The 261,494-nt window shown below is 45.8% G+C and overlaps 7 protein-coding genes and 1 long non-coding RNA gene across 14 annotated transcripts; 3 read left to right on the forward strand and 5 right to left on the reverse strand.

The window, feature by feature from the left end:
• The first annotated feature begins 20,765 nt into the window (after positions 1-20,765).
• MAN1C1 (mannosidase alpha class 1C member 1) lies at positions 20,766-106,805 on the forward strand. The gene is made up of 12 exons (XM_050932229.1): positions 20,766-22,630; positions 47,311-47,407; positions 79,141-79,256; positions 82,496-82,576; positions 86,075-86,169; positions 93,453-93,576; positions 96,580-96,673; positions 100,523-100,638; positions 100,767-100,986; positions 104,345-104,517; positions 105,420-105,535; positions 105,997-106,805. The coding sequence occupies exons 1-12, from the start codon at positions 22,097-22,099 to the stop codon at positions 106,118-106,120; spliced, it is 1,890 nt and encodes a 629-aa protein (XP_050788186.1). The 5' UTR covers positions 20,766-22,096; the 3' UTR covers positions 106,121-106,805.
• Positions 106,806-117,676: 10,871 nt separating this feature from the next.
• Positions 117,677-139,045, forward strand: SELENON (selenoprotein N). Its single transcript, XM_050932234.1, has 12 exons — positions 117,677-117,802; positions 125,752-125,869; positions 126,638-126,768; positions 127,387-127,599; positions 129,099-129,223; positions 130,403-130,540; positions 132,246-132,327; positions 133,389-133,577; positions 135,015-135,120; positions 136,125-136,237; positions 136,973-137,074; positions 138,865-139,045. Exons 1-12 carry the CDS (start codon positions 117,677-117,679, stop codon positions 139,033-139,035), a joined length of 1,614 nt encoding a protein of 537 aa, XP_050788191.1. The 3' UTR covers positions 139,036-139,045.
• Positions 139,046-147,628: 8,583 nt separating this feature from the next.
• Positions 147,629-166,305, forward strand: MTFR1L (mitochondrial fission regulator 1 like). Of its 3 annotated transcripts, none has more exons than XM_050932256.1 (7): positions 147,629-147,718; positions 150,768-150,901; positions 151,755-151,859; positions 152,635-152,744; positions 153,676-153,887; positions 158,763-159,072; positions 165,402-166,305. In XM_050932256.1, the coding sequence occupies exons 2-7, from the start codon at positions 150,887-150,889 to the stop codon at positions 165,505-165,507; spliced, it is 858 nt and encodes a 285-aa protein (XP_050788213.1). In that variant the 5' UTR covers positions 147,629-147,718; positions 150,768-150,886; the 3' UTR covers positions 165,508-166,305. The 3 variants fall into 3 exon arrangements, with proteins under 3 accessions (XP_050788213.1, XP_050788212.1, XP_050788214.1); XM_050932255.1 differs by having other exon boundaries at positions 147,648-147,800; positions 150,772-150,901; XM_050932257.1 differs by lacking the exon at positions 165,402-166,305 and having other exon boundaries at positions 147,648-147,800; positions 150,772-150,901; positions 158,872-158,990.
• A 2,484-nt stretch (positions 166,306-168,789) lies between these two features.
• AUNIP (aurora kinase A and ninein interacting protein) lies at positions 168,790-192,179 on the reverse strand. Its single transcript, XM_050932268.1, has 4 exons — positions 192,021-192,179; positions 173,252-173,390; positions 172,655-172,808; positions 168,790-170,035 (listed from the first exon to the last, which is right to left on the reverse strand). The coding sequence occupies exons 2-4, from the start codon at positions 173,342-173,344 to the stop codon at positions 169,011-169,013; spliced, it is 1,272 nt and encodes a 423-aa protein (XP_050788225.1). The 5' UTR covers positions 173,345-173,390; positions 192,021-192,179; the 3' UTR covers positions 168,790-169,010.
• PAQR7 (progestin and adipoQ receptor family member 7) lies at positions 186,388-195,939 on the reverse strand. The gene is given in 3 exon segments (XM_050932267.1): positions 186,388-187,614; positions 187,616-187,694; positions 195,878-195,939. Coding segments are annotated over 2 exon segments (1,059 nt in total). The 5' UTR covers positions 187,652-187,694; positions 195,878-195,939; the 3' UTR covers positions 186,388-186,591.
• Positions 195,940-197,996: 2,057 nt separating this feature from the next.
• STMN1 (stathmin 1) lies at positions 197,997-203,864 on the reverse strand. Of its 3 annotated transcripts, none has more exons than XM_050931975.1 (5): positions 203,764-203,864; positions 201,328-201,397; positions 200,379-200,551; positions 199,222-199,413; positions 197,997-198,780 (listed from the first exon to the last, which is right to left on the reverse strand). In XM_050931975.1, the coding sequence occupies exons 2-5, from the start codon at positions 201,338-201,340 to the stop codon at positions 198,712-198,714; spliced, it is 447 nt and encodes a 148-aa protein (XP_050787932.1). In that variant the 5' UTR covers positions 201,341-201,397; positions 203,764-203,864; the 3' UTR covers positions 197,997-198,711. The 3 variants fall into 3 exon arrangements, with proteins under 3 accessions (XP_050787932.1, XP_050787934.1, XP_050787935.1); XM_050931977.1 differs by lacking the exon at positions 203,764-203,864 and adding an exon at positions 203,694-203,721; XM_050931978.1 differs by lacking the exon at positions 203,764-203,864 and adding an exon at positions 202,204-202,624.
• A 7,560-nt stretch (positions 203,865-211,424) lies between these two features.
• Positions 211,425-217,255, reverse strand: LOC127039277 (uncharacterized). The gene is made up of 3 exons (XR_007770932.1): positions 216,157-217,255; positions 213,460-213,493; positions 211,425-211,756 (listed from the first exon to the last, which is right to left on the reverse strand). It is a non-coding gene; the product is annotated as an uncharacterized LOC127039277 (long non-coding RNA).
• Positions 217,256-224,151: 6,896 nt separating this feature from the next.
• Positions 224,152-239,695, reverse strand: PAFAH2 (platelet activating factor acetylhydrolase 2). Of its 3 annotated transcripts, none has more exons than XM_050932707.1 (11): positions 239,604-239,695; positions 237,677-237,790; positions 235,469-235,613; positions 234,523-234,619; positions 232,748-232,816; positions 232,322-232,463; positions 229,086-229,199; positions 227,537-227,628; positions 227,204-227,374; positions 225,950-226,098; positions 224,152-224,990 (listed from the first exon to the last, which is right to left on the reverse strand). In XM_050932707.1, the coding sequence occupies exons 1-11, from the start codon at positions 239,673-239,675 to the stop codon at positions 224,896-224,898; spliced, it is 1,260 nt and encodes a 419-aa protein (XP_050788664.1). In that variant the 5' UTR covers positions 239,676-239,695; the 3' UTR covers positions 224,152-224,895. The 3 variants fall into 3 exon arrangements, with proteins under 3 accessions (XP_050788664.1, XP_050788666.1, XP_050788665.1); XM_050932709.1 differs by lacking the exon at positions 239,604-239,695 and adding an exon at positions 239,479-239,567; XM_050932708.1 differs by lacking the exon at positions 232,748-232,816.
• Between the last annotated feature and the right edge of the window lie 21,799 nt (positions 239,696-261,494).

Here is a 261,494-nt window from a genome sequence, read left to right on the forward strand (position 1 = left end):
AGGTGGTTTTAATCCCGTACCTGACATGGAAGCAGCAGATGATTGAGGCAGCTGTAAACAAGTTAGGAGTATTTCTTACTCACAGCAAAAGCCAGAGTAAGAAACATATGTTTTCCATCTGGCTAGCCAACGGCCTGGGGATGCTCTAGATGCCTATTGCATGATGCTGGTGACTGCAGCAGTCATGTGAGCTTCCCAAATGCAGACCTAGAGCATCATAAAATTGCCTAAATCCTACCTCTGTCTGTGTTTTTGCCATCAGTGCTGCATGGTTATACGAAGCATCTGGGAAAGGGTTAATCTGTATAATCATCGGCCTCCACAACCAGCTGTGATCAGCAACAAGAACTTGCTCTGACTATGTAATCGTAATTTTTACTCTCCTTAGAACGGGCAGGGGTGAAGTCCTGGACCTCTTCCACTAAAATTTTTCCTTTCACAGCTTGCTCCTGCAGTTTTAATTAAGTGCAATTGAATCAATCTCTTGCAAGTGATTTTTATGAACTCACTTTCAGACTCTTATTCCAAGTACCATATTGCATCATGGCATTTGGGGAGATGATAGATGTGGTGAGAGTCCTGGGAGCATCTTGATTTCAAGCAACATGAACAAAGTCAAAGTCACACCTGCCTTGTGGCTTCTAAGAAATGCTGCTTCACAACTGGCATTTGAATATTGAACTGGTATGATGCCACTTGGCTTATGCTTTACCTGTATGTCTAGAACACTCTTGGGAGTTGTTAAAATAACAATGCAACTGTGATGGTAGTTTATGGCTGTGTAATGAGAATAGATTTTAAGGCCAGAAGGGAACCTAAGTGCACAGCACAGAGAACCTCCACAACAATTTGTGCATCAAGCCCATAGCTTCTGTTTGAGCTACAGAAAATGCCCATTTAGAAAAAGGCCCAGGCTTGACTTAAAATCTTCTCTTGAAGGACAATCCACCGCATCCTGAAACCAAATGCTCTGTGCCTGTGGCAAAATCTGCCTAGTCTCACAAGGTTTGAGGTTCAAAGCTGGGCACAGGTCCAGTTCAATGAGCAGGAAGTAGGATGGATTCTCCACACACTAGAATTATAGGAGATTTTGTCTTTAACCATAAGCCTACATTCTGCATGCAACCAGCCATTTGCACCAGCGTGCTTCCTTCTACCAGTGTCCCTACTCCCAGCAATGCCTGTCTGAGCACTGGAGTTCTTCTTTGGTCTCTCAAAACTTCTGATTCCAGAAGTGGAGTCGCTTTATGGGCTGAAAAGGCAGAAGTCTTAGGTAGGGAGAGTAGATTTATAAAGCACATGGTTGGCTTTCCTTACCTACCTTTACAGGGCATTCAAGGCAGACCACAATTTGCCTTTGGCAAGTACATGCTGGGACTTGCAGCTTTCTGAAGGGCTCTTTCAACCTAAGTTTTGAGAGGCTACTGGATGCTGCTACTTAGGCCTTGTTTATGCTACAAAGTTAAGTCAACTTCATGTAAGTCGACATCGAGCCTCCAATTTTTAAGCAAGCTGATCTTGCATGTCCACACTATGGTCACTGTGTCTCGCGGTGCATCCTCACTAGCAGGGCTTGCATGGAGCGCTGCACTATGGGTAGCTATCCCACAGTGCACGTAGCCGAGTGGAATTTTGGATTGGGCTTGCAATGCCTTATGGGACCAAAACATTGGCACAGGTGGTTATGGGAACATGGTGTTAGCCTCCCATAATGCACTTACCTCCCTCCTGTCCTCCTTCCCTGAAATCAACAGCAAACAAACCAAGCCTTTTTCACACCTCTTTGCATAAGCCTGGGTTATCCATGCGGATGCCACAGCATGAGAAGCATAGAGCCCGCTCAGCTGTACACTGTTGTGAGCATTACAAACACCTCTCGCCTTATCCTGCAGTATTTACACCACCAATACAGGAGCCACTACACCGAACAATGTGATGCCACGCAGGCAGCCCTGCAGGAAGACATAGAGCGAAGCAGTTCGTAGTTGCTGGTGACAATCGTGCATCATCTTGACATGACTGAGCACCGTTTCTGGGCCTGGGAAACGAGCACTGACCAATGGGACTGCATCGTTATGCAGCTATGGGATGACAAGTAGTGGCTGAAGAACTTTCAGATGTGTATGGCCACTTTCTAGGAACTGTGTGAAGAGCTTTCCCCAGCCCTGATGTGCAGCAATACTGAAATGAGAGCTGCTCTGACAGTGGAGAAATGAGTGGCGATAGCTCTGTGGAAGCTTGCAACACCAGACTGCTATCGGTCAGTGGGCATCAGTTTGAAGTGGGTAAATCTACCGTGGGACCTGTTGTGATCCAAGTTTGCAGGGCCATCCACAGACTTCTGCTAAGAAGGGTAGTGACTCTGGGCAATGTGCAGGACATAGTGGATGGTTTTGTCACAATGGGGTTCCCTAACTGCGGTGGAGCAATAGACGGAACACATATCCCTATCTTGGCACCAGACCACCTTGCCAAAGAGTACATAAACCGAAAGGGGTACTTCTCAATGGTGTTGCAAACACTGGTGGATCACAGGGATCGTCTCACCAACATCAGTGTGGGATGGCCGGAAAGGTGCATGACGCGCACATCTTTAGGAACTCTGGTTTGTTCAGAAAGTTGCAAGAAGGGACTTCCTTTCCAGACTGCAAAATAACCATTGGTGATGTTGAAATGCCAATCATGATCCTGGTAGACCCAGCCTATCCCTTGCTCCCATGGCTCAAGAAGCCCGTACACGGGCAGTCTGGACAGCAGTAAGGAGTGGTTCAGCCATAGGCCGAGCAAGTGCAGAATGGTGGTGGAATGTGCCTTTGGACATTTAAAGGTTGCTGGCGTTGTTTGCTTACTAGGTTAGACCTCAGTGAAAGCAATATCCCCATTATTATTGCTGCCTGCTGTGTGTTCCATAATATCTGTGAAACAAAGGGAGAAAGTTTCCACCGGGGTGGGGGATTGAGGCAGATTGCCTGGCAGCTGATTTTGAGCAACCAGACACCAGGGCGATAAGAAGAGCACATCGAGGAGCTCTGCGTCTCCATGAGGCTTTGAAAACCAGTTTCAGCAATGAGGCAGAGTAATGTGACACTCATCTGTGTTGTTCCTTACCAGACTGTCTCCTCCAGTGCATTTTCTCCCTGTAAACTCCACCCCCACCAACCACTGTGTGTTGAATGAATAAAGAGCCTTTTCTCCTCAATCCATTAAGTTTTATTGTGTGCACATACACACAGAAACAGCAAAGAAAAGTAAGATAACCTGGGCCAGAAGGACTGGGGAGAAACAAGGAAAGCTTGCTTGCAGATGCATTGTAATAACAATCGAAGGTGTGGAAATGGGTGCCTTCTGGTCTTTGTACCCTCCCTAGGTGTTGAGTGCAAGGGATACCACTTCCCCCTCAACCCACGCCTCATAGGACGTTTAGGGGAGGAGGATGTAGAACTGGGCGATGATGGTAGCAGGTTCAGCATTGTCTGCTGAAGGACTCTAGCATCCAGCTGCCTTTCTTGAACCTCAGCCAGATGCCTCCACATGTCTGATTGCTCCTTCATAATCCACAGCATCTCTTCCTGCGTGGCTTGCTCTTGTTCCTTGCATGGTCTCCTGTCCTGCCTGTCCATATCCAGGTTCTCGGACAGTGTAATCTTCCATGCCCCAGCTCAGCCAGCCTGGGCCAGGGCAGAGCACTGGAAGGAAGTTGCAGAGGGAGGAGGCCTGGCCTGGGGGCAGAGCATGGGCAGGGCCATGCTAAGCTGTTTGAGACGGCACAGCCTCCCTCTGCCTATGAGACCCACTGCCCAAGCGCTACGGTTTGATTGGAAATGTGTCCTCAACAGAGGTGCTTTCCCCAGCATCACACTCCACCACCAACTGGTCCTGTGAAGGGATGGGGTCCAGGGTTGGAAACAGTTCTTGGCTGTCAGGGAGAATGGATCCTCCGCTTGCCTGCCTCACATTCCTCTAATCCTCCTCCTCTTCCTCATCAACAATGTCCTCCTTGTTGTTGCTCGTGGTCGCCTGGGGCTCCTGGGAGGTACCCACGGAGCATTTTGGGGCAGTGAGGGGTCGTCACCGAGAATAGCATGCAGTGCCTCATAAAAGCGGCATGTCTGTGGGGCAGAACCCGAATGACTATTCACCTCCCTTGTCTTCTGGTACGCTTGCCAAAGTGCCTTTATTTTCACACGGCACTGCTGTGTGTCCCTACTGTAGCCCTTCTCTCCCATGCTCTGCGCAATCCTGGCATAGATATCAGCGTTTCTTCTGCTGGATCAGAGCTCTGCCTGCACAGACTTTTCTCTCCACACAGCAGTAAGAGCCACTACCTCCTGTGTACTCCACACTGGAGCGTGTTTGTGGCCTTGAGTCTCCATGATCAGCTTTGCTGGTGAGCACTCCAAGCTGATCAAACAGGAAGTGATCATTCAAAAGTTCCCGGGGCTTTCACAGGGGAGCGGCTGTTTCCTGTGTACCTGGCTGATGTGCATTGGAGTTGTATGTGCTCTCCAGAGCGGTCACAGCGGAGCACTGTGGGAATCCTCCTGGAGGCCAATCATTCAAATTACACCATGCAGTGTCTACACTGGGGGTAGGTAACCTATGGCACACGTGCCAAAGGCGGCACATGAGCTCATTTTCAGTGGCACTCACACTGCCCGGGTCCTGGCCACCAGTCCAGGGGGCTTTGTATTTTAATTTAATTTTAAATGAAGCTTCTTAAACATTTTAAAAACCCTATTTACTTTATATACAACAATAGTTTAGTTATATATTATAGACTTATAGAAAGAGACCGTCTAAAAACGTTAAAATATATTACTGGGATGCGAAACCTTAAATCAGAGTGAATAAATGAAGACTCAGCACAGCACTTCTGAAAGGTTGCCGACCCCTGGTCTACACTATCCCCATGTTGACCTGTGGATGTCGAATCAAGCGCTACACCTCTCGTGGAGGTGGACTACAGAAGTCGACTTTACAGGCCACCTAGGTTGGCGGAAGGGACTTGGTAGTGTAGACACACACACATTATTAGATCATTTTAACATGGGTTATGTTGACCTATGTTTGTAGGGTATCCTAGGCCTTGGAGTCTGCAGGTGCAGATGCTACTTACCACTGGTGCAGGTTGTTTGAAAGGGCAGCAGTGGGGAGCTCCTTTACCACGTGTGCTGAATATCGATGGTGTGCAGTCTACCTACACTCAGTCACTATATTGCACAACCCTTGAGGGTTAGCATGGATGCTGGAGCTCATGTCAAAGAGACAGCTGGAAAAACCATTTGACAAACCGACACAGACACAAAGCAACAACCTTCCAAGATCGAAGTAGGCGAGGTTGCTTTTCCTCTACTAACAGGCAGTAAAATGATCAACTACCCCCTGCTTTCAGTGCTAACTAATCCCTATGAAGAGGCCTACAGTGCAAGGATTCAAGGATTAACACGTGAGCATCATTAACACATGCTGAGTTAAATTCACACCTGATGTAACATTAAATCAATGGAGCTACACCAGAGGTGAATCTGGCCCAATATAACCAGGGTTTCCTTTCTTTTCAAGCATTCCAAGTGACCTTCAGCTGTCTTATGTATCTCTGAATCCAAGGAGGCATAATACCTATGAGAGATATTGATGACTCCAAGCATCTGAGGAACTGATTACAATCGGCTTTATCAGGAATCTATCAATCTATAACAGGACACTCTGCAGCCAGGCCTGCACAGTATGTTTTGTGTCCTGGCTAGAACTCCCTGGCTAGAACTCCCTTGATTTTTAAAGAAAACCAGGGAAGATAATACGTTGCAACCTTTTCTCTCTCTTTTTTTTTTCTTAGCTAGACTGAATCGAACTCTCACTGTGCATGGTGCCTACTCAGTTTTGATTATAATTCTATGTTTGTAATCTGCTTCAGTTTGGGTTTTCTGTTTTACAGCCTGGCAATCTAGCCCAAGCCGCTTTTTCATCAGGGTGCAGCATGCATGAATGATGCGGCCCAGTAGATGACTGTTTTTAAAAATGTGTTCTAATACACATCAGTTTTAAGCGTAGACATATTAGTGTGTCTTCTCAATTGCCTGGCCACTAGTTCTGGGTGTAATATAATATGAAATCCCCATTCTTGGACAGTTTTATTTGGGTTCTAACAAGGGAATTGTTTGGACTAAGCAGGGGTCTTTGGAAGTTTCTTTTTTCCCCCTGCATCATTCTGTTTATAAACTTTGGGTGGGGATGGGAAAGAGAAATGTCCTATGAAGTTGAATTGGTTACATCTGTCAAGCTATGCAAGCTTGTCGCTTTCCATGGGACCTTTTATGTACTGGGTGTGATGTTGCATCTGGAGATTCCTGTTTTATAGCACCTTTCTTTTCAGGATCTTTTAAGCACAACGTATTAGCCTCATTTCACAGAGCAGTTAAATGATGGGCTCAAGGCCATGTACCAAGTCAGTGGCAGCTTTGGGGATAGACCCCTAAACACCTGGCTCCAGTCGCCAGCTCTAACCATCCGCACACACCATGCGTAAGAATTGGGGCGTAGCCCATTAAAAATTGCACGTAAGCCCTTTAGTGGCACTCTGTTGAGAACTTTTCCAGAGCAGGCGTGTGTGTAAAGTAGCGAGACTCTGTGTATTATGTCTAGTTGATAAGCACAGTTATTTAACCCCATAGTGTAAAAAGCAACACAACACTGCCCAGCCCCCACTCCAATACGCTCTTCCTCCAGCCCAGTACTCCTCCTCAGCCAGCCCTGCCAAAGGCTCTTCTTCCGTCTTCAGTGGACTCCTTCAGCTTCTGCCTACTAGGACCTGGTGAATAGGCTCCTGCAGCCCATTCTGTTCTCAGTTACTCTGGATTTGCACCAGTGTAACTGAGAGCAGCTTTTGGCCTTTGTTTTTTCGTGGTTAATGGATTTAGAAGAAGTTCAGTTTCGCCCCTGGGGATTGTGGGGGTATAAGATAAGTGTGTGTGGTGGTCATTTATTATACATCTTTCTGTTGCTTTTTGTGCTGTATCCTTTTTCCTTCACTCTCCCTTGGTGAGGAACGAACACTTATTTGCACAGCCGCTGAATGCCAGGTCAGTGCGGATTATGCTACCCTCCCACTTAAACCTATTTAAATGCGTGTAAATATTGGTGTTGCCACTGAATGTGGCCCAGGGACATCTGTAAGTGTTTGCTCCCACACGCTCCAGTCTGATTTGTCCCTAGATATAATCCTCGGAATCACTTTGCCACCATTGGAGTGCAGCCACCTCTGGGGTGAAACTGGCTGCTGTTCAACACTATGCAGCAATGCTGCCAGTCTTCATGACAGGAAGTGAAAAATCCCATACTCACCTGAAACTATAGAAGGAATTGAGTACAGCAAGCAGAATGTAATTAGCTGAGATGGAGTTTGGCCAGCACATTGGGACTGACACCTCTACAAAGATTAAAAAGAGTTGACTACAAAATAAAAATAACCCCTGTATTTTGAATATGCAGAATTATTTTTTTTACTTGTATAAAATAGGATTTTGATATCAGCCTGTGAAGATATGGAAATAAAGAGATTCATTTTCTTTTACTGCTTTGGCTTATGCTTCCCCCTGATCATTTTAAATCTCAAGTAATATCTCTTCTTGATGCTAATGATCTGATATAGGAACTCGTGCTCTGGAAATGTGAGTTCCACAGTGTATCTATTTTACTGTATTGCTTAATGTCTGTATAGGGAAAAGAGTAATTCCCTCATCTGGCAAAGCACAGCACGGCAAAGAGCTTTGACAACTTTTACTCTCCTCTGTAGGGAAAATAAATATATTTAGCTGGTGAAACATCTGCCCTGCTCCCGTTATCTGTTTTTTCCCCCTCAGGCTCTTCTGGTCTCACTGAAACAACTTGAAATTCTGCTTACACTGGAAATCTCTGGTTCGAGTGCTCTTCCTACTTAACTCGAACTCGACAGCATCCATGCAAACCATCTGAAGCATTTACTCTAATCGATACTCTGGCAGTTTGAGATCACTAAAAGAAAAAGGCTGCCATCATCTGAGCTGTGAAATACTCTGGAACTGTATATTAATCTTAATATAATTGCCCAAAGGGCACCGGCTGACCTGCATTGCCCTGCAGTAGAAGTTACTGTAAAGTTGACAAATGATTTTAACAGAGCTTTAGTGGTCACCTGAGGACAGTCACTATATAGCACTGTACCCTGGTATTTTAACTGCAATGTAGGGTTTAAATGACTTTTAAGAAGTGCTGCTTTTTCCCTAAGATGTACTCTGGAATGGAAATATTAAGTTATCCCTTTTGGTTGCCCCAAGGTACCTTGATTTCTTTTGGCATATATCATAGCAGTCGAGTTCAAAGCCATTAAGATTTAAGGGAAGTGAGCTTTGCAGTTGAAGGGGGAAAAAAATCTCTTTCTCTGAAAGATGGAGCTTGTTGCATTGCAAAGGTGCAAGAATAGTGAGGCCGATGATCTCTCATTTTACAGTATGTAGCACCTTTCATCCCAGGTTAGTGCAACCCTCAACACGCCCATGGAGCTGGTTCAATGTTCCTGTGCTCCACTCAGGTGGCATAAAGGGACCTTAGACGGGGCTGAAGTTGGCTTCATTGGACTTGCTCCTGAGTTATGGCACTGTGAGATTAAAATCAGGTACATAGACAATAACCCCAACTTCTTAAGGACAAGGGAGGGTGACCAGATAGCAAGTGTGAAAAATCAGGAGGTTTTTTTTGGAGGGGGGACGTGGAGAAGATAAATAGTTGCCACTAATAGACAAAGCCACTAATAGTGGGATGGTCTGGATAGTATTGGGATGGCTAGCCACCTAGGACAGGGAGACTAATCCCGGTCCCCCTAAATGGCATTTTAACATTAACACTAGTAAGACACAGATTTGACCTAAGGTTTTCAGATTTTGCTGTGTCCTGCTGAAAAACCAAGACTGCCTGTGTTGCAAAGTATGTAGGAACATAAGAATGGGCATACTGGGTCAGACCAAGGGTCCATCCAGCCCAGTATCCTGTCTTCTGACAGTGGCTGGTGCCAGATGCTTCAGAGGGAATGATCCAACCTGTTGTTCAGTCCCAGCTTCTAGCAGAGGTTTAGGGACACCTAGAGCATGGGGTTGCATCCCTGACTATCTTGGCTAATAGATATTGGTAGACCTGTCCTCCATGAACAAATTCGTTTTTGAACTCAGTTAGACTTTTGGCCTTCACAACATCCCCTGGCAACGAGTTTCTCAGGTTGACTGTGTGCAGAGGTGAAAGTAAGCCGGTACGCTGTGCTGGACTGGATCAGCTTCCCCGGGGGTGCTTTAAAGGGCCCAGGGCTCCAGCTGCTGAGGGGAGCCCCGGGCCCTTTAAAGCACCACCAGAGCTCCGGTAGCGGGGCTTGGGTGGCACTTTAAAGGGCCAGGGGCTCCCCACAGTGGCCTGCGCTCTGGGCCCTTTAAATGCCTGCCCCAGCAGCAGTGGGGCGGCACTTTAAAGGGTCCAGGGCTCCCAGCAGTGGCAGGAGCACCAGGCCTTTTAAATCCCTGCTGGAGCCCTGCTGCCCCGGGGTAGTGGCGGCAGGGTTCCCGCGGTGATTTAAAGGGCCCAGAGCGCCACAGTGACTGGAGCCCCGGGCCCTTTAATTCACCCCTGAGCCCCGGGGCTTCCAGCTGCCTCTGCAGCTGGGAGCTCCAGGGTGATTTAAAGGCCCTGGGACTCCCAGCCTCTTCCGGATGAGGCCACGCCTCAGGACTCCAGCATACTGATAAGTCCTTTAAATTACTTTCACCCCTGTGTGTTGGATGAAAAAGTACTTCCTTATGTTTGTTTTAATCCTGCTGCCTGTTAATTTCATTGGGTGACCCTTGGTTAGGTTTTATGAAGGAGAAATAACACTTTTTCTCCACACCGTTCAAGATTGTATAGACCTCTCAAACTCTTTCATGTCCATACAGAGACCTGCCACTCCCTCTGACTTCAGCTGGAGTTCTGGGTAGGGCTGGAGCAACCACTAGGCAGACTAGGTGGCTGCCTAGGGCGCTAAGTGGTTGGGGGCGCCAAAAAGCGGTGCCCCCAGATTTTTTTTTTTTAAACAGCAGAGCACAAGGCTGCAGCTGCTCCCCAGCTTCAGAGGGGTGGCCAGTCCCTCTCCCTGGGGGAGCAGCTGGTGGCGAAGCAGGGAAGGGGAAGATCTAGTGCTAGCAGCTGCGCTTTGTTCTGCAGGTCGAGCCTGGCTCGCTGCTGCTGACGTGGCTTTCAGTGGCGGTGGCAGCAGGCTCGTTCATGGGGCGGGAGAAGGCAGGCTGGCTGCCTGTGCTGCTGCTGAGAGCCCCGGGGGTGACAGGGAGCCTGGCTCGGCCCGGCCCGGGACGCAGGGAAGAAGGCGCAGCCAAACTCTGCTCTTCGGGCGGAGAAGCTGAGTGTCTACTCCACCTACAAGGTACCTAGCTGGGCCACGGGGAGCTGCACAGGCCCGCGGAGTGCCGGGGGGTGGGCAGGTCCAGTCCCTGGCCTGGGGAATGGTGTATGTGGGAGCAACCGGGCACCCCTCCCCAAGCCAGCGCCACCCCCTCCAACACCCACTGACCAGTTACCTTCTTTCCTGTGCACCCCCCACCCCAACAACCCACCCTGTCCTTCCACTTTTGCCTCTGGGTAACCTCCACCCGGCAACCCCCCGAGCCAGCCACGGTCACCTTCACCCCTGCATCACCCTCGGGACCCCCCCTCCCCACCTACCATCTCCCTCCTGCCCAGTTCTCCCTTGTGCAAACCCCTCCCTGCCACCTTCACCTCCCTGCAAAAACCCTGGGCACAGACACCCCCCCAGCTTCCAGCCCCTTGCAACAACTCCCTCCTGCTCACTTCTTCCTTGTGCCACTCCCTCCCTGTCACTTCACCCCCTACAACGAGCCCTTTTTGCCTCTGTGCAATCTCTTCCCTGTCATTACACCCCTGCCCCCCTCTACCTCTTGGCCACCTCCACCCCCTGCAACAATCCCGTGCACCCGCCTCTCTGCCATCTTCACCCCCTGGAAGAACCCCCATACGGCCCCCCTCTTTGCAGCCCCCCCATGCTCCCTGCACCTTGTGAACATCTGGGCCCCTAGGGGGAACTTGGCCATAGGAAGGTGGGGGATCAACATCGGAGGAGGGGCACAAGGTGGAACTTTCACCTAGGGCGCAAAATATCCTTGCACCGGCCCTGGTTCTGGGTGCTCAGCACTTCCAAAAAATCAGACCCAGGCTGTATGAAATGGGACCACCCCAAAATTGCAGCATCCAGATTCACCAGTCGCTTCTAAAAACGTTGGCCTTAGTGTCGAAGAATCTTGCAGTCTACTGTATTTCTTGGAGAGAAGGAAATAATGTCATTTCCATGAATTCCTCCATGCAATTTCCCCTGCTACATACCAGGTTTTGCACAACTTCTGCATTGTTGTTTTATATTTCCTCGGGCGTGGGACAACCGGGAGCTGTTGAGACACCGTCTTTCATTATATTTAAGAAAGGCTCCTCTTGTTACGAAAGCTCTTTGTCTGATTTCTCCAAAACCAGAATTTTGTAGAAGAGGAAGAGATTTTTATCGCAGCTATTGAGTGACTTTTTTTCTCTTTTGCTTGTGAAATTGATAAGCCTGCTCAGGGGTGCTGGAACAATTTGTATAGTGGGGGGTGCTGAGAGCCATTGAACTAAACTATAAACCCTGTATATGATGGAAACCACTTCAAGCTAGGGGGTGTGGGAGCACCCCTAGTTCCAGCACCTATAAGCCCACTTGGGGGAGACAGTAGGAGGGGTTGTTTTGTTTTTTGTTTCCTTTTATATCATGCAAATGTCTATGTGTTCTGCTAGCAGAAAATGTCCATTTAAATTTTTAGTGAGACTTGTACTGCATATCCCTGGACTTGAGTATAAATTCAGAGTTTGGATTTCTTCTATGTACCAAAGGTAGAGTGCAGGCATGTTAGCTCATGATAGTGTTGTGACATTCTCCTCAGGGCCACCCAGAAACTTAAGCTCCTGTTACCTTTCTGTCTTAGCAAAATTGAGCTTTCTTGGAGATTAGACTGAGTGGCAGCTTCCTGCTACAGCCATCTGTCCACATTACCAGCAACCTCCTCAAGACTTTGCCAATCTAACCCTTGCCTTGCAGGTAACAATCAGTGAACCCCAGTTCCCAAGTTCCCCAGAGACCTCTCTCTGTAGTGTCCAGTCCCTTTCACTGTGACACTCACAGAAATTATTAAATTTGCTGCCTCCAAAGAGACAGCATGCACACCAGTACGTCAGGTTATTTGGGGACTCACTCTATACTTCAATATAAGACCACTAAGGTGGTTTGTAGTAACACTAAGAATACGTTTATTAATAAAGAACAGAGGTGTAAGTGGTACTAAGCATGAGAAAATGAGAAAGGCCTTGTTACAAACAAAACAAAACATGCTTTCTAGTGACTAAAACTTAAATTTAGCAAGTTACAAACTTTGCCTAAGCAGTTTTCTCACTTACATCAGGATCCCAGCATCTCTAGTCCTCCAGGTTAAAGGATCACAGAATCAGAAGGTGCCAAACCCTTTGTTCCCTAGGTGATGGATAACTAGAATGTCTTTTTTCTCCCCTTACATTTCCCCAAAGTCCATTGTCTGCTTCAGCAGTCAGGAAGACTTCCTGTGGGGCAGATTCTGTCCCCCAATGTGCTCACTTGTTAACATGTAATTAAGCCATCAATTTGCATTACCTAAGACCCTCCCCCATCATGGATTTGGGGGGGAGGGATAGCTCAGTGGTTTGAGCATTGGCCTATTAAACTTAGGGTTGTGAGTTCAATCCTTGAAGGGGTCATTTAGGGATCTGAAGCAAAAATCTGTCTGGGGATTGGCCCTGCTTTGAGCAGGGGGTTGGACTAGATGATCTCCTGAGGTCCCTTCCCACCCTGATATTCTGCAATTGCTTTATTTACCTTATATGTAAATGTACTTTCATTGCCTTCCACCTGTAATCAAGTCAGTTAGCCAGGTAAATCCACAATCCTTTTCTAGGGCAGACTTGGATTTTACACTGCCTCCAAAACACCTTTTAAGAACATATTCCCAGCACATATACCTAATTCTTTATACACAACCCATATATCCATCACACAATGATATTCCTGACCACCGCGCTACCAGTTTATATATACCTCACATGATACCTTTTGGATACAGGTTATGACAATAGAGCCTTGGGGTTAGTGAGTGTGTCAGGCCTAATATGAGTTACAGTACAGGCCATCCTCTGCAGTGGGCATTAAGGGGCTCTTAGGGTCACAGATACTCCTTAATTCACAGGTTCTGGTCTCATATATACTGCTTTCTGTTCTGTGAGTTGCCAATCTTTCAGACCCACTGGGCAAGATCCTCAGTAATGAAGATGCACTGATTTACATCAACTGAGCATCTAGCCCATTGGTTTTCCCCTCTCTGCATATACAGCAAAGCATGTATATCCTAATCTACATGGTTTTTATTTCAGGTTAAGAATAACCACAAAAGAAAAAATGAATATGAGGTACCTATGGGAAGAGAGAGAACACAAGTGACTCATTCTGTAATATTCTTTAGCTAAAATACAACCTCAGGGCTGCTCCTCATGACTGGCAAAATGCTATAGGAACATAAAGGTGCCATACAGAGAACACCAAGTTATAACAGTTATATAACTACATACGAACTAAATGAAAGACCAGCATATTTGTTGTAAGGGCCAGTTCTTTAGTTGGGTAGCTGCCTCAGGGCTCTAAATGCCAACCGTATTTCAATAACTTTGTTGGCATGACGATGTATCTCCCGTTGCCAAAGTTAATGCATCAAATATCCATCCAGGTGCCTTCTACTCTCTCAGTGAGTATAAACTTTCAGGGCTTGTCTTTCTAGTGAAACAGAGTGATCTTTCTCCTTCCCAGGGTGTCTGGATCTCAGTATTGTGGAAATCTTTGGTTGTGGTTTACAGATACACCTCTGTCTAAATGGGTTGATTTCTTTATCCAGTTCCCAACCAGATCAAATTATGGACTCCATTTGAGATAACTGGGATGGACTGGAAGGTCTATAGCCCTCATCTAGGCTGCTGTACAAATATAGCCCTTCTACATTGGGTGGGAAGAAAAAGACACATTAGAGCTTCATGAAGGAGAAGACAGCTAAGTGGGTATGGTCCCCTCTGCAGTGGCTGGGCTACAAGGGAAAAGGAACATTAACTGTGAAGGAGATAGAAGCTGGGGAGCAATATGAACCCTTAATTCCCAGCAGACGCTCAGCATCTCAGAAGATCAGGCCCCCAAAGCTGAACCACAACAAAGTAGGCTAAACGCCAACACAAAGAGAGAGAAATCTTTTAACATTGCGCTGAAAAATGGCACCTCTTTCTGTTAGCCACGGTGAGTGTCCTTTTAGAGGTAAAGGATGTTTTTTTTTTTAAAGTGGCCTTTCTGCCTGTTCTTTGTTGTTGTTACCTCTACATTGCAATTAATGTCTGAACACTAGGTGTCTGCTTTACAGAGAGTTTTAACAAGGAGTCCTTCCTCATCATTGTTGCTGATGCAGACTAACACCGCTACCACTCTGAAACCAGAGAGTTGTAAGTATATGCTTAAATCTAGTATCCCTTCCTTCCAGATAAAACAGGATTGTTTTGACAATACCAACAACAACACAACTAAAATTGTCTGACAGAACTACAACTCCTCTATTCCATCTGCCTTCTATAGCCTCTTCTTGCTGTTGTGCCTAGAAATCATAGGCTTTTAAGCGTTCTAAGACAGAGAGAGGGCTTATTGTCTACAAGCCAGAATGATATTCCAGTACAAGAGACGTATCCTCCCTACTCCTGCAGCTAAGATGGAAGTGCTTTGTAGAATGAGAGAAAAATTCAGTCTTCTTTAAAAGATACGCTGGAGGCTCTACAAATAAACTTAATTATCCTGCCAAACTATTTTGCTGTGAGTACTATCCATCACACTCTAGTTTTCCTTCTATAACTGTAGATATTAAATTCTATTTTTCTTATGGCCATAAAAGAGTAATTTTCTTTAAATTATTACTTCCAGTCTTGCTAAAAATAAGAATTATAATCCAACTGGACCCCATCTTTACAATAATTACACTTCTGCCTTATAACTCCTTCAATGCCAATTTCTCAAGTTTAAGATGACTAGGCCTTGATTGAATTATGGCTGTGTACAGAGGCTGGGTTCTCTGTGTTGCTACATGTGCTAAATTGTTTTAGAAATGTAATTAAACGCTTACCTTGAAGGCAGTGCTCTGTCTTGGAAAAACGAAAACAAAAAGCAGCATATCTTAATTTAAACTAATTTTAAAAAAGAAGAACCCTTCAACTTCTCTGGTGTTGTTGTTGTATAAAATGGAGAACTTAGCATGTCACATCTGTTTTGTGTTGCAGATGAGTGTTTTATTGCCCTCTCTGCTGTTCCCAAATCATCAAGCAAGTGTATCCGGGTCCAACCTTTTCAGCTGAAGGGGCAGACATAAAAAAGGCCATCGGGCCACAATTGCTACCGTGGGGCACTTTCTGCGGTTTCATTCCCTTTGCAGCTTTCAGGCTGCAACAAAAGGACGGGAAACCATCCACAAGCCCCTTGCTGGGAAGGATCTTCGGGAGACAACAGTGGGTTTAGAACTGGCATTGCCAGCTACACCTCCCAACCCACGGGGATGTTTAGTGCATGGAGGAGGAGGTGTGGATGGAGTACACAGGGCTCTGGCTATCCTCTTGCTGGTGCATGGTCCACAAGGGACTGTTGCCCAACTAGCAGAAGTTAGAGCAGTGCCCAGCTGGGCTGGAGCACAAAATGAAGGAGCTGTAAATAGTTGCTGGTTCTCAACTTCTTCTTTTTCCCTCTCCTGGGCTACCCTCCAGGGGAGAGCATGTTGAACTCATTTCCTGCTCTCTCTGGGGCTCCCACAATCCGGTGGAAAAGCAGGCAATTGAGCTGCCCGAAATACTCCCTCGCCCCTGCCATGCAGCCGGAAGCCAACTGCACCAGGGAAGGGAGAGAAGCTGCTCAGAATGCTCTTGGCTCACACCAGAGCTGCCCCTGAGGCTTCAGGAGAAACATGGGAAGCAGTTGGGGAAATGTTGCCCCTATCTCTTCCGGGTAGTGATGGGACTGAATCAGATGTTCCTGGGGGTACAGCTCAGTGAACACATTTTTAATTAATAATAAAATGCAAATTTTCTTCTTAACACGGTCACCACTGAGGGCCAGAGAGTGGACACTGCTGGTCTAAAACATAGCTTCTGTTTTTTAACTAGGTGAAATGCTGGTTAGGAGCAGGATTGCAGCCACCAGGTAGGTATTGTGAGGGAGAAAGCAGAATGGCCAAGTGTCTCCTGAGCCCTAATCTCAGGGATGCCCCACTTAACCTCTCTGTCTCATTACCCTTTTTGACCCAACTGGTTAGGAAAAATTCAGGGTCTTGCAGGTTGTTTCTGTTAAGGGGAAGAAATTGATCACAGAGTCAGGTATTTCTTTGATACAGTCTTGTTTATTTACCAGGAATGTATACAGGTAAACGGGATTTTGAACACAGTAGGAGTCAAGTTTCTTTGTCCACAGTTCCAAGCCCCTTCCAGCCAGCACTTAGCCCAAAAGCTCTTTCTCTCTTAGTTTTTTTTCTCAGAGCCACACTACCAGTCCTTCTGTGGCTGTGTTTGGTGCTTCATTGATGTCTTCTCTGTCCCCTCACACAAAGTTCCAAAATAAACAATACCCAGTGCCCCAAATAGATCAGTTGCTGCCCATCTGTGCACGGCCTGTGTTTTGGATAGTGGCTTCTATTGTTTCAGGTATATAATCTATGAAGGAGCTTGATTATTTCTTATGTTTGTCCTGAATGAAAAGTGATGGTTACACCAACCAGCTTTTACAAGGTTTAACCCAATCCTCAGCATAACCATAATATTTACCTATCTCAGCAAGGTGTGGAGAGAATGCATTAATATTTGCATGGTCCTTTGACGACAAAAAGGGCTTAATAATTTAAAAAAAAACACCAAGCATTTGGAAGGGATATAAACCCCTGTGCTTTAAGGTATAAGCCAACACCATCTGATGGAGATTAGGAAGAAACTTTCCATGGAAGAGTTTCTTGCATATTTTTGTGAAGTAGCTAGTACTGTCTATTGTCATAGACAAGACATTGGATTAGATAGCCCATTGCTATGATCCAGTGTGGGAATCCCCTTGTTCCAAAGTATATTGCAGGCAGGGTATAGAGATACATAAGAGCTCAAATTTGTGTATTTTTTTTGCTGTCTTTGACAGATGAAGCTGAGGGGTGCAAAGCTGGAAAGCTCCCTCTCCATTCCATCTCTGCAGGCAGCTTTGGATCATGATTAAAAGCATTGCATGTTGCGCCATTCCTAGGCTCCGTTGAGGCAGGTCAGCTTGTAATAAAGATTGGTGTGAGGGAACCAGCCGTTGTCATGGGGGGGGGGGGGGGGAGTCCGAATGAATGATTCATGCATGGACCTTCATATCTTTCCATCACCATTTAGACTGGGACAGAGTGACATGGGAGCCACTTAGAACAGAGCAATGCAGAGACTTCTTATTCCCATAGAAGCTGCTCAGACCCGAATGTTGCATGGTAGGAGCTGCCATCCCCTGGGGACATTCTGAGTATCATAGAATCATAGAATATCAGGGTTGGAAGGGACCTCAGGAGGTATCTAGTCCAACCCCCTGCTCAAAGCAGGACCAATCCCCAACTAAATCATCCCAGCCAGGGCTTTGTCAAGCCTGACCTTAAAAACCTCTAAGGAAGGAGATTCCACCACCTCCCTAGGTAACCCATTCCAGTGCTTCACCACCCTCCTAGTGAAAAAGTTTTTCCTAATATCCAACCTAAACCTCCCTCACTGCAACTTGAGACCGTTACTCCTTGTTTTGTCACCTGGTACCACTGAGAACAGTCTAGATCCATCCTCTTTGGAACCCCCTTTCAGGTAGTTGAAAGTCGCTATCAAATCCCCCCTCATTCTTCTCTTCTGCCGATTAAACAATCCCAGTTCCCTCAGCCTCTCCTCATAAGTCATGTGCTCCAGCCCCCTAATCATTTTTGTTGCCCTCCATTGAACTCTCTCCAATTTCTCCACATCCTTCTTGTAGTGTGGGGCCCAAAACTGGACACAGTACTCCAGATGAGGCCTCACCAATGTCGCATAGAGGGGAAAGATCACAACCCTCAATCTGCTTGCAATGCCCCTACTTATACAGCCCAAAATGCCATTAGCTTTCTTGGCAACAAGGGCACACTGCTGACTCATATCCAGCTTCTCATCCACTGTAACCCCTAGGTCCCTTTCTGCAGAACTGCTGCCTGGCCATTCAGTCCCTAGTCTGTAGCAGTGCACGGGATTCTTCCATCCTAAGTGCAGGACTCTGCACTTGTCCTTGTTGAACCTCATCAGGTTTCTTTTGGCCCAATCCTCTAATTTGTCTAGGTCCCTCTGTATCCTATCCCTACCCTCCAGCGTATCTACCACTCCTCTCAGTTTAGTTTCATCTGCAAACTTGCTGAGAGTGCAGTCCACGCCATCCTCCAGATCATTAACGAAGATATTGAACAAAACTGGCCCCAGTACCGACCCTTCGGGCACTCCGCTTGATACCGGCTGCCAACTAGACATGGAGCCATTGATCACTACCCATTGAGCCCGACGATCTAGCCAGCTTTCTATCCACCTTATAGTCCATTTATCCAGGGCATACTTCTTTAACTTGCCGGCAAGAATACTGTGTGAGACCATATCAAAAACTTTGCTAAAGTCGAGGAATAACATCCACTGCTTTCCCCTCATCCACAGACCCGGTTATCTCTTCATAGAAGGCAATTAGGTTAGTCAGGCATGACTTGCCCTTGATGAAGCCATGCTGACTGTTCTTGATCACTTTCCTCTCCTCTAAGTGCTTCAGAATTGATTCCTTGAGGACCTGCTCCATGATTTTTCGAGGGACTGAGGTGAGGCTGGCTGGCCTGTAGTTCACCGGATCCTCCTCCTTCCCTTTTTTAAAGATGGGCACTACATTAGCCTTTTTCCTGTCATCCGGGACCTTCCCCGATCGCCATGAGTTTTCAAAGACAATGGCCAATGGCTCTGCAATCACATCCGCCAACTCCTTTAGCACCCTCAAATACAGCACATCCGGCCCCATGGACTTGTGCTCATCCAGTTTTTCTAAATAGTCCTGAACCACTTCTTTCTCCACAGAGGGCTGCATAAAGTAGGATGAAGGATTGAATGCTTGGAAGGTCCATCCCCTAAGGCATTCAGAGCCAAATGAAGTGATGCGTGCTGGGAGCTCAAGGTAAGATAAAGACTAGGCAAAGTGGAAGTGTTACAGTTTGAAACATGCCTTTCCCTTAAGCCTGGAGCAGTGCATGTGGGCAAGGGCCATCCCCATGACATAGGGTGGAATGTTGCATCATGGGAGATGCCACCCCCATTTGGTGCTTGGGAGTGGGAGGGATAGAACACTTCATGCTGGGAGCTACTGTGCTTGTGGGGGGATAGAGTATTACACGCTGGAAGATACTACCCCCTCAGGGTACCCAAGATGGGGTGGAATGTTGAATGCTGGGTGGTGCTGTATCTTGGCGTGCAATGGGTAGGATGGAGCATTGTATACTTGGAGCTGCGCATCCCATTGGCATGAGTCAGGGGTTGCGTGGTTTGAGGGACTCAAGGGGAATGGTGTGTTGCATGCTGGGTATTGCCATGCCCTGAGGTGGTGGGGGCAGGCTAGAACATTGCATGGGGGCTGGGGCCAAGGTACACCCTGGCTTGGGCCCTCACCCTTTAACTTCCCTCAGCTCACTCCATTTAAAGTAGCTGAGGCTTCTCAGCCAATCACAATGGAGCTGGGGCATTTTAACAGCCAATGGAATGCTTGCTGGAGCAACAGCCTCTCCCCCAGCTGGAGCCGGGCTGTGTGGTAAACAAGTGGGCGGTGCTACCCGCCTGTCTGATGCATAGAGTAGCCAACAGACAGGGCAGACTCAACCAAAGACCCAATGACAAGTGAGGTAGGAATCAGGGGCGGAGCTAGTCATTGCCGTGCATATAACGGTTGGCTGCGATTGGCTTATGACACCTCCTCCTACTCCTGTAGTGACGGTTGGGGTGCCGCGCCGACCGTTGAGGCAAGGGGGCGTGGCCCGAGGGAGGAGAGTGTGCGGGGCGTGGTCTGTTTAGGGGGCGCGTCCTGCGGGGGGCGGGGCCAAGTGGAGAGCTGTCGCAGTGAGCGCGGAGCCGTGGTGGAGGCAACAGCAGCTGCAGTCGGGGTGTGTGCTGGGGGATCGGCTGCAGCCTGGCAGCAGGGGCAGGGGGGTTGGAAGAAGGGGATGTGGGGGGTCGATGCATTAGGCTAATAAAATGCGATTGCATTGAACCTCTGGTTGTTTGATGGACAGAGAAGGGGGAGCGAAGAAGGCTGCGTCCCCTGGAGAATGTAGTTGCCAGCGACCCTTTCTCCTCTTAATTTAAGTGCATTGGGAGCAGCAAAAGGTGCAAACACCCTGCGCTTCTATTGGCCCAGGGTAAGATGACCATATAGCAAAATCTGGACGGGGTGTGTGTGTGTGTGGGAGGGGGGGTAATAGGAGCCCATATAAAAAAAAACCCGAATATTGGGACTGTCCCTGTAAAATCAGGACATCTGGCCACCCTAGCCCAGGTAATAGTGAGCTCTGAGAGGTTTGAGGACCCCCGTGTCCGGGATCGTTCAGAGGGGGTGAGGAAATGGGCTCGGAGCGCTGAACTGAATTGCAGCAAGGGGATTGTATTTGAGGAATTGCATTTCATAGCTATAGAGACAGCTACCGGGCTGCTGTTTTAACGATCGCGTGGCTTGCACCGAGCTGAAAGTTGTGCATCTCTCTTCTCTCTAGGGCAGAAAAGAAAAACGACTGAAAAGGGGGGAACCCCACTGAGGATGAAATTTACCAGCAAGTGGAAATTAACTAGGATAGTTTTAGAAGGAGCAAGAGCTCTGGTTTCGCCAGGAAACTTGTTGTGTGGAAAGACTGGTGCGGGCTGGACAGTCTGCAGCCTGGAGCCCATCGCCTGAGCACAAGGTTTAGCAGGGGAGGAAGGGAGCAGCCCCTCCTCGTTTGCTTGCTCTTGGGTACTGTTCTTCCTGTGTTTTGTCTCAGTTGCTCCTCAGGCTGTGGAGCCTTCACCGCCCTCCTTGAAGGGGGCTTTCCGGCTACCAGAAGAGCCCAGGGAGGATGTGAAAGGTCGAGGATCCAGGGAGGTGGCGCAGGGCCAGAGAGCTGCTCACAAAAGAGAGACTTGAGGGGAAAGGAGCTAAATGGGAGCCGGGAGACGTGAGGCGGCTGCCAGGGGGGCTGCAGACGCGCTCTGGGACAAAGGCAAGGAGCGTCCTGCATGCAACAGCCTTGCCTCGTGTTGAACGAGCCGCGGGTCCCCTCCTGCGGAAATGCTGCAGCGTGAATCCTCCTTCGTCTACCGAGCAGGGATCGCACCTCTCCGGACTCCTGTCTAGTCCCGGAGCCAGCCTGCAACCGGCCCCCGGCCTGGGATAGGCGCAGACCGCGGCCGGGGAGCTCACCCCATCCCCGCACTCCGCAGCGGTCCAGAGCGATGGATTTGCCGGCACCTTCATGCCAGAACGGGCGACTCTGACTCGCTGCCCAGCACCCTGCAGACGCCTGTGCGCGGGGAAGGGACGGGGACGGCCGCGGCCGAGCATCCCAGCCTGCCAACTCCGCTCCCCTCCAGGCGCCGTTCCCAGCCCCTGGAGCCTGGCGACAGAGCCCAAGCGGTGGGCGTGTGACTCTCCCCTTGCCCCCGAGCAGCTCCCCTCTGCCTCTGCCCTGAGCGACCCACGTGTCAGCCCGCCTCGCTGCCGGCCCGGGAGAGTGGGGAGCCCCCGGGCAGCGCAGGGGCCAGTGCCCAGCCCTCTGCACTGACTCTGCTGGAGCCCCCCACGCCGGGGCGCCTCTCCTGTCTTTGCCGGGCACCCCCGCTGCCTGCAGCGCCTGCTGCCGGAGCTGCTGCCCCCCCGGCCGTGCCCATGCTGCTGCTGCGGAAGCTGCCGGGCATGCCGGGCTGGCCGGCGGCGCTGGGGCTGCGGCTGCCGCAGAAGTTCCTCTTTCTGCTCTTCCTCTCGGGCCTGCTCACCCTCTGCTTCGGGGCCCTCTTTCTGCTGCCCGACTCCTCCCGCTTCAAGCGCGTCTTCCTGCCCCGCCGCGCCGCCCCCGCGGCCGGGGACTCCGACCTGCCCCGCAGCCCCCCGGCCGCCGCCGCCGCCGAGCCCCGCCATGCCAGCCCCGCCGCCCCCCGCCGCCTCCAGGACAAGCTCCGCGCCGCGGCCCGGCTGGGCGCCCCCCCGGCCCACACCTCCGCCGGGGGCAGCAGGCAGCAGGTGCAGCCCGGGGAAGGGGGCGCCGAGGCGGGGACGGACTCGGCGCCCGCCGCTCCCCGCCAGACCCGAGCCCCGTTCCGCTTCGACTACGACAAATTCCACAGCCGCCTTCGCCACCCGGTGCTGGGGAGACGCGGCGGCGAGGAGCCCGAGACCCGCGCCCGCAGGCTGAAGATCAAAGAGGTAAAAAGGCTCCGCGGCTGCTTCTCGTCTCCTCATGCTTGTTCGGCTCCTCTCTCCTCCTTCCCCTCCTGCCAGTCTCCATCACTGGTCAGTCACTCCCTCATCCCTCCCGTGAGCCCCCAGTTCTCCCAGCCCGGTGCTGTTTCCCTAGGTGGTCCTCTTCCACTCCCGTGTCCCCTCACTGACCCCTTCCATGTCTCTGCTCCATTATTCCACCAGCCCTTTGCAAGCGTCCCCGTCTCCTTTCAGTTATTGTTTGTGTTATCCTAGCCTCTCTGCATGCTCCCTTTATCACCCAGGGCTCCTGGCTTTTCCACCCCCAGCCCTGCCACCTCTGTTCGTCTCTCCCAATCCCTAAGGTTAGTGCAGACTCACAATGCCCCTTTCAATGGGGTGGTGTCTTTTTACCGTGCCCCCGAAGGTGTGTGTTACTTATAATGTGACACAAGGCACATGTCTCTGCATTTCTACACACTCAACACGGGAAATGCGTTTGGGTAGCCCAATAGGTCTGACTAGGAGCTATGAGATGAAATAATACAAAGGGAAATTTCAGGTTGGCTATTTGGAAAAAACTTCCTAACCGTGGGGTGTATTATAACATTGTGGAATAGTCTCACCCCTGGGAAATAGTGGAAACCTGGTCACTTAAGATATTTAAAACGCGGAGTGGATAAAGCATTAGAAAATAATTATCAAACTTACACTAGCCTGCGGAATGGACTGGCTGTGACCTACCAGGTCTTTCTATCCCGCCGATTTCTAGGTCCTCTGCATCTGTAAATCACTCTGGCATCTAGCTTAGGGAAGCAGGGATTCAGGACTTTTTACCTGGAAACAAAGGATCGAAATTCTGGCCTTGAGTTAGCCCCATGCAGTCCTGGTGATATCAGCGGGGTTACCTGGGTGTAACTGAGGGTAGAGTTTGGCTTAATGCCTACAGTTTGTGCATAAAGCCTGGCTGCCTTGCAAACACTGCAGTGTAATCTGTGACCTAGTTAACCAAGGGCTATGGAATCAATGTAATACTAGATTGAATGTATCCCGTCTTTTGCGGCGACTGATAAACTTGGAGCAAATCTTAGTAGATCAAAAATGCCAATAAATAAAAGGTACAGATTTAATGATGCAGAGTATTAATTTCCTGGTTTTGTTCCTTAGTAAAGCTGTAGGCATTTAGCAGGTAGTTAAACAGCCCCAAGTTGAACAGAGAGGGAAATGAAAGGATAATGGGATAATATCAAGGTTGACAAGCCCTTGATGCAACCTACGTTTTAAAAATATACTTGTTTTTTTTAAGTTCTCCTTTTGGTTCTGAGAGTGCTGTCCTCAAAACAAAGGCTGCAGTACTGGTAAAATTCCAACTTCTCTGCCAGGCAGCCAGACACAACACACCCAGGGGTGCTAGGTTTCTTTTTGATCCTAGGCATGATTGAACCATCCTTTCACTCTGCCTGCCTGCTGCACTGTTAGCCAGCAGGGTATCAAAATATCCCAGCATCCTGCTCTCTCATACACTTTGAGGTAAGGATTCTTGTATATTTTGGTACCTTGTGGGCTCCCAGTGCCAAAGTACACTAGGACAACATGATGCACGCATGCAAAGCTAACATCAGTTGTTTTTGAAATAATAAAATGTGGCACTAGACCATTTATCTGTGTTTAATTTTTAATACAGGATTAATATTTAGCAGCCTGAACATTTTCAGGCCTGAGCGCTTAGAATGTATTCATAATTAGTGCGCGATGGCAAAGTTAGGTTTTCACAGGGTCAGAATTCGTAAATACAAGTTTCATGCCCAAGGATACTTTGAACAGCAGGATACTTAATCATGAAAAGTGCTTGAACTCATTTTTCCCCCCTCTGTTCAAAAATGGAGCTAGAAGACAAAAGTGACTATATAAAACAGGAAGGGGGTATTGCACTGACTTGTTAAGAAAAGGTTTTTTTAATTGTCAATAGAAGAGACACAAGGAAGGAAATGAAGAGGAGCGAAGATAAAAAATTATATATAAAAAGGAAAGGAGAAAGGATAATAAATGGTAAAGGGGAAACCAGCAAAGTCATGACAGGGCATTTAGGTTGTCAAAATACATTTTCATTTGTACATTTTGTGGAAATGTGGGGTGTAGGTGAGTGGTGAGAGCGATGGCATTCTGCAGGGATGAATGATCAAATTACTGCACATTCAGATGTATATGTTAGCTACAGGGCCCTGGGTTTGACTGAGACCATCTCTGGTCCTTGATGATGTCCCAGTCCCCTGTGTTTCTCCCAGAATTTCAAGCTACGCAATTTGCTAAAATCTGCTCCAGATCGTTCTAGTTGTTCAAGTCTTTTTTCCCTAGCTTCTTACAGTGCACTGGGTGCATTCTTCAGAACACAGGGAGGATGGGTATGAACAGGGCTTGAAAAAATTTTTGGACACTGGTGAGCCGGAGGCCACGTGACAGATGAGACAGAGAATTGGGACTTCATCAAGGACTAGCAATGATGTCACAGTCAAATCCAGGACCTTCCCTTTCCTAGCGTTGAAGGAAGGAGTGAAAGGCCTGCCAGGTTCTGTTCCTGGAACTCTGCTCAGGGGCTCCATCTTCTATTTCAGCTTTTATTATCATGATCGACATTGAAATCTGCTCATCTTTCAGGCCACTTTGGCTGCTGGCAGTTAGAGTTGTCTCCTTCCTCACCCCACCCAGGGCCGGTGCAACCATTTCGGTGACCTAGGCGGTTGCCTAGGGCACTGGCATTTGGGGGGGCGCCATTTTCTTCGGCAGCAACTGCGGCGGCTGGATCTTCGGCTGCCCCGGTCGCCGCTGGCATTTAGACAGAGGGAGTTGGGGCAGGGGAGCACGGGGAGGGCCGCCTGCAGCAAGTAAGGAGGGGGGTGGCATGCATGGGATCTCTGCGCCCCAGCTCACCCCTACCCCACCTCCTCCCCAAGCATGCCATGGCTGCTTCACTTCTCCCGCCTCCCAGGCTTGCGGCATCTAAGCTGATTGGCACTGCAAGCCTGGGAGGCGGGAGAAGTGAAGCAGCCTCGGGGTGCTCATGCTCGTAGCAGGGGTGAGCTGGGGCGGGGGGGAGCTGCCGTAGGGGGGGTGCCTCAGGGCAGCGGGGGGGAGCTGCTGCGGGGGGAGGGTGCCTCAGGGCAGGGGCGTGGGGGGGCGGGCGCAAGGTGGAAGTTTCGCCTAGGGCCCGAAACATCCTTGCACCGGCCCTGACCCCACCTCAGAGCCTCTTGACAGTTGGGTGAGTCCCTAGCTTCTCGGCTGTTGTGAGGGTGATTGTGCCTGCGTGTTTTCTACTCTTGTCTTTCCAGGCTCTTCCCACTGTAAATGTATTGCTGGCCACAGGGTAAAACTGCCCACATTGGTGTCATTTTAACTGTGCTGCTGTTTGGGAAAACTCTGAGCAGCAGCAGGGGCACTGAAGCTGTTTGCAGAACCAGGAGTCACAATAGCAGTGAATCTAGTTCACTGTCTTACACTGTGCACATGATTCAAATACTGCATCTTATTTGCTGATGTTTTGACTCTCAAATTGGAATACAAGGGAGACTGCTGTTGATGTTACTAATTAGAAGTAATTGCAGTATTGCAGTGAACTTAGTTGGCTAGCATTTTTTCCCAATTAACGCCAAGCTGTAAATCTTAGCATAGTGCGCACATTACAAAGGTTCTAATTTCTCTTTTTAATCCCAAAGTCAGTGAGCATCTCGTTCTTCAGAAAGAAAGCACCTGAACTGCACAGGCTTTTTACTGCAAAAGGTCAGTGTCACCTGGAGAATTGCCTAGGATGTACTGCTGTGTGTTACTTTTGACAGTTGAGTACAGCAGGAGTTCTGACCTTTGGAGAAAATTGCGATAAAACCAAATCATAGCATTCCCAGTGCTACAGGTTAAGAAATCTAAAGAGCCGGGAATAATTCATCTCCTTAACTGAGCTCTGAAAAACATTAGTTGTATAACTGATCAATCATGCATGGTTTCAGGGAATAGCTAATTTTTAACATGTGCCACATACTGATTAATGTTCAAAGTTGAAATGTGGCTATAGTCAGAAAGTTACTGTAAAAACAACACTGTGGGATTCCGTATGTATTCTCTCTCAACAATTTTCAGATCAAGTTCCCTCAATTACAAGTCAGAATGATTCTCCCTCTCCCCTAACTCTCCCGCTGCCATAACTGAAAATTCAGCCTGGGATCTGGAAAAATCAGGCTGTGTGGTTTCTGCCTCTTGCATCATAAATATTTTGCAAAATGAGTTTAGCTGACAGTTTTGCTGATGATGCATGAGGCAAAATAGAATGCCGCTTGCTCTCCTGTTGCTGCATTGGCTCTGCAGGTCTAAATTGATGGGGGGACTTGGTGGGGCCTGAGAACAATGGAAAAGATATAGCTTTACCCTGAAGCGTCTTCAACCCAACCAAAGCAGCAGCCTGCTAGGGCTTGAGACTGGGTACCAATAACTAACTAGAAACTGGCCATAAACAAAAGTGAAACTGACTAGCCTGCTTTCTCTCTCAAAGCTGTGAAAAATCCAAACAGTAAACAAGCAGCATAAATAAAGGAAACTTACAGCGTCTTCAGGTTTAATAAACAAAGGCATTAATAGTAACTTAAGTAAGGAAGCAAAGAATCCTGTGGCACCTTATAGACTAACAGACGTTTTGGAGCATGAGCTTTCGTGGGTGAATACCCACTTCATCAGATGCCCATGCATCTGATGAAGTGGGTATTCACCCACGAAAGCTCATGCTCCAAAACGTCTGTTAGTCTATAAGGTGCCACAGGATTCTTTGCTGCTTTTACAGATCCAGACTAACACGGCTACCCCTCTGATACTTAAGTAAGGAAATGTGTCTTGACCTCATATAAGAGAATGTGATCTTAACCTGACAATGTCCTTGTACCTGAGTTTTCAAAGCATGCAGAGGGAATGTGTCAGAGCCAGGATCACAACCCAGGAGTTCCTTGCTCTTAATTGTCTACCTCTCTGATATATATTCAGTTTGTTTTTATTGGTAGTAATTAAAATGTATTTGCTTTATATTGTAGCTCTTTTCATCATAGTTACTCCTTCTTTTCCCTCCCACTCACATTTACCTCACCTGACCTTCAGTTTGTCCTTTTTAACATAGTTCTAAATATGTATTTAATTTGACAGTTTTCTCCCATCCAGGTTCTTATTTTCAAGAGGCCATCCATATGGTTTCCCCCAGTTCCTCCAAACAAAGTCTTGCCATCACTGAAAATATTCTTTTTTTAATCTTTGTGACTAACAATGAAACCATCACCAAGTCACACCACTACAATACTGTATTTTCAGTTGTTGTAGTAATCATTTTCAGATATAACATGGCTGAACAGCAGACAACTATCAAGGTAGATCCATTTTTAAACAGCTATTTTGGCAGTTTACTTCTAGCAGCTGATTTACAAGAATTAGAAACATTAGATTACATGCTTAACTTCCATGGAAAGTCGGTGGTGTTGGGTGCCTAATTCCCTTAGATGCTTTTGAAAATCCTACCCAGTAATCCATTTGTGGATAAAATGCAACGGGTGCATTACAGGTAGCTGCCCAGTAAGTGTCCTGTCTGAAAAAGTGCCTCAACCCTGACCTCTGGTGGGAGAGGAGAGTTCAGTTCACATGTTCACTCAGTCCTTGGTGGCTTTGCAGACATGACCAGTGAGGCCGATAATAGTAATGATGGTATTTGATGTATACTGAGCCACTAAGAACTGGACTGAGACCACCAACTTGAGTAACATCGATCTCCTCACATTTGTTGGTTTTAGCTTACAACTGGCCTGACAGTGAAATGCAAATCTGAGGGCAGCCCGAAAACTAAATGCCAAATACTGTCTGTTCTAGTGCTTTCATAGTGCCAATAGCAACTCCAGATGGAAATGTACTTTTCTGAACCCATCTGTCTAGCTTGAACGAAGATAATTTAGTCCTTTGTGGTGGTCAAACGTTAGTCAAGTACCTTGTAAGAGAGGTACACGGGAAACTGATTAAAGAGAAAACTGCTATAGTAAAACTCTTTATAGTGAAATAGAATGAAGACTCCAAACTGTTTCAGTATATTGTGATCAAATCATAATTCCAGCTGTAGAGGAAAAATAGCTTTGCTATGAGAGGGTCCTGCTGTATTTTGGAATTCTAGCTGGGTCAAGGCCCTGCTGAGATTTTCCTTTATATTGTGTTCTCTTTTCTCATGCCTTATTTACTGAACCTTTCAAAAGGCACTGTACTGATAATTCCCCAAATGGTGCGTACAGTATATTTTGTGCTTCACTAGTCTCTGGTGGATTCGTGCAAACAAAATTTAGCCCTAACCTGTATATGATGAGACTGTGAATTCCTCATTCCGCGCAAATGGTGTATGGTTAACTGTATTAAACATATATTTGCACCATTGGTGCGTATGGTTAATTGACTAATAATATTTGTCCTATTGATGTGATGTATGAATACAGAAAATATTTTTACCTCTGTAACCCATTCTACAGTACAGTATTCTTCAAGATCCTAATGGTATAGGAGGACCCACTAGTGTTGTTACGGTTAAGGTTATTTCTGCATTTCAGGGGATTAGTTGTCAGTAAATGTCTGCTCTTGGCTATAAAATCAAACACTGAGAGCTCTTTTTACGAAACAACTACATTTGATGTAAAGCTGATTTGTAAACTGCTGCTTAAAGACAGTGCCCTGTTTGTACACAAGCAAAATTGCTAGAGCGTGGACCTCTCCAGACAGATTACAGATAATGACTGAACACAAGCTCTGGATGTGGTTAAACAGGTTTCCAGGATGCATACAAGTCTGTTATGCGCAGGGCCCTACATATTGCTGAATTAGTTCAGTAAACACATGGAAACTCATTGGGTTGCCTCAAATACAAAGCCAAGAAGGATGGAGCAGTATAGTTAGATAATGGCTTCATCTCATCTGTAACACTTTACCATATATTTAATCACTTAAATCTTCTCAATAATTGTATGTCACAAATATTTGCTCAAACATGGGATCTTATCCAGCTTGACTCATTCCCTGTGCAAAATATTTATAGGTTCTTGATTAATCTTGTAATCAACAATTAAATCTGCTCCCTTACTGGGAGAATTATTTCCGTTTGTTCATTTTGCTTCTTTGCAAGAGTTTACAGGAAACACTTTTCTTACTCTTTACATTTTAAATATGTATCTCATCCTTAAAACTAGCTTGTTCTTAAATTAAAGAAATGAAGGATGGGAAGAAAATACATTTTATAATCTTAGACGGGTTTGTGCTTTTGCTTCTAAACCTAAAATTTACATGCAGTTGTCTAAACAATGTGAACTATTCACTGCATTATTGTAGAGAGAAGGGAAATCTTGTATTTTGAATTTTATTGTATTTTTAAACTTAAAGCAATGACTGTATAGATCCAACAGGTACCTTAGCATTGTAGAAGACTCTTTTTGTGTGTGGAGTTGACATGCACCCATAATTGTTGCCTGAGCTTATATAGTTTATTGTATGATACAATATTCTGGAAGGGCTCCAAAGGCGCTGTCATGGTGTGTTGTATCATTGATCTGTACATAATGGGTATATTGCGCATGATGGACCTAACACAAACTCAGGGAAGGAGGCACAGTGGGAACAGAGGAGGATTGGATAATGTTAGTTATTAGACCTTCACATATTTATTAGAGACACACATCATGTCCTGTTAAGGACAACAGAACACTGGTCTCTGGGTTCCATTTGAGGCTACAGATTCACTTTGTGGGCTTAGGCAAGTAATAAAAGGACATTATTGGATTAAATATGGCCCCAAATCTAGATTTTTTTGGGGGGGGGGAAAAAGCTTTTAATAAACTTTTACATAACCTGTTATGCTAGATATTTCTATTTTTAAATGCCGAATGTAAACACTACCAAAACATTTCTCTTGTAGTTTTTAACCCAAACAGTGCAAATATTGTTCTAATATAACAGAACCAAAAGGTGAAATTTACTAAAAATAGGAGTGAAATGGACTGTGTCATCTTCATTGTCCACCCTGAAAGACATGGCAAAAGTAAATGGCAGAAATGGTGAAAAGTAGTTTGAAAAAATAATATTTCATTGTTAACCTGAACAACCTGTGGCATTAGCTGCATAAAGAATCAAAGCTTTAAAAATATAATATTTTACTCTTAACTTCTCTAGCTTAGTATGTCCGTCTATGAAATGGGTATTACTGTACTTACCTAATTTAGCTAGTGTGAGGCATAACTAATGCATTCAAAGCACTTTGAGTTCCTCGGGGAGCTTTATAAGTGCAAATTATTTTTAGAGACTGTTCTAAACCAAAAACTACTTTACTGCTTTCCCTCTGCATACATTTATCTTGAAAGCTGAAACAAGGAGTCCCTTGCATTGTAACCAAGCTGTGTACTTGAGTCAGTGGAGAGGACTAAAGGGAATTAAAAAGAAAAGCAAACAGAAGTCCCACTAAAAATAATTCTTCGTTGCTTATTTGAGTTAATTGTTTTTTTCTATGTGAGATTGACTGGGAGCCAGGAATTCATTAGTTCTAATCCTGCCTCTGACATTTCCACTCTGTGGTCTTGGATGCGTCACTTAACCTTTCTGTTCTTCAGATCATTATATGGTAGAATAGGGATAATCATAAGAGCATTGTGAAGAATAATTTATGCAGAAGGCGTGGAAAATGCTACAGCAGCACAACTGAGCGTGCTTTACATTTTCAGAGTAATGTACAAACGCTAACTTGCTATAACAGCGTTATCTTCGGTATTCTGTAGGAAATGTCAGGTTTTTAAGTACCCTGTCTTGCTTCAGTTGAAGTCAATGAAAAACTCTTATTGACTCCGTTGGGGGCAGGTGAGGTCCTAAATGCTTGTCAGTACTGAGAACTGAAACCATGTTAGTCTCTTTCTAGAGAGCAGTGTTTTAAAACAGCGTTCTTGCTATAATTGTGTTAACATGATTTCCCTGGCCAGTGAAGAAAGTGCATAGCTGTGTACTTTAGAAAGTAACAAAAAGACAATTATAATGCTGTAGTGACTGCTCAGACTATTTCTACCCTAATGCCACATGTATAAGTTAGCCCAGCTAGCTGATAAAAAGCCTCCAATAGAAGTACTGGGGTGTTTTCAATTCTCCAGCTCCTCATCAGAAGCCCCCATCTCAAATTTTAGTGCTGGCAGTCCTGAGTTGAGGAACAAATTATTCTGGAGTTCTGAAAATAGAAATTTACGCTTCACAGCTATCTTAAGATGCACTAGCTATACCCAGGCAAATCCCCAGCTAACTTTTCTGATGCTGCTTAACCATCTCAAAAGCCTTCATCCAGCAATGAAACCAGGACGTGATTCTCCATTTCCTAAACATGGTGGTTGCTTTGCACCATGCACCCATCAGACCTCTGTGCTGAGTGGAATTACATGTAACCAGCATGTTGCTCCTCTGATATATATATTCTTCCATTCTCTATGGTGGATTGGTTCAAACTATATATTTTTGAAAGGGTTATTAATCTCCAATAAATCCTCCATAAGATGCAGGAAAAAGTCCTAGAGACCTTCTCTTCTTTCCATTCCTTACTCTCTGGTTTTCCAAAATGTAAGGACAGGAAAAATTTAAGCTGAATATTAGAGGGGAAATTCCTGAAAGTTAGATTTGAAATAGATTTCCACCCCTTCTTTTGGGAATCTGTTGACTGTGTTGTTTAAAACAAGAATAGAAAGAGCATTCGAAAATGTATTGTGGGAGACAATTCTACTGGCAGGGACATGGACTCACTGACCTAAAGATCGCTTCTGTCTCTGATTTCTATGAATCCTTATGTTTGTTTGCCTTAGTTTATTACCCATGTAATCTAACTTGATTTTCATAGCTTTCGTCTTTCAGAAGTTCATTAATCATTGTAGTGTGATGACCGTCTAATGCAGTGTTGGAATGATGCCAGGGCCAACCCTTGGTACCTCTCATGATGGGAGGTCAGACTGAATGAAAGCAAGTCCCCATAGTTCTGGCAGCTGAATTCTAATACTGTTCTAACATCCACTCCACTTGCTTTATTTTTTATTAAAGATCCAGTATTTAAAAGCCGATTTCTCTGATTTATTGTTGACCGAGAGACTCCTGGAGGAGTTTATCAGCCTCTGGCTAATAAATTTGTTACTGTGCTCCAAGTATTTCTTAACACTTTCCTTGAGTGACAACTCAAACACTGGACTCTGGGACGGCTGCAGGATAACTTTCTTGTATCCTTTACGGGATCATTTTCTTGTGTCTGTTACTGACTAGTACCTGTGATAAACTGTCAGATTACTCCTTGCTGACTGGTTAATGCTTGAGAATTGCTCCTTCCCCCTCTTCAGAAGTTCAAATCACAAGTAACTCTTGAAAGGGAGGGGACAGCAATGCTCCAGTCAATGCCTCCAAGCAAAAACTATAAAAACAGATGGGCTAGCAGGTGAACCAGCAAGAAATAATTAAACTAAAGCTCATCTTCCAGATCACTCATATTAAGTATTTAGGATCTGGCTGAAGCACACGGGATACACCTGACTGTTTCAGGCCCATAGTGGATCAGAAGTCGGGGGCTGTTCTGGGTTCTCGCCCCACACTCCAGCATTTGAACAGGAGGCCAGGTGATTTCACCTCAGATGTTCCCTCCCTCCTTCTCCTTATACAGAGCAGGAGCAGAGGAGAGGCAACTCATTGCCTGTATTTTCCCTTCTTTCCTTCTCCTCAACTATCTCACCTGCTTGCACCTCTGTGTGTTTTGAGGCCATTGTTGGTCCCATCCAAGAGCCAGAAGCAATTAACTCTTTCCCACTAATGGGGAAAGGGAAGATTAAGATGCCCAGTTCTAAAACAAAAGGGATGATCAACATAGATCATCAAGCAGTTGGCCAATAAATATAATAAGTCCTACGTTTACATGCTAAGACCATGTTCTTAGTACCAGAAGCACGCAGTGTAAAGGAAGATTCTGGGTCTCCTGCTTCCATGGGTTTCATGGAGGGAACCTGCCTAGCTTTGCAGAATGTTAACCCTCTGAGTGACCTGTAGGCCAGTTACAAGTCTGTTGGGTATGCTTTTCAGGACAGTCTCAGGTACTTCAGGGGCCCTGGGCTGTTCCATCCAGTATCGTCCTAACTGTAGTTCAAGAAGGAACTCCTTTGTGTAATTATAGCTCTAGTTCTAATCCGTGTACCTCCAGCTCTTACTGTTGGAAACCCTGTGATAAACTAGGACTCTGCTGTGGTTATTCCAGTCGGTGGGCTTAATTTCCTGAACCAAGCAGCCCAGCCAGCAATTTTTTGTTTCATTCAATAGCAGTGCCCTAAGCAATACTGCAGTGAGAGGACCATAGCTCTCTGGTTGCATGTTACATTACTGTGATCTAGTTTAGTTAAAGCTAGAGAGGCCTATCAGGACTCATCTGGTGTGAGGCCAGACGGACATTACTTACTTGCCTCAGGATGGCTCAATGACAGACTTGTGCATGGAGGCTCCAAGGGCCGTGCTCTGTCTCTTCTTCACCACTTATGTTCAGTACCTTGAGAGTGTTCCTGCTGGGATTCTGCGGCTGAGGCAGAAGACCACAGTCTCCTGCTCCCTCTGTGTTGTTTCTTTAGGATGTTTCTTTTGTGTCTTATATGCAGGTGTTAAGTAGTTAGGCCTGATGAGTTTTAGGAGGCATAATTTCCCCTACCCATTTTTTGTTTTTAAAGGAAGAAAAAATTCCTCGGCATTTGCCTTTTCTTGTAGCCTGCTGCTTTGTCCTTTGGGACATCTCCGGGGCTTCTTCCTCTCGAACAGTGAAACTCCTCAGAGGTGTCTTTAGGGAAGGGGAAATTTCTTACCTTGTAATAATGCATTTCTGAAAAAAAAATCATCCTGCAAGATACTCCACCTCCTCATCAAACCACATTAAAAATCTAGCAAAGGTAGGTGGTTAAGTATTCTGGGCTAACCCGCTAAGTGATTGTCTGTTGCTCATCTGGGGTGTTGGTCGCATTAGAGAAAGAACATTTGGTATTTTTGGTGTGTAGTTAGAGACTTAAGAAGTGCAAAGCAAGAAGTCTTCTTAAGTCAGAGTATTTAAGGAAGCCTATAGGTACATCACAGGGCCAAATATCTTAAAGCTATGGGAATTTCCGGAACGACTTATGCTTCAGGCACAATAACCAGGAGTGATACTCTTGCAGGATGCTTTCAGAAAAGCACAATTACAAGGTAAGTAATTTCCCCTCTTTATTTTATTCAAAGCATGCGGGAATACCAGTAACTAGTAGCTAAGGGCTAGCACCAAGCTAAACAATTCATAGTTAAAAGCATTTGACAAATCTGAATAATAAAGCAGTGTCTGAAGTTTAGCACTCTGCCTCTTGAGTCTGTCTCAGATCCCCGGCATGCGCAGCCCCCTTCTGCACCCTGTCTCAATAGCTGTAAAATGGGTTATTTTATGGAGCCGCAGTATTTTGCAAACATCTAATTTGCAACTATGCCAGCAAAATTAGTTTTTAAAAAGTGAAAGTCCTCTATAAAATTTGGGCTGTTCGGTTAATGATTTGAACCGTTCTGCAGATATAGGGGGAAATAATTTCTGTACATTTGAAAGTGCTTTATAAACTGCAGCTGATGTAGGTGTTCTTGAAACCACCCCAATGGTGAAGTAGAGCACTGGTGGGAGTAGCTCTTTCCAGTGTCGGGTGTGCTGGGTTTTTGTTAACTTTGCAGCGTCTGTGTGTGTACACGCACAACAGCCTCTTCAAGCATTTTTACCATATGTTATAGAGATGCATTTACAACCTTAAGGGGAATTTAGCAAAATGTATATTTTCGGGGGTTGAAGAGGATAATTTCTATACACTTCCTAAATGCATTTGAGTGACCCCAAATCCATGAGAATCCAGCATGTTTGATTCAAATTCTGTGCTAAAGTAAGTATGTTGTGTGTGGTGGTGCGAAGGTAGCATTCGGCAAGCAACAAAAACCAAAATCAACATTCTTTTATAATGTCTTCATAACGTAGTGGTTGCTGCAAGGGGTCCTTATCCAACCTTTCAGTAACTATAACCAAGGAACTAGTTATCACCCTGGTGGTTTTTAATTTTTTTCTTAGGCCATGTCTACATCTAAAGTTTTGCAGCGCTGGTTGTTACAGCTGTATTAGTACAGCTGTATAGGGCCAGCGCTGCAGAGTGGCCACACTTACAGCAACCAGCGCTGCAAGTGGTGTTAGATGTGGCCACACTGCAGCGCTGTTGGGCGGCTTCAAGGGGGGTTCCGGGAACGCGAGAGCAAACCGGGAAAGGAGACCCGCTTCGCCGCGGTTTGCTCTCTCGTTCCCGGAGCCACCCAGCAAACCGCAGGGAAGGAGACCTGCTTGCTCTGGGCTCCGGGAACGAGAGAGCAAACCGGGAAAGGAGACCCGCTTCGCCGCGGTTTGCTCTCGCGTTCCCGGAGCCACCCAGCAAACCGCAGGGAAGGAGACCTGCTTGCTCTGGGCTCCGGGAACGAGAGAGCAAACCGGGAAAGGAGACCCGCTTCGCCGCGGTTTGCTCTCTCGTTCCCGGAGCCACCCAGCAAACCGCAGGGAAGGAGACCTGCTTGCTCTGGGCTCCGGGAACGAGAGAGCAAACCGGGAAAGGAGACCCGCTTCGCCGCGGTTTGCTCTCGCGTTCCCGGAGCCACCCAGCAAACCGCAGGGAAGGAGACCTGCTTGCTCTGGGCTCTGGGAACGAGAGAGCAAACCGGGAAAGGAGACCCGCTTCGCCGCGGTTTGCTCTCTCGTTCCCGGAGCCACCCAGCAAACCGCAGGGAAGGAGATCTGCTTGCTCTGGGCTCCGGGAACGAGAGAGCAAACCGGGAAAGGAGACCAGCTTGATTACCAGAGGCTTCCTCCTTCCACGGAGGTCAAGAAAAGCGCTGGTAAGTGTCTACATTGGATTACCAGCGCTGGATCACCAGCGCTGGATCCTCTACACCCGAGACAAAACGGGAGTACGGCCAGCGCTGCAAACAGGGAGTTGCAGCGCTGGTGGTGCCCTGCAGATGTGTACACCTTCAAAGTTGCAGCGCTGTAACTCCCTCACCAGCGCTGCAACTTTCTGATGTAGACAAGCCCTTATGAAGGAATTGGCAGAGAAATTTCTCCTTTTCTGAGTTTCTCGTGTCTTCTCCCAGTCATTCATATTCTGCATGTTGTTTGGCAAGAAATCTTCAGCTTCATCTGCATCACAGAAGCTATAGTTAGGCCTGATCTTAGCAGCTGACCCTAATTTTTGCAGCGGGCTGAATTACCATTTGAGCACCAGTCTGCGAAAGAAATCAGCCCTCCAGTTTAATAGGATCACTTCTTCCAGGCCTGTGCAAATTGGGAACATGTAAAGCCTCTTGTGAAAGTTCTCTAAACCTTATGACAGCAAGTACAAGTACCTGAACGGTAGCAAGAGGTAATAAGCAAAGGGAAGGACCATTGCTTTTATCCCTGCTGCTTTTGTGCTGAAACAGTGTTGGTCATGCATTGGAATCTGGTATGCTTGATCACTTATAGAAGCTTGAAACAAATAAGGCTTCCTTCTTCCTTTTGCTGTCCTGGAGAGACCTAGAACACAAATACTTTTACACCTCTACCTCAATATAACGCAACCCACTATAACATGAATTTGGATATAACGCAGTAAAGCAGCACTCCGGTGGACCAAAGCAAGTTCAATATAACATGGTTTCACCTATAACGTGTTAAGATTTTTTGGCTCCCGAGGACAGCGTTATATCGAGATAGAGATATACTTCTAATAGAATCCTCCGTAAGCTTCGGTTGCAGTAAGCGAGGGGGACCCTTAATGTAGCTCTCCCCCTCTTCAAGGATTAACGCACTCTACAGTTTGCCCTAGACTCAGCTTCATTCTCAAAAATCCATTGTCATCCTTTTGCAACCTGCTGTTTCATTAAGAAACTTTAACTGCAAAATCAACCACTGTTGCTGAGATGTTTCCTAATATAGAAGCAGCAGGACCCAGTGGGACTTAATGCCCCATCTAAAGATTTTTTTTTTCTTTTGATTCAGTTAAACCCAGTTGTGTTTGGAATTTAATTAGGAGTTAGTTTAATTGTGTTTTGAGATGCGTTCTCTTCCTTTTCAGCTTTCCTCGCAGGGGACGGTGAGTCAGGAGGACTCCTGGGTTCTGTTTCTGGCTTTGTTACTGACTTGGTACATGACATTGGGCAACTGAACGGTGTATGCTTCTGTTTCTCTGTTTGTAACATGGGAAGGATACTTGCCTCTCTCTCATGAATGTGGTGGGGCTTAGTTTAAATATCTGCAAAGTTCTTTTAAGAGACGTGCTGAGTATTACTACCCCTCTGTGCCGAGTCTTCTCCTTTGTGCATGGAGATATTTGCCTGTCTCAGTAGAAGGAGAGTGGTGGTGAAGCTCAGTTTAATGGTTTGTAAAGTGCTTTGAGGTCCTCAGCTAAAAGGTGCTGTAAAGTTAAGGTTTCATAGCAAATCTGGAGCTACCTGGGGCTTCACTATATCGTGTGTATCAGCCAGTCAGAATATGACAGCAGCAGGAGGGATAGAATTTGGATCTTTCTGCGGCAGAAGTGCAACCCCCTATCATCTGAATGAAAGGAGAACCTCAGTTAGCAGTTAGAGCTGTATAGGACATAGGATACAGTTGATCATTTGAAACAGTCCAGGGTAGACATTCACCTCAACTAGTTCATGATGGTGGAATTGTTGTTGAATTGGTTTATCTTATGTGTGAATCCAAACTCAAGAACTTGGTATCAGCCCTTGTCATGATGCGTGTTCACCACTGGAGCGCCCCTTGGCATCAGGGGTCTGAGTTTCGTGCGGGTCACCTGCCTTTCTGCACAACTCAGCCTTCCAGTTGAGAAACAGCTAAATCCGATCTGTCAGGCAACAGAAACTCACCCTAAGGTCTAAAAGTCTCTCAACCAGTGTGCCCTTCTTCTGGGCTCCATCTTCAGTTTTCCTCTTCGCCGCTCTAACCTTCTCCACAGATCCGGCCTTGAGCTCTGGCTCCTCAGACTGCATCTGTCTAGGGTGCATGTTTTCCTGCAGCTTCTAGCTCAGGTCACTTCACAGAGGTGCCTCTGGTTCCTCCCTTCAGAGTGAATGCTCTCCCCTTTTATAAGGGCCAGATGTCCATTAAGTTATCACCTGATGCCTCCCAGTCCTGCCCCTCTGGCTGAGAAGCAACTTATTAGGTACATCTGTTGTACCTGTGTTGTAATTAACCGGCTATTAACCCCTTTCCGGCCCACAATCTCACCCCCAGCCCTGCTTTTGCTTATGCAGAGTTAACTCTCTAATGAATTCATCTGGTGCTTCCAGTTGTAGATTGTTCCAGCTGTAGAGTCCAGCTGCAATTTTTGCCTTGTTTGTGTTTCCTATTCAGTAGAGATGAAAATGGTGGAAAAAATCTCTAATATAAGTAGCTTGACGATGCACCCTAAAGACTCTGCAACAAAAGTCCTAGACAGAAAGCTCTTCACTAACATTATTGTATTTATAGATAATAAAGGTACATGTAACAAATGATTTACAGTATCTGCTTAATGTCTGCTAATAAATTAAAGTATCTGCTGGTGTATTTACACTTCAGCGGCAGATTTTGCGACGTGTCAAGTTTCAGCTTTAAAACCTATTTCAAAGCAGTCAGGGGCATGGAAATGGCTCAAGATTCTGGGCATGGCTATGTGATTTCGTGCTCAGTGATTGAGGAAGAATCAGCTGGATCATTGCAGAAGTGTCTGTAAAATACATGAGGCTTTCCCAAACATTGGGTGTCTTTCTAAAAAATACCTTGCAGATTCAGTCACCAGGTACTGGGCTTCATGCAGGAATTTGCAGGGTGAAATTCCATGGCTTATGTTATGCAGGAGGCTGGATAGATAATTGCAGTGGTGCCTTCTTTCCTTAACATATGTGAACAAATGCTATAATCCCAGGTGTTAACTTGTCGTAGATACACCCCTAGTCAAATAGTTTATCACTCTCTTGATATGATAGCATAATAATCCATACATTACCAATCAAGGACCCCATTATGCTAAGCGCTTGTCTCTGCATTGAGTCCCAGTGGGGTCCAACTGCATCTGAATTAAGTTTTGAGTTGTAATCCTGACTCTGACGTCTTGAGTAATGTTGGACAAGTCACTTTCCCTCTCTGCCTGCTTTTTCCTCACCTGTAAAAGCTTTGAAATAATGATTTCTACTTTGTTGAATATTGAGAATTAATTCCTTTCGTGTTACTTACATTTGAACATGCAGAATGCTATTCAAATTCAGTTTAATAGTAGTAGTTCATTTTTATTTGTTATACTTCAACACCCCTCTGAAATAATGCTTAGCTCTGTGTTTTAGATAGGTAAACTAAGGCACAGAAGAGCTAGAGTTAGTGGAAGAGCAGGGAATGGATTTTTCCAGTGACATCAGTGGCAACAAGATTTCCCATCAGGAGTTCAAACTTCCATTCCCAGTTCTAATCCCGGGTACTCACCTCCTCAGTGCCAATAAAGATGAATGCAGGTTTTGTTAAAGTTAGTTAAATAAGAAAAGATCCAACTAATGACTAGAGAAATGACACACATTGTGCTTGTCAGGAGCTCGAAGGCCTATTAAATGAAAACATCCATTCTCTTTGTGTTTTATTCAAGATTAGAAGCTAACAAGACTGCTTTAAAACAGGTTAGCCAGGGTGTCTCGAACTTGAGCAATTTACTGTTAGGATCTATTGGATTTACAGTCGTCTTTAATTATAAAATGTAATTACTTTAGAATGGATTATCATTGTTGCTGTCCATTTCTGCATGTTGCCTAGTAACTTCTTCATGTCGTGCTGTAGCAGTGTCTGTTCTGCTAGTTACAGGCTTTTATAATCATGAAATAAAGGCTTGTGGTTATTAATGCCTGGTTAAATGAAACCTGGTAGCCAAGTGCCAAAATATTTAGCAATACAACTATTATGCAGAATGACTTCTAAGGATGCTTTCAAAATAAGTAGGTCTGAAAGTGACCCAGCATGACAATGGCTCTGTGGTAAAGCTTTTTAATTTGAGTCCATCGTTGAATTCTTCACTGAGGTTTGTGTGTATATATAACTGAGGGCCTGATACTAATCTTGCGCTAGTTTACACTAAAAGCAGCAAAGAATCCTGTGGCACCTTATAGACTAACAGACGTTTTGGAGCACGAGCGTGAGTTTACACTAGTGCACCTCCCTTGGCTTTGGTGAAATTACTCCTGATTTACACCAGTGTAAACAAGTGAGATTAGGATAAGGGCTCACCCCTATCTTTTACTCGTACTGGGAGAGAGTGACAGCACGTTATACCTTTTAGTACATAGTTTTGTCAGGAAAACTATTTTTTGCAGGGTGGGAAAAATATACCGCAATGTACTGCAGGTAAGAAATCTGCAATAGGAACGGGAGCTAATTTCAGTGACCTAAAAGGTTGGCGGCAGAAAAAGTCAGGTTTTGTCTGATATGATCTACCAGGCTAGAGGCAGAAAAAGTCAGGTCCTATCTCTACTGCCGCTGATCTTCATCAAAAAGACAAAGAGGAAAACACCTACAGTTTTGAGTAGCAAAACAGTGGGAAGCTTTTGTTAATAATAATTTAAAAAACAAGCACCAACAGAAAGAATTGCTGTTGGAAAACCCCACCTTGGAATTTTCTGGGTAGTGTGATTGTTGAAATGTTTTACAGGGTGCTGATGGGTAAAGATTTTTTTAAAAGCAAAGGAGCCATGAAAGTGGTTATCTTGTAAAGATAATTGCTTTGTATAATGTTCATGGGAAGCTCTTGAAATGGACTGATTGGTTGGCATATTTAAATTTCATCTCTTAGGCATTTCCTAATTATCCTAGCCTAGATGGATAAAACTAATCAAATAGCTGTTTGGAAATGATCTGCATTTCAAAATCATACAGGGCTGACATGAGGAGGCAAATGCGAGTTTGATTTCTCGCTGATCCTCTCTCTGCTTTTACAAGCAGGTTTAACCCAGGGTTTTTAATTAGTTACATACTGCATATATTACATCACATCTGAAGTATTGGGCATGCCCATTGCCACGGTAGAATATTTCTTTGGTAAAACATATCTTTGGTGAAGTTTTTGTCTTGGACCCTGTTTCTTCATCATATACCCTGAGGGTTCTTCGTCTGCATGTTAGCAAGCTGCCTAGCTCACGCAACTGGCCGATTGCTTTTATTGTATAAAGTTCTAGTTATTGGCCTTCTTCTTTCCTCGCCACGATACCATTTGGAATCCAAAGCCTGACTTTTCATGTATGTTGAGTGCCCTCAACTGCATTTGAAGTCAGCGAACCTACACTCTCAACAGTTCTGAAAATCAAGCTTCCTAATGCTTAGGGATAGGAAGTGCAAAGGACACTTGTCCAGTGTGTTCTGTGGTATCCAGTCCTGGATTGGAACCATAAAAGCACTGCTAGAGCAAGGAACCAATGAAAGCTTGACGTGGTAGGATTTTTAATAGAACTTTATTGTTAATTTGAGTGGGGCAGTGCTGGGGGTGTGGGGGGCTTGCAAGGGCTATAGCCACCCCAAAATTTGCCTTAGGCCTTTTACCATTCCCCCCTCCCCCATAGCCACCTCATAGCAGAAGTAAGCCTGGGCAGCGGGTTGGGGTGCCCAAGAACAGCCCCTGGCCCATGTCCCCACCCACTGGGGCGGTGGAGGGTCTGGGGCTCCCCACAGCAGGCTGGACTGACTCACTCCAGCCTGGGCTCCTGGGCCCCACCTCCAGCGGTTGCATGCTGCACCCCAAGGGCTCTGCCAGCCCCAGAGCTGGGTCCTCCCACCTGGGCAGCTCTTACCAGCTGCGAGCAGTCAGAGCCCCGCACTGCCTGGCTCCAGCTTCCGTCCTCTGACGTGGCAACGAGGCGTGGCCATGGAGGGGATGGAACCATGGAGGTGTGGGGCCTTGTGGCAAGGGAGGGCACAGCTCCCCCAATTTTCTGTCTGGTCAATCGCCCTCCCCCCTCCCCCCCGGTTGGCACTACCCCTGAATTTGATCCACTAAATAAACATGCAGAAAGTGCAGTGTTGGTCATATATGCAAATTCTTACTGAGTCAAGACTTGCCAAACAAATGGAAAGAAATTAAAGGAAGGGAGCGAATCAGAGGAAATATGGTAACAATGTAGGTGCCGCCATGGTATCTTCGTTCAGCTTCAGCAGAATTAGAAGCGGGTGACGTGTCAATATAAATATTAAACACTTGTAATATATCTTGCTGCAGTATTTAAAGGACCATTGTCCAGAAAAATTTGGCTCACCATTTTAAAAATAGCTCTTATTTTTGTTAGATGTAGGTTTTATGTCGCCTCATAGTTAAGAAAAAATGCAATGAAAGCAGGTCTGACAGGCTTCCCCCTGCGATGTTTGAAACCCAAATACTGCAATGTTAGGAACCTGCAAGTGAAACTAAGACTCTGATCCCACAAACTGTTCTGTCCAAATCGACCTTTCCAGTGGGGCTCTGAGGGGTACAGGACTCTGCCGAGGCGGTACAGTTTACAGGATTGAGGCCATCACTGGTTTCCATTATCTATGCTGAGAGGTGCGCGAAAAGTATTTGGAGCAAAATTGTGAGAATTATGTCAACAGTGAAAATTTTAAAAATCCAAAGTGTTAGTAAAACGGGTAAAGAAGTATTTAAACATATTTAAATGGACAATGCCATTTAAATGTGTAGCTGGATTTCTGTGAGGGAAATCAGGTGGATTATGCAGGTCAGACAGAGAGGAAAGGCAGTCTGACAAGTTTAATTGTGACTTGGAATCTGTGCTGTAAATCAGTTGACAGTCTGGGTGGTTTGCACTTCAGCGTCAGAGTGATAATTGTCAAGTGGCATGCAGCATAGCAGAAAATATAAAATCTAAAACTATTAACCAGTTTGCATAAAACTCTTTATATTTGTTGGCGTTTTAAAGCTCAATATATCATGATCTTTCATGGCTAGAATGGTATAAAACATTTACTTTTAACCTTGGTATTTCATCAGAAATCAGACTTTAAAACTGTAGAATCATAGCACTGGAAGGGACCTCGAGAGGTGGGACTTAGTATTATCTAGACCATGCCTTATAGGTGTTTGCCACATGGATCTGATTTTCATCTTGCATTTTTTCTTTCCTATTTCAACTCCAGCTAGACTTTAGTGGCCACTAACTGCTTAAAAACTTCTAGAGCTACATACCAGTCCTCTATACCATATGAAAATGTGGAATCCCCACTTTCTGAGGTGCAATTAATCTCTTAACTGTAGGAGTTCATGGGATGTGCTGCTCAACTTGGCCTGGAATGGCTGCTGCAAAATGGCTGAGTTGGTAGAACTGTGAACTTTTGTTGCGGTTAAACTTTTTCAATCACTGCTTCTGGACCAGTGATCAGAGGGAGGAAATCCTGATGCTGGAGTCTGAGATAGAGCCACATTGTGGATCTTATCACAGAAATATACTAGAGTTTAAAAACTGCAAGTGAAATTTTTCTCGCACAAAGCGAGATGACAGCAATCCTTCAATATATCTAGGCAGCATGCCAAATCTAGCCCATCCTCTGTCTGATTATCAGCCCAGATCATAACAGGAAAAGAAAGTTTCAGGCATTGCAGCCATCAGGAATCATTTTATACTGAGGTTCCTCAGAACTGCATGACAAATTTAACTTCATTTGCCTGGTCAACCATTTTGAAGGAGAAAAGAACCACTGTAGCCTAATGAGTGGGGGAGCAGGCTCCATAAACAGCATTTTGGGGTGGCATGTTAAAGTGAGCAAACCTTGGAGATTATTCCTGAAGTCCTCTGGCTTTACTTGTATGAAATGTCTGGTGGTGGAAGGGAGGGGGGGTGTCTCCTATAAAATTCTGCCACCAAATTGAAGGAGAGGTAATTGGGGCAATTTCCTTTTCTCTGCTGGCAGAATTCACCCTCTCTGGCTTCTGTTAATCAATCTGCGCCAGGGAGGACAGATCCTGGGGCTCCAACATACTTTGAAAACAAATTTTCACCTCTTGGAATGGATCAGAGAGACCTAGTAGCAGGTACTTAAAAATCCAGGGAAGGATACCCACTCTGCCCCCTCTCTGATTTTCATCCCAGTCTTAGATATGCACGTTGCAGAATATTCGTTATAACCATCAATATGTAGTTGGCTCAGTTTTCAGCAACAAAGCAGAAATGTTCCAGCAAAGTAGAACTTGCGTGTGTATGCCAGGTGGGTGTTCCCTTCCTCTTTGGTTGTGATTTAAAAGGGGAAACAAAAGGTCCTCAATCTCTCACCTCCCTTGCCTGCAAGCTCCTGCCTCGCTGATATGTGGGTTTTATCACTAGCAACAGGAAAACTTTTTTTGTGGGAACCTGGCCCCTGGTAAAGGTTCTGGAAAAACATCCCTCTCTCCAGTGGAGTGCAGGATCATACCCTTATTAGAAGAGGATAAAGGTGCTTTGCTTAGTATTATCTGGGAAATCATAGACTATCAGGGTTGGAAGGGACCTGAGGAGATCATCTAGTCCAACCCCCTGCTCAAAGCAGGACCAATCCCCAGACAGATTTTTGCCCCAGATCCCTAAATGTCCCTCTCAAGGATTGAACGCACAATCCTGGGCTTAGCAGGCCAATGCTCAAACCACTGAGCTATCCCTCCCTCCCGGCTTTCCCCAATACCCCAGCTTTCCCCAAAAGCGTTACTACAGAAATAGTAAAATAATGAAAACCCTCTATTAAAATAATACTGTCACTGGAAAACAGCATCGACCTAGAAAAAATGAAAACCCTGAGTCATATGATTGATGCATACTCAAGTGCCTTTTACAGGAGGTTGTTGCTCTGTTGGTCGTTAAGTCTTAGCTTCCTAGAATCAATGAGCTCTAGTGACTAATTCATCCCACACAGAATTTATAAAGCCAAAATGGCTTCACTTATTCATCCAAAATTCCCCCTTCTGGCGGTGCTGGAGTCTGAATGTTATCAATCAGCTCTGCAAATGTTTATCCTTATTCGTATGACCAGCCCTGTGAAACTTTATTTTGGAAGCTAGATGTTTAAAAAAGAAAAAAACATTGGCTTTTTGTGTGCGTTTGCTAATGAAGGCAGATGCTCGCTATGCTGGGTTTGAGAAATGTTCAGCTGGAGAGGGATGGACCACAAGGGAATCAAAACAGCTGGAAGAATATTAGACTAATGGAGCCTGTATATTTGGGCAATAAATAGTCCAAGGATCCCTAATCTGGACAGATAGACATTGGCCACTGTTACGTAGGCGTGACTGTTTTAATTGCTTCTTCTCCACAATTCACCTACAATCTTTAAATCCCTCACTCTAACAAGAACAATCTTATCTTAGTTGGGCAGAGATAGAGATTACTGTTGAGCCTCCAAAGCCACCTTCAGATCCACCATATGACTTCATTCCAGGGCTGGAGTTAAAGAAAAGCATAGGTTTTAGACCAATCTGATTGGAACTGTGTGGATTTATCAAAGGAGGCATTGTTTAAGTGGCTGCTTAGAACCTGACAAAAGTCCTGCTCTTCCCTGGCTAAAGGGAGGATACTTGTCAGTTTATTTTCCCTGCCAGCTAGAGCAAAAAAGGTAAGTGAAAGGAAGAAACTATGTTTGCATGTACTTATTGGAATCGTACCAAACCCAGTGCCCTAGAATCCTCCCAGGAAGGCAAATTTAATGGCCTCTAGGAGGTTCTTCCCAACACAGGCAGCTCTGTGTCAGAGAATTGTTTGACTTGGATGGGATCTCTAAGACATCCGTTGTCCTGGGCTCCTACAAAACTATCTTGAGAAGATGCTATTGAGTCTTGTTTGGAAGATTTCAAAATAACATGGATTCATTCCATCCTCTTCCTCAAAAGCGTGGAGATCGGCTCTTCATAAAAATGAAGGTTCAGCTTGAACATTAGGGAAAGTTTAAAACTGAGTAACGTTTATTTTAATATAAGATCAGCGTCTTCTCTTGCTCACTTCAGTATTCTTACATGCATGATACATCCCAATCTTGCTTCCTTTTCAGTGTTGTATATATTTATATATCTGCATTTGGCGAATGGTCAGGTGGGATTTTAACACTAGTGTACCTGATGAATGGTTCACTACCAATATCATAAGGAAATGTGAAAACTCAAAATGTGTAATATCTTTTGGAGAATTAATTTTGGACCTATCAAGCTTAGCGTTTATATTTTACCCATTTGTAATTAGCATTATGAAATCTTAGACGTTCTTGGCTGAAATGGGATAATTCAAATAATTTGATGTTCATACAAAACTTTGACAACAAAGTATTGGATATTAAGTTAGAATCAGGCACCTACTGTGTTATCACAATCCCAAATTAAGCCCCACAACTTATGGGTCCATCCTATCAAACTTGAAATACCATAGGATAATAAAAGTATGGTACCGAATGTGAATTTCAGGCAGGATTCTTACGTATTCAGAGCAGTGTATAGAGACTTTCATAATTAGTGGGTCACCAGAAGATGCACGTCTCTGCGCTGATCGGGATCAAGCCCTGCATTAGATCTGAAATTTAGTTCACTTTAATAGTCTTGCTAATTACTCCTCCCCCCATTTCTTTGTAGATGATGAAGTTTGCTTGGGATAACTACAGACGATATGCATTCGGAAAAAATGAACTTCGACCGCTAACTAAGAATGGACACATTGGCAACATGTTTGGTAAGTTGCCACCACTGTGTAAATGCAAAGCAGTAATAATGCGGCAAACTCCCATTTCTTCTCCTTCCCCTTCTTGCAGGGAAGAAGCCTGTGTAACCTTAACCTCCTTCCCCTTTCCATTTTAACAAAATGGGTATCTGGGATTTTCAAAGGAGCCTCTGGGAGGATTCTACTGAAGCTGGGCCAGAGGCGGATTATGGTTTTGTGGGGCCTTGGGCCAGAGCAAGTGGGGGCCCCTCCCCACCCCTTTTGCCTTTTGTCCCCACTGCCCCCTCTTCCCCCCCCCGGCACTCTTGTTGGGGAGCAGGGTTGGGGCGCAGGAGTTTCTCCCGTCAACCCGGTGCTCCTGCCAGGGAGAGCGAGGTTGGGGCATTGAGGCTTGCCCCGTTCTGCCAGCCTGGTGCTCCTGCCAGGGACAGGGTCATGGCGTGAGAGCTTCCCCCGCCTGCCCAGAGCTTCTGCCAGGGGGGAGTGGGGTCAGGGTGTGGGGGCTTGCCCCACTCCACCTGCCTGGCTCTCCTGGTGGGGAGTGGGGTTGGGTTACGGGGGCTTCCCCTGCTCCCCAGTAGGAGTGCTGGGCACAGTGGGGCAAGCTCACGCACCCCGACCCCACTTCCCTCCAGGAGCACTGCGCAGGGCATGGGGTGCCCATTTTTCCAGGGCCCCCCAATTGGCCAGGGTCCCTGGGCATGGGCCCCATTGTCCCAGTGCCTTATCCACCACTGAGCTGGGCATCTAATTCCCTTCAGCTCCTTGGAAAATCCCAGCCTTGATCACTTTTACTACATTCAGCACAAAGTGTGTCTTGGAGAGAGAGATGCAGCGCAATTACAAAACCTACCAATTTCTGCACTAAAACATGAAGTTAATTTCAGCCTGAAAACGTTACTGTTTGTCTCAACTTGTAAACGTCAGGATCTGACCAAATTCTGTTTTCTCTCTTACCGCTCCACTGTTGAGTGGGGACGTAGACTTCGTGAAATATTGAATAAGAGAATCAATATTAAAGACTCTTTACACTGTGTGTTTACTGGCTTGTATAATTTTTCTCTTTAGCAGATTAGATTTTTGAGGGGTGGGGGGAGTGGTAACTTGCATAATTTCAGTGCTCAGATATAGTGATAGAGCTGTGGGGGGATCTCAGTACTGCAGAAACAGATAGTAGGAGTGGAAAGGATGGTCTTGTAGCTTCATTGCAGGACTGGAAGTCAGGAGAGCTATTTGCAGTGCTGCTATAAAGTCCTTATGTCATCTTAGGCAAGGCACTTTGCTTTTCTGTGCAAAACAGAGATAATACTTATGTCAGGAGAGTACGGGAAGGGTTACTTCATTAATGTTAGTGAAGCTCTTTAAGTTTCTTGGGTGAAAGCCAGAGATGAACTGACAGAGCAGCTTGGGGACGCTTGCATTGTGCTTCATTGGTCCAGTCATTGCTATCCCAATCCCATTTTTCAGAAGCACTGATTTCACCCACCTCTCCCCCTTCCTCCCGTTTCTCCAGCAATGCCAAGAACATCCTGCCACAGCTTGGTTTTTAGTTTAGAATTTGCATTAGCTGCATCACTTGGGGTATGTCTACACTACAGGGTAATTTCGAATTAACATAAACCGGTTTTATAAAACAGATATTATAAAATCGATTGCATGCGGCCACACTAGGCACATTGATTTGGCTGTGTGCGTCCATGGTCCGAGGCTAGCATCGATTTCCGGAGCGTTGCACTGTGGGTAGCTAACCAATAATAACAATAACAATAACTTCTATTTGCGGCCACACTAACCCTAAATCGATATGTTAATATCGATTTTAGTGTTACTCCTCTCGTTGGGGAGGAGTACAGAAATCGATTTAAAGAGCCCTTTAAATCGATATAAAGTGCATTGTAGTGTGGACGGGTACAGCACTAAATCGATTTAACGCTGTTAAAATTGGTTTAACTGCGTAGTGTGGACCAGGCCTTAGTTTGGCATTTTGTAACTTTTCCCTTCTGATGAACTTGTCGGAATTCCTTAAGGAATGCAGCTGTAAACAGACAAAGGATGTTGAAAGGTTTTAAATGTTTTTATCATGCTAAAACAATTGGTGGTGCTTATGCTTGCTTGTAACGTGTCTGTGAGGGCTCTCAAGGAAAACACTCTCTGGAGCAGAAGTGTTTGCAGACAATCACTGAGGAGATGCTGCCTTTCATACTGTTAATATGCTTTTTTTTTTTTTCCTTTCCCTTTCTAACTGCTGCTTAGTAAAGAAATAAAGCACTAAACAGTCCCTTGCCAGAGTATGGCATCTCGGTCGTATTAAAATGCATTTAGAAATTAGGGGAATACTGATTTTTCTCATACAATGCCTTTTTATTCCAAACCACAGATGTACCGTAGGCAATCCTGATATTCTCCTGACCGGCGGTGTCAACATTCAGCTGAGTTTTTTGCTGCAGCTGCTTGCTTCTGTGTGGGAGGAAGGACACCTTTTGGGGGCTATTTTAGAATATGTTTGTGTGACTAAAAAATATTCAGGTTCTTTAAGGGTGATAGATTTTCCCCTGTTCTGTACGTGATGCTCACTTACAGCTGAACTGTCAGATAGCGGCAGCTTCACCCTGAGAAAAGCGGGGGAACTGTTTTTCATCAAATATGTTCTTGCAAGCCAAAATAGAAATACAAACTGAACAGTCACCTTCTGATGATTCTATTTCTGTTATGGTAGAACAGTGATGTGTTTGCACCTGCCTGACCAGCCACAAAGCCAGTAATGAGCAGAGCAGAACTCTTCCTCTGCCCTCTCTAAATCTGTTACTTTCTTTCCTTCCCCTGCAAACCAGCCCTGTTTAGGAGGGGACCGGTCAGGATTGTGAAAGGTTCTCTGCCCATTTTGTCTTCCATATGATCCCCCTTCATACATGGGGATCAGGGAGAGAGAAACTCCTTCCTGACCTCTAGAAATACACCAGTGGCCAGGTTTGGTGGTGGGGTTCTTTTCTCTGAAGCATGCATGGCATAGACACGGAGACAGTGGCCCAATCTTATTTAACCAATGGTCTGATCAGACATGGCAAATTATTCTTACACTTTTACATGGGTAGATAATGCACCAAATCCTTCTCTTATAATCAGCTTCTACCAGGGCTTTCCAATTTTTGTGTACAGTTCATTTGTACAAATAATACCCCCATTGCAATAACTTATGATCGACACCACTAGCCAGGGGCTATTGGTAAAGACTCTTTTTTGCTCTCCCAACCTTCCATGCTCACCTGGGGTGGGGAGGGGGTGAACTCATTTTAGAACATACTGACATAAACTTCGTGGTAGCGCTGCCAGCAAATGCCATCAGAATTGCTGAATCACACAGTTGAGGGCTTGGAGAATGTTCTGTGGTGAAAGAATAAATCCCATGTCATGTTAAATTTCCTGCACTCTAATTTTTTTCTACAACTTCAGGTTTTTCATTATTCTCTGTAGTTTTTTCTCCATTCTTAAAGACCCTGAACTGCAGGTTACTAGCACCTCTCAGGATCAGACCCAAAGCATATTTGTTTAGAAAAAATGTCTGTGTAAGTATGGCTGGGCAAGAGGATGTAGCTAAGGCTACAAATTGATAGGGACAGGGATGTATTCTGTTCCCAACTGTGGCTTAGACCTGTGTGATCTAGTTATTTAACCCCCCTTTGTCTCAATTTCCCAGTGTTCCTCTCTTTGGTGTTATGAGTCCGAACTAATCACTATCTGTAAAGCATGTTGAGATCCTTGGAGTAAAAGTGCTGGAGAAGGGCAAAGTTACTATCTAGCAAGGCATTTCTGGTGCACCTATCACTGTAATGAGTAGTATTCAATAACAGTTATTATTCTGTCTGCTCCTGCGTCTGTCGTACCTGCTTATTTTTTTTTTGGACAAAATGTTCTTAAATCCTGTTAGTCCTGCAGAGTTTATGCAACTATGGAAAACAAGCTGGATTCCATTTCTGCTCATGCATCAACTTGAGTTGTCAGTTACGTTTTAATTGCAGAATCTTTATTACAATGATAAGTTAGGAAGTTTGATTTTTAGATATTTCACAGTGTATGCAGTGCTGGCAGCTAGAAAAATCCATCTTTTGATTTGTAACCTGAGCCAATTTGCCCTGAAAGCACTGACAGGAAATAAATGTGGAACCTCACAATCCTGTTAAACAGCCACTTTTCAGAACCTAACAGCATTTTAATATGCTAGTTTTGGTGCAAAAATAGCCATCTCTAACTCCATCTTTTTTCTCTAACTGGATATTGCGTTTAGCACCTAAAATTGTCTTGTTAAGGCTTCTGCTGCTTTCAGCATCTCCTGAATTTGTGCATCTTTGTGAATCTTTGCAAGTTTCTCTGATGTGAATGTATGTGACAACTGTCACATTGAGGACACGGTCAGGTCAGCAGTACTAGAAGGCAAGGATCTGACAGCAGCTAGGTCTAAATGATGTAAAACTTTCAGAGTTCATCCTTGAGGATTGTAGACAGCCCTGGGATTGCTCCATGTTCAACTGTTTGGCGACAGACTACAACAGCATAACAGATACTGTATCAACAATTCTTGGAAAATGAGCGGCTGGATAGGCTCAGCTCATTTGTTTGGCTTGGCGGTTTGAGAGCTTCCTGAACTGTATTGACGGTTTGTTTTGCAGATGGGATGTTATCAGCTTCAGCTGCTTGGAAATGGTGCTGTTTCAAATCCCTGGGTTGAGCGGGGTTGTAATGACATGGGGGAGGGGAGAGGGTGATTTAAAAAAAATACATTTTATTTAATTTAGTGCTTTAGAATGGTGCCCAAAAGAAGGTTCTGGGGACTGAAGTCCTCTAGATTTTGACATAATTACAGCATGGTCAGTGCCAGGACAAGCTTTCTAACCCTGCCTTCTAGCATGCCTCAGCCCTAACCTGGATAGATTGATCACCTGGAGAGATGATGGGACTGCTCAGTATCCTGCAGCCTTTTGATCCTTGGTCCCTCTGAGACTTCCTTCTAAAGCATCAATGAATGCCAGTTTTATTGTGGGGGCCTGGGTGTTATATGGACCCTTCTCCACTGGCCTGAGACCACCAAAACTCATTCCACATGGGCTCCTGAACTGTCATGGAACGTAGCAACTTTTGGTCACCACCAGCTTGAACTGCTGAATTCACAGAGGTTAGTTACTTAGATATAAAAGGCTCCATATTCCGCTGTCTGTCCCTTGATTCATCTTTTCTCCCCCTGCTTGAACCACACGTTTTTCTAATGGTTGCATATATTGTTGTTTTGCAGTGTTATTATAGCCTTGTTGGTCCCAGGATATTAGAGAGACAAGGTGGGGGAGCTAATATCTTTTATTGGACCAACTTCTGTTGGTGAAAGGGACAAGCTCTGGAGCTTACACAGAGCATATTTTGTTGTCATTGATTTTTGCAGGAGACAGGAAGGGAGCAATCAGCCAATCAGATGCAATAGGCATTCAGGTATATGTGTTTAATGCAGGAAAGGTAATTGGATGAAAATATTAACTAGAGACATTCAAGCGACAAGAAGAGAAATGCATGCTTTCTCTGTGGAGTTGTTTTTGGCTCGAGTAGGTGCCTCTTTCCCTGTGATCACAAAAGTGCAAAACCCTGAAGTGTCATTTTATGTGATTAAAAAATAATAGTTTTCTGAGTTTGCATCCAGAATTATTCCCTCTGACTATCACATTATGCAGTTTGCTTCGTGTGCATTTTAAGGAGAGAAATATTCCATCACCACCCCCCTGCAGTGCTAATGAAGATGTTTCCGCTCTTCTGGAACACTGTTAGCCTCTCTTTTTTTTTTTTAAAGTAGCATATTACCCAGTTGAATGTTGTTTTTTAAGGAAGGACATTTTGTATTTACACTATTTTTGCTGCCACTGAAATCCGTAGCAACAAACCTATTTCCTGTCAGTATGAAGCAGTGATTCAGGATATCCATCCAAACAACAGAGTTGGTGGGTATTTGTTAATGATTCGTATTGGAACTGACATTTATCCCTGTCTCCCCCGGCCCCCCAACCTGTCAGAGATTGCTCCTTCCAGATAAACAAGGCACATCTTTAACCCTCCAGCAGCCGCATACATGCATCTCTCTTCTCCAGATTGTGGTGACGGTCGTGGTTCCCTCAAACACACAAATGCCTTTTAAAAGCCCTGAATGTGCTCATTAGCTGATCAGCATCCCACAGCCCCACAACGGGCTACAATCCTTGCTTTTGTGGCGCTTCTGTGCCCTGATGGTCCAGGGAGTAAAAGATCAGGCCTTCTTTGCTGTTCTATGGTACACTGTAACTAAAATCCCAACCCAACCCCCACCCCCGCCACCTTTAAAACCAGTTTGTATTCTGGGCATTGTGATTAGACCTTGTCCTTCTTTGGCAGTCAAAGGCCTTGAGATTCTCAGTGCTCTGAAGGCTTCCCAGCACGATATATGCCATGGCTCATTATACTGCTTAATTATCAAAGCAGTAAAGAGCCATGTGAGGACAGTGCATAAATCAACTTGAATTGTTAATTTGTTTGTTAGGGGACTTTTTATGCATATAAAGGCCATAAAATACTTCAAAGCAAAAATATGCTGCGATAAACACAAACCAATATCCAAAGCCACCCTGGCAAGCTTACAAATTGTCCCAGTATGGTGCTAATGTCACGTACAATCTTAGGGCCTGATCTGAAGCCTGGTAAGTCACAGCTCCAGTTGACTCCTGTGGGCTTTGCATCAGACCCAGTGCGATTTTGTATTACAGGCAGTTGTGCAAACATTGGATCTGAATCGTATGTCCTTCCCTCCCCTGAATTTAGCTTTGAGTTTCAAGTTCAGACAAACCCCCCAAACCCAGATTCCTAAGATTTTGGCCCACAGTGGAAAGTTCAGATGCAAATTCCAAAGTTTGTGCATGCTTGGCTCTAGAGCCGGGGTTGGCAGCCTTTCAGAAGTGCTATGCCGAGTCTTCATTTATTCACTCTAATTTAAGGTTTCGCGTGCCGGTAATACGTTTTAGCATTTTTAGAAGGTCTCTTTCTATAAGTCTATAATATATAACTAAACTATTGTTGTATGTAAAGTAAATAAGATTTTAAAAATGTTTAAGAAGCTTCATTTAAAATTAAATTAAAATGCAGAGCCCCCCAGACCGGTGGCCAGGACCTAGGCAGTGTGCGTGCCACTGAAAATCAGCTCATATGCCGCCTTTGGCACACGTGCCATATGTTGCCTAACCCTGTTCTGGAGTGTTATTTCAGCCCTTTAGATACAGTGGATATCTGAGAAGTGTTGACTGCAGGATTTTGATAGTAGAAAACCAGGCAACAAAAACATCAGCATAAAACCATTAATCATCCCATGTTTCCTCAAGAGCTTTATGAACTATCCGATGACCTGGGCTGAGTTTTCAATTTAATGAAGCCAAAACCCAGGAAAGTATCTTCAAATTTACTGAAAACATTCTGCACAGAAAAAAAAACCCTCAGAAAAACAGCTAGTAAGAACGTAAGAACGGCCATACTGGGTCATACCAACGGTCCATCCAGCCCAGTCTCCTGTCTTCCAACAGTGGCCGATGCTAGATGCTTCAGATGGAATGAACAGAACAGGGCAATTTATCTAGTGATCATCCCCTATCATCCAGTCCTAGCTTCTGGCAGTTGGAGGTTTAGGGAGCATGGGGTTACATCCTTAACCATCTTGGCTAATAGCCATTAACGGACCTGTCTTCCATGAACTTACCTAATATTTTTTATTCCAGTTATACTTTTGACTTTCACAACATCCCCTGGCAACAAGTTCCACAGGCTGACTGTACACTATGTGAAGAAATACTTCCTCTTGTTTGTTTTATACCTGCTGCCTATTAATTTCACTGGGTGACCCCCTAATACTTGTGTTATGTGGAGAGGTAGATAACATTTCCTTATTCACTTTCTCCATACCATTCATGGTTTTATAGACCTCAGTCATATCCCCCCCTTAATTGTCTCTTTTTTTAAGCTGAACAATCCCAATCTTTTTAATTTCCTCATATGGAAACTGTTCCATCACCCTAATCATTTTTGTTCTCTTCTCTGCACCTTTTCCGATTCTAATGCATCTTTTTGAGATGAGACAACCAGAACTTCACATAGTCTTCAAGGTGTGAGCGTACCATGGTTGCATGTAGTGACATCAAATTTTCTGTCTTAATATAAATTTGCAGATAAAAACCTATCAAGGAAGAAATTCCTGTTCAAAGATTGCAACTAGAGAGTAGTATCCAGTCTCTTTTCTAGATGGCTGGGAAATACTAAACAGAAGAACGTATACTAGTATGCAAGAAAGGAGCAGTGTTATAGCAGCCCTGCACTCTTGTAGACAAGGATATTAACCAATGCTGGGCTGTAATTATCTGTTTTTCTTTGTCTCAGCCCTAAAAGGCTTATTTAAAATGCAGTGAACTTGTTTTTAAAAAATATTTAAAGAAAAACTATCCTTTTATGGCTGTTTTGGGCCTCGTTCTGGACTCCAATTATGCGGAAATAATTGTCCAGTCTTCACCGATCTCAAGCCTGTGATTACAAGGTGTCCATCCGATAATGGGGATGGTTGGACTACGGACTGATTCTTTTCAGTATTATGGAGATGATGGCAGCGATTCTGGCAGCATTGAGATTTGCAACATCAACGCCAGTCATATATACAGCAAACCAAAGGCTGACTTAATTTTAATGCAGGATTTACAGAACTGAATGGCAAATGTAGAACAGTCACTGACAGCATAGATCACCCATCCATAGATTACCAGATCTCTTTCTTAAATGTTTAGGCAAACTTATCTTCCAGTCACTATGTGCAATCAGGTGCCATACATCCCTACCTTACACAGACACAAACACACACAGTGTAGCTTAGGCAAGTCATAACAACCCTATATTAATCATAAAACACCACAGGCCTATAATTAGTGAACATCAGAGTTTAGGCTGTACGATAATTGCTCAGCTTGGGGGCCGTGGGTAGTTGGTAGGGAGACAGTTGAGGTTGAAAAGAAGAACTGACGGATGGATCAGAGTGTCTGGATCGGGTAGAGTGGATTGGGGTGTCTGCTTTTTACACATTGCATTGGTGGGCTAGGCACTTTGGCTGCCCTAATTCAGTGAATTAATATATTTTGTGTGTGGAAAAAAGAGTATATGTTATGTTATTCCACACTTGTAATTTGGGCCAGTCCTGGAGTGTCCAGACAGACCATGCGCGACTGGCTGTGCCAGGAATATGAGTGATCCCAGTGGGGGAAGGTACATAGGCAGCTGATGATTCCAATGCAGTAAAACCAGTGGCACCTGTCCTGACCCATAAACCTTTCCCTGAAACTCGCCTGTGTGGTTTAGTCCTGGGAGGAGCTATGAAGTGTGAGCTCTTTGAATATTAGAGGAGCCATAACAAGTGTATTAACTGTTATACTCTGCTTATGCCTGCTGCTTTTCTCACTTGTGCGCACAAGAACCAGAACGTGGCCTCTCAGTGTGTGCATTTCCTCAGCAGGGACTGTATTTTTCATTATCTCTTGTACATTTCATTATGTAAACCCTAATCTGCAGTTGAATCTGCATGGATGGGCCTTTGCAGACTCTCAATGAAGTCACCAGGACTCACGTAGATCATTATTTATTATTTCTATTACTGTAGTGGCTGGGAGCCCCTGTCACAGAGTAGGACCATATAGTGCTAGGCTCTGTACAAACACAGAACAAAAAAAGACAGCCCCAAGGAGCTTACATGGAAGGAATGGTCCGTCCTGTGCAGATCTGACTGGATGAATGGAGCTGTAGCTTGTGTGACGTCTGAGTTCCTGAAGATGAATTATGTCCCAAATGGTATTTTTAGAAATATGGGCACTGTGTGGTGCTCTCTTCTGCCTCCTCCCCAACCAAACCACCCTTCCCTCCCAGAAAAGGTGAAGAACGCCAGAAACTCAGCAGAGAATTGGAACAAATTTAGGACATTATTATTTGTGTGTGTGTGTGTGTGTGTGTGTGTGTGTGTATATCGGAAATATCTTGTGGTCTCTGGCATTACAGCTTTTATTTATTTATTTTTAATTCTGCATTTGACTTCCCCTTGTCTACTGATAAAGAAGAGGTAGATATAAATTATGTAGCAGGAAGCCCATCTCTCCTCTTTATATTTAATTCACTGCTCTCCATCTTTTTCAAAAATGAACTTCTAAGAGACTAGGTAGGGTCAGAACTGATCTTGCTGTGTTAGCTTTTAATTTTAGGGCTTAACTCCTTTATTGTGTTTTTTGTGGTGCTACCTAAGTGCCTTAAACTTTAATTATTTTTCTCACAGAATATTCATCTAGATTAGTGCGAGACTTTGCCTGTTTTTCATTCACCCCCCCAGGTGATCCCATGTAGAACTGCTTCTTTTACAGCATTGTGTTCTGTGTAATTTCTCTAGGTATCCTCCTTCGTTCCCTGTATTCTCTTATCTTTCTGAAACATGCCTTCTTTTAGCATAAAAGAGCTGAAAATCGCTTGTCCTGTTTAATACCTATTTAGCATCATCCCATAGGACATCAACTTTCATATCTGATTTGTCAATGAGTTCAAAGTTAGCTTCACGTGGCAGGCACTTTAATTCTAAGACCCTCACGATTTCTTCAAAATATTCTCTTTCGAGATTAAACTTCTCTGGTGTGTTCTCTCCCCCAAAAGAAAAAGGAAAAAAAATATTTTTTTTGCGGAAGTTTGAAGAAAATCCCTTCAGCCTTTTCTTGAGGTTTTTTTTTTTGTTAGTAAAATTGTTTAGACATTTTGTGGTATTTTGTTCTCAAAAGTTCTAATGTACCATAATGCATGCTGCATATGATTCCCCAGTGGAAAAGCGGATTGTGCTGGACTTGAGTTAAAAATTGATTGAGGAAAATCAAGATGTTGTAGATGAAAATGATGTAATAAGGACATGAATCATTTTCCATAGCAGTTGCGATGTATAGTGCATGTGGTTGCTGAGATTTACAAACATGCAGTTAAAAGCACATAAGTATATTTTCATTTTTTGCCACAATACTTTTATTTGAACATATGATCACATGTGGCTGTATTTTCTTCTGGGAGACATACTATGTGATTACAACATTCTGGTTGAAACGTTGTGCTTAAAAATCACTAAATTCCAAGCGATGGTGCTCACAGAAGCCATAACTGAGCCATATTGCACATATGAATCCCAAAAAGCCATGTACATGGTGTTTTCTGCATGTGATGGCAAATAATTCAGGGATGTAGGAACTAAGAATTGAGTTTTCCCCTTGGCTAAGGGTAGAAGGGCTTCCATTTATTTCACTGAAGCTCTATCCATGTATTTGAGGACAAAATTTAGCCTGTAGGCATTAACATTAACATCTTATAATAGCATAAAGTATTTCTTATGCCAAGTGGGCTGAGTTCTGGTTGCTGTGGGAATCAGTATTTTGAATTTCCTTATGCCTCTGCACAACCAAAATTCTAATTCTAACATACTGCTTGTTAATGTAGCTTTTTGGTTTTGCAGTTAGTATGTCAGAGCAGTCAGAAAGCCGTTTAAATAGAAGTTCCTTCTCTCCTCCTCACTCTAGTCCATCTCTAAGAGTCTGATCCTGTGAAATGCTTGTTGGCATGCCATGATTCCCATTGGCTTTGCTGAGTTATGAGGGTATTTGGAACCTTGCAGGGCGGAGCCCAAAGAACCATTTCTAATACTGCCAGTTTTAGCCAGAAAGAAGCAACTCATCTTTAAAGTGTCTTGCGTCTCCAGCAGGGCTGGCTGCAGCTGTTTTGCCGCCCCAAGTGGCAAAGGGGAAAAAAAAAAAAAAAAAAGGAAAATCCGATTGAGCTGCCACCGAAGAAGGAGAAAGGGAGTGAAGGACCTGCCACTGGAATGCCGCCCCTTTTCTATTGGCCGCCCCAGGCACCTGCTTCCTTCGCTGGTGCCTGGAGCCGGCCCTGGTCTCCAGGCACTGCACTTCCCGTTCAGCTGTACATGGAACAACAGAATTATTTGTATTTGAGAGGAGAGAGAAGCTTTATCCCTGCACCAGATGGTCTCTGTTCATTTATAAACTCATCACAAGGGTTGAGTTCTCAGGCCCGCTGGGTTACAGAGCATCACATAGGTACTTTTCCTCTCCCAAACTAAAATGCTCTCTCTGCTCTAAGAAGTGCCTCCAAATGAATCTTCTGTATCATCCACTGAGGGGGACATCTTGTCTAGCGTTACAAGTGGCTTCTCTCCTTTCCAGTCATAACACATCTGCCTCTGCCTTTTGGAAAATGTCTTTGGAAGTTGGAAGGGCACCTTCTTTTTGATTATTTTAGCAAAGTCTCCCTCTCTTGAATAATAAGACGAATTAGCAGCCTCTGCTCATTAACTGCTAGCTATGTCTCTTGAAGTCCATGGATAATTGTTTTAGATGAGATGTGTGTTCACTTTAATAGGCCTGCTGAGGCCCCTCTCATTAACTGATGCAGTCCCTCAGGGTGCCATGTGAAGAAAAAATAAAAAGAGAGAATCCTATTACCTTTAACCAGTCTAAGGGCTGGTCTACACTACGGGGGAAAATCAATCTTAGATACGCAACTTCAGCTACGTGAATAACATAGCTGAAGTCGAAGTATCTAAGATCGAATTACTCACCATCCTCACGGCGCAGGATCGATGTCCGCGGCTCCCCCTGTCGATTCCACAACTCCGTTCGGGTTGATGGAGTTATGGAATCAATATAAGCGTGTTCGGGGATCGATATATCGCGTCTAGATGAGACGCGATATATCGATCCCCATGCAATCGATTGCTACCCGCCGATATGGCGGGTAGTGAAGACGTACCTTAAAAGTAATTTCAAACAGACAGAAGAGAAACTAGAAACTTTTCACTCCAATTGTACGTGCATTGTCCCCCATCCCTTAACCTGTTTGTACCTGTGTATCCAGCCTTACTCCTCACTGGTTATCAAATAACCTAACTTTGCAAGAAAGAATCATGTCAATTTCACTGACATCCAAGCCCTGTTGCAGAAATGAAATAGAAAACTGCTCTCCCAGAGGAGTATTTGTATCAATAATGCTTTCAATTTCTCGCTGAGCTCTCCATTGCAGATGTGCATTAGGCCCTTAACATCCAATACAGCCAGTGGCTCCCTTCAGCAGCTCTCGAATAGAAAGTAGCTCAATTTGATCTCCAGGAATTTTGGGGTGATTTGCTAATACTTTACACAACACACAATGCTTGTCAGCAGAAGATCTTCACACACCCAAAGATGAGTCTTACAGATGAAGAAACTGAGGCACAGAGGATTAAACTTTGGGATCAGACACCACTAACACTGTCAAGCCATGCCTGGTAATAAAGGTACTGTTACTATGCTGTGCATTTAACTTTCCTATTGAGCGCCTTCCCTTTCAGTGCACAATAAGAATCTTGTCAAATGGCTTTGGTCACCCTGACTTCCCATTGTAGTTTACCTTGCCATAGTCAGCTTTCTAAATTAACTGAATATCTTTCTTTTTATTCCTCCCCGGCACCCAACTGTCCTTGTTCAGAGAGAGACAGCAGACAATTCTTTTGAACAACAGACTTAATTCTTTGGGGGAGATTGAGATTTGAAAACCATGAATGGTTTATAATACAAAAAAGCGATTTCCTCCCCAGCTGGACGAATTCACTTACAGTATTGAATTTGACCTTAGCAACCAAATAGCTAAATCTCCTGGGGCTCTTCTGTATTTGGTGCCAGGTTTACCTGGTAACTGTGTAGCACATATGCTGACACACATTGTACAGTACAGGTGGCATTGTGATTCATTAACACTTCCTGTGAATTCAGAGGATCGACTCGTGTTAACAAAGAAAAACAGATTGAGATGTCTTGTGGCCAGATGTTTGGACAGATCTTATTAAAGTGGTCCTTAGAATTCTTCTTATTCCAATGGGAAGTGGAGTATCCTCATTTGGCAAACAGCTCTCTAAAAGTTCTGCCAACATTCTGTAGCTCTATACAATAAGACATCCCATTCCCAAGCCTCGTACAATAGGATTACCTACCCTCGTGTTTTCTATGAGTGTTGGCAGGAAATGATCAGTGCTTTTATTTTTCCTCACTTTGGGCAAGAATAATGTAATTATTTCAGAAGTGTGTATCCGTATCTCTTAGTTCTCCCCTTGATATAGGTGTGCACTGTTTGGAGTGGTGGTCGCTTTTGCAGTGTCTTGAGTGCATACTCTGACTGGAGTGAAGCAGATGGATTTCTGATGAATCTGTTAGATAATTGTCAAGTAGTTGCAAGAAAATTAATATCTGCTGCTGTCACTGCAAATGTTCATCTATCTGATTGTATTTTTAGCGTGTGGATAAGGAACTGGTTAAAGGGGAGACTATATCGGGTCATACTGAAAGGTGAATTGTCAGGCTGGAGGGAGGTTACTAGTGGAGTTCCTCAGGGACTGGTTTTGGGACCAATCTTATTTAATCTTTTTATTACTGACCTTGGCATGAAATGTGGGAATGTGCTAGTAAAGTTTGCAGATGACACAAAGCTGGAAGGTATTGCCAATAAAGAAAGGACCAGGATATCATACAGGAAGATCTGGATGACCGTGTAAACTGGAGTAATAGTAATATGATGAAATTTAATAGTGAAAAGTACAGGGTCATGCATTTAGGGATTAATAACAAGAACTATTGTTATAAGGTGGGGAGGCATCAGTTGGAAGGACCTTGGAGTATTGGTTGGTCACAGAATGACTATGAGCCGCCAATGTGAAATGGCCGTGAAAAAAAGCTAATACGGTCTTGGGATGCATCAGGTGAGGTATTTCCAGTAGAGATAAGGAGATGTTAGTACCATTATACAAGGCACTGGTGAGACCTCATCTGGAATACTATGTGCAGTTCTGGTCTCCCATGTTTAAGAAGGATGAATTCAAACTGGAACAGGTTCAGAGAAGGGCAACTAGGATGATCTGAGGAATGGATCATGTCTTATGAAAGGAGACTCAAAGAGCTTGGCTTCTTCAGCCTAACCAAAAGAAGGCTGAGGGGAGATATGATTGCTCTCTAAAATATATCAGAGGAATAAATACCAGGGAGGGAGAGGAATTATTTAAGTTCAATACCAGTGTGGACCCAAGAACAAATGGATATAAACTGGCTATCAGGAAGTTTAGACTTGAAATTAGATGAAGGTTTCTAACCATCAGAGGAATGAAGTTCCAAGGGGAGTAGTGGGGGCAAAAGACACATTTGGCTTCAAGACTAAGCTTGATAAGTTTATGGAGGGGATGGTATAATGGGATAGCCTAATTTTGGCAATTAATTCGTCTTTGACTATTAGCAGTAAATATGCCCAATGGCCTGTGATGGGATGTTAGATGGGGTGGGATCTGAGTTACTACAGAGAATTCTTTCCTGGGTGTCTGGCTGGTGAGTCTTGCCCACATGCTCAGGGTTGAGCTGATTGCCATATTTGGGGTCGGGAAGGAATTTTTCCCCAGGGAAGATTGGCAGAAGCCCTGGGGGGGGTTTCGCCTTCCTCTGCAGCGTGGGGCATGGGTCACTTGCCAGAAGATTCTCTGCACCTTGAAGTATTTAAGCCATGATTTGAGGACTTCAGTGGCTCAGACACAGGTTTGATACAGGAGTGGGTGAGTGAGATTCTGTGGCAGGAGGTCAGACTAGATAATCGTAATGGTCCCTTCTGACTTAGTCTATGATTCTATATTAAATATTTTGGAGTGGTATGTTTTGACTTATGCACAAAATGTACAGCAAGGAGGATCAATGTATAGGGGACAGAAACATTCTGAATATGAGGTGTCTTGTAACTCCAGCAGTGGTGTATATTTGGATTGGTTTATTTGGAAAGCAAAAACAAATGAAGTTACTCAAAAGCAAATAGATTTTTAGTTGCCAAAGAATGTGCTGATAAGAATGGAATGGATCTTTTCTAGTTCTTAGACTAATTGTTGTCTCCTTTATCTCTTCGTAGTGGTATTTTATTGCTCTGATGTAGTTTGTTTAAGGCAGTGGTTCTCAAACTTTTGTGCTAGTGGCCCCATTCTCATACCAAGCCTCTGAGTGTGACTCCCCCCACTTACAAATAAAAAACCTTTTTAATATATTTAACACCATTATAAATGCTGGAGGCAAAGCAGGGTTTGGGGTGGAGGCTGACAGCTTGCGACCTCCCATGTAACAACCTCCTGACCCCCTCAGGGGTCCCGACCCCCAGTTTGAGAAACTCTGGTTTAAGGTAACGTAAACTGAACAAAGTTACACAGTGTTAGATCTTTTAAATTCACAGACAAAACCACAATGGAAAATAAATTGAGTTAAGGCATTAACTGTGATCTATTGTCATTGGGATTGTAGAATTTATGTGGTATATAATATTGTCTTGATGATGTGGTAGAAACAGTTATAGACTGCTGAAATAGTAGGATGTAAAGGGACAATTTTATAAGGCATTAATTCAGAATTTCAGTTTATAAAATCCTATAAACCTTTTTGCTGCATTTACTTAGCTTTTCTGTTTAATTTACAGTAGCTGAACTACCACTGTGCCTCTATTCAAGAAAGCTAGTGATGGGGGAGAAATCCATTAGCAACTGATTTGATCCTTCTGATTATTTGATCACAAACTTATTTTCTCTTGCCTCACCTCTTTCAATTTTGGAATCTGCTCTAGAATCAGATTATATCACTCAACAGTGGTTTATCGAAAAATGTTTCCATATTAGAGGGTAATTAGCAGAGTGGAAAAGTTAAACTTGAAACAGTGGGACCTTTGGATTGTAAAGTAAAGTTAAAACTGAAGGCTACAGAGTGTTTTATTTTAGCTAATATATGCCAGCATGGGGCGGGGAGGAATGAGTAACTAATTTGCCAATCTTGAGGGTTTGAGATGGGCAGAGTGAAGATTAGCCAGTTCAGATGACTGAGGAGTAAAGATGGGGAACTTGCTACTACAGTTGACCAGATTTTGGTAGCAAGCCAGTACAAGAAGAGTTGTTTGGTGAGGGTCATGGCTAGTATTGTTCCGTGACTCCCATGTACTGTTGAGCCTTATTTGTTGTGTTTTTGTAGCCGAAATTGAGTTTTAGTACCATAATTATAATTATCAGAGAGCTGCAGGCTCTTCCAAGGCCTCTTTGACCTGAGTTGACAGAGTCCCCATGGTTCCTAGCAATACCTTCATCAGTGATTTAGAGACTAGCATAGAGAGTACACTTACAAAGTTTGCGGATGATACCAAGCTGGGAGGGGTTGCAGATGCTTAGGAGGATCAGATTAAAATTCCAAATGATCTGGACAATCTGGAGAAATGATCTGAAGTAAATAGGATGAAATTTATTAGGAAGGAACAATCAGTTGCACACATACAAAATGGGAAATGACTGCCTAGGAAGGAGCCCTGCAGAAAGGGATCAGGGGGTCATAGTGAATTACAAGCTAAATATGAGTGAACAGTGTCACACTGTTGCAAAAACAAACAAACAAAAAAAACCACATAATCATTCTGGGATGTATTAGCAGAAGTGTTGTAAACAAGACTCAAGGAGTAATTCTTCTGCTGTACTCTGCTCTGATAAGGCTTCAGCTGAATGAAGTGTTGTGTCCAGTTCTGGGTGCCACATTTCAGGAAAGATGTGGACAAATTGGAGAAAGTCCAGAGAAGAGCAACAAAAACGATTAAAGATCTAGAAAACATGACCTGTGAGGGAAGATTGGAGAAGAGGAGACATGATAACAGTTTTCAAGAACATAAATGGTTGTTACAAGGAGGAGGGAGAAAAATTATTTTTCTTAACCTGTGAGAATAGGACAAGAAACAATGGGCTTAAATTGCAGCAAGGGAGGTTTAGGTTGGACATTAGGAAAAACTTCCTAACTCTCAGGGTGATTAAGCACTGGTATAAATTGCCTAGGGAGGTTGTGGAATCTCCATCATTGGAAACATAATTATAAGAGCAGGTTAGACAAACACCTGTCAGGGATGGTCTAGATTAGAATAATACTTAGTCCTGCCACGAGAGCAGGGGAACTCTCAAGGTCCAGGTCCCGGCCTACGATTCTATGATTCTGTGATTGTGCAGTGAGCTTTTGCAGAATTGCTCAAGGCCTACCAATTGTCACAGTTTGATTTGTTGCCAAAACAATCTTGAAGGGAGTAAAACCATCTGTGGAGACCCTCCTCTTCTGAGTTCTGTAATGTGCTGCTACCATCTGTAGGCCATCTCCCTACGTGATCTCAGGCAGCTACCAAAGCATTTTCCTGAGTCACTGGGCAAAAAGGTCAGAAGTTCAGTGTGGTCTCAGACCAATATTAATAAGCAAAACCAATGTAATGGCTTCTTTTCTAGATTTTATTCTATCAAGGCATTGATTTTAATCAAAACCAACTCATTCTTTTGAAGCATCCAGTAGCTACAATTACCAGAAGAAAGGACGCTGGTGTATCAGTCTTTAGTTTCTGCCCTTTGTGGTGCTGCAGCACCCGAAGAGGTAAAGCTAAATAATGTATCATGAGTGAATTCTTCTGTGACTAAGCAGTTAACAAGCTCATCATGTTCCATGGAAACAGCATCCTAATTTTTATTCCAAACAAGGTTTCGGTTCTAATTTTTGTTTTGACAAATATGATTTGACATAAGAATAGTGAGAGTCAGGGCCATTCATTTTTGATCTAGGTTTACATTGCTATGATCTGAATTCCTCTCCCTCTCTCTTGTTCCTTTCAGTTGTAAGGTTGGTTATTAAAGTTAGCAAGAAGCCATTTGAAAACTCTTTGCTCTATAGCATTTAAACAGCCCTGCTATATTGAAGACTAAGTATGATAGCTTTTTAATGACTTGTGCTGTTTGCTTTGAGCATTGACACAATGGATTACTGTGTGGGGGGGGTTGGGTTTTTTGTTTTTTAAAGAGCCTTGCTGAAAACAAAAGATTCAGTTTCTGTTCAGTGAGAAACTTTAGAAGACAGTGTTGACTAGGAAATTGAGTCAGGACTTCTGGGTTTTATTCCCAGCTCTGCTGCTCATTCTGTGTCTGAGATTGGTACAAGTCTCTGCTTCCTCTCTTTTAGAAAGGAAGCAGTACGCACCTGTCTCCAAGGGGTGCTGTGAATCCTACTTAACGGCTTTACCCATCATAAGAAGCTGCAGATTCAAGTCATCAGTATGCTGATGATTTCAGTGTTATGCGTCTCTCTTAGCAGATGCGGCAAGGTGCTATAAAAACCTGCTAGATGTGGCAGCTAGACGTCACAATGCCTGCAAGAGAGAAACGGATGGATGAAGTACACGTGGCTGCAGCTAAACTCAGATAAGACAGAGGTAGAGCTAACTGATAAAGGGAAGCACTTCCAGGAGCTGGCTAAGATGCCATCCCATGCATGGCACTGAGGGCAAGCATGCCCCCTTCTCCACATTACAAAGGCAGTACATAGTCTCAGCACTGCCCCTTCCACACAGATAGCAATGCTAGGAGAAACAGGCCATGCCCACTCCTGTCTGATGAAGATTTGACAACTGTGTTACCATGTCATCACTTGCTCTATGTTGAAGGAGATGATGCGACTCTGAAGTACAAGGGTGAGGCTATTGAGAACTGGAGGCAGGGCATTTTTGGAGAAGGATCCTAGACGGTGAAACATCTGACCAGAACAGAAATCAGGCCGAGCCCAAGTCTATTAGTGCCGAGGGCAAGATGCAAGATTAATTGTGGGAAGCTCGTGGCAAAATCATGCAAGGCTGAAGAGAGCTAGCGCAGGGGAAGAAAAGTCTCACTTTGCATATACAAGTGTATGAGCGCATTTTTCATGTCCTCAGGAACAGCAGCCTGCTGAGCAGACCACAGTGTTCCTTTTGGAATATCCTTGTGCTCTTTAACTGTCTGCAGTGGCCCCAGTTTAGCAGGGTATTATAGCACCTTCATTAGTCACTAGATCAAATTGATACTGTCAGTGCCTCTCCAACATCCTTGAGGCAAGTGATCCTGCAGTCCATGTTCTGAGAACTTCCGTAGAGCAGGAGTGGTGACCCCCAGCAGATCTGACCATGTATTTGCAACTGCAGCAGACCTCTATTTAAATGTGAAATGCTCCGTTTTTCTGTACCCAGACACAAGCTCGCATTAAGTAGCACAAGACAGAGAACACCTTGCCGAAACTAAGTGTAGCAGCCTTTGGAGTTCTTGGGGCCGTAAACCTGTTATTCATCGTGGTGATCTAATTCCTGGCATCAGCATCAGGTGCAGGAGCCAGCTGGAATCTTTGGAAATGGCAGCTTCTCCTTCTTTGGCTAATAAGCGAGTCCTTCTCAGCTACACGTTTGCTGAAAGCATCACTTGTAGATCTTCACTAATGAATCTTGAGGGATAGACTCATAGTTGAGAGTCTCTCAGTTCTGGCCTTTGTTGTCATTTGCTATAAGGAGCTAGTTGAGGACAGATCAGTTGGTTGTTAGCACCTATGAGGATTGCATATGAAAAATAGGCAGGTTTCCAGGGAAGATAAATGGTTCAGATTGTGTGGCAGATATGAGGTATTTCCCTCTATAAAGGGTCCCTGACAGCAGAACTGCTAAAATGAGGGGTCCTTTCCTGGTGGGCTGTTACTTTGCATACCCGCTTAATTCAAACCTTCTATGACAAAGGGGAAAGTGAACTTCAATCTGTGTTGTGAACATATGATCTACTCTGTGGGCTCTTTTCTTGGCTAGCCAATGTCTTGTGCTCTTTCTTTTCCCAGTAAGGCACGCACTGTGTTAGAACAGCCAGCAAGGCCCAGGGAATTGGACTTGCTGTAGAGCACAAGCCAACCTCTTCCCACCGTGCAAAGGGTTTGTTTCGAATGCAACCAAGGGGTTGGAAATCCTGCATCTGGCTGCACTGAAAGGCACTGCTTAGGAAAAACCAAAGGTTGTTTGCCTGAGTTATGGGCTGTGCCTTTTAACAGTTGGATCTGATAAGAAAGCTTCAGAGCAGGAGACAGCAGCCCTTTGGGTGCAACAAACACATAATACATTTTCTGGAAGCCTTGTGGGGCCAGGGGAATGTGTTCACAATATACTTAACGATCTCACAAGCACAAAAGGTTCTCTGTATTTCTCCCCTTTATCCCTTCATGTTCTCGCTCCTTCCCTTCTTTCCTAATTTTGTCCCTTCTTTCCACTCCTGCTCACTTCCCAGCCACATACCTGCAAGTAAAGCAGCAAAGGGAAATCCACCTATTACTGTGAATTACATCTTGCTGATCTGTCTGCATGTGGAGCATTGGAAGTAAGAAGCAGAGGTGCTTTGCATGGCCACCCTCTGACACTTGTGCTGAAGGTTGCTGAACCTTGATCCAGAAGGTAAAACAACAGTGCTCTGAAGGCTTGAGGCTGTCTTCGTGTTGTGTCTGCCTTGCTCTGTGTCAGCTCCCAGAGAGATGGCAGAAGTGCTAAGCCAAAGGTATTGGCAAAATGTGTGTCTGGGAAAAGGGAGATGCTTTTGGGAAAGATTTTCTTCTTTTCTTTGATACGTTTTTAAAACTAGGACAGTTTCACTTTGTCCACGGGGCTCTTTATAACCGGGGCAACTAACCAATTCATGGGAGCACCATCAGAATGGATGTTCTAGCACATCAGGCTCTTGTGATAGCACCTTGTGATTCCTAGTGAGGTCCTGATTATAAACCTAAGCACGTGCAGAGCAGTTTGAGTTTGCAACGGTTGAATATCAGACCTGAACTTTGTGGTTATAAAAGCTGCTGTGACTGAGAAGTAAACCCCTAGTACGCGACATTATATTCAAACTAGAGTCTGCCTGGTGTGTGTGCCTGGAGCTGATGGTCTTGGCCTGCCCGTGTTTGTTAAAGTGGTGGGTTTTTTGTTTTTTGTTTGCTTGCTGATGATAGGTAGTGGAAAGGAGACTCAAGATGGCAGTACAGGGTGTGATTGTTGCTATAGTTATCTTAGTTCAAAGGGCTTTTCAAGCCTTAATTAGTTCTAACACTGCTGGCCGGTGGCTGGCATATATGGGGAAGCTGTGACCTTGGGCAAGACACTTAACCTCAGCAGGCCAATTTATTTGCTGTTGTTGCTGCTTTAACATAAGTAGAGTTACACTAGGGATGAAGTTGCTAACGTGCGTATCTAAGCAGGTCTACAGTAGTGGGGGGGTTGACCTAAGATACACAACTACATCGCGTAGCGGAAGTCCGCATATCTTAGGTCAATTTACCTGGCCGTGAGGACGGCGGCGAGTCGACCGCTGCCGCTCCCCTGTCGACTCCATTTCCGCCTCTCATGAGCTGGAGTTCCAGAGTCGACGAGGAGCGCGACTGGGGATCGATTTTCTTGCGTCTATACTAGATATGGTAAATCGACCCCCAATAGATCGATCCCTACCCGCCGCTCCGGGTAGCGAAGACCTGCCCTGAGTCTGGCAGAGCCCGAATTAGCCTGGTTCCTGGGCCCGAGCTCATTTCAGCTGCTTGTTTTTATACTGTACATTGCAAATAAAGCTGCTCTGTTCACTTCTCTTCTTAGCATTTATTTGCTGGGACCCCAAAGAAAAGCATGTTAGCAGCCTGTGTACCAACCGTTGAAGCATGTCTGTACCAGGCAATCCCAGCTGCTGTTTCTGTTCTCTTTATATTTCACTTGGGGGAATGGAGCCTGTTTTTTTTCTTTTCTGCTTTGATTATTAGCATTCATCTTGCTATTAGGATGACACATCTGTTGCATATTGGCCTACGTCCATGGGCTTATATGGGAATATAATCAATGCAAATCTGTGTTTTAGCATAAAAGTAAACCTTAGGCTTCACTGTTAAGCAATGGAAGTAAGATAAAAGATTGATTGTGTTCAGATACTGTTGCCTGTACCCCAGAGCACCCTGGTCATTGGTTACTGAGGCCTGGTCTGCAGTAGAAAATGAGGTTGATTTAACTACATCTGATAGGGTGTGAAAAACCCACACCCCAAGCAATGTAGTTAAGCCAGCTTAAATCCTCATATACCCAGTGCTAGATAAAGAAGAAGTCTTCAGTCAGCCTAGCTGCCACCTCTCGGGGAGGTGGATTATCTGTGCCAATGGGAGAATCCTTCCCGCCAGGGTAGGGAGTGTCTACCCTGAGGTGCTGCAGTGGTGCCGCTGGAGCGTTTTAAGTGTAGACAATCCCTCAGAAGTTTAATGCTGTAGTTACATGACAGACGTTTAAACTTGTTATGTCTTTGCATGTGCTGTTTGACATATGTCTTCCACAGCATTCCCCGTATGGCCCAAAGGCTACATGCTGAATCTCCTAGTGAGCCCTTGGCAGTGTATTCAAACCGTCACCACTGCTGGCACCAATCGACACCTTTCTCGACAGCCTCAAGAGAGGCCGGCAGTTAAAGACAGTGAAACTGAGGGTGAAGAAGACCCATTAACTCGTCCAGTTCATACCCCTGCTGGGACAGGGCTGTTCTTATGGTATCGCTTACCAGTGCCTTGTCTAGTGTCATTTTAAATATGTTTAAAGTGGGGCCTTCCAGCAAGTCCCATGAAGACTCTTCCATGATTGACTAGCCATGGAGATTCCACCCTCTTGTCCCTGGATTTGATTCCTCCAGGCTAGTTCTGAGGCATGTTAGCTTTGGGTGTTGCAGTGACTTTTGTACTGTTACTGCCTGGTGTGTACAATACTGGATCCTTTTTCCAGAGCTGTCCATTCAGCACCTGTCACAATCGTTGCATTAACTTAATATTTGTTGGTGATTTTTGCAACTGAATTAGCAAGCTTAGATGAATGATTTGCTCTCTGTGTGGGTAAAAATAGAAACAGAGCTGCCTTGTTGCCTTCCTGGATGTCTCCATTCTTCTCTCTTAAAAGATTAAACACACTTGAGGCTTAGAACGGGGTGGTACAAGCTCTCCCTGGAAGTGATGAGCCGGAGAGTTGAAGCTTTGTATTACGACTGTACAGTACTTCTTCTGGACTGCTGTTTGTCTTCTCTCAGATGAAAACTTCAAACAGAGACTCTTGTAGTCATGAAAATGACCATGGTCTCTTCAGTGAGAAAAGCATCAACTCAATTATTCTAGCCAAATTCGCTTGCATTCTACCTACGTAAAAATTCTGCCCATCATTTTAGTTGGAAGTGGTGTACTTTTTCAGTCAGTCCTGCACCTAAACTCTATTGCGTGCTATTAGCGGTATTAAGTAGTTGTCACATTTCACCCCCCAGGTAGCTGCATTTCTCTGTGTATGTGCATGGAGGGGGAAAGATGTCAAATAGTTATAATTAAATTTTCATTCAATATTAAATATTAACCATTGGTTAATCAGTGGCCATACCTTCACAAGCAATAGTAGTGCACAGCGACTGGACACTGATGATGGCTGTGTGGGAAAGAGGCCGCTGAAAATCTCAGAAGGAATCTGCCTCAGGCCAACATTTAGCCCGTTGGCTACCAACTTGTCCAGTCTATAGTCCATACCTATCTCTGGAGACAGCCAAATTCCTCTTGCTGGAGAGAGAAGCCATCTGGCCCCAAACACCTTCCCTTTCACTATCCTGCTTGGAGCTGGATCTAGCCATTCTCAAGAGGATTTCTGGGTCAGAGAGCAGAGAGAGAGTCCACTAATGTCTTTTCCCCTCCTCTCTCTAACAGGAGAGGGAGTGCCTCAGTGTCTCCCCCCTCTTCCCCAAAGAAGTGGTGGCTTCTGTCTGGTGATTGGGAGGGTCTCAGAGTGGTGGTGGTGCTGGGGAATCCCAAAGGATTAATCACCATCTGACTCCCAAGGGCAGTAACATTAAAACATCTCCCCAGGATAAGAATAGGCCCTTTCTTTCATCTTGCTCTCAGCCATCGGCTTTGGGGCAGGATACCCCAATCTCCGGAACTGTCTTTTGTCTGAATGTAATCTTCCTGTGATTACCCTGGAGCCAGCAGGTGTTTGAGTAATCAGATACTTTATCTCTTTAGAGTGGGTGGTTGATCTGAGAAGTATTCTCACTGATTAAAGATGACCTTCCACAAATGAGGGAAGCAGAGCCGTGGCTGAGGTCTGATAGGTTGCCCTGGAGGTGCAGGAGAGAAATCAATGGGAGTTGCAAAGGCTTTACTGCACAGTTGAATCTGGCCTGTCCAATTTCAGCAGGAGTTGTGCCTAGGGTTTTGATTCTGTCTCTTGCATTAGTTATATAGCTCTGGAAAGGTGAAATATTTTTTTAAAATGTCTCGCAGAGTCTGCCAAGATATCCCCTTTGGAAGTGTGTCTGTGTATATTGTAACAAACTGGCTAGCATCTATGTAACACTGTCTTCTGTATATTGGATGGAATGACAACCACTGGACTGTGTGTCATAAGCCCTATACAACTGACTGCTAATGAATATGCTCCTATAGGGCAGTGGTTCTCAAATGTATTTGATCGTACCCCCCTTCTTTGTGTCTGTAGTAGTTTACGCCCCCTCCCCCAAAACAGTTACAGATACGGATGCTTCACTTGAATCAGTTTCAGTTTGAGTTGGGTTTGTTTTTTTAATGTTGCATGAATGAGCCAATGATCTAGTGTAGTAAGAACAAAAGCAAAACTATGATTGTGATTGATACTTAAATGTGCACACCACATTGCAGCAAAAGGATTTACGTACAGTTGGCAACGACTTTGTATAATTCTAGGCAAGCTTAACAGAAATCTGTCAAAATTCACAGCACTATGTTGAGTCAAATGCACAGCACCATAGGTGCCTACTCTGTGGATGCTCCGGGGCTGGAGCACCCATGGGGGAAAAAAGGGTGTGGCAGCCCCCCATCATCTCCTCCCTCTCTCCCCAGCACCTCTCGCCCCCCATGGATTAGCTGTTCAGCAGCATGCAGGAGGCACTGAGAGGGAGGGGAGGAGCGAGGGCAGGGCACGCTCGGAATGGAGTGAGATGGGGATGGGAAGAGGCAGGAAGCGGGCTTTGAGGCAGGAATGAAGTGAGGGTGGGGCCTGGGGCTTAGAGGGGGGTCAAGCCCACCTCCCCCCGGCAACTTAGAAAGACGGCACCTCTGCACAGTGCCATCTGAGGACCTTCTCGAATGATGGAGTCCCAGAGCAGCTGATTGTCCCACTGGCCCAACGCCAGCAGCAGGAACAGAAAGCTGCCCAAAACTAGTGCGCTCCACCCTGCACTGGATTGTGTGCCTTGTGCCTCCTGCTTCCCTGGCTTCATTCCTGGCATTCCGACCCGATTTGACTCCTGGCATCTGAGTTGGGATTCCCAATCTCTGTTTGTCTCCTGCTTCTGTCCTCCCAGGATCCCAGCCCAGCCGATTCTTGACCCTTGTCTTGTGACTGCAGACTCTGGCTCCAGCTCCGACTACTGGGTCTGGGCTGCCCATGATCTGGCCATGAGACCCTGGTGTACAGCCTAGATGCAACTGTGAAGTCCTGGACAGCCATAGAATTGTTACAAATTTTGTGTTTGCTCTGAGATTTCCATTTATATGGTGCCTCTCATTTATTATTACAATAAAGTTTGTTGGGTTTAGAGAAAAAGTCACATACAGATGCTGCAGATCACTTTGGATGTGGCTCAGAAGACCGGAAACATCTAAAAGACCCTTGTACAAAACACACAGCCTGCATTTCTTCCGATATCCCTGTGTTCAAGGAGTATTTAAACCAATAGTTTAATATGAGGCAAGGGACAAATGATCAGTGAAGCACGCCCTCTTTTATAAAATACAGAGGCAGAAAGCCAAACAACTCAGAATCATACTGGAACAAAGAACAGAGCATACTTCTGAGCCCTCAGAGGGTTTCGTGTATTTGAAGGCAAACATAAAAGGCTCTGTAAATGCAAACACTATTTTATTTTTCATTTCTATTAATCATCCCAGAAAACGGTGACATTGTCTCTTTGTCCCTATTTAGTTTCAGCAAATCCAACTTTTTATTATTATCTCTTTGCAGATTATGAAAGGTTTGGTGGATTATATCATCATATTAAATCGAGCCCATTAGCATGTTACTCTCAGAAGATCACAGTAATGGGTGTGCCTGAGGCAGTGCTTCACTGTTTTTCTTCTTAAAGTGTTTTGCCTGTGTCCATGTTGCTCAGCGCTGGTACATTTCTCCCTGCTAGTAGGAACGCACATTAAAAATCGCATAATCATTAATATTGCAGAATCATTAGGGTTGATAAAAACAGCTCTGACTGAGGCGATGTTGTTTTTCATGGTCACTGCATTTTGTAAACAAGCTACATAACCGTTAGTTGTTTTTTTTTTAAGACCAATCGTGTAGATCTGGTGGCTGTTTGACTCCATCTACAGCTCTTCTATAGATAGTGCCAGTTAGATGATCATTTTCCAAGTCTGTGAGAGCCGAATGCATTTCCAGTGGTTGGCTCCAGTGCATCTCCCCCCAATTCTTGTTGTAGATGGCATTTGGAAGCCAGCAATCTGTAGATGTGCAATCAAGTCTTGGTTTGGGTTTCATAAAGTCAGTCATGTGCTGACTGGTTGAAAAGTGTCAAAACTACAATCTCGTAACATCACCAAAGTAAGTCGGGGTGCCTTTCTTAAAGGGAAACAAGAATGTTTAAAATAGAAATCGGTCCAAACTAAACATCTAGATCCGATCACCTGCCTTTTGGGAAATGTGGTATATTGTCTGCCCAGGGGACAATTTTTTAAATAAAGAAAGGCTGAGATCTCAAGGTTTGTTGCTAACTATTCCCCATATTTCACTTTTTCCCCTGCTCTCCAACTTACAGACATACCCCATGCCCTGTAAAGGTTTCTGGGTGTAATCCAAAAGATGTTTCTTGTACTAAGTAGTACTATAATTAGAACCACCACTAGAGGGCACTCAAAATGTTCTGTCCCAGTATGAATGCTTGATAGGAAAGTTCTGACCTGGACCTGGCGTTTGTGGCTGAGACCCATTTTTAGTTTAATTTAGTTGATTTAAAATGTGAGAGGGAATAGTTGAGCCAAAGCAGCAGCGTCCCTCATGAAAGCTCCTGGGATACAAGTCAAGTATTTGAGGCTTTGTGGTTGGGAGGGAAAGGGGAATGATGGTGCATAAGAACGGCCATACTGGGTCAGATCAAAGGTCCATCTAGCCCAGTATCCTCTCTTCCGACAGTGGCCAATATCAGGTGCTTCAGAGCACTTGGTATTGGCCACTGTCGGAAGACCTCTTCAGAACAAGTAATCGTTAAGTGATCCCTCCCCTGTCACCCATTCCCAGCTTCTGGCAAACAGATGCTAGGGACACCATCCCTACCCATCCTGGCTAATAGCCATTGATGGACCTACTCTCCATGAATTTATCTTTTTTTGAACCCTGTTATAGTCTTGTCCTTCACAACATCCTCTGGCAAAGAGTTCCACAGGTTGACTGTGCGTTGTGTGAAAAAATACTTCCTTTTGTTTGTTTTAAACCTGCTGCCTGTTAATTTCATTTGGTGACCCCTAGTTCTTTTAGCAGTAAATAACACTTCCTTATCTACTTTCTCCACCCTAGTCATGATTTTAAAGACCTCTATCATATCCCTCCTTGGTCGTCTCTTTTCCAAGCTGAAAAGTCCCAATCTTATTAATCTCTCTCCATACAGAAGCCGTTCCATAGTCCTCGTTTTTTTTGTTTCCCCTTTCTGAAAATTTTCCAATTCCAACATATCTTTCTTGAGATGGGGTGACCACATCTGCGCACAGTACTCAAGAGAGTTGTTACCAGCAGCATCACCCTCTGCAGAAATTAACGCTGAATCTGGGTTCCCCCTCCTTGTTGTCCAGTTCTCTTAGGAGAGTAGGTGTCAGGATTGAGGAGAGAGATGTGATAGCAGTGGAGCAATGCTTGTGTGCCTCTAATCTTAACGTAAGGGCAAAGCAATAACTTCACACACAAGTCCTTCTCCAGTGGGTGTTCAGGAAAATGCAGGAAATGATAGTGAAGCTTTAATTTGCCTTTTTGGGGGGCTGGGTAATGGGTAGCTTCCAAATGAAGAGTTATGTATATTGGGTTATGAAGGAAAATGATGGCCTCCAATCTCAAAGTCCAAGCCCATAGGGAAGTGACCTGTGTTCTCTGTTACCTCCCCTGCTGCAATGCCTTCCGATGACTAGAAGGACTTTTAGGGACTCGTAGCCACCAGAAATGAAACTGTGTCACTGAGATCCTTGGAGAACATGTCTCTGCTGCTGTTCACAGTACTAAACTATTTAAATCACACTGATATCAGCTTACATGGGCTACAATTCCATGTATCACCATTCCACATCTCAGCACAGGATACTACATCACTGTCTTTTGTTGAAAGTCTTCCTGTGTGGTCCCAATTACTTTCTACGGAAAGTCTGATATGGATTTTTAGGTGGTTGATATGGCAGATCCAAGTACTTGTGAGGGACTGTGCTTAGTCTGCGTACGCTTCATTGCCCTCTGCTGGAGAAAAATGGGAACACTCATGGATAACCTTTCTGTTAGTTAAGTGAGTGGAGCTGGCCCTTGAGCTCACTAGGTCTCTGTTAAGCGTCCAAGGGCTTCATTTTTAATCATGCTGCTGCCACCTAATGCCATGTATCATATATTTGTAGTGGGAAACCATGAGACATCACATGCCACAAATGTAGGCTCAGCGTTCCACAGAACAAACTATATATTAATATTACGTTATCTTAAGTGTCATCTTTCACAAATTAAAGTATTATTCTTGGCCTTCACCAAGCAGTTCTCCATGGTACTCAACCCTACCTGCACCAGGGGTTCTGGTGGCCCAGCTCCAAAGTTCTGGGCCTTGGTTTTCTGTCATGAGATGTTCAATCTCACTCTGGGGGTGGCATCTTGGAGATCGTGGTGAGCGGGGCTGAAATTTTGTGACTTCTCCACAAGCAAGGCAGTGTCATTGGCATAGTCTTGGTTGGTAAAACTTCTTGATCAACCTTGATTTCGATGAGAGGAACGGCAAGTCCTAACATCCCGTCAGTGGCTTGACAGAATAGTGCCTGGGGGGGAATGCGTCCCTGCTCCACACCTGAGGTTATGTAGAAATGTGGCAAAAGTCATGAACCAAGGCACACTTTCGCACCAATATCTGTGTGAAGATCATATACTAGAATTAGCAGAACATTTGGAACACCAACTCCTTTCAGTGCTAGCCAAGGTGCTGAGCTGTCGACTGAGCCAGAAGGCACTTTGAGGTTGATTACATGTGCCACATGAAGCAGACTGGTTAAATCCTCTGTGCAGTTCAGCCAACACAGGGACCAGCTTCCAACTTGCCCTGGGGGTGCTCAACCCCCAATAAACCCCCGCCACACCTCTTCCTGCCCCCACTCCACCCCAGGCCCTGCCACCACTCCCCTCTTCCCCCAAGGCCCCGCCCCGCCTCTTCCTGCTCCACCCCAGACCCACCTCTTCCAGCCCATTTCTGCCCCCTCCCCAAAGTGTGCCTCATCCCTCTCCTCCTCCCTTCCTCCCTCCTAGTGCCTCCTGCATGCTGCAGAACAGCTGATCTGCAGTGGGAAGGACGCACTGGGGGGAAAAGGGAGGGGAGCTTGGCTGCCGGTGGGTGCTAAGCACACGCTATGTCAGCCAGAATCCAAAGGGTAAGTCCAATGTCCATTGTTGACTGTCCTGCCGTAAAACCTGACTGCTGTGGACAACAATGTCTGTGAAGAAGCAGCTGTATCCTACCAAGCAGAACATGAACAAAGACCTTTCAGGGACTGAAAACAATGAGATTGGCCTGTAGTTGCCACACATAGTGCAAGATCCTCTGCCATTGTACAAGGACACTATGATGCCCTCTCGCCTCCCTTCAGTCATTCATTTTATTGCGTTGCATGCTCTTCAGCCATGTTGCCAGGATGGACAAAAACACCCTCGCACACAATTTTCTCAAACTCGCCATTGATGCAAGAAGGGGTGCATGCCCTGACCCTGCCTGGTGGATTTGCAGGATTGATCCAGTTCTAGGCACATCACCACATGGCATCTGTTGGAACGTCATCAACCATGGTCACTCTGGCTAGCACAAAGGTCCCTAGTAGACGATGCATGTTTGATGATGAACTCACTGGGTAGCCGGACAACCGTGTTTTGGAACCAGATTAGACAGAGACTGCAGCTTGGGTATGTAGCCAAGTCAGGGCAGGGCTTTGCATCTGAAGGGCTGAAATGTCACGAGCTGTTCTGATTTCAGGTATGTTCCAGAACTGGAAAATAAGGCCAAGATTTGCAGATGTGACTACTGATTTTGGGTGCCCAACTTGGGGCCCATTTTTCAGAAAGTGCTGAGCATCTGCCCTCTGAAAATCAGGCCTCTTTTAAAGATCCCAAACTCACTAGTCCTGTTTGAAAATCTCTGGGCCAAGCTCTTTTTACAGCCTCTGTCCATTTAAATTCAGGTCTAGATGCCAAGCGGAACATTCCCAAAGTTCAGCAGGTTCCCACCTGAAGGTCTGGTCTGATCTGTGTCTAGTATACAGCCATGTACTGCTGCAGTTCTTTACCTAGCCTCAGCAATTGCTCTCATCCTGTCCTCACATGCTATTGTTTTACCTCATTGTTAAAGATGGAAATGGAGGGAGCGTCTTAAAAGGTTAATACTTTCTCCAATGTGCACAGCCACCTTTTGTGTTAAAGGGTGAAATGAAAATGAACCTGATCAGTTGATATCCCAAAATGGAAGGTGAATAAGATTTAAACACGTTGTTCTTTGTTTGCCAATACAGGGGGCCTTCGAGGGGCTACCATAGTGGATGCCTTAGATACTCTGTACATCATGGAGCTTGGGGAGCAATTCCAGGAAGCGAAAAGCTGGGTGGAGAAGAGCTTTGATTTGAATGTGGTGAGTCAGTAATTGAAAACGTCAGTCTGTGCTGCAAAAATGCCTGGTCCGTCCCTTGGTGTGTCATAGTAACAGCAGCTGGATCCAGGGGTATTCTGCTAGGACAGTCTGTGAAGGGAAAAAAAATAGTTTGCAAGGGACAATGAGTCAGATTCGTAGATTGCAAAGGCCAGACGGGAACATTGTGATCTAACTAACCCTCCCCATAGCACAGAGCACTGAACTCCACCCAGTGATTCCTGCATCCATCCTTAAATCCTGAGGTCTTCAGTTGAATGAGCCTGAGCAGGGTGTAATGCTCTTTCAGTTCGAAAATTACCATTTTTAGAAATTCCAAGGGGGGTTGATTAGTGTAAGCAGGAGACCTCCAGCATATGTCCCCCACATCGAACTCCCCCATGATATCTGATTTTCTTTCTGCGTATTATGGACTGATCACCCTGCTCTTATGAAGGGAATTTTTTTGACACCCCTCTTTACAAATGATTGATCACTATGTCTATGCAAAGGCAGCACAGGACTCCAAAGCTAACGAGAAGGGCAGGGGGGAAAACGACAATTGTGCCAGGGCCCTATGTTCTGGGGGCCCCCAAATGTCTGTAACATCTGTGTAATAAGGGGGTGGGCCCCAAATTTCTCTCGACGGGGCTGACCCCAACCACAGTGCTGGGACACTGGGTAAGTATGAAAAATGAGTTCTGGCTACAGAATGGCCAGCACTCCTTCCTGCATGTTCCTTGAAGGGCTCCCTTCTACGTACAGAGTTGGTCTTCGCTTGCGAGATGGGACCACAGCCTGACGTGGTGGTCTATGGAGGCCATTAAACTCAAAAGGCCATTAAAATTTTAATTTCCTTATGTCTATCCTAGTTAGTATATGGGGAAAAATGGTTCTCCCCTTGTGAAAAATGAATGCAGCTGCCTTTTTAGAAAAGTATCATTTGGGAATGGATGGCCGTCGTGGATTCATAATAGGAAGATCACATCTGATAAATTAGGTTGAATGCTTTTAAGTATGTTACTGAATCGATAAACAAGGGACAGAATCGATGGGGAGATAATTTATCTGGATTTGACAAAAGCTTTTACTCCTGGCCCACACAATAGATTGATCGGCAAAGACTAAAATGAATGTTATGGATTGATCACTGGAGTCAGACATGCAGTGCAGAGAGAGAAGGGTTGAAATGAATTAAAAATTGGCTTTGAGACAAGAAGCTGACCTAGTCAGGCGAGGGTGGGATGGTGGCCTTGGCTGGAGAGGGGAATCCAGTGCGAGGCTTAAGAAGGAAATGATTAGGAAGGAGAGGGTGTCATTTCCAAAGCAGTCACATTTGCTGCTGAGATAATTTGCCCACGTGGGGAGTAAAATCAGTTTCCGAGCTACAAAGCAAACAGTCTCAACAGAGGAAGCTCCATTATCAGCTGTCAGCAACATGTCACGCCAGGGCTATTTGTTCCACTGGCTGCCCATTAAACACAATAAAGCTGGAGGAACTGGTCAGCAGGCTGGACCCAGACTCTCTGACAGATGGTCCCTCCCTCTGCAACCAAGGTCCCCCCCCAGGAGATCTGCTGTCTTCAGGGATGGTGGAACTCTCAGCAACTAGATTGAGGGGAGGATGGGGCCTGACTCAGGCAGTGGGGAAAAACAGACAGTTCAGATCTGTGGCAGAGCAGCTGTTTGGATTTACTGACTAATGGCAAGTGTGGTGTAGATACCTAGACAGACCATTGACTACCTGGGAAGTCCAAGTTAGCTTAGAGAAATGTGAGACAGTGAGGCCGAGGGACCAAAATAATCACTGGACTCTAAAGAGGATGCAGCACGGATGCCTGTGTTAACCAGCATCTGTCTGTGTGTACAGCAGTGCTCCATGATCCTGATTAATTTATAGCCTAAGAACTAGTGCCCAGCAAACAAACCATTAGTTGCTAGTTGCTGCTATGTTAGGTCCACTGATTTTATTTCCCAACCTGGATCTTTTGCTTTTTCTCCTCCTTCCAGTCCAGCCTTTTCCAGGTTCTCCCTCTGTCTCCCCCTTTATTCCTACATGATCTTGAGCTGCTTCCTCTGGCTTTTGCCTCCCTCTCTGGATGGCAAATTGTGTCTCAGATCCTTCCGGCCTTCCCCAGGAGAAGACATCTGTTTTCATGTGTAACCCAGTGGGATTGTTGGAAGGGACAGATTAATGCAGTGGGTAGAGAATTCCTGCCTCTCTATCCCATTCGCTGAAATCGCTGCACTCTTGTGAGAGCCTCCTGTTGGTAGTTTTATGTGTTTATTTGAGGGGAAGGAATAATTTGCCTGGCAGGTTCACAGTCCAGGAGCACAGCTTAAAAAACACAGTTTGAAGGCAATTGCTTTGACATTTGCTGATCGGGAGTTGGAATAAAATAGATCTTAACTAGTTACAGATGAGTGGCTTCCTAAGAGGTTCAGTGAACCATATCACTGCCTGTTCACCATCTCCTAGCAGGGCACGTGGGCACTGGTTTGTTTGTCCCCCACTCAGTGTAGCAGCAGCTGTGCCACCCTGGGCTGTGGTCCTGTCAGGTCTTACAAACCAAGTAGGATTGAGCATGGTAAATCCTTGAATGGGAAACCTCCAGAGAACATCTGGACACTCCAGGAAGTTGTCGTGGTGATGCACAGGGTGACACTCTCCCCGCTGAATCAGTGCTGAAGGAATGCTCCTGTATGGAGCAAGAAAGCTTAGTACAGGAGGGTGCCATCTTTTGGCCATTAAAAACAGTCCTGACTTCTTGTGGTCTTACAAAATCCCTCTGCCCTTCTTTTAATAGAGATGTTAACTCCAGCGTCCTGTCCAGCTTTCAACTTAGGTACCTATTTTCTGCCTATCTACATTGCCTTTGCATTTTCAACTGGAGAAAGTTTACTTTCTCACGCTTTCCTTCATATCCTGGTGTGTAGCGTTTCACTGCTGTTAAACAGCTACTGCGTTCTACCCAGAAACCATTTCAGTGGCGGCAAAGCGATCCGTATAGCTCACTTAACCTACCTCCTAGAGGGCTGTGAAGCTTTGTGTATAAAGCTCTTTGAGATCCCAGATGAAAGATGCTATAAAAGGTAAAGTGTTATTAAACCGTGAATAAGGATTGCAGAGTTTTGTGAATGTACCTAGAATTATTCCAAGGCACTCTCACTGGCCCTATATCTGCATGGATGCTATAAGGTGTTACTTGAACCTTGCAGTTACTATCTGATGATCTTTTCAGAATGGAGAAGCTTCCTTGTTCGAAGTGAACATTCGTTATGTCGGAGGGCTGTTGACGATGTACTACCTAACCGGTGAAGAGGTTTGTTTCTACACATCCTGCGTATCCCTCATGGTCTCAAATAATGAATGTGCAGGTGTATTTCTGGCTAGGGTAGCTCCCAGCAGCGCTCCACTGAACATCAAATAATCCCTCTGTAAGAAGAGGCTAAACCTGTTTTTTACGAGTATTGAACTCCCACTAACAGTCTTTTAATTAAGTCTCACACAATTACCTTATGCTTTCCATGCCTGGCTCATCTATAAAGATCTTTTCTCCAATGGACAATTTTAACAAGATCGTTTTTCTGCTTAGTACATTGGTCCCCGCTGAAATACATTTGCCATGATCTTTGCCTTTCCCGCAGTTCTTGTTATTTTGTAGCCTAAATATAGGCAATAGCGCAAGCTTTGGGCTCACTCCAAGTAGCCCTGCAGGCTAAATGTTAGCTTATTAGTGGTAGCTATTTGTGAAAACCCCAAATTGTTGTTGTTGTTTTTGTGTAGCAGAAGTTTGCACTGATAAAGCAGGGGGCCAGGTTGTGGCTAATGCTATCCATGTGCAAGGAGTCTTTCTTTAGTGTGCAAATGTCACGCACTGGTGAGTGTGTGTTACAAGCCCCATTCTGCGCCAGTCTGCAGTGGATATGAGTCTGTTACAATCCCCAGTTACCATGCCATGGCTCTTTAACTCAGACTGTCACAACTCACGCTTTTAGCTCTGGAGGTTCCTGATTCAGTCCCCGTGGGTGAACCCAGAGGGCTGTACATATGTGGGGATTCATCCAGGATTTGAGCCACCAGCTTCCTTTGAGAAGAGGAAGTGACTGATGTGACAACCACCCCCATGGCCAACACATTGGGGATCAAGCCAGAGATCTGCCTGAGCTGAAACAGCTTTGAGCTGAAGAGCCTTGGCTTCGTAGGTGGGGATGGTAACAACTCATATCCTATGTGGATCATCACAGAGTGGGATTTGTAACACACGCTCACCACAGGATTACACAAGGACTGATCCAAGCAAGTACATCTGGTAGAACTGCCCCAACGCCTGGTTTCTCCAGTCAGCCAGCAGAGTTGAGCTGACCTCTGCGGAAAGGCAACTCTTTCCGAGGGGAGTGGAGCAGCGTTCCAATGAACGCTAGGCCCACACTGAATTCTGGCTAAATCAGAAGGTTCCCACTGAAAACACTGCTCCCTCCTTCTCCCCCCTGCCCCTCCCAAATGCAGGCCATAGCTGAACACATAATCTGTCTCATAGTATAGCTGTGCTGGAATTTTAAAACCAGATGTGAGGCGATCAAGAGATTACTCCTCTACCCCGTATATCTTCAGCATACAGGCGGCCTGATCCCACTGATCTCAATGGGAGTTCAGCTGTCATTCAGCTGTAGGACTGGGCCTTAAGCAATGAGTAAATAACCTTTTCAAGAAACTCCCCTCCGGCAGAAGCCGGCCTGTAGCAATATGGAGCTGCCCATGATAGGAGGAAATTACAGGTCTCTCGATTTGTGGAGACCTGGGTGAAAGCTCCATAATTAAGGCTGCATTTTGGATGAGTTACAAGAATTTGTTGCTCCTGGAATTTCCCAGCTGGGAAAGCTCTCAGAGATCTAGTGCCCCATGCTGCAGCCCTTCTTGCTCACAGCTTCCATTGACTTCAACTTGACAGAGAAGGAAGCGAGCCCCCAAAACCATAAAGCCTGGGCAGCAGGCTAGCGAGTGAGCTTAGCCAACAGGTCAGTGTCTGTCCTGTATTGGTTCGGTGCCTCCCCCTCGATAATCTGGTCACTTTCTCATGGATTTCACTTCTGAACCAGACCCCTCTACCTTCCTCTGCTGTGACAAAGGCCTCAAAGCCCCTGGACAAGCTCAGGTTTCCTCAGTGCTGTATTTCTCAGAGCAATCATTTCCTGCTTTCTTAGAACTGCTATGACAGCTTGGACTGAAATGGGGAGGTTAGAGGTAAAAGGCTTGCTCTTGATCTCTTGTCACTTACAGGCTTCTCTTGCTCAAGACGAATCTCTTGAGCGCAGATTATTGCTTGTATCAGTTTGTCTGGTCCCAAAATAATTGTCTGGTGGCTTTGTGTGGCCAGCCCCCATAAACTGTTATTAGATTAGAATAATATAACTCAGAAATTAGGAATTGAAAGGGTGATAATTTAGCCATGACAGGCCAGGGATCCTCTCTGGAAATTAGTAGTGCATAAAAGAGTGTCTGTGTGTGTATGTATGTGTGTATAAAATATGTGTACTTGAAATTAGAAGTCATGTGAGCTGTCAACAAACTGTGTTGTAAACCATAGCCTACTTCATCCTTAGAAATCTCCTTTAATTGTGATGTATTCACTTCTGTTTCCCCCACTCCCCCATAACAAGTTCTTAAAAGGGGACCCTTTGTCCCCAAAGGCATGCTTTGCAGGATCAACTCAAATCAGCCCAGAAAGGCATGTTCTTGTAACAATACTCTAAGCAAAGCTGCCGCCAGCTGCCCGTCATTGGTGTTAGAGCAGCCAGCAGCATTAGAAGTGGAGACCTTTGATCTAAGAAACTGGTCTTTGCTCAGTAGGTTAAAGGAGCAGTTCCAGTAGCTTAGGGAATGGAGATCTGTGCCACGTGGGCAGATCTCACGTTTTAGCACAGCAAGATACAGATGCATAATCCAGTTTATCTACTATTCCCCCAGCTAATGCAGAATTTGGCTTCAAGTTCCAAGGGAGCGTACTTAGAAGGTTTCAGAGATTCAGGAGAACAGCTGGATGTAGCTATGGGTGGCTGTACATATATAGACACTAAGATCTCTAGGCAATGGGAAGCATACAGCTTTGAGAGTGGTTAGAGCTGTGCAGAACTAGGACAATGAAACCCCAAGCCCAAGCCTAGCTCACTTAATGGGCCTGGGATGAGGAAGCCATGGAAAACATGGTGGGTTTGTCCCGTAATAGGGCAAAACTTGGCAGTTTTGGCTGTTTAACTTTGAATTTCTGGGTTCACAGTAAAACTCACATGGAGTGTGTCCATAAGAACCAAAACCAAGGGGAAAGGGTTCACGCAAACTCCAATGCCCTGAAAATGCCAAATGTCCTAATGCCAGGTATATTCCAACTGGGAACTTTCAAACTCATTAACCCAGGACTCTGTGTCAGAAGTTAACAGAACTGATCCTTGAACTTGGTTAGAAAGGGAGCTCTCCTCTACTGTAACAGGACCCAATGCCGCAAAGCTCACATCCAGATCCAAAGTTTGAGGCCTTTTGGGCTCCAGGATTTTAGACTGGTCTGTTGTGGATCTCCAGGGGCCATCCATAAATTCTAGTCCAGATCGAAACTTCCTCATGGGGTTTGGTTCAGGCCCATCCCAATATGTAGGTGTAGGGCTACCCCACTATTTGGAAATGAAAGCCCTGTAATGTCCCCACTTTATAACTGTGTCTGTCTGGATGTGCATGGAAAAGTAAAGTGTTAGAAAACCAACATGACTGATACTAGCAAGCAATACATTGTACATTGTAATTCTCTTTTCCTCTTTTTGTCTAACAGGTATTCAAGAACAAAGCTCTAGAACTTGGAGAGAAACTTCTACCAGCCTTTAACACCCCGACTGGTATCCCACGGGGTGTCATAAGTCTGGGCAGGCAAGATACACCTCATTATTTTCCCATCATTAGCAGTGGGTCTTATTTATGTACTGAACACTTGTAAAGGAGTAACAACTGTTCCTAAGGGGCATTTTGCCTCTAAGAACATAAGAGCTACTATGCCGGATCAGATCATGGTCCATTTTGCCCAGTATGCTGTCTCCAGCATTGTGACCAGAGCTTCAGGAGAAGTGTACAGAACAGGGTGATTATGGAGTGATCCATCCTTTTCTTCCACACTCAGCTTCTAGTAGTTAGAGATTATGGGTTGCCCTGAGCATGGGGTTGTTCCCCTGACCATCTTGGCTAATGCTGTTCTCCATGAACGTATTCATTTTTGTTTAACCAGTTATTCTTTTAGCATCTTTCTGTAGCATCTCCCCTCCTGACACTTGGAGGATATTTGTTTTGGCAACTCAAACTCCAGGAGGCATCTTAACAGTAACCAAGGGTGACTCACATGAAATCCAGCTGTGTTTTATTAATTTTTAAGCAGTCCACATTTTCTTCCTTCACTTCCTGGCAGAGCTGCCCCATTGGAATAGGATGTTCCCATTCACATTTGCCTTTGAATTTTATTGGTGGGCTGCATTTAGAACTCCACATGCTCTGCACATTTTTGCAATGTGCCAGGCTAGATGCATGATGCCACTTTCTTTGGATCTGTACAAGCTCCAGGCATGGGAGCTGAGAAATAGACTGGGGCCAATGACAGTTTTGTATCCAAATGTGTATGAATAGCCGTAGTCCATGTAGTTTTCTGCCTGCCTAGACTCCACAACATGCATGTCATTCACTGAGGCAACATCTACGCCTAAACTGCTTCATTGGCACAGCTGCAGTGCTTCAGTGTAGAAACTCAACCCAGTGACAGGAGGGGCTCTCTCATGGCTGTAGCTAATCCACCTCCCCGAGGGACAGTAGCTAGGTTGATGGAAGAATTCTTCCATTGAACTAGCACTGTCTGCACTGGGGGAGGTTGGCATAGCCTATCTCTTGCGGGGAGGGGGGGGATTTTTCACATCCCTGAGAGACACAGCTGTGCCCATACAAGTTTTCAGTGCCCGACCTTAGTGCTACAACACCGCCTCTGAGGTATGTGACATAAAGCGGGGAGCTGAGGCAGATAGGTTAAATAACTTGCCCGTGGTCACTTAGTGGAAGAGACAAGAGTAGAACCCAGGAGTATTGATTCCCTGTCCCCAGTTCTAAGTACTACACAACTCTTCCTGCCCATCAGGACTCGTTGGTTCATTTTGATGCCAACTAACTGAAGTCCCTGGGATTTTAAAAACTGCACACAAGCTGAGAATAGGAAACATGACTTCACAAAAACCTTTCATCCTCCCCTCCACAACACTAAGAGCAGCAGACGGGGAAGTTCTCCCCCACATCTGCCATTGGGTTCCTTTCCCTGTAAAGGGCGAGATTTCTTGAACGTGTAACACAGGGTGATCCATTGCTCAAATGTCACTGTCACCCGCTGCTTAACTCTACACACAAAGAAAACTTTGAACGTCTCCACCACCTTAATTGTATCCTTCCAAGAATGACATTGTGCACCGTAGCTTGATGATAAAGTCTCTTGTGGTGCCTCTTTCTCAATACAAGCACAAGCACAGGCTAACCTTTTGCAGAAATGCCATACCTCTCGCTACCCTTTGTAAAGACAATCAAGATGACAGAGTGTATCTGCCCAGATATCCTGAAATATCTTGCTGATGACCTTGGTTAATACTGAAGAAAATCAAAATAGCCGTAGGCTTCCTAAAACTAAGAATCTGCATTACTGGCTAAAGCTCTGAGAAGAGCATTGAAACTGGTTTGGGAGCCATCAGTAACAATGTAGGAGCAAAGATGAAAAGAGCTAAATGTATGTAGCTTGGCTTTGGTAAGAACATAACAAACAGCCTGCATTTGAACGGTGAAAGCTCCCCAGAATGAGAGGAGGAGTTCCGTGGGATACAGTACATGGAGGTGTAAGTAGGAGCAGTGGGATGACCTTGAAAGAGGAGCTATTTAGTCTGAATATCTGGACAAACCTCCTACCAGTCAGATGCCAAAACCAACAGAAGGTTTTTCCTAACTAAAGCCCAGTCTCTCAACCCTTTTATTTCTACTTTTGCAACCAGGATCTGCTAACTCACAGAAATCCAACAGGGTCCAGGCTCGATGAAGTTTCATTATCCCTTTTTTGGAATGTTCTTTACTGAAGTTTTGAGCAAAACAAACGTAAGACCTGGCACAAGGCCAGGTCTATGTAGAGGTTCTAATGAAGTGGAGAGAGAGATCATGCTGCTTCTGTTCCGATGGGCGCGCTACTGCCTTATCTTCTCCACTCACTTCAGTGCCACCTCCTGCCCTTGCACTCTTGAATTCTGCAGTGTCTGCCCGTTCCTTGTGCCATCAAGAATGCTCTGTCCAAGGTCCTAGAGCATGCTGTTCGTTCCAGCTGTCTACACTTCCTTTTCTCCTGCACCCTCTTTGATCTAATGCAGTCTGCCTCCACACTCTGTTCCAGAGAAATTATTGTCCGGTCACTAATAGCCTTCTCCTTTCTAAGGTCAGGGAGCGGTGGTTCTTCTTGATAGCTCTGCTTTTGACACAGTTGATCACCCCTTCTTTAGCTTTTTCTCCTTTCTTTGCCTTCATAATTCTGCTCTCCTTATTCTCCTCCCACCTTGCTGGCTGCTCCTTCAGCATCTCCTTTGGGTGCTGATCACTCTTCCCTTGTCTGTTGAGATCCCTCAGGTTCTGTGTTTATTACCTCCCCCCCCCCCCCACCGTCTAGCGCCATTTCTCTCTTAGAGATCTCATCCATTTCCACAGGTTTCTCTGCATAGGCCATTCCCATAACTTGCTCTCTAGCGCCAACCTCTCCCTTTCTGTCTCTAATGTTTCCCCCTGGATGTTCCTCCACAATCTCAAACTCACTCTTTCTGATACTGAACTTACAGATCCCTCTCCTACACTCCCCCTTCTCTGTTGTTAACAACTTCCACCATCTTTCCCATGTCCCAGGTTTGTCACCTCGGTGCAGTCTTCAGTTCTTCTCTTTCCTTTCCCGCCATGATCAGATCCTTGCTAAATCCTGCAACTCCTACCGCTTTAATAGCACCAAAATCCATCTTTCATCGCTATTCCCACCACGGAAACCCAGGCCCATGCCTTGATCGTCTCGATTACTAGAAAATTCTCCGTTCTGGCCCGCCATCCTTCCCTTCTCCCCCCTCAAGTGAGTCCCCACACTCCCTCCAGTCCCCTTTCCTTATTGATCCCTTGGTCTCTTTTTTGGACACCAGGCTTCCTGCCTTGTCTTCTGCTGCCTTCTGGGCTTTTCCTGCTTCCTGCCTGCCAGACACCAATCCCCCCTTCACATCTCTCCTCAAACCCACTGCTTCCAAAACGCCATCCTTCCCTCTAAGCAATAACCTCTCTGAGTGATTAGCCTGTATCTTGATTTATGTGTTTGTTTCTTTCCTGCTTTGGCACTTGGAGGCAAGGGCTGTGTCATAGTCTCTGTTTGCAAAGCTCTGGAAATGCCCAGCCTGATGCTAAAAGACTTTTGATCATTATTAAATACCAGTATGTGTTTTTTGGAATAAGGTTACTCTTAGAGCTGCACGTCTTCCCTTACCTTAAAGGCTAGTGTCATCATCAAGTCTTTGGAAGGAATGTTTCTCGGCTGTTAGGAGAGAAGCTAGCGAGGAAAATCAAGTCCATTTGAGCTTTAGTGCTAGAGCATGCTTTCTGCAGAGTGCCACTTCCTGCTTGTCTTCAGTCCAGAGGGCTGGCGAAGGTGGAGTCTCTTTCTATCTGAGGGTGCTTCTTCGTTTGATCAACAAACCTCTCCCTGGGTCCTACTTCGAGTCCCTGGTGAACCAGCCCGTAGCAGCCTTTCAGCCAACGGTCTACACAAAGCATTTGGGATGGAGTTTTTCAGGACTTTTTGTTTCAACTCCTGCTAGGAATACTTTTGTCATAACCAGCACAGTCTTTAGCCTTGTCCAGTTGATTCAGAACATATCTAGTTTGAAGCAGCTGTCCCAGTTCAGGTCAACTGCACCTGTATTTCTCTTCCTGGTCTACCAAAAACACCCACTCTCAACCTTTCTCAGCTGTCACTTGTCTTAGGTGGAGACATGCATCTCACTCCCTCCAGCCCAGGGTATTTCCAGGCTGCACGACCCCCTGTCTACACTCTTATTTCTCCAGTAAGCCCGCTAGCCAAAATGGCCAGCGGCTGAACTCTGCGTTCTCCTCCAAGCCTATGAACAGTGCAATTGCCCACAGTTGTAAGGTACCACACAGCTTTTCCTAAGCAAGCACGTTTATTCTCAAGGTGAAAAGCATTCCAGAGAAAACACGTTAAAACAATAAAAGAATCTAAACACCAATAAACGTGAATAAGCTGACCAGAGATCATTTCCATCCCCAACAAGGTCTCTGGTTGGAGTCAGTCATTCAGCCACACACACAGATTTTCTTGTGGTGACAAGTTCATAACACCTTTTGCTCAGAACAAGAACCCCCATGAACAAGTCGGCCTGTCTTTTATATAGCGGGGGTCTTTGCTCTTGAGATTCAGGGAGCAGCTGGTCAGCAAACAGTGGACCTTTCCCCAGGGCGTAGCTTCAAAAGGCTGGGGCTTTCCTAACTGGAGATGGGGGGCTACATTTGCGTTCACCTCCCTCAAGAGATTTCCTAGGAAACCCACTTAACCAAAAGTTCATTCTTGTAGGGCACATTCTTTAAAAGAGTTTGAAGCTCGTCGCACATCCCAGGCTTACACTAGCTATCTCCACCCTGGAGACATTACTTACAATCCCAAAAGAATACGTAAATATCTGCATTTTGAAGACAATGAACATCTAAGGAACTTAAACTTCATCCAACAAGGTTTGTGCAGGAAGTTGCCCTATCTGCCCCAATGGCTTATTGGGTGATTTCTGTTTGTGAGGTCGTATTTTCCAGTTCTTTCAGTGCAGCAATTAAAGAAAATATGATGATTAGGGTCCAAGTGGACAGATAGAGGAACACCCATGAGATCATTTAGTAGTGCATCCCTCCAACACCAGGATATAGTCTTGTACGGTAGATATAGCCGATATTAAACTAATACTGCATTTAACCTCACTCAAAATGAGCTGGCATTTACTGTACCCTTCCTCCAAATATGGACAGTGGGATTCCTGCTGCTGAAATACAATCACTTTTGGGACAGCTGTTCTAACTGCACATAGCAAAGTTTGCAGCCAGTTTTGGACAGAAAGAGAACACTCAGTTTAGATTACAGGGGGAATAGGCTGTCTGCTGAAAGGTTTGCTGCGTTTCTCTGGAGCCATAAGGAATAATTCAGCTCCTAAAAATGTTTTCTACATTTCTCAGACAAGAGTAACATTTTTCTGATGAAAGGTCATTAGTTTTAGCCTTTGATCAAGAGCAGAAATCCTTCTCTTCTGATAGAGAAGCCTTCAGGCGCCATCTAGTGTTTTCCCTCAGTTTCAGCGATGGTTCTGGCTACCCTAAAAAAGGAAGGCGCCTGATTGGAAATACGTAATATTGTCAATATCTACCAAGAATCATGATAATTGAGAGCTCAAGCCTGCATCACTGCTGGAAAGAGAACCGCTGAGCTTCCCTGGGCCAGCAGCTGCAGCGGCTATTTTGGGATTAATCCCTCAAGATATAGGTCACTTTTCCTGTCTCTGTAGATTTGTGAGAGACAGAATCGCTGCAGAGAGCTGTAATTTATAGCAGTGGGTTGGAGCAGGGAAAGGGTCAAGTGAAAAAGCAAGTAAAGAGTGAGTGAGAACGTTAGTGATCAGAGAGCTCCCCCTTTGGCAATCCAGTGCCAGGCCTTATCACCACAGGACCCCCATGTGTATACACTGCTTTTTACCGTTCGAACACACCCTCCCCATTTACTCCCACAGTGCTGATGCAATAACGGAGATGGGGATTTTTTCCTTTCTGCCCAGAGTTGGCAGAACTGGAGATTAGCATAAAGAATAGTGGCTTGTGGGAGGAGGGAGAGGAGAAGGGTCTGGTGAGAGTAGATCCAAACAAAGAACCAAACAAGTGTGTAACAATTAGCTTTATACAGTGTCTGCTAGCTTTCTGTGGGTGTATCTGGCCCTCCATTCTTTGCAAGGTCTGTAAGATGAGGCCCAGGAAGTTAGAGTGTCTCAGAGTAGAACATTGGGCTGCATGGATATTAGAACCCAGGGTGGTTTTTGAACGTGTCATGTCTGTAGGGTAACAAAAATGATTAGGGGGCTGGAGCACATGACTTATGAGGAGAGGCTCAGGGAACTGGGATTGTTTAGTCTGCAGAAGAGAAGAATGAGGGGGGATTTGATAGCTGCTTTCAACTACCTGAAAGGGGATTGCAAAGAGGATGGATCTAGACTGTTCTCAGTGGTACCAGGTGACAGAACGAGGAGTAATGGTCTCAAGTTGCAGTGGGGGAGGTCTAGGTTGGATATTAGGAAGAACTTTTTCACTAGGAGGGTAGTGAAGCACTGAAATGGGTTACCTAGGGAGGTGGTGGAATCTCCTTCCTTAGAGGTTTTTAAGGTCAGGCTTGACAAAGCCCTGGCTGGGATGATTTAGTTGGGAATTGGTCCTGCTTTGAGCAGGAGGTTGGACTAGATACCTCCTGAGGTCCCTTCCAACCCTGATATTCTATGATTCTATGGTGTTAAATGTAGAGGCATACAAAGCATGTGAGGCACTGTATAACTGTCAGATTAAAGGTAGTGCTGCACCTCAAAACTAGGCTTTCAAGCCTCCCAAACTTCCAGGAATCCGGGGTTTGGGATTAGTCCATTGTAGGGATGAGCCAACTGGGAAACCTGGGTTCAGATTCCATCCTCCCTCTGTGCCTTCCCCCAATGCAGCACTTGTGTGAGTTTGCATCGAGGGACTGATTCAAGCCCATCTCTGTGTAGGAGCTCGTGGTTATTTGAGATTGTCTGGTCCAGTGGACCTGCTCAGCCAGCTTGTTTGCTGTGGGCCAAACTACCCCTATAAAGCTAAGAACTCTTTGGTGCCACTAATTGTTCAACACACAAGGTCCCTGTAAACCTGCGAATGCTGTTGAGCCATATTGGTTAAAAGCAAAATTCTCCACACCATTGGCATCTAGTAGGGGTTTCACAATGCAGAGCGAATGCAGGCTCTGCCCAGGGCATACGGAGGGAGAGCTTTGCCCCAGGCTTATAGAGAAACCTGCTGTGTTTGCTTGGTAATGAAGGCTCCCTGTTTTGTCCTCACAGTGGCATGAGCTGGAGTTGGGGCTGGGCCTCTGCAGGAAGCAGTATCTTAGCAGAATTTGGCACCCTGCATTTAGAATTCCTGCACCTCACGGAGCTCTCTGGAAACCCAGTGTTTGCAGAAAAGGCAAGTGCTTAACTACTCATTCTTTACTGAAATGATTCTTATGTACCCATCACCCGGGCATCTGGGCTTATGACATAAAGTAGCATGTTACATGCAGCCGCCCAGAGCAGACAGTGCAGCTCGCCATCCTTGCTGTACCACCCCAGCTCACCACAAGAGAAACCTTTCTGGTGACGATCCACAGACAGACACGTGACTATAAATATGTGCCTTGCGAGCTGGGGAGGTCACTAACGGGATCCGGCAGCGAGGGACTCTCCCCTGCAAATGCCTTGCCTCCAGCCTGTCAGCACAAGCACTTCAGCTGATCCCAGCCTCCAACGGCAGAATTCCAGACTCAATCTGTGCCGTGCTGACTGTCCCACCGTTTGTCTTTACATCAAGTCAGTGTATCATGTGAGAGAATTGGCTGAATAACTCGTGTATGCACCATACCGATGAGTCTAATGACTCCTTCTGGGATGGAGTCTGCAGCACTGATTATATTTTTTAAGGACTGAGTCCCATATCTATGCACCAGTCTTGTGCATAGACCACACTCTTATCTGTCTGAGGTTCTGTGGCTCCACTTGGGGTTGGAAGACTCCTAAGACTTTTTTTTCCCCTTATTTAAATTTTTTTTGGCCCTTCCACATTCCTGCTTCCTGATGGTGGTGACTGGCAGATGCCTTCATTTTTTTGTGCCTCGGTCTTAATAAGTTGAGGCAAAAAGCTAGTCCTAAATACAGAGGCACAGGCTACATTAACCCACAACAATAATGGTTAATAACTCGGGTATGTTAATATTACTGCACTGCAGCCGTGGAGAATTGCTGCTCTAAACTGACTTTAAATGCAATGCCTCAGCCATCAGGATTTTCGCAAAGGTCTCGTACATGGGAAAAGTCTGACAGCTGACACATTGAATTCCTTTTGTAACTTCTAAATTTAAAATCTATGAATATTACATGTTACCTTGAGGTTTTTTTCCAAGTGATCTTATAGTGCATGTGAGAGCAACTTAATATACTATAGGATACTAGCTATCATTAGCTTTCCCCACGTGTTCCCTGAGGAACTCACTCTGAGGGAGACAAATCACTCCAATTAGCATCAGAACCTCCCCTGTGAGTCTGATGAAAATGGATCACCCCCAGAGCACCAGTGTGTGGTGAAAATACTTCGATTGTCCTCCCTGTATTTCCAGGGAAATAGCTTGAGAACAGATTTCACAGGATGTTTCGCAGCACTAGCCTGCCACCCTGATTGCTCAGTGATTTTGGGGTCAGGGGGAGAGCCGCAGAATGGAAAGGGAGTGGGAGAGCATGGTAGAGAAAAGTTAACAGAGACCATGAACAAATAATGAGAGAGACAATGTCGAATATGAGAGAGAAGCAGAAAATAAAGAAAAGTGGAAACTGAATGGGAAAGATAAGGAAGAAATGGAAATGTGGAACGAAGAAGGGAGGCTAATACTACAAGAGGAAAAGGATAATGATAAATTGCAGAAAGGAGAGGAAAAAAGAGAAAGAGAGAGAGAGAGAGAAGAGAGAGATACAAGAAAGGAAAATGAGTGGGGTGGGAAAGGGAGCTGAATGAGCGACTGAAGGGCAGATGTGTGCCAAAAACATAAGGGGTGGGCAAAGGGGCGGGGGGGGTCAGTGTTTAAATCTAGGATTAATCCCAAATTCCTTGTTTTTAAATTGTGCTGTATTGGTATAGTCTGTCCCCCCCATCTCTCTGGAAGGCAATCGAGTTCCCCTTTTATGGCTGCAAACCCAGCAAACGAATTAGGGTAAGAACCTTCTCCCACCCTGAACATGCTCATTATATTCTACTGCAAACGTATGGGGTTAAAGATAACACCATGTGAGAGAGGAAGCACAGGAGGATATGGGCTCAGCCAGCCATCCGGAGGGAAATGACTTCAGAGGAGCAAATCAACTCATTAGCATGCAGCTTGGGACTCGTGTGAGTTTTAATGGGAATAATGTCCATCCATGTCTTTGTTCAAACAGGTCATTAATGTGCCATGCTACTAAACTTCAGTAAATGTCGGGCAGCATGATCACTTCCTTGGAAACACTGATTTAAATCTGAGTGGCCAGCTTTTGCCATATAAATTGTCTAATCTTCTAAAAGGTTTAGAGTATATAAGCTGTTGTGTAGGTTACAATGGAATATATGTACTGCATACAATTTATTTTCATCCGTTACGTACAAGTCCTGTTGTGTTTAACAGGGTTGAAACCAACAGAGGCTCTGTAGAATTCAAAGTTAAGCAAGTGCTTATGTGCCTTGTGGCATTGAGACGTAGGTGAGACTCTAGAAATTATTCTAAAAACCTATAGAATTTAATAACAAATATTATCCCCTGGGCCTCAGAATCCCTATAGAAAGGTCACTCTCTTGAGGACCCTTTCCTAAGGGGTATGATCGTTTTCATTTCCCAATCCTGAAACAATAGCAGCATTTACAATAAATGACATTCTCCTTGGACCATTGCTTGTCCAACTGGATGTTAAAACCAATAGAAAAAAATGGTTCTCGTTAACTTCTGAGGATAGACATAAGCAATGGGCTTAAATAGGTTATGGGTTTGTTATAGAAGTGGGTGGGTGAGATTGTATGGCCTGCATTGTGCAGGAGGTCAGACTAGATGATCATAATGGTCCCTTCTGACCGTAAAGTCTGTAAATTGCAGCAAGAGAGGTTTAGGTTGGAGATTAGGAATAACTTCCTTACTGTCAGAGTGGTTAAGCACTGGAATAAATTGCTTACGGCTGTTGAGGAATCTCCATCATTGGAGGTTTTTAAGAGCGGGTTAGACAAACACCTGTTAGGAATGGTCTAGTTATTACTTAGTCCTGCCTTGGGTGCAGGGAACAAGACTAGATGACATCTCGAGGTCCCTTCCAGTCCTGTGATTCTAATTGCAAAGTTTCACTAGTTTCACTTACAGTGCAGAAATGTTGGATTTCTTACTGGAAAAATAGAAGTGTCTTGTCCGTTTCCTCTTTCTAGGTGATGAACATCCGCAAAGTCCTGAACAGAATTGAGAAACCACAGGGCCTGTATCCTAACTTTCTCAGCCCAGTCACTGGGAACTGGGTACAGCGTAAGTATCACACTCTCATTCCGAGCTGTGCTCAGGAAATGCTACTGATGCCTTTCAGCATTTACGCTGTTCTTTAGAAGGTGATTTGTAACTGCAAGAACAGCGAGCCAAGGAAATTTCTCATCTGTCTGATAAAAGCCCTCACTAATGCTGGTCAAGGAACTCATTATCCATGGTGATTAGATAAAGGTAACCATATTGAGAAGATGCAGTATAATCATCTTTCACAGGAATCTTATTCCCAGCTGAGTATCTCACCTCCAGAGTGAGGGTTAGACCCCATAGTACATGGGATAGTATGGTACATGGTAGGATTATGCTACATGATTTGTTAAAAGTTGTCATGTCTCTTTAAGGCCCCCATCCTCACTTGAGTGATCCCATTGTCCTCCCTGGGAGTTACACATGAAAGCTACAAGATGAGACCAAAGAGATTTGATTAGTTACTATATTTAATGCAGCAAGTAAGAAGTCATCTGGAGAAGCAGTAAGAGAGTGGAGTTTGAGATCCTCCTCAGAAAACAACATGAGAAATATAAGGAGTGAAGGAAGCCTGCCCTGCTATTCCTCTAGTCAATCTCATACATGCACTAATGCACCCCTTACTGTGGTACTTGCTGTTGGATTTTCCTATTGATGCAATGAGTGGGATGCGTGTGTGTGCCTGTCTGTCTCTTGCATCACTATTAGGAATGCAACACTGGTCCAGGAGGAAAATACAGATGTGCAAGAGGGAGGAACATATGGGATCATGAGGACAGTAGGAACAGTGTCTTTATTCTGATCCTGCCTCTTCCTAAGCCACTTCACCCTTCCAATATCCAAAGAAAAGGCCAGGCAATGTCTGTTCTGTTGTTCAAAGGCAAAATATTGCTCTCCAGTATGTCAGTCCTGATGCCTCTCTTCCACTTCTCCCCATTTGTGCAGAGCCCCTGCCTGTGCCCTTCCCACCCCGTTGCATTACTGGTCTGACAGCAGAATTTTACTCAGGGCATTGCTATTTACAATCACCCAGGAAGTAAAGTAGAGGCAGCTTTTAGTTTGGCCTCCTCAGTGGATTCAAACAGGTCCCAGTTAAGCAAAGTTCATTGAAACAATTTTTGCCTCATGTCTCTGCAACTCTGTTCATTCCCCTGGATCACATGTGACGTTTTTAAGCATTATATTAGTAGTGCTAACTGTAATTGACGGGGCAGTTGCACAGCTGTTATTGTATGAGACAGCTGAGAGAGCACTAGCTGTGATCAATCCCTGACCTTTAACTGCCCTAGCAACAGCTCTTAACAGTAATCGACAAGGCTTGTGTTGAAAATAGTCCCAGCAAAACATCTTGAACAATTACAATTGTCTCAGTAAACCAGAACTTCAGTGAGAAAAAAGTCAGTTCCCCAGTTCGTCCCATTAATTGGCTTTCTGAATTATCCACATCCTCTTGGAAGTGGCTTCACCCATCCCTTCACATTTGTGTTTGCAGAGTTATTGCAGCGTTTCCACTTCAAAAATTAATCTTGCATGCTAGTGCTACATCCTTGTGATGATATTTTCTTTAGGTCATTACCATTTGCATCAGCATGGTACATTTCCCCAGACAAAAGTGCCAGTCCTGCCTGCTTTCAGCACAGAGGTAGGGGGGAATAATGTGACTCAGATTTGTCAGTCTTTCATTCCGATAACTGGTTGCTAATGCATCACTTCCCAAAGAGCTGTGCCCATATTCTTCTAAGTGTAAGTGACTAGATTTAAGTGTGTAGAACACCTTCTGTGTATTCAGTGTTAATCCGGTTTGGCCACCAATTCAGTTCCATTTAAATCCACTAATTTAATCCATTTTAGACATCCTGATCCCATCTTTTGTAATGCTTGCAGAGCTCCCCAGAGGTTTGCTGGGGCACCACGCTGGTTAATAACTGCCCCTGTTTAGATGGTTTGGAGTGAGCTGGAGACAGAGCTGACGCCACAGGACTAGAGAAAAATTCACCAGCTGGCTAAGATGGCCTGATGGCACCTCAGACTTCTTATGGCAGCAGCATGTGAGCTGGCCTCATGATCCGAATCTCATATCCAGGGAGCTGAGAAACTGCTCAGCCTAGGAACTCGCTGATGGACCTAAGAGTCAGCTGGTGGCCGATGCCGAGGTAGAGAGAGACTAGCTTTTGCCTGCCACAGGGACTTTCATAGGTGCCAGTCTTTCATTTTCTTTCTCTTTGTTAAAGCTGTTTGCAGTAAGCCCTTTTCCGTAGAATTGTCCTGTTTTCCCTAAAAGGTGTAACCGTGACCAGAGCAAATGATCAGACCAGCCCAATGAGGAGGAAATGCTGGAGCTCTGCTAGCTGCAGTAGTTGGCTTTTGAAAATTAAAGCACAGGCTTCCTGGTGAAATTAATGGCTTGTTTACGCACCGGGCCTGGGAGGCAAATTCTGGCCTTGCTTTTAACATGTGGAAAACAATTCTGCTCTAATACTCTTGCTTTAGTGATTGTTCTGACACGCCTAGGATCATACACCTTCCATTTAAAGACAGTCCGTAGCCTGTATTTGTCAAATATTCTATCCTCTTTCCCGAATCTGGGTTTCTAATCCCATTGTTTTGCCATGGATTATTCTGCAGTTCATTGGCCACATACTTTATCAGAGATGTTGCTCCTCGGGTCAGTCACAAGCATGACTGTTGATCTCTCCTCTAGATAGGATTTAGTGTTCAAAATAAACCCCAGGACTTGATATGCACACACAGAAAAGTGGAAAAACAGAACAGCTAATCCGAAAAATTTACTGTATCTACTTAACGTTTAAAATGATATCCATGCAGACCAGTAGGTGGGTACCCTAGTTACTAGCTCTAGTCCGTTCCAAATTTAAATGGCTAGGAGAAGTATTTTTTCTTGCTCATTTGAAGGGTGAATTTGGCTGCTCCAGAGAGGTAGTGTTCGTATTTCCCCCATTGCATTTTAAAGATGGAAATCTGTCCAGCTGTTTCCCATGCTGATTCCCCAGGCAGACACCTGCCACTGCGCTGTCAAACCTGCTTCCTATAGTGATTGCTTAGCATTCTCCTCTTCAGTAAGGTCGTACCACTATGTAGTCTGAACAGGCAGCCTTGGAATTCTGATTTCCCCACAAGTAAATATTTAGTGCATATCTCCCCCCCTGGCTTTATTTTAATATACCAGAAACCTAGGACTTCCACATGCGGGCTGTATCACATCCAGGCAGGGAGTAGAAACAGCTAGTCCCCTTTAGCAGCCAGGGTGCTCTCTGCTGGCAGTTCTGCCCAATCATCCTTTTTCTGCTGTGATGCCGATATCCAATTCGTATTCTCCCCTTCTTCCTTTTGTTACACCCCCTCTCCGTGAGGGGACGAATGAGAGGTAGAGCCACATCTTCAAAGGTAGTTAGGTGTCTAACTCTCATTATTTTCAATGAGCATTAGGCACCTAAATATTTTGAGGATCTGGCCCGTGATGTCCAGTGGACATGCATAGTTGCAGATGCATCCATGTATGTGCCTGCTCTCAGTTTCTTAGCCCAGGATATGGTTTTTATGTCATAAACAGGAAGCGTCATCAATTTATCATGTAAATAACTCTGGCAAGTAAAAGCTTTGAGTAGTTTTATTAAGGGCAACTGGCACGTGGTAAAAGACCAAATGTTTTCCTTATGGTTACACTTTCCTTCTTAATTTTCTAAACAATTTAATGCTAGGTTCCAACAGAAAACCAAAAAGGGGGAAGAAATGAGTTAAACTATTTAATACGGGCGGAATTGTTCTGGCTGGTAAAGCAACTGTGCATCATAAATCGTGTGCAAAAGTAGTTATGCAGCAATCTCTTGTTGGCTACCACCATTGCAGACCACGTCTCCGTGGGAGGCCTGGGGGACAGCTTTTATGAATATCTGATCAAATCCTGGCTGATGTCAGACAAGAGAGACACTGAAGCTAAAAAGATGTATAATGATGCACTCGAGGTAAGTTAGATTGCTTCTTCAGCTGTATTTCTTACAAGGAATATTTTGTCCAACAGAATGTTAGTCAAAGCAGTTTGTTTTTCCTTCCTGCAAGATGTGTTCAGATATTGATTTTTAATACATTTTAGGCTATAGAAAAACATTTGGTTAAAAAATCTGCTGGAGGATTGACCTACATTGCAGAATGGAGAGGTGGCGTCTTGGATCACAAAATGGGCCATTTGGCTTGCTTCTCTGGTGGCATGATAGCCCTTGGAGCAGAACAAGCAGCGGAAGAGAAAAAGCAACATTATATGGATCTAGCTGCAGAAATTACTCACACGTGTCATGAATCTTATACACGCTCAGGTAAACATTGTGGATTAAAGTACTGCTGATAAATTACTGTGGTAGGTAAGGATTTATAGCCGCTAAAAAAATGAATCTCGCATGCGAAAAGGATTGCAGTAATTCTTTGGCACTTCTGCAGCATCTTCCATCAAAATAAGAGGGCTTTTAACATTCATCTGTCCTTGCCGCACCACTGTGAGAAAAGTCAATATTGGTATCCCCATTTTAGATAGGGAAACTGAGGGATAGAGAGGTTGAGTGACTTACGCAAAGGTATACAAGAAACCAGCAGCGGAGCTGGTAACTGACCAAGATCTACTGAAGCCCGGTCCTATGCTCTAATCACAAAGCCATGCTTTTGCCCTATAAAAGGAGTGATCTGTGTTCCTATATATCAGCACTTTGAGGTATTGCCATAAGAAATGGAGTAAAGCACTGATCTGCCTTTCATTTCTCCCACAATATACAACTGAAACAAGCTAAATGAGCAGTTGAGCATTATGTAGGGTGTTAAAACAGGGAATTGAGTTCTGTTATTCCTTCTTAAAACACACCCAAACCATCAATCCCTACTGCAGCCTTCCTAAGAGAAGATTGTGTAAGTCTCTCCATATTTCCCCACATTCAGTAAAATCTTTCTCATTCACACAGCGTTCTTCGCAAACAACATGTGTTGAATATTTGCTTTCACGTAAGGCATTCAATGCAGGCATATAAAGACTAACCATACTAACAACAGGACAAATGTGGCGATCCCTTGGCAAGTCACTGTTCAAGCTAGAAGTGCTTATCTTAAATGTGAATGGTGACACTCACCTCCTTTTTAAAGCACTTTGAGATCCGCAGATGAAAAGCATTTCTGAAAGTGCCACGTATTGATATTATTATAGTATGTAATTTGGCAAGATCATATAACCGAAAAGATCTTGCTGATGACTCGAGGGCTGTGGTTAGCTCTGCACACACACCCAGCTTCAACATGCTTGTAATTATTTGGACTTTGTTCCTTTCTTTATGAGCATTTGTCTAGCACATCTGAGTATATGTAGTTGCGGTCTGCTGCCCCGGAGGCTTGCCTGCAATGTGCCTCTCTTTGATAACTGTTCCTTTTGATTGTTTCACGTCTTAACTGCATCAGCAAGCACCTATTTATGAGCTGCGTCGAGCTCATTTGCCTAAAGCAGCTCTAACAAACTTCAAGCCAAGCTGGAATTGTATTTTCAAACTATTTTCACAGCGCTTGCAGAACTGCAGCTAGGCCGTCTGAGCTAACAACCCGCGGGCTGCAACTGCCTGGAGCCATTTTTCACCAATAAGTGTATCCATCACCATCGAGAGGACAGCACTAAGCCTGCCATTAGCAGCTACCCTTCTGTCGTATCAGCCAGCTCGCAGTGTTTCAGACAGCAGCTGTGCATTTAACCTTTTCCCTGGTGCTCAGGAAACAATGCGAGTTGTTCATGCTGTAAGTTCCCTGTTCTCTCACTCTTATAACATGGCCCAGGTAGGGCAAATAAGGTGTGTAAAGAAACAAAGTGTGTATGTGAAAGATAGTCCTTTGGCTACAGCACCAGACCAAGAGATTTGGATTCTGTTTCCAACTCTGTCATTGGTTTGGCTTGATCTCAGGCAACCCCTATGCCTCAGTTTCCCCATCTGTAAAATAGGGGTGATAATTTTCTAATTCATAGGGATTGTGAGAGTGTGTGTTCCCTTTGAGATCCTCACATGGAAGGCACTTGAGAAGGACAAAGCACTAGCAGTTTTTTATTATTTTGTAATCAGAAAATACAATTGAAAGTAACTCCATCCTATTTCATAGCGATCTCCATTTCAAAAGAAAAGTTAACATACCAGAAGCTAAAGGAGGGGAAAGGGTGGCAGACACAGTTCCAGCTAACTTCTGATCGTCCGTTTGAAAAACATCCCTCATGACTGTACAGTAATGATCATAGAATAGTAGGACTGGAAGAGACCTTGAGAAGTCATCTAGTCCAGTCCCCTGCACTCAAGACAGGACTGAGTAATAACTAGACCATCCCTGACATCTAACCTGTTCTTAAAAACCTCCAGTGATGGAGATTCCACAACCTCCCAGGCAGTGTGTTCCAGTCCTAACCACCCTGACAGGAAGTTTTTCCTAGTGTCCAAACTAAACATGTCTCTTGCACTAGTTTAAGCCCGAGCTCCTTAGAGGTTAATGAGAACAATTTTTTGTCCTCCTCCTTATAACAGCTTTTTATGTACTTGAAAACCGTTATCATGTCCCCTCTGTCTTCTCTTCTCCAAACCAAACAGATCCAATTTTTTTCAATCTTCCCTCATAGGTCACGTTTTCTAGACCTTTAATCATTTTTGTTGCTCTTCTCTGGACTTTCTCCAGTTTGTCCACATCCTTCCTGAAATGTGGCACCCAGAACTGGACACAATACTTCAACTGAGGCCTTAGCAGAGCAGAGTGGAAGAATTACTTCTTGTGTCTTGCTTACAACACTCCTGCTAATACATCCCAAAATGATGTTTGCTTTTTTTTTGCAACAGAGTTACAGTGTTGACTCATATTTAGCTTATGATACACTATGACCCCCAGATCCCTTTCTGCAGTGCTCCATCTGAGGCAGTCATTTCCCAGTTTGTACATGTGCAGTTGATTGTTCCTTCCCAAGTGGAGTATTTTGCATTTGTCCTTTAATGATTGGTCCATCTGGAGGGCCCAATGACCATGAAGTCAAACCCGTACCTGAGACAACATACAAACATGAGAAGCACTGGGGTATCAACAGTATAGCTACATTGTCTCTGAATAGTTTCCTTTTCCAGGGCTCTGCTGTAGGAGCTTTTTAGCTGATGTTTCTTACTAGGGCCTGATCCTGAGAATGCTGCTCAGCACCTCTCAACTCCTGTTGACTGCAGTGGAAGCAGTGGGGGTTCCTGACCGTAATCCGGTGTGAGAGAGATGTCTCTGAGAGCGTCCATCAGGAGTCTTAGGACCCAGTTCAGCCCAGGCAAAAATCCAGTGACTTCTTGCACACACTTACACCAGGATGGAATGTGACCCTTTGATCTTGTTGCCATGGGCCAAGCTGCTATTTTCAGAACCCCATTCAATTTACTTTTCGTATTTCTCCACTTATTTTACTGAGCCATATTCAGAGCTGGGATAAGTAAGCGCATTCTTTGAGTCAGCAGAGTTGCACTTGTTTGACACCGTATCTGAACTGATACTGATGCGTTGACATGACGGATTGCTTGTTGCACCCCATAGCAAGCCTCGGCTATATTAATGCAGCATAAAAACACCTATAAAACCTGTTAGCGTCGGTTATGAATTTTGAAAGGTGATTATTATGTGTGTGGGTTTGTCTTTCTTGCTCAGATACCAAGCTTGGCCCCGAAGCTTTTCGCTTTGATTCTGGAACAGAAGCCATGGCCACCAGACTCAGCGAGCGCTATTACATACTGCGCCCTGAAGTGGTAGAAAGCTACATGTACATGTGGAGGCTGACCCATGATCCGAAATACAGACAGTGGGGTTGGGAAGTTGTAAAGGTATGATCATGAATTACGCAGCATTAACCATTACAGAACCGTGGATTCTTACAGGCATCTTTTCCTAGGCTAGGAAAAGGATAAGCAGAGTTTTAATCGTATTAGCCAATGTCATGTCTTAGCTACCGCACAGTAATATAAAGAGAAACTATGGTTTCACAGAGTCTAGATAATTCCAAATGTGTGGCTCAATCCACTACATCTGACATTACTACATTCATAGCCAGTACATTGTCTGAGGTCTGCGGCTCTTTTTTCCTCCAAACCCTGTACGGTTTATTATCATTTTTTAAATGAAGCCCAAACATTTCCAATGATCAGTAAAGAGACAAAAGTAAATGAGGTTTCATATTCTTGCAGGGTCGACTCAGCCCTGTTTGTATTAAGGTAGAGATATGAGCATCAAATACTGTGTTTGGATCTTCAGAATGAGACTGTAAAAGGCAAGATCTTCTCTGTGCTGTGAGGGTGTAAAAGATCCCAGAGAGACTTCTCGGCTAAAATGTCTTCTCACACCAGCACTGTTTTCTGGTGTGATGTGCACAGGGCTGCTCCTCTGTGCCCCAGAGGTGGTTGCATTTCAATGGCAGAATTCAGGCATTCATAAAGTGTCTTGGAAAGGTGCTGTGTAAAAGCAAAGAGTTACTCTTTGACACCTATTGATATGGGGGGAGCATCAACACCAAGCAGTCAATAAGCTGTACATGTTTACCGGTTTCCAGCTGTTTCATTAGAATTAGCATCTTTCCTGGACTCTTGGGTAATGAGCAAACTCTTCAGTTAGAGTGAAGCTGCTATAAAACCTGAATCTGATTTGTAAACCTGACTTGTAACACTGCTGATGCTGATTAACAAATTACTCCATGTAGCTGGTGTCGCTCAGATTTCTTTTCTTTTCTCAGGCACTGGAAAAATATTGTAGAGTAGAAGCAGGCTTCTCTGGGATCCGAGATGTTTATACCACCACCCCAAGCCATGACAACATGCAACAGAGTTTTTTTCTGGCAGAGACATTAAAGTAAGTCTAGCATCATGAGAGAGCTTTCAGAATAAATCTCCTCTCGAGGCACAAAAGTCTTTATGTTGTGGGTTGTCTTCATGCAAAATACGCAATAGCTTCATCTTAGAAAGCGCTGGGTTCCCTGCAGAGCAAACTGGGGAAGATGATGGGATACTGCAGGCTTTTTGTGTCTCTTCTGCAGAACAATTACGTAAAGCAAGGTGAACCTGCTTTGGGATCAATTTCACCAGTTTGTCAAGTGTTCTGTCATTGTCAGCACATGCGCTGTATTTAACAGGCGTTTGGGCCAGTTTCTCAGCTAAATCCCGTTTAAATCAACTTAACTGTACGGATTTTGAGCTATGCCATTTACCGCCCTGAGGATCTGGCCTTGTAGGTACACTTGGAATCCCATTAGAGTCTTTCTGTAACCCAGCTTAACGGTTTTTCTTTTCTCTCCTCCTGCCATGTGGCTGCAGGTACCTGTATCTTCTGTTCTGTGATGATGACGTGCTGTCTCTGGAAGACTGGGTATTCAATACGGAAGCCCACCCACTGCCGGTGAACCACACAAACATTAAAGCTAAAGCAAGCATGCAATAATGATACTGTTACTCAAACTCCCTACTTCGGTGGCACTCTATAGTGGGTTCCTGCCTTTCCTTTCCATTAAAGGAATTAGCGATGTTCCTAAAATGGTATTTTGGGAGCACTGGTCCAACTCCGGACAGTATTATACCGGGGAGAATAAACTGTGACATGAGCACCTTGTTTTCCTCTATGAGGAGATCTATTAGCCTGGTCACAAGATGTTGATTCTGGGCCATATTGTAAACAGATCATGGACATTCCTTTATACAGAGAATTTATATGAAATCCACTGACTTTGTTTTCTAGTGGCCAAAGGATTGGAAGTTTGCCATACAATCGACTTTTCCCCCTTGTTCTTCCTTTCATTTTTCGTTTTGATTTTTGCCTTTTATATACAGTTGGATTTTATCATATTTTTAATTACAGTTTTCAATATACTGTGCTTTCTACGTGGTGTCAACATTGTAACTAAAACAAAAAATGTCTGCAAAATTCTTGACCCAAATGTATTTTTATATATTGTTTCCTGTGCTCTTAAAAACATATTTCCAGTATATTGCATCACATGTAACTTTCCTTTATAATGTTTGTGTTTTTCTACTTTTATTTGGAACTAAATGTTATGAGTCACTTGTAATAAATTGCACTGCTGTAATATTCAAATCTGTGAAATAGAATAAAAGGTCTTGTAAAATAAGTTGCATAACTGGGTTCATCCGACATTAGCCGCTTTCCGTCCAGAACTGTCAAAGACTTGCTGTATTATCCTTGGAATGAACAGCTGACAATAACGGTTGATTTTGAGAATAATTTACAATAAATGTTGTTTATTTCAAGAAATAATCTAGCAACTGTATAGTCAGTAATTCCAACCTTCTTCGACCCTTCTAGATTGCTTATTCATTGTTCAACTGTGGGGTAGCAAGAACTCAATTAAATATCTTATTTCCTAGCCAAAAAAAAAATCCCCATCCAACTTTCTTCCTCATTATATTGTAATTATCTCTGGGATGAAGTTACAGGAGAGAAAAAGGAGGGGAGAAAATGGAGCCAGATTCTCATACTGTTTCTGGCACTGAGAAGTACCTTACTTTGTAGGTGGTCCCATTGACTTTCAGTAGGACAGCCCATGCAAAGTCCTTCAACATGAGTAAGAGTATCAGAATCCGGCTCTGAGTATCACAGATCCTCTGCTTCAGAACAATTCTGGGCTCTGTTATGGGCCTGATCCTGGAAGAGGCTGAGTGCCCTCAAATTCCATTGATCGAGAACTCAGCATGATTGCAGAATTGGACCTTGTGCTCACTCACATCCTTGATTGTTTGGTCCTCTCTAGTAGCTGGTCCTAGCTGTGCATCCTCCCTTCAGTTGTCCCTCTTCAGATTTATTTGTTTCATCGGCATCCTTTCCCCTGCAGCTCTGGATCATTCCGAAGCTGCATTAGACACGTTCCTCTCTCGTATTGTGAAATGCTGATTAGTTTCTTCAGCAACTCGGGAAAGGAAAAGCAAGTTGAAAAAGAAAAATGTGTTTTTAAATCTATGCCTGTCGAAGTCCCAAAGGGAGAGAAGATTGTCATGTGAGGACTTAACCTTTATCTCAGGGATAAACTATATGGTAAGCTTGGCCCAGAGGGATGATTATTGTAAATAAGAGTCTTGGGAGTGAGTTATTTTATCTGAGGGATTTTGATGCTGGGAAGTAAGCTTAACCCAAGAGAATTTTTGCAGTGGATTAAGAAATGTCATGAGTAACCAAAACTCTGCCCAGCAAGGTCTTAAAAAGCATCCTTCCAACTCCCGTTAACATAGATTCCTGGGATTTCATTCAGATTGTCTAGTTTGATTTTGTTCTTGTTATTTTCCTTTCCCAAAACACAAACTGCATTTCGTTTCTGCACAAGTGTTTAGATGTTGCAGTAAAAACAAATGCTACTTCTTAGGTCAAAAAGATTTCTGGAGAAAAGACTTTTCCCTCCTGAAATTCAACAGCTGCATCAAAAAATAATGATCTTTCTGTTACTTGCTTGTAAATGAAAAATGTATTGATGTTTCCTTAACGAGGTGCTCTGACTGCTGCTCAACACCAGTCCCAAATAAAAGTATTCAGTGCAAATGTCTGTCTCTAAAACCTTCTAATGATTAGCCCACAGTCCTGCAAACACTTGTGCTTCTGCTTAACTTTAGGCAAGTGAACAGTCTCTTGGAAGTCAATGGGACAACTCCCATGAACAATGTTAAGAACGTGCATTAAGATCCTAAGTGCTTTGGGGCGGAGACCGTCTTTTTGTTCTGTTTGTACAGCACCTAGCACAGTGGGGTTGTGGTCCATGAGTGCGGTTTCTCAACACTACCACAGTACAGTGATCTCTGAAGGACTGGGGCCTTAGATGTCTCTTGGTTCACTTTTCTCAGTACCCTTTGGATCTCATTTGGCAGGCTTTATTCAGGCAGAACGCTGACTTGAGCGGTTGTTTTGCCCGAGGAAGGGGAATTTTTCCCTTCGGGTTTCAGATGCTGTGCCTAGCAAATCTATTTCCACTTTGAAAAGAGAATTTATTTGTAACGTATTTTGTTTGTAGGATTTGTATCCTGTTTGTGTTGAGGTAGAAAAGGAACCCTTTCATTCACATACCTTTTAAGCAAAAAAAAGCAATAATGATTCATTTGAATTGTTTTCAGTTCTAAACATGCCGGGAAATGCGTCGGGGAAGAGGTTATGCTTTTGTCTTGCTCACCAACTTCACTCGCAGGCCTGGAGTAAAATAAGACACACGTTTTTAACAATGAGAGTAATTAACCATTGGAACAACTTACTAACAAGGGGAGTGGATTCCCTTATCGCTGGAAATGTTTAAACCAAGATTGGATGTTTTTCTAAAAGTCTGATGATCTAGCTCAAGAGGTCAGACCAGACAATCACAGTGGTCCTGTTTGGTCTTGTAATCTCTGAATCCTGGAGACTTCCGTGGAGCCAGAATTTCACCCATTTGGGGTTTCTGATTTTTTACATATTTGATTAAGAAATATGGTACAACCTTGGTTAAGTGAATGCAGTGAGAATGTCTTAATTCACCCAAATATGCTTTTCTGGAATCCAATACCTTTGTTCTCCTGCATTTTGTAATTCGTGGTGAAGTTCAGTAGCTTGTCTTCAGTGACACCAATTCCTTCCCTAGTCTCACATTTTCAGTGGGTATCTTCCAGTAAATAAACGTTAGATCCAGGAGGTTGTGGCCTCTGATTGAATTTTCTTCTTAAAGATCTTAGATGTTCTCTATCTTGAGACTCAGCTTGCTTCAATTTTGGCTCTCTTACCCAGCAGATGTCTGGATATTTAAAATTCCTCCTGAGTGGAGTAATCTGTAATTTCAAGAACTAGGAGTGTAGATCCAGGAATTTTTTTTCCACTCTCCTTTTAAGGGGAATTGGTCTTTAGCAGATGCCCTCTGTTTCTCCTTTTGTCTTCCATTCCTTGGCTGCTTCTCCAAAGAATTCACTGCCATGCTCTTCATTGATGAACGGCCTTTCTAACGCTTCTGATGTATGATGCCTCTCTACCTCTTGTATAATGTATACCATCTGTGGCATTCCAGATCTGAGGCCTATCTCATCAGGCCTTGTTAATGCCCACTAGATCATTAAATATCGCTTCTAGTTCTTGTTTGTCACCCAAACACTTGAGTATATGTACTTGTTTCAGAACTCTTCCATCCTGTGTTATTCTGTACTCTACAAGTACTCACCACATTGTCTGAGTTAAGTGACAGCTCCCCTCATCCCACTTCCCAGCCAAAATGAGCCCTGGAAGTTTTAAAAGACATTATCAAAACCATCCAATAACCTCTCATCACAGACATTATTTTAATGCTTTCTGAATCCAGCCTGTTCCCATGGGGGCAGACATTTGTTGATCACCAGTTCTTTCTTCCATATAGCTAGGTACTCTAGTATCTGAGTACCTGCCATGTATGTGTAAATTGAATGGGCTCTAGAGGTAGAGAACAGATAATTATCCCCATTTTACAGATGGGGAAACCAAGGCATAGAGAAAAAATGTCCATGATGTCACAGGAAATCAGTGGCACTGATGGTAATAGAGTCCATATCTCTTAAGTCCCAGTGATCACAAAACCATACTCCCTCTTCCACTCCTGTTTGGCATTTGAAGGATCTCTACCTTCCTTCCAGTTTTCTTCGTTTCCCTGAATTTTCTGGATGGTATAAAATCTTCCTTCTGTGGTGTTAGTTGCTCCCACATGCACTGTAATTGCTGGGAATTCCCTGCCACTCTGCAGGCTGTTTGGCCCCTTTATTTTGCCATCCTTTGCCCTAGCTCTCAGAAGGCAGAGCGCCCTCCTGTTTCCTTGATCTGGGCTACAGAAGTTAAGTTATTAGCCAGTGGTTATGTTCCCCTTGTCTCAGACAAAAAATGTTCCTTAAACCTAAAACAAAACAATTAACCAGGCTTAGGAAATGGCAAAACTTCAAAGAATTCAATTCTAGTGCCTTCTGGCACCCTCAGAGAGATCAAACATGCTGTGTGATTAGCCCTGAAGCAGAAGAAAATGGTACTAAATCTTCCTGAGCAGTTGGGGAAATCCAGAGACTGTGCAGGATTAGGCGTAGCGAGAGTCTGAAGACAGTGATTTATGAAGAAAGATTAAAAGAGGTAAGTGTGGAGCACTTGGCCAAAGCATTGCTAAGGAGAGATGTGATAAGCAGGTGAGGACCTGAAGGTATAAAGACCAAAGAGGGAGGAGGATTTCTGCGGCTGGTACGGAGGGGTTAGGAGTAATGGAATGAAATTAATCAAAGGAAAAGGCAGGCTGAATATCTGCAAAGGAACATTTCAGCTGTGACTGGGATAATCTCCCAAGGGAGGTCCCTGTGCTGTGGGGATGGTGTACAGTCCTTGAGCTGTACTGCACTGGCTGGTAAAATGAATGGACTAGGTGATTTACTAGTCATTCCCATCTCTAATTTCAGAGTCTGTGAACTATGACCCTGAATTCAACAGAGCACTTAAATCCCACGGGAGGCATTGCCTGCATGATCGTCTAGTCTGCTGAGGGCTGCAATACTTCAGTCTAATTTCGCTTGGTGGGTTTAGTGTGCAGCTGCTGGGTGGGGTTGGTGGCCTGTGACGTACAAGCGGTCAGACTAGATGATCTACTGGGCCCTTCTGGCCTTCAACTCTATGACATTGAAGCCTTGACGCCTGCAAAAAAATCAACAGGCAGCAGTTGGTATGCTAAGACCACTGCCTCTCATGCTGGCCAGCAGTCTCCTTATTTCCCTGTGTGCCCGCATGGTCTGTTTGTATTCACTCGTTGTCTCTCTAGGGTGGGGACCATCTCTGTGTTCTGTGTGTATGCGGTGCCTAGCACAATGGGGTCTTTGGTGCTACCACAATGCAAACAAAACTACTACTTGGCACTTGCTGACAGTTCAGTATGGGCTTAGGTGTGCTGCAGAGTAGGAATAGATTTAAGCACATGCTTAAGTGTTTCACTGAAGTGAAGACCTATAATAGTCAATACAGTGAATAACACCATAGGGCAGTTAATTATGTTCTGCGTAGTCGATAGATAGGGACTAGTGTGGGGCTGAAAAGAGCTGGGTTCTACTCCTGGCTGTACCATTGACCTGCTGCATGACCAGGGCAAGTTGTTTCACCGCTCTGGGCCTCGGTTTCCGCTGCCACTCTGCCTGTTTACCCTGTAAGCTCTTTGGAGTCTCTGACTATGTGTACATACAGCACAGTGGGGCTCTGATCTCAGCTGGGGTCAGCTCACTCTAAATGTTAAACAGTTCTGCTGTATTTCATTTGTTTACCATAGTTTTGTCTTATATCTCTGCAGTTACAGGGCCAGATTCTGCCACCCTGACTCACGTTGCATAGTACCTCACTCTGTGATTGGCTAAAGTTGGGACTGGTGATGGGGTAAGATCCCACCCAGCTTCAGTAACGCATCTGGAATTGGCTCTCTGACGGCAGTGCTCTAGGGCCTGACTCTGCACCATTGATCAGGCTCATAGTCATCCACACTCCTTAGCCCTGCGCTCCATTCAGTCATCAGTGGAATTTAGGAATGGCAAGACCAGGTGCAGATGTGATACCCTCCCATATGACACTTCTGAGCCAGGGGACAGATTGCAATCCAACCAGCGTCATGGAAAAATGGATCCTTTCTGGCTAAGATGTGAGGGGAGCTATCTTGCCGTTTAAGGGCAGTACTGCCTTCTGGTCAGTCCTCCCTAATACATGGCATGGCCCTTTTATGAGCGTGTGTGGTCTAATACACAAAGCCTGAGGCGTTATGAGAAATGAGGTAAGGGGTCCTCAGATTTAGAAAGAATCCTGTTACTGTACTTTTAAGGGCCCAGGACTGGAGGCTTGCAGAGAGAGTGGGGCAGGGACCCCTCTCACTCAGCCAGTAAGAAAGTTGCTGGAAGAAGGGGCCAGTATAAAAGCTGCCACCTCCTTCACAGCAGCCAGCAGGGTAGATGATTAGGGAGTAAGAAGGTTCTGGGGATGGCCCTGAATTAGCCAAGAGCAGACACCCCACCTGAAAAGGCTGCCAGCTCTCTGAGCCTGAGGATTAAGTGAGGCTAGCTGAGGGAGACAAATTTCAACCCAGCTCCAGGAGGAGAGCTGGGGATCCTGGTAAGGACAGGAACAATAATTGCTTAAGCTACCCAAGCTCCAGAAGGAAGCCAGGGACTCCTGCTGTAAGGAGAGACATAGAGATTGAAAGAGAATCCTGGGGGATTGGGAACAGAGCTTAGTGGGCCAACACCAGAGGAACCCTGAAAGCCAGAAGCACCTTTTGTTTATTTGGGATATAGTGTTATGTCTCCTTTTTGTATGAAGCTTTGCAATGAGCCCTAAGGGGGGTATTAATGAGTCAAGTAAGAGTGCCTGAAGTGAAGTTATTGGCTTTGTGAGAATGGAAACTGAGGCAGGGACTACATGCAGTGCCATGCTAACTCAGCAGGGAGCACTACAAGGCAGGCATACCCTACAGCCTAAGGCAACACAGTCTCTTAGAAAAAAAGCTGAATGAACCCAGACTTAAGATTGAATTGGATCATGGCAGCAGCCGGTCACATTGCACATACCTGCGCAGCAGCTGGTATGCACAGTTCTTTTCAGCAGAAAATGAAGGAGGAAAAAGTCTGACTGCAGATCCTCAAGCTACAAATTATAGTGATGAATTTGCTCTGGAAAATTCCTGTATCAGATAGTCTTAAATTATTCTAAATTGAGGCCAAACAAATGAAAACATACCCATTAATGATTACAAACAATTTCCTCTTGGAGAGTGAAGAGGAAATGAAGGGAAGAGGGGCAATTTTCTCATCTATCTTTGTTTTAAATCCAGCCCCTTGCAGCGGCAGTAAAGACAAAATCAGCAAATGAGACTGAGATGCTTGAGATCAATTCTTCAAGGAAATTAGTTCACTATTATTTTTCACCAACTGACCCAAAATGAAACTCAGAACATTGAAAATTGTGGTTTGATTTATTATCCAATGATGAGGCTGGGAAACCTTAGCTATTAAGAATTTCAGTCAGGTGTTTCAAATTTAATTGACTAACATGAAATGGATTCTCTGTGTGTGTGCAAATATGCATTCACACACAAATTTTCACTGAACCACACCGGATGTCTTCAGTATAATCCTATTGTGCTTAGATATATAATAGTTAAAATGTGATTTATGGTGGAAAATACATTTAATTCAGATCTGTATTTTGCTCAGGGTTCTGTATATTTAACTCCCAGGGAATATAACTTAAATATTCATTTCTAGAACGAACAGATGCAGAAATTTTATATTCATCAAAATTCAAAGTGGAGAAAGATGGGGGAGAGCCTCTAGTTGTTAGTAATCCTGTTTATTTTCTCATCAATCCCTTCTTTCTTAATCAGTTTTCACACCCCCTTTTAGCTTTGCATTAGAATAGAATTTAGCTTTACAATAGCATCTGTCATGCTAGAAGTGTCCCAAAGCATTAACAATAAGCTAGAAAGGGGTATTGCAGTGATTCTGTTGCTAAATGTAATGGCCATTATGCATTTACCAATGAAGACAAGGCAGTTGCGGAGAAGGTAAATGAATCCTTTTAATCAGTCTTCACTGCAGAGGCTGAGGGGAAGGAGATTCCCAAACGTGAGCCATTTGTTGTAGGTGACAAATCTGTGCCAGCTTGAAGTGTCAGTAGAGGAGGTTTTGGAACAAACCGATAAATTAAACAGCAGTAAGTCACCAGGACCAGATGGGATTCACCCAAACATTCTGAAGGAACTCAGATGTGAAATTGTAGAACTGCTAACTGTGCTGTATGTAACCTATCGCTTAAATCACCTCTGTACCAGAAGACTGGAGGATACCCAATATAACACTGATTTAAGAAAAAAAAAAAAGCCTCCAGAAGTGATCCTGGCAATTACAGGTTGGTAAGCCTAAGTTCAGAACCAGGCAAACTAGTTGAAACTATAGTAAAGAACAGAATTCTCAGAAACAGAGATAATGTATTGGGGGCGGGGGGAGTCAACATGGCTTTTGCAAGGGGAAAACATGCCTCACTCATCTATTGGAATTGTTTAATGGGGTCAATAAAGCATGAGGACAAGGGTGGTCCAGTTGATACAGTGCACTTAGACATTCAGAAAGCCTTTGGCGAGATCCCTCACCAAAGTCTCTTAAGCAAACTAAGCAGAAATGGGACAAGAGGGAAAGTCCTCTCATCAGTAACTGGTTAAAAATAGGAAACAAAGGGTCGGAATAAATGGTCAGTTTTCACAATCAAAAGTGGTAAATAGAGAGGTCCCCCAGGGATCTGTACAGTGACCAATGCTGTTCAATGTATTAAAAAATGACCTGGAAAAGGAGATGACTAATGAGGTGGCAAATTTTGCAGATGATACAAAATTACTCAAGATAGTTTAAGTCCCCAGCTGACTGTGAAGAGTTACAAAAGGATCTCACTAAACTGGGTGACTGGGCAACAAAATGGCAGATGAAATTCAGTGTTGATAAGCGGAAAGTAATGCACATTGGAAAAAATAATCCCAACTATACATATAAGAGGGATCAAAATGAGCTCTTACCACTCAAGAAAGATATGTTGAAGTTGTCATGGCTAGTTCTCTGTAAACATCCAGTCAGTGAGCAGCAGCAGTCAAAAAAGCTAACAATGTTAGGAACCATTAGGAAAGGGATAGGTAATAAAACAGAAAATTTCATAGTGCCACTCTGTAAATCCATTGTACACCCACACCTTGAAAACTGAGTGCATTTCTGGTCATCTCATCTAAAATATATAGAACTGGAAAAGGTACAGAGAAGGCCAACAAAAAATGATTAGGGGGATGAAACAGCTTCTGTATGAGGAGAGATGAAAGAGTGGGACTGCTGAATTTAGAAAAGAGATGACTAAGGGGGGAATATGATAGAGGTCTATAAATTCATGAATAGGAGGGAGACAATGAATACAGAAGTGTTATTGACCACTTCACACAATGCAAGAACCAAGGATCACCCAATTAAATTAATAAGCAGCAGGTTTAGAACAAATGTAAGGAATTACTTCTTCACACAATGAACAGTCAGCCTGTGGAACTTGTTGCCATGGGATGTTGTAAAGGCCAAAAGCGGATTCAGAAGAGAATTAGATAAGGTCCTGGGAGGATAGGTCCATCAGTGGCTATTAACCAAGATGGTTGGGGGACACAACCCCCTCCTTCAGTTGTGTCTAAACCTCTGATTGCCAGAAGCTAGGACTGGACCACAGGGAATGGATCCCTTGATAATTGCCCTGTTCTGTTCATTCCCTCTGAAGCATCTGGCCACTGCTGAAAGACAGGATACTGGCTAGATGGACCATTGGTCTGACCCAATATGGCCATTCTTATGTTAATAGTTGTCATCTAGTCATGATCATTAGAATCAGGCCCTGTGTCAAAGTAGTCCCATTTAGCTCAATAGGACTATCATCTGTTTCACGTTAATCATCTGCAGAAGTCTTTGCAGGATGAAGTCTGAGGTCCAGAACCTCAAAGATATTTAGGCACTTAACTCCCAATGAGAGTTAGACACAAAACCCCTCTGAGGAGTTGGACCTGGCTGTTTCTACTGGGAAGAGCAAGGTTGAGTCTTTAAAAAAAAAAAAAAAACCCAAAAAAACAGTGACAGGATCTTGACCATATGGAAACCTCTAGAGGCAGAACTGTTTATAGCTCCTGCTTTTTTTTTTTAATTTTAGTTTATTTGCATGAGGCACCTATGGTTGTTTAAATTTGTAAATTGCTGCTGTGTAAGTATTTGCTGTTGAAATTTAACAGAAACTCTAAAAACCCAAACTCCTACTTTAGCTGTGCAGGTAATACCTCAGCATATTAAAACTGAAAATGTTCTACAAATCCAGTCTCTTTCCCTGTTTTTGCACTTCATTTATTTTGTATAGGGAAGCCAGCCTGCTCAATGTCACATTCTGGTCCTCATGCATTAGCAGAGGGTGCGGTTGTGCGCTAGGTTATTCAAATGCTGTTTAAACTGCTTTCATTGCCATTTTAAAAGCAATATGAAAACAATCCTAGTTGGGATTTGCAAATTCCCTCCCCTGTTTTGTGTGTGTATGTTTTCTTATGAAACCCTTGTGTGTCTTGGATTTGTCTTTCTTGGGGTTAATAGTCATATCCCAGGGACAGCCCCCTCAGAGTTGCCAGGATTGTCCTGGAGTCTCCAGGCATTAAAGATCAATCTTTAATTAAGGGTTGTGTCATGTGATGAAACTTCCAAGAATATCTCCAACTAAAACGGCAACCCAAGGGGAGAAACAGTATAGAGGGAAGAAGGCCCGAGGAGTTGCAGCAGCAAGGAGACTAGCTGGGGAAAGGAGCAGGCTGGTGCTATGGAGACGCTATAGCTGCCCTGTGTTGTGTTATTCTTCTGGCTAGTTTGCGTCAAGTACCCAAAACAATGTGATCTTCCAGCAACTTGCTTCGCCGCCCCTCCACACACTGCTCTTGCCTTTGGCCTTGTCTCTGTGCACCCCAGTGCCCAACCCTTCCCCTGAAGCCTCCACCCCCCCTCGCCCCACAACCCTTCCCCTGAAACCCCCAGTCCCTCTAGCCCCAACCCTTCCCGTAAAGCCCCGTGTCCTCTCCAGCCCCTCACCCTTCCCCTACAGCCCCGTATCATCCCCAGCCCCCAACCCTTCCCCTATAGCCCCGTGTCATCCCCAACCCTTCCCCTACAGCCCCTCCCCTCCGCACCCCGGGACCCTGCCCCAGAGCCCCCCCAGCACTAACGCCCGGGCGGGTGGTCGCTGTAGCCGGGCTCGGACGCGGCTCTCCCCAGTGGGACTGATTGAAAATTGCCCTTGGAACCCCCCCCCGCCCGGGCCCCTCCTGCCCCCGCACGGAGCCCGCGGGCCGGGCGCTGCCCCTTTAACGCCTCCCCCGGCCCGGCCGACGCGGCGGGCGGCCCCGCGCTGAGGGCGGCGCAGGGAGCCCGGCGGAGGCGCTGAGCGGCGCGGCCCAGCCGAGGAGCGGGGATGGCCGGGGGGGCGCAGCCGGGAGCCCCCTCGCCGCGGCTGCCCAGGCTGGGGCTGGCCCTGGGCCTGCTGGCCGCCCTGGCCGCGGTGAAATACTATCGGGACGCCGAGGCGGCCCGGCGGCAGGTACCGGAGCGGGGGCGCGGGGGGCTTTGGAGGAAGGGGGGGTTGGGGATGGGGGGGGGGACAGGACGCTGGGGACTTCGGGGGAAGGGCTGGGGGCTAGAGGCTTTGGGGGAAGGATGCTGAGTGATTGTGCTGGGGGCTTAGGGGAGACTTTTGCTGGGGGGCTCTGGTTCGGAGGGATGTGGGGGGCTTTGGGGCATGGGGAAGGTTGGGGGTGGAAGGGAGCCCTGGGGAGGTGCTTTTAGGGGGCTCTGCCAACCTGGGCACCCTCAGGATTTTCTCTTCTCTTTTCTCCTCCTTTGCTGACTTGTTTCCGCATTGCACGTCTAAACATTGATAAATATAAATAAAAATACAAGTACCATGGTCAGATCCCAGCCCCTTTTCCTGAGGGGGCCTGCAGGATCTCCAGTTCTCTCTGAACTGTGACTTGACCCCCTCTCTCCCCAGCCAGGACATCTCCCAATCCAGATCTTGTCAGTGCCCCAAATCCAGGGGCGGCACCAGGGCACGAAGCGCGTGCCTGGGGTGGCCTGCGAGTCGCCATGAGGGCAGCAGGCAGGCTGCCTTCGGCGGCATGCCTGCAGGAGGTCCGCTGGTCCCGCGGCTTCGACGGCAATTTGATGGCAGGTAAGCCGAAGGCACAGGACCAGCGGACCTCCCCAGGCATGCTGTCAAAAGCCGCCTGACTGCCCCGCTTGGGGTGGCAAAATACATAGAGCCACCCCTGCCCAAATCCCACCCTAGCTTATCCATAGGGGGGGGAAACTTTATGATATAAAACCAGCACAGGTTCACACGGAGGCACCTATTTCAGCAGTGAACTGGGATTTGTGTTGAGGAGAGAAATAGAAGCACTTGGCAGTGGGTTGTCAGTAATGCTCGACAAACATCCTATATCTTGTCATTTCTATGTATTATTGTATGCTTAGGAGCCCCAGTGATGCACCAGGATGCTATGTTGCTAGGTGCAGTACAAACACAAAACAAAAAGGTTGTGCCTGCCCCCCAAAAAGCATACTGTTGAAGGCCATATGTGCAGTGTGGGTGCTACAGTAGCATTGCTGTGGTACCGCAGCTTTGGTGCTGTAAGCCCATGGTGTAGGCACAAACTACAGGGAGACGGGTTTTTCCATCGCCGTAGTGACTTCACCTCCCCGAGCGATGGTAGTTTGGCCGATGGAAATACGCTTCTGTCGATTTAGCTGCATCTGCACCAGGCATTAGGTTGGCAAAGTTACAGTGCTCAGGGGAGTGGAGTTTTCATGGCAATCTACGTTTTAAGTGCAGACCAGGCCTAAGTCTGAGACGCGAAACAAGTGCAGAAGTACAAGGAAACAGTGGGATGGTATTAGTCAGCATGACAGCCTCTGGTCTTCATCACACCAGTAGCCTAATCGTGGTCAAGTTTTTGTAGGTTTCATGGCAGAGGAGAGTTTCAAGGAGAGATGTGAAGTATAACGAGTTGGTTTTGCCATTGTTTACTGGGAACTGCTGCCAAGCGTGAGGGTCAGGATTGGAGAAAGCACAAAGGTGCTTGTTTGGAAGTTTAACAAGGTGAAGATGTAATGTCCAGTGACGGTTCTGGTGACAGGGTGGACTGAGTGTAGGCTGGCAGGCAGGAATGTACTCGTTATAATCCCATCTCGGACATTGCCCCTTTTGGGCTTTGGAGAGATCACTTCAGTTCTCTGTATCTTAGTTTCCCCATCTGTAAAATGGAGATAATTTACTATGCTTACCTCATTGGGGTGCGTGGTCGAGGATTGATTTAGAATTTAGATAAAGTTTGTAAAGCACGATGTAAGTGGCATGGTAGCTGAAGATGATAGATAAATTCTTAGCACCTTAGACCCTGATCTCACAAACTTGACTCAGGCAAGCAGCCTCTTGTACCCAGCCAGCTTGTAGCATGGTGGGCCTTATGGTAGTAAACTCTTTGGGGGAGGGAATATGTCTTGCTCTGTAAAATGCAGAATAAATCATGAACTAATCCTGATCCATTGAAGTGCTGGGACTGCTTGCATGAGTATAGCTATGTATGTTAGTTGAATCAGGCCCGAAACTCATAAATTAGCAACAGGATGTATATTTGTAGATGTATGTGCATACCTGTATGTATTTCTAGTTTAAAACCTCGTAGTTGAAATCCGTTGCTGTTGTGCTTGTCAGATCCTGAGTTCAGGATTCTCCTCCTGCTGCAGGAGTTGGGAACCTTGCAAACTGTATAAGGACACAGTTCCCTTCTTAATTTTGGGCATTCATGCTGAAAACCTCTGCAAGGCAAGCAGAGGCACATGTTTACATTATGCCTGACCTTGTTTCCTGTTAGCTCAAAAGATTTTAACCCAACTTTAAAGTGACCTATAAAGGAAAAATGAGCTTTTGGGCCCTCTTGGAGTTTTGTTCTGTATAAAAAAGATCAGAATTTCTTTTAAACTTTTTTTGTTTTTAATACTAGAGATTCAGGTCTTGTCTGCCCTGAGGCTGTGTGGTTATTGTAGAACTTATGAAATGACATTGCATGAGTGCAAGTTGTGCAACAGAGAAAGAAATAGAGCTTTTTTTATCAGACTGATGATAACTTTTTTGTTTTAATAACTATGTAACTCAAATGACTAACATGAACCCTGGAGCAGAGTCATCTTTGTTAAAGATTCTACTCCCCTTGAATTCTCATTTAAGGTGGGAAAGCCTCAAACGTACATCTAGGAAGACCTCCAGCAATGACCAGACTGCAGATTCCTGATATTTCGATGATAAAACACCCAACACTAAACTTTAAAAAATCCTTTTTGGCCTCTGTTATGTATCACAAAGAAGCAAACAGGGTACAAGCCCATTGTATGAAAAACATTCTTTGAAGGTGACTGTAAATGGCAAATATGTCTGTCCTTTATTGCTGCCATAGGAGATGCATAGAGAGTCTGAGAGGATTTCAGTTGATAAAACTCTTTTCTGACTGTCTTTACACAAGAAATATCAGGTCTCTTCTACTCTGCTCTTGCGAAGGATTCAGTGGATGACAGGCAAACAGTGGATTGGGAACTGTAGGAGAAAACATTGAAATCTGAACAGCTGTGAGTGTTTTCTATTCAGACTTTTAAAAACTTTTTGTCCATTGCCTTTGATAGCACCTGTCTAATTCAAAGGTCTAACAAACACTTGGGGGAATAAATCTTTGAAGACTCATCTCCCTGCCACTATTACATTTGAGGGCTGAGAAAGCTTCTGCTCTTTGCCCCGGCAGCAAAAACAGGGAAGGCAAAACTTTATTATTCCTGATATTTCCAAGGTTAAACAAAATAAATCTTAGGTGCCTTTTTTTGGCTTGCTTTAACATATGTGCTATAAAAAGGCACAAATCCATTTTCTCTTTCTATTTGTCTTTCTTCACCATCTCTCAGAATTTCAGGACTGATTTGCGCTGTACAGGAAGTCTCACTTCCATGTTCTGTATCATTATCTCCTGTAGGGCAGAAGCAGTGGGGTTTCCCTTTCTGTAGGACCATTTTGAGGAGCTGGTGCTGAACAGCACTGAGCTGGCGCGTCCATGCTGGGTATAAATAAATCAAGAGTTCTGATGGAACAAGGCTGTGTGTGGAACTGATGTACTGTTGGAGTATTGCCTGGAAAAGTGCCTATCAATCTCATTTATTAACTGTACTAGATGAGCATCTAGTTTGTCACCTTGCAGAGGGGAGTGTGTGATGGGTTGGGTCATAAAGACCCCCTTGGTGCTGCCACCTGATGTGCTGAAACTACCTCTGAGCCCATTTTCCCTGCCAGTGTGGGACTTCAGTACCCTGTCTTGTTGAGCCAGACACGCAAGCCTGCTGTAACACAGACGCACGTCTGAACCACATCCCCCAAAAGCTGCAGACTTAACTGAAAACAGCTTAGAAAGTACTCCTGTCTCTAGCACCCAGATACGCAGTTCCCAATGGGATCCAAACCCCAAATAAATCCTTTTTCCTCTGTATAAAGCTTATACGGGATAAACTCCTAAATTGTCCGCCTTCTATAACACTGATAGAGAGAGACGCACAGCTGTTTGCTCCGCCAGGTATTAATTTCTTACTCTGGGTTAATTAATAAGCAAAAGTTATTTTATTAAATATAAAAAGTAGGATTTAAGTGGTTCCAAGTAATAACAGGCAGAACAAAGTAAATTACCAAGCAAAATAAAACAAAAACACGCAAGTCTAAGCCTAATACAGTAAGAAACTGATTACAGATGAAACCTCACCCTCAGAGATATTCCAATAAGCTTCTTTCACAGACTAGACTCCTTTCTTGTCTGGGCCCAATCCTTTCCCTTGGTACAGTCCTTGTTCCAGCTCAGGTGACAGCTAGGGGATTTCTCATGACTGCAGTCCCCTTTTTTCTGTTCCACCCCCATATATACCTTTGGCACAAGGTGGGAATCTTTTGTCTCTTTGGGTCCCCACCCCTCCTAAATGGAAAAGCACCAAGTTAAGATGGATTCCAGTACCAAGTGACACAATCACATGTCCTGTGAGACCCCAAGCCTTCATTCTTCCTGGCCTGACTCACAGAAAGACTTGCAGGTAAACAGAGCCATCTACAGTCAATTGTTCTAGTTGATGGAAGCCATCAAGATTCTAAACCACAATTAATGGCCCATACTTTGCATAACTACAATAGTACCTCAGAATTATATTTTATATTCCCAGTTTCAGATACAAGAATGATACATTCATACAAACAGGATGAACACACTCAGTAGATTATAAGCTTTGTAATGATACCTTACAAGAGACCTTTTGCATGAAGCATATTCCAGTTACATTATATTCACACTCATTAGCATATTTTCATAAAATCATATGGAGTGCAACATCACAGAGTGGTTGTTGGAGCTGAGGTTTGACGGGTTTGAGTCCTGATGGCACACGTACCAGACACAGTTGGCTAGGAGTGAGGATGCACGTTTACAGTTATAGGGATTAGTACTTAATTTTCTAGGAAAAAATTCTGCTGCCCAGAAGTGTCCCACTGTTTGTCCCATGTAAAAGATGTCTGAGATAACTGATCGGACATGCAAATTGGCTCTTATCTCTGTCTCTCGGGAAATTCATTCTGGAATCTTGCAGCACCAGTGCGCATAACATCAAATATCTATATTGAGTTCTCTGCATCACAGGTGCTGTCCTGGATGATGCTGTCTGGGATGGGATGTAACTGGTGCCTTTCCTGTTTGAGGGGGTACTGGAGGCCACAGATAGAGGTTTCCCAGGTCTGAGTGTCTGTGCTGTCTGCTCATGGTAATGTTGGAAGCCAGAGCCTAACCTTACACTGAAAGGCTTGTCAGCTGTCGCTCTCTGAATGGAATCTCTCGGGGTTCAGATCATGGAATTCTTGACCAGCTAAACTGGGGAAAAAATAAAAAAGGACCAGAGACTGGAGAGGGGCCATCACATAGATAATTGCAGACAGCTGGGGAAAAGACAAAGAATGACCCTCTGTGACCATGTCTAGAGCTCTGCATGTGCTCAGGAGGGTGTGATCTGTGGAGGGAAGCCCCTGTATGATGCTGTTTACATTTCTAAACTGTTATGTCTCCTGTTCCTTTGTTAGCTGCTCCCTGCCAGCCTGACACTTGAGGGGGATGCAGAAGCAAATTGTAAAGCAGTGGAATGGGCACTATAAAGCCTATGCCTTTGGATTAGGGGAGTGACCTCAGCACCTGGGCAATTCCCATTCCAGTAACGCTAGAACAGGGGTCGGCAACCTTTCAGCAGTGCTGTGCCGAGTCTTTATGCATAAACTCTAATTTAAGGCTTCGCGTGCCAGTAATACATTTTAATGTTTTTTAGAAGGTCTCTCTGTAAGTCTATAATATATAATCAAACTACTGTTTATATGTAAAGTGAACAAGGTTTTCTAAATGTTTCAGAAGCTTTATTTAAAATTAAATTAAAATGCAGATTTTATTAGTTTAGTGTGATCCTTTCCCCCTCCCATTTCCCAGATCTCATGCTATCTTATCAAACCCCAGGGACTCCTGGCTGCCTGGGCCAGTGCTTGCCCTTGCTTTTCCTTGTGAGTTTTCCAGTGTCTGATGGCATGTATTTGGATACTTTAAGCTGCACGCAGGCTTCTGAGTGATCAGTTGTTAACCGGCTGGAACCCCAGATTGTCAGCTGAGGTGAGTGGAGCTGGCGGCTGGTAGGGCTGAGCAGGGACAGAGGCCTGGACCCTGTCTGGCAGGGAGCCTGTGCTGGAACTCCAACCGGAAGCAAGATGAGTGGGGCTGCAGCGGGGACCCCAGCTGGCAAGGGACCAGCAGCGGGAACCCCAGAGCAGTGACGGGCTGAGTGGCTCAGCCTGCCCCACATGCCATCAAAAATTGGCTCACGTGCCACCTTTGGCGCACGTGCCATAGGTTGCTGACCCCTGCGCTAGAATAACAATATCATTGGTAAACGTGCGTGTAGAGCCATAGGTAGGTGCAGGGCGGTCCCTGTCCAAAGGAGCTTAGGGTGTCTTAGGGGAATGATCCAGTGCTGCAAATAATTGGCTCTCTCATTCCTCTTCCTTCCATAGCAGAGCTGTTGCCCGCCCTCTTTTCCATGTATCGGGTTCTCACCTTGCTTCAAACAGACCTTCCTCCCGCCCCTCCGCGGTTCATGTTCCAAGAGCGTCTCTGCTTCCCTTTGTTTTTTCTTTGCCCAGGAGCTGAGCCTTCCGAGCTGCATTAAATGGTGTTTCAGGCTGGCAGGCAACAGATGGCACCTAGACTGGTTCAGGAGCTTTGGGGATCAGAGAACACACACAGCTCAGCAGCAGAATGAGGATTAGTCTCTTGCTCTTATAGGCTTTGCACTGGGGGCGGGGGGGAAGTTGTCTCCCCTACCAATAGAGCCCTGGATCTGCTGCAGAATGACAATGAGGAGTATGACTTGTCTGACTGCCCCTCCCCTCCTTTCAGTAGAGCAGCTCTCTCCTTCCATCTGTGTATTGTCTCTTTCCTCAGCTGGCTGCGTGCTGCAGAGTGGAGCTGTCTGGGTCTGTTCCAAGCAAGAATTGCATTTCTGTAGCACCTAGGGAATGAAGCCATGCAGGCTGCCCCCTCTGAGATCTGAAGGGGTTAGTGTCTGATGGGGGGGAAACTGAGGCCCAGAGTGGCTGTGATTGCCCACTCCCCAAGGTTAAATAGTACTGATGGCAGAGTAGGAATAGACCGTGTGAGTCCTGACTCCTGGATCAGTGGTAGAATCACAAGGCAACACTCCCCACCACGAGTAGTGAGCTGGAAGTTCTTATCTAATCCCAGATTGTTTGCGATCTAGGATGTGAATGTGGTTCTAGCTAGAGCTGATCTCTGTGGCAAGCAATGTCTCTGGATATTGATCGGAATGTAAATGTTGATTTGGCCATGTTCACTTCCTTTAAACATGGGAGGGCCCAGTTAGCGCCCTTCCTCTTGTGAAAAGTGAATCTTTAGAGCAAATCCTCAAGTAATCATTGGCGACGTTTGAACGGTCTATATTTGACCGTCTTCGTTCACACCATGTTGGCTAGTTACCTAAGTCCCCTTGTCAGAACGCTATAAAAATGCCCTGTAGAGAATGCTCACTGGCAGCACAGAGCCTTCTGCTAATATCAACAGTTGGCCACATTCTTGCACGCCCAGAAATACTCGCTGCTGAAGTTGACAAATTTCTTGGACAAAGACTCACTGAGAGAGAAGACAAAACTGAACCGGCGATTTGTTGTCAATTATTTGTTGTTCATCCAGATTTAGTTTTAATACATTAATGGAAACTGTTCCTGGACCTCAGTCACTATTGTTGATAGTGCAGGGTCTTGCCAATGTGTGTTACTCTTTGTATTTGATGGCTTTGTGTGCATAGTAACTCAAGAGCTGATGGGGCCTAGATGAACTAGTAAAACAGCTCCTGCCTTTCTTCTTCCCAAACCAGGAGATGGCCTTGAAGTCTCTGGGGAACGAGGGGCTTTTTCTCTTCTCCTCTCTGGACACTAACAATGATCTGTACATTAGCCCTGAGGAGTTCAAGCCGATAGCAGAGAAATTAATAGGTAGGTGTCCACCTTGCAAGGTCAGTTGTGCAATAAAGGAAAGGAAAGGTGAAGATCTCTGCACTGCATGTGCACAATGGCTAATTCTCTTTTTTGTGTGTGCTGGTCTAGGGCTGATTTACACAGCAAGAGGCTGCAAAGCTTTAAGTGTTTTTGGAAAGGCTTAAGCCCCAGACACCACCTCACAAAGTGCACTTTTTATAAGACTGAAGCTCCCATTGTTGGACTAGTAAAGTACATAAGTTACTTTGTGCAGGGCTTAAAGGGGATTTGGAATGGATGAATACAAGGGATATGGCTCAGCACTGGCTAGACCAGAGCTATTCCATTCATATTTTCCTCTGGCTTCAGAAGTCTCTGTCATACAGTATCAACATGTAGCAAATCTTTCTCAGCTATGCCAAAATGCATGAAACCCTGTGATGTCAACATAGCATGCAGGAGGGATAGATCTGCAACCAAAATACCAGGAATAATTTCTCATAATGTAATGAAGCAGCTAGAGTGTGTATCTGCCCCCTGCTGGATGCAACAAGAACCGCTCAGCCATGTGTCAGACACTTTATATTGCTATCAATTAAGGGGAGAGTCTCCTTTAACTTAAGTAGCAGGGACTTGTGCCCTTGAAGCAGGTGGGTCTGAGGTCTGTTGCTAAGAGCTGTAACATAGTGTAGCATAGTGACAGCTGTGAGGTTCCAAGTACCTGCCCATTAAACTATTATAAATGTATAATTATTTCCCTTGGTGTTAAATTATTGTTCTGTTTAGGTGTTACTCCTGTCTTCGAATTTGAAGAGGAAGAGACACCGGATCCCAGTGGGGAGACACTATCAATTGTTGCTAAATTCCAGCCCCTGCTCATGGAAACAATGACAAAGAGCAAAGATGGTTTCCTAGGAGTAAGCATCGTACACCATGTATATGAATAGAAAAACAGTGCTTATTTTGTCAGTTGTTCCTTCTGTGAGCAGAGATCAGACTGAGACAGTGTGCACTGATGCATTATTTTGGCATTTTTTTTGGTGGCATCATCAGTTTATGCAGCACTTACATGTATTTTTTAAAAAGTGTTTATGCTTCCAGCTCTTATGAACATGAAGAAAATCTTCTGTGTGTGACCCAATGCAGTGTTATCTACTGGAATTTGAAAATTCATTTGAAACAATAGCTTTGATAAGCATAAACTACCCCCATTTCTCAATGGGGTGTTAACTCTGGAGTGTAACAGTGCCCACCCTATATGTAACCATTTCCATGGCATTTGTTGCCATGGTATCTGACTACTTGCATTATCAATTTATTTCACTGCTGGTCATTTTTAGCAGAAACTTCTAGCTACTGTGGGATTTTAGGTGGTGCTTGGGATTGTGGGTGGAGTTTAAAAGGAATACCACTTTCTCTTACCCCAAAAATCTGACCTCTGTCCAACGGTTCATATCCATCTGCCTCCTATGGAACAGAACTCTTCAAATGTTATTACATCTCATTGGCTGGTTCTGACGTGTTTCTCTTTGTAGATTTCTCATATTGCTCTGTCTGGCCTACGGAACTGGACGGCCCCAGCAGCCCCTATGAGCATGATGTTTGCCAGGCAATTCAAAGCCTTTCTTCCCCCAAAGAATAAGATAGAACTCGGTGATCCCTGGTGGATAATCCCAAGCGAATTAAACATCTTCACTGGCTACCTTTCCAATAACCGGTTTTACCCTCCGGTCCCCAAGGGCAAAGAAGTAAGAGCACTACTTAATATGAACCATGATCTCTCTTGGGTGGGAGGGTATTGCTTCTAACAGATGCTTCCATAGTGTTAATTTTTCAATTTTCACATCTTAATGAGCAGCATGTAGCCAATATCACCTTGGGCTATCTATCATCTCCTTCTGTCTCACAAACTAACCATGGTTACATGGGTGCTTGGATGGGAGACCTCCAAAGAAAATGTGCATGTTACAGGTGGTGGTGGTGAATCCATAAAGCCTTGTTGAGGAGGTTCAGCAGCTCTTGGAGGGAACCCTAGTTATCAGTTGCATTTGTTTCTATACTAGGGTTCCCTATGGCCGATATTAGTGGAGTTGAATGAGTCTCGGGCCAGTCTACGCTAGAAACTTTTGCTAGTATGGTTATATTGTTAGGGGCGCAGGGTTTTTATGACATTTCTTGACCAGTAAAAGACTTAGTGTAGACACAAATTATACAAGCAAGAGTGCTTTTGTCAGTGTAGCTTATTTTAACTGGGGACCAAGTATATATCTACATAAAGGGAGGGGGGGACGCAGTTTAGCCAGCACAACAGAGAAGGAAGCAGCAGCAAGTGACAGAGAGGAATGGAGGAGGCTAATTTCCACATGCGTGCCAATGTTAGCCTGGGTAGGATGTAATATATAGTGTAGACTGTGCCTTACCAACTCTCTGTACAAAAATTCCCTAGTGTAGATGAGGCTGTAGTTTGTCACTTCTCTGTAAATCGATGTCCCAGTGCAGTGTTAAGGGAGCCATCTTTCAGATGAGAGGTAAAACCAAGAATTTTGTTTGCGGTCTCACAAGATCCAAGGTATTTGTAACAATAGTATGGAGTATCCACAACAGCCAGACCAACTACTAGTCAATTTAAATAACAAAAATCCTCATTTAGTCTGACTTGGGTAAGAGTCTCCACTCCCCGTCTAAAATAATTGTGTATAATTAATGTGCTTTGTCAAACGGTGACCTCCTATTCCACCCCACAGTGGTCAGTGAAGTGATTCTAGTATATGGTCTATAAAATCAGTCTGTAAATGCTCTTCCCTCATGAGTGTTTGGTTAGGCTGTAATACTTCCATATTTCGTATACTCCAGTGGGTGGTATAAGTGATCACTTCAAATTGAAAACTACATCAACGTCTTGAACAAATGCTGTTCAGTATAATGCCCAACAGGTGATCTGATCCGTTTGCAGTACTCAGCTAATGTGCTCTGGAAATATTGGGTATATGGAAGACAATGCTTAGACAGTGGTTAATACACTTCCAGATAGAGGATACATTTGCAAGGTGGTGGAAAACTGTAAATTATAGAAGGGAGTCCAAAAAATGGAAGATGGGAGTTGTTAGCCAGATCCAAGTCACATTAATTGTTTTATCTTCCTGGCCTTGCAGGGGAGTAGATTTAGAAGTGTGGCTGAACTGAGGTCTGCATTAAAGGCCGTTGCTCTTATTTTAGTTTTTTGCTACCTCTCCAATTCTTTCCATAGATTGTGATCCACAAACTTTTGAGCATGTTCCACCCTCGTCCATTTGTAAAAACTCGCTTTGCCCCTCAAGGAGCTGTGGCCTGCATCCAGGCAATCAGTGAGTTCTACTATATCGTAGCGTTCAGGTAAGAACTTCTCAAATGGGATTGGGAGGTGCAGGGTGTTTTAATTAGATCTGCATCTTTTTAAAGACCTAATTTCCCCCCCATTCAAAATAGAATCGAAGCAACTACTATAACGTGGAGGTTGGGACTTTCACAATTAGTCTGTTAATTATGTTCAATCTGTTTTGGGGGTGGAAGAAACCTACGAAAGGGGCTGTCAAGCAAAGGGGTCGTATCACTGGCCCAGGCAGCCGGGAGTCCCTGGGGTTTGATAAGATAGCATGAGAACTGGGGAATGGGAGGGGACAAATATGAACATGTCCAGCTGGCAGCAGCCTGGTGACTTCCCCATCCTGCAGGGAACATAACCCAGGAGCAGCATGTGAGCATGTTACTTAACTGTGATTATGCTCCCTAACAACAGATGTAACTGACAGAGCTGCTCAGCAGCTTCCAGAGGAGACGGGTGTGTCCTCCAGGAAGTGGCTTTGAATGTGTTACTTCCCTTACGGCTCTATCCATGGAGCCAACGCTCCTGTTTTTGTCTGAACTGACTGGGTGAGAGACACTATTGCTCTGTAAGTCCCCAGTTCCAGGGCTAAGCAAACACCCTCTATTTGGTGATGTCCAGAATCGAAAGGGGGAGGATATAACCGTTCTAGTCAACGGACGGAACAGTTCTCTAAAGCCAACAGTCCCTACAAGAGTGACTCCTCACCCTGCTCTGGTTCATCTTGTAGACAGTTCATGTCTAGTCTGTTCTGTTCAGGTTCTTGTATGGCCGTTATCATGTGGGGAAATGAAAGCACAGGGAAGTTAATTGCAATTATCACCACGGTATCTGAGTCAGTGGCACCGGAACCAGGGGGCGATACCCTCCCCCTTTTTAACATGGGTGTAGTTTGGGGGTGGGGGGGCATGCTGGGGGTGGTATTACCCCTCCCCCTCCCAACTGTAAGCCTCGGGCAGGTGTGAAGCAGCAAAATGCAGCCCCTGCCAGCAGCTCTCTGCACCTGCCCGAGACTTGCAGTTTGGGTGGCCCCCCGACTTCTACAAAGGTTCTGGCACGCTTGATCTGAGTGCCTCCAGAAGCACATGAAACGACACGACTGGCATCCGGCATGTATGACCCATTCTCTGCCTCCCTGGTTCTTGGCATTGGTTAGGGCACCAAGGCTGATGATGATCTTCCTGTTTCAGGATCCATGCCGAGTTCCAGTTGAATGAACCTCCAGACTTCCCTTTCTGGTTTTCCCCTGGCCAGTTCACAGGCCACATCGTCCTCTCCAAGGATTCCTCCCATGTTCGAGAGTTCAGGCTCTTTGTCCCTAACAAGAGGTATGGCCGTCTCTTTTCAGTATACGCTGAGCAAAGTCTTGAGATTACAGTAATTGGAAACCAGAACTTGAGTGAAGCTCAAGGGGCTTTGCGATTCTGCAGCTGTGCTGTGTGTGTTGCAGAGCTAGAGGATGTTCCTTGCACGTACAGTGACATCTCCTGTCTGCTGATATCAAAATGCATTGACTGTTTTAACTAAGATTTGCATCTCTTTGAGCCAGGTATCACTATCCCCATCATGTATATGGGGAAATCAAAGCACAGGGAAGTTAAATGACTCACCTAAACTCACACAGAAATCTGTGCTCGGGTATGAATTGGAACCGAGGGGTCCTAGGTCATTATCCCATGCTCTGATTACCAGGTAACAGTCTCTCCCGTCCACACAATACATAAATTACCATGCGGTTAATATTCTGTAGTCAGATTTCACTCTTGATCTCTTGGGACTGGGACCCAAGCGAGCTAGAATCTGTTCTTGGCTCTGTCACAGACTTGAAGTGACTTTGGCTTTTTATTGCCAAATTGCTTGAACTTCTGTGCCTGCAAAAATAAGGAATTTCATCAACCTGTGCATGAGGCTTAATGAGCATTTATAAAGTGCTCGGGAAAACTTTGGATGAAAGTTACTAAATGCATATTCTCCCCTTCATTGCTTGTGCTACTGCAAACCCCTATTCCCGAGGAATGTCTGGCTAGCTACCCTTGAAAGAGTTCCAGAGATGGCTTAGTTTGCAATTAGAGGTGAGGCTGCTGTTCTGACTGTTGTGTATGCAGCAGAGGCATCGAAAGCCCCAGAAGAATCATGCAATGCCTGTGTTGTATTGCACACCTCCGGGCGGTTTACATTTTGTAATAAGTCCCTTGTAAATAAAAATGAAACAAGCTCCACTGTCGTCATCACTAAAACAGAGAGAACCTGTTACTGCAGCGGCAACACGTTTTTAGTAGAGCCACTGAGAACACTTAGCTTATCCAAGGATCTGATTTGTTGAACACGCTGTAAAATGGTAATCCTTGGAACATCAGGGGAGGGGGAGAAAAACCCTGGTGAGCGCCACATGTGTCTTGGTGCACCGGAGTCTGGCGTAGTGTGACTCACTTGCTTTGAAATATTCTTCACTTCATATTTCAAAGGCTAATGTATTGTGTGTATAGATTTACACGCTCTCATTATTTCTCTCTGGCATGTGGCTGGAAGCATTTCAGGAGATAAAAGCTTACATTTTTCTCAGACCATGGCGGCTTGAATCGAAATGCTGTATAGAACATTACCCTGGTGACTTGATACTAATGGTTCTGGCAGCATGTTCGTTATGGGAGCTCTTTGCTTGCAGAAAAATATGTTCTACAGGAATGGAATTCCCAAATTCTCAGGGTTTGGGAGCAAGTGGGGATACAAACATTCCCCTCTCCCCCCCGCCCCAAGTGTCTAAACACATCAAGGCTCATGCATGACTCTGACTCTTCTTTCGTCCTATTGGGCAGGCGCTTAGGCCCTGATCCTTCAGAACTCCCCTGACTTCAGCAGAGCTGCGCAGTGTCTCTTGCAGCACCTGGCCTTTAGTCCTGAAGCCAGCCTAGGGATGTTGGATGATTAGGGAGAAATGGCTCAGGGTTTAGTTCAGTTATCAAGTGCAAAGCTCTTTCGCCTGCATAATTCTTAGAAATGGCTGTTACTGAATGTGCTGGGTTCTCCTGCTAGGTCTCTCAACGTTGACATGGAATGGCTGTATGGGGCAAGCGAAAGCAGCAACATGGAAGTGGATATAGGCTACCTACCTCAGGTGTGTACTAACTTTCTCTCCTTTATGTGTCTGCAGCATCTTAGTTGGGATTCCTCGTGCTCCACCCCATGGCAGCGTTGCCTCTTTCACTGTTGTTTTTCATGTGACTTCTTATCAGCTTGGATGTGATCCTGGTGTTTCCAGTGTATATGTGGGGCACTGTGCAGAAATGCCACCCACTGTTCCTAACTCATTATTTTTATCATGATGCTCACAATATTTAGTGTTTTTTTTCCTTGAAGCCCAAGCTCCTGGAGTCATGTGATTACACGGGAATCTTGGCTTAAAAATTAAAGTTCTCTTATGACCCACATGGCTGCAGAGGAACAACTTGGGAGCCTGAACCATCAAGTATCAAAACCCAGAGAGCAAATAAAAAAACACAATCTGTTTGGCTTGAAATGAATTTCTTTAAAAATCTAATAACTGGGGATGAAGGCAGCTGATTCATGGTTTTCGGATGCCTGGGGTTGGCAATGCTGTTTTTCTCTGAGACTAGATCTTTTTTTCCCCCCTAAACAATTAAAAATAGCCGTGTTGTGACAGACACCCATAGTCCCAAGAATTATAACCCTGGCCTTGCCTGTAACACCTCAGCAGTGAAGCCTCCCGACAGCTGTCCCTATTGCATCCTCTTGTGGCAAGCTGCGGGCATGGAAAACTGATTTCCAAGGACCCTGAACATCTGACTGTCTTGGAGTTGCCAGGGTGACGCACCAAGCTGTTCCTGGAAACGTGACCGATCCTAGGGAATATTTGGATATCAAGTGCCCAGTGTGGAAAATCCCCACATAAAAATTTAGCTGCAGCTTAACAAGGTGAACATGTGTCTGATGTATTTTCCATCCAGACCGGCACAAAGCCGTCACTGGAGGAGAAACGGGGAGTTCAGGAAAACCGTCCCATGCATGCACATACAGAACAGACTGATTTGTGTTCACCCATTTAAATGGACGATCTATCCTGTTTTCATTAAAATGACTCCAAGACACTCATGTGTACATCTTTGTTTTGGGCATGGGCCTGCACTATGGACTAAACTCTCTGACCTTGTCGTGTAGATGGAATTAGAATCTTCAGGGCCGTCCATCCCTTCTGTGATTCGTGACGAAAATGGCAATGTGATGGACAGCCGAGACCCAGCGGGGGAGCCAATTCAGTTTGTGTTTGAAGAGATCAACTGGCAGCGTGAAATAACTTGGGAAGAGGCAGCCCAGAAACTGGAAGTTGCCATGTACCCGTTTAAGAAGGTGAGAAAATGGCCCGCTCCATTGCTGCATCAGCATTTTGTTTGGAGGGGGCACTCCACTGAGATGCTCCAGTCATCTGGGAGAACTACCAGAGCTATGGGGTGAGGCCCTCTGCTGGTTTGGTTTAGAAATAAGTGACTATAGACGTATTAATATTCTACCCCTCTAGCACCTGCCATCCAGGTGCATTGCTATTGGACTTGAATGAATCCAGCCTCGCAACACTTCAGTTGCAATTGGGACCCGGGGAGGGGAGTGGCCACAGAGAAGGCCCTGGCCATGCAGGAAACCATGGCGGAGGCCGGTAGAGTCCTGATCTCACATGTTCCAGGCTTGTACTCAGTGTTGGGTCCCTCCTCGTAACAGCAGCCACTGGTGCTATTTTGGGAGAGGCGAATAATGATGGTTTTCTTTTTGCACCAACTGAAAGCCACAAAACTATTGTAGGGACTGAATTTTCCTTATCAGCAGGAAATACACAAAACACTTATGGCTCTTGCAGTGAAAAGTGAATCTATAACACAGGGTGACCAAAATGACTTCATGCTCCAGTGGCAGCTAGGGCAGATTGCTGCTCCCTGACCCTGATTCCTTGGCTGAAGGAAACGTAAGAGCAGCCATGGGAAAAGCTGTCCTTTGGTGCAAATGTTTTCATAAGCTTTCCAAGATGTTAATAAAGTTCAGTGTGTGGGAATGATTGGAGCCATCTTTCTGCAGAGCGTCTCTGTGGCTCGTTATTGACATCTTTTCTCACAAATACTCCTGGACCTGTTTGGGTGCGTAGAGAGCACAGCTGCGCGCCGACACCTGCTCTGGGTGTATAAATGCAGACAAATAACAGCCCACGCACTCTGCTGATGCATCCGTAGAGGCAGGCTGGAAATCGGTCCCTAGGCGAAACCACTGAACAGGGTTTATGAGAATAAAGTACAAGATGGTTAAAAATTCCCTGAAGACTCAGGTATCCTAGGTAACAGTGCCTCTAACCGTCCCAATATTTGCCTTTCCATCATCACTTTCATCTGAGGATCTCATAGCACTTTAAAAAACAATGAATTGAACCTCATCCCCCCCCAACCTGGCACGGGAGGGAAGAGAGATCTCCTTTCATACATGTGAGAGTCATGGAGAGACCTTCAGCAAGTCCGGGCAGAGCTGGGAACAGAACCCATGAGTCCTGGCTCCCGATCGCTTATGATTTGGAACAGCCCCAGTGCAGATTAAAGGGACAGTATAATCCAGTGGGAGGCAGGGGAGCACAGAGGCTTAATGTTAAGGCCAGAAGGGGAGCTAAGAGTACCACTACTAGGGTTTAGTGGCTATTTCTTCACTTGTATGTGTGCCTGATGTGATGTGGCAGGCACAGCATCTCTAAACCCTGCCTCACCCCATGGGCTGCTTTGGCATCAGCTTCTCCAACTGGCTGTCTGCTTGCAGGTTTCGTACCTTCCCTTTACGCAGGCTTTTGACAGAGCGAAAGCTGAGAACAAACTGGTGCACTCCATCCTGCTGTGGGGCGCCTTGGACGACCAGTCCTGCTGAGGTGAGCTGCTGCTGACCTGTATAGGTGTGTTCGGGGAACCCTGCAAGAGCGGCCGAACCAGCTGGAAAGAGAGGGCAAAGAAATGTTTTGTCCAGGCTTCCGCGAGGCCATTGGGATCAGTGGGGAAACCAGCTGCAGGCATCTCCTGTTACACTGCATTGGTAGCAAAGCCCCTAGAGTAGATGGGTTTGAACTAGAATTGCTGCCCTGAATTCTGGGAAAGGGCAGATCGGAACCCTGCAGCTGCAATCTATAATGGGCCTAACCCAACCCCCAAATTCAGATATCTTTCATCCCGAGGGAGGTTTGGAGCTAGGTCCCAATCTGGTGGTTTAAGCCCAGCTTTACTTCTAATAGATTTATCCTGGTGTAGCCCACGATGTTACGGCATGTTTCCCTCTTCTCCCATGACCCGTCTCTCCCCCCCACCCCACATCAGCCTAATCCGGCAACTGCAGCCTCTGGAGAATACAGCACGATTCTACCCCTGCCTGGCACGTTGTATCATCTCGCATCTGTGCATCCAGGTTCTCCTTGTCTGACACCCACTCTGCACAGGTGTAAATGAGAGCCCAAGCTGCAAGGCCCGGGAGAATCGAGCCCTGTACCTCCCAGAGTGCAATGAGCTGATCCAAAGAGCCTACTCTGCATGCCTGAGCCTCTAGTTTCTGCAGGCTACAGACACACACGAGTGTCTGAGTCATTTTAATGAAAACAGGATAGATCGTCCGTTTGTGTTAAAGGCTGCAGTGGTTAATTTACTCTTGGAGCACCCATTGCATAGGGGCTCACCCACAGCGTAAATTACATAAAACAGCCTGTGATGGGTGTAACTAAACCCTGCTCTCCTTGCTCAGGGAGAAATAACTCTTCGTACCCAGTCGGGTGTCCCATTCAAGCTGCCACAGTAGCCCTCAATTGGCAAGGCATTAGCACCCCAAGTTACCACTGCAACAGTCTGTGTCCGGCAACTTGGCAAACCAATCTCTCTTGTTTTGTGCCAGGTTCGGGGCGAACTCTCCGGGAGACCGTCCTGGAAAGTTCGCCCATCCTTGCTCTGCTGAACGAGAGCTTTGTCAGTAGTTGGTCACTGGTGAAGGAATTAGAAGAGCTACAGGTAAGCTGCTTTGTAGCGTTGGCTTTCATGCGTGTAGTGCTGGTAAAAGGGACCAACTCGACAGTCCTAGGGACTGAAGAATTTACAGAACAATGGTCCGGTGGCAAAGGTGCTAGAGATGTCTGGGTTCAATTCCCTGCTCCACAGAGTCACGTGGCCTCTGTGCCTCACTCAGCATCAGTAAAATGAGGCTAATACCCCTCCCTATTCTGGAGGGGTGTCATAAAGATTGAGGGGCTCCCATGTCCTCAGACAGCGTTGCGTGGGCAGTGCTGTGCCTCTCTCCTGACCCGAAGTGACCGCTCCCCCCGGCCGTGGGAGGGTAGTGCACTGTTGTGGGTAGCAATGCCAAGAGCGTCACCTAAGGATATATGCCATAGCCAAGAATGGCCGGATAAATAGCTGCCGGGTGACTGGATGGTCTGCGGAGCCTTTCATCACTATCTGTCCAGGTGAGGAGAGGCCATTGCATTAGCAGTTTGAGTCTCTGTCCGCTTCCCAGGAGGACAAGTGGTTGTGCAACATGGACACTGATTAGCTCCTGGATTGGCCTGGCTGAAAGAAACAGTCGGGCAAATAAAACAGGATCCCTTTTTTATGTTACCATATTGAACAGCTGCTCGGTCTTGCATTTGCTGCCCCCACCCTATGCTCCCCCCGGGGTTCCCATGTGCATATTGCATTTATTTTTTGCTCCTGGGGGGCCTTTTTTATTTTTATTTTATTTTTTTACAGACTAAGAGGCAAAATGAATTCTACAGCAGACTGGCTGACCTGCATCTAGAGAAATATAACTTCCCTGTGGAGATGATGATCTGCCTTCCCAACGGAACAGTGGTATGTTGGTCACGTCGGGTGGGCCGGGTTTTGGCCTTTCCATCTGTACCCCACTCTGGCCTCTCTTTCTCCCCCTTTATTTAGAGGGCATATCTTGGGAAAAGGCTTGAAAACCACCTGGCCTATGTTAGGCACTAAAATCTACATAACTGTACTTATTGGGGTGACTGTAAGGGCTGTGGGGTAAAATAAGCAGCTGCTGACATGAACCATCAGAGCCCCTTGCAGTTACTAAATGACCAAGATGTTTCGCTAATGGCTGAGCATTCACGAAGCGCTGCTTATTGTCCGTGAACTTAGCAGACGTTCGCTGAGCTTCACCTAGCTCAACAACTACACTTGCTAGCTGCCTGCGAAGCACCCTGCATGCTCTTGGTAGAGCCAAATGGTAAATAGTACCATTTTACAGATGGGGAAACTGAGGCATAATGTTTTGTTTTCTGTCACAAGGAGTTGATCTCCAAGCCAGCATCAGGGCTCTTGAGTTCCTAGCTCCCAGTCATGTGTCCACCCCTCCCTCTCGAACTGCTCTTGTCTGCTGACTTCTGAAATACCTGCTGCTGCAGTCCTGGCTGAGCTTACCAGACTGCTGTGCTGGACCCAGGCCTCTGGATCCCACAGGACATGAGGCTGGGACTCTGTAATCTAGACATTATCTCTGGGCCTCTAGCACGCACTTAGGGTGCAAATCGTCTATCCGGCATCCAGCCTAAGATACAGGATGCTGCAGCCCACCTGCCTAGGCCCTGAAACTAATGCCACTCTTCCAAGCCTCCCAGTGGCTGTTGCATGCTCCCATTGGGTTTCTGTTTCACCATTCAGGGGCTTTGAGACAGTTAAGGCAAGTAACACGCCATTTGTAAAGGGCTCTGAATGAATCGCACTCCACTAACACAAGCAATATACAGAGTTGTGGAGAAATAACTGAAACAGCATGCAGATGCCTGTCTCTGTTTCCTCACCCCTCCGAAGACTCCTTGGGTTGTAGTTCCCGTCTTTGAGAGCGCACTGGATTCTTCTGCTCCACTTTCTTCTCCTGCCTTGTTGTGTTTTCTGGCCCTGGTCTGTGAGAGAGCCTCTCTGTAACAGCAGATTCCAACAGCTTTGTCCCTTCCTCTCCATCCTTTGGGTTTGTCACAGCGGATCAGAATCATTAGCAAGTCGATAGATTTTGTGTCCGTCGTGTCCCCTTTGGACTTGAACAGCAGCTCTGAACACTTGTATTGGTTTGGCTAAATATTGGCAATTGAGATGTCCACACCCACCGTTTGCACTAGCTCTCCAGGACTAAGTTAACCCTTTGAAGCCAGGTAGCAGACATGTGGTAGTAACCATGTAGAGGTGCATGTAATAATAATAGTCTCCCATGCATCTCATGTCTACTCCCTGAAGTTCAGTAGTATCTAGGATTTTTCCTGGCTCCTCCATAGGATTCCTGTGTGATCTTGTCCATATTACCTAGGGCTTGATATTTTCAGAAGCACTGAACAGCCCCAGGACCCACTGTGGTTGGTGGGAGCTGCAGGTACTTGGTGCTCTTGAAAACTAGGCCATCAATCACTTGGTCCCTCCATTCCCCATCTGTAAAATAGGAGACATCCTTGCCTTCCCTCCCGTAGGGGTTTGGAGGCTTCATTCATTAACAAAGAACTTGGAGAACCTGGGACTTCAGGTGAAGGGCAAACTACCTAGTAGTTGGCCATAGGCTAATTCACTGGATGATGCAGTGTCCTTGTACCTGTGCTTATTAAACTCTGGCCTGCCAATACACCCTTCCTCTCCTTTCCCAGATTCACCATATCAATGCCAACTATTTCCTGGATATTACTTCTATGAAGCCTGAAGAAGTTGAGAGCAGCATCTTTAGCTTCTCAACCAATTTTGAAGATCCTTCCACTGCAACCTACCTCCAGTTCCTGAAGGAAGGACTGCAAAGAGCCAAACGGTTCCTGCAGACCTAAAGAAAGAAAAGGCAAGTGAACACCCAGCAGAGATGGCCAAAGATTTTAGAGTTCTTCTATTTTGATTACGGCAATAGTTCCTAATCTATAGACTGGACATGGTACTGATACTAAAATGTAAAGGATTCTAGGACTGGAGTCTTGGTCTGAATAGTAGGACTGTAGATTCTAGAATACATCTTTTTTTAGTGCTTTAATTTCACTTAACTTACCCTTCTGAGTTTAGGAAACTTCTACAGGAGCTGAAATACTTTAATTTATAAACTTAATACACTGTTTGTGCATATGTGTCAAAGTCTGATCTGTTACCGGTTCTCCTACTTTCTGTCTTTGGTTAAAAGATTGTGTATAGTAAAACTCCTGTTATAGCTACATTTACTGAAAATGAGAAATGCTTGTTATCTAGGGCCTAATTTCAACTCTCGTTATTCTTGCTGAACAGCACCATGCAATAGTCCCAATGAAATTAAGTGCTTATGTTAAGTGCTACTCTACATGAATAAGCATTACAGAATTGGGTCTCCAGTGTAGAATGGTTTCTACAAGCATTTCACAAATGACACCGATTCTCTTTGCTTCTGGGTGCAATTCAGGGTGTTGACTCTGATCTATAAACTGTTATGTATTTAGGTCCTAAGTAACTGAGATGGCCTCTCCGGCCGCTGTAGCAACTCCAAAATCAGCTAGGACACCTTTGCTGACAATGTCTAGATCTGAAGGTAGGATGTTTTAATTGGAGAGCCTTCAGCTCTGGAAATAATCCACTCCCAGATGCTTCATGACATGGTGTAAGACCCATTTTATTTATTCAAGCTTTTGCCTTCGAAGGGGGATTATGAAATTGAGATGGTGCAAGTAACAGTGGGGAATTGGTCAACAAATGTCTTCAGTGTTCAGTGCCTTGAGAGTTCTTATTCTACAAGATGTCCTGGATGTGACTCCAAAGTGCCAGGGTAATCCAGAAGTTCTCCCATTTCCTGTATTGCTGCAACATGCTACTGTCCATATTTATTTTTTTCCACGTTTCATGTTTCCAGTTTGCGTTATATAAAGTTCTTCTTCTTCAGAAGCAAAATGTAAAAGTTGGGTTGGTTTTTTTTTTTTTAAATGGAAGGTTCATATTGTTTCTTGCAAGTTACCGCCAGTAAAATTTAAGTGTTTTTTGTTTTTTGTTTTGTTTTAACTAGCTGCTTTGAAAACTGCACCTGAGAATTTTCCAAGTGCAAAGAATGAAGAACTTGCCTAGACAAAATGCTTTTGATCCTTCACCTGTAACTATCCGGAGCATCTGCATTTGCTTTATACAAGTACTTCGTCACAAGACAAACATGGTTTGAGAGTGGGGGTTAAATTTAATTAAGATCAGAGAGACGAAATTTTAGATCACAAAACACCTCTGTTATCAATGATACAATAACTATTGGATTTTACATAAGAGTGACTATCCTGGGTCAGATCAATGGTCCATCTAGCCCACTATCTTGTCTTCCAACAGTGGCCGATGCAGATGCTTCAAAAGGAATGAAAAAAACATGGCAATTATCAAGTGATCCATCCCCTGTTGTCCAATCCGGCATCTGGTAGTCAGAGGCTTACGGACACCGAAAGCATGGGGTTGCTTCCTTCACCATCTTGGCTAAGAGCCATTGATGGACCTGTCCTCCGTGAACTTCTCTAATTCTTTTTTGAACACTGTTATAGTCTTGGCCTTCACAACGTCCCCTGGCAACAAGTTCCACAGGCTGTGTGTTGTGTGAAAAAGTACTTCTTTTTGTTTGATTTAAACCTGCTGCCTATTAATTTCGTTGGGTGACCCCTATTTCTTATGTAAAGGGGTAAATAACACTTCCTTATTCACTTTCTCCACACTATTCATAATCTTATAGACCTCTGTCATATCCCCCTTAGTTGTGTCTCTTCAAATTTGAACAACCCCAGCCTTTTTAATCTCTCCGCATATGAAAGCTTTTCCATACCCTTAATCATGTTTATTGCCCTTCTCTGGATCTTTTCCATTTCTAATATATGTTTTGAGATGGAGCAACTAGGACTGCATGGAGTGTTCCAGGTGTGGGCTTTCCATGGATTTATATAGTAGCATTATGATATTTATTGTCGTCTTATCTATTCCTTTCCTAATGGTTCCTAACATTCTGTTCGGTTTTTTGACTGCCACTTCGCATTAAGCAGATGGTTTCGGAGAACTGGCCTTGACGACTCTAAGATCTTTCCTGAGTGGTAACAGCTAATTTACACCCCATCGTTTTGTATGCATAGTTAGGATTAGTTTTCCAGTATGCATTTATCAACATTGAATTTCACCTGCCATTTTATTGCCTAGTCACATATTTTTGTGAGATCCTTTGTAATTCTTCACAGTCTGCTTTGGACTTAACTATCTTGAGTAATTTTCTATCCTCTGCAAACATGGCCATCTCACTGGTTACCCCTTTTTTCAGATCATTTATGAATATGCTGATCAGCACAGGTTCCTGGGGGACTCCACTGTTTCCCTCTGTCCATTCTGAAAACTGACCTTTTATTCCTATCCTTTGTTTCCTGTCTTTTAGCCAGTTACTCATCCATGAGAGGACCTTCCCTCTTAACCCACGACCACTTAGTTTGCTTAAGAGCCTTTGGTGAGGGACCTTCTCAAGGGCTTTCTGAAAGTCCAAGTACACTGTGTCACTGGATCACCCTTGTCCACGTGTTTGTTTGACCCTCTCAAAGAATTATTATAGATTAGTGAGGCAGGATTTTCCTTTACAAAAGCTGCATTGATACTTCTCCAGCAAATTGTATTAATCTATGTGTCTGATAATTTTTAAAAAGGATTGTGGCTTTATAGTAGCCATAAACAGTTACTTTTGTGGCAGCACATTTTAATTTACATTCCTGTTGGTAGGTCAGACAGCATCCGTGGTAGACAATCAAAAGCAGCCAATTGCCTCAGACAAATAGCAGAGCTATTGTCACCTTTTCTGCTCTCTGAAGCACAACACTCTGTACTGTTTTGGTATCTTGTTTTTTTTTCCTTCATGGGGTGCGTAACCTGTGACAAAAAGCTCATCCCAACCCACGTGTTGTAGTGACATTCACCCTTGAGATGTTTCCCACTATTCGCTTTATAACTGTGTGTTTTGGCTCCTGCTGGCGTTGCTGAAACACTAGAAATTACAGACTCAGGTTTGGCAGCATTTTTATGGTGATTGTGACAATTCAATGTCTGTAAACAGTATTGTCTGAACAAAAAGAACCTTGATCGGTCATAGAAGCAGCCTTAGCCACACAGCAAACATGCAGTATCCCCTGTGTTAAAGGGACTCTATTGCAGTGGCTCTCAAACTTTGTACTGGTGACCCCCCCCTTTTACAGAGCAAGCCTGTGAGTGTGACTCCCACCCCTTATAAATTAAAAACACTTTTTTTATATATTTAGCACCATTATAAATGCTGGAGGCAAAGTGGGGTTTGGGGTGGAGGCAGATAGCTCACAACCCGCCATGTAATAACCTCGGGACTCCCTGAGCGAGTCCCAACCCCCAGTTTGAGAACCGCTGCTCTATTGGCTCAGGCTGTGGGGGAAAGTCCTGGCCTTGGCTTAGACCAGGGGTGAGCAAACTTTTTGGCCTGAGGACCACATCTGGGAATAGAAATTGTTTGGTGGGCCATGAATGCTCACAAAATTGGGGTTGGGGTGCAGAAGGGGGTAAGGGCTCTGGAGTGGGGCCAGAAATGAAGAGTTCAAAGTGCAAGAGGAGGCTCTGGGCTGTGACGGGAGAGTAGGGTGGGTGGGTGAGGCCTCTGGGTTGGGGCTGAGGAGTTTGGGGTGCAGGAGGGTGCTCTGGGCTGGGATCGAGGGGTTTGGAGGGTGGGAGGGGGACCAAGGCTGGGGCAGGGGATTGGAGCACAGGGGGAGGCTCAGGAGTGCAGGCTTTGGGTGGTGCTTACCTCAAGCGACTCCTGGAAGCAGTGGCATGTCCCTTCTCCTGCTCCTGTGGCCAGGCGGCTATGTATGCTGCCCTGTCCGCTTGTGCCACCCCTGCAGCTCCAATTGGCTGTGGTTCCCGGCCAATGGGAGCTGCGGGGGCGGTGCTTGGGGTGCAGGCAGCATGCAGAGCGGAGCCCCCTGGCTGCCCCTAAGTGTAGGAGCCAGAGGAAAGAAAAGAATCAGTTGAAGGCAAGAAAAGAATCAATTGGTGCTAAAGATAGTGACAATGTGATTGCATCATACTACTATGGTAAGACAATTGGTGCAAGTATTTCTCTCACTGTTGTGCTAAGGTGTATCAGTCACCACAGAAGGATAACCAGAATTCACCAGGAAGTAGTGCTGGGAACTCTGGGATACATTCACAGATGACAGAGTGTCACAGTTAGTACAGCATCAGTGTGGACACAGGGTAAAACCTTCCACTGCTGCAGCACTGAATGTGTCTACAGGTAGTGGAAATTAGAACAGTTGGGTTGACGTTAATGGATATGGTACCAATGAATCTCTAAAGCAGACAGTGTCTGCGACATTCCCAACCAAATTAGAACCAAAACCTAGATCTGTGGTATCCTTAACATTGTCCAAAATGACTACATCTCCCTCTTGTGTCCCTGGAATGGGCATTTTCCCCACCATAATTAGAATCAACTCATTAGAAATTAAGCATGGTGGGAAAAATTCTTCTGTTTCAAGAATAATCAATATACTCCAGGGGCTCAGAAGCTGTTGTATGGCTCTCAAAAGGAGCTCCATTCCAGTATTAATCTTGCAATCATAAAGCTGCCTAAAATAACTAATTGCTGTTTTTACTGTTGTTTAATCTTTGATTGAGTTTTGAGAGGTGGACTCTGAACAAAAGCGGTGTCTTAAACTTCCTTAATATATGCCAAACTTTTCATATTTTTACTATATACTTCATAGGCTTTTGTAAGTGGTTTTGATATCTCTGAAGAGGATGAAGTAGAAGCTTTTTTTAATTCCCTGATCATCTGTGCTTTGTGACGGTCTGATCTTAAATCGTGAATGGGTCAGGGCTGATTTCTGACAGCTGTAATTCAGGGAAAAACTTATTTCTTTTCCTCCTCCTCTGCGAGGTTTTTAATCAGCGTATGTAAAATATATTTTCATCTAATGTTCTTGCCCAGAGACACTTCACATTTAGAGGTGAACATTCTCAAATCGTGTATTTTTTACAAAAGTAAATGTTTCCATTCTAATGTGTGTGTGACTAATTTTAATAGATTGTAGTCAGGCTATGCTGGACAGTTTCTATAGCAGTATTTGAGAGCTCTCAAGGATTATTTAGTGTAGTGGAGGGACGAAATACCCAACATAAAGTAATAGCAGCCATCCTATAACTCAGATATATACTGTGTGTCAACCATTGATGCTCTTCTCCATTTGTGTTGCCTAGTGATCTTGGAATTAAAGAGCGATGTGGTAATAAACTAATACACACAGAGGTCAATATAGAATGATGATTTTTGTGTTTTGTGCGTACCTCATTCTTTCTAAAATGGTTTTAGATATTTAAACACCTGATTATAGGTTTGTTCATAACTACACCTACAGAAAAACCATTACATTAAGCATTAGCTCAGCGTTCTGACTGAGCTTTACAGGTAATTCTTACGAGAAATGTTCTCAATTTTACCATCTGTACCAGCTTAGTTCACTCATTTTTGTGTAATAAAAAAAATCTGAAAAATAAATGCTTGTTTTGCTTGTCACTTTGATATGTTGACAATTGGACTAAATCAAGACTTGTTTCCCAATGAGTAAGGTGTGAAAGGATTAGCAGGGTTGAAATGGCTGGGCACATACTGAAAGGTAGGAGGTATAGTGTGAGGTAAAGGACGTCAAAACTTTTAATGTCTCAAGGCCAATGTTTTGAGCCAGAGCCAATACTGCAGAGCCTCAGATTCCTGTGATCTCATTCTTCCCAGGGAAAACTCTCTTTGCTGCTGCTAGAAGTTTGGCAGCACGACACCTACATTGGAATATTGCTGTCAACTCTGAAGGTCACCAAGAATATTAAAAGGAACAGATGATGCAAGTTCTGGAACTGACAAAGGAATCCTAGAACAAAGCCCATTTTTAGGTGACTGACTCTCCTGTAGCCTGGAGATGGATAGACTCAAATGCCAAGGTTTTAAAGTTTGACTGGGTAAGGCCAAAATAGACTCTGTTGCCATAGAGATGCGATTGGAGTTGAGATGTGCTGACTCCTGGACCCTTCTTCATGGAGCATCTAGCATGTTTGTGTCACTTTTCTGCCAGTAGCTCTAGTCTCTTCTTTAGCAACTGGCCTATGTCCAAAGCTCCATTGTAAAAGCAGGAAGAAAGTGAGTCAGGCAAGGTAAATTTCCTGTCGCAAACTGAATGTGCCTGGCTCCTCTCGGCGAGCTCTGGCCTGAAGGATTACAGTACCGGTGTAGTGGGGGTGAAGGATGTTCTGAAATGCTGTGTTGAGTGGAGATCAAATATCTCACTGCTGAGCACCACCTAACAATCCAAAATCACTCTGCATTGTGTCCTTAAGCTAAATCATTCCAATCAGCTGTGAGAAGGCCCCTTGCAAAGTGAATAATGCTACTAAATTGCTACTATCTTCTGGTCTTTGCCTTCTGGTCTTTGATTAAAAATTGTCCGGGCAGTAGGAATTGGTGTGGCAATGGTATTTGAGAGCTCCGGTACAGTTGAGAGACTAGGTAACATCCAGCATGGAGAAATCTGTCTCTGTATGGGGTGGAGAGGAGGGATACATTTTGCATCACTGAGTTGTGCACCTTGCTATGGGAGCACCAACCAGCCCTGGGAGAAGGATGTATCCCACCACAAGGATGCAGGCATTTGTGTGCTGGGGGGCAGGGAAGGGGAGCTTTGACAATGCTCTCAAACCAATATTTAGCCTGATTTGTGTCCCCTGTGGTCGTTCCTCACCCCAACTAGCCCCTGCATGTAGGCTTCCACTAAAGCCCTAGGTAGAACGGATGGAGCAAGGACAAGAGCAGGGTGTTGGGGTCGGGGCACTATTGAACCTGAAGGGGATCAGAGGGAGGTAGAGCTGGTTAGGAATTGTCCCATAAAAGAAACAGTTTAGTTGGAAAAGGTCAATTCATTAAACCACAAATGTTTTCTGGAAACATCACTTGGAACTACAGCCATGTTCTGATTGAAACCTGTCTGGGTTCTGGATGGGCTGCTGGGAACTCTGGGTTTCTAAAGTGTGACTGGGCCAGCCTTGCCCTGGAGCCCATTAGCCTGAGAACTTCAGCTCTCAACGGGGCTGGCTCCATGAGTCCCCAGGCTCCAGCCCACTCCTCCCAGGAACTGGGCACAGATGGCTGCTCCATGTGTTTTGGGGACAGTTGAACAGACAGTTTGATTTCTTTGGAACTGCCCTGTTTTGTTCCAAAACTGACAGAAAACTTTTGGGGAATTGCCAAGGAGACAGAAATTCTGATTTTTTTGACCAGCTGTACAGGAGGAATTCCTAGGGGTGGCCTGATGTCTCTGCCCGCCTACAGGATGATGGGGGTTCCTGGGGCTTCCCCCTGTCTCTCTGCACCCCTCCATGGGGTTAAGGGGGCTTCCTGGGATAGGGTTGCCAGGCATCCAGTTTTTGACCAGAACTCCTGCTTGAAAGGGGACCCTGGTGGCTCTGGTCGGCACTGCCAACCCAGCCATTCAAAGTCCAGTCGGCAGTGCAGCAGGGGCCTGGGACTTAGGCAGGCTCCCTACCTGCCCTGGCTCTGCACTGCTCCTGGATGCAGTCACCAGATCCCAGTGGCCAGGGACTGGAAGGCTCCACATGCTGCCTCTGCCCTGAGGACTGGCTCCACAGCTCCCATTGGCCAGGAACCATGACCAATGGGAACTGCGGCGGGTGGTGCCAGTAGGTACCAAGGCAGCACACGCTGCCTGGCTGCTGATGTGCCTAGAGGCCACAGGGCTGTGGGGGCTGCTTCCTTGGAGACACGGTAAGCGTTTTTGGGGGACCACACCCCACCTCCTGGCATGGTCCAGCACCCCCTCTTGCACCCTAAACACCTCACCCCTGCCCCTACCCCAGAGCCCCCATGAGCCCACCCCCAGCTGGAGTCATCCCCCCATGCCAGCTGGGAGCCCCCTCTTGCACCCTGAACCCCTCAGCCCCAGCCCAGAGCCTATACCCCCACCCCCCCAACTCCCTACCCAGCCTGTGAAAGTGAGGCGGGATGGGCGGGGCCTCGGGGAAGGGGCGGGGCGTTGGGTTTTGTGTGAGTGGGAAGTTGGCTGCCCTCTCCCCGGGGCGCCTGTATCTCCGCCCCAGGAGGACAGGGGTCGCTGGGGGGGCGCCTCTTGTATCCGCCTCCCCCCCCAGCCCCTCCTTCCCTTCACCCCTCTCGCTCCCCCGGGGGCGGAGTCAGCCTCAGCCCCCGCCCAACAGCCGCGGTACGTGTCCCTGTGACGCCACCACGCACAGGAGAGCCCGGGCGACCCCGGCACCGAGCGGTGGCTCACGGGAGGGGGCGGAGTCCCTCGCTCCCCAGCAGCAACGGGCGGGGCGGAGGTGCTAGGCTGCGGCTAACCCGGAGGGACGCGATACTGCGCAGGCGCACAGCGGGGGCTAAGTCGGGACAGCTGCCTGAGTCGGTTCTCGCGTTCTACTTCCGGGTCAGGGCCCCATGGCTGACCGGAAGCGGAGGTGAGACTGGTGGGGGAGGTGACGGCACCGGCAGCGGCGGGTTCCTCCGTGGAGAGAATTTCAAGGGGGCACGGCAGGTAAGGTAACCGGCCGGGAGAGCGGGGGGGTGACTGCGAGGGGAGGGGGCACGGAGGGAGGGGGAGCGGGGGGGGGTGACTGCGAGGGGAGGGGGCATGGAGGGAGGGGGAGCGGGGGGGTGACTGCGAGGGGAGGGGGCACGGAGGGAGGGGGAGCGGGGGGTGAGTGCGAGGGGAGGGGGAGCGGGGGGGTGAAGAGATGGGGGGTTGGGGGGAGCAGCGTCACTGGAGGTATGCATGCAGGGGCAGGTGTCTCACTCTCAGGTATTGCCCCTGCTACTCTGGGCTTCTCCGTAAAGTGGGTGAGAGACTGAGAGTCCCAGGTCTGGATTGGGGGGAATACAGGACCTCGCAAAGAACATCCCCCACTTGGTCTGTCTGCAAATCTTTCCTTCTCTAGTGCTGCCCTCACTGAGTTTTAAACAGCAGAGAGTTCTCCTCAGGAAGCAGGTCACTGTCATCACCCCCATTTTATAAATGGGGAAGCTGAGGCACTGGGGAGGTGACACTGATAATCTGTGGTAACGGTTGACAAGCCAGGAATAAAACAGAGGCTCCTGCTCTAACCACTAGGCCACATTCCCTCCCAGAGCTGGGACTAGAATCCGGGGGTCCTAGCTCCAGATTTGACACTCAACCACTTCACCACGCTCCCTCCCTAGTTCATCTTGCCCAGTATGTTTTAGCTGGAATTGAAGCTGCATCACTAATAGTCTCTGATTCTCTCCCTAATACAGACACGTACACTCTAGTTGCCTGTTAACTTTCATATCACTTCCTCAAGGGCCCCTAACAGTAAAATGCACTGTCATCATCATTCAATGTTTTTTTAAAATTAATACTATTAAAATAAAACTCCTCAGTCAAACCAAAAGGGCCCTTGTCCCTGCTTGGGAAAAGGCTAGGAAAACCAATGGGCCTGGCTCTGATGGGCATCACTAGTTTCTTGTATCTCTGTAACTCAAGAGTGAAGCTTGAGTGGTTTGTAGCTACTGTTGAGGCATGGGAGGTTTCTCTTCAATTCTGGGAGCAGCTGAGCTTATCCTGGAGCAATAGATTTCAATCTCTGTACTGCAGTTGTTGTCAATTCCTCTTAGGCTTCTCTCCTGTTGATTACGTTGGGGGCTCCTGGGTACACCGGTGTTTGTACTCTTGTGTAAATGACATGAGCGGGGGACAGTTAATGGTGATTCTGTGCATGCTGCAGGCTGCAGAACACTTTGGCAGTGCTCCTCTCTGTCATGCGTAGTTATTTTTGGTTGACTGAGCTGTTGATACTGTTAGCATATGTCACTTAGCTGACCTTGGCTCAGTGTGGAGGAGGGCTGTCATGGCTTGTTTTCTCTACATGGCTGACATTTGTATGTCCTTTGCCACACTTGTTGCTCTTGATCCACACATTTTGTGGCAGTTATTGCTGGAAAAAAAGGTGGTGATTTTATCACAGCAAACCTGAGGTGAACTTGTATTTGTATATGAAGGCACCTGGATGCTACGGTGACTGCAGATCTTATTAGAGACGGTTGCTTGCTTCATGAAGTTCTCCATGTAATTCATACGGTACTAATGTAACTGCAAGGGATGAAAGTGGACTACAGCAAATTAATCCCCCTCCCATGAGAAACCAAGGAGAGGAAATGAGCTGGTGGAAAAACAATCCCTTTCAGACAACTAACTGCTAACTCTCAAGAGGCCTGCTTATGTTAGGGAGACATGTCACTTGAAATGCCTTTTTTGGCTTCTCTTTGGATCTTGGCAGTCAGAAGCAGCTTCTTGCTGCTGACCTCTGTCAGCATGAGACTTTGTCCGTTGTTTCGCTGGTGCTTGTTAAAACATCTTTGGCATGTTGAAAATAAGAAGCTTAAAGGGACACCATCAGCTGACAGATAGTCAACTTCAAAAACCTGAGTTAGATGTATTTCCAAGTATATACCTACTTCTGAGCATCCCCCAGCCAATCTCTGAGTTTCTAATCACATTTTACTATATTTAAATACCCCTCTCTGGTGTGTGAGAGATTCCCGAACCCCACCCACAATTCCCAGAGAAACTGACTGTATACAAAATCCTGTCAAATGTACAAAGTTGACAAAATGGGGGAAAAAATTCTCTGATGTGCCCATCGCTAGAGGATTCTCTTTCATGGGTCTCAAGCATCATCAAGGCCAGATGGAACTGCCAAAGCTTAATGTTTTTGGATGGTGTCATAACCCCCCCTTCCTTCAGATTCCCTTACCAGTAAATGGAAGGTTCTGATCCTGTGATGTGGGTACTGCAGTGTACCCACTCCCCTCTAGCTGCTCCTGTGGGTTGGGTGTGTGTGTGTGTGTTTTCTGCCTTTGTTCTTTCCACCCGCTGGGGAGTGAGAGTTTAGATGTGCAAAGGATGAGAGTCAGAGGCCTGTCTTTACAGAACCTTGCTAAAGACATTTCCTGTCCCCTTTATCTGCCTGAAAACCTGCCCTGTTTGCACCTACCTGTAAGGAGCTCAAATAAGAGATGCCTCAACTTACCCACCTATCTTTATTTGGGAGGCAAGTGCCATGGCTAAGAGGGAGAAACTGCCGGTCACCATGGTAACTTCATGGCAGAGCTAAGAGTAGAACCCAGGAGTCCTAGCATCCAATCTGGCTTTTGAACCATGTGATTACATACTCTCCTTAGTTGATTTTGTGCAGTACTTCTCAACTGGGATTAAAACTGCTTTTGAGGAAGGTTGCATGGTTACCACTATTCAAGGTCCAGAAAGACAACATCCCACTTGATACTCACCTCAGCTGTAAGGGTGGCAGAATTCCTTAGCTGTAGGGGCCTGTCTTAAAACCACTGCGTGCCCAAAAAAGGGCCATGTTAACTACCCTTCTAATAAAGGTGGGGCTCTTTATAAAGTTGACTTAGATATTGATGTTTAAATACACAAATACAGAACTTGTCCACAGCTAGGTTCATTGTGTTGTGGGTTGTTTTTCTTAGTGAGAAAATCTGTGTTCATCAAGGTGAAATAATATGAAGCTGCCTTATGTTTCTTGGCATTACAATTTTCATCTGATTTAATTGTTCATCCAGTTTGGGAACCTTCTCTACAGCCTGAGATGGAAACAGAGTCAGTAAGTACAACATCTCTTTGAAAAATACTTAATTATGCAGAGCAGGGGGATCCCAGAACTTCTCATTCTGCAGAACACATCATGAGAGAGACTGTCTCATTTGTCATCTCCCTTCCCAGTACCCCTAACCTTCATTGCTTGTGTAAGAGCTGCAAGGATGCCATTTCATGTACTCGCTATCTGTTGGATTTTATTATATATAAAATTTAGCTTTTCTGTTTGAATTGTGAGATTACAAATACATTAAAGAACTTCATGTTATACCATAAAACAAGTGTTGCTTTGGCTTTCAAATCTGTATTATAGGAATTGGTGCATTTATAGCCTAGTGATTCAATTTATTATTTAATATAGGGGTAAACAATTTAAATTTAAAACCAGCACTGTCAGGTAGCTTAGGTCCAAAATTAGACTTTGTGTGTCTTACAAAAAAGTTTTATCAACCAACTATTAATAGGGAGTTTTGCATGAACTGAAAAATAAGCTTGTTTGGATTTAAACGTTTACCTCCAGAGTTTGCCGAAGTCTAGAAGATGACTATAAACAGACATGAAACTGACTAAGGAGGTGATTTTCAAAGGCACAAATACCAGTTAGGCACCTCACTTCCTTTCATTGACTTTCATGCGTGTAAAGTTAGACATGGGTTTGTAGAAAGAGGATCTTAATTTGAAAAATAAATATTGGTACTTCCTGGTACTCAACTTTTTATTATTTTAAAAATAGCTATTAGAGATGCTATAGGTTTGAATTTAGTTTATATGGTGGCTCTTGACACTTTCAGAAGCTGCCATTTTAAAATCTAATCTTTCTTTATTTGAAATATTTGTTAAAGTGTTGTCTTGATTCTCAGACTATCCCAATTTGGCAGAACAAACCCCATGGCTCATCACGCAGTGTTGTCAGGAGGATTGGGACAAACCTTCCTTTAAAACCCTGTCCTAGGGCATCCTTTGAGGTAAGGGAATGCATAAGAGATTCTGCAAATATATGCAGGACTCTTCAGTTCTTTAGCAACAATAATCATTCTGATTTGCCATTCTTTCCCATAGCCAAGTAAAGTATTCTTGAAATTGGAAATGCACCACGTGCAGCCAATAGGATTATATAAATTATCATCAGTTTTAATAATTTTAATTCTTCCTAGTTTTTGTAAATCCCTGAAATGATCAGTGGCAGTTTGGGAACATGTTCTATACAATCATGCTAGCAATCGGGAAGGAGTGTGAGCTAATGAGTAGAGGGGACTGACTCCAAACTTCTGGGTCCTATTCCTAGCTGAGCCACTAACTGAGTGTGTGACCTCAGGCAAGTCACCTAATCTCCCTGTGCCTCTATAACCCAAACCACAATATGAGGCTCATGATACATTCCTACCTCACTGGGTGTTTGAGAGTTAGCGCAATAATGGTGTTGCTTTGTAGCTGAAAAGTGGTGTTCATGTGCTCGCTAATTTTTCCTTTTTTGGCTGCGTTTCAGGCAATGGTGAGTACATTTTTGCAGGGTCATTTTCCAGTTTTATGATGCACATCAAAAAAGCTAAGAGGACAGGTTCATAAACACACAGCATTTCATGTACTGGTTTATCCGAATCTATCTACACTGGCTTCGTACAGTGAAGACCCAGCTATGAATCTGATGCAGAGAAGGCTTCATCGTCTTTAAATTGTACCAGACACATTAAATAGAACAAAACCATTGTATTTATTATAATGTCATTATGTTCTTCCTAGGTTCTTCCAAACATTTCAGACCTGTATCTAAATGATGCACCTCCAGTCCCCACTCTGGCAGATATTGCGTGGATAGCAGCAGATGAAGAAGAAACATATGCTAGAGTCAGGTATTTTTACTTTCTTTCTCACCCAATAGCTTTCTGTTCTTCCATTCTTCCTGTACCGTGGCTTATTTTGTGAAAGATAAAACAGTAACTGATCAAATGCTCATAATTTCTAGTCACTTGTTGTTCTGGTGAGATGCCGATTGATTTGATTGAAAGTTGTTCTACAGAGAGTGGGGATGAGATGTTTTGGCCAAGGACACTAGGGCAAACTCTTACAGAAAGTGCCAGGGGATACTTAACGTTCAAGCAGAGTGGCTAGGCTCTTAGTTTTTAAGATCGTAACTGAAAGACCTCCACCTAGTAAACTACATGGTGCTTAGGATATCTACTTCAGAAGGATGAAGGGCTGGGATTCATACCTATTTGTCCAGGGAGTCCACATCTATCCATTTCACTTTTTGAAGATTTATTATTTAATATAGGGGTAAACAATTTAAATTTAAAACCAGCACTGTCAGGTAGCTTAGGTTTTAAGCTTTATTATTAAGTAACTTTAATATTAATGTGTCTTGTGAAAAATAAAACGCAGGCCTTTTGAAGTCTGAGAAACTATGTAATGGGGACAGGTGACGCCCCCATGCATACACAATATCAAATGCCACTCCATTGCATAGAAATGTAAACCAGCTGGAAGAGAGGAATATCCTACTGACCTCCGGGGTAAGGCTCTAGACTGAAAGTTCAGAAGCTTGCTTTTTTGTTCCTGCGTCTGCCACAGACTTTGGGCAGCGTTTTTTGTGTAGTTACTGTGTTGCATTTTCCTCCTCTCTAGAACAGGGATAATATCTACCTCCCACGAGTATCCTGATTTGTTGTTTGTAAAATGCTTCGCAGTTCTTGGGTGGCAGGCTGTGGAAACACAAAACGTTATTGCTTGAGTGGGGTCTGTTCCGTTTGTATGACTGATGGGTTTTTGTGCTGCACTTTTTAGGAGTGACACACGCCCACTGAAGTACAAGTGGAAGCCCAGCCCGTTCTTTGTGATACAGCGAAATGCTTCCGTCCCCAACTTGAGAAAGCAGGAAGAGAAGCTGCTGGTCTTGAAGAAACCTGGTTTACCGGCCCTTAGTCGGACGACGGAGCTTCAAGATGAGCTGAGTCTCCTGCGGAGTCAAATAGCTAAAATTGTAGCTGCAGATCCAGGTAGGAACATAACAGTCCTTCTTTTCTAACAATAAAAGCCTTGAGACTATGAACAGTAATGATTCCACTATAAAAAGCAGTGAATACTGGTCAGATACTTTATCAAAATATTGCCAGTATTCTGGCTTTTTGCATAAAAATGCAAGACAATAGATATTTTGTCATCTTTGGATCCCTATCTCTTAGGTGTGCCTTAGCGATTTAATACAATATATATGTTTGGAATGGTATACATAGCCAAAGCTGTCCAGACAGCTCACTGTTACAACTCCAGCTGAGTTGAGTGTTATAGGAGTTTATTGACTAGTGGGGAGATGACAACCATGCTGATCCTATTACTTCATAAGAGCTGGCAGTGGCTTAAATGGAATGCAACCATTTTTGGCATCCATGTAGTGGAACACAAATGACGTAAACAGCTGGAGTTACAGAATTCACAATGGCTGAGTACGTTTCATCCCTCCCCTGGTTGGTGCAATGCCATCTGTGATGTCAGTAGAACGAATGGTACTGTTTGTACTTATTGGCATTGGTTTGATTAGAAACCCCCAACATCCACTTATTTTTGAAATCAGTACAACCAAAATCAACTGTAACTGTACTGGAGGGAGAGGGTGAGTTTCCAGACTGAGTGCCTTCCATTGAATGAAAACATTGGGGATTTAGTCTTGTCATTCTTGCCCCCAGGCCTGCTGTTGGTGTTTTAAAAAGGATTATTTTCCTCTGTTTGTTTGGGAGTGTGATGTAAGTATCCTGGTTTTTCATGACCAGAGATGAGTACTCATTGTTCTCAGGCCAGTTAAGCTTTTTGAGAAGAGGCTGGCTGGAGTTCACAGATTAATAGATTATAAAGCCAGAAGAGTCCATTGTGATCATCTAGTCTGACCATGTGCACACATCTTCTTGAATTAATTCTCTCTGGTTAATTGCTCCTGTCGTAAACACACTGATTTTAGTTGTGTTTTAAGCTAAAAAAATGCAAGTAAATTTCATGTGAAAGAGGAAACGCCATCCTTTAATTTGCTCTTGTGGTCTCGCTTCTGCTGGGTGGCTCTGGAAATAAACAGGATGCTATTTTTGGTGAAACTCCAGAGTACACAGTGGCATCAGATGCTTGTTTGTATTGCTGACTAGTCAGAGTCACAGCAGGGCTGCCCAGAGGATTCCTGTGGCCGTCGGCGGCAGGCGGCTCTGGTGGACCTCCCGCAGGCGTGCCTGCAGAGGGTCCGCTGCTCCCGCGGCTCCGGTGGAGCATCCGCAGGCATGCCTGCGGGAAGTCCACCGGAGCCGCAGGACCGGCAAGCGGCAGGGCGCCCCCCGCGCGGTGAAATGTCTAGAGCCGGCCCTGTTCGGCGGCGGGGGCCCTTCCGTTCCGGGACCCACCGCCGAAGTGACCCGAAGACCAGTGGCGGGGGCCCTCTGCCGGCGAATTACCGCCGAAGCGGGACCCGCCGCCGAAGTGCAGCCCGCTGTTCGGTGGTAATTCTGTGGCGGGGGACCCCTGCCGCGGGTCTTCAGGGCACTTCGGCGGCTGGTCCCAGAACGGAAGGGCCCCCCACCGCTGAATTACCGCCCAAGACCGGGTTGCACTTCGGCGGCAGATCCCGCTTTGGCGGTAATTCGCTGGCGGGGGGTCCTTCCCCCCGGAGCTGAAGGTCCCCCCCGCCGGCAAAGACCGGGAGCAGAAGAAGCTCTGGGGCCTGGCCCCGCAAGAGTTTTCCAGGCCCCCTGGAGCAAGTGAAGGACCCCACTCCAGGGCCCCCGAAAAACTCTCGTGGGGGCCCCTGCGGAGCCCGGGGCCTGGGGCAAATTGCCCCTCCCCTCCCCCCCCGGGCAGCCCTGAGTCACAGAGCTGTGCAAGACCAGAAGTAACCATAAAACCTTTTAAAAGTAGCAGCTTGGCACGTTACTGGAACTTGAACCTTCTCCAGAACAGCTTCCTACAAGAGAAGCCCTTTTGGAGAAGGTTCACATGTTGTTCGAGTGCACTGCACACGAATTGTTGGGGTACAACCAAGGTATAAAGGGTGTGGTTATGATTTGGCTTTCTGTCAGTGGCATAAAAGGGGGGGGGAACTTTTGTTGTGGCAAAAAATGTGAAAGCCTTTTCCATTTTTAAATAAAATGTCATGACACTATCTTAAATACTGCTTTGTCATGGAAAATTGTGGTAAGTGAAATATCCTTTATTCTGCAATTAAACATAATTTGCTGCTGCTTTTGTTTTCTAAATTTAAAATCCAGGGCACTCTTCCATACTCGACTACAGAACCAAACCTAATCCTTTAGGGAGAAGGAGACAGTTGAGTAAGGTGACAATTTTTTATGAAAAATACCTTGTGTCATAGGATCTGTCATAATTCATCACTGTGACAAACTTACAGCCTTATAAACAATATAAGCCATTGCTTATAGTTAGTTCATTACAAGGGGAGACACTTACTCATTACATCCTCAGACTAGACTGGCTTTAGTTTGAATGTTGGCCTCTGCATTTCAGACATGAATCTTATGTATTAGATTCAGCCCATTCTAACTTATTTTATCCATCTTTAATATATTAGATGCCCCTTGGAATACATAGGCTGTCTTTGTCTGGATCACAATGTGTAAATGCGATGCAGTACAAAGTAGGCTATCTAGTGTAGCTGTGATGATCCACTTGGGGCAGAATTTGACCACAAGTTTATAGGTCACCAGTTACATGCACAGAATACCTAGGGGAGCACTTACAGAGGTGGAAACTCAGGCAGAGAGGTTCTCTGGGACAAGACTACACAGGATGAGAGTGAAAAAGTTGCTTTTAGAACTTCAGACTTATTTATTCCCAGGCTTGTATTCTAACCACTGGACATGCTGCCTCAAAAGTAACAGAAGGCAGAATTTGACCCTTAAAATGTCAGTGTAAACTACCTCTTAATCAGCTCTTTGTACCTTTCATTCTGCTTAAGCCATAGGGCATCAGGAACAGCTTTACTGCTTCTAGTTCAGCAGTAAAATGGGGGGTTAATAATAGAATAGATTATGGCTCTTGCTCAGACTGCATGAGCCTTGTCTCATCCCCACCCCTTCCCTACGTCAGGTGATATTATATTTTTGTGTAACTGTCTCTCTGCAAACTCTGGTCCAGTCGTCATTTTCCAAAGAGATTCACTCAATGATTTCACGCATGTAGGAATTGTTCTTGCTGGTTATTTTGTTAGGAAACTAGGAAATTGTCCATTCCTTTGGGTAGGGCATGGTGCATTCTTTCTTAAAGACAGGCACGCTCTGACACGATGGTTGATACTCTCTCACAGAAGATTAAGAATTTTTCTAAACTCTTCCAAGATACTTCATGGTCATATTTAGGTTGCATATGTAGAACAATAATTACTTTTTCCTGATCTCTGGTACATTTGTGCTCTTAACAAAAAAGACAAAATACAGACGAAGGGGGAAAGGGATTAGCTGATCTGTATGGAAAACAATCCATAATTTAACACAGAATGTACTGGGCAGAGGTCAGGTAGTTTAAGGGAAGTACATTTGTATCTTGTTGTCTATAAGCCATAAGGTATCGAAGCACGTACACACTGAAAGGCTGAAAGAACTCCAGGGGTGAGGAAGCCATCTCACCAAGGTTCTTGGAGACCATGAAAGTGAAGGACATCTACTCTTTGGAGAGACTGTTACCCTCATTCTTCCTCTTTGTGTAAGACCCAAGAGGAGCAATTGAATTAGAAACAAAGAATGGAGAAGATGTCATGTCTTGAGAGCAAGATGTCAGATCAGTCATATAAACTGTTCAACTTGCATTAAGTAGGGGAAGGTGGTAATTGTGAGTGGATCAGAGGTCTGCATGGGAAACACTGATCATATTTCTCCCTCACCACTCCTTCCCTGGCAACATTCCCAAGTTTGTCAGCTCGCTTGTAAGGGCCTTTTGCAAAGTCTGGAGCATGTTCTGATTTCAGCACTTTGGAATTATAGTTGAGAAGATAGTTGCAGGTGAGTAATCTGACAATCCAAACAACTACAGTTCTCAATCTCATTTTGAAGGTGTTGGTGGAAAGTAATAGGTACTGTGCAATTGGCTTTTATCTACATCAACAAAATGACACTGATGGCTGGGAACTGAAAGCGAGTCTGCGGTTCTGTATGCTCCTTTCTGACACAGAGAAGGCCCTTCTCGAAGATGCGTGTACTCTAACATGTTCAATAAATTAGGGAAAAATCCAGGGTACCAAAGAGCATTGGTATCAGAGTCAAAATTTAAGATGAAGGCATTGCTAGTTCCCAGTCCTGTGTTCATAGTGTCATGTGTAATGGGTTTTCAGAACAAAATGGAAAGGAAGCAACTTGATAGAGGCATTGTGTAAGGGGGACAGCCCTGGGATATTGCCATAGGAGGAAGGCCCTGGATTGGAAGAGGAAGAATGGCCTTTTGGTTAAGGAATTCAACTGGGATGCAAGAGATCTTCATTCTGTTCCCAGATTTCACAGATATCTTTTGTCCTTAACCATAAATGTAATCTCTGTGCCTCAGTTTCCCACCTGTAAAATGGGTATAATACTTCCCTGGCTCCGAGGGGCCTTGTAAGGATAAAGTCTGTCTTTGTGAGATGCATGGTAATATAGTGATGGAGGCTATATGTATAGACACAAGCATGGTATTAGAGGCAGTGGGGATGAGAGATGTAATGGAGGGGCGGGAGGGATGTAGGAAGCAGTGTGCATGTGGAGGGTAAAAGGGAAAGCCCTCAGTCATGTTTATTTTTGCATAACTTGGGGGAGGTTGGTCAAATTCTGAGCTTGATTTATATTCTTCTGCTTAGAAAAATAAGGTGGCTTGGCACTAGTTTATGTATCTACATATATTGTTTTCTTTTTCAGCTTCCGCTTCATTAACGCCAGATTTATTATCTCCAGGAAGTTCAAATGTATCTTCTCCCTTACCTTGTTTTGGATCCTCATTCCAATCTACAACTTCCTTTGTCATTAGTGATATCACAGAAGAGGCAGAATTAGAAATTCCGGAGCTTCCATCAGTTTCTATGCTTTGTTCTGCAACTTCTGAATGTTGTAAAGCAGAACCAAAGGATGCTGACGAGGAAGATTCTGTGTCCCTTTCGAAGGCCAGCAGTTTTGCAGACATGATGGGCATACTTAAAGACATTCATAGGATGAAACAGAACAAAGATTTGTAAGTCTTTCATGAACCTCTTTATTTTCTGCATGAACATGCCTGTCTTTTTTCGTTTTGTTTCAAAGCATTGTAGACACATCGAATATTGTGTTCATCTGCTTGTCTTTCATGCTATAATCATGCTTTACAAAGAAATATTTGTTGTACGTTAGAACTGCTGCTATTTCTAGATCTGTTTTATTTGCCTCCCAAATGATTGCCTTTGAGCCAAGCCTTTGGATTGAAGTGTAGAGAGGGAGGAAGTACTGTAAGTCTACTAGCACACTGCTTAACGGCTCTGCTTCAGCTCGTCCACACCAAAAATCATCTTGCTTTTCTTATTGCTTAGCAAAATGTGTGGGGAGAGGAGACATCCATGAGTGAAGCCCTCTGAGACCCTATTGTCAGATATCTGCACACCCCTCATCTCTAAGCTCTGTGCATTCCATGCAATGTCTGATTAGGCAAACCGCCCACCTCATGCTTTTTTCCTCATAAGCGCTGTCCTGAAAGCAGATTTATCGTACTGTTGTCGTGTAACCTGGGAATGCCAACTGACGCGCTTACCTGTGCATTGTCGGAGACAGGATCCTCCCAATGAAGAAATATCTTCTCTAATATCTCAGCAGGCCTTTGTATTGTCCTTGTTTCACATGGACGACGTGGAATTAGACTGACGCTCAGCCCTTTCACCAGCACACTCTAAAATCCATGTGGCCACTTCTGTGGTATTGTGGGGAGCCCTATTCAATATCAAAATAAAGAACATTTTGAATCTTCATTATGTTCCTTTTATGAATTTTATGCCTAATCCAATTAAAGAGAAATGTAATTCTCTGGCACCAAACAAAAGTATACCAAAAAATAAAACACTGAAATATACTCTGTACAGCTCAGCCTGCACTGAAGTATCATTGCTCTGAATAATATTTCTTTGGAAAATTTGAGAAGTGGAAATGTATCCCTCCTTCATTATAATTCTTGTCATTAATCTTTCTGGAGTAGGAGTCAGAGCTTAAATGAATTTCTCCCGCTCATGAATGTGTGTCCTCTTTTGAATTGCAGATTGAATTTTTTTCCTGGCTGTCCAAAGGAGCTTTTTTTTTTTTTTTTTTAACCATCCTTTGCAATGTTGATTTATCATAGTCAAAGGAGATGTAATTTTCAAAAAAATACCTGTCGTTTTGCAGGATTTAGTGGGGTTGCATCAACTTCCGTTGTCCGGCATTAGGTAATTTAGTCTGCGGTGTCGTGTTTGGGCAATGTGAATTATCTTCTTTTGGTGATCAAAAGCCAGACTTTTTTCAGACTCTTAAATTTGAACCTCCATCAGAAACGGGCTAAACGTAGCTAAAGTGCCTACAAGCATGTGTTATACTTGTGACACACTATTTAACCCTAATTGAGTAAATTCGTTTTCAAATAGGTAAAGTAAACTTCTCCTGGAGGATAAACTCTTGTGTGAAGGGAAATTGCCAGACACCTGGGGCATACTGGGCCTGGGAATCATGCACTAATGCAGAACAAGGCTGGTCAGGGAAAGACCTGCAATAATCACTTTTTTTCAGGTGGGAGTTTCAGGAAGCTCATTCCCGGGTCAGAAGCTGCGGCTCTCACACCAGCATTCCCAGGATCACTGGGAAGGTGCTAGATGAATAGGGATTGGTGCTGAGGCATTTCACAAGGTCCTTGAGGCGGACTGGAGCACTTGTTCGAGCAGTTTGGGTAGCATGAGAATGCAGGTAGCAATATTATCCCCATGCTGGACCTGTCCGGTCATCTTGCATAGGGCAGCTATCTCAGTGCCTTCAACAGATGTAGCTGAAGTCCTCCGAAAAGCTTGTCATGGGTGGGATGGGGGGATTATGCTATAAGTGCTCGTATTTTGACTTTATACCTCCCTGGCCAAAATGCATAGGGATAACTAATGATGAATGAAAAGGACTGTCCATGGGATGTTTTACATCTTGTTCCTGAACCAGCCGAACAGAAGAAGGAAATAACATGAGCAGAGAGCATGGGGTGAATGTTGGGCGGGAGGGTAGGGAGAGAGAATGTCAGACACGACCTCTCCCTAGGATCAGCAGGAACGGAGCACTACCAATGAGAACAATCTAGGTGAAACTGTGCCCCTGCCTGTGACCAGAGGATTTGAAGACAACTGCAGGCTTTAACTCTTCCTGCAACTATCCTGCCCCCTTCCCCATAAAGGGAGGGCTCTGCTATGAACCCTCAGGGTGTTTCCGATAAAGTTAAAGGACTTGTGCAGTACAGCACGATTTGATGGCGTTGATAGTTCTATACAAGGGGTGTTTGACTTTCAGGGTAGCACCATCCTCATCTGTCCCAGTCATTCTATTTCCCTACATGAGATAGAATTGCATGATTCCCCAGGAAGACAGTATTCATCCACCTGAGCAGTAGGTGAGTCTCAGTGCTGTGAACAGGCTCTGCGTAGGTGGGGGGCAGGTAGTCTGAGCCATGGGAATGGATGTACAGCCAGCCATGATAACACACACGGCTATGCAGAGGGTGGCAGAGAGAAAAGGGCCCCAATTTTCTTGCTGCTTATTTATCAGTAGTTCCCATTGACTTCACTGGAAGTCCCAGCTGCAGGAGCAAGAGAATGGGACCAGTATAATTTTAGGGACTGCTACGACCGTGCTGTTGTAGCGCCACAACATAGATGCTTCCCATGTCAACGGAAGGGGACTTTCTGTCGCTGTAGTTAATCCACCTCTCCAAGACGTGGTAACTACATTGGAAGAATTCTTCCATTCACCTAGCTGCCTCTACACTGGGGTAGGTTGAGTTCAGCATGGCACAACATTCTTCAAAGACCTGAGCCCTTAACTAAGAGGATCTAATTTTTAAGTGTAGACCAGGCATGTAGCTAATGGTTTATGCCTTTCTCCAAAGAAGGGGCTAGTTCTCTCTCTAGGTAGCTAGGTTCCATGGAGGGGCCATATTACCAGTAACTATTAGCACAGCTGTCTATAAAGTAGAATACAAACCTCTTGTATGAGGTCATCGAACAGATTCTATCCCACTGGGACTGGGCGGGCAGAGAGCAGGAAGAACTCTGCTTTTCTGTTCTGCCAAGTTAGCCGAGGCCCGTTTCCCACAGGGGATAACTGCTCACCTGGTTAATGGGAGAAGCTGAACCACGTTGTATGCAAATTTATTTGTGTCTTATTGCTAGGTCTGGTTTTTCCTGATAGGGGTTCAGAATGAATGGCCCAGAAATTAGGCAAACACTGTGGTAGCAATAACCGGAACTGCCACGTCTCCGGTGGATATACCGAAAGATAATGGCATTCATTTGTGGAAAGGTTGTGGTGATGCGTGTTTTCGCCAAGGCTGCCTCTGAGGCTGTATAACCAAATCTGTAACAGTAGGCTTCACACCATGTATTGCTCTTCTGTCCCTCTATCTTAGCCTAGTGCCTTGCCTGCAGTGTGTACAGTACATGCACTTGGAGATGAGGGTTACAATATCTGAATGAGAGCTTGGTGAATAGCCATGAATAATGTGTTCCATGTGACTTTGCAATTAACTGGTGAACAATTGTCTTCACTGTCTGACCAGCACAAATTGATGATTGCCCTCCAAGCCAGCCCCATGCCATGGTGACGTGACATATATCTGACAAGAATTGGTTGGGACTCCCTAATATGCTGTGGGGGGAGCAGCTTGTGCCTTCCTGACTAGCTGAATACAGCACTTCCTTATTGTTGGCCTGGAGAGCAACAAGACCCTAGAAGCCTGGATTTCTTGTGGTGAATTGCTGGGCTCGAATCCCTCGGCCCTGGAATCTAATTGATACGGTTTTTGCTGTCTTATCCTGCTGACGTCTGTTCTGTGTATTACACACAATGTTTAGTGAACAAAAACAAGTGAATGTGAAAAGATCGAGTGGGGTTATTCTTAGAACACCTCTTATTTCACAGCTGATGTACGTTAATGAGTTGTGAAATATCCTTGCCGCAGCCGCCTAGAGTAAATGATCTCAATCAGCTTAGAACTGATTATAGATTGAGCTCTTTGAGGTTATAGCGGTGATTATATGGACATCCCAGCAGGAGCAGGTGTAGAAGCAGCATCATGGGTGTCTGGCTTAGAAGAATCATGAAACAGCATGAACCGAAGTTGTTTTCAAGAGGCAGGCTCCCTGGGGTCTGTCCCTCGTCTGACCAGTTTCTTGAATTCAGATGGTACCAGAGCCAACAGTATAAAGTGACTGTGTAAAAAGGGAGTTAAATGACTATTTTAATTTTTGTGGGTGGAGATGCCATTTACACCTAACAAGATGATTAAATCCATGCTTCTCTAATGCTCCTGTTTAGGAACTGGTGTTAAAACCCACAGCCTGGAAGCTTCAGGAATGAGCATGAGACACATTTTGCATGTTTCCACCATTAAAATCAGAATAGAGCCCTTTTAATATCTGCTGCCTTTTGGAAAGGAATTGTCTGTGTAGTGTTCCAGCTGACCCGTTCATTCAGTGTGTGGTTAAAAACATTTAGCGTGAGGATCTGCTTTGAATGTGAGTACGTTTTTATAAGTACTGGTCATGGGATTGATCTAATTCAGGTGTAATTGCGCATTAATTTGTCCATGATTACGTCCCTGGTTGTTGGAGTTCTTCAGTGAGAATTTCTAAAGAATCAAGATGCCGAGATGATGTTGGTTGAAGGTTCCGTCTCTGCTGCTAGTTGCCTGGTGTCAGCTTTCTGCAATAGCTGCTGAAGGCTTGTTCTCTTGCTCGGATAGATTTTCCCCCACACCTCTGTTAGCTACCCATGGTGAGAAATGAGCTTTTTTCCTTGTATTCAGTACAACTTCCGTCTTTATCGCTGCAGTCTCACTTTGCCTTTGCCCATCCAGCCTCTTCCTGCATCTACTCTTGGCTTCGCTCCTACACCCATTGGCCTTTGGAAGCAGTTTATTGGAACTCTGGGTGATTTTGGATTCTCTTAAGCTTCCCCAGGTGGAGGAGTGGCTTCTTCAGACTCCATGCTCTGAACCCTATCTCCTTCTCTGCATTCGTATCAGAGGGAATCCCGATTCTGGTGAAATCGGTGGAGTGTTTCTCTCTCCTGTCATGATTTAAGCAATGCATTACAATTGTGGACTAAGGCCTTGCCCCTGCAGACACTTCACGTGGTACTAGGGGGTCAGGCCTGAAGCCGTGGGTTACTTGTGAACTTCTTAAATCTAATCACTGAGTCTTGTAGAAGCTTTCGGTGCACATTCGGAATTAAGTGGCTGCAGGTGTTTAAAACAAATACAGCAAACCGTCATTATTTTTTGCTTTCATCTGGTTAAAAATAATAGGCTCTTTTAGAGGCTTTTAAAAGCCTCTAAAACTCCGTGGAATGTTGTCCAGCCTATAGGGAATTTTTACTCTAAAATATTAAACGCTGAAATCGGTGGCTGTTATCATGGGATCCTTATTTTCAAGTACCAGGAATGACCCAATATAATTCATACCTTTTTGGTTTCTTGTGAAGTAAGATGCAGGACCCACTGCCTACCTGCCATGCAAGACTAATGTTGGATTATGTGAGGAAAAGGGGAGGTAAAACCTGAGGAATCCTCTCTTTATTGCACCAAGACATGCCAAGGGAGCAGTGTACCTATTTCACAATTACACCGCTACCCTGATGTAACGCGGGAAAGCAGTGCTGGGGGTTGGGGTGGGCGCTGTACACTCTGGTGGATCAGATCAAGTTCGATATAATGCGGTTTCACCTATAACGTGATAAGATTTTGTTTTTGGCTCCCGAGGACAGCGTTATATCAGGGTAGCAGTGTAACATCAGATAATTAGTTCTTCTAGTTCAATTCAAAGTAATATGTCCTTTGGTTTTAATAGAGGACAGCCTGCATACGGTTGTATTTTATACATTTCTTCTTACCTGTTAACACTTCAGATTTAAAGCAGAGGGGTAAGAGAAAATTTAATGTAGGCTGGGATTTTTTACAACACATGGGGCATTTAGACCACACAGAGTTTCCCCTTGAAATTAATGGGAACTGTGTCTCTACATTTCCTAGGCAGCTTGCAAAATCTCAGCCTTAAGGTACTATTCACTCTGTCTTCTATTCAATTTTTGAATTTTACCCAACTCTGACAGACTGTCAGGGTTCCCAGTGCTGCAGGGAAATGTTGAAATAAAGGGGTTTCAGTGACACAATTTTCTCATAATTCAGTTTATAAAACAAGTTTGTTTTTTTTTTAACAAAATCCTAAAGCTTGGGCCTAGCAGAGACAGTGTCTTCTACAGACTTTGGAGAATCTGTCAGAATTGCTGTTAATACATTTAATTTTTTATCTCCATCAGGAACCGAACTTTATTGAAAGAGGAAGACCCGGCTGTTCTTATATCAGAAGTGTTAAGAAGAAAATTTGCTCTAAAGGATGAAGATGTAACTATGAAAGAGAACTGACATGACACTTTCATTTAAATCTGTAAGCAAGTGTGTCGTGCTCCTGAGATTTTTCTCCACAGTAGCTGCCTTCCTAAGGATCAAACTTTCATGCCTCTTTACTAATTAGAAATTATTTCTGCACTGGAAACTTATTCAAGAAAGCAACTGTGGATTTGCAGTGTTTTCCATGTCTCTAAATATATATAAACCTTTTAAGAAGGAAATTTTTCCACATATTTTGAAGCATTACTGGTAACAGTGTCTTCTACAGCGTGGTGCGAGTGTTGCTAAATGAAGTTCTCTTCCTACCTGTGTTTTCCCCAAGGTGACTTTAACTTGAATCATTCATTTTGGCTCATGATGGTCTTATTGCAATATGAGTAGCTACTAATTTATAATATAAATGGACATAAAGCATCTAATTCTTTCTCTGATCAGGAGAAGTCGGGTGCAAAGTTATCAATGAGAGTAAATTGCTTCTTCCTTCCAGGCTGTCAGTTTTTAGGAAGTTCTTATTGTATTGAGGGTGGTTTAAGAGCTTGCATTATTTTTCTCAAAGGATTCCCTTTCCCTAAAGTTTCTTCCAATTACTTTCCTGTCCCATTTAGGACAAGAAAAATTAAAGTCAATTATCAGACCATTTAACCAAGCCCAATTTGCTAGACTGGTGTTGGCTGGTGAGTGACTTTTTAAAATAGTTTGTAATACCTGAAAGATCAAAATATCCCCAGAATCACATTACACGACACTTATATCCTGCTCTAAGGTAACTTTTCAAGAATTCCTTGTTTCATTAAAATGATCTCTTTAGTCAGACTAACTTTATTTTATTAATGTAAAACTCAGTAAGAATTTTTTGCCCAGTTAATGTGATTTTTAAAGTGTATATCTACTGAATCATCAAAGCCAGGAGTTGAGTCCTGTAGAAAACCACGTGGGGAAAAGGAAAGGAGAAGGTCAAGTCACACTGTCAGTGTCATTCTGTGCTAATGTGTCTCAGCTGTATTCAAGGTAGATGATTCCTTGATATAAATGGATCCCTACATGTGGTTCTCCAATACTTGCAGGTTTCCTCGATAGTTTCAGCTTGGTAACTGTGCTGGGGTTTTTTGAGGATTGGTGCTGTCTGTCTCCTTGTACTGGTATCTGAAACATTGTTCATAGAAAAGTATCACTGTCTTGAGCCATAGCAATTGTTTTGGGCTGTTTCTGCTGCAGCAAAGGGCATGGATCACTGGTCTCCATGTTGACTCAGCCTGGCCTCTGTCTGCCAGCAATCACTGGGTTCTTTGGCTCCCTCTTCCTGGTCTCTCCTGTGTTGCTTTTGAGCAGCTGGTGCTTTCTTGTGAAGTTACTCTACTGTCCTTGCAATTTAGCAGAGAATTGAAAATTCAGTGCATGCCTGTTTAAAATACTGTGTGGGGAATGTGTTCAGTGAGCAGCTCTCTCAATATATTTGTGCTGTGGGAAAATATACACTACAGCGGTGTTCTGCCTGAAACACACCATATGCAGCTGGTATCTAAGCCCATTCATTCTGACTTACCACCAGTGCTGTAATGGGATCGTCAGGCTTGATTTGTGTTGGTTGTAGGATGAGAGAGTATAACTGGGAGGACTGCCTGGCATGTATTTTAGTCCTTGGTGTGGAATGATAATTCCAAAGATGCATTGCACAATTCTATACACATACACACAATCCTCTCCTGTGCCACCAGCTGCTGAGTCAATAGGGAAGATCAGCCACCTTTTCCCAAAATGCCTCTATCTATGCAGCTGTGGACATACTGTATTGTCAGAGGAACATATTGGAGCCTGGTCCCATATAATTGACCCAGTATTGTTCCTGCTACTGATTGCACTTTCGTATAATCTTCCTGCCCTATACTAACATGCTGCCATTGAATGGGGTGAATTGCCTCTCTCCCCCCTTACATAGCAGGCACTCTGGTAGTGGGGCCAGTGGGGGAAGAACCACACTTCAAGTCCGGCTTCACTCTGGTAGCCAGTAACTAGCTCAGATAGGGAGGAAGCTGGCTCTGTTAGAACCCGCTGCTGGTAGGGCCAGCAAGAAATGTTACTGTGACTTCCTCCCCATCCCTCCTTACTGTTGCAGTTGTGGGGCCCTGTAGATTATGAAGCCATATCTGGCAATAGAAACCTTAAGACTAGCACTGTTTTTGAAATAAGTAAACCTGTCACTGCCCTCACTTTATTTAAGCACCCTGGTGGCAATCACAACTTGCACTGACAGTCTAGGATCCCACCCTGTACACAGCTACAACCTTTGGCTTTCACAGTCTGAAATGCCTGTTGTGTATCTCTCTTCCTTCTCACACCAGCCACCTTTGGTAGGGATGGTACAACTAGTTTTTGATGATTTTTGATTTGGCCATTGAGCCAAGTAGCTTAATCCTACTAATTTAAGGAAGGGACTGATGCAGGAAGACATGTATAGCTGACAGCTGTGCCCCTTAAGTATTATAGCTTTCTCTATAGCACATATGCTGCCTTAAGTCAAAATAGTCTGTTGCTATAGTAACATAATTACCATTTAGTTAAGTAACCACTACCACATGCTTAAAAGGAAGTTGCAAGCAGCTTTAGTTCCAGTCCTTGTAACACTTGTCAATTAGGGTTTGCTCTATCTGCTGAAGCAAAAGGGTCTATGGCCTTTACAAACTTGTTTTTAAATAATCCCAGCGCTGTTCTTAGCTATATACATGGCCAGTCCATTTTTGATTCTTAAGTTCTTGACCTCAGACATCTTGTACCAGCTGAACCTAAATTTTGGGGGCAATTAATCCACCTGTAGATGTGTTGTGAAACACTAGACTACACAGCATGGGTCCTCAGGTTTGTGGACTCTGAGGAGCTGACATTAGGAAACCTTTACCTTTGACTTCCAGGCTGTTGAGCCATATTGCAATATTCAAATCTTATGAGATGAGTGGGAATGTTCTAAATCACTGGCAAGGTGTCTTTTTTTTTTTTCTTTCCCCCCCTTAAGTCTTGAATAGTAATGGACCCTTATTCCTCAACATGTGGGATTGAAGGTACCCCTCATGCTTCCTTTTATATAGAACCATCAGGAGCAGAGCCTTGCCAAACATGTAAATTGATGGTGTGTGTCTGTCTCCCTTCCTCCCCTCCCCCAGGAAAGAGTTTACTCACTTAGATACAATGTGTGACAACATGGTGCCTGTGTTCGTCTGAGCAGGGCACTGGAAGGAACAGATGTGGAAACTCGATTAAAACACATTTTACTATAAAACAATCACTTTGATTAAAAAGATTATATATGTGCAAATAAAGACAATCCTGCATGCAGAGTAAGTAGCCTGTGGGTTTGGGTCTTTACCAGTCATAGCCAAAGGCTGTATATGCAGTGTTTACACTTACATATTCCCTGTATCTTTCTTAAAGAAAGTGATGCACTGTGTAGGCCTTAGGAGTTTTCATATACATCTAAAAAAGTCACTTTTATCATCCTCTTTACTCAGAAAAATATTACTACTGAATCAGTGTTTGATAATTCTATTTCCTTCTGAATCCTCTGTGAATAACAAATCATAGCATGACTCAGGCTCACTTAAGTTCACAGCTGTAGTAGATAAAGGAGTTCTGTCCTGTGCCCCTGAAGAATAAACCTTAAAGCAGCCTACAGAAGGTGAGCTAAGCACTCTATGGTCAAAGTTGGTTTTGTCCTGCAGATACTTTTTCTGCAAAGGTGATCTGATGCTCTCATAGAAGTGCTGGTGAGAAATGACTCTGTATCCCTCTGAATCCTGGGTAAACAACTGTGTGGTAGGACTACTCTTACCGGTCCCCTGCTCTTCTGCTGAACCAGCCATAGTGTGACAGTTTCTTGTCCAAAAGCCAGGAAAATTTTGACTACTGTCTCTCAAAAACTCTGCTTTAGTAGTTTGCCCCTGGGATACAGGCCAATTGGTCTGCTGGCCTTTGTTATCCTTGGGAACAGGACATACATTCTCAACCCCTGAGAAATCCATAAAAGAAATTCCACCGGGGGGCAGGTTTTTGCATCTCCTCCTACCTTTCATCAGGTGTTTAGGTTTGAGACCCACTCCAGTTCTCCCCCTCTTGCAGCACAAATGGCCCTCTTTCTCACCTATAAAGTAACTCATTCTCTTCCTTGAAATTCTCCCAGTGAATGAGTCAGCTGAACTCCTGTGAGATAGAACCCTATTTCCCTCTGAATCCTGGGTGAAGTTTATGGAGAAAAAGTCTTCTGTCTCATCAGCAGAGGTCCTTGCAAAGGCTGTGCACTCACTCCTGCTGTTAGACTGTGCTTGTGGGAAGGTATAGTTTGGCAGGGGAAGGGTCAAGCCTTGTGTGTTTTGTACAAGCAGCTGGCTACACTCCTGAATGTTGTCCTCTTGAGAGCTCAAGATTGGTGCCTGGGCTTCCTCTAACTTAGCAGCCTCGGAGTTCTTCATAGAGGAGGCAGCCAAGAAAGCCGAGCCCTTTCCTTTATTTGACATGAGAGAATGTGTCTTTAAGTTTTCTTCTTCATCCTTTTCACCTGGAAAAAAACAATATTTGAATAAAACACAGCTGATATGCAAACTCTTCAAACTCAAGATTAGCCACCACACAATTATGCCTCTCCCATGCTTGATTTAGACAACTCTACACTGTCCCCCACCCCTCCTTTAATTAATTTGACCAGATTCTCCCCTGTTTCACACTACCCTAATAGCTCTACCTTCTTGTAGAAATTAGTGAGACAGCTGGTCCAATGTGAAGCAAGAAGATGACAGTCAAGCAAGTTCTGCCTCCTATGAGGGAGAAGTGAAATTACATCTGAGCAGTTCCAAGCTCCCCTTGGTGCTCTGTCTCTTCTTCAGGCTTCCCCCAAAGAGTCAAATTCCATCTTCAGTAAAGCCATTCCACCTACCTTAAGTACCCCTTACACTTCCAATAGGATGTGCCTTTTAACACTTATGTAATGCCTCTGCTCTCCTCCCCTAAGGTGGCTGCAGTGATTTTGATGACACTGTATATTTGTGAAGTGCTCTACCAATGAACAGTGGAATAGAAATTAAGATTCTAATAAATCTTCCTCTGATACAAAGTGGTCTGATTGATTGCTGTTCAGTGATGAACTACTGGAAGATGCTTCACTTCTTTATAAATTAATGATGCACAAGGAATTGGAAAACTGAACTGTAAAATTTTCTAGACACCTCATCTCCTTGAAGGGAGCAAAGAAACAGAATAAGTCTTCTGCTTTTGAAACCATTTGAAATAGTGTAATTTCTAAATCCTACTCCAAGATTATAGCTTTTTCTCAATTTCAGAATCAAGAATTAATATTTACGCAATAGAAAACTGTGTAGAAATTACTGCAGGGAAATCTCTAAATCTTGCAATAGGAATCTATAGTGAATGAAAGAATAGTATCCTTCATACAGTAAACCCAGGGAGCAGGAAATAGCACAGTGCATAAGCAGAGGGTGAATGGCACTACTACAAGCCCTGCCCACTTGAGACAAATAAAATCAGACTCGCTCATGGTAGCGTGTACATGTGTTTAAAAAAATATCATTCAAGATTAGTAGGCTATGCTTCCCCCAAGGCCATTGTTGCGCTAACTCCAACAGCCAGAGTACACAAATGTAAAAAGCACTTATAAACTGAGCCATGGCTTTGCTCGCAGTCAGCATTTCTGAGCTGAAATACTGTGTTAGATAAAATTCAATGACACTAGATGGACCCAGTTGACCAAACCAATTAGAGATGTGTCCACAGTATGAATATACTCCTTCCCCTATCATCTCCTCTCAGCTTCAAGACTTCAGGGTTAACATGCTACCCTTCCCAACAAATGTCCTGATCCCATAGCCCTTCCACAGTATAATGGTCCTGTTTAAATTAATGGGAGTTTTGCACAAACAGTGCATTGTAGCATCAGTTCCAAATTTATAAAGACACATAGGATGCATTGGGCACCTAATTCTTTTAGGCTAATCCCAGCCTTTAACATTTGTAGGGAATACAATCTGAAAAACATGGGAACAGATCTGAATGGTCTTTGTTCATTTTGGGTCAGATTTGCCCATCCCATGCTATTTAGCCTGTGATTAATTTAGGCTACCTGACAGAAGCAATGCTGGAAAATGTCCAAACTCCTACCTGCACACCAGTAAAGGCATTCTCTGTCTCTGCCCATGGAAAATGCCTTGTAATGAGACTATGTGGATTTTCTGTCCTGTCAGGAATCAGGAAAGTGTGTGTGTGTGTGTGTGTGTATAATGTGTGTGTGTGTGACAAAGTTCCTCCTCTACCTTGGTGGGTCCTGCGCTTATTTGGCAGATTTACTCACCTCAGTGATCTTCCCCACAGTCTGAATCAACTTCTCCTGTGTCTGATCAGGAGTTGGGAGGTTTGGGGGGAACCCGGGCCCACCCTCTACTCCGGGTTCCAGCCCAGGGCCCTGTGGATTGCAGCTGTCTATAGTGTCTCCTGTAACGCTGCATGACAGCTAGAACTCCCTGGACTAATTCCCCAAGGCCTCCTCCAAACACCTTCTTTATCCTCACCACAGGACCTTCTTCCTGGTGTCTGATAACGCTTGTACTCCTTAGTCCTCCAGCAGCACACCCTCTCACTCTCTGCTCCTTGCGCCTCTTGCTCCCAGCTCCTCACACACATCTTCCTCTCCTCTGGCTCCCCCCTCCCTGACTGGAGTGAGCTCCTTTTTAAACCCAGGTGCTCTGATTAGCCTGCCTTGATTGGCTGCAGGTATTCTAATCAGACTGTCTGCCTTAATTGGTTCTAGCAGGTTCCTGACTACTCTAGTGCAGCCCCTGCTCTGGTCACTCAGGGAACAGAAAACTACTCACCCAGTGACCAGTATATTTGGCCTCTATCAGACTCCTGTACCCCACTGGCCTGGGTCTGTCACAATATATACACACACATACACACACACAGATTTGGTCAATCTTTCTGGCATACTCTGAGGAGGAAGACTACTCAGCCAGCAGGCCATAATTTTTAGCTAGGTTCTGTGACTATTAACCTGATCCTGAATAAGTAATATATGATGTAGCATGATACGATAATGTTTCACTCTAACTTCACCATATTAAAAAGTGTTTTGTGTGTGTATGTATGTGCAAAAATTGTTCTACCATACCTGTTGGTTGAATGCTGAAGAACGAAAAGATGGTAGTTTGCCTGGTGTATGGCTGGGAAAGTCTTGTCTGAGTAAAATTAACTGAAATATGACTATTATAGTTCCTCTCAAGAAGTGGACTTGGCATGTTTGAAGTTGGCTTGGATATGAGAGTCTGGGTGGGGAGAGAAGTGCTAGAGTGAATTTAACTTGTTAACAGTGACATAACTCCCCTCTCCTTGTTATTCCCTTTATCTCCTTTCATCTATAGTTGTACCACACTGCTTGAACAACCCTCTTTCCTCAAGAAGCCACAATTCCTACCTCTTCACCTTTAAATCCTTCCCTGCTTCTCTGCACTGCTAGTCTCTGTTAGGATACTCCCCACTTGCACATTTAAGACAATTCAATGATGGCTCATTTAAAAAAAAAAGGGGGGGGGAAGGTAAAAATGCTCTAGGCTTCTCCCTCTGCCAATCTCTCTTGTTCCCAAGCTATATCTCCTCACGTGAGCCCTCTAACTTGGATTGTAATCTCCTGAGGGCAGAGAACATTGTGTACTAGGTTTGTAGAGAGCTGTACAAAGCTATGGCGTCACAAATAGTATAGATTTATTACCTGTATTTTGCGCTTCTTTAACTTTGCAGTGTCCAGCCAGATGCCACAAGTCTCGAACTGCTCAGCAGTGCTTCTTTTTCTTACACATTTCATGGCTGATCCTTTTTCTGTATACAAATGATGAGGGACCTGCTGCAGCCTGAAATAACAAGGCAGGCTAGAGCATCACCAGCAGTGCCCTTGTATATGCTCTGTGTGAGGACAGGAACCATTTCCAGTGGGAGAGTGGGCAACAGGGATATGAAACTGACTCACTGTGAGACATTGGGCAAGTTATTTCATCCTTTGCATCTCATTGACCAAGGGATAAGTTGGTAACTGCTTGGAAAGCCCTTTGAGATCTACTGTGTAAGTGCCAAATAATTATAATGATGATGTGCTTTGTAACTAGCTGGTTGTAAAAACTCTTGTTGCTTCTCTTTCACACAGTTCTTAGCACAGGTGGATTTATAATTGCTGGAAACACTTGAGGTTATGGCTTCACTGCAGAATTAATAGGCGTTATCTACACGGGAGTTAGCCTAGCTTGAGTGAGAATGGCCACATGGTGGGTATGTATATATTGCAATAACTGGGATGTACCCAAGCTAGCTTTCATCGAGCTAGCTCAGGTCCCAGAGCAGCAAAACCATGGCAGCACTAGCTGTACAAACCTGCCCAGAAACCTAGGAAGTTACTTGGGGGTGATGGGGCTAGTCCACACTGAAGTTTATATTGTTTTTGCTTCACTGTTCCAGGACCCAAACTACCTAGCTCAGGTATGTCTGCTCAAGCTACAGTCACACTCCATACCCTATGAAGTAGCACAGAAGCTGCATGTCTGTACTTGTGCTGCATGCACTGTTGTGTTTTAACAGAGCTAGGGTGAATAGTCAATAGCTGATATGCAGGGAGGAGGTGAGACAAGGGGCTATGGCCCAGGGCTATGTGAGAGAAAGGAGCATAGGAAGGCTAATAAGGCTCCATCCGCAGCTCTTTAATGACCTGAAAATCAAAAAGGAATCCTACAAAAAGTGGAAACATGGACAAATTGCCACGGTGGGGTACAAAAAAAATAGCACAAGCATGTAGGGACACAATCAGAAAGGGGAAAGCACAAAAGGAGTTACATGTGCCAGGGCAAATAAAACCCAATAAGAGATTATTTAAATATATTAGGAGCAAGAGAAAAGATGAAGGTAAATGTATGTTCTCAACTGTGAGGGAAAGGAGAGCAAATAACTGATGACATCAAGAAGGCTGAGGTGTTTAATGCCTATTCTGCTTCAGTCTTCACTGGAAAGATTAAGGGTGAGCAGATACTCACAATTAATATTAACAAGGGGGAAGGACCATAAGCTAAAATAGGGAAAGAACAGGTTAAAGAATATTATATAAAGTCATATGTATTCAAGTTGACAGGGCCTGCTGAAATTCATCCTATGGTTCTTAAGAAACTAGATGAAGCAATCTCAGAACCGTTAGCAGTTATCTTTGAGAACTCATGGAGGATAGTTAAGGTCCCAGAAGACTGAAGAAGGGCAAAACAATCAATTTGTAAGTACCTAGAGGATAACAGTTATAAGGACTAGCCAGCATGGCTTTGTCAGGGAAAAAATGCCAAACCAATCTAATTTCCTTCTTTGACAGGTTTACTAGCCTAGTGGATGGGGGGGGGGAACTTTAGAGGAGAAATATCTTGATTTTAATAAGGTTTTTGACACAATCTCACATGACATTTTGATAAGCAAACTAGGGAAATGCAGTCTATATGTAATTACTATAAGGTGGGTGCACAACTGGTTGAAAGACCACATGCCGCACAGTTTTCAATGGTTCACTGTCAAACTGGGAGGACGTATCTCATGAGATCCCTCAGGGTTCAGTCCTGGGTCTAATAATAGTCAAGGTTTTCATTAACAACTGGGAAAATGAAGTAGAGGGCATGCTTATAAATTCTGCAGATGACATCAAGTTGGGAGATGTTGCAAGCACTTTGGAGGGCAGGATTCGAATTCAAAAGGACCTTGACAACATGGAGAAGTGACTGAATTCAACAAGATGAAATTCATAGATAAGTGCAATGTATTTTCCGTAGGAAGGAAAAATCAAATGTGCAATTACAAAAGGGGCAATAGCTGACCAAGGTCGTAGTACTGCTGAAAGGGAGGCTGGAGATTATGAGGACAGGGGTGGTAACTGTCCCACTCTATGCAGCGCTGGAGCACTGGACCCAATTCAGGGAACTGCACCATAGGAAAGCCGGGGAGTGAGTCCAGAGGAGCACAAACACGATAAAAAGGTTTAGAAACATGACCTATGAGGAAAGGTTAAAAAAACCTGGACACATTTAGGCTTGAGACTGAGGAGGGATGGGATAGCAGTTGTCACAGCTGGGAAGGGCTGTTATAAAGAGACTGATTGCTCTCAGCACCCTATGAAGGTAGAATAAGAGGTAATGGGCTTGCCAGGCAGCAAGGGAGATCTAGGTGAGCTGGTGGCAAAGCTCTTCAACTCCCAGGACAGATGCTAAGGGACGTGGGAGACTCCCCATCTCTGCAGATGTTCAAGAACAGGCTGGATAAGCCCCTTGCATGGTCTGCCCTGAGAGCCCACTGCTGCTTGCTCCCAGCCCTCCTCCATCCACTCCTCACCCCCAGCCTCCCAACCCACCTCCCCGCCCAGCCCTTCCTGAGCCCCCAGCCTCCCTTGCTCCCAGCCCTTCCTGAGCCCCTCTTCCCCCCCCCAGCCCTTCCTGAACCCCCCATTAAGCCTCCTGCCACTCCTCACCCCCAGCCCTTCCTGAACCCCCGAGCTAAGCCCCCAGCCTCCCTTGTTCCCAGTCTTCCTGAGCCCCCTTTCCCCATCATTCCTCCCCCCCAGCCCTTCCTGAACCTCCCTGCTGAGCCCCAGCCACTCCTCACCCCCAGGCCTTCTGGAACCCCCCCACTGAGCCCCCAGCCTCCCTTGTTCCCCCTGCTCTGAGCCCCCATCCACTCCTCACATCCAGCCTCCCAACCCACCTCCCCCTAGCCCTTCCTGCACCCCCCAGCTGAGCCCCCAGCCTTCCTGACTCCTCTGTCCAAGCATCATTCCTCCCCCCAGCCCTTCCTGAGCCCCCAGCCTCCCTTGTTCCCAGCCCTGCCTGAGCCCCCTTGCTCTGAGCCCCCATCCACTCCTCACCCCCAGCCTCCCTTGTTCCCAGCCTTCCTGAGCCCCCCTTTTCCCATCACTACTCCCCCCAGCCCTTCCTGAACCCCCTTGCTGAGCCCCCAGCCTCCCTTGTTCCCAGCCCTTCCTGAGCCCCCCTGCTCTGAGCCCCCATCCACTCCTCACCCCCAGCCTCCCAACCCACCTCCCCCAGCCCTTCCTGAACCCCCTTGCTGAGCCCCCAGCCTCCCTTGTTCCCAGCCCTTCCTGAGCCCCCCTGCTCTGAGCCCCCATCCACTCCTCACCCCCAGCCTCCCAACCCACCTCCCCCAGCCCTTCCTGAACCCCCCAGCTGAGCCCCCAGCCTCCCTTGCTTCCAGCCCTTCCTCAGCCCCCCTTCCCTCCAGCCCTTCCTGACCCCCCCAGTTAAGACACCAGCCTCCCTTGTTCCAAGCCTTCCTGAGCCCCCCTTTCCCCATCATTCCTCCCCCCAGCCCTTCCTGAACCCCCCTGCTGAGCCCCCATCCACTCCTCACCCCCAGGCCTTCTGGAACCCCCCCCCACTGAGCCCCCAGCCTCCCTTGTTCCCCCTGCTCTGAGCCCCCATCCACTCCTCATATCCAGCCCCCTAACCCACCTCACCTCAGCCCTTCCTGCACCCCCTGCTGAGCCCCCAGCCACTCCTCCCCCCCAGGCCTTATTGAACCCCCTTGCTGAGCCCCCAGCCACACCTCACTCCCAGCCTCCCAACCCCCAGCCCTTCCTGAGCCCCCCTGCTCTGAGCCCCTATCCACTCCTCACCCCCAGCCTCCCCCCAGCCCTTCCTGCACCGCCAGCTAACCCCCAGCCTCCCTGGCCCCCCTTTCCCCCATCATTCCTCCCCCCCAGCCCTTCCTGCACCCCCCGAGCCCCCGGCCTCCCAACCCGCCTCACCCCGCACCAGCTCTCACCCAGCCACCACAGGCGGGACCAACGAACTCTCCCGCCTCTTCCCCACAACCGGCACGGCGGGCGGGGGCTGGCCGGCAGAGGGGCCAATCACAGCGGCCGGCTACGCCCCGCCCCTGCCCCGCGCGGCCGCAGCTGGGGGCGGGGTTAGACTCGGCTCTCCGCGCGCGCCCGGCGCCCCGGTCCCTCATTGGGCGCTGCGGAGAGAGGCGTCCCCGGGACCCTCCCCGTTGTGGCGACGTCCAAAGCACTCCCCCTAGTGGTAGAGCCATGCGTAGTCAATAGTCATGCGGGGCGCGGTGTACCTCAGGCCGCATGTGTTTGTACAGCGCCCAGCACCGGAGCTGGACCATGCTTGGGGGGGGAGGGCTCCATGCACCCCCCACACACACACACACACACTATGCATAGGCACTAATTCTTTGCTGAGGAGGGAGGAGGGTGGCGCTCAGAATGGGTGTTTGTACAGCACCTAACACAGAGGGGTCGTGTGCACGCCCACACTATGAGCAGTAAATAATTACAGGGTGGGGCGGCTTTCAGGCAGCTGTAGCCAGTGGTGCCAGGTCCTGCCCTGGGAGCAGTTGGAAGGAGAAGGGGTGGTGGCCCAGGCGGCAGCTGCGTTTTTGCAGTAAGCTCCCAGAGGGCTCGGCCAGGACCGCTGTAGGGGAGGAGGCAGATGGGGCGGCAGGACGGAGCAAGGCGTAGCCTGGGGGGGGGGGCACCAAGGCTGTAGCATGGTAGTGCCCAGCCCCCCCCCTCAGTATGGCGTGCCACACACACACACACACACACACACACACACACACACACTGTGCTAGGTGCTGTACAAAGACACCCATTCTGCCTGAGTTCCATCCTGCTCCCGCCTCACCATATAATTATTTACTATGCCTATGTGGTGGTGCTCAGGCCCCTCTATGCATGGCCCAGCCTTCCCCTTGTGCTATACCAGGGATCAGCAACCTTTCAGAAGTGGTGTGCTGACTCTAATTTAAGGTTTTGCGTGCCAGTAATACACTTTAACGTTTTAAGAAGGTCTTTTTCTCTAAGTCTATAATATATAACTAAACTATTGTTGTATGTAAAGTAACTAAGGTTTTTTAAATGTTTAAGATGCTTCATTTAAAATTAAATTAAAATGAAGAGCCCCCCCCCCCCCCCCCCGGACTGGTGGCCAGGACCCAGGCAGTATGAGTGCCACCGAAAATCAGTTCACCATAGGTTGCCTACCTGTGCTATACAGACGCACCTGTACCTCCTGAGCTCCACCCCTTCCCCATCCTAGCATCATTTAGTACTCATAGCATGGTCGTGCACAGGCCCTAAGCATGGCTCAGCTCTGCCTTGTGCTACATGCTGTACAAATGCACTCCTCCTGAGATCTGCCCCCCCCCCCCCCAATGTGTCATTACCCAGCTTGGCCCAGGACCCCATTGAGCTAGGAGCTATACAAATAATGGCAGGATTGACTAGAGTTTAGCTGCACCCACATGGCCGGACTGTGGCACAGCCATCATCAGGCCTTTGAGGGGATACGGGGGGGAGGGTCTACAACACCCACTAGGTTTGCATCTGCTTTTACTCACTCCATTTAACAAAGGTTACTTTCACCCCACAGCAGAGGGTGATGAAACCCCCACATCTTACTTGTTAAAGCGTTCGGTAAGGCAGACGGTGATGCACATGCTTTATGCCTCAGGGTGAGTTTCTTTTCTGCATGATGGGCTAGCTCTGGGACAAATGGCTCCTATTTATTGTTACAAACGGGCAACAGACCAAGCCAAGCCCATCGCTGCATAAAGACGGGAGGGAGTGATTTCTCAATTGCTCTGCAGATTGGGTAAGAGGAGAACCTTTGTAAACTAGGTGTTAAAAACTAGCATCCTACTCCTGAAGAATGTTCCATCAGGGTGGAGCTGTGCTCCTGTGTAACCCAATTATCCTCTACTGCGGGGGTGGGGGGGGCATCATGTTCAGGGTAGAAATTTTTTCTTAAAGCTACTTGATTTTTAAAAAAGTTTGTCAAAAACATTGCATCTAAAAACGCAAATAAAGTGACAGTGTAAAGGGGAAGTTTTGTCATATGTTTACGATTAATGGCCTTGACGTTTTTGTACTCAGCCTATTGCAGCAAGAGACCAGATCCTCTAAACAAACACCCAGTACTAACCTGATTAGATCTAATGCAAACCCACTCAGCTGTTGTTTCTGCCATTGGATGAAACACAAGTGCTGTTTAGCATATGACGCAGCAAATTGGAATCTAACCTGGTAGACTGAGAGAGCGAGACAAGATGATGAGGCCCTATCTTTTGTTGGACCAATGTGTGTTAGTGAAAGAGACACGCTTTTGAGCGCCACACAGAGCTCTTCTTCAGGTCTGGGCAAGGTAATCAGAGTGTCTCCCAGTCTCTTTCCCATATGTGAACAAGAGCTCTGCAGACCTTAAAAGCGTGTCGCTTTCATCAACAGAATTTGGTCCAACAAAAGATACTACCTCAGGCACCTTGCATCGCTCATGTTCTGGGACTACCAACATGGCTATAACTACACTACAAACATGATAGATCAAGACAATTGCAAAAGAAACAAAGTTGAATTGCACAAGCTTTTTATTTTGTGCTCACCCCATATAACACAGGAGCGCCCAAACACCGACTGAGGGATACCCACATAAATGCTATGTGCCGTTACTGGGGCTTTGATTCCAGCCTGTCCTGATTCCCTTATGCTGCTCTGGAGCTGGCACAGCAAAGTAGGGGATATTTGACAATAGAGTTTGGTTATTTGAACTGATACCTTTGCCAAACCTTATGGCTTGCCAGTTTTCACACCTCCTGAGCATGCCGGATATTACATGTTTGTAATATGGTCACTGCTGAGGACACTATGGAAGCTGTAATGTCATGCTGCTGAGTGCTGCCCTTGCGATAACAGAAAAGCACGTTCATGTAGCTGCAGTGATTAAAAACATGGACGAGCTTCCCACCTTGTTCTGGTAACAAAACCTGTTTGCCAGACTACTACCACCATCGTACTAGCTGGTGACCGCTCCCCACCTCTTGGGCCTTCAGCCAACCACCTCTATTGCCTTCCCTTCCTTAATAGGCCATCCAGTCCCCACCGTGCTCTAGAGCTGGTGTGATACCTGCGAACGACCCCTGGCCAGATACAGCGAACAATAAAGCGGAGGGTGGGTGGTGAGAAGGCACTGGGACCAAGCACAGAGGCTTGAAGATAGTGAAGCAGTTGACCATGAGGCAAAGAGAGGCTGATTAACCAATGGTAACGTTTGCAGTACTAGTGTTACTGGCAACCATTAGTGGGAACCACCAAGCTATGCCCCTGGGAGGAGAGGGCTACAGGCATCGTTATAAAGCAACACCTACCCCATTGCCCTAAGTCTGTGGAGGCATTTACCCCACTAAAGCCCAAGTCATCAACATTATTCTGTATCAACAAGCCGCACGCCACTTTTACAACAGCCACAAGGCCCTAACAAATGGCACAGCTGCTCAGACAGCCTCCGTAGCAATCTTGAAGCATAATCCCATAGTTACCAACCTCTGTTATCCCAAAACCTGAGCTAAAGGTTGGACCTTGCTCTGCACTCGGAAGGTAAACTCAGGCGCAGATGAACTGATCAGGCGGGGGAGGGCTCCAAAGTCAAGGACTCTTCACTGAAAATGCTTTGAACCCAGCAACTCCCCTCCAGCCTGGATCCAGACCTAGGGGCTGTTAACAGAAGCACCATGACCGAGCTCAGCGACAGGCTGAACTTGACCCAGTCAATGGGAGTTGTGGGCGTGCAGAACGGCACTGGCTCAGGCCATTAGGTACCACACAGGGCTTTACAGATGGCCACCTAAGACAGCAGAGGCAAGTGGTGCTAGCAAGGCAACTGAGCCTCAGTAGTGTAACTTGTCACTCTTATTTTTACTCTTGCCTCCTTCGGGGATTAAAAAAACCCCAAAGTTAACATGCAGTTCCTTGGGCCAAAGATGCGATGCATGCGTAAGAGAAGCAGGAAGGAATGGCCTGCAGTATAAACAATGATGCGCCAGTAACATCTGCTCTGAGACGTACCAGCTGGAGCAAGGGGGCTGAATCCACAGAGCGTTTTGGCAGCAGAAGAGCCTGATCGCACACGGAGGCTGCAGACAGATCAGGACAGGAGAGGCATCATCGCCTCAAAGGACAAGGAGAAGCTTAGGATCCATGGAAGTGTTTAACTGAACCTCATGACCTGGGAACATCCCACACCAAAGCGCAGACCCAAATACCCTCAACATTTAGGGGATAGTTGAAACCTGCACTCACATCTGGGCTTGAATTTTACATGTTCCCCCACCTTTATACCTAGCCCAAACATGCCCAAACTAGGAGGCTGTTTGAAATCTGGCTCCTAATTTTTATGGGCCTATTTCCAGTTGCAACAGGCCTGAAGATAAACTGCACAAGCTTTGCTGTACTGCACTCAGTCCTGCTCCTCCTGGGACTGCTTGGCCCTTCAACACAATGAAACCAATCCCATATGCTGCCCTGTCTGAGGCAAGCAGCAAACATGTTGCAAGTGAGAAGATATAGTCCCCATCAGAGGAGGCACCGGCCTGCCTGTGGTGCTGCAGCAGGTCTTACAGTGGAAGCTCAGAGCATTAGAGACATTGCTCACACTTGTCAGATCTTGTTCTTCTTGTTGCGCTAACATCTCCTCTGTGGCTGAACAATTAACTCCTACAAGGAGGCGTTCAGCAACACAAACTCTGCTGCCAGCAAGCACATGTGCAACTAAACAAAGATCCATCTCAGCCCTGCTCCTGTCAGTAGAGGTTTGGCCGGAGGTGTGGCAGCAGGATCAGACTCCCAGGGCTTCTTTCAAAGCCCACCAGGCTATTGTCTACCTCTAGGCATTCCCTTCCCTGAGTCTTTCCAAGGTGACAAGTAGCCCAAGTGTTTGCAAATTAGTTAAATAATTGTCAAGGAAGCAAAGCTTTTAAATATGTCAAGGAGTGATCTCTGGTGAAGCACAAATCTTTCCTGACCATCGGTGCTAGGCCCTACCTTTCACCCCAAACCAGGCAGCTCCAGTCGGGGGACATCACCACAGCTTGGGCTGATAATCCACATTGCCTGATCTAGTCTATTCATATGACATATTAAATATTTTAATAGTTTAAACAAACTAGAGATTGGTCCAAACCAAAGCTCATCCAGACTTTGAGACTGGTCCCTATTGCTGTCACAAGTTGAATCAAAATCCTAGATCCAAACACACCCAAACATTGGAGAAGTTCAGAGCCGGATCCTTCCTCATGTTTGGGAGGCACATGGGTGTTAGTTTGTTGCCATTCTAAAATCTTTGGGGCAGTGAAATCCTGGATCCCCAAATAAAGTAAAGATAAACTAGAATTCAAACTACATCCTAAGGCTTTTTGTGTATCAATAGAGGAATAAAATATTTACATTCAGAAAACACCACCTACCAAGAGGACAAGCTTTAAGGGGAACTGAAGTCAACTGGCTTGCTCAAACTCTGCATTGTTCATGCTGGTGTGAAACTCCCTCACTTCAGGATTTTAGGACCAGAGAGGAACCCTTCAAGTGGGTTGTGGGGGACACAGAGCTGGTGAAGCCACGCCTCTCCCACTTGAAAGGAGAGGGAGAGGAGAGAGGCACTGACGCCTGTTAATTATATGATTCTCTAATCATTTTTAACATTTACACAGTGTCTTTCATCTTCAAAGCACTTTACACACATTAAACCGCCATAAGAGTTTAGCATCTGAGCCAGAAAAGTCCATTGGGAGCTGCAAGGGCTCAGCACCTCCCAGGATCTGCTCCCGGCTCCTTCCTTAGGTAAAAGTGGCAGAACAGAAATGCACTAATCAAATAACTTTAAATATGTGGGTTGTGCATCTTAAAGTCAGTTGGTCCGGTGAGCACAGCTATGCTTTTTTACAAAGCTGTCTCATTAGCCATTAGAGCTCGCCAATGAAATCTGTGTAGCTTTACGAACTATGCATATGGCCAGTGCATTTTAAAGCTATTTAAAATACTGTCTACTTGCCAGAACTTGAATTAAGCCCTGAGAGGTCTGTGATTCCTTCTGCAGCCCTAATTACGCAAACCAGATCAGGCAGCTGGATTCTTTACATTGCAATAGGTGCCAGCCCTTGGAAATGACAGCGTTCTGACACCACTTTTCAATGACTGCTCTTAAAAATGGTTTCAGGTAAACCTTAGACAGGGCAGAACATTTGTTTTTTACCCTGGTTATTGAAAACCATCTTCAGGAGCAGCTGAAGTAACCAGGTTCCTGAAACCCTTTCAGACTGGACAGAGTGAGAAAGCAATTTCAGGACTTGGTCGATTTCGTCACTGTGGACAAGGTCTTAGTCTAGATCAATGAGGGCAGCAGAGGAAAGAGAAACCGGGGGAAGGAGGGAATGGAATGAGCTCAGGTCCTGGCAGGAACTGGAACCAATTAAGTCTAGATTTAAATCAGTTGTTTTAAACTTTTCTGTTCACCCCACCTCCCCAGCTGCCCTTCCCACCTCCCAGGCCAGAATCTTGGATCATCTTTACCTCGGCTTTCTTTCTCCTCCATAGCCTTCTTGCTCAATCTCAATCACTGCTTTGTCACTAACATCAGCCCTTTTTCATTCACCTGAATCCCCCTGCCTTTGAACACAATCATCTTCACCTCACTAGTCTGTCCCAAAAGCTGCTGCTGAAGTCATCTTCCTGCCCTCCACCACACTCCAGCTGCTTCAGCTCAGCCCCCACCCCCACCTTGAATCTTTCCCATCCCATGACACATTGAATCTAGGCTCCTTGTACTCACCAATCTCGCCCCTCACCTATCTCTCACTGCTCGCATGTCCCCTTCTTTCTGCTCCTTTTCCCACCTGCAGATTCACCTCTGCATTCATGCGCCCCCTGTGCCTGGGACACACTCTGGCTATGTTTACAGAAGTGTCTCTCTTTACCACTGTTGCCAATGCTGGTGTAGCGACAGTGGTGGCAGCTGTAGTATAGACTCACCGCCAGTGTTTTTATCACCCAAATCAGGTCTGCAAGCCACAGTGGTTAAAACACCAGTGTTTCATTTACAGTAGCACTCACATTATTGCTACCTGCAATGGAACTGCACCAGTGGTAGCAACAGAAGGAATTTTTAGGGGTACAGGGCCAGTATAGACAAAGCTTCCCTCTTCTCAGCGGCCTACTGGCCTCTTTTCTCCTTCAGATCCCACTTAGAAACTCATTTCTTCCAGCTATCCTTCCTCCCTTCTCCTCTTCATCATTATTGATAACTTCCTCCCCTCTCTAGACAGGGCCTTGTCTTCAGTGTATCTTGTCTTATTTAGATAATAAGGGCAGGCCACATGTCTTTCACTGTGTGTAAAGTGCCATGTAAAGTTACTGTGCTATATAAAGTGACCTGAACAGAAAAAAAATGTTTGTCTTGTCCCCTCGTTTGCTTCCCTGCAACATGTAAAGACAAGCTGGACTTGTTTTTTCTGTCTTAATTTCCGCCCAAGAAATATCAGGAATGTCAGAGCTGGCCACTCCTGCTTTTACTAGAAGACTCAGGGCTTGTCTACATCAGAAAGTTGCAGCGCTGGTGAGGGAGTTACAGCGCTGCAACTTAGGAGGTGTACACATCTGCAGGGCACCACCAGCGCTGCAACTCCGTTTGCAGCGCTGGCCGTACTCCCGTTTTGTCTCGGGTGTAGAGGATCCAGCGCTGGTGATCCAGCGCTGGTAATCAAGTATAGTCACTTACCAGCGCTTTTCTTGACCTCCGTGGAATAAGCAGGTATCCCAGCATACCTGAGGAAGCCTCTGGTAATCAAGCTGGTCTCCTTCCCCGGCTTGCTCTCGCGTTCCCTGAACCCCGAGCAAGCAGGTCTCCTTCCCTGAGGTTTGCTGGGTGGTTCCGGGAAGGCGAGAGCAAACCGGGGAAGGAGACCAGCTTCGCCGCGGTTTGCTCTCGCGTTCCGAGAACCACCCTGCAAACCGCAGGGAAGGAGACCTGCTTGCTCGGGGGTTCGGCGAACGCGAGAGCAAACCGGGGAAGGAGACCAGCTTCGTCGCGGTTTGCTCTCGCGTTCCGCGAACCACCCTGCAAACCGCAGGGAAGGAGACCTGCTTGTTCGGGGAACGCGAGAGCAAACCGCGGCGAAGCTGGTCTCCTTCCCCGGTTTGCTCTCGCGTTCGCCGAACCCCCGAGCAAGCAGGTCTCCTTCCCTGCGGTTTGCAGGGTGGTTCGCGGAACGCGAGAGCAAACCGGGGAAGGAGACCAGCTTCGCCGCGGTTTGCTCTCGCGTTCCCCGAACAAGCAGGTCTCCTTCCCTGCGGTTTGCAGGGTGGTTCGCGGAACGCGAGAGCAAACCGCGGCGAAGCTGGTCTCCTTCCCCGGTTTGCTCTCGCCTTCCCCAAAACCCCTTGAAGCCGCCCAACAGCGCTGCAGTGTGGCCACATCTAACACCACTTGCAGCGCTGGTTGCTGTAAGTGTGGCCACTCTGCAGCGCTGGCCCTATACAGCTGTACTAATACAGCTGTAACAACCAGCGCTGCAAAATTTTAGATGTAGACATGGCCTCAGGGTATGGCTACACTTGAAACTTCAAAGCAAGTGCGAATGTGATCGCAGCACCAGCACTGGGAGAGAGCTCTCCCAGCGCTGCACGTGCTCCACATCCTCATGGGGTTTAGCTTGCCGCGCTGGGAGCACCGCTTCCAGCGCTGCGGCACTATTTATACTGGCGCTTTACAGCGCTGTATCTTGCAGCGCTCGGGGGGGGGTGTTTTTCACACCCCTGAGCGAGAAAGTTGCAGCGCTGTAAAGCACCAATGTAGCCAAGGCCTCACTGAGGATCCCAGCTGTGCAAGTCATCTCAGCCCGTAGATGTCAGGGCAGCCGGATTCATATTTAGCAAAGAGAGCGTTGCTCCCAGCTCTTCATTGAGGCCTTTTAAAGACAGGACCTGAAGTTCTAAGGCAGAATATAAGCAGAAAAAGAAAATGTTTTAACCCTTATACACACATACAGCTTTCCAGGTCTTCTTTATACATCACAAAAAACCCCAAAGAGCACAAACTCCCAGTATTTTCCCTTTGCAGATCACTTAACAGTAGCACATTTCCAAGCATTCCATCACTCTTTACACTGCAGTCGACAGCCAGATTGTTATGGTGGCATCCCCTCAAGCAGCCAGGATGGGAGAAATCAGGAGCATTCCCTCCACAGCTTTCATTCTCCTTTGCAGTTCAGTTTGCACTTCACTTTGCTGGTCATGTAAGCGGCAGTGAGGAGGCAGCAGGCTACGGTGAAGAAGCACAGGGCGGAGAAATTGTGAGTCTGGTCACCGTGCAGACTGGTGTAAATCTCTCTCCTTGATTCATAGTCCAGAGCCACTGCCTGCACCTGGGCCAGGGTGCACAGCACCAGAAACACGTGGAAGATCTGATGCCCCTGCCCAAAGAAGTGACATTTCCCAGGAAACCATTTCTCTGGATAAGGGTAAGAGAAGAAAAAAGCACTGATAAGGAAAAACAGCACCTGGCATTTATGGTATAAAAGGGCTGGATCTGCCTGCTTGGAGGGCTGAGCTGTATAGAGCCGGTGAATTACTGGGCTAATATCTAGAGCATATGCCAGGCCCAAGGGCATTTCCTGACACAGCCTGCTCAGATGGCGAGGAAGCTGGTGGTATCTATATTTAGCATAACAGGAACCTGCACAGGATAACCACGCTAGCAAAACAGCCCCCGGCATGTAAAACCCCATGATCCTTGCATGCCAATCTGGCTCGATGGCATAGTAGTAATGCACCAAGGCACTGCTGTACTGGTAAATGGCTACTCCCACATAGTCCATGAAAAAGAAGCTGTAATGCCAGAACTCCGATTTGGCCTGGAGGAGGTGAGCCAAGGTGCTGAAGGTTGGGTAGGTGATAGAAGCAATGACAATGATGAACAGGGGATGGGCATGAGGATCGCTCACAAAATCCACCGTTTGGGAAAGCCGCCGGAACCTCAGCAGCAGGATCAGAGCAGCCACGAGGTGAGTCCAGACGTTGACAGCTTCGTTGTGCTGCTGGAAAAGCGTTAAGAAGTAATACTTCCAGGTCTGGTTGACGGGTCTGTAGCCGGTGTGAATGTAGGGTTTCCAGAAGACCTTAGGCACATCTGAGGTGCTCACGGTGCAGGGAGACGAGGGGAACGCCATTTCCAGCAGCCTGGGGACCTGCCAAAGCTGCTGCACGTTAATGAAACAGGCGGGTAAGTTTTTCTGGGACAATGGTTGCCATGACAAGGAGACCTGTACACTCAATTGCTGCCAAGGAATCAAACCTTCATGAAGAGAAGAAAGGGAAATTTAGTCTGGTTTCAAAAGCAGCATTATATAGGACTTCAACATGTAGGATTGAGAGAGAGAGAGAGAGAGAGAGAGAGAGAGTGTGTGTGTGTGTGTGTGTGTGTGTGTGTGTGTGTGTGTGTGTGTGTGTGTGTGTGTGTGTGTGTGTGTGTGTGTGTGTGTGTGTGTGTGTGTGTGTGTGTGTGTGTGAAATCCTAGCAGATCTGCTTATCAGAGATAATGTTCTCCTGACATTTACAAGTAAGAATGAAAAGTAGCATGGAGGGGTTTTTTTGTTTGGCTTTAAACACTATTATTTGTATTACAGCAGGGCCTAGAGTCCACAAGCAAGTCTGACCCCATTGCGCCAGGTGCTGTAGAAATATGCAATGAATGACAGTTCCTGCTCCTAAGAGCTTAGAAAGCAAAAACGGCAAGACATAACAGGAGGAGGAGATAAGTGAGTGAGAGGGGGTTAGGAAGATGGGATAATGCCTACATATAGTAGGTGGTGCCCAATTCTTAGCAAGTGATCACAAATCTTCACCTGCTTAGCCAGTAGCAGGTTGTGATAGCCCAAGCCCCAACATCCTGGACAAACTTGTAACTCAATTAGTTACATTCCACCACCCAACCCCCCTGCCTCCAAATGGGATTCAGCATCCCCCTTCACTCCCTGTCCTAAATGCTTGCATAGTGATGCTGTGAGTGGTTAAACAGCTGGTGTGTTCCACCTCAGAGGGGGCTGCATTTTAGAGTCGGTAAAGTGTTCTAAGTCTTAGCTGCTTTTTGCAGCTCTTAATTTTCCATATGGCCTTATAAAAACACTAGTTACAAAACACAGATAATCTAAACACATCATTTAGCTTCTCTTACACATTCTGTGGGAGCAAACTGTTATGTAGTTGCAGTCTACTCAGAAACTACTGTCCCTGAGGAGACAAAAACCAGACTTCTTGGCTCCTTTTACCGCATTCACTTCATTGGAAGCGTATTAAGAAGACCCTCTTCTAGGCTAGGCCGTTTTTTAAAAAAATGTGTCTACTCCAACTCAACTTGCTAAAGCCCTGTTTAAACACAAAGTTCAAACTCCATTCCAGGCCCAGTGCAACTGGGCGCTTTAGATTAACTCTTACATTTCAGACATGAAACCATTGGAACAGCTCAGGATACATCTATACTGTGGTAAGAAACTCACAGCACCGAGTCTCATAGCCCAGTAGGGTTGTCAACTTTGGTTGGATGCATTCCTAGAGTTTTCATCACGACATGAGCTTTAATTAAAGATTAATCTTTAATGCCTGGCGACTCCAGGACAACCCGGGAGGGTTGGCAACCCTAAGCCCAGGTCAGCTGACTAGGTCTTGTGGCGCTAAAAATTGCAGTATAGACATTTGGGCTCACGCTGGACCCTGGGCTCTAAGACCCTCCTCATTCTTGGGGGGTCTCAGAGCCTAGGCTCCAGCCTGAGCCTGAACATCTACACTGCGATTTTATAGCTCTGCAGCCTGAGCCCTGGAAGCCCAAGTCAGCTGACCTCGACCAACTGTGGTCATGACACAGGTCTTTTGACACAGGGTAAATGTACCCTTAGACAAGGTTGGGGCATTATTTATTATTAATTATTATTACTGACCTTCTATCATTACCTCTACAAACGAAATCGATACATGGCCCCCCCATGCTGATATCTGAAGATGAACCACACGCATTCAGACAAAAACATTGCTTACTGCTCAGCTTCTACACTGCATCTCTTTCTTCCACTGTCTGTCCAGAAGATTATTTAGATTGTAAAATCCTTGAGGCAGGGACTGTTATTCTAGGTTTGTTCAGCAATTAGCACAATGAGATCCAACTCTGTCCAAATATGACAGAACAAGGAGCAATGGTCTCAAGTTGCAGTGGGGGAGGTCGAGGTTGGATATTAGGAAAAACTTTTTCGCTAGGAGGGTGATGAAGCACTGGAATGGGTTATCTAGGGAGATGGTGGATCTCCTTCCTTAGAGGTTTTTAAGGTCAGGCTTGACAAAGCCCTGGCTGGGATTATTTAGTTGGGGGGTTGGTCCTGCTTTGAGCAAGGGGTTGGACTAGATCTCTCCTAAGGTCCCTTCCAACCCTGATATTCTATGATTTTATGATTCTTGGTTGGGCCCATTAGACCCCACTGTAATACTGAAAAAATAAACTTGGGGACAAAATAATATTTCCTAGTCTTTGCAGCTCTGATTAGTGCAGAAATCACATTGTATAAAATAATTCCAGGGTTCGAGACAGAAAACTCTTGGGGAGCTTTGGTAAAAAACTCAAGCCTTGTCTGCACTGAGAATATGTCCTGATTCCAGCCGTCAGTGTAGCTGCACACCAGTGCAAACCCCAGGTGGAGACAAGGAAAGCTACAATTTGCATGGGTATTGCTTACCCAGCTCCAAGCTATATTGGTGGATGGGTGGTTCATCAATTGCTGGAATCGATGCACAGGAAAGGAATTCCCTGTGAAGCTAAAGCCCCACTTTGCTACATTTTAGGAGACACTTCTCCAGGATCTACAAGGCAATACAGAAATATTTATCTGAAGCAGTGGTAGTGCTTGCTAGACATAAGCAGTCTAAGTATTTGCTTAGGTTCCCCAGCAGCTCAAGGGCTCCCCGATCTAGTATTACACCCAAAGTACCATTCATCTTATTTAACGTGGACTTGTTAACACAAGTGTGTTAGTATGTGTTGTGTTGGTATATTTTTTTGTTTGTGGAAACAATGCACTTACTATTTTTTAGTGGGGGCGGTGAGAAGGACCCAAAAATATTCCTGTAAGTTAGCATCACCTCTGATTCAGAGCCTTAACAGTAGCAAGGCAATATTTCATTCACTCTCTGACCTTCCATGTGGCCAAACAAAACAGAAGATAGGAAACTGATAGCAGCTTAAATCAGGCAGCCCCAAGACTGGTTTGAGCAGCGCTTTCACTAGTGAACTTTTTACAACATAGTGGGAGCGAAGAAATAATAAGGGCCCTGTATAGGAAAATATGAGTCCCATTTACACTCTTAATCAAGAATACCTACAGATCTAACTAGATTGCAACAGTGCTGCACCAAATACCCAGGTCACCTCCAAGCGTGCAATAGTGCCATAAACTAACTCTCCCACGATGTATCCCTGACGCATATTGAGTAGCACTTACACCGGTAGTCCAATAGAGTGCTACTTAATGTAAAGCTTGCAGCATCTGGCCCTCAATCTTTACAGGCTTGTGTATACACATGTAAACATCCTGTTAAAAGCACAAATAAAAGTGGGTTTATTTTAAATGTCAGTCACTATGTGGTTTCTTTTAAACTGGGGCAGGATCAGCAAAACTCATTTCATTTGCTGGCTTAAACTCAGTGTGCCCTGTAGGGATCAATTTCACCTCAACTGAATTTTTATCTTATTTCTCAAAGTTCTGAAAAACTTGTATCTGACAGGCAGAAACTGATCCAACCAGAGCTGTGATTTTTTTTGTAATTGGTGTTGAGGACTGTAGGGAAGGGATAGCTCAGTGGTTTGAGCATTGGCCTGCTAAACCCAGGGCTGTGAGTTCAGCCCTTCAGGGGACCACTTAGGGATCTGGGGCAAATCAGTACTTGGTCCTGCCTAGTGAAGGCAGGGGGCTGGACTTGATAACCTTTCAGGGTCTGCTCCTGTGAGATAGGTATATCTCTAAAATTTATGTACAAAGGGATAAATTGTGCCAGTGTAAATCCAGCACAGCTCCACTAAAGTCAATGGGCATTCAGCCAAAGTACTGAGAGCAAACTCTACTTACCCCATATACCAGGCTTCCTTTATGTGCCATATATTTGGGGCCTCCAAAAGGCTCAGGGGACTGGGGTTTCTGAGAATTTCCTAATATTAGGATCTATAGGATTAGGGTCTGCCCAGGGGTATGCAGTGCCAGGGCTCCCCAGCAGTATCCAGGTACCCCTGAGAGATCTCTAGCTATTGGGGTTTCCACACAGGGTACCTCATTTTCTAGTACCCTAAGGTTTTAAGAAGTGGGGTCCCCTACAGTAGATTCCTATGATGAAGGATGCCTCATGGTGTGCCCTATAGCTCCCATAAAGGCTCTCGGGATCTCAGGGGTTTGTAGTGTTCGGGAGGTACCCAGCATACTGGCTCCCCAAGCAAACAAGGTGCTGGGGTCTCAGAGGTGCCCAGCACAAGGCTACTCCTAGTTCTCAGGGGTCCCCAGTACCGTGCGCTCCTGGCACTGCCCCGAGATCCCAGCCCCGACCACCCTCCCTACACAGCTCAGTCCCTGCCTTGCCCCGTTCAGGTACCTGCGAAGCTCGAATTCCCCCGGCCCGTGTCCGAAGCTCCTGCCTCCGCCCCGCCCTAGTCCCAGTGGCACCACGTAGAGAGAGGGGAAGGAAGGGGCTCCCCAGTCCGCCAGGGCCGCTCCTCTGCAGCGGCCGCCTCTCCACGCAGACCCGCCTCATCTGCTTCCCTTCCCCACCCATCGCGCCGGGAGGCCTGTGCCTCCTACAAGCCAGGGGACCAAGCCGCTGCAGCGAGGCAGCTGCGCCCTCTGGAGGCCGTAGAGACCTGAAGCTAGGGCAGCTGGGCGGGTGAGATGCCCCTGCGGGGGGCGAAATGGGGCTGTAAAGAGGGGGAGATGCCAGGAGCAGAGGGTGGCAGGAGAGGGCTGCGGGGAAGAGCCGCCCCCAGCTCTCCCTTTTCCTGCTCGGACAACTAATTGCCCTAAGAAATTATTTTAAAACCAGCAGTTTTCATCCCAGCCTCAGGGTCTAGATCTGCCTTGATCAGGCATGGGGGAAAAGGAGCGTTTCTAGACGTCAGAGTATTTAAATATTGCAGGATGGGGACGGGATTTAAGATCCTTGAACCCTTCCCCTCTGCCCATGGCTAGCAGCCCCAGCAGCCTGTATTTTCTCCTTGAAAACGAAGTGACCATTGCATTATTACTGACACCTCTTTGTTGTCAAACAGGCAGCTTCCAAAATCTAGTGAGGGGCACTTGCCTGCCACATGAACACACACTTCTCCCACCCTCTCCAATGGCAACCCCCGCCTGGATCCTTCTCAAAACCTTGGCAATCTCCCACCTTTCCCAGCCCAGATGAGCTATCACATTACAGCGGTGGCTTTTCTGGAACCCAGTATGTTGCAGCAAACTCTTTTCACGGGGTTTTTAAATATTAATTAAAATGTATGACCATTGTCTTTACATGGCGTTCAACATCCAATCACACTGGTGTAGCTTCGGATCAAGATTTAAATAGGTGCACTCCCAGGGACACTTGCCTTTCTGCACCGGTTCCTCAATAAAATATAATTCTAAGGTGTGAGCCTTAGCACTTTCCTGCAAATTCCCTGCTGTTTTCATGGCACAGCAATATTTGCATCCATGTTACCAGGCACTCCTCTATAAAACAGGGTTAGTAATATCACACAAGTGGGTTATGAAGTTTCACTCATTAATGTCAGTAAAGAAACTTCAGGTGACATAAGAGTTGACAAAGGTTTTGTCTATTGTTTGGTCTTCTGATTCTTCATGGTGTGGTGTCAGTTTTATCAAACAGGCGTCAGGGATCAGCAGAATATCAGACTGCTGTATCTCTGATCTGAATTCATCCTCAAATGGCCTCTCACCTCTCCCTATTTCAGACATTTCACCTTGACACCCCACCTGTTTCTGCCATGAAAAACACTTTAGTAGGACTATTAACATTTGTCAGTATCTGTGAGATCAGAGTGTTAGAAGTGCCCAGTGCATCCGGGTACCATTAAAAACCATTAATGAAACAAAAGACCTTCAAAATAGACTCAGGTATGGAGGATGTGAGAAGTGACCCACAGAGAATCTTTAAAAATTTGGCTTGTGAATCTTTTTTTACTTCTTATTGATGGATAAACAGCTGAGTTTTTGTTTTTTGACTTTGGAAATATCAGAAATGTCAAGTCTGGTCTTCTCTGGTGTTGTCAAAAAATTTATTGGATGCCTCAGAGAATGTGTATTTTACACTGAAACACCTTAACTTACCTTGAAGGGTTGGGAATGTTCCTTTAACAAAGACATCCTTTCTCCAAAATGTATATTAGTTAAACAGGTTAAATAGTTAAAGAGGTGTTACCCTTGAAAAAAATGTTTTAAAAGTATGATTAAAAATTCCCTCCCTTCTCATTTGCTCAGCTTTCATTCTCTGGACTTATAATTTCACCAGATCTCCAATCATACTACATCCATCCAGTGCAGATGGAACCTGGATTTCTATTTCTATTAGGAAAAAACTCCTAGATCTTCTTTATACACCATAAAGAGCAAAACAAGGTACAGCCCCCTTTTTTCCCCCTTCACAAGTCATCTTTAACATCATTTAAAATTCAGTCAAAAGCCAGCCTAGACAGGTAATTCTTACCTGCCAAATGCAGACTCTGGAGCAGTAGCTCTCAAGCTTTCCAGACTACTGTACCCCTTCAGCAATCTGATTTGTCTTACATACCCGCAAGTTTTGCCTCACTTAAAAACTACTTGCTTACAAAATCAGACATAAAAATACAAGTGCACACAGCACAGTTACTGAAAAATTGCTGACTTTCTAATTTTTACCATATAATCAAAATACATCAGTTGGAATATAAATATTGTACTTACATTTCAGTGTATAGAGCAGTATAAACAAGGCATTGTATTAAATTTTAGTTTGTACTGACTTTGCGCCAGTGCTTTTTATAAACTAGGCAAATATCTAGATGAGTTGATGTACCCCCGGAAGACCTCTGTGTATCCCCAGGGGTACACATAACCCTGGTTGAGAACCACTGCTCTAGGGGAACGGCCAAAGAAAAGGTTCCCGCAATATCCTCAATTATGAATACTCAGCCATCTGTCCTGGAGAAGTAGGAACAATAGCAAGTATGTCAAATACATTTATAAAGGAGCATAGATCTTTCCAACTGGGTTGCAGACCATTTGGGGCATAGCTAGAGCCCCTGTGTAATCCATGATTTGGTGGCTATGGAATTCACCCCTTGATGCATAATTTTGCTAAAGAATCTGAGCTTGCATTTTTAAAAAAATGATCTTTGTAGCACTCATTATTGCAAACATAACGCTGAAAACCTGAACAGAATAAGGCTTATCTAAACAGGGAAGTAGCTATTCTGTACTACCTCCCCATGTGGATGCTTATTCTGCAGTGTCTTTATACAGTTTAGCTTAAACCACTTTGGGAGTACAATAAGCTGAATATGCAAAAAGTCACTGTGTGGAATAAGAGTGTACACACTGGGAACTAGTGTAGAATAACTATCATGTTTTAAATTCACACCCTAACTTATTTTGCAATAGCTTCTCAGTATAGACAAGCCCTAGGCCTGTATCAATGCAGTGACGTCTTCCAGAGTCTTCGGACAACTTGTATCAATATCTGAAAGAGGTGAACTGGCCTGTTCATCTGAAATGAGTTAACTCTAAAACCTAAAGATGACATTTTAAATCCCAACACGGTTAACTATTTCACAGATTGCTGTAGCAAAAACATCCAGCTAATGCAGTGGTTCTCAAACTTCTGTACTGGTGACCCTTTCACGTACCAAGCCTCTGAGTGTGACTTCCCCCTTACAAATGAATACTTTTAAATATATTTAACACCATTATAAATGCTGGTGGCATAGCAGGATTTGGGGTGGAGGCTGACAGCTTGCGACCCCTCATGTAATAACCTCACGACCCCCTGAGGAGTTCCAACCCTCAGTCCGAGAACCCCTGGTCTAATGTATTTATTCTACAATCCTAAATTGTCATCCATACCAGTGAAGGGGTCAACCCCAAATGTCCCCCATCCACATGTCTAGCTTCCCCTAACAATTTCTATGATGTAATTGGATATTATCAATGCAAAAATCTGTGGTATATTGAAAACTAAAATACGAGAGGGCAGCATAAAACAAACAACATGGGAGCTTATAATTATGGCTATATTAATTTTCATAGTTACTCCAATAAAAAATGTATCACAGCCTTTTCCCACTTCTCAAGCCACAATTCTTCTAATACAGACCCAAGGATTATTATATAGCTTTGTAGTTTCATAGGTGCTAAGGCCAGAAGAGAGCATTAAATCATCTAGCATGACCTCCTGTATACTACACACAATTAATTTTCAGTTATTACCTGTAATAAGCCCAGTAACTTGGGTTTGGCTAAAGCATATCTTGCAGACAGGCATCATCTTGAGCTGAAGACATAAAGAGATGGAGAATCCACTCTCCCTTGGTAATTGGCTCCACTGGTCAGTCACCGTCACTGTGAAAAAGCATGCCTTATTTCTAACTTGAATTTGTCTCTTAAAGCCTGGTGCTCTTTACAGGCTGGCTGGCCAGCCTTTCACTTTTTCTCTGATGTCTTCTCCCTTTATTTCTCTCCCCTCATCTTATCTGTTCCATCCCCTCTCTCTCTGTACTCCATTACTTCACTTTCCCCCTCGCTTGCTGTGTCATCCTCTCAATTCCTTGGTGTCTCATGTTTTAATTCCCTCCTCAAATTCCTTTATTACCCTTCTTTAAAGGCCCCTTTCTTCCACCAGTCTCCTCAAGATGGAATGAAACTAATTCAGCCATATCCCCCTTGTGTTGTTCCTTTTGGATATAACAGGATCAGGGTTAGGTGTGACCAGATCTTTAGAGATGGCTCCAGGCCCCACCTGGCAACCTACTACAGGACATAATGTTGAGGTTTTAGTTGGCGGTGCTCCTCACAGCATCGTTCTAGGCTGCTGACAAGGTGGCGCTTTTTCCCTAGCTGAGACAAAAATCAGTGTGATGAGTACTTTGGGATCCTCTGACTTCTTCTCCCCCCCCCCCGCCCCAAAAGAGTGGTGTAAATGCAGCATAGTGTATATCATGAGAGATACGCTAGGCTTGTAGCTGCCAGATCTAGAGTTCATTTCTAATTGGCACTACTACATGATCTCAGATAAGTCACTTTGCCTCTGCTTCCGTCCTGTCCCCTCTTGTATTCTTAAGTTTTTTCCCTCCCCATTGATGGAGTAGCACCCCACAATACCTGGGCTAAATATGCAGATTAGATTCTTGATCTGATCAGATCTGACATTATACATGTAGCAGCTAGGAGGAGCCCCCCTCATTGACCAGGGTCTCACTGTTCCAGATATCGTACAAACATTGCACAAAACCAGTCCACATTCAGAAACAAGGTTTCCATATTAACAGCCCCCAGAAAACTAGAGCAGCAGCTTGGCATTCAGGTCAGCAATTTAAAAACCTAGATCCCTGGCTCAGCTATCACGCCATCCTCAGGACATCAGATGCCCTGTGACTTTTATTCCCATAAAGTGGAACTGGATTGCGAAGTAACTGTTGCAACAAGACTAAACAATAAGAGCAACGAATTAAAAAATGGTGTCCAATTTTGAGCCCTCAGCTGTTTTATCAGTGCTGACCACCCAAAATTCCAGCTGAAGTCAGTGGGAGCTGTTAGTACTCAGAGCCTCTGAAAGTCCAGCATTAGCAGTCTCACATTTGCTACCTGTATCATCTCCCCCACCTTGCCTCTTACAAGCTTCAGTGGTAAGAGTACATGGTGTTAAGCCATTCAGTGGGTACTCCTGTATTTAGCTAGAAGCGTTCTCTGGGATAGATTATAGTACAAGCCTGAGTAACAGGCGTCTCAGTTAAAGAATGAATCCTACCTATGTCTAGGTTGGGGACTTTATAGTCAAATAGCTACTGACCTCATAATTAGCAGTATACATTCACAAGTGTCTACAAGATCCTCCTAGACTCCTTCACTTTAGAAGAAAAGCTACTGAGCTAAGTGAAATAATGGCCTCTCTCCAATTAGACTGGCACGAATTGAATTAAATAGGGACAACACATGCTAGCTAACAATAATTAAGGAAGTAGACTTTTGGGGAATTATTTTGTAAGGCAGTGATAGAAGTTGGGTGCTTATCTCTCCTTTAAATTCTAACTACTGTTAGAGTTAGAATAAACTATTTTTTACTCACAAAAATATAGCTCCTCTTAAGGGGTAATAGGTGTAGACTGCACTGTACCAGTTTCTGTACATGGGAAGTACTGAAGTCTCAATAAGATGCCCATTTTTAAATTTAAACCTGTTTGTTGTTGGATCAGGGAAGTGTAAGAACTGTGTCAAGTCTGAAATCACCATTTCCCCTAAAGTTTCTCCACAAAGCTGCATGGTGACAATTGGATCGCTCTCAGTGTTTCCAGAAAAGTTGTTTTTAACATAAAAAGTCAGATTACAGTCATGTGGTAACAAGGATTTATTTGTTGAAGTATCAATGTCCAGAGGGACGTGGTTCTGAATTGTTTAAACAAGAACCATAACAGCTGACAACTGCTGAGGTGCCACAACAAAAGCACTTATTGTAAGATTTAGACAATGAAGACAGCTCTAGGGAAAAGGATGCCATACAGTATATCCAGTAGCTGGGTGTAAGAAAAAGTGCTGCTTCAGGGTTTTCTTTAAAGAAGATCTGTTTTTAGACAGAGTCATCTATAAAGTTGGATTTTGTTAATCTACTGTCATATCAGTTCCAGAAATAGTTCACTTGTGATAATAGCACTGTGCAGCTTTATTAAGTCAATCAGTTACAGTAGTATCATATGAGACTGGGACAGAGTTAGATTTTGAAGTGTAACATATTCAGCATGGAATAGTATACTACATATTCCTTTCACAAACATGTCTTACAGAGCTTATACAGTACCAGCCATCAGCCCAGTAGCAAGTGCACTGGAGTAGAAAAGGATGCAACAAGAAGATAGCTACACTGGAAAGACAACACTTTAGAAAAAGTGAAACATGTAAGATCTCCCCTTTAGTCCCCAAAGCAAGTGTACAGTTTGGATCTACCTATCCAGCTCTACATCAGTTTTCTAGAAATTCAACAAAAAAACCCACTGGCCAATACAGTCTTTGGATATTTAGGGGAGGGGGAAGAGTCATTTTCCAGAATGAAGTCAGTCAGTTTCGTTCTCACCAGGTTCTTTGCCTTCTTTGTTCTTTCGTACTTCTTCAATATGCTTGTCCTGAAGAAAGGAAAGGTGATTGAGCAATTAGTTGTATGAATTAATCTACTAAAGAAACCAAGGCTCTAGGTTAGTAGCAGCACTCATGCCTTCGCTTCAGCTGCCACATCTTCCAATTCAACCTTCACATCTGACCCCCAGCTGATGGGATAAACTATAGCATATGCCACGGTTTTGAAGATCAGTGACTTCCTGCTCCCTTTTTTAAAGTGCACAAATTCCCTCCTGTCCCTCTTCAAGAGAATTACTATAGGTCTTTTGGGGATTTAATAAGATAATCCTCTTCAGTGTGGAGACTGACCAAAAGATACACCCCAAGACCTCCAGATGTCTATTTAGACAATTACCCCACTCTGCCACTAGTGGTTATGTTTAGTTGGTTAGCATAGAAAAGAACATAAACGAGTTCTTCCCAAATGGGAATTAGAACTCTACACCTACTTTCTCCCTCAAGCGCTCCAGTTTAGCAGCCATTTGTGCCTCTCTGTTTTCTTTGTTAGCTTCCATTTTGTGGGTCAGCTTCTCTTCTGCCATTTTGCTGAAGTTATTATTTTCTTCAATTGCTTTCTGAAGCACTTCTTTTTCATGCTCTCGTTTCTCAGCTAATTGCTTCAAGACTTCTGCTTCATGAGACTAACAAGATAGACCATGCATGTTTAGACATAAGACAGATGAACTACATAGCAAGGTACCCAATTGTAGTTGTCTACACTGAGACAACATAACGTTTTCTACTATTTCATTTGTGACTGTAGTCTTAACACACATCAGAAACAAATCCCCAGTGCCTTCCTCCTCTACTTGCCCAGATTCCAACACAGTTGAGTACACAAGAAATTACATTCTTGCACTTGAGTATAAGAATCTGGTAAATAGATCACTTCTGAAAGAAAAAGGGCACATAGCTGCCAAGTTTTCTGGATGATTCTATCCTCCTCCAGTCACTGTATATTTTAGCATAAACCCATGGACACTAGAGACTATGCAAATATCAGATGTTATGTTTATGCTAAAAAGTGTTTGCATTTATCACCCTCCTAATTATTATAATTAGAAATTTGAAGCTGTGTCTCAACAGCAGGTCCCATGTCAAGTCCAACTTTCAACCATGTACTTCATATCAGGAGTTTCAGAGATTTATTAGTAGCCAGATTTTTCTGGGAGAAGGAGTCCAAGACTTTCCTCATGAAGTAAGAGGTAGGAGAAGAATTAGATTGAAGACCAGCTTTCAGTAAGCTTTAGGAGATCACAGAGTAACGTTCTCTCTCCCTATTAAGCGTCCCACCACCCCCATGTTTCGGGCAACCCTGAAAGGTCACTTTGGGACTGAAGTTCAGGTCTTGCAGATATATTTAACACAACTGAGTAAGAGCTTTAGAAATTCTATTGCAAGCCATTTAACAAGCAAACAAACATTCTCCTGCTCTTTTGCAGCACTGGACTAGCATGTGAGTAGCTGGCTGGTTGTCCAAACAAGTGCCTATATTAAGATTGAAAGTACTGCAAGTTTAGATTTTATCAGAAAGAGTTTGTTTGTTTGTTTTTAAAAGTGAGCTTTACCTGACTGGCCCTTGTAGCTACTGTTACTTTGGATTTACCTTGCGTCTCTCTTCTGCAGCTTCCAACTTCTTCTGAATTTCTTCCAGTGAAAGATCCTTCTTCTTTGGAGGGGAGAGGGGAAATTCTGGGACTGCTTCTTTTGAACGAGGACTGAGTATCAGCTCAAATGCCTGCCCAGAGGCACGCTTTTCCAGCTCCTTCACTTGAATATCTAAAAGAATGACAAGACACATTGGTCCTTGGAGTCAACTTAAGTGTTGCACTTCACATCATTACACTGGATTCTTAGGTTTAGATTCATGCAGCTGACTGATGAAGCAAGAGTTTAAAATAAGCAGATTAGCCTGTTTTAAGCAACAGCATAAGCCAACAATACATTTGCTTCTTAAGTCACATAGCCACAACAGTATCTGTACAACTTTACACAATTTATCCTCACATAACATGCTAGTTAGATGAGCAAGTATCCCCACTTTATAGATGAAGAACTGAAGGACAAAGGTTAAATAACTTGCCCCAGGTCCCACAGAAAGCTGTGGCAGAGACAGGCATTGAATCCTGGTCTCCCAAGTCCCAGCACAGTGCTTTAGCTGGCAGACCAGCCTTCCTTCCAGAACTTCAGACTATATTTCTCAGAACAGAGCACAAGTGGCTCCTAACCTCCTGCAGAACTGACTTGTCTGCTTATAGGATTTAAGGCATCACATCCACGTCTTATAGTCACTTTCATCAACCATACTAGATAGCATGCAGATGAACTGAAAGCTATCTGCTATCAGACAAAGCTTTTCATGTGTTTTCACATGCATTTAATTTAAAGTTTTCTTAACCCCTGCATTAAGAGACAGAAGAATAGTACTTTGCTCAGTGCTTATTTAACATCAAAATTAGGTTAGTGAAGAAACTTCCCTTTCATTCAAAATATTTACAAATTGAGAAGATACAATACAGGAATATTCAATAAAGTGTTCTTAACACATTACATACCAGAAGAAGCCATGACTACGAAGGTAGACACCAGAAATGTGCTCTGGAAAGACTCCAATCAGTGGAACCCCTAAGTAATTAATAGTCATTAATACTTTGAGTAAATAACCATAAGAGTTCATAAAATTGCTTTACACACCAGAATGCAACTCCCATCAAAATCCCTTTGTGTTACAATAAGAGAATACTGAAGAGATATTCATTACTACAACCAGATGACCCTTGTGGTCCCATCTAACCCTATGATTTGAGAATTTGTGGCCAATTTAGTCAGTTGGAGAAGTTTGCACTATTCCAATGCCTCTAGGCCCAGTTGATTTCCTGAATATTTTCAGTCCTTGTTTGCACTTCTAAATTGCAAAGGCCGCAAGTGTTTAGTTCAATAATTTCTCTACCCCCACAAAGGGCTACTAATCCTGCTTTTTCACCAAAAATTAAGTCATTTCATAAACTGGGGAAAGTAATGTATTTTAAATTTCAGGGGTGGCACTCTAGACAAAGGATGTGGATTCAGGACTACAGCCTGTTCCGAGTTTCAGAGAATTGCAGTGACAATTTAGGCTTAGTCAACACTATATTTAAGACTACAATGAGACAGCTAGTCATAAGACAGCTGTCTCTCAAGATACTTTAAGTTTTGGTTGTGCTTGTGCAGATAGTATAAATAAGGGAAATTTGATCCTATGGCTGGCACCTATCTACTGAAGAGAACCCAAGCCACATTTATACAGCATGCTTGGAGCATAACCATTTTGTAACACTTCGCTCTTAAAGTCATTTTCCACCCAAAGATCTCAAAGCACTTTACAAACATGGACAGTATCATTATCCCCATTTTAATGTGGAAGTGGAGGCACAGTGGGGGAAGTGACTTACCCAAGGACCCAGCAGCGCAGTAACAGAGTCAGGAACAGAACTCAGATTTGAGTTCCAGTCCAGCATTCTATCCAGAGGATCCACTGGATACAGGCCAGCTACAAGTGCCTCAGTTTACCCATGTACAAAAATGGGTACAATCCCATTGATGTTGACTCCGTTTAGAATGGTTATTTAGAAGTCATTGGATGAAAAGCACTACATGATACTCTGCACTTTTAAAGATTGACAGCTGAACCATTTTCTTTAATGCCAGATTACAATAGCCTCACTAAAATAAGAGTAGAAATAATTTCAAACCCACAAAAGCATGACTGATAGTTGAGGTCAGTGCAACAGCTATGAAGAGCTGGATCGTTAAACAGGGAAGAACAGAACCCGATCAACAGCTACAGATGGGCAAGGACTGTAGGCCTGAAGTAGCAGGGTGGGGGGGGACCCCCTTTGCAACAGGACAGACGGACAGGGCTCTGGAGGAGTAATGGTGGAGCAGTCCGGCTATGGGGGGTGGGGGGGCGCAGAGCAATCTCCAGACAGTGCGCGGTGCCAGCTGTAGCTCATGGGCGGGGGCGGGGCCAGGACCAGCCCAATCACAATACCGCGTACGGGACAGGCAGATGCCCCATACAGCCACTCAGAAGCCAGCGTGACGCAGGGCTCGCTTGAAGCCCCTCCCTCGGCACGCGCGTTTCGAACAGCACCGAATTCAAACCGCTGGAGAGCGCGCGCAGGGGCTAGGGGGAGGGGGCGGGGCTAACGGTAACATCCGGGCACCTGGGTACCCCCTCCCCAGCTACTCCTCCCGCCCGTTTCACCTGATAGGGTCCACCGCCTTCCGCGCGCCAAAGATCCTCGCGCGGCGACCCCTTCCTCCGGGGCGCCTCCCCCCGGCTCGGCCCCTGCCCTGCGAGCTACGGGCCGGATTCGGTCCCTTCCCTCGCAGCGAGGCGGCCGCGGTCCCTACTAATGCACCGAGGGCGGCCGAGCTCGCTGGGCGCCGCCCCTTCCCCACGAACAATGGCGGGGTCCTGTCAGAGGAGGGTGGGGATCGGGGAGAGCAGCCGCCTGATCCCATCCCCCCTCCCCCTCCGTAGGGAACCGCCCGGGCCCCCCCACCACACGGCGGCGCGGACAATAGAGCTCGAGTCGGCGGGGTGGGGACGCTCCCTACCCCGCCCCCCGGCTCATTGTCTCCCACAGCCCAGTCCTCTTTGTCAGCCCCCCTCGCTCCGCGCCGCGACCCCGCGGGGGGACGGGACCGGCCGCTCCCTTCACTCGGGGAAAGCGCGGAGCCACCGCCTCCCCCGCGCGACAAAGCGGCCGCGGCCCCTGACGGGGACTGACCCACTTCCGCGCTGCGGAGGACGCAGCCCCCATTGGCTCCGACCGTTCCCTCCAGCGCCGAACCGCAAGGGGGGTCCCTCCCGTGACCCCCACCCACGGACACGCACCCTCCCTCCGCCACCGTGGGCTCCCTCGCAGGCACCGACCTGCTGCTTCCCCGCGCCTCCCCTGGACACCCTCTGCGCTGTTCCGTCCTGTCGCCCCTCGCTCACCCACCTGCTCCGTCCGCGCCGCTGGCCACACTCCGCTCTCAACCGACCTGCCGCACACAAAAGCGCCAAACAATGGCACGTGACCGGCCCCGCCCCGCCCCCATTGGCCGAGAGCGGCGGCACGTGTCGACCAGCGGGGGGCGGAGGGGGCTCGCGCGCCCCCTTCGCCTGGTGCATTGTGGGAGCTATAGTCCGCAAAACAGGGCGTGGGGGGCCAATGGGGCAGGTGGCTGGGGCTGGCGGGGGTTGGGGGTCGGGGTCTGCCCCCGCACGGCTCCTCCACGTGCTGCGGCACGCGCACCCCGTCTCTGCCTCTCCCTCCCCACGTGTGAAATGGGGATAACGGGACTCCCTTTGTCTCCTTCCCCCAGCCCTGTCTCTGCCGGGGCTGAGCCCCGTGCAAGGGTCCGTCCCTGCAACCCGCTTGTCCGGAGAGGATCCCAAACTCCGAGCCACGTGCCAGCCCCAGCCCTTGCAGGGTCAGCAGCAGGAAGGGTCTGTCCAGCGCTGGGGCTCCCAGGCTGTCCGGGGCTTTGTCCATCTTTCAGGAGGAAAGTGCTCGGGGCAGGGACAGATCAATGCTACAAGGTGCTGAGCGACCTCAGCTCCACCCGGGGTGCTGCAACCAAATGCCTTGCTGGGGAAGTCAGTGAGAATTGAGGCTGCTCCGACCCATTTAAAAGGGGTTCTCAGCACAGCAACACGCCCTGTTTGTGCCTTGCGCGTTGGGCTGGGATTTAGCCTAATGAATACCTAATTCAGAGGGGAGTAGTTCAGCTTCATGGAAGATGCTACAAAAGGGCTAATTATTATATGCCACGTGCTGTAATTTGTATGAAGCTGTAAATATACCTGTTACTTCAATGCAAGTGGAATACAGGAAAGAGAAATCAGAGTGAAACATGTGCCCCCAAAACAATTTACAATCTAAATTGTACCAAGTACCAAGAGGTAGTATAATATGATAAATCCTTTGCATTCCCATAGTATCTTTTAGGCAGAGGACTTGGCATGCTTTGTTGAAGCTTTCCCTAAGCCACACAACCCTGCCTGTGAAGGATGTAAATATTATTAGGGTACAATACAGTTAAACAATGACATGGAGCCTTCACTGATGGTTGGCCAATGACTCACAGATTTGTGCAGTTACTCTGGAAACCCCTGCAGCCATTTCACTAGCCAGCTAGTCTGGTTTCTTCATCCATAATGATCATTTTATGATTAGGTACATGTAGGATGCCTTAAAAACCATCCCTATCTGTGTTAAGGGGTACATTAGGAACAATTCTGATGCTGAGGTATTGAATTACTAAGCATAGCTAAGTGGTTCACTCCCAGACAAACTTTGAATGAACTGGCTGGGTTTTAGTGTATTCTTTAAAAATTATTTCAGTATGATTCCCTTGGTAATTTTTGTGATCCACTCATTTAAATTGCATCAAAAGTCAATATGCATGAGAGGTAAATGACCAGGGAAGAGCAGCCTTAATGTGTTATGAGTCAAGCTCTTTATTTCAAAGGCTTTGTACCTGAATATTGAAATAGGAGGTTTTATTAAGGGGATCCACCCCTGTTGTGCATAATTTAAAAAACAAGGATTTTACACACACAATCCCACCTTAAGGTAGGTTAATATTTTGACAGAAAACTATAAAGCTCTCAAAACACAAATTATTTTAAACGCTTTTTCCCCCCCTAATCTAACGTCTATTTCCATGGAAACAGCATCCAGCAGCAGAGCTGTTAGAACTCAGTTTTCAGCTGGATCGGCTAGCTCAACACAGCAAGAGCCATTTTTAAGCAGTATTTTAGAGCTGATTTTTAGGATCTAGTGGCTAGTGTAATGTTTCAGTTTTGAAACAGGATCCATCTGCTTGACCATTCAATAACAGACCTGGTATACTGCGAAAAACATTTGGTCAAGTGCTGCCCCATCTAAGGAGTGCATCACTCTAAATACTAGCAGCCACATGTTACTGTGCAGCAAGAAACAGCAGCCAAGGGGCTAGTTATAAAATATAACTGATCATTTTTAAATAAAGGAAATATCTGAAGTGCTGTGATTACACGGCTTTAAATGTTGTTTGGAATGTTGTTGACCTGCAGAGAGCTTGTGTCATTCCTAAATCAAGTGTTCTTCTTTTATTATTATGTATTCATCATTATTATCCATATGATTTCAACAGTGTGTTAGGTGTTTCTATTTTAAAGCCTTTTAGTAACAAAAGGGAGCTTTGTCATGAGGTGATCTCAGGAGTCACAAAGTCAAGGACTTCCTGGGTTTGGGGGTTTTGACTGGCATTCCTGTCACTTCCTGGTGCCTGGCCCTTGGCAGAGACATGAAGAAATGTCCCCTGTACCTCCTGCAAAAGGGAGAGGGATGGGATCCCACTACTAGTCACTTGAGGCCAGACTCTGTGCACAGATTCTATACATCTTCTTGGCTTGTTTGCACATTGTAAATAACTGAAAATAAAAAAAGGCTCAAGACTAATTATTTTTCCTTAAGACTAAGATGCCTTTCCCACATAACCTCTAATATTTAGAGGCAGCATTGTTCAGTGGCTAGGGCCCAGTTCTGCCTATTTCCTTCTGTCACCTTGGGTAAATGACTTCACCTCTCTTCCTCTGCCAATCCTTTGTCTGTCTTCTTTATTAAAACAGTACACTGTCTGGGCCAGAACTATCTTTGTGTGTGTGTGTGTGTGTGTGTGTATTTCCAATTTCTTACAGCATTCTCAAATATTTACCTTTTGGGATAAAATGTCTCATTTTTTATCTCCCGTCAGAAGCGATTTTAAGTTTCATAAAACCCATTTGTTTCTCTGGGGCTGAGTTTTGTCACTGCTTGGCTGGGGAACTCCCAGGGAAAATGGAATATAGGAAAATCATGCATTTAATTTGCATTCGATCATTGTTTATAGGCAATGTTGTGGGAAACCAAGCAGAGTCCCCTTGAGCTCAGTACACAGCCCAGCATCTTTTGGTTGCAGGATTCCTTGCAAATAACAATTTTCCAGTTTATTTCAAGCTTTCCAAAAAAGTTCACCTTTTGGAAGAGAAATTTCAGTATGAAAGGTCGTCGTTTCTGAACCCTGTAAACTACCAAAAATCAAGGCTCAAGAGTGAATATGCTATTTCAAGCCTAATTCTTACCAAATCAGCTAACAAATGTATGTATCTTGGCAGAAAGAAAGCACAGTTGAGGAGGACACTGAAGGATGCAGAAAGGTGTGGATGGCCTTGTTTATACTAGGGATAAGACTTGATTTCAGCAATTGGTGGCTAGCAACCAAGGTCACTCCATGGGTAGTTGCATCTACTTGAAACCAGGCTCAGTTCCACTCACGCATATCAAAGCTTTCCTTGTCTGATCTGGACGTTTGTACCAGTGCAACTACAGCAGTAACTGGTCACCAATAGCTGAGACTGGGGCTAATTCCCAGTACAAACAAGATCTCAGACTCAGGCCCCTCAGATGTTTATTGAACACCTCCAACTTTCATTGATTCAGGAGCAGGCTCTTTATCTTCCAGGGGAGCTGAGGGTGATCAGGCCCCTCAACGAATCGTTATAATGGGTATTGAGACATCTCTGCAATTGCACTCAGCTCCTGGCAGGATTGGGCCCTTGATTTCCCCACCAATCAACCTGTGAAGTATAAATCCCCATGGGGCCAGATTTTCAAAGGTGTTTAGGTCTCTAAAGATGTACATAGGCAGCTAGTGGAATTTTCAAAAGCACCTAAGCAAGTTAGGTGCCCGAATCCCATTGAAATCACTGTGCTGTGTGACCACTGACTTCAGCCTGACAATGGACATAATTATACTTACCTCCTTCACAGAATCAATTAATGCTTGTAAAGCAAGTTGAGATCCTCGAATTATAAATGTAACATAAATACAAAATATTTTGAGGCAATTTACTTGGGCATTGCCTCAGGTGAATTAATAATATTTACCATTTATAATCTAAGGGTCTCAATGTACTTTTAAAAAGGAAGGTAAGTACCCATGGAGAAACTGAGTGGTTGAGTGACTTGCTCAAGGGGGTACATCAAGTCAGTTGCAGAGCTGGCAAAAAGACTCTATGTCTCCTGACTCCCAGTCCTGTACCTTGCCCACTGGACAACACAGCCTCTCCTCAAAAATTGTCTGAAAGCATAAAAGACTGTGTTAAAATAATCAGATTTTTCCTGTAACTGGTAACTGCAATTTTTATTCTTATATATTTCAAGGTCTCATCCAGAGGACTGCTTGTACATGGAAGTAGGACATGAAGTGATCAGATTTAGCATGAAGATTAAAGATGCTCCTGTGATGTTCTTATCAAAACACCCCACAAAGAGACTGACATAATTAGGTGACAGCTCAGCCCACGGCAGCGCATTTAACGTGCCAAAACATTTAATCTTCAACAAGAAAATGCACTTTTTGAGTATTAAATTGCCATCCTTAGCGTCCAGGTAGATGGACTGACAGCTATTTGTTATGCAGAGAATGCCTTAAAGCGCCTTTGTAAGTAATGTCAATGGCAAATATTTTCTACATTTGGACATATTAGTAACAGTGTCTGAACAAGGAATGTTTGTTGTTTTCAAAATGGAAATCCAGTACATGATTTCTAGTGTATTATTATAGCTGGTCTTAAAATGATCACTAGTGGTTTTTGATATGGTCACCTGCTAAAGAAGACCTGGGTGCTAAAAGAGATTCAGCACCTGAAGCTAGAGAGAGGCATCGTGGGTAGAGCAGGGGACGAAAGTCAGGGTTTTATTCCCAGTTCTGCCACTGACTTGCTGCGTTGACCCTGAGAAATTCACTTAGGCTCATGTCAGCCTAAAATCAACAGAAGCTGGGCTCCTAACTTTGAGGATCTGGGCCTCAATCTCCCCACTCCTCAGTTTACCCATTGGCACAATGGTTATAATAATACTTATCTAGGGTAGCTCACAAGGGTATTGAGAGAGTTAACCAATGTTTGGAAAGCACATTGAGGTCTTTGGATAACATACATTCCAGCCTACCATCGTGCACCAGATAAAGCAATCAAAGAATCTGCAGAATTTGCCAAAGACAGACTTTCAAACAAGACTTTCAAGGTGTGATTCCCACTCAGTGAGAGTTCTTCAATGGGTGAAACAGAAATAGTTTGGAAACGATCTGTATATCCTAAACAGGATCTGTTTTCTTATGTATATATTCATATTAGTTTATTTCTGTCTTAGTTTTCTGAGACTATTTGGTATCTTTATGCCGAAAACATGAGTATTAGTAACTAAATTCTTTCTTTAGGATTCAATTTTGCCTTTGGCAGTAAGGCAGTCAATATGCTTGGCTATGGCCCTGTGATTAGAGCAGCAGCTGGGGATTTAGGGTTCTGGATCCCGTTCAGCCGCAGACTTGCTGTGGGCCTGTTGGAAACCCACTCAGTGTTTCTGTGCTTTTCTTTATTCTCTCATAAAACAAGGATAGTCATAGCACCTCACAAGGGTGACCATGCCAGTGACAAAAGATATATAAATGCAAATCACTGTAATTATTATTAGAATATATAGGCACTATGATCCTGACATTTCTTACCCTTCATAAAAAATAATCACGTGACAGCTGTTGCTTAATGCAGGGTTGGAAGGTGCTCAGATGATATGGAGGGTGGTATAAAAACCTGTATACAACAGAATAGAACAGTACATTTAGGGTTTTATTAAAATACTCTACTGCTTTTTCAGACACTTTCTGGCCCACAGAAATGGCTATTGGCAGAAAGTCCCTGTATGTTATATAATCACAGTAGGATCTTGCTTGTTCTCATATTCACCTTAAGTCTGAACTCTCTTGTTTTTCTCTTTGGATGTAATTCAAACCCTCCACATAACTCCTATGGAACTGGGCTCTACGCTCAATCTCAATGGGAGAACAATGGAATTCACTTCCCCAACCTGTAGGCAACCCTTCTAGCCCTGCTATGCAATCTATATGGGATTCTACATAGTCACAGATTTTGTGGCCCCAATTGTCCTCAACCATTATGTGCTAGCCAATGCAAAGCTGGCATGGAGATCTCCCTCCACTGAGTGCACGGAGTACAGAGAAAGGGCCTCCTTCCCTTTCTTGGCTACTCCCCCTGTCCCCCTAGTCCTGGTCTTCAGAGATATGCAGGGGCTTGCACCAGCTCTCTGCACCCTAGCTGAATTTCATCCTGAGCACTTCACTTGTCAAGGAAGCCCCTGAATAACCAGCTGCTGAAAGTTCAGAAATGACCACTGGGCTTGCAAGGCTCTCTAAATAACGGAGCAGCAGGAAGAGAAGAGAGGAGATAAAGTTTTTTTGTGAGCGACTTGAGGTGCACTAATTAGATTTCAAGAGTGTCAGAGTCTCCCACTTCACCTGGGATACAGAGCAAAGGAGACAATGTGAATTTGACAACATGCAGAATAGCAATGCATTCAGAAGCCATAAAATATTCAACAGAGAAAGAAGGTTCCCGTAAGACATTCGCTCTGGCTCTTTGAAAATGAAATGAAATAAAATAAAGAGGTTTGGCGTAGCACTAATTATTCCCCAGTCTTTAATTAGACTCTGTGATTCAAAAGATGGGTTCAGCTATAGAAGAAGCTCAGCAAAACTCATTGTATTATTAATATCTTCTTGGCATGATACCATTAAAAATACCACCTCCCTTTCAAGACAGAAATTTACGTTGCAATAATAGGAGGAGTTTTTATATGGAAGTCCTCTTAAAGGTATATTCCTTGAAAGTAAGATCATTCACATTATTGATCTGAAATGGCAGAAAAGACCCCAGACTGAGTCTACTCCAATTAAAGTAAATGGCCTAGACGCATAGCTCTCAAAGCTATTTCAAATGCAAAATTGGTGGTCAACCAATTGGTAACACAATTTGCTATTAGTTTTTTTTTTAATGTAAAGATCTATGATGTGAGGAGCAGAATTTATTTAAAGTACTGACGTGTCTGACTTGCTCAAAGCAGACAAGGCAAAGTGAAATTTGGGCCACTATAAGATTTGTAAAAAAACAAGCCTTTACATAATCTAAAAACCCATGCACTGCTGCACTGTGGTAGTGCAGGAGAACCAGAGAATGAACTTATTTTTACTTGTATTGCACTAGCATCAATGAGTCTATTCAGGGACCAGGACTCTCAGTGTGGTAGGTGCTGTACAACCGCAGAATGAAAAGTTGGTCTTGTCCCAGAGAGCTTGGCCATCTAAGTAAATTGACTAGAAGCTGCCTATAAAGAATGGTGAAATGGACGTCTGTTTTCATTGTCCTAATATAAAATAATGAAACAGCACAACTTGTGGAAAGTACATTTGATCTTTAAAATGTTTTCAATTGTAATCCTGTAAGGTGTTTTAAATATATGATTTTATACTTTAAAGTTCATGTAAAAATATAGTAAATTTCCCTCTTGTTCCCACCAAAAATTCTCTCTAAAGTATTCAGTCCTTGGGTTGACTTCGGTATATATCTTAACTAGAATTATTTAAAACAATAATCATCTGGAAACAATGTATCCAGATCTCACTTTGTTTATTATTAAATTTGATTTTTTTTAAATTGAGCATTTAATAGATCAATGCAAAAATAAACAGTAGTCTACAAATACTGTAAAAACATACAAACAAATGCAAGGAGCACTGTCATATCTTGAGCTCTTTACCTAGCAGATAGAAACGTTACATGGAATATATCAGCATACTGCTACTGTACAGTCACATAATCATCCAGAAAGGCATTTACATGGTTCTGCATAGCACAGCATGAATGCGAGTGCTTCCTTTGCATAAAATATAGAAACCTGTGAAATTCAAAGAGGGTTCTGCCCCAACGTACGTATTTTAAGATGCAACCCCAGACCTTCTCAGTGACTTCTCAGCTGGGCACCAAGCATGAGCGGCAGGAATTGAATCAGTTCTATGCTTTGCAGATTGGGCCCATAATTAATGGTTTTCCGGTGTATTTGAAAGAGACTGTAAAAAAAAATCCTTCTTAGTCAAGTGAGCACAGCTGGAGAGACCGGACGAGTACATATCACAATACAATGTGCCTTCCCTCTGTCCTCTGCTGCATTAATCAACAGCCCTTGGGGTGTCAACAGTGCCGGGGGAGTCCAAGAGGTGCCGCACTGTCAACTCCCAGTGCACTGGAGCCCAGAAGGCACATTTCTCTTTTGGCCTGAAAGCTGCACGTCATGCAGGAAGCAGGCTGGCGTCTGACGCTGTCGGTTTGGGTAAATCCCATACCATCTGATCTGCCTGTAGTGGCAGCAGCTTGGGCTCTCACTGCCATCCCTCCTCCTCCTCCTGCAGCTGCTGCCTGTCTGTCTCTGTAGCAACCAGGCCAAAGGCCCCATCCACTGGGGCCTGGGCCTAGGTCTCAACCCCCACCTCCATCCCAGGCTGGTGGACCAGGAGCCTCAGCTTTTCCCTGGCCAGATCTGTCCCGTCTCCAGCAGCAGATGGCCAGGAGCAGGTCGCGTGGTGAGTGGCCTATCACGTTTCCATTAAATAAAAAAGACCTAATTAACTTTCCCTTCTCCTCAGCCCGAGATTTGGCAGCTCAGCCACTTTCAGGAATCACCTCGCTGACCTGTATGAAGCTGCTTTACTCTCAGACTAAAATGCTGGCCGGCCAGTATCGTCCTCCCTCCCCTACCTTGCTGCCTCTCATCAGCAAGGACAGAGAGATGCGGAGGAGAGGAAAGGCAAGGTCACAAAGCAGCGTCCACCCCTTTTTTAATAAAATGGATGGCCGGACAAATTGGCCGGGTGGGGAAGACAATCCGGCAGGGTTTTGAGCCTTGTACGTTTGCAGAGTCTGACCACCAAGGCTGTGCGCATAAAGAGATGAAGCTAAGTTTCCCCGGTGCCATAAAAGATGTTAGGGAGGGACCCTAGAGAGCTAGATTCTATTCCTAGCTGTCACTGCCCTGCTGTGTGACACAGGGAAAGTCATTTCACCACTCTGCGTCTGTTTCCCCTCCCAACCACTCTCTATCTTGTCTATTTCAGATTGCAAGCTCTCTGGGGAAGGGTCTGTCTTCTACCGCGTGCGCAAGTGCCTAGCACAGTGGAATGCCAATCTCAGTTGCAGCCTCTCAGCCCTACTGTAAAAATAATAAATAAATAATGCAGTAATAATAAATGTTTTCGGATTATTTTAGACTCCTCTGATCCTCTGAAATGTAAAGAGAACCTACTCACTCCTAGGATTCTGAAGTAAGGGACTGGTGTCGAGTTGGCTACATCATGAAGGCCACCAGATCCGGGCCCGAGAGGCCCTAAAGATGAAGTGAATTTCATAGCCTATCACTCAGAATTCTCTGCCACCCTTTCTTGGGATAGCAGCCCTGGGGACAGAGGGTAAGTGCATTGTGACTGACTGTAGCTGCTATGACACTGTATTGCAAAAAACTGGCTAGTATATGGGTGTCACTGGATGGAATCTATGCAGCTCACCCATGTGTCATAGGTCTTTTACTGCTTAGAGCTAAGAGAGATTCTTCTTTAACTCAAGTGGTAGAAACTTGTGTTTTTTGGAAAAGAAGGATCTGAGTTCTATCCCCTGGTGATGCCTTGATATTCCAAGTGTCCAGGGTCAACGTACAGCGACGCTCGTACTTTAGATGACCATGGATTTGATACAGATATTAATAAACAAAATTTTTTCTTACCTTTTCCTCTGTGTGATTTTCCAAGGCTTTAGTGCTGTGGTAAAAATCAAATCTAGTTTATAATCATTAAATAGAGAATAAGGAATTCTGCTCTGGGCAGTTTTTTAAGGGATTCTGCATTGTTTTTAATTAGGTGCTACAATGCTAAATATTTGTCCAAACAGGCCCCATTCATGCAATCTGATCCATGCAAATACACTCGCAGGGAGCCCCTTCGAAGCTAGTTGGGATTTGCATGGGCATCCGCTCAAATCAGTTTGCAGCGTCAGGACCTTCATACATTGTGCTGAATCCAGACCTCAGAGAAAGTCTGATCTTTAAAAAAACAAAACAAAACAAAACAAAACAAAACCCTCCCCCCGCCCCCAAAAGACAATTAAAGGGATGTTTGAACATATATTTCAATTTATTTTATTGAAATCAACAGGGAACCTTTAGCTGAGTAAATCTTGGCCTCATTTCTCCTTTATAAAGAATTAAGCTTTCAAAGAGACAGAAGATTCTGTGGCGGGCACTGGCTGGTTGTAGGGTGACCAGATGTCCCAATATGGAGTGATCTGACAAGGCTCAAAGGGGTGTCTCAGGGTGGGGGAAGGAGTACAAGATACCAGAGGTTAGGATATTAAGACCTTCAGTATCTAGTCTGTGCTGACACTGTCAGATTTCAGCTTCAGCCCAAGTCACAGCAGCTGCTGTGAGAAGCCTTTGAAGTTAGCATAGGTTGGGGGCTGAAATTGCTCTGCAAAGATAAGCCAGGGCTTAAAAAAATGTATTCCATTCACAGCTGAGTGATGTGTTAAATGAGACTGTGAGGGGAATCTAAATAGGCCACTTTTTTTTTAAGCTGCTTGTTTGAATATATTAAAACATATATTCAAATATATTTGAATATTAAAACAGATCAGAAATCATTTTAAAATGTATAGTTTAACAAGGTGCTAATTCCAAAGCTGCGTCTATTACACAGGCGCACCCACAAGCTCTTTGGGGTAAAGGGTAGCTGTGGCCCCACTCCTGCAATCGGATCTGCTACAGCTGACCCTGTAAGGAGCCTCTGCACACCTGGGATGTTATTTGTGCAGCCTGTACTGCACTGAACACGGTGGTGTTTAAGGGCCTGATCCAATGCCTATGGACACCAGTGGCAGTTTTGTAGGGGTTTGGATCGGGCCCTAAATAAACAAACGCACCAAGGAATTTAAAAATCTCTGTGCTGTAGGGAGAATAAAACATGGCTCCAGGCCCACCCCAGCAATGACCAAGAGCTGACAACCCTGCAGTGACTGGCGTGAAAAGAGTTAATGGCTCACCACCCATTCCTGATGAGATAGGTGAATATTGCACAAACCCCATCACTACAGCAAGCATGAAGTTTTTCATCTTGTTAGCTTTCTCAGCAGTGGGAGAGAGAGATAGCTCAGTGGTTTGAGCATTGGCCTGCTAAACCCAGGATTGTGAGTTCAATCCTTGATGGGGCCATGTAGGGATCTGGGGCACAAATCTGTCCGGGGATTAGTCCTGCTTTGAACAGGGGGCTGGACTAGATGACCTTGTGAGGTCCCTTCCGACCCTGATAGTCTATGGATCAAAGATGGGATGAATCCTTGCACTTCACTCTTCTTCCAGTGCAACCATCTGAACTAAGTGTTTCCTCTAAGGATGGGTTAAGACACACTGACAGAGCAGAGCTGGGGCTTGGCTACACTCAAAACTCCAAAGCGCTGCTGCGGGAGCGCTTTGAAGTGCGAGTGTGGTCGTGGTGCCAGCGCTGGGAGACAGCTCTCCCAGTGCTGCACGTACTCCACCTCCCCGTGGGGATTAGCTTGCAGTGCTGGGAGCCGCGTTCCCAGCGCTGGGGCACTGTTTGCACTGGCGCTTTGCAGCGCTGTAACTTGCTGCGCTCAGGGGTGTGTTTTTTCACACCCCTGAGTGAGAAAGTTGCAGCGCTGTAAAGCGCCAGTGTAGCCAAGGCCTAAGATTGCATTGCTGCTCCCTGCATTGTACCTGTTTGTGGATACACAGAAAGCCTCAGTCTTTGGAGCTATGAGTCCAACACCTCATACTGGTATTAAATTGATACTAAAATCAAATAATAATAATAATACTTTGATATTATATGGCATCTTCCAGCAGCCAATCTCCAAACACCTTGATCAGGTGGCAGTCAGCTGTATTGTACAGATGAGGGAACTGAGGCACAGAGCAGAGGATGAGGAGAGGGGTCTGGATGTGTGGGAAGGGTTTCCCTTCCTTGCACCCTCCAAAAAAAGTGTATGGAAGGTTCAGTGCATCTACTCAGCACATATCCAGGCCAGCCTTGCTCCTCTCAGCCACCTAACTACATAGCTTACCCAAGGCCACAGGAGAGACGGCAGCAGAATCAAGAATAGAATCCAAATCTCCTTGACACCCAATCTCCTAGCTCTAACCACTAGACATCTCTAGAGGGTATCTCCCTACACACACGGCTGGCATACACTGCACAGCAGCTGTGCACACAGTTCTGTTGTACTGTCTGCAATCATTCAATTTATCAGAGGCTGAAATGTGAATGCAAGCATCTGTCTAATAACTGACTGATGGTGGCCGAATTAAAATTCAAGGCTACCTTGGAGGGAAAACAAAGGTTTGGGAATAAACCATTAATCAAAGCAAAATACTCTGCCCAAAAGATTCTGGGCTGTTGGACCCTTTTACTTTTTCTCCTGGTTCAATTTCATTAGCCTTCAGGATTTTTGCCCTCAGAGACCTGCTTCTCCTTGCCACTCAACAAAGAACAATTCAAACATCGTCTTCATCCACAAGTCCTCTTGTAAAATGCACCAGCTAATGAAGGTCTGTATTAGCAGGAGTACTTCAGGCCCATGGTGAGCTCTGAAAAATGAGATGCTCCTTCCACAGCTTTTACTTCAGAAGCAGGTAACCCTGCCCTAGGAAACGCCCACTACCTGAGAGCTACGGGATTAGGCTGTCTAGAACTTCTAAAGTGTCAGGATCACATGCACTTAAATAGCATTCAGGTCATTCCCTTGATCTGTAACTGTCCTGGTGAATTGTTTGAGCCACCTAGATAGATTTCTCCGGCATGGCGATGGGCACACTAGAAATGGCATGGTAGTTAGATCGGACAAGCTCCTTTGTACATTGGTTTTACAGCAAAGAGGTGTGTGGCCTAGGGGTCTGATCATAAGCCTGTTGAAGTTAATGGGGGTCTTTCCAGTAGGCTTTGGATCAGTTGGGGCCTACTGTTAATTATAACCCTCAGCATCACTCTGGCCCTAGCTTTGGGGGAACCTTTTGTTAAGACAATAGGGAACGAATCACTTGATGATTACCTGGTCTGTGCATTCCAAGGCACCTGGCATTGGCCATTGTCAGAAGACAGGATACTGGGCTAGATGGACCTTTGGTCTGAGCCAGTATGGCCTTCTTATGACTTGGGGTAGATGTTGGGGGTCTGACTTCCATAACCTCAGTAGCTCGTCAGGGGAGTTGGACAGCTGAGTGGGTCAGTGATGCTTGTCATTAGGGGAACATAAGAGGGTTCTAGCAGCTGATGAGGGTTGAGGGCTTGGAAGAGCCAGACAGCTGGGGGGAGAGCGGGAGGGAAGCCCTGAGTACTGGATGCGGATTGAACTGCACAGCTCATCATTCAGGCGGAAGCATGGAGGGATGAGGAGAGGGGTCTGGATGTGTAGGGAGGGTTTCTCTTCCTTGCACCCTCCAAAAAAAGTGTATGGAAGGTTCAGTGCATCTACTCAGCACAGATCCAGGCCAGCCTTGCTCCTCTCAGCCACCTAACTGCATATGTCCCCCAACCTGCCCCCCCCCCGCCATTAACGGAGTTACTCACTCTCTCACACACACACACACACACACACACACACACACACACACACACACACACTCTCTCTCTCTCTCTCTTACTTGCTTCATTCCAGGAGCACACTTCTGCACCTGCTCCTTAAGGCACATTATTGATTCTGCTGTATTTCACCATTGGCTTTACAGTCAGTTCTGCAGGAGTGTGGATGAAAGGACAAAGAGCCAAGGAGAGCCGCTGCTGCAGCACAAGGATGGGGAGATGTACAGAGCCCTCCGTGGCAAGCAAAAGGGCTGAGCATTAACCAGGCAAGTGGGCTTGTTGGGTGTTTAGCCTGAGGAAGGGCGACAGGATGGGGCTGTAGTCACAAATTAGGGGGCGGTTAGAAAAATCTCTCCTATACCCGAGTCCTGTTCTGGATATGCCCATGACAATTCTGAAGGCCTCGAATAGTCCTGACTTAGCTGTCAGTGCAACTGGACTGGAGTTGACCTCTAAGCATAGATAAGGGCAAACTGGGTTTTACATGATTGAGCGAACTGGGCCTTGGTGCAAATCCCGCGTTGCCCTTGTCAGTCCAGGTGCAGCAGCCTCACTGGATGGCTGGCCAATGAGAGCTGCCCTGGGGCTGTTTTCACTGGAGATCCAGTGGCAATTACCCCATTGGTACTACCCCTTTAAGAAAAAGGGGTTAGCTGCTTGTGAATGGTTTACATCAGGGGTCGGCAACCTTTCAGAAGTGGTGTGCCGAGTCTTCATTCATTCGCTCTGATTTAAGGTTTCGTGTGCCAGTCATACATTTTAATGTTCTTAGAGGGTCTCTTTCTACAAGTCTATAATATACAACTAAACTATTGTTGTATGTAAAGTAAATAAGGTTTTTAAAATGTTTAAGAAGCTTCATTTAAAATTAAATAAAGTGCAGAACCCCCCGGACCAGTGGTCAGGACCCAGGCACTATGAGCACCACTGAAAATCAGCTCACGTGCCGCCTTCGGCACCCGTGCCATAGGTTGCCTACCCCTGGTTTACATCAATGAAACAGGCTCAATTCAGCCCAGCGTAAGACAACACCAGCTCCCAGGCTGCCTGCTTCAGTCAATCCTTCCAGCCTGGCTAGGAACTAAGCAGATGACTCCTTTCTAGGTAATAGGAAGGATTCTTAAACAGCTGTATAACTCCAGCTTCCTGAGTAACCCCTCCTGCATCTCCATCTCCCCCTGCCAGCCTTTTCTCAGAGAGGGGAATGGATTTATAGACACTAGAATCACTCCAGCTGAAGCTGACTTGCTGGTGCCCACATTAACTCCTTCCTTACCACATAGCTGCATAAACCCCATCACAGTCATGTACAGACAAGGCCTGTGTAAAACAAGCTAGTTTGACAAAAGGCCCCTGGGGTTCTCCCCTCCTATTATTGGCCATGCCTGTAACATGGGAAGATGCTCCTCACTGATGCCACTGAACACATATATCTGCCGAAGGTGATAACTTCAGCAGGGCTGTCTCACCCCTTTGCACTGCAGCGAAGAAACCTCTTGGGCCTGGAGGAGAAGCAAGCCAATCAAAACCCATTAAGAGACAGAAAATGCCTTCACTTCATGCCAGATAATCCTTGTTTTTTTGTGCAGCACCTTCCACACAAACTGCATCCCCAGGCACTAGAACTCAACAAAATTGAAACGACCAGGAGTGGGGTGTGAGTGAGGGGTGGGCAAAGGGGAGAAGAGACGTTTTCAGGCCAGATTTCGACCTGGATGGCAAGTCAAAGATACAAGAAAGGCGTTCTGGATGAGAGGAGCTGTAGAGGAGAAGGCTCCTGCACCACAAATAGCCAGAACCCATGAGAGAAGAGAGGGGAGAGGTCAGCGCTAGCTGAGGGGAGGGACAAACAAGGAGATGCATGAAGTCAGCTGGAGCGAGAGCAGGGGAGTTTTCTCTCCTATCTGCAGTTTGGAGCTGGAACCTGAATTGAACAAGGAACCAATAGAGCTATTTGGGGGCAGAGGGTAACGTACAGTAATTTCATCCAGGGATCTCAAAGCACTGTACAAAGGTGGCAGTGACAACCCCCATTTGATAAATGGGGAAACTGAGGCACAGAGGGGCCACAACTTGCCCAAGGCCATACAGAAGACCAGCAGCAGAGATAGGAACATAACCCCGGCCTCTGGACCCCCAGTCCTGTTCTCTAGGCAATAGATAATACTCCCTCCTTTTGCTCACACTTCTCTGTCTGAGCAAGAAGGGGACAGTCGTGGTCTACACCTAGGGCCAGATTCCCCATTGGGCTGCACCTTGACACCTGCTCAGAACATTGCTATACTGATTCGGGGGTGTTTTATACCCACTTTGCACTGACAGCATGAAGTGCTGGGCAAGGACGAATCAGGGCCATGGAATCCAGAGCTGGCTCTCGTGGAGCGGGAAGGCAACAGTTGAGACAAGGGAGATGCAGGGAACAGTGAGATGCTGCAGCATGAATGAGTGCAGTGCATATTATCTATCCTACCCTTAACGCTGCGTCCATCACGACCCAAGCAGCGCTCTGGGAACTGAAGGGTCAATGTGTTTCAAAGTCACCTTGTGAGTGAAACATGCTCCTTCCCCCTCCCAGTCCAAGATGCCTCCCCCAAAAGCCCTTACATAAGAGTCTTGCACAATTAATAGCTCTTGCGGGTGGTGCATTGCTGGAGATGGATTGGACGCAAACTATTCTCTGCACTCCATGTAACTGTCAGAACAAATCCTGGCCAATGTTAACTGAGAGAGGAAATGGAACTTCACTTCTGCACCAGGCACCATTGCTCGCTGTTAAAAAGCAATGAAGAGGCTTTTCCTCATTATGGTCTCCTCACCAATTAGCTCCCCAAAGCAATTCATTTCAAACTGGAGAGAACTCCCCAGTTAGCCCCGGCGTACCTGCCCACCTACTGTGTGGGCCCTGAGGTCCCTGCAGAACAGCCCTGGGATTCTCTGAAACGTGGCAGCCTGACCCAGTCCTAGGGTGCGACAACTCTCTGGCAGATTTTTGGAATGGGTCAAGAAGTAAACAAGGACACTGGCTGATCTGGGTCAGTTCTGCAGCTCGATGCCAGATTATTTTACGGCTAGATCCTCAGAGGTGCTGAGGGTTTTCAAGTCCCACTGAGGCCAGGGAGAGATAAGGCTCTTGGGGTCTGGTCGAAAGGCCATTCAAGTTAATGGGAATCTTAAACACTTCATCTCCCTGCCACACAGAACCAGAAGATGATCCCTTCCAGGGCAAATTTGGAGCAGTACTAAGCACCTTGGACTCCAGCTGAACTCTAAGAGAGTTGGAGATGCTTCGTACTGCTCAAGCCTTTGGCTCCAGCAGCACGTAACAGCCGCTCTCCCCACCCAAGCTGACTGCTGCTGGCAGGCTGTGGCGTGGGTGTCCATTAACAGGCAGGGAAATGGCCAATGCATGGTTACACAAACTCCTTGTTCGTTCCAAGACAGGGAGGAGGAAAAATAACATGGTACATTTTCCTTGCGCCTTTCATTACAAAGGGTCCCAGAGTGCTTTGCCGGCTTTCTGTGCACTGGAATCATGCTGCCTCCTGTCAAGCAGCAGCCGTCTCTGGGGGGAAAGTAAAATGAGCAGAGTCTGTCCAAAACAAACCACTTTTATCCCCAAAGGAAACTGGGCTTCCAAATTCAGCACCTTAAGCAGCTGCCTGCAGCAGGCTCCTCTGGAAGGAAAGAGGAAGGACTAATAATGTCATACAAGCACCAGGCTGTATCACCTCCACTAAATCATACAGTAGAGAAGCTAGGGGTGACATTGTACATCACGCCATCCATATTGAGGCAGAACTACATGCTGGCGTCAATGGGGAGTTGTCCTTAAAAAAGGGATGGCACGTTATGGCCCTAAATATTTAAAACCTATGCAAAAGCAGCATGCGTGGGGAGTGCGCCAATGAACACCCAGAGCTAACCCCTGCCTCCTTGTCAGGATAAAAGATCCTCAGCGGGAATCAGTGAATCAGCAGAGCTCCATTGACTTAATGCAGCTGCGCTGATTCACATGAGATGAGGATCTGACCCTTTGTATTTAAAAATAATCCATTGCTCCCCTCTCCCCACTCACGCTCTAGATTATGTGTTTCTTTTAAAATTCTTTCTGTTTCAAGTCACTAGCTTCTCACCACCCATGCTGTTTGATTTTACAGTTCCCTCAGTGTGGGCAGCAAAACTAGGTTGGTCAGTTTCCCTTTCTGTTTATAATCAATTTCCCTTTTAATTTATCCCTCCTCCCCCTGCTCCACCTCCAGCCCTTTGCTGTTGGATTTCCAAGGCAGAAGGGAAATATTTCAATCATAAAATAAACAAAAATGTTCTGAGTGAAATTAAAATAAACCTCTACCCCGATATAATGCTGTCCTCGGGAGCCAAAAACTCTTACCGTGTTATAGATGAAACCGCGTTATATCGAACTTGCTTTGATCCACCGGAGCGCGCAGCCCTGCCCCTCCAGGAGCGCTGCTTTACCGTGTAATATCCAAATTCATGTTATATTGGGTCACGTTATGTCGGGGTAGAGGTGTAATGGAAACTGATTGGTTCTTTTCCTATTAGGATTCTTTTACTCCTCCTCCCGGCATCCCTCCCCTCATTTTTGTGAAACAAATCTTTCATTTTGGATTTACGGGAGGTGATTGTGACCCTTAGTGCCTCCTCCGGGAAAGCACAGGTTTTCTTTACCTTCGCTTTTGAGGAAACCAAGCTTCTAGCCCACTGTGCTCTGTCCTTTGTGCTGGTTCCGATGGCCGTCACAGAAGTAGGTCTGTACTCCAGCTAAAGAACTCTTCATCCCCACTGAAGAATCTCTAGGATGCCAGGACGGCTGCCAGGCTTCGCTCTGCTCTTGCCTCCGACAAATGTAAACTGGAGTAATAGAAATAGGATGAAATACAATAGTGAAAAGTGCAAGGTCATGCATTTAGGAATTAATAATAAGAATTTTGGATATACGTTGAGGACGCATCAGTTGGAAGCGACAGAGGAGGAGAAGGACCTTGGGGTATAGGTTGATAGCAGGATGACTGAGTCGCCAATGCGATACGGCTGTTAAAAAAGCAAATGCGATTTTGGGATGCATCAGGCGGGGTATTTCCTGCAAGGATAAGGAGGTGTTAGTACCGTTGTATACGGCGTTGATGAGACCCCATCTGGAATACTGTGTGCAGTTCTGGTGTCCCATGTTCAAGAAGGATGAATTCAAACTGGAACAGGTTCAGAGACGGGCTACGAGGATGATCCGAGGAATGGAAAAACTGCCTTATGAAAGGAGACTCAAAGAGCTTGGCTTGTTTAGCCTGGCCAAAAGAAGGCTGAGGGGGGATATGCTCGCCCTATATAAATATATCAAGGGGGTTAACGTTAGGGAGGGAGAGGAATTATTTAAGTTTAGTACTAATGTAGCCACGAGGACGAATGGGTATAAACTGGATATTAGGAAGTTTAGACTTGAAATTAGACGAAGGTTTCTGACCATTAGGGGAGTGAAGTTCTGGAATAGCCTTCCGAGGGAAGTAGTAGGGGCAAAAGACTTTCCCGGCTTTAAGACAAAGCTTGATAAGTATATGGAGGGGATGTTATGATAGGATCGTTAATTTGGGCAATTGATCTTGAATTACCACCAGACAGGTCTGCTCAATGGTCTGCGGGGTGATGTTGCATGCGATGGGTACTGAGTTGCTGCGGAGAACTCCTTCTTGGGTGCTGGCTGGTGACTCTTGCCCACATGCTCAGGGTTTAGCTGATCGCCATATTTGGGGTCGGGAAGGAATTTTCCTCCAGGGCGGATTGGCAGGTGCCCTGGAGGTTTTTCGCCTTCCCCTGCAGCGTGGGGCACGGGTCGCTTGCTGGTGGTGTCTCTGCAGCTTGAGGTCTTTAAACCATTTTTGAGGATTTCAATAACTCGGTCCTGGGATAGGGGTTGTACAAAATTGGATGGGTGGGGTTCTGTGGCCTGCCTTGTGCAGGAGGTCAGACTAGATGATCAGATTGGTCCCTTCTGACCTATGAGTCTATGAGTCTATAAATCAGAGTTGTTATTATTTGCACTGTGACAGCATCTATAGGCCTGAATCAGATCGCAGGGCCCCATTACGGTGGGCTTTGTACATGCAGATAAGATGTGGGTTCCATCAGCAAATCCAGAACAATAGGTATCCGTCCTTTATCTCTTGTGAATTTTCCCCTAGAGATTCCCAACCCCTGCCGTGTGGCGCAGTCCTGGCACACTAGACTTTGGCTGGCTGATATGCCCCCTACCTTGCCACTGCGAAAAGCTTCTCTGTCAGGCCTCAGAGCAATGTCACTCCCTGCTTTCTATTTGTCAACATGTTCTCACTCACCTTGGAGTTTTGGTTAATGCCAAAATCTAGTTTTTTGATGGTAACAGCAGCCTACCCCCCAGGGCAGCTTAGAAACCACTCCTGAATCAGAGAACGGGACCTTGGCTGATAGAACTGGAGAATGGTCTATTGATGGGGTACAACTGAGCTAAAAGACTGGGTACCCCACCACTGACAAGGCCACTCTCTGGGCTATATGATCAACTCTCCTTGTATGGAAGGTTATTGGAAGCTGGCTCTTCTATGGCGTGTTTCATCCATAGATCTCAAAGGATTTTAAAATCAATTAATATTACTCTCATTTTATAGAAGGGGAAATTGAGGCCCAGAGAAGTGAAGTGCCTTGCCAAAGGCCATTCAGCCAACCAGTAGCCGTGCCAGGAACAGAACCCAGGTCTCAGTACCAGTCCAGTGCACTTTCCACTAGACAGTACTGCCTCTCCTATGATAAAAAAACAAAAAAGAAAGCTTAGATACGTGTTATGAATAACATTCTCCATCTTCATTTAGTGCACATTTAAGAGAGAAGAAAATACAGTTTCTAATAAATGCACCATTTTACAGACGATATCATTTTGACAGACATAATTACTACAGCAGCATTAATACCTCAGGTAATTCACAGGAGGGGCTTCTGAGGGTTTAACACAAGAAGAGAGATTTTCCCTCCGTTGTCTGAAACTAGTGCAATGTAGGTTCAGGTGTAGACACCAAAGTGCAGCCACACAAAGTGCATGGGGTGTTGGTAGGAGTCAAAGAGGACCAAGGCAGGTCTCATGTGTGAAAGACTTTTGGAAAGAAATGTATTTAGAGGAGGGATTTGAAGGGGCAGAGAGAAAAGTTTGGGACCTGTCAAAAGGGGGGCCGCTAAGCCACACCCCACATCTGCTTCTGTCCAATAAGGCATCAGTTTTCTAGGTTCCAAAATCAGTTCTGGAGCAGCCAGGCGCCCCAGTCTGTTCTCGATGGTGAGTTCTAGACCAGAGAAGGGCCTAGTCTCTGGGTTCTATGGCCAACCCTCGACCAGTCAGGGCCTCTAGTCTTCCGGTTCCAGCAGGAATTCTGGCTCAGCGAGGGCTCCATGTCTCTGGATTCCATCAGCAGCTGCATGATTACATGTGCCTTTTGCAGAGTTATTGGAGTTGCTGACTGAAAGTGAAGCTACTATCTTCCTGGTATGTAGGATGCCTAACATCCATGTGGCCGGACCAGCAGACAGTGTCTCTAAAGGCTGGAGATGCAGAGAGGCGCCTCTGGAATCACCGAGTCACCAATGCCTTCCAGGAGATTATTCCACTGATCAAAATCTTCCTCAAGCCCTAAATGGGGAAGAGAGATGACGAAAGGATTACTCCATGATTACTAACTGCTGGAAAGGCTCAGTCACATGCATTACAGGAAAGAGCTCCTTGGCCCCATGAGCTGTGTTAGACAATGGCAGGAGCTGATGAGCATTAGTATATGTGTGTAGCTCTTTCCACAGACCACAAGGCTAACCAAGCCAAATGCACTTGGCTTTGCCTTGTCAGAGGAAGCTGAGGGACCTGTGCTAAGTCCATACAGGGCACTGTCATAACACAGCAAACAGACTCTGCAGGTGTGGAGTAGTGTTTGATTTTTAATGTACTTCCACTCTTTTCCCCACATCTGGTATTCTTGTGGATTGCCCACACAGCAGGATTCTTCCAGAGGGGAGTCCCTCAGCTGGCAATGTGTTTGGTGTGGCCTAGGCAGTGGGCTTTGCAGACATTCCCGTGAGGTAAGGCAGTATCATCATCACCATCTGTACATGGGGAAACTGAGGCACGAGTGGAGGCAAACTGATTTGCCCCCATTCACAAAGTGAGCAGCTGGCAGAGCCAGCAGTGCTTTGCTTCCAGCCCCATGCCAAGTCCATTTGACCAGGTGGCGTAGCTAAGGTTTTCACAGCACCTTCGCAAAACTCATGGTTTTGCCTTTAAATCTGGCACTAACCATTGAAGAAGGCCCTGCCTAACACAGCACAAGACAGGTCACTACACCCCCCTAGGCTTTTGAGAATCTTGGCCAGCTCTGTGTACAGGGCAGGAAGGAGGCTCTCCCCGGAACACCACGCCCACACATTGGCTAGAGTGGTCACCACCCACACGGGACAGAAATCCTTTTGCAAGCATCGCCTCCTCCAGACTGTCAGCTGCTCCTGGCCAAGGAGGCGAGAGCCTCAGCTCAGACGTCTGGGTGGAGAGAGGGCCCCATTGCACCATCCCAATGAAAAACATTTTTCTGCCTAGTGCCGTACTCAGATGTTTCTGCAGGAAAGCAAGCGCCGCCCTGTTGGTGATGTTCAAGCCTGTGTATGGGTCCAGGGTGCCTCTGGTCTGGAACAGTCTGTTCAGGAGATTCCCAGCCAGAAAAGTGAAGTCAGTCTGACTCAGATGCACAGATCCCCTGGAAAAGGGAGAAAGAAATGACTCCTTTGGAGACAGGGATGAAACACTTTCATCAATGACTGGGTCTTGCTAACTTTACAGCCCTGGGTTGGGTCAACACTGGGGTTGGGAATCTCCCACTGGTGGAGACACAGATGCTGCATCAGGAATCATATGACCCTGCTCATAATACAGTCTGGCGGTAAAAATGCCAGTGGCCACGTGAGCTCTGTCTTCACTATGGTCACTAATCTCCAGTGCCGTCACTGCTGGGAGATCTCTCAAAACCACCTAGGATAAATCCAGGTCCCATGGGCACTTTGCCAGTGACTTGAATGGGACCAGGACTTCAGCCCCAGCGTAGACAAGGCCTAAGTAACACAATCCACTGCCCGCCCTGACTCATACATCGCTCAGTGGTATTTTCCATAGGCCATAGAAATGCACATAACTCTGTGAAAGCACATAAGACAAGATCCATGCCTGAAGAGCTGCCCATCTAACTGAGACAAACAACCTGCAAATTAAAGGAAAGCCAAAGGAGGAAGACGTCCTGCCGGAGGGGAGATCAGTGTGGGGAAGGTGCTGGTGCTGGAGGTTGAGGAGGAATTTGTAGGAAAGTTTCTTGGGGCAAGAGAAAAGGAAGGCAAAGGGGGTAGCAAAAGGCTGAGAGCTGAATGTTGGAGAAGGGAGAGTCGGAGTGAGGAGTTGGCATGGGAGACAGAGGCGAAGGGAACATGAGCTGAGCTGTCAGCAGGAGCATGGCTCTGAAGGTGAGGACAAGGTGTCCAAAGCGGATGCAGACAAAGGTTGCTGCACACCAGTGGGACAATAAAACTTAACACAGAGTGAGCAGTGTTATGGGATTGTTCGCGCGCTGTTATAATAGTAATCCTTGGCTCATATACAGCACTTTTCATCTGAAAACGTCAAATCACTTTAAAATGGATGACAAATAGCATTACCCCCATTTTAACGAGAGGACAACTGAGGCACAGAGCAGAGCCGTGACCTGCCCCAGGTCACCCAGCATGTCAACAGCAAACCCAGGATGAGCACTCCTGGCTCCTAGGCCATTGCTCTACCGCTGCCCCACACTGCCCAGACACAGAGTGCGGACTTACAGGATGGTTATGATCTTGGTCTGCCTGTTTCTGGAGCTGAGTCTCTTCATTTTGGTGACACTTTCTGCGGTCTGGAATTTCTCCGTGTTGATAAAAAGCACCGGCTTGGTCACCTTGTGGTAGAGATCGTTCTTCAAAGGGAACATCCAGGCATCGAGAGCAACGGCGCAGCTGCAGCAGGACAGAAAACAACAGGTAACTCTGCTGCTACCTAAAGCCTTCTATTCCCATCTGGCTTGTTTCCAGAAATGCATCCCCAGCTCCCAAGCTGATGGTGAGTCCTTGCTGCAAGTTTTACTGCTTGTTTAAAAGCAGCATCTGTCTGATACTCACCTAAAATGGTCCTCTTTAGAAAGGGCAAGAATTGCGGTCGCTCCTCCGAAAGAGTGGCCCATTACAGCAACTTTAGTCAAATCCACACTCTCCTGCAAGGAGGAGGAAAACTGTAAAGAATTCAGTCCCCAAACCTCACCGCACAAAGCTCCTGCTGGGGAAGTAGTGACCTCAGGAAAAGCCAGCTTGCTACAGAGGCTCTGAGTTGCATTCACCAGGGGAGTAGATGTTAGAGGGAGTAAGGGAGTCTTAGGGGTGACCCATGAAGTTCCACACCTCTCTGAGGCAGGATGCATTATCCCCATTTTACAGATGAGGAAACTGAGGTACAGAGTGGGTAAGTGATTTCTCTAAGGATACACAGTAAGTCTATGGCACTGCTAGTAACAGAACCCAGTTCTCAGCTCCCAGTCCCATGCTCAATCCAGACCTATGCTTGAAATGCTGCAGTTGCGGACAATATCTATGCCAACAGGAGGGGTTGTCCCACCAGCGCAGGTAATCCATTTCCCCAAGGGGCAGTAGCTAGGTTGGTGGGAGGGAGACTTCGTATATCAACCTGAGCGACGAAGCTGCGTCAACTCAACTTCTTCGTGTAGACCAGGCCTTAAGAGTATGGCTACGCTTAAAATGCCACAGCAGCATGGGTGTAGAGACTCCACCTCCCTGAGAGAAGGTAGCTAGGTTGATGGAAGAATTCCACTCTCAACCCAGCATTGTCTACACTGGGGGTTAGCCTGGCAGAGCTACATCTCTCTGGGGTGTGGATTTTTCAAACCGTGGAGAGACGTAGCTATGCCGATGTTCATTTTCAGCATAGACCAGCTTATAGAATGGTACCCAATTCTGCAACAAGGGGCACCATAGTGCAAGTCCCCAAGCAGCAGATGCAGTTAGTATTTATAAGGGGCTCCGTGCGAGTCCCTGGAATGGGAGGCTGAAAGGAAGAGAAGTACTTGATCACTGAAGAATACATTATCTTGCCAATCCAGGAGAAGCCCTATTTGGCCCTGGGGGGATCAGAGTGTCCTAAAATAGATATAAACAAAATATAAAGTGGGGGAAGAAAGAAGATGCTAGTGAGAAGAAAGGAAGAAGAAAAAATGGGGAGGAGATGGAAGTTGTGCAGTTAAAGGGGACAAAGAGAAAAGGGAGGATGAGTGAGAAGAACAAATAAGAGAGCAGAGCTGACAAAGGAGATGAAAAGGAAATGAGGGGGTGGAGTGGTGGGACAGAACAAAAAGGAAAATGAATCAGGGGCTTAAAGGAGTCTGGTTCTGCAAGTTCTGCCCCCACGCCTCCAATTCCAGGAGGGCAATCTGCAAATTTCACAGAACCAGGCCTGTTCCTGCCAGTAACAACACCTGCAGGGCCAATGAAAGGAAGGTGTTGGGTGGAGGAGAGGCAGGTGCTATTGCCTTTATGAGATCAGGTTAAAATCACCAGCCAGCTCTGAATGCCACCCTGCACGGGTTCCAGTGAATCCCTTCATAATCTGCACGGCACAAAAATGTCTCTCCGCTGCAACTGAAGAGTTGGCTGGAAATACCTTCAGTGCAGACAGATCAAATCCTTTGTGCAAGACATTGGTGACAGCTTTGCCGTGGCTGATCTCCTGCACCAGCCTGAGCCCTCGTACACACTCGTTTGCTCTTTGGTGAACCTGTAACAAAAGTGTCCCTGGTTAATTCAACCCCCTTTTTCCTCCAGGCTGATCAAGCATCAACACAGGAATGATGATAATATAGCATAATAATGTGCTCTCCCAAAATGCCCTTTGTCTAAGCACATCACAGTGATTTGCAAAGATTAATAAGACTCATTACACCAAGGGAGGTCAGTACGTATCATACCCCTAGCATGCACACATGGAAAGTGACTTGCACTGCTTTTACCTCTGTGTAACGCCACTGAGCTCAATAGGGTTACCCCTGATTTGTACAGCTTTAACTGAACATAAAATCAGGCCTTCAGAGACTTGCCCAAGGCCGCTCGGTGAGTTAGGGGCAGAAACAGAATCTAGGAGACCCAAGTCCAGTTTCACGCTTTAAACCACACTTCCTTTCTTGGATCACAGCGAATGTGGAGACAAAGAGGAAAATACAGACACTGCAAGAGGTCCCCAAGGGAAATCGCTATAAATGTATTGGAAAAGCTTCTTAAAATCCAGTTAATTTAATACCATGAACTGCTGAAGATAAGCAAAATATTTCCACTATACCAATAAGTAAGGAGGGACTCAGAAGAAAGATAATGTGTTTTGCTCAGTGGATCCACCATGCGAACCTACCAGCCAGAGGCCAATATGAAAGATGGAGACTTTCCCCAAAGAGGTCCAAACGCCTAATGAAAAACCCCATCCCCGCACCCCCGGTCCCCCCAGCAGCTGGGAAGATGATTGCAGGGATTCCTACTGAGGTGCTGTCCCTGGACCCTGCTCAAGGACTCAATTTTTTGTAACAGCTGCAAAAGATATTCTTAAATAATCTCATGACGTTTTAACACACTGGGTCACAGTGAAGATCTAGTGGATCACATTCCCATAGATCCCAGTGTGCCACCAAAAATACATGCATTGTGCAAAGTCTCTTCCCAAACCGCATTTGCTCCAATTCCTCAGACAGAGGCAAACACCTACAAGATCTCTATCAAGCATTCTTAAAACTACAGTACTCACCTGCTGAAGTGAAAAACAGATTGACAGAGCCAGAAGAGTATCCAGAAGTCACCTACTATAGGATAGGCCTAACAAGGAAAATAACAGAACACCACTAGCCGTCACCTTCAGTCCCCGACTAAAACCTCTCCAGCGCATCATCAAAGATCTACGTCCTACCCTGAAAGATGACCCCTCACTCTCACCGATCTTGGGAGACAGGCCAGTCCTTGCTTACAGACAGCCCCTCAACCTGAAGCAAATACTCACCAGCAACCACACACCACAGAACAAAAACACTAACCCAGGAACCTATCCTTGCAACAAAGCCCTGTCCACATATCTATTCAAGTGACACCATCATAGGACCTAATCACATCAGCCACGCCATCAGGGGCTCGTTCACTTGCACATCTACCAATGTGATATATGTCATCATGTGCCAGCAATGCCCCGCTGCCATGTACATTGGCCAAACCGGACAGTCTCTATGCAAAAGACTAAATGGACACAAATCTGACATCATTGTAAGAGCAACAAAACTGACCAGAGTCTCTGCCAATTTCACTCTGCCGCTGTTTGAGCTCCAGCAGCACTGGAGTGGTCTGTCTGCAGACTCAGGAAGAAAGCTCTCCTTTGGGGTCACATGTGGAAGGTGTTCTCCACTCGCAGAAGGTCAAAGAATTTATTTAATGTGCACATTTAAAGGGCGATCATCAACTTTAAAACAAAACAAAACAAAAATCTGTCTAAGCTTAGTTAAAAACTTGTTACAAGTAAAACCAAAGATTTTTATAACTGAGATGGAGGGGGGAAGCGGGGAGAGACCTACTGCAAGTTGTTTTTCCCCCAGTTTGTTTATTCTAGACACTGGACATCACAGCTCATAGTTTCCTGTGTATAGTCAGCCTGGTGCCCCTGTTTGTGTGGATTTTTTCTAAAGTGACAAAGGACAGAAAAACATGATTTTAAACCCACAAAAACTGGCAGGGGTCTCAGGGACAGCACCGGAAACCACAACTAATTCAGTTTTTTAAAACCACGCTACATTTCAAGTTGACACTGTCCTTTTAAACTCAGCAGAAATTGAGAGTTTGGGCCCCTCACTTACCATGGCACTTTCCTACTTGCCTGGGGTGAGCAGGCAACTGGATTTTTTATGCCCTGTCCAAAACAGCAATGGGAAAAACCTCATAAAAAGTTAGAACTCAGAGTGCTGATAAGCATCTGGAAGTTTGGAGGCTCATCTGAAGCTTAGCTCAGCCTCTCTAGGCTGCAGAACTGAGCTGGAAACAAGAACTGGTGCTCAAGAGTATTCAGGCAATTTTCTGTTTCCAGTGAAGCAGGAAATACAGCAAAACCAGCCAGGCTGCTTTCTGCCTTGCCCTGAACTCAGACACAAAGAGGCCTGTGAAAGTGTGAAAGGCAAACGAGTTAACCAAACGGTTCGGCATCTACAAAACAGGTTCAACGTTAGGTTCAGTTCCAGAAATGGCAAAAGGTCTGGGCAAAGCAAGAAGAGTGAGGTTATCCAAAACCCTGGTGGAATCTCCATCGCTGGAGATATTTAAGAGTAGGTTAGATAAATGTCCATCTGGGATGGTCTAGACAGTATATGGTCCTGCCATGAGGGCAGGGGACTGGACTCGATGACCTCTTGAGATCTCTTCCAGTCCTAGAATCTATGAATAGCCCTTCTCCCATACTGCCTTGTGCTGTGGCAGGCTCCTCCCAGCCTAGAGCAATGCTGTGGTTTGCTCTAGTAGTGGGTAAAAGGCCAGGCAACTTCCTCTCTGGTTCTCTTCCAAACTGACGTGAACACAGAAAATGTTCAAAAACACAGTGCTTCTCCCGCAGCCGGAGACCGTCAGCAGACTTCACTGCTTCCATTGCTCTGACTTAGCATTTGCAAGCTTTTCTTTGCAACTGTGACTGCATTTCTTTTTTAAATGAAAAGAGAGATTCTGGCATCACCATGTGACACTGGCAACTGAGGCCCTAGGCACATGCCCATCACGCGTACGCCTTAAACTGGCCCAGAATTCAGGTGTGATGGATTTTGCCCCTCCCCAAATTGGTTCAGCCTCCTCCATCCTACAAACAGCCTTTCCCTGCCTTCCAGTCATTACCTGTGGGTTTCGAAAATGAAATTCCTTCTGCCCTTCTTGGACCCTTCGAAATGGGATCCATTCCTCCTGCAGCGCAGCCTCCAGGGAATCGGACCCCCCAGCCTCTGCCTTGCAAAAGTAAGTTGCACAGGCAGAATGGTCTCTGCAGGAATAACAGGACAGTCCAGTTAAATCACTGAGCAGCAGCCACTCATCGGAAACACGAGGCATGCAAGAGAAAGGCGTATATTTAGCATTCGGTTCAGCTTTTGAATGCCCCCATTTCAAAGAGAAGATCAGAGACTGCACCTGAGTCCTAGAAGGATAATTCAGATCACAAATCTGCTGAATTAATAATCAACCGGAAAACAAAATCTACTAGGGGAGAGGTTGGGTGACCACCAGGAAACAGAGTGCATCATGCTGTTCAAAGGGGCCGCCACCCACCTGTGCTCCAGCGCCATCACCAGAAAGCCACGGGAGGCCATTTCTGCACAGACAGCCGAGTAGACGGTTCTGAAAACACGAGGATGCAAAGGGAAAGCAGAATGAGGGCTCGATCCTCTGGTTCCCAGAGGTGCTGAGCACCCTCCATTCCCCACTAGACTCAACAGAAATCCAAGGCACTCAGTACCTCCCGGACTTGCTCTGCTTCTACAAAGTTTTGCTGCAAGTCTCCCTGTTGAGAGAATGAGTCATAATCTGAGCCCAGGCATGGGAGCGAGGGACACCTGGGTTCTAATCCTGGCTCTGACACTGACGTCATCTCTGGGGCTTGGCAAAGCCACAATCGCCCCGTTTTCAAAAGGTGCAGAGCACACACAGCTTCCATGGATCCCAGTGGGAGCTGCAGGTGCTCAGCACTTCTGATCATGGAGGCACAGAGAAGCTTGTGATTTATCTTCCCCACCCGTAACGCAGGGAGCATACCACCCGGGGCGTTGTGAGGAAGGGGTAACGTTTGTCAAGTGCTTTGAAGATGAAAAATGCCAAGTGTTGTTATTACTAATAAAGCCAGATGCAAAACCACTGTTTGTGCAGCGGCTGAATGCTCGGAAAAGCTGCTTAGCCAGATCTATTAGATTGTGAAACAGTCTCTCGAGGGAAGTGGTGGAAGGCCCATTGCTTGAATCATTTAAAACTAGATTGGACAAAGCACTACGAAATACGCGGTAGGGAACCAGTTTCCATTGCCCGGCAAGAGGTGTGAGATGATTGAATAGGATTTTGCTGCCCCTAGCATCCATGTTTATATACGCAGTAACTAGGGATGACTTTATACATCTAGAGGAAGGTACTAAGCTATTGGCATGGTATTAAACACGGATTTACAGCAGACGTCAGTGGCTCTGACAGCCGGAGATCACAAGGTCTCAGCCTACAAGAGTGGAGTTTTTGCTTACAATACCTTCGCATATCCTGGTCCTTGGCTTTTATAAGGATTTGCTGTTGGGGAGGGAGGAGGGTTGTAATGGGACTGGAAGCCTTTCACTTCTAGGTCATCAATTTAAATCCAGAGAAATGGGCCAAAGGGGACTCTTGTCTGCTGGCCGTCTAGTGTGAAACAAACTGGTGTGGGCCTCCGGCTAGCTCCTTGTGGGATGTGTGTCCATGCCGCAAAAGCCATCATTACAACTGGCACCAACTGAATCCCACTGCTGAGTGTCCCAGGACAGACACTGAAGATGGAATTGGCCGTAAAAACTAAGCTCTGCTCTTTGCCCTAGAAATGGTCCCTCTAAAACAGAGGTAAGATACTTCGGCCCAGATTCTCCACTGATGAAAATGGGCAGAGCTCCACTGCAAATGCTGATTTACACCAGCTGAGAATCTGGCCCATTGGCCGAGCAACACGGAGGCAGCTTGCTCTGCCCATGCTCTGTGCACAGAACTCCAGTCTCCAGAGCTGCAAGCCTGGAATCTTTCATCAGCATTCCAGTCACTTACTAAAACAATGACAAGAGACTTGCTGGGGGGCGGATCTGGGCGAGTCTCAGCCTGAGAGCCCGATACTTTTTAGCCAATCCCTTGGCAGAAATGACTGAGACATCCTAACCCCAGTCTGTTGGCTTGTGTGCATTTAAACCAGCCCCCTGCTGACACTGCAGCCCAGCCGAAAGTTCGATTAGCATTATAGGAGAGGCAGCTTCACACAGTGAATATGTGGGAGATCCCTCTCCTCTTTCACCCAGGATCGTGGGAAGTGAGGTCGAGACTCTTACCGAAAGGCTCCCAGGCCATGGGAAAATATGATCAGTGGGTACCTGCTGCCACATGCCTTGAAAGGCCCGTTCCAGCTCACTGGAACTCTGTAGGACCCTGCGGGAAGAAGTGACAGATGTGAGTGGAGTGAGCCAAGTTGTCATAGGGCTACAGTTCTGACTCCTGCAGTCACTCTCGTTTGTTCTGGGGTTCTTCAGAATCCTGACCCCACGTCCAGCCTCATGTAACCTTCTGTACCCAGGGAACAACAGGATATTGACTGGGAGAGGAGTGAGCAACTTCCCAAGCCCTCGCAACTTTCTGTACCCAGAGAACATTTCTAAGGCACCCTCCATCCCAAAGCACTTTGCCACCCTGCTAAAATGCAGCCGCCTCTGAGGAACAGGACAGCAGCCAAGCAGTACATAGCCCAGAAGTGATGGGGGGAGGGCAATTTTGGATGGCACAGCAAATGTCCACACTAGGGGCTCTACTGTCCACACAGATCTTGCCTTTGGACGTCTCATCGGAAACTCTCTGCAGTCTGCATTTCACCTGCTGCAGAGACCTAGTGTCCCAGGGAGCTAGTTAGTTCAAATCTGAGGCTGTGGACTCTAAGCCATCCCCTATGGTGTTATATTATCCAGTCCTCTCCCTTTCTTGTGACTAATCTGTAATCATGCTGCCTTATTAGCTTAGAACATAGAACAACCAGCTTCCTCTGACTCTGGAGCTAAGGTGGCAGCAGGGGGCCATTGTCCTATGACCCCACTAATAGCATGCTGTGATAACTGCCTCCATGCATGCTCCCAGGAGGCAGAGAGTCTGGGTCATCCACCCAGGGGCTGAGATCTAGACTCATAGACCTGGAAGGGACCTTGAGAGGTCATTGAGTCCAGTCCCCTGCCCTCATGGCAGGACCAAATACTGTCTAGACCATCTATCTGAAGCCATCAGTCCTCTCACCGAAAGTCACATTGAGCAGCGGGGTGCACCACTTCAGGTTGATGTAGTCAGCCAGCCCATCGCAATACTCACGGCGTGGGATCCAGAGAGGTTGCTCTGCCTCCTCCTGGGGAAGGCAGGGGTAAAACAACCGGAAGAAAAGCCCCTAAAGAAAAGAAGGAAGGATTATGGCACACATATCACATGTGTGAAACACCTCATCCCACCTAGATCTGAACAGAGAATGTCAGAGATTATAAAACCACTGTGATCCTCTGCTCTGACCTTCAGCATCCACCCTTCACACCCTCAATACAGAGGTCAAACCAGGTGATCCTCATCTAGCATGTGGCTATCTCAGCACCCGGCTCTTTGGCTATATCTTGGCAACACTGTCGGTGAATTAGGGGGGTTGATTCACACAGCTCCCCGAAGGCCGGATCCACTCTTCTCCTCACTCTGCCCATGCTACAGGCTGGAGCTGTGTGCACAGAGCCCCCACTGGGCAGAAGGCACATGGAAGAAGGAACCGATGGAATGGAGAGGGGACATACAGGAGGAGAGTGGACAGCAAATGGAGAGAGCGGATCGGAGTGGGTGAGTGGGAAGGAAAAGGAACAAATAATGGGAGGAGAAAATGGGTATTCTTCCTCTCAGGAGTTAGTGCCCCATCCTGAAGAACTAGGACCTAGAACACAGGCCTGCCCATTGACTGTTCTGGTTCTAGGACCCCCCAGACCAGACAACCCACCCTTCTCTGTGTGCCCTGATCATCTTCTGCCTACATTACTGCAGCCAGTGGTTCACATCCTTCTCCAGGACTGCTTCCATGTTGCACTTATGCATGGAACAACCTTCCCTGTCGGGTCATCAGGGCAACCCCCATGATTCAAATCCATCCTATTCCATGTTGTTATAGTGAGGCAGTCAAGGTTGAGAAGCTGATGGTAAGACAGCTGATTTCTCTAAGTGCTCACAAATCCACGGGTATTTAATTGGGTTACATTGCCTGCCCTTCCTCAACTCCACTGGACATGTATTATCAGCAAAGGCAAGGGAGTTTTGTTATATATAAAAATCCTTAATGTTCAGCTGAATCTGACTCAAATTGTGCCCTCGCTGGACTATGTCGCCGGACGATCTTCTCAATATTACCTTCGTTCTTCCTCCCTCGGCTGGTTAAACTAATTTGCGTATCTGATCTGAAAATTACACAATAAGCTGTCGAGGAAGAGACTATGTTGTAATGTAGCTGTACAGCACTGACCACATGGGGGCCCTGACCCTTGACTTGTGCCTATGGGTGCTACTGCAATACAGATGAACAAGAATAATTCACTTCTGTGATACCAACAAGAAGTAAGTTCATTATGGCAATTTAAATACATCTCAAAGCAGCTCCATCCCCAGGTTTCCCAGCACGTCCTGTCTACTCTGCATCTCAGGCCTTGTTGCACTGGGAAGGGGCCCTGATTCCAGCTGTGGTGCAAACCCCAAGCAGAGACTAGGAAAGCTCCGAATTGCAGCAGCTGAGCTCACCCTCACCTTCCCCTATGTTCAAGCCGGGGTTAGCTGGTGCAAATCCTGGCTTCCCTTCTCTGTGCTTGGGCTTTGCACAGATGCTGCTACCTCAGTGGCTGGCCAGCGACTGCTGGAACTGGGGCAAATTCTCAATGCATACAAGAATTCAGACGGAGACAGGGACACTCTTTACTTCCACACCTTGTACAGCACCAAGCACAGTCATGTTTAGTAAATAATAACTGGAGACAAGTGCAGTGTCAGCCTAACTAGTTTTAAGATGCAGCTTGGTCAGTTTACGAAGGGGATGATATGACCGGATTGGCTTCTATAGCAGGAGACGAGACTCAGTGACCCAGGAGATCCCTTCCAGTCTTATATTCCTTTGTTCAAGTGTCCAGAGACAGAGTTCAGTTTAAGGAGAGACCAAGAATCCAGTCGAGTTAGCAGGAAATGTGCAGCTGTAATCTTCTTGCTCACACGCCTCCCCCCAGCCAGTCTTCTGAGTGACCATGAGTCACACAGCAGGCAATCTCAAGTACCCCACAGGCTGCATTTACAGGGCTTGCTGCAAAATCAGTTCCAGCAAAACAAATAATCAAATAGCTTGAAACACCATTGCCCTCCTACCTGCTGATCCTCTGTTTCATGCTGGCATAACTAATGAGAAGTGAAACCCTGAGCAGCTAGCAGCGCTCATTACTGTACCTTCCGGTTGGGGCCCACCATCACATCCGTGCAGCCCACTTGGTGAGGCCCATTCCCATGGGGCAGCCTGAGGGACTGCGCTCCCCCCATGCCTTCCTTAGCTGGAGATAGCACCTAGAAAGGGAGAGAGCAGGTTGCAGTGCTAGAGCTGTGTCACCCAATGGCTGGTGAAACAGAGCTAGTTAATCTCACTTCCTTCATCTGTTTCCTGTTGAGCAAAATCCTCAACCAAAGCCTAACCTATTGGACTTGGAGAGCTGCATAACATTGGCTGGCGATCTTAGCCATCAGGCAGCAAGAGCAGAAGAGTGAATAAGATTTTATCAAGAACCCAGCGTGACCAGGGCGTGCAAGGAAGCTGGCCTTTTGACTCCCAGAATTATTATGGGCAGCAGAGGCAAAATGAACTAATTGTTCCAGCAACGCACCAGGAGCCAGGACTCTGGGTTTCAGTCACTGACTCATGGTGTGACGGCAGCTAAATCATTTTTCTCCACGCTTTACTTCTGGAACGTGCTTCGAGCTCCTCCAATGAAAGAAAATGCAAGGGCAAAGTATTATTATTTCATCCTAGCGCCACAGAGATTAGAGATGGAAAAGACTCCTATCCATCACTGTAGGGTCTAAAGAGCCAGGTTTTGAGAGGCTCCTAAAGTCCTCAAAAGTGTTTAGGAGCTTAACTCATATTGATTTCCATGGGAGTTGGGCTCCTTTCAGGGTCTGAGCCGTGGTGCCTAACTCCCACGCAGCGGTGCACGACTGTCCCCTATAGTGTATTTTCTAGCACTCTGTCCAGTCTCGAAGCAAAGGGGCTTTCACCACTTTCCTTCGGAGACGGCTGCACTGTCTTCACAGCTGCTTGTAACAATGGCTAACATTACAGCAGGATTTGATCTGCATCTAGGGCCAAGCAAAGCCCCGCTGTGCGCTGATCCCTCTTCTCTCAGCCGAGCACAGCTTGTGCATTCTGGTTCTCGGCAGGGCAGCAGCTTTTTGTTGGGAGTATTAGCTCAGCTGCTTCTTGAAACCGAACTTAGAGAACACTTTACACCAACCAACGTCCTGCCCTGGCTGCTGTTTATTGTGGCAGTCGCCTCTCGCATGCCTTTTGGAGATTAATCTCACACCATCTGGACACCTGTAACATGCTAGGGACAATGGGGTTCTGGGACTCAGACTGCCAGCGCTGATCCAGGAGGCAAGCCGTGACAAAGCGGGCTTGCTTTTTCCTTTTTCAATTGAGTGACATTTTCGGATTCTGGGATAGGGGGACCAGACAGCAAATGTGAAAAATCGGGATGGGGTGAGGGGTAATAGGAGCCTATATAATAAAAAGACCCAAAAATTGGGACTGTCCTTATAAAATCAGGACATCTGGTCTCCCTATTCTGGGAGCTTCACAAGAACAATACCTGAGTGACAACACTTGATCTTATATAGAACCTTCTATGCTAGGATCTTAGGGGCCCGACACCAACCTACAAAGCAGGGGAATATTATCCCAATAGGACAGGTGGGGAAACTGAGGCACCGAGCGGGACAGTGACTTGCCCAAGATCAGCCACACAGCTGGAATCGGAACCCGGACACGGCCACAGGCCACCCCTCAGCCCCGCTTCCTCTCTCTGCCCCACTCTCCCCCCCGTCTCGTGGGCCCTGCCCCGCTGGCTGCCCCCGTCAGGCCCCCCCACCTGTGTCCCCTCCAGCCAGACCCCTGCCCCCAGCCCGGGGCCCTCTCCCCCCCCGCGACAACCGGCCCCCACAGGCGGGGGAAGGAGCTGGCGCTGCCCCCCGCCCCTTACTCCGCCTGCCGCCCCCGGGAGCTCAGCGGAACCAGCAGGGGGCGCGTCCGGCCTGAGACGGTCGGTTCGGAGCGCGGGGGGGCTACCAGGGCCACCCGGGCCAGAACTACAGCGCCGGCACCTACCTGGGCTCCCGCCACCCCACGGAAAGAGAGGAGGCAGCGCCGCCCAGTGCATCCTGGGACATGTAGTGTCATTACCACGCCCAGTGTGAAGGGTCCCCAAGCTCAGCACTACAACTCCCAGAGCTCTCCGCGGCCTGGGCTGTGCGCCCGCCTTCTCCAGCACTACAACTCCCAGAGCTCTCCGCGGCCTGGGCTGTGCGCCCACCTTCTCCAGCACTACAACTCCCAGAGATCCCCGCGGCCTCGATTGTGCTCCCTCCTCCGGCACTACAACTCCCAGAGCTCACCGCGGCCGGGACTGTGCTCCCACCTTCCCCAGCACTACAACTCCCAGAGTTCCTCGCGGCCTGGCCTTCCCTTTCCCCCCAGCACTACAACTCCCAGAACTCTTTACTCCAGGGAGTCTCTCGCTCTCTCTTTTAACTCCCTCTCATATTATTTCTCCAGGGGGCAGGGACAGTGGGTTAATGGGTTAGAGCAGAAGGCTGGGAAATAGGACTCCTGGGTATTGGAGGCGGGTTTGGAATCCCACTGCCCAGGAATATAATTCTTAGCTCCAGGGGACTATTCCTCACCCAACCCACAGGACTACAAACCCCAGAGTTCTCTACGGCACAGAGCCTTCAGGACTGCGACTCCCAGAATTCATTGCCGCAGGCCATATTTATCTGCAGTCCTAAATCCTGGTCAGAATGGGGTCCTTGGAGCTCTGCTCCTTATCAAGGCTCCCACAGCCAGATGCATCTGAACAAGTGAGGTGTTTTACCCACGAAATTTTATGCCCAAATAAATCTGTTAGTCTTTAAGGTGCGAGTGGACTCCTTGTTGTTTTTGCGGCTACAGACTAACATAGCTACACCTGATAAATGACACCCAGAATTGCCAGCTATTTATGTATTTTCCCCCTCTTCCTTGCCTCTTTTTACTACAACACCCGGAGCTCTTTGCATGTCAAAGTCTGGGCTAGTGAATGAAAATGATACTAAGATGCCTGTCTGCTTTTCGCTTGTGGATCTCTGCTGCCAAGGTTTCTAGGTGCCATGATGCTAGTTAGGAGGGAACAGGTTGTGTTCTCAAAGCACTTCCTAGCCAGACATGTAATACGAGCAAAGGCCTTTAGGCTAGGCAAAGGGTGTGCAAATTGGTTAGCTGAGCTTGAGTCCTTATTTTCACATGCTGTTACCAAATGGTCCTGTGCATTGAGACACTGAGGGTACAGGTGTGCAGACGTTTCCAGATATGGCCTGGTTAGGAGCATCTTTAAAAGATGTGGCCCACAATATGCTCTGTTGAGGAATTTCCCCCTAAACTCTAGTACTTGGGCCCTTCCCCCGGGCTTGGAACATGCTTTTCATGCATCAACTGCCCTTCCTCTCCCATCCTCCTTGAAATCTCTGTTCAAGTCCCTTTCCATCACTGACTACTTGATCCCTCACTGTGTCTGCCTTAAGTAGACCATAAGCTCCTCAGTGCCTAGACTTTGCCTGTGTGTAAAGTTCACAGGACTTCAATGGTGCTACAGAAATGATCATAATCATAGTTCTAGCTGAGGGCTGAATAAAGGGATCAAAGCCAAGGTCAGAACTTTCAGCATCAGCCTTTTGCAGGGTTCATTCCGGGGCACAGTTGCAAGAACAGTTACGTTGCTTGTATATATAAGGGAGAACTCTCCCACCCACACCCCAACCTTCTCCTCTTCCTACTTTATGTTCCTAAATACAAATGATCTCTGTGGTCCCAAAATTGGGAAGCCACTGCTCCCCCTCTCAACTCTACCTGCTTTTGCTGCCTACCTCCGCAGCCTGGGCTCTTATCAAGTTACTATAGACTTGGCCAAACTGAGCTTGATCCTGTAATTCTACTTGGCAGGTGAGTGAATCCCAGATCGGGCTCCTTGTCTGAAAGGGCTCTCCCCATAACTACAGACAGCATGTGGGATTGGAATGCCTGTATCCCCAGATTTATTGCATTGGTGTCTCTGAGACTGAGAGTACAGCTGGAATTTCCTGGCCCCTTGGCTGGTTCTGGAGACCCAGTGACTGACAGGGAAGGTTTATATATGTTTACTCTGCTTAGCATGTATCAGAGGGGTAGCCATGTTAGTCTGGATCTGAAAAAGCAGCGAAGAATCCTGTGGCACCTTATAGACTAACAGACGTTTTGGAGCATGAGCTTTCGTGGGTGAATACCCACTTCCTCAGATGCATTAGCATTTTTGTCTTGACTGAGAAACCGTTCATTTGAGAGAACAGCAGAAAGAGGCTCAAGCCACAGCATCCATCTTCGGCTCCAGATTTTTGATGATCTTGGGCGTTTTGGGGGTGATGACCTAATCCCTTCATTTCCAGCTCTGATTTTTATGATCTGAGATAATATTTCGAGCCTACATCCCTCTTTTTGAACAGGCTGAATGTGGCCAAACCCTGAGGGAGTGGAAGACACAAATAAAGGAAAATGCTCTTTGAAAACCAGCCCAGGTTTGCAGCTTCTAGCAGCGAGGAGCTATGCAAAAGCCCAGCAAACTCATTCTGTGCATCTGGGATCCATTTTCTCCTTTGGCAGTCACTGTTGGATTCATTCTTTTGTGTGTGTGCAGAAAATGCTTAGCTCCCTGTTAACCAGAGCCCGTAATAGAGTCATCATACGAAAGATGGCAAAACTAGTCAAGATAATTACATTTTGGACTTAATTAAAATCACGGCCACTGATGGCAGCTTAGCCTGAACTGGAGAGCTGCTCTTCCCCGCTAATTAATACATTTCATTTTGCAGCTTGAATTGTGCCACAATAAACAGCATGAACACAGGCCAAGGCAGAGTTGTATAGTGCAGCGCATAGGTTCGTTCTTGGTAGCGACCTTCATTGATTATCATTATTCTGATTATTTACTAGTAATCTTACTTATGGGCTCAGTCAGTGATTGTGCCCCATTATGTTAGATATCACCCCAAAGAGTGTTGTACGGTCGCTTTGAAGAGGACATTTCAAACGTGTCACGTTTTAACCCTAAATGTTTGTGAATCTGGCCTATTAAAAAGAAAAGGTACAGAAAACGCAACTACACACGACCGTTAATACAGTGATAGCACAGCATTATTATACATAGATTTTTAAGGCCAGAAAGGACCATTATGATCATCCTGTCTGATCTCCTGCATAACAAAGGCCATCAAACTTCACCCCATAAGTCCTGCACCAGGCCCATATCTTGTAGCTGAGTTGAATCATGTTTTTTAGAAAGATGTCCAATCTTGATTTAAAGAATTACACACATGTAAAGCTGCCACCTTATCTTCTCTTAAATCCCTTCTTAAAACCTACTTGTGCTGCGCTATCTACAAATCACTCCCGTCTGGACTGGTTAGTCAAGCAGGGAGCTGCGTCTTCTGCATTTCTGCAAAACTCTTGTTTGTTTTATTGTTATCTTGGCCTCCGATCTCCCGCACCCTCACCCCATTTGTCTGGTTCATCCATCTATTTTATTCTAACTGACATGTAGATTCGTGAGCTCTCTGGGGTCCCTGATCCTTGGCTGGGGTTCCTAATGCAAATCATTAGCAACAACAATAGCAATGACCATAGTAACTGGTGCACAGAAAAGCTCATCAGGGAGTGGGGGAGTCTGAAAGAATGGGAAGGATGTAGACGCCAGGGTAGGAGGGGGATTGTTCAGGGTGGTGCATGAGGGTGTGACTAGGAGTAATGGAATGAAACTGAGCAACCAGAAACTGAAGGGGAAATGTTCTACTGTAAGAGGTTGAAATTAAGAGGAAGAAATTTAGGCTGATTACCTGGAAATATCTCCTGGCAATTGGAGGCCCTAGACAGCAGATTCATGTCTCATTGCATGGCTACATTTAAAACAGCTCTGGAGAGAACACACTTTGTGGGATCCCCTCCTAGGACCCCACACCCATCTACTCGGATCTTGCTGAGACCATCACCCCATTTAGTAACATGGGAAGGGCAGGGAGTTGATGATCCCCTGGTGCCTGTTCACAGCCCTGCCTGGGTGTCACACCCTCACAATGAACCCATACCTTAGCACAATCCTGCTGAGGTACCAGGGGGGCTGGACCTACTCGGTCTTTTCCTTCTTTGGCTTTTATGGTCTCATTTCTACTTTGCCATTTGTGTAAACTCTGCCAGAGACAGCGAAGTGAGGATCAGATCAGTAGCTGGGTATTTGCCATGTGACTCAGATATTGCGTAAGCCCCTCTGGCCCTGCAGTGAATGGTGGTAGGGGTGGGAGCTTGTATTGCAGGGGATGATTCGATGAACCTGTACGGGGTCTGATAGCCAAAGCAAATGAAGAGAGAGACGTGCTAGACATAGAAAGAAGTGGAATTAGGACTATTATGGTAGTGGCTGTTGAATGTAGCTACCATCTGACAGCTGGGTTGGAATTAACTGATTGGTCTCAGTCTACTTCCTGTGTGCCTCCCCCCAGCCCCCTGCATAGGTCCAAGGGTGCCCTCAGTCCCCACAACTAGTCCTTTAAACACTCTCATTAGAAAGCAGTACCTGCCCCTGGCTGTGGGTTCAACAGGAGTTCAGGGTGTTCAGCACATCGCAGGATCGGGATCACAGAGGTTAGAGATGGAGAAGGCCTGTTAGGTCCTTCTGGCCAATTCAGGATTGTTCACCACAGTCTGCTCTCCAGGGCTCTGTCCATTCCGGTTTTAAATGACTTGAGTGATGGGGCTCCCACCCCTCCCCTTGGGAGTTGGTGTCCCAGCTGCCTAACATTCATCTTAAATGTTCCCTTTCTTCACTTGAATCACTTACCCCTACTAATACCGCTCTGTGCCAGGCTCCATCACGCCTCTCTCTCCCTGGTGATGAATCCTTTCAGATGCATGTAGACAAGGGATGTCACATACCTGGATCCAGCCTGCCTGTCAGCAATTTGTCAGTCACAGTGTGTCTGTGACACTCTTATATTTGTATGTCTGATTTTGTAAGCAAGTAGTTTTTAAGTAAGGTGAAACTTGGGGGTACAAAAGACAAAAATCAGACTCCTGAAGGAGGTGCAGTAGCCTGGAAAGGTTGAGAGCCACTGACAACCTAACCAGACATATGTAGCTTGCTGGCTTTAATCTTTCCTTGTTAATCCATTAAGCCTCCCCACCCCACTCAGATGTACACAAGAATTATTATAAACATAGGGGAAACCGAGGGAGGTTAAGTCCAGATCGTACAGCCAGTCGGTGGCAGGACTGGGTGTTCCTTCTCCAAGTCCTCTCCTGCTCTAACTACTAGATCACACTCCCTCCCAGAAGAGAGTCTAGAACCCAGGAGTGTTGGCTCTCAGTCCCTGTACTAACCTCTGGACCTGTCTCCCTGTGGAGGGAAGAGAATGCAGGATTTCTGTCTCCCACCCCGCCCCCTACTCTAGCCCACCCGCTCACAGCCTTGGCAAGCGTCAGGAAGGGTTCCAGCTCCATACAGACGTGTCTGCTGTTTTTCCTGGAGCAGACAGGGTTCCAGAATGAATCGTTGCATGGGAACATGTACATAAAGGGCAGACTGAAATGAATGTTTACTAATGAGAGCTGCTTGGCTCTCGGGAGACCAGTTTATGAAAAATAAATCACAGTGCCCTTGCTCTGGAAAACAGGCTGTTAATTACAGGCAGCCTCCCTTTGGGATGTTCACACTAGGAGGCTGAGAATAAATTGCCACAGTGGTGAAAACAGTTACGGAGCCCCTCAGCGATTAACTGTTTAACCTCCACTTTGTCTAGGTTTTGTCTCTTCCGGGAAAAACCATGGGGGTCTTTGATCCTGGAGGTTGGCATTGGGGTCATGGGCAGCAGGCTACAGTATCAATAGTAATGCGCTGTGCTTAGATACAGTGTTGCCTTTCATCTGAGAATCTTCTCAAAGCAGGTGAGGAGCAGCATTGGTCCTGTTTTACAGGTAGGGAAACTGAGGCATGGGACGATTTGGCCCGGGTCAGACCACACATCAGCCAGGAATAGAACTCAACAGCCTGATTCTCAGATTCCCTGTTTCTGCACTTGGGACATGGGCAGCGAGTTAAGGTGGCTTTAAGCCTCCTTTGCACACCCTGGATCATGTCCTCAGCTGTGTGGCTGTAGCACCACTGATTTCACTAGAGCAATGCTGATTTATATCATCTGAGGGTCTGGCCCCCCGTGCTCTGGGATCAAACAGGGGGCTGCTGGGTCCCTGCTGTAAGTTAGAGTAGCTTCAAGGCTGCTCTAACTTATGCTCTGCTTCACATGGTCCCTGGCTGTAGTGCAGTGTGCTCTGGACATGCCACCAGTCTGCCCCCTCTGCCGGGGGTGGGAGTAAGGCTGATGTTCTTGCAGTCCTACACCCTCTGCGTGGGGCTAGGAGGCTGCAACATGGCATAAAAGGGCCTCAGCTGAGACCCAGGCCCCCAGAATCCAGAGAGAGGGAACAGGGCTATTGTAGCCACATCAGACTGCGCTGACACCAGAGCCCGAGGGTAGTGATGCAGTGCGCATGGGGATGAGATTACTCTGGGTCTCCCAAGCGATGACAATGTGTTTCTCTAGCTGTTTAAGGGCCAGGGTCACTGGTCTCTGGGGTAACCTATAAACACTGGACATGGGCTGTGGAGCCGGGTGGGTCCAGAATCCTAATCCCTCGGTGCCTGATAAATTGTGTAGTGGCCTAGGTGAACTGACTGGATGGGTCTCAGTCCAGTCCCCATCCTGACCAGTATTGTCTCATTGTTTCCTTGTGCTCCCCCGTCTCTCTGTCTGTAGCCACCTGGTGTCTCTCATCTTGTCCTTAGATTGTCGGCTCTTTGGGGCAGGGGCCATCTCTTTGTTCTGTGCCTGTACAACACCCAGCGCCACAGATTCCTGGTCCAAGACAGGGGTTCTGAGGTGCTAACAGAATACAAATGAGAATAAATCGTTTCTCAAGGTTTTATACGACTGCCTATCCCCATACAGTCTGAACACTCACCATGGGGCCTTCCCTGGCAGTGCTCAGCCAATGTGCCTCAGGCCTGACCCCTGGGTAGCAGATCTAGGGGTGAAAGGGGAGTTGAGGTACCAAGGTTTATTCAGCTTCTCTGCCGAGGCTGCCAGGAGAGAGCGAGTAAAGACTAAGGGGGCAATGGGGTCACCTGACCCTGGCACCAAGCCTGAGATCCACCAGCTCACTTCAGGCCATCAGAGATGACAACAATCAGTCTTCTCCAGCCCAGGCTGGACTGAGATTGGCTTACAGGTGACAGATCTCCGCAGCCCATTACCACCCATGTCCTGAGCCATCAAGTGCCCGGTCACAGGGCCTGTGAGTACGAAGCAGGCTCAGTCCCTGCTGCCTTAGAGGGCTCAGGAGCCAGTGCCTGCCAGTCTAGGGAGCCAGACCCTAAGGGCCTTATTCTGACTGAACCTGCTCCAGCTCAGGTGGCGTTTCAGGCTAAGGCATGTGCAGGGTGGCGGGTGACTCTCCCATCTGATTCCTGCACCTCTGGTATGCAGCCAGCTGAAAGTCTGGGGAGGCGCCAGGGAAGGGCAGGGCATGGGAGTCAAGAGGGGAGAAGCCAGCCCAAACTTGCAAAGCTCACGCAGCTCCTAGCATGATGTTTAGAGAAACCTGCCCAGAACACGTGACTGGCTTATACGCGGCCAGCGAGTCCAGGCCTCCTTTGCCGTGGCAGTTCTAGAGTGGCACTCAGTGCCAGGTGAGAACTCCTCCAGGCCTCTGGCCAGGGCGCAGCATGGGTGTCTAATGGGATGACAGCATCTGGCACTCCAACCTTTCCTTTCAATCTCTCCCCGACCCGCAGCCCAGCTCAGCAACCTCCGACTGTGTCATTCTGCCTCCCAAAAGCCACCTCTGTTTCTGCGCCACGTGCAGCAGGTGCCTAGAGTCTTCCAGAATTCTTTGCAGCTGGGAAGCACAAAGGATTGTGAGGCTCAGGCAGAAATTGTGGGGAGGGAGCCAGAAACATACAGGTAGAGAAAGGCAGGTTGGGAGTGGCCTGGGAGGGTCTGGCACCCCACCATTGTCACTTACAAGGGACCCTGAGTCACTGGGCCCCTAAGCCTGTCCGTATCCCTCCTTTTTCTTGCTGGGGATGGGAAAAGATGGGACACCCCCAAAGCCCCATTTCTCACCACGTCAGAATGATTGCATCCCTGTGCTTCACGCTCCGCTTAGTGACCTGGGAAGCCTTGGCCCAGAGGCGTTTGCTCTCTATTCCCAGGGCTTTCTTGGTGGACACCCAGGGCTGATAGGGTGTGTGTGGGGAGAAAGCCGGTACAAATTACCGGGGTCCGGCTTCCCTGGCCCTATTTAGCCAGTCCGCCCTTGCTGCAGGGCCCGAAAAAAAATTTTCACTGGGGCCCGAACCTGCTCTCGGCGGCCCTGTGGATACCCCTCAGCTCTGCCGTTCTCTCCCTCTTTAGCTCATGTGCAGGGGGAGGTGCAAGAGGCATTTGTGTGTGGGTTTGGGTTGGCATGATCGTGTGTGTGTTCAGGGCAGGGTGGGGTGCCTGGAGGACCACACACATTGTGATCTTTACCAGCTCCTGGGAAGGGGATCTGAGCAGCACCAAACTTGTCAGTTTCGCCCAGCTCTTCCTCTGGGGCGGGTAATGTTAAGGAGCGGTCGGTGTTGTGGGGGCCAGTTGATGGATAGCAGCAAGGGATAGGGCCTGATTGCGCCCCACCTCCTCCGGGTTTCTGCCTGTGTAATTATACTGACTTCAGGGGTTTTGCACGGAAGTGTAAGTGATGAGAGGCTGAAAGCCTTTGGGTTTCAATTTGTCAGGATGGTGCGTGAATGTGTCTATCCGTGTGCGCACACACTTGTGCATTATGTGCACAAAACAAATGTTTAAATGATCTAAATAAAACCAAACTTTCTAGCCATCCTAGAAGAATGTGTCTGTGCTTAGGGAGAAGCTTTAATTAGGACACCTGTCAGCACACCCAGCTTCAAAGGGCTTCTCTCATCATTAATTCCTGAAGCCTCAAAACACCCTGTCCCCCTTCCCCCACAAGGAAGGAGAAAAGTTTTGTCTTCCCTTGTTTGGTAGATGGGGAAACCGAGGCATGGCGAGAGGAAGTGATTTTGGGGCTGGGATTAGAACACACTCTGGGCACCCCAGGGCAGCCCCCCATCCTTGGCCGGGATGGAAAAGCCCGTGTTTATGAATGCAAAGGCAGAGTCTTTCATACGACCTTCCTGCTCTGATAACAAGGCCAGAACGCAGACGAAAGCTCAGCGTTGTGCACACAGGCGTGAGTGTTTGGGAGTCACTTTGTAAACAGGCGGCGGCATTTATGCATTCAAGAATCCCCCCCGCCCTCTGAATTCACCACTCTCCAGGGCGCCTCTCCAGGTCGCACCTTTGTTTATACATCTCCCGCATGGGGCTAAGAACAGGGTTCTGTCTGCTGGGCTCTGCCAGGCTGGGCCAAATTATTTTTGAAGACGGCTGCTTCTCTCCACAGTCTCTGTTAGTTTCTGAAACAGGCTAAGCCTTCCAACAGAGCACAAGGCATCAGCTCCATACCCTTGTCAGTTGTCCCCGAGGAGGATCTGGGTGGCCCCAGCTATGGGGCAGGGGAGAGTGAAGACGAGATCTGACCCAAAGCAGCAAGTTCACGAGCCAGTTATGAATGAAGCCACACATGGCCTCAGTGAGGCAGGACAGTGCTATCATCCCTAGTTCACAGATGGAGAAAGCGAGGCACAGAGAGGGGAAGCAACTTGCCTAAGGTCAACCAGTGAACCAGAAGCAGATCTAAGAACAGAACCCAGGTGTCTGGATTCCCAGTTGAGAGCTCTAAGCACTAGACGGCGCTCCCTCTCCTCTGCACGGGGTTGCAAGGCAGGGGTGAGTGGGCCTGCCAGGCAAGGGTCCTCTGGCCGTAAGAACTAGGGAGGAGGTTGCAGTTACAATGCAGGGATAGAAGAAGGATAAATGAAGGAAACAGGCAGAATGTACAGAGCTTGGGGGTGGGGATAGATGTGAAAGCTCTGGGGAGGGTCAGAGAGGAAGCAGAAAGCTGGGAGAGAGAGCAGGGGGATGGAAATGTCAGGGTGTGGAGACGATGAGGTATGGAGAGTTGAGGGGTGGGAGCATAGAACTAGTGTGTGGAGCAGAGAGCTGGGGGTGCATGGCACGGTGCTGGGGTGCAGAGTGTTAAGGCTGGGGAAGGGAACGGTGCATTGGGGGAGGGGACAGCAGGTTGCTGGGGTGCCGGCCTCTGCAGTTTTGTAACATTCCCTGCTTTCTTCTCTTTCCCCAGCTGCTGATTTCCCCCTCCCCCCACCCGCCCCACAACCTTCCCTTCGCAGCGAGTATTTATGTGGCTGGTACACACCAAAGTAATGTGGTGTCGCTATAGATCATTCTCAGCACCATAAAGCTGGCAGGATGAAATGAGTTTAGTGCACAGGAGAGGAGAAATGATTGAAAATGTTGCAGATTTGTTCAAGGCCTCATCTCACTTTTGCTCAGAATGACTCCCCTCTCTAATCAGCCGGTCCCAGGGTGGCTTCTCTTCTCGCTGCTCTTGATTAAATCGGCCTCTGCAGTTTTTTTACATATTTATTCCATGGCCTGGGGAGGGGATCTTGTGCTGCCTCTGGTTGGTTTCTAAGCACAAGGGCAATGGAATTGATCCTGTGTACGGGTAGGAGATAGAAGGGTGCTTGCTGGGGTCGACTCGTCTACACTTTGGCTGGGGCAGCAGGTATTGAATCTATCAGAGTTCAATCTGCAGCAAAATCTCCCATGAAGGAATCAATTGTGTGTGTGTGTGTGTGTGTGTGTGTGTGTGTGTGTGTGTGTGTGTGTGTGTGTGTGAGAGAGAGAGAGAGAGAGAGAGAGAGCGCGTGCCCCAGCCATGGACCAGCACCCCATTGTGCTAGGTGCTGTACAAATACAGAACACGAAGATGCACCCCCCTTGTGTTCATGGCCCTTCTCCTTGTGCTGGGATTGATCCCCCCAGGCTTTACCAACACAGCCCTCGGGAGCTGGCTGGGAAATTATTATATTTTCCCCCTGCAAACTAAATAAATAAATAAAATCAATGAAAATTTTTCCCTTTTTTGTTTACTTTTTTCCTCCAGGTCTGCTTAAAAACAAAACAAGCCCCCAAACGGAAACATTTGGGGATTTCATTTTTTGGATGAAAACCTCGCTGAGGTCGCTGTTTGCTGAAACTCCATTTTTCATTGGAAAAAAAAGGGTTGACCAAAAAATGTCAAGCAGCCCAACTAATCTCCCTGAGTCAAGCTCTGGGATGGGGGAGCTGCCAGGATTGGTGCTGAAGGGAGTGGGGGGTTAGTGACTCAGTTGGTGGCTCTCTTCCCTTGAAGTCAATGCTGAACCAATGTTCCCTGCCCAGCTCCTGGTCCCCCTGTCCAGCGTTGAGTGCACTGGGGGGGGACTTTCCTTGTGCTTATCTTGCGGCTCGCATTTCACCCCTATAAGGGATCATTTGGCATTTACAAGAGCTTTCCTTAAAAGGTTTAACTTCAACGCATGCATTCTGGTCCCCTTACGGCACATGATCTTTAGGTGCAATAACAAGATTTAAGAGCCAAGGCCCGATGCCAGTTTAAATTGGGCTACTAGCTGGGATTCATTGATTACAGAAGTCAGGCCAGCTTCTAATCTGATCTGCAGGGACACACAAGGGATAGTAAAATCTATGTGGCTCTTTGACATCTATCTTCTTTCCCATGAGGCTTTTGGACATTAGCTGAAGGCCTAACCCATAGAGACACTCAATGCTAATTGGGCTTCTGTCTGGGCCATGGAAACCCAGCTTCAACTCAGCAACTACATAGTTGGCCATGCTGAGTATGTAGCTGGAGGACATTTTGCCTGGCAGCTCCGATGAGGAGACTCCTGGAAGCTGTTAGGTCCTGTTGCAGCGGGGCTGGAAACCTGCCAGCAAGGAGCTGAGGTGCTAAAGAAGGAAGAAACTGCCCCTTCCTAAAGTGCAGGAGCTGAGAGGTTTCCTAGTTGCGGGTCTCCAGCTATGAGCGATAGGATGAAAGGAAGCAAAAGGGAAATGAAAGCTGATTGTCAGGAAACATTTTCTGAGAAGTAACAAGATCTGCTAGAGTGTGGAATGGTCCCCCAAGTGGGAAACCTGCAGTTTCCCCCACTAAAAACTAGACAGGACAAAGCTGCTCATTTTAAACCGGTTTCCAAAATACCACATTGATCTTACTTCTCCTATAGCTCAGCTGAGCTAACGGGGTGTCAGAGGGAGGAGAATCAGACTTCGGATATTGGTTTGATATCCTACACACATTGGGGCTTTGAAAATCAGTTTAGCCTTTTTTGTTTTTAAGATGGCACTTAAAATATTGATAAAAGTTTGATGACGGCATGGTGCCAACTGGCAAGGATGCCAATGTAACTTCCCAACAAATCAGGTCAATTGCATTGCCATGGTGAAGGCTGTGATCTCATAGAGAGTGGAATTATCAGATCATGAGCAGGACTAATTGGGGCAGAGATTCCAGTCAGAGAAAGAGAAAAGAAGGGAGGGAGAGAGACCAGGTGATAGGCGACGCCTCAGATTCCCAATATCCCTGTCTGCTCATGTTCTAATGCAAGGGTAGGCAGCCTATGGTACGGGTGCGGCATGCGAGCTGATTTTCAGTGGCACTCACACTGCCCGGGTCCTGGCCACCAGTTGGGGTGGAGGGGCTCTGCATTTTAATTTATTTTTAAATGAATCTTCTTAAACATTTTTAAAACCTTATTTACTTTCCACACAATATAGTTAAGTTATATATTATAGACTTAAGTGAAAGAGACCTTCTAAAAACATTAAAATGTATGACTGGCACGCGAAACCTTAAATTAGAGTGAACGAATGAAGACTCGGCGCAGCACTTCTGAAAGGTTGCCGACCCCTGTTCTAATGAAACCAAACCTCCCCTCCCTTCTGTCTTCCATCTGAAACCCCATCTCTTTCCAGCAGATGCTAGGAACAAGCCTCCTTACAAATAAAACTGCCACTGGGAATAGATAGATATTTGATCAGCATGGGGTTTGAAATCAATACATTAACACTAACCACACGTCATTGAAGTTTGTTACGGGTGAAACAATGCTGAGGAGGACTCTTCCTTTGCTGCTTATCCAATATATATATATTCCTTTCTGGAGCCCCCAGGCAAGGGGAACTAAAAGGAGGTTAACCCCCAGTTCACCAGAGACCTGGTAATGCCCCCGCATCTTGATACAATTAGCTGTATCTATCTATGTAACTCTCTATAGGCTTGGGAGAGAGAGGTGGGAGAATACTTTTGCGAAAGCTGGACCAAGCTTTGAGCGGAGCCCCCAGATATCCTCAGTTGGTGTAAATCAGCACAACTCCGTTGAAGTCATATGTTGATTTACACCACCTGAGAATCTGGCCTTCCTTTTTCATGACTCGTTCTCTGCGAATGTGAAATGACTTTATATTCTTGCTATAATTAAACATTTTTCCTGCAGGGAAAGACCATGCTGACTGACTCAATCTCCTTCTGATGCCATTTCCCCCCCACCATCTTCTCTAATTAAATTCATTACAGTAATTAGTTGGGCTCCCGGTCTCTTTTGCTTGAACAGGCTATACAGAGTGCTACAGAAAGGAAGGAGAGTTTTGTGGCTAAGGCACTAAACTAGAGGACTCCAAAAAGGCGAGTTCCGTTCTTCAGGCTGCTCTGCCTGTGTGATCTTTGGCAAGTCATTTATGTTCAGTGTTCAAGCCTAAGAAACAGGGCCGGCTCCAGGGGTTTTGTCACCCCAAGCAGCAAAAAAAAGCCGTGATCGTGATCTGCGGCAATCCAGTGGGAGGTCATTTGCTCCGAGCGGGAGTGAGGGACCCTCTGCCGAATTGCCGCCGAATATCTCAAAGTGCCGCCCTGCTCTGGAGTTGCCGCCCCAAGCACCTGCTTGATAAGCTGGTGCCTGGAGACGGCCCTGCTAAGAAGAGGCACTACGGTGCAGCATTCGGGCTTTATTCCTTCCTCCACTTATACAGGCTTCTACTTTCAGGAAGTGCTTGGTAAGAGAGGCCTCTGAGTTTCTAGACATTACCCCATACATGAGCATACTATCATCCTATATAATAGCCCATCTTACAATTTAGGCCTTCTGTGAGGTATGGCTAGAAAGGGTTAAACATCCTGCAAAATAAATAACCCTCAAAAGACATGTAGGGAGATAATGTTTGGGTTTTTGTGTATTTACATATGTATAAGTAGGATCCACAATCTAATCAACAGTCCCTGCCTTTGCTGTATTCTGATAATTCAGAGGTCAAAAAAACATCCTATCGTTTAAATGAATTGTAAACACGGGATATCTCTGGTATTCATCTCTCTTTGAAATGTACCATGAATGGTGGAGGAACAAGCAAATAGCCTTATGTTAATTCTTATAGCTAAGTACCGGTGATGGACCTCCTCCACAGTCATCCTAATTACCTTGTGTTCCCAGAGGAAGTCCCAACTTGTCAAACAGGACATGAAATTGTATAAAAGATCCTTGGGTCTTGATTCTGTCATCTCAGATCTGCTTAGACTTCATCAAGGGAAGTTTGAGGAGCAAGACTGAGGTTCCAGTTATGCTGGTATGCCCTGAATATGAGATTGGATATTAGACTATGACCTATGAACTGAATTCTAAAGGAACTCTTCGCATCTACAAAGCTCACCATCTCTGCTGTGAATCTGAACCTCAATGAATTGAACTCACATCTGTATGTATAATGATCTTTTAACCATACTCTCGTTTGTTTTTAATACATTTTAGTTTAGTTAATAAGAATTGGCTGTAGCACGGGTTTGGGTATGATCTGAAACATTCATTAACCTGGGAGGTAACGTGTCCAATCCTTTGGGATTGGTAGAACCTGTTATTTTATGTGACGAAGTAAGATTTACAGAAATTTTCGTCAAATTTGACGTGGGTACCTGGATGGAGGCCTGAGGCAGGATCACTTTAAGGGAACTATGTTGTTTGGACTTCTGAGTAACCAGTAAGGTCATAAAGAAGCTGTTTTATGCTGGTTTGGTGAATCTAAGTATTGGAATATCCACCAGCTTTATGGGGATTGGCTGCCCCATTCTTTGCAGTTCACCCTAATTGAGTCACCACAGCTGGCTCCTCACTGGGAACTCACCTTCACACACAAGTTGGACCGCTTTAACAATACTGGTCTATATAGTTACATAACCCTTCTGCAGGTGTTGTTGGCTGTACAAGGATCCAGGTTCAGTTACCACCTAGGGGTTCTGAGACCTGGAATAACACTGGCTTAAACCCCCACTTAGAAACCTGGGAAAACGAAATTACCTTCCCTGGCAATACTTCCCTGCTTGCAAGCACTGAGTCCAGGGGGTTCAAACAGAGAGAACTTGGCGGTGGGGGGAAAGGGACACAGAGTAACCTTGGGAAAGCCAGCAATTAACAAATCAACACTTGCTATTGGGCGGGGGGAGCTCTGTCCTGCTCAAACACCGCATGTTAGGTGCCTTGGCAATAGTCTTAACCTCAGGCTTCCTCTCACAGTTGCAAGGGAGTAAAGTGGCAAAACGTTCCTTCCAGCAGTAGCCTCTGCCCTCCTCCAGACTGCTCCACTTACAGTTTGTCCTCAAGGCACAGTGGAATCCAAAATCCAGGCAGGTCCATCTCCAGTCCCAAAGGGAAGCATTGCTTGGGCTGGCTACACCAGGTTTGCCGTACCCTACCACCTACCCCAGCTGAAGTGATAGCAGCTTTCATGCTAGATAGGGAAACCAACACCAGAGTCCTCAACTGGGATATAGCTCTTTGAGGTTTCCACCTAGGCCACCTCAGACTTATTCACTACACAATTCATTACACACACTGAAATACAGTCTTTGCTCTATGCCATGTATCGAGAGATAGACATCATACCACATGAAAAAAATCACTCCCTACAAAAAATAACTATCTTATTCCTTCCGTCTTTTGTTAGCTTTAACCAGGCTCTGGTACTCAACCATGCCTGACTGTGGTTTACGTTAGGGTGACCCCTTCCTCATGCACTGTGGGTGCCATCCTCTTGCCTTTTTCCTCCTTGACAGGGGTAACAACATTTAATTGCCCCCCCCCCAAAATTAAATCTTAATTGAAATCTGATCAAATTGTCACATAATAGAAATGCAAATGAGGCCTGGCCCATTCACTTGTTTCCCCTTGCTCGTCAACAGATGATGGCAACTTCTTCCATGGTGGAGCTTCTGTCCCTCTGGAGTTCTCCAGAAGCTGTGGTCTGCTCATCCCCCCATTCACTAAAGCAACCTGCTGCTCCAAAGATGCAGGCTCCTGACATTTGAGCCAGAAAGGAATCCCTTTCATATGTAACAGAAATATTGTTACTTAAAAGACAGATTTTGCTTTTTATTTTATTTATTTATTTGTTTATATTTTGGTGCAATGCACTCGCAGGAGAATAAAATTACCCAAGTACAAATTTGGCTTTGGATTCCTTTTAATATTTTATAGACATCAAACACAGCACTTCCAAAACACTGTTTATTAAAACCCTGATGGTGTCATTTATAGCTTGTGCTTCAAAGGAAGCAATGATGTCAGTTTCCTTGTATCTTTAAAACAGCTCAAATGTAGCAGGGCTGTTAGGAGCAGCCCTGGCCTCTGGAGAGCAGAGGAGCTCCAGGATGTGGCTGTGATTAGCCAGGAGTTCAAGGGATGCACTTAATTACTTAGGGATTGATTTTCCAGGGATTTAGGAGCACAAGTCCCCCTGACTTTCAGTGGGATTTGTGCTTCTAAACTCCTTAAATGCTTCTGAAAATCCCACCCTTAATCTGCACAAAAGGCAGCAGATTGGACCCGCATTTACTTTTAATCCAGATGTTGGGCTCCAAAGACTACTGATCCCAGCATGCAAAGCTTCAGATTCATCCAAGCAGCTGAAGCCAAGGCAGAGCATTGCACGATGGGACTTGTAGTCTGTGGATGCTGCATCTCTGTATTAAAGATACAGTCACAAGATGCACTGTGGAAGTCTGTGGCCTACATTGTGGCCCCCTAGAGGTGTAGATGTGGGCCAGATCCTATTCCCTTTGAATGGCAAAGACTCCATTCACTTCAAGGATCTAAGATTTGGCCCCTTGGGACACAGTTTCCAGATCTGGGCCACTAAGGTGGGTTACCTGGTTCCATACGTGGACAAACGCATGGGGCCAGAGCTTGCCAGAGAAACTGACCCTGAGAACACCCAGCATCTCTCATGATCCCATAATCCCCAATGTGAAATGGGCCCCTGACTTACAGTCCTAAGGGTGGAAGCTGGACTCACTGTACCTTAACGCCAGCAGAGAGATCATACCTGCTCTCCTGTTCCGTATCACTCGGCCCCCTGGACTATTGCCTTGCTTTCCAATCCATTGTTTCCACCCTAGTCTTTTCTGTCCCACTTCTTTATTGCAGTGAGCCGTGATGCCCATTGTCCCAGCTGTGCCCAGATTTACTCTCATGCAAGTTGGTGTGTTGCAAGTCTGTGCCTGGTACTGCATTGGAGGTGCCATGGGGTCAGAGATCTGCGAATTCATTAGGGCAGGCAGGACTGACACGCTCTTCCTATGTGTTTGTACAGATCCTAGCACAAGAGGCCTCATTCTCAGCTGGGGCCAGGTCTATTGTAATACAAACAACAATAATAAAAATAATGATCGTAATAGGCTAAACCAAGTGTTTGCTCAATAATCCCTTCCTATTGTGTAGTTCATCTGTTCTCTCATACTTACCTAAAATGTGGGTTTATACGCGGTTGGACTAATAATAATCATCATTCCTTTGTTACCTTCCCTTGGAGGATCTCAAAGCTTTTAGCAAACATTAATTAAGGCTCACAACTCCACTGTGAGGGTCATATTATTCCCATTTGATAGATGGGGAAACTGAGTCACTGGTGAAGTAATTTGTTGAAGATCACATGTATAGTCAGTGGCAGAGACAGGAAGAACTCCCAGGTTCTTTCCAGACCCTGGCTTAGACTGCTAGGCAACATGAAACATGCATTTCCAAACTGTTAGATTATTTGCCTTTAGTGCTTTTGTTAGGAGTTGAGGAAATCAGTGGGTGATCAAAGCAGGCTCTTCTTCGTACCATTACAAATAAGGGCTGCTTCACATGAACATCATTGTTCAGTGAATGCCAGGGTTTGACATATGTCATAGGCTCATTCTTGCACACATTGAAATCAGCAGCAATTGTCCCACTGACTTCAGACAGAGCAGGAACAGCTCTTAGATGTACAACAGTTCTGCTCGTTTTCTCCCCGACTCTGGAGACCTGCAGCTTCCCATGTGCTGAGCTCAGATCCAAAATGCAGGGAGGGTTTGGTTTGGTTTTTTTAAAGGTGAACTTCAAAGGAGCAGTAAAGGGCACGAAGAAAAAAAAATAATCTTTGCTCTGTGGTTTCTCTTTCAAGAGAATTTCATGCTCGTGAAGGATGCTGGCTTCACAGCCCTGGAGACCACGGCCCTCAGTTTACACCCTGAGTAGGTACAGCCTGGGCAGTGGCGGGGCAAGCTGCCCCCATGCCATGCTGCCAAGGTGCCTTCACCTGGTCCTGGAGTGACGCCACATCTCAGGGCAAGAGGGGAGTTGTTCTCCTTTGGCCGCTGCTGACGCAGCGAACCAGGGCAAGATGGGAAGGAGAGCAATTAATGCCAGTTGCAAAGTGAATCCATCTCTCTTAGGAACCGGACTGAGACTTTCCACTTCATCTCACTCATGGCATGGAACAGCCTCAGCTGGTAGAGTGTGTGGTCCCTGCTGGCACAGCCTGCGAAACAGAAAGTTTCAGTCGCCTACAACTGATACCCAGAGCCATCCAGCTCCCACAAGCTAGCCTGTGTGCCACTGAATCAGTGATGAAAGACCTCCCCAACCCCCGGTTATAACACAAGCCTTTTAACCCAGTCAGGTGGAGGCAGAAAATCGCAGAGAGTGTGATCCTTGAATCATCTTGGTATCAACTTGTCTTCCTTACAAGGGAAAATCCCCACTGTGACCGGCCTGACCCTGGCAGCCATTCATAAGGGGACTTGCAAGACAGGGAGGCTTGAGAAGAAAATGAGAATAAGGAGGATTAAGAAGGCAAATAGGAACAAAGAGTGAGGATTAATGACATGGAAACAGACTGATGAGAGAGGCAGGAGCTGGGGATGGGAGCCGGGAGCCCACTCAGAGTGGGGGCAGCTAGGGAGTTGGATGGCAAAGATTTGATTGAATTAGCACTGGGGAAGGAGCATGTGACTATTGCTGGTTGAAAGGATAAGGAGGGACAGAGGACAGGAGAGGGAGGGAGTAAAGCCAGGGACCCTGCGAGGATGGCAGGGATCTGGAGCTAGAAACCAGGAGATGTAGTGATACTGGGATTGCAGAGATGCTCCACAGTCTTTCAGAAGTACTGAGCTTTTGAAGCGTCAATGGGAGCTGCAGGGCACTGCTCAGCACCTTTGAAAACCAGGCCATCATTGTTCAGTATATTGGTGTTTGGGATACCAGCGCAGTCCCTGCCCTCACACTTTCCCGATAGGCCAGGGGCCAAATTCTGCCCCCTCCCTCGCAATAGCGAGTTAATCCCATTGGCTTCACAGACATGGCAGACAGCAGAATCTGGACCTGGGAAACTAACATCCAGGAAACTAGCCTACAGCCTGCAAAGATAATGGCGGATTGAATTCCAGATCCTGTGAAGCTTTGCAAGGAGCTGGAAGGCTGGCAAGAGGGGGAGAAGGGAAGCAGTAAAAAGGAAGGAAGGGCATGGAGACTGTGATCATCAGGGCCCAGGAAAGAGATGAGATGAAAGAGAATCCCCTCCCAGGATCTTGTTCCCTGATCTACTACTGACTGTGTATTGCCTAAGAAGTCCCAATTAAGACATGGAGGTTTGGTAAGCCCTTGTCCCAAGATCAGGCCCAGCATTATTAGAATTACTGGTTAGTTGGGAACCATTCTGTCCTTCACGGTTACCCCACTTACACTTAGGAAAAACCCTCTGAATCTGCAATTGTCTTATTCACACAATTAATAAAGTCCCAAACCCAGCAAGGCAGATAGAAATCACACAGCACGTGTGTCTGAGCATCCACATCCTTCCACCATCCCTTGCAAAAGTACCCAAAGTATCAGTTATCATCATCTTTAACATCATCACCACCAATGGTCGTCATCCTGGCATCTACCAAGAGTTACATCTCCCAAGGCACACAGGCCAGGACACAACTTTTATAACGTGTTACGCTGATGCCATTCTGCGAAAGGCACATTCAGTAGGGGGCTCAGCCCTTCCCCTTGATTTGTCATTCCATTCCCTAGTATTGGTGGGGAACCCTTCTCCCTCAGGTTACTAGGCCTTTTCAGTCAAGCTTTTCAGCACATACCTCAGTTAGTTACCACAGCACACTTGTGGTCAGGCATCTGCTCATGTTCCTAATGGAAAAATCATAGAATACCAGGGTTGGAAGGAACCTCATCTAGTCCAACCCCCTACTCAAAGCAGGACCAATCCCCAGATAGATTTTTGCCCCGAATGGCCCCCTCAAGGATTGAGCTCACAATCCTGGATTTAGCAAGCCAATGCGCAAACCACTGAGCTATCCCTCACCACCAGGCTGACATAAACTAGCATTTTATGGTTACCTGCCAGCAGTTTAGTCATTACAGCATCCTATCTTGTGATATCTTATGAGCTAGGGTTACTCCTGGTTAGCTGCTTATGCTAAGGGTTTTGAGCCTTATGCTTTGTTTAGCTAAGTTCTTGTAGGCGTATTCCATTACTGCCTTAACTTACGCCCTTGCAAATACCCCTTGGACCTGTAGGCTACACTCTTAAGGCACTTTACAAATATTAATTTTCACAACAGCCCTGTGAGGCAGGAGGCTACCATGGTTATTAAATATAAAGGATTCAGGGGGCCCGGGGCAGGGCCGGGTCTTCAGCGCAATTCAGTGTCTGGTCCCTCTCAGAGGGAAGGACCCACCGCCGAATTGCAGCCGAAGAATGAAGCGACAGCAGAGCTGTCGCCGATCACAGCTATTTATTTTTTCCCCCGCCGCTAGTGGTGCTTGTACTCACTGGACGGCACTCCAAGGCTTCAGCAGCAGTTCAGCAGCGGGTCCTTCACTCGCTCTGTCTTCTGCTGCATTGAAGGACCTGCCACCGAAGACCTGGAGCGAGTGAAAGGCCCGCTGCCGAAGTGCCGCCGAAAACCCGGAGCGGCTCGCGGGGCCCCTACAGGGCCTGGGGCAAATTGCGCCACTTGCCCCCTCCCCCCCGGGTGGCCCTGTTAAATATATATTTAATGGAAACTGAGATTAAGGTGGGTTAAAGGTTAAAATGTCAGTGGCACAGCTGAGAAAATAGCCCGGGGTCCTGACGCTCCCTTGCTGACTCTAGCTACTAGAGTCAGCTTCTTACCAGTTCAAGTCAGCGAGGAACACCGGTGCTCCCACATGGCAAACAAGGTGCTGCTACCTTGACTTTAGGAAAACCTGGCGAGACACCACTGGGGGTATCTCATCAAATTAATTTCCAGTCAGGAAGGCAGCTCCCCTGCCGGTTTAAACCAGAATAGTTCTTTCTGGCCCAGCGGGATTTTGTGGGAATCCAAATAACACGGAACCAAAGAAACATTATTATGAGTTGATCAACTGAGAATGTAGTGTGTTAAACATGGCCCCGGGACTGCATCTCCTCTCACACCAGGGCAAATCTGGATTGACTCCATTGAGGTCAATGACATCACCTTGGTCAGATAGGAGAATCAGGTGCACTGAATTCAATGGAGTTCACTAGGCCCAGTGCTTTCAGGGCTCTTATATCTCTAAATAGTCATTTTCCAGAA

The sequence above is a fragment of the Gopherus flavomarginatus genome, chromosome 22 (genome assembly GCF_025201925.1).
Source record: "Gopherus flavomarginatus isolate rGopFla2 chromosome 22, rGopFla2.mat.asm, whole genome shotgun sequence".
NCBI classification, from domain to species: Eukaryota; Metazoa; Chordata; order Testudines; family Testudinidae; genus Gopherus; species Gopherus flavomarginatus.

Excerpts from the sequence above, each read along its gene's own strand:
- MAN1C1 (XM_050932229.1), top strand. The coding sequence starts at position 22,097 with ATGCTGCTGCTGCGGAAGCTGCCGGGCATGCCGGGCTGGCCGGCGGCG. Across the intron at positions 96,674-100,522 it reads CACTGGGAACTGGGTACAGC|ACCACGTCTCCGTGGGAGGC; the intron begins GTAAGTATCACA and ends CCACCATTGCAG. Across the intron at positions 104,518-105,419 it reads GGGGTTGGGAAGTTGTAAAG|GCACTGGAAAAATATTGTAG; the intron begins GTATGATCATGA and ends TTCTTTTCTCAG.
- MTFR1L (XM_050932256.1), top strand. Across the intron at positions 153,888-158,762 it reads AATTGTAGCTGCAGATCCAG|CTTCCGCTTCATTAACGCCA; the intron begins GTAGGAACATAA and ends TTTCTTTTTCAG. Across the intron at positions 159,073-165,401 it reads ATGAAACAGAACAAAGATTT|GAACCGAACTTTATTGAAAG; the intron begins GTAAGTCTTTCA and ends TATCTCCATCAG.
- AUNIP (XM_050932268.1), bottom strand. The coding sequence starts at position 173,344 with ATGAAATGTGTAAGAAAAAGAAGCACTGCTGAGCAGTTCGAGACTTGT. Across the intron at positions 172,809-173,251 it reads TAAAGAAGCGCAAAATACAG|ACTCTCATATCCAAGCCAAC; the intron begins GTAATAAATCTA and ends CTCCCCACCCAG. Across the intron at positions 170,036-172,654 it reads CTTCAGCATTCAACCAACAG|GTGAAAAGGATGAAGAAGAA; the intron begins GTATGGTAGAAC and ends GTTTTTTTCCAG.
- STMN1 (XM_050931975.1), bottom strand. Across the intron at positions 199,414-200,378 it reads CTGCAGAAGAGAGACGCAAG|TCTCATGAAGCAGAAGTCTT; the intron begins GTAAATCCAAAG and ends CTATCTTGTTAG. Across the intron at positions 198,781-199,221 it reads TGGAGCGCTTGAGGGAGAAA|GACAAGCATATTGAAGAAGT; the intron begins GTAGGTGTAGAG and ends TCCTTTCTTCAG.
- PAFAH2 (XM_050932707.1), bottom strand. The coding sequence starts at position 239,675 with ATGACACTACATGTCCCAGGATGCACTGGGCGGCGCTGCCTCCTCTCT. Across the intron at positions 235,614-237,676 it reads TGGTGGGCCCCAACCGGAAG|GGGCTTTTCTTCCGGTTGTT; the intron begins GTACAGTAATGA and ends TCTTTTCTTTAG. Across the intron at positions 232,464-232,747 it reads GTGATGGCGCTGGAGCACAG|AGACCATTCTGCCTGTGCAA; the intron begins GTGGGTGGCGGC and ends TTATTCCTGCAG.